General features: G+C 41.2%; 3 protein-coding genes and 1 pseudogene across 4 annotated transcripts; 2 read left to right on the top strand and 2 right to left on the bottom strand.

The window, feature by feature from the left end:
* The first annotated feature begins 64,326 nt into the window (after positions 1-64,326).
* On the top strand, positions 64,327-191,769 carry LOC137280780 (uncharacterized; annotated as a pseudogene).
* Positions 191,770-192,245: 476 nt separating this feature from the next.
* Positions 192,246-194,869, bottom strand: LOC137282281 (uncharacterized). The gene is made up of 3 exons (XM_067814014.1): positions 194,776-194,869; positions 192,945-193,693; positions 192,246-192,477 (listed from the first exon to the last, which is right to left on the bottom strand). The coding sequence occupies exons 2-3, from the start codon at positions 193,672-193,674 to the stop codon at positions 192,392-192,394; spliced, it is 816 nt and encodes a 271-aa protein (XP_067670115.1). The 5' UTR covers positions 193,675-193,693; positions 194,776-194,869; the 3' UTR covers positions 192,246-192,391.
* A 7,023-nt stretch (positions 194,870-201,892) lies between these two features.
* On the bottom strand, positions 201,893-240,059 carry LOC137281300 (chitin synthase chs-2-like). 2 transcript variants are annotated; one of them, XM_067812468.1, is made up of 16 exons: positions 239,979-240,059; positions 239,343-239,551; positions 237,968-238,394; positions 233,334-234,295; positions 232,957-233,050; positions 228,528-228,697; positions 221,294-221,370; positions 218,593-218,701; positions 217,724-217,877; positions 215,599-215,809; positions 214,628-214,828; positions 212,263-212,429; positions 209,902-210,132; positions 208,100-208,598; positions 206,543-206,605; positions 201,893-203,909 (listed from the first exon to the last, which is right to left on the bottom strand). In XM_067812468.1, exons 2-16 carry the CDS (start codon positions 239,450-239,452, stop codon positions 202,786-202,788), a joined length of 4,599 nt encoding a protein of 1,532 aa, XP_067668569.1. In that variant the 5' UTR covers positions 239,453-239,551; positions 239,979-240,059; the 3' UTR covers positions 201,893-202,785. The 2 variants fall into 2 exon arrangements, with proteins under 2 accessions (XP_067668569.1, XP_067668570.1); XM_067812469.1 differs by having other exon boundaries at positions 239,787-240,006.
* On the top strand, positions 221,726-226,567 carry LOC137282055 (uncharacterized). The gene has a single exon (XM_067813804.1). It carries the CDS (start codon positions 221,726-221,728, stop codon positions 226,565-226,567), a length of 4,842 nt encoding a protein of 1,613 aa, XP_067669905.1.
* Positions 240,060-241,254: the final 1,195 nt, after the last annotated feature.

Here is a 241,254-nt window from a genome sequence, read left to right as displayed (position 1 = left end):
AGGCAAGAGCGTGAATGGCATAATTATACAAGCAGAAACATTGTACAACTGAATAAGAGTGACTATAAGTTGACAGAATGGTGATGCAAAGGTTGGTACAGTTCACTCTCTTGCATTGGAAAAGTAGCAACAATTTGATGCAAAATTGCTTGAAAAGGAGATTGATGTCTAACAATTTTGAAGCAAAATTCTGCACGAAAAGCATACCGAATGATGGCAAATTATATTTGTATACAGTGATCAATGAGAACAATATGTAGTTGTTACAAGTCAGACAACTAAACCATAACAGCTGTAGGTAGACAAGGTGTTCTGTGAAATATGACGGAGTTATCTCCCTTGCATCAGGTATTGGGCTACTTCTGTCTCACAACTGAGGTTTTGAATATGTATTTTGCTAACAATGACCGATTCTTGCACGTCATAATGTGGACAAATTTCCATTCATTGGACAGATAATGTTCAGCAGTTGGGATCGAAGATCATCACATTGAGGGCTACTAGTAAGAAAATTAATTTCATCCTCAAGTACTTTTGGGCATAGTCAAACAGGACTTGAACATCCTCTCTCTCTTTCTCTCTTCTCTAGCAATTCTGACCATGGAATCATAATTTGTACATCTGAATCTGGTTAAAGCTGTTCTATATCTGTCTATTTACACCACACTAAAATACAACTCCATTTGAAATGAAGATTTCTGTTGGCCAATAAAGAGATATAGTGTTTGCTGACCAATTTTGAGCAAACATGTAATTGAAAATTCCCATGATTTTCTCCCTGCACCATTGAGGTGAGGTGAGGTGAGGTGAGGTGAGGTGAGGTGAGGTGAGGTGAGGTGAGGTGAGCTGAGCCTTGAGGCTGAGAGACTGTCAGGGGAGATAATTACGAAGGACAAAAGACAACTAGTGAAGTCCATTCTAACACGTGTATGTTTTGAATTAGATTCACAACTAAGGCAAGTAAACCTTCCATGGATATAAAGGGTGGAGGAACCGGAACGGTCCTGCAATGACTGTCAGAGTTGGTGTCTGGCGGGAGGTGGAGTGGGGGTAGGTCGTGGGCCTCCGTATGTTGTACGGTCAGTTTGTGATAAGCTTCCTGGATGAATCTTCTCTGGAGGTCCATTTCTCGTCCATGCCTCTGTTCCTTCACCGCCTCCCAGTTTCAAGGGCAGTAGACTTGGCATCACACATATTTTCTCGAACCTGCAATTGAGGCACCGGGAGAAACTTACAAGCTCACATTAAACAAAATGGTCAAAGACAAACGGAAACTACTACAGCAGGAAGATCGTGTAAAGTACCGGTTTTGTATCCTTTCAAAAATAAATCCTATATTCAACATAAGATTTGTCAAACATTTAACACCAAAAATTCTGTTTGTTTTCACCAATCTTTTTGAATGATTTGCAGAAAGTGAACGAGTTAGAATTTAATGTAACAGAAGAAATTTCATGCAAATCAGCCCTGACCAGAGATGACAAACACTGAGAAGCCAACAGGTGAATAAACGTTTCTTCACGTTCACCTTTCCTTGTCCTAGAGAGATACAAATGCTGGTAGTTGCCTGGGGAACATTAAGAAAGAACAGTGCTAAGGAACATACTACAATAATATATAAAGTATCTGTACAAAGTCACCTACTTACTAAAGCAGAATAATTACAACGAGAGGCGTAACATTTACCATCATTAAGGCACCTTTGTCAGATCCGACAAGAAATGCAAGGAATTGAACTGAGTGTGGCCTACCATTATTGAACGTTCCTGATGTTAAGAAACCCAGCTCTGTACAGTCCTGTTCATTAATGTGCACGGCATGAGAAAAGAGAACAGAGTGTACTGTATTCGATGCGTCTTCCTAAACACGACATAAGTGGGTAATATTAAATAAATAAAGCAAAGACTGAAACAAAACCAAAGGAAGCGCTCGTAAAATAACTTGGGCACTGAACAAAAAAGTACGTAATACGCATCGGTAATGAGTGACCATGTATCGGTATATGGTCTCTGTTTCAATTGTTGGGTTATACGTCGAAAGGCACGGCGGTTCATGCATTGGTATTATACACAGCAGAAACCAAGAAGTTCCCTGCCTGCTGCCTCTCCATGAAAAGCAGTTGGCATAGAGGCACGAAAACGGGTGACACTATCTTCCACGAAAGAGGTGCAGCAACTGGCTTTGCAAAAAATGGCAATGTTCAAAAGACGTCAATCAGATGGGCGGTAGGAAAAATAGAATGTGGAGCAAAGACAACAATGTACTTACCTCCATATTCATATGACAGTCGTGGCTGACCAGCGACGGCGTAGCAAAGAGACTACAAGCCCTCGGTTCCTTGGTGTGCAGTGTACGCCGCCATGATCAGCTGACGGAGGTAAACATTGGCATGTGGCCTGTGATTGGTGCTTGCGGCATGCTGCTTCCGGTATACGGAGGAATGCCAGTGAGTGCGGGTCACAGTGATATCCCCAGCTGTGTGTTATTGTGAAAAGTGGACATGTGCAGAAATGAATTGGAGCTGTTATGGAAAAGAGAATACACTGTAAAATAAGGGTCTGTGTAGATTCAGAAAATAAAGAGAATTTCTGGAAAGTTAATGGTGGAGGGGCTAAATACAGGCGAAGTGTATTTGAGAAGCGCGAAGGTGTTAGGTAGGCATGTGTGTGTGTGAGTGGAGGCGATAGTACTACGTGACCATATATGGGAGATGAATGAAGTTGAGGCAGTGTGAGTTGATTTTTTTTGTTTGTTTGAAGTTTTTTGCGGGGGGTTTGGTATAATTTGGTGGATGTGGATGTGGATGTGGATGTGTGGTACATATATAGACATGTGTTGGTTGCGAAAGCGAAAGCGTAATCAAGATGGTTGTGGCGAAGCGATTCCGATGTGTGGTGGAGGGAGTGGTCTGGTTGAGGCTGTGTCCGAAGGCGATTGGTCGGTCGACATTGTTTGCGACGTTATGAATAGTGCATGCGATGGGAAGGTGATGCATCGGTGTCCGAAAGTGCCCTCAAGAAAATGAAAAAGGGCACGGATGGCCATGTCTTCTGGCACCGATCTCGATGGTTCTAGTCAGGGATGCCGATTTGGCACTCAGGCCAAGAATTTTGGCCACGACTTCAGGCTGTGGAATTTTCCGACCCTAAGATGATACAGGAAAGCGCAATGACACGATGGAATTGGTGGTAAACACGACAGCTTCCGGGTCAGAGTTCTTTATAATTATGCATCCGACCCCAAAACTAGTGAAAATATTTTTTTTCGGTTCTTGTTGTGATTGCAACAATAACACTCCTGAATGCAATTTGGACAAGTATTTTTTAATCATTCAAGAACCACGAGTGTGTCCAGTTTATAATTGCTTTCTCTTTTCAAGAAGCAATACAACTGAAACCCATGTTCTAAACGATGTACATTGTTTGGGGACATCTGTTACACCTATGCTGGAAATGAAGGGAAAACTGAATGTAAACGAGCGCTACGGTGACGTAACCAGTTCTTTCCATCAACCACAATCAAGGAATATTCATGAGAGTTAATGAAACTTTAAACACACGAGGCGCATTAACTCACCGTAATTAAGAAATGCCAATGTATGCATTAGTAAAATTAGTCAAACTATTATGGTATGAATGGTGTTTTTGATTTTGTTGTGAATGCAACTGCGCGTTCAATGTGAATTTGTAAACCTACCAGGGAAACCAATAGTCACACAAGCGTAATACTCTGATGGGCGTAATCAGTGTATACCCCTGCCCTACCGACATCAAGGGGAATTGGTCCGAGTGCAAATGTTGTGCTGACGGTTGTAGAGGGATTGAATGTTTTGAGTTGAATATGAGCTGATTACCGAAAACCAGGGAATCTCTCGCTTTGTTGGCAGGGGCAGGAGTTTGGGGTTGAAGTAGGCTGTTTGCAAAACGTTGCTCAGACCAAGGATATCTAGCATATCACCGTCATACATGGTACCGCTCGTCTAACAAACTGACTTCAGAGCTCCTCTTTCTGATTACAGACTTAGTCGTTTAAAAGAACAAATAAACAAACTATTGTGGAGTCGGGTGGAGTTGGATAAGAGATAGATAAAAACATACAGGCACAGGCCACCGTGGTATGCTTACCTGAAGCTGCACCTGATCCTGAACCCGAACGTAACCCCAACCTCAAACCCCCTAAACCTCAATCTAACTGAACCTGAACCTGAACCTGAACCTGAACCTGAACCAACCTACCTACCTACCTACCTACCTACCTACCTACCTACCTACCTACCTACCTACCTACCTACCTACCTACCTACCTACCTACCTACCTACAAGGTCTCTTGAGATTCAAGGCTACACAGACACTGATTGAAGCGGACCGTAAATGTGTGGAAAATAGCCTTGTGTGGTCTCATGAAATTATATTTTCTACGTTTGAAGGATGAATTAGTATGAATTTGTTTTCTCCTAACGGTATGTAACGAGAGTTAGCTGGGTGGCGCCGTTAAGGGTATATAAGGGTTACTCAAATTAACCATTCCCGCAAAAGTATATCACGGCCACATGAATTTTTCTTTTCTTTTCTTCAATACGTTTGTATTTCATAATGAAACAATGTTCATATGTTGCAGGTGTTGATTACTCTGATGATAACTGTAAGATGTGCATGTTTTGTGTCTGCATCCCGGCTGGAGAGCCGTGATAATACTTACAAGTCTGTATATTGAAATGAAGCAAATATACCATTGCATACCATTGTACACCATTGTTGAGCTGAAGAGCCGTGATAATACTTTTATTTATGTACTGAGTGAGTGAGTGAGTGAGTGAGTGAGTGAGTGAGTGAGTGAGTTTGGTTTTACGCCGCTTTTAGCAATATTCCAGCAATATCACGGCGGGGGACACCAGAAAATGGATTTATGTACTGAAATGAATGACTTACAATATATATGTGTATATATTAGGCTAGGCTAGGAGCCGTCATGCTGTTCATGCATTAACATGTATGATGCTCTATACGCTGCGGGTAGAAGAGCCTTTATAACACGATATATTCATACAGAGTTATATATCCATCACTGATTGCATATGCCTTGGAGAAGAGCCATTATAATACGGTTACTTTGAAACTTGTCTTGTGGCTGTTGAAGAGCCATTATAATGCTATTTGTGAGAGAGGAATATATATGACACACACTTTATTTACTCTTTGGTATTGTTGATGATAGCATATTGTCCTGTTTGAACGACATTATCAAAATAAATCGTAAGGTAAGGTGTATTCCTACACATGTAAAGTACCATATACCTAAGGTGAACATAGTCTGCTGTAGACCCTCCATTACGGGTTGTTGGTGCATACGTTGAGGAAACACGGTTCCTGAGTTTTCTTCATGGAAGTTTTACGTGTCGGGCTTCAGCAAAGGACTGTTAGGTTATGCTAAACACGTATAGTGCTTTGTTTGGGTGAAAGAATTTTCAGTGCGATTGTGGCAGGCGTATTTTAGTGTAAATATATTATTTTAGTCTTATTCTCTTAATTATTTTCCTTCTCACCTTTTTAGCTGTATTATTATGAGGCAGCTGGTTAAGGGTTAAGCTTTAGAGCTTGGCCACACCGATTCATTGCCCAAGCCATGACGCTTCTCAGTTGATTGGTCTCACTAATTCCCTGCACAATGACACTCGTTCTGTACCTAAAGACAGCTGAGACAGACGCTGGAAGATTAAGGTTAGTATTCATTTAATTAAAGTAACATTGCATTTAATACTTGCTGTATCTTCATAATAACAGTATGTCTATTTACTACCATTCAAATAAGCATTACATTGTATAGCATGTAAAGTGCGCTGAATTAATGACGTTGGTTTTTCTATCCTAAGCTGTAAACACAAGTACGTATTACTAATATATTCTTCTGTTTACTATCCTTTCACTTTATGTGTGAGACGAGAGAATGTGTTTTAATATAAGCTGCTATGTTTTAACTATTGTAAATATAAGTGTAATTATCCATGTGTGGAAGTGTGGCCAAGTCATGTTTTTAATCATTATTAGTTTCATAGTTTCTATGTTTCAATTTGAAGTACTTGTATATAGTTAATATATAGTGTATAGGTGTCAGCTTTTATGTGTACAAATAAAATATAACAAACTCTCTCAGTTAAATGTATCCCTGCACCCACAATCACTCCAATTAACAATAGTCACTCTACTGGGTCAGGCCAGCTTCTGACCCATGCGCTTTCACTCTGCACATGCTTCTTTTGTCTTTCTGTCTGAGTTTCTCTGGTCAGCTTGCCACCTATTGTCTGCTAAGTTGAAAAGGTTTGTGTCACACACAGCTTATTGGCAGTCAAGAAAGACCATGAAAAGAGGAGGATCAGTTCACTATATTGGATGTTTTATGGAGTTAATGAGGAGTTTATCAGTTTAGTACATAGATTGTATGTGTATTTATGATATTGTATATAGTGTACTCCTTACGGAAGTGCTATATTAATGCTTCCGTGTATAAATAGATGTATCTATTGTATAACTAGATGTATCTATTGTATAACTAAATGTATCACCATGTTCCCAACTATCAGTACCGTCGGTTGGATGAGTATTTTAAGTGAAATTTATCTGAATTACGTCATTGAATATACATTAAATATTTACATTAAATATGACATAGACAGTTAGTCTCTATCAGGCTAAAACTAACAGATGGTGTGACTGTATAATCGTGTGAATGTGATATCAAATGGTGAGGGTAGATGTGAGATATGTGGATTTTATCATAACGTATCTTATATACCATTATCAAGGTTGTATTTTAATTTTCTTAGAATGATCTTCGAGAACTCAACTGCATGAGAGGTCTTAGTCACTCATTGCCACACAGTGGTAAGTGTACCTTATAAGTATTAAACTTCATGCATTTTCCTCAGGTATATGTGTAACATACTTATTGAATATCCTAAAGTCTGTCTGTCTGTCTGTCTGTCTGTCTGTCTGTCTGTCTGTCTGTCTGTCTGTCTGTCTGTCTGAATAGTTTTCATGTTGTTATTTATACTTTGAAATGTATTCGTGCTAGAGCAGTGTCAGGGCTGGTTATATTCCGTTAATAAATGGAAAATGCAATACTTACATATGAATGCCATGCTATGAATGCTACGCTTAAATATGTATGTATGTATGTATGTATGTATGTAGGTATGTAGGTAGGTAGGTAGGTAGGTAGGTAGGTAGGTAGGTAGGTAGGTAGGTAGGTAGGTAGGTAGGTAGGTAGGTAGGTAGGTAGGTAGGTAGGTAGGTAGGTAGGTAGGTAGGTAGGTAGGTAGGTAGGTAGGTAGGTAGGTAGGTAGGTAGGTAGGTAGGTAGGTAGGTAGGTAGGTAGGTAGGTAGGTAGGTAGGTAGGTAGGTAGGTAGGTAGGTAGGTAGGTAGGTAGGTAGGTAGGTAGGTAGGTAGGTAGGTAGGTAGGTAGGTAGGTAGGGTTACCTCAACTGTTCGGCTGTCAACTATAACCACAAGTAGCAGAAGTAGTTTTATGCTCCCGAATGTATCCCTAGCTCTAATTCACATTACCTTGTATATTACTTATCATTTGATAGTATCTATAACAGATAAGTCCCTGTCAGTAATACCGGTGCTGTGCCTGATTGTGTACACCCTTGTACCACCCTCAGGGTATGTGTATATGTTTATTTTATACCGCTATTGCATATAGTATAATCATGCAATGGATGACGACTCATGTATACGTTGTTATTGTATTATCATAACTAATGCGTAATGATGTACCCTAAATACACTGCATTGTATGAATTATCATTACGACATGCGCAATGATGTAATATTTAATGTATAATTCTAATGTTCTTTATCTGTAATCAGTAACGTTATTCATACTTTGAATTACTGCATTATTCTCGGTATGTATCCCTATGTATTTACCCGTGCATGGAATTATATATGTGTCGTGCATGAATTATGTGTGACATATTACTATCGTATTGTATTCATTGTTACAGGGTGTCGCTTACCAAGCATATCATCCAGGTGGAAATAAACAGCCTCACACCCAGCAGAGTGTTGGTAGTAGTCTTACCCCACATTGACCCTGCTGTATTTGGAGCCCCCCAGGGAGGATTGTTTCGGGCATGGATGAAGTGGACAGCACCATGTAACGACACGGGACACGGGACACGGGACACGGGACACCGGAGATCGGTGCTTACGTCATTATCCGATGATGTGATGTGCTGTGATATGATACTGTGACCTTGACATTCACAGAGAGCCTGTAACTTTTTTGTGACACATTATCTGTATAGTGATTTATGCTTTCATGTTCATGTATTGGATTGATGATTTTCATGGAACACCTCACGTGAGTTGTGCTATATATAGACTTTGTGTTGTATATATATGGTGTACTTTTCATGTAATATATATTTATTGTTCGAGCTAAGTCTCATCTTTTTGCTTAACATTCACATGTGATTTACATTTATGTAACTCAGGTTACGTAATGACTGCCGGCTTATACGTTCAGTGTCTTACCTTAATCGTTGGTACCAACACTTTGAACTTATTATGTAACTGTTTTTGTGGATTTATACTTGTAGTTAATATCATTTAAGATTACTTCAGTTTAGTTAGATTTAGTTAAGTTTTACTAAGGTCTAGATTATGATTATCCTAGTGTAATGTAACAGCACGTAGTATTTCATTTATGCTCATAGGTATTGTTTGTGGTTTATCTTAGGTCATTTGTGCTTAGTGTAGTCAGTATTTGCCCTAAGTCTTATGTGGAGTAGTATTCACGGATCACGGATGTGTTTTGTTGTTATTGAGTGTAACGGTGTTATGTAGGAGAAGCCTACGCGCTTGGTTAGAGTGACTGATGCAAGTATCTGAAAACTCAACACCCCGCACCCCTTATCTGGACAATACGGAAACTGCATTTTCCATCAAGTTTATCAGCCACACCATACCACCTTGACAAACCTTCTTTCTGTGTAATCATATAAGGAAAAACACTCATATCGCATTGGCTTGAACTGTTATCATCGTGCGTTGCTATTGCTATTACTGTGTTGTTGTTGTTGTTGTTGTTGTTGTTGTTGTTGTTGTTGTTGTTGTTGTTGTTGTTGTGGTGGTGGTGGTGGTGGTGGTGGTGGTGGTGGTGGTCTGTTGTTTAACGCCGCACTAACACTCAGCACCATGGCGACCGTGGCGTTCTGGGCACACAGTGCAGTAGTCAGCTGCATGAAAGGCAGACTGACTGTGAGTTTGTCTGTTGTACAGACCCTGAAGCAAATATATCCAAGAAGGCCTATGCAAGTCTAGTGGCTAGTCTAGATTCCAGTATTTTCAATGAAGAAAGTTTCAGGGTTCCATTTCATTATATTATTATGTCTTAACTATGGCCATTTTTTCAGCAAAATATGTTTATTTCACAGGCTAGTTTTTAGTCCAGCTGTGCGTGTGACCATGTCTTAAAGTGTCGGACACCATACACACATTGTCATACCCACTCAAGACTTCAGTCAGCCCAGCCAGCCCAGCCCAGCCCAGCCCAGCCCAGCCCAGCCCAGCCCAGCCCAGCCTGGGTCTAGTATCCAAGGTAACATGCACTGTTTCTGTAACATCACTCGGGCATCTGGACGACCGATGCGGTAACAAGATGTACAGACAAACATACTAAAGTCAAGAAGCAACTTAATATTTCTTTCTTTCTTTCTTTCTTTCTTTCTTTCCCTTCGATGATATTAATCTTGAGTATGAGGGGCAAAGAAAAATATGAAATTGGGACCGATTTGCGAAATATCATTTACATGATGATGATGATGATGATGATGATGATGATGATGATGATGATGATGATCTCACGATGGAACTCCAAACCGCAAGTCTCACATACTGTCAAAACTAAGTTAACGTCCACTCGAACACCACACTTTTTAATCGGGAAATGAATTATATACTGTTGCTCTCATGTTACCGATATCCACGCACGCACGCACGCACGCACGCACGCACGCACGCACGCACGCACGCACGCACGCACGCACGCACGCACGCACGCACGCACGCACGCACGGATGGATGGACGTTCATGCTATTGATAACGGAATTGCTTGGTACAAACTCGTATATTTCTGTACCGCAGCCGTATAGCTGGATATGTGCTGAGTGCGGCATGAAAACCGTGCACACTGCAACATTCAAATACTTCCGTTCTACATTATATGAATGGTAGAGGGGAGAAAACATTCTTATCACATGGCAGGCCGGCTGACCGTGTGGCGGGTGCTATCTAAATGTGTACACCTGTACACATACATAGTTTCAATGTAATCATCTATGTGGGTGGTGATGGCGAGATCGACATTGAAAAGTTAAAAGTTGTTTCTTACAGGGAATGCTACATACACATATCTACCACGACACCGTTGAATATTTACATTTTCTGATGAAAACAACGTGAGTGTTCGGCAGGTTACCTACTTGATTGTATCTTGTATTACGTTTCCTCCTCTAGGTTAACAGAGGCAGGGCTAACTAACTGAAGCGGCCTACAAATATCTGAAAACCAGCCGTTCACGGAAACTCATGCTGACGACGTGCCTTCAAGTCTGATCCAAAGTAAGGGATAATTTCCACGGGTTTACTTTTACGTACACTATAGTCATCACCGTGTTCATATCAAGCTATAGAAGTATTTTTCTCTGTGCTTTAGTATGTCTGTAAAGCAATAATTTCAACATGTCTTGAGCGTTTCGAACCCAGGACGTACAGGAAGAATTAGTTTTATCAAACATTTCTGACCACTGGTAAAACGTTGCTGCTGACATCTGCCGCAAAGACGACATTGCAAAGTGACTCTGAGGTGGGGAATGATTTGAAAAATAGGGGCGTTTTTGTGAAGGAACAGCACGTATTGGTAGCAATATTCCAGCAATATCACAACGGGGAACGCCAGGAATGGCTTTAACCATGTTGACAATGAAAACACGGCATTCGGCGTGAAAAGCGAACGCTTTAACCACTAAGCTACTCACACAGGCCAGTACGACATCACTTGTTTTGTGGATGTTCACCCCCTAAGTCTTACGTATCATTGTAACATTTCTGTGCACACACGAGTACAAAGAATCACAAAACTTAACCTGAACTATGAATGATAAGATATACGCAGGGGTGAAGGGAAAGGGTGGTCTGATCTGATCGCCCGGTATCGCCCAACCCTCACAAGCTATAGCTGTATCCCGACGTGGGCAATGCAACATGATGTGCTCTGCTGTATATATGTTATAGTACACATATATTCTTTGATTATTAGGTTTGTGTAATTGTGATTCTAATGTACTCTGTGGCTGGGTATTTTTCGCAAACATAAATTGACTGAATGCACACGACAGTAAGAAATGCAAAAAGATTCCAAACATGTTGTGTTGTACCTGATGAACACAAAAGCAACTATATTATGTTTATTCAGGATCTAACCTATTTCAAAAATAATGCATTTGCGTGCATACCACCAGTACAGGTCGATGTGAAGATGCCTAAATTGTTTTCCAGAGTATAACCCGCTATAACATGTTTTCACGCTTCATGTATCACTGTTTGGTTTGAAACATTTGCTACACTTTCCTAATACAGACCATGTTTCTGTACAAATTGTTAATCGTCAGTACTTATTACTTGACACATTACATAACAGACGTGTACTTTTGGAGGGCGTGGGAATTTATCATGGCATTACGTATTTCAACATGGTGAGTGATAAGAACGGAACTATTGTAGTTTCAACATATATTTACAGTCCATCAGGACCATTACAAGACACTAACAAACATTTGACCTTTTGTGGTACTCTGAGTATCAACTAACATCGATTTGTATAGCCGTAATTTGAGTTATTAAATGACATTATCGTCTCTAACACAGGACCTGCAAGGTAGGGCGGCCATCAGTGCACATGGGAAGGACAGCGCCCTCGTTATGGGGTATGGACAATGTAACGTATTCCTGGATAAAATAGTGATAGTGTTTTTTGGGGGGAACGCCCTAACACTACCTGGAATGGCTAATTCTATAATAATAAAATGATCACACTATTTTTGTGATCTGCTACTTTGCGTACTCAGTGATAACTATCATAATAAGATCTATGCCTGTCATTGACATCACTGGTTTGATTATGTTGGGCAACTAAACGGGTGATGACGGTGTGATGACGATGACGACCAATTTGCCTTGCAATGGCCCTGCATGACATGCCAACATTGTTTTATGCCTATCACCTGTCATCTCTCAGCGGTACTTAACTAACTCTAAAGTGAAAGGGGAATCTCACAACAGGCCGGTGAAAGCAAGTGTGTGAAACTTGATTTTGAAGATTCATATGGTAGGGAAATAGACTTGTCAATTTTTATGTGGAATATCCTCCGTACATCGGACCTCCGAAGATAGTGTGAACTAGACAAGCATTTGCTTGTGTTCGTGTACGACATGCATTGGGATGTTAGATTTATTTCGGACAAACTGCCGATGACGGAACGATTGAAGATGCGCGACGCCAGCATGGAAACATGGCAGGCTGATTTCCGATACAGGACAACAGATTTCCCACTTCCCCAGGGTTGTGCATAAGAAAGGCGTGAATAGTTGTTGACACTCTGTACATTTTTATGTCCAAACACTTGCATGATTTGCGTTGGAGCTGCGATAATGCCTTGCAACGTCTGAATGAAATGTTTGCGGGCACTGTGATTAGTTAGCCGTTTGTCGCCAGCGACGTGTGTTCCATTTGTCGTTGTTATCAAGCCATCAATAAACACGATGTGTGAAAAGTTGTTTGTTTGTAAAGTTTTGTATTTGACAGCATTTCATTGTTTTGTATTTTTTCTCGTAGTAGCGAGATTGAACATTCGTAGTAAATTTGTAGTAAAAAAATTATGAATGAAAGAAATAGTTCCACATTCCAATGGGGTCATGGTCGGATAACTGACCAATCAAAGTCGTTTTAGGGATTATTACGCGCGTGCAACATATGATTTTAATGTACTCGGTTATGTTTCACTGTATGGATAAAAAACATCCAAATATTATCCTATCCCAAATCAGAAGACAGAACAATACCGGGTACGGTTCCCAAAACGGCAATAGAGTCCAAAATGTTCAACCACTGTAGTTCCGATTCGCCTGATTACGGGTGCACATGCACGCTGTGTATCGCGGCACAGAGTACTGTACGTAATACACTTTGAACGTTTTTGAATGGCGTCAGTGCAACAGTTCCGATTTGAACACGGAAGAAAATATTCCAGGTTCACCTCTTGGACCATTCAGAGAGCATAGCATAACTACAGATTTTGCATTGTGTATGGGAAAACAGGAGTTCGAATTTGGCTTTACTTGGGTTGATATAAAAGGCTTTCCGTAAATGGTTCAAGCGGAGCTGTTTGAATTTGGAACACGAGAAGAAAGTGGTGCTCATCCTCAACATAACCTTCATCACACTGGAAACATAACCTATCATTTCTATCTATATTATAATGCCTTAGTTTCAAAACTTAAATGATGTGAACTACTGCGCCAGTGCTACTCTAAACTTTTTAATGTAAGTCACATTTAAATACAATGCCCTGGATAGTGATATTTTGAAAGAAGAATAAAACATGGATTTGTTGCCATTTTGAAGCGAATTGTACCAATTCTGGTCATAAATACATTTAAGCAGACTCACAAACTCAGTTAAAAACGAGGTAGCAGAATGAACAGATTGCTCTTCCCAAACAAAACCAAAACCATTGCTGGTCCAGATAGCTATCGGTGAAGATCCGGGCAACAGGCGACTAACGGGATCGTGTGGCAGACTCGCTGATTTGACTGTCATGTCATTCATCTTATTCCAATTGTTCAACATGTCAGTAACTAAGTGGAGTGCCATAGACTGCAGTCATATTGCTGCATGTGGTCTTACAAACCAAACACAGAATGACACAATCCACCACAAAGGACAAAATCTTGTACAGAGTTAAGACTCTATTTTATTATTTTCTTCTTTAAATACACACACAGATGCGGTTGTTCAAACAAGTATGAAAAATGAAGAGGTATTACCCGAGCTCTGGCTAAATTTTCTCTTTCGTCAGCATCCCTCTCTGAAAACAAACAAAATACAAATTGATGTTACATATTGTTAAAACTCTAGACAACAGCAAACCTGTATTTTATTTCGAGCACGTGAACTGTTTATTTCTTGTAAACATATGTCATAGATTTACTAAAGATATACTCTCATATGCAGAACTGGATCTCACCGTAAATAACGCTTCTTGTTTGCGAAAACAACTATGTTACAACGTTACATAAATGTATGGAAAAATGTTACCACAGGCTGGCATGCCGCGAGCGAGACACGTACGTGAGTATATTGACCACTGTCGACTTGTCGATTGCACATCCCTACCTACGAACCGTGGTCAGGTGCATGGGCATATTTGTGACGATGAAAGCGATAATTAATACGTTTATTACGATTAACACATGGACGGACTGGAAGATTGTTAAAGTGTTACTATGTTTCTTGAAAACTTGCATTGTGTCAAGTGTATGGTGTTTGTGTTATGTATCACTACCTGCAAATACAATAATTTATGCTGACTTCTTTTGTTACAACAAATAGATAATCATTCTGAAACACTGATACAGATTTTGCTGTCTATAGATTGTAATTATTAAAATTTAAACGCCAATCAATTTACCTTGGACGCAGCCATGGAGCTACACGGCGACGGTCACGTGACCTAGTAATTAACAAGATGTATATATGTTGTTGATGCATTCGGGGGAAAATATATTCTGGGGGAAATATGGACATTTGAAAAAAAATAATTACAGCAATACTTTGAGGGTTAATTTGGGTATGGAAAAGGGTGACTGATTAAGTCAAAATTCGTTCACAGTGGGCGTATGTGGCATGTGTTACTTCTTGGGTCTCTGTATATGATTGTTCTCAGATGAGTGAGTGAGTGAGTGAGTGAGTGAGTGAGTGAGTGAGAGAGAGAGAGAGAGAGAGAGAGAGAGAGAGAGAGAGAGAGAGAGAGAGAGAGAGAGAGAGAGAGAGAGAGAGAGAGAGAGAGAGAGAGAGAGAGAGAGAGATTTTAGTTGACTTTTCGCAAAACTACAGCAATACAACGGGGACCCAGAAATGGGCTTTGCACATTGCACCCACGTGCGGGAAACGAACCTGGGTCTTCTGCATCATGATCGTAAGCTTTAACCGCTAGGCTAGGCTAGGCTAGGCTAGGCTAGGCTAGGCTAGGCTAGGCTAGGCTAGGCTAGGCTAGGCTAGGCTAGGCTAGGCTAGGCTAGGCTAGGCTAGGCTAGGCTAGGCTAGGCTAGGCTAGGCTAGGCTAGAAACTCTCGTCTCGCAATTCCGATTGTGGATGTGTTCATTTACCGTCTATTTAATAAAGTGAAATACAGAATATAAGTACGCATGCACACACACCACGTGATCATAGAAGGCACATGTATGTTTTTCACCTTATATCCTCCATACGGTAAACAATAGTTACTATTTGACAATCTAAGCTGTCATAAATTTCAGAGTAATCATGTAAAACGGAATTATCTCGAAAAAACTTCAAAGCCATGTTTGACCCTTAAAGAACCTTGTGTTGCTTGGAAACGTGTTTGCTTGTAGTAGTTACACTATTACTTGCACAGCGAACTGTGTAACAGACAGACAGACAGACCTACATACTCCGGTGCACACAAGCAGCTTGTTTTAAGGTGGTCCTCTTGTAACAGCTAATGTGGTGATATCACCGTCAGACTGGCAAATTCTTAACAATCCAACTATTCATTATGTTCATGACACATTTCATTGTTGTTTAGAGTCTGAACATCAACAGTATACATCGAGCGGGTCAGGATGTACAGGCCTTAAGTACAACCTGTACACATTGACAAAACCGCACGTACAGGCTGTTAGTAGATGATCACAGGACTCTGGTGCCAAAAATACAATCTAAAGTATTGTAAGACTGGATGTACAGCCTGTCAGAATCGGAAGTAGAATTCGTCAGAACCGGAAGTAGAATTCGTCAGAACCGGAAGTACAATTCGTCGGAACCGGAAGTAGAATTCGTCAGTAGAATTCGTCGGAACCGGAAGTAGAATTCGTCAGAACCGGAAGTAGAATTCGTCAGAACCGGAAGTAGAATTCGTCGAAACCGGAAGTACAATTCGTGAGTAGAATTCGTCGGAACCGGAAGTAGAATTTGTCAGAACCGGAACTAGATTTCGTCAGAACCGGAAGTACAATTCGTCAGAACCGGAAGTAGAACTTGTCAGAACCGGAACTAGATTTCGTCAGAACCGGAAGTAGAATTCGTCGGAACCGGAAGTAGATTTCGTCGGAAGTAGAATTCGTCGGAAGTACAATTCGTCAGAACCGGAAGTAGAATTTGTCAGAACCGGAACTAGATTTCGTCAGAACCGGAAGTACAATTCGTCGGAACCGGAAGTAGATTTCGTCGGAACCGGAAGTAGAATTCGTCGGAACAGGAAGTAGATTTCGTCGGAACCGGAAGTACAATTCGTCAGAACCGGAAGTAGATTTCGTCAGAACCGGAAGTTGAATTCGTCAGAACCGGAAGTAGATTTCGACAGAACCGGAAGTAGATTTCGACAGAACCGGAAGTAGAATTTGTCAGAACCGGAACTAGATTTCGTCAGAACCGAAAGTTGAATTCGTGAGAACCGGAAGTAGATTTCGACAGAACCGGAAGTAGAATTAGTCAGAACCGGAAGTAGATTTCGTCAGAACCGGAAGTACAGCTACGCTCTCAATCCCAAATGTACAGGCTGTACAGGATGCATAGGTTTTCAGTACCGGATGTTCAGGCTCTAAGTATTGGAAAGTCACCAACAGTTTTATTATTTACAAGCTATAAGTGTAAGATCTACAAACTCTAAGTACCGGATACACAGTCTGTAAGAACCTTATGTACTGAAATAAGTAACAGATTTACAGGGTTTAAGTACCTGATGTTCAGACTAAGTACTGGAGGTACAGCTTTTTAGTACCAGATGAACAGGCTATAAGCATGGGAATTACAAGAAATCAGTACTGGACTGGATGCACAGGCTGTAAGTGTCAGATGTACGACACGCAAGTACAGGCTTAAATTAACGGATGTACAGGTTTTCAGCCATAAATGCTATTATCTAATCAAGACTCAAAAATGGTTGAGTATTTGCAAACTACGTGTTTAATGAAAGTCACCAAGAAGCAAACAAAAGAACCTAATTAATACAAAAGATGACCAGATTCAGGAAATTCTCAAAGTTACTCATGCCATTCACACGTGACTGGACACATCCCAAACACTCTCACTGTAAACAAAGAACTCAAGATTAAAATGATGTTGTGACAGTAATCATTTTCTTTAAATAGAATACTGCTAGAGCCTCAGCTGGTAATAAGTCTGAGTGAGTAAGTGAGTGAGTTTATTCCAACATGTAACAATGTGACAATTTCAGTCTTGCTGTCATTTCAGACTGAAAAGCATTGGGACTACAGGAACTACAATTTCGTACAATACAAGCTTGGTTGTTAGCCTAATACTTGCTTCAGGTGGCAGAAATGAAGCGAGAGAAACACAGTGAAAACTGAATGAAACTTAGCTATCAGCTGAAATTTGAAAACAGTGAATTGTACAAACTGACATCATACCTGTTTTCTTTTAAAGCGATACTGATCCAGAGCAATTTCCTTGGTATGGTTGTTGCTTTTGTTTTATCCCTTGAGTACTTGGTTGATAGCTAAGAATTGTAGGCTGGGTTTCGAATACTGTAGTGAAAGATGTAGAAAATCTAGCCTCTCCACAGGACTGGCTGGTCAATTTTTTTACCAGTCCTGCAAAATTCCCCCCGTTTCGGATATTGGGACTTATTATCTTTACTTCATAGGTACCTGGATGATATTCAAACATTCATGGCTGGGTTTCAATTTCTGTGGCGCAACAGGGATGAAATGCAGTTTAGACGGGAAATCAATTGAAAAAGTGGTCCTCTTTATAAATGCGTTAACATTTTCATCTTCAATGTCATGATAAAAACATATGCCAGTGGTAAATAATTATAGAACTGAAAGAAACCGCAGTCAATGTATGTCTTTAAATTTTTATTTTAGAATTATAGCATAATTAATACACTAATATATTTTATGCGCTTTGGAACCTCACCAGTACAAAAGAATTTTGGATGAATTTTAAAACAACTATAATACCTAGATATATTAAAGACTGTGTAGGGAATCATATCTAACAAACACATACTTTTAGTGAATGTGCATCCTGTCTGTCTCACATTGATGAACGTCATGGAGACCAAAAAGAGTAATGATTGACCATAGTCCCTTCAACAAAAATGTACAGTACAGAGGAGGTTGATATCCAACACTGTCAGCCAATGTACTCTACCTCCCTTCAAGACTGACTGTGTACAGTGTAGAGGTGGTTGTTGTCCAACGCCGACCACAGTACCCTATCTCCCTTTAAGACTACCAGGGGACAGTACTGGGATGGCTGGTGTCCGAAACTGTCCAGTATACTCTAGCTCCCTTTAAGACTGAGAGTGTACAGTGCAGGGGTGGCTGGAGTCCCAAAATGAACAGTGTACTCGACCTCCTTTTAAGACTACCAGGGGACAGTACAGGGGTGACTGGAGTGCCAAACTGACCAGTGTACTCTACCTCCCTTTAAGACCAACAGTGTACTGTACAATACAGGGGTGGCTGGAGTCCCAAACTGAACAGTGTACTCTACCTCCCTTTAAGACTGACAATGTACAGTACAGGTAAGGCTGGTTTCCAAAACTGACCAATGTACTCTACCTCCCTTTACGACTACCAGGGGACAGTACAGGGGTGACTGCAGTCCCAAACTGACCAGTGTACTCTACCTCCCCTTAAGACCGACAGTGTACAGTACAGGGGTGGCTGGAGTCCCAAACTGACCAGTGTACTCTACATCCCTTTAAGACCGACAGTGTAAAGTACAGGGGTGACTGCAGTCCCAAACTGACCAGTGTACCCTACCTCCCTTTAAGACTGACAATGTACAGTACAGGTAAGGCTGGTTTCCAAACCTGACCAATGTACTCTACCTCCCTTTAAGACTGACAATGTACAGTACATGGGTGACTGGAGTCCCAAACTGACCAGTGTACTCTACCTCCCTTTAAGACCGACAGTGTACAGTACAGGGGTGGCTGGAGTCCCAAACTGACCAGTGTACTGTAACTCCCTTTAAGACCGACAGTGTACAGTACAGGGGTGACTGGAGTCCCAAACTCACAAGTGTACTCTACCTCCCTTTAAGACTGACAATGTACAGTACAGGTAAGGCTGGTTTCCAAAACTGACCAATGTACTCTACCTCCCTTTATGACCGACAGTGTTCAATACAGGGGCGGCTGGAGTCCCAAACTGACCAGTGTACTCTACCTGCCTTCAAGACTGACAGTGTACAGTATAAGGGTGGCTGGTGTCCAGCACTCACTAGTGTACCCCACATCCCTTTAAAACACACAGTTATTTTATAACACCCGGGTGCTTTAATGATAATACTGTCCGTGTCAGCTATAAATGAATGCACCGATCAACAGGTACTGTGAGTATATGTAGCATGACCAAACCAGCAGTCACATACTGACTTCTTCAAAGCTGAACTGACAACCCAAGAAGGTATAACAAGAATTTCAAGTAATTTATTCATATTTACTTCGAGAGTGCCACTTTTGCATTAAATACAGATGTTAGCACAGATGATCAGTTTGTAAGCAGAACTGGCGTCACAGTCTTCTTGAGTGCTGCTCTAGCTGCAGCATCAGCCAGTGTTACCAGATATTCCAGCATAGCTTGGTTACCTACAACACACAATGTTGTTTTCGCCAGTAGCAATAACAATAAATAATTCAAACATTTTACATAAAAACGAATGTTTAGAAGATGTTTTTAACAGCCAGGAGACAGCCAGCCATTGAGAATCAGGAAATATGACCTGTGTATAATTAGACAGGTTATTTAATATTTTAGAGCTGTTTATATGGCACTCGTCTCTGCTGTTAAAACAGAGTCGCCATACGGCAGTTTTGAAGATGTTCTGGAGCCAATGGCAGTGGCACCAGCAACCACATGACCATCCCTAGATCCATTTGTGAAGACAGACCAAAAGGATCACAAGTGCTTCTCAAGTGATTACACTGGTACACAAGTTGGTTTGCTCCATATTTATTCAGTCTAGTAAATGTTAGGCCCACCCTTGATCACATACCAACACAAACATGTTTTCACTTCAACTACATTAAGAAGCTCCACATGCCTCCAAGCCAATGTTACTTGCCGGATGTAGATACCTACATATCACATTTTGAGGCATATTTGTCGTAGTCGTAGTAGTATTTGCCAATATGATGTTGTCACAACAAATCTCAACAGTGACTGATCTTTACATATCTGGTAACAGCAATAATTCACTCCAAAGTGTATGGTCACTTCTACCTGAATATACAATGAGACCTGGATACCCAGATACATTTGCTTTTGCAAAAAACGTCCAGATAACTGAATTGTTTTTCTTTTGTACACCTCAAGGAAAATACCCATTGTTGATGATTGTTATTACTTGAATCTACACATGTATAAGATTTGCTTAACTTAATGAATTAAGACCTTCTTGCACATGGTGCAACCTTAGCTAATAAATAACTTGTTGCATTAGCTGCTGAATATACAATTATACTTAACACTGGAGTAATGGCACTGATGATTTAGAACATCACTACATAAAAATTACTCTCTGAAGCTAACTTTGAATACAGAAATTGAAGTTTCTCCATACATTTCTGACCACAAACATCAGAGGATTTTGTGAAGGAACAGCACATGTGGACGGTTAAACGAACAGGGACAGGTGTGGGAGGTCTTTGTTTTACACTGCTTTAAGCAATATCCCAGCAACATCAAGGCAGGAACATCAGACTTGTGTCCACATAGGGAATGAAACCAGGGTGTAGCAGCCCAGAATTTACATTGCCGTTGGTCTGTCAGTGCAGTGGCTGACATACCCTGCCACTTTCAGCTTGAAAACCAAGACTTATTATGCTCTGTGTCTAGAGAATGTATCAGCTCATTTTAGCATTGTACATAGTGTTTAATTGTGTAAAAAGTACAAGAAAATTATCGCAGCATTCTTAATCACTTATATTACACGTATTATCTGAGCTGGGGGTAAACTATGACCTATTCCAAAATATACCCCAGGTATACATGGCTCGTAACGCCACATATAATGTGGAAGGGATATTACAACAAAAGGTACAATAACTCTAGGGCATTAAAGGGGTTCCCCACCCACAACATGCCACTTTAACCCTATGACTCTGAAAATGGTGTCCCACCCACAGCATACCATGGCACCCTCTCCTTCAGACCTTTAAAGGGGTGTGACAGTAATAGTATGGCACCCTCACCCTCAGACCTTTAAAGGGGTGTTACACTAATAACCTGGCACCCTCACCCTCAGACCTTTGAAGGGGTGTTACACTAATAGTATGGCACCCTCACCCTCACCCTCAGACCTTTAAAGGGGTGTTACACTAATAGCCTGGCACCCTCACCCTCAGACCTTTGAAGGGGTGTTAAACCCATAGCGTGGCACCGTAAGCCTGCAACTCAGATTTGTTCCTGTAGTACTTGAGTGTAGTATTTAATGCAGGACAATTCTTCTTGGTCAGGTGTTTGAGCTACATTGCTGAAAATAATATTAATGTTCAGAGAATCCATGCTAGACTCTCTTCACACAGTCACTAAATTTAGTTTCCAACAAGGGCACTACAGATCTTGAACAGCATCTCTACTTACTGGCTGTCAGTACTATTACAAGCCTTTTGGTACCTACAGAGATGCCAAACCTGAATCAAATGTAAACGGAGTGATGCCTTGCCCAAAGCAAGTCTCAAGCCCTAAAGCTGCAAGTTGGGGGTGAGCGTGAGATGAGGAGGCCTCTTTTGACAGTGGGGGGTGGTTTTAGTCTGCTGGAGATATGTAATTTCTGGGCTTCCAAAACCATATAATACTAATAATTCAAATGGCTATTTACTAAAATTCTTTCAAACACACAAATTTTATAAAGTACAGAGCAGATTTTGTATTTGAAAATCAGAGTAACTCCTCCAAAATCAGAGTTGTTGGCATCTCTGTACCTGCGACACCCTCAGAACACAGCTGGACAACCACACAAACACCCAAACTGTTACAGATCAAGTAATTTCCTGTAACAAGGGTTCTTTTGTCAACAATCCCTTGATGTACTTACAAACAAACATCTTTACTGACCTGAGTGACGTTGTAGTGCTACCTAGTCTACCATCGTAGCTGCTCTCTGCATCTCAGAAGACTTGGCTTCAAGAAACGTATTTATAATCATGAATTTTTTAAATTTTGCAGAAAATATTTGATGTCTCTTTTTCTTACATATCCCTGCAATAATTATGTATGCTGTCACGCAGACACCCAGTCCTAGGGCCCAGTCTTAGGCACAGACAATTCATAAAGCTGAATCAGATATAAGCACCCCAAAGGGAGCATACTCTTCCACCAAATGTTCTAAATTACCTCCCCCTTGTCTACTGCTCAGATACAAATAAATCCCCTGTTGCATTATCCAAAAATATAAAGGAAACTGATCAACCGCATTTGACCCCTAAACAGTAGTCTAGTGTTAATGAAAACCATATTATGACAAATTGGGAAATTGTTTTTCAGAAAAAAGTCCTCCTTGGGGGGACATATCAGCATTAAAATGTCCATTTTAAATCCTCTGACAGTTATAACTATATTTTTCAATGAAAAAAGAAAATAACCGAATAAATATTTTTTTTCAAAACAAACAAGAGTCAGCAGATGATGACATATTTGAAAGGGCAAATGATGTGACAGTTACTTCATGTGTTTTTAGACTAAGTTTGAATCATTTCCATGGAAGTCATGAAAAATATTAATGTCATATATCTGTAATCAGCAAAAGGCACCACTTCAAGATCTGCCTCATATATCTGCCAAGATATGTTGAAAGATATCAAATGGTTCTTGAGTTGTGCTTTGGAAACCCTCCTGTTCAAGACTAAGTCTGAATCGTTTCCATGGAACCCGGGATAAATGTAAATGCCAAAACTCTGTAAATAGCAAAATCCAACACTCTTGAGGTCTACTGCACATATTCTGGAGAAGATATTGAGAAGGTTTCAAGCTGTGCTCCAAAACATAGTCCATCCCTCCCTTTTAAGACTATCTACGAATAATATTGCTTCCATGTAAACAAAGAAAAATAAAAATGACAAAAATCTGTAACAAGCAAAATGCACCACTTCGATGTTGAAGTGGATAAGAGGATCACAGGAAATATCAACAGTGATTGATCCTTCCATATCTGCTAGCAGCAATAAATTCCTCCACCGTGTATGCTGACATCGTGAATATACAATGAGACCCTGGATAGTCTGAAACACTCGTTTTAGTGCAAATAATGCAGATATTTTTATTTTTTTGTTTTTTGTACACCTCATGAAAAATTCAAAATGTTCATGATCTTTACTACTTGAATATACACATGTATATTACGGTTTAATTTAATGTCTTAAGACCTTCTTGCACGTATCATGTGCCCTTGGTGGCGTGAGTGGTAAACCAAACCTTTACATACACCTCCCTGGTGTAGTGTGTCAGTAAGTGTATGATACCTCAGGTAATAAATAAAATCGTGGTACCAGACAAGAACAGGTTATGCCTGATTATCTAGAACATCATTGTGAAAAAAATTCTCTGATAAGATAACTTCCTTTTACTTTACGAAAATTTCATGCCATGAACTACAATATTCAGTCTATGTCCATGTAGTCATCAGAGTCACTAATCAAGCCAATGCCTCATCATTCTGTATTTCAACTGAAATCTGTTGTTTGGAGAGCAAACTATGAACATGTATTTATTGTGGCTATTCCCACAAATACAGGAACTGATGGTTCTGAACACTGGGAGAATATGGCTGCTGGCAGAGGTCACACTCAGGGAACTTTGTGAAGTGACAGCACGTGTGGATGGGCTCAGCGGCAGGGACAGGAGTGGGAGGTTTTAGTTTTATCTCTCTTTCATCTGTATCCCAGCAATACCATGACAGGAACAGAAGACATAAGCTTCACATTGTACCCATGAAGGGAATTAAACCCAGGTCTTCTTCAATACTGAAAAGGATGTCGACCTCCACCCATAACATGGCTCCTAACACAACAAAGAATGTGAAAAGCATCTCACTCCAATAGTAAGTCACACTTACCCTAGGTCATCAAGAGAGTGCCCCACCCCTACCATGGTGCCCTAACCCTAAGACTGTGAAAGGGGAGTTCCATCCATACCATGGCACCCTTACCCTAAGACACTGAAAGGGGTGCCCCACCCATACCATGGTGTTCTAACCTTAAGACTCTCACAGAGGTGCCCCACCCATACCATAGTGTTCTAACCCTAAGACACTGAAAGGGGTGTCCCACCCATTCAATAGTGCTTTAGCCCTAAGCTTAGGAAAGGGGTGTCCCTCCCATTGCAAGGAACCTTAACCAAAGGGCATTAAAGGGGTGCCCCAACCATATAACGGCACCCAGACATTACGACTCTGAAAAGGGTGTTCCATCAATAACAAGGCATCCTGGTCCAATGGCATTAAAGGGCTCCCCACCCACAATATGGTGCCCTAACCCTAAGAGTTTCCAAAGGATGCTCCATTCATAGCATGGCACCCTAACCCTAAGACCATTAAAGAGGTATCCCACCCATAGCATGGCACCCTAACCCTAAGACCATTAAAGAGACATCCCACCCATAGCATGGCACCCTAACCCTAAGACCATTAAAGAGACATCCCACCCATAGCATGGCACCCTAACCCTAAGACCATTAAAGAGACATCCCACCCATAGCATGGCACCCTAACCCTAAGACCATTAAAGAGACATCCCACCCATAGCATGGCACCCTAACCCTAAGACCATTAAAGAGACATCCCACCCATAGCATGGCACCCTAACCCTAAGACCATTAAAGAGGTATCCCACCCATAGCATGGCACCCTAACCTTAAGACCTTCACAGGGGTATCCCACCCATAGCATGGCACCCTAACACCATTAAAAGGGTATTCCACAGACAGCATGCTTCCCTAACACCTTTAAAGGGGTGTTCCACCCCTAACAGGCTACCCTAACCCTAACACCTTTAAAGGGGTATCATAGCATGCTACCCAACCCTGACACCTTCAAAGGTGTGTTGCACCCATAGCGGGCTACCAAATCCTGACACCTTTAAAGGGGTATCCCACCCATAGCATGCTACCCTGACCCTGTGTTCCAAACTAAGGAAGATAAACAATACTAATGATGAATGACTGGAGCCTATGCAAATGACAAAGATAGCATCTTGTATGGAGAAAAACACGAGACTACTCAGGTAGTTCCCCGATTGTCATGTCATGCCAGCACGTAAGTGTCTCAACTAATATAACTAACATAGACAGTGACTGCGAGACTTCAGATTTGTTCCTGTAATATTTGAGTCAGAGGATTGGAATCCAAACGTTTAAGTGTTCATATGGACTTACACCCTGAAACTGGAATGAAGAAATTAATCCAGGATAATTCTGCTTGGTCAGTTGGTGTTTGCGGTCAGCCACATTGACAAAGGTGCTACAAAAATATTAATGTCAGAATGCCCATGTCAGACTCTCTTAGCTCTGTCACTAAATTTGGTTTCAAACAATGACATCTCAGATCTTAAACAACATCTCTATCTTACTAACAATAATAATAACAATATTATAGGTATATGGCGACAGTCTGTAAATAATCGAGTCTGGACCAGACAATCAAGTGATCACAGTACGAGCCTCAATCTGCGCAACTGGGAGCCAAAGGAATAAGTCAAACAAGTCAGCGAGCCAGACCACCTGATCCCGTTAGTCAGAACACAGCTGGACAACCACTGGAACACTCAACCTGTTGCAGGGTCATTACCTGAGACACCCTCAGAACACAGCTAGACAACCACTGGAACACTCGACCTGTTGCAGGGTCATTACCTGAGACACCCTCAGAACACAGCTGGACAACCACTGGAACACTTAACCTGTTGCTGGGTCATTATCCTCACAGACAGATCAATCAAATTCCTGTTGAAAGGAACAGCATACTAAAACTCCTTTGAAGTACTCACAAAGAAACACCCTGACTGATCTGAGTGACACTGAGATCTCTGCACCATATGTCATCTTGGAAGACTTGGCTTCAACAAACATATTCATAATCATACAAACATATTCATTATCAGGAACTATTTATTACAGAAAATACTTTAGTATAAATATATGCCTTTTTTGAAATAATGGTTTCGCTGCAATGATCATATATGCTGACACTCAGTTTCCCTGGCCTTGTATCCAGCTAGGCACAAACAATTCACAATGCTGTATCAGACAAAAACCACTCTTCAACTAAATGTTCTAAATTACCTCCCCCTTGTCTACTGCTCAGATACAAATAGATCCCCTTTTGCATAATACACCAGAACAAAAGAGACTGATCAACTACATTTGGCAGCTGAATGGTATGTCTATGGTGTGCCCTTGCTGGCGTGAGTGTTAAACCAAACCTTTACATACACCTCCGTGGTGTAGTGTGTCAGTAAGTGTATGATCACACTTTCTACCTGAGAATATGATTGGAATCAAGGTGTACAGAGTCAGAATTGGATCTTTTACCCACCAGACGGGTACATGACTGACAAGTCACACATGACACAGACAGTGAGTACTCGAATTGCTTGGCCCACTCGGATTTTACCTTTAGACTATTTATCTGGATCTTACTGTAGGGGTCCATTTGTCAGCATCTTTCTGTGTTATAAACTGGTGTGAAAATTTACATGTTAAACGACATTCTTTTGTGTAATGTTTGACGTCACAAGTTTTGAATGTGACCCAGTTGTGTCTATGACATCGCAGCATACCCTACATGCACACCAGGCTTGCTTGTCTGGAGGCCAAGCTCTACCCATGGGTGATATCACTGCTGCTTACATGTTCAAACGACGTCGAATCTAACCCCAGACCGCTTACACTGGAAGAGTGAAGAGATATTTTAATGAGCGAGCTACATGACATCAAATCACGACTATCCGACTTGAAATCTGAAGTTAAATGAATCAACTGGAAATGCATTGATCTGGATAAAAGGGTCAGTGAGCTCAAGTCAGACATTAACCAGGTAAAACAGAACAATGATGTTATGTACAAGGACATCAGTGCCCCAAATGAGAAAGTGGAATGTGTATCCTTAAGATTTTCTCGTACCGACACTGAACCTTCATCTCCCATTGTTTAGGACATCAGCCAAGGCCTGGACTTTATTTCACATGGAACTTGTAGCCTTGACACTGGTAGTGAGGACATACATACACTGCGATGAGCCTGTCAGTAAAGGTCATGATGGGACATTTGACTTCCTCTGTTGGAACATGAATGGACTTAAAACATAATCCATGACCCTGACTTCATCAATTATTTACTAGATTTTCAAGTTATATATCTAGTAGAAACATTTATTGATAAAGTTTCTGATGGTTAGCTATCTGCGATATATTTTACAGTCCTGCTGTCAAGTTGTCCGAGTATGGAAGGTGGCATCTCTGTGTGTGTCCATCAGTCACTGAGTGAAGCTGGTACGCTGAAAAAAAACAACCAAACACATTATGTCATAACTTCACAGAGGATATCTTCTTAACTGATAGAAATATTAATTTACTATGTACATACATACCCACCAGTGGGTTCGTCTTATTATAATCAGTCTCCGTCAAAATGTAACCTTTTTATTGTCTAACGTGGCAGAATTATGTGACTCACATACATTGTTGTGTGGTGACATGAACACTTGAACAGTTCAGAGTAATAACCTACACCTTTTTGTCAGTGATGATAGACCCAGTTAATATCACGTAACTGGGCCTGTATTGAAGTCAGAGCATCAGGACCATTTAAGGCATTCCAGAACTGGGCCTGTACTATTTTGCACACTGGCCTTAAACAGGCCCAGTACAAGCAGAGACCTCTGGCCCAGTACAGTTTTGCCTGATAGGGACACCATTAAAGGAAAATAAGCACTGGTCCCACACTGGCTCTATACTGGCGTACAGTACCATGGGTACAGGCCAGAATGATGTCAGCACTGGCCCAGCAATGTGATGTTAGCTGGGGAAATATCAACATTGGCGTATTTGAAGATGATGAGGATGTCACAGTTAATAGTCAAAAGTCACATGAAACTGTCATCAATAACTTCAGACAAAACTTGACAGACCTTTCTTATGCATTTCAGCTATTTATCATTAACTGTAGTGTTCGGACATGAACAAGGTGAATTCGCCTTCATGGGTGAGCAAGGAGATAGTGTTCACGACTATTTCATCTCTTCCCCTGGCTTCTTTCAGTATATCAGCAAGCTGAATATAGGTGATCAGATCTGATCATTTGCCCCTGGAACTAACCTGTAAGTTCCCTGACTTGAAAACGTTAAATCTTAATACTGAAGGTTTATTTGACAAAATCATATGGAATGATGCTGTTTGTCACACTTTTTTTTGAAAATCTAAAAATGAATTATGCCTATGGAATTCACACCTTTTTTGATAAACTTGACAGTAGTGTTGAAGACGCAATTGACAATTTCATATGCATGATTGTAGAGTCTGCTACATGCATGAAGAAACGTATATTGAAACCCCAGAAGATGATAGTGCTAACTTTGATTGTAAAAACGCATGAAAATCACTTATGAATTTTAGAAAACATCGTAATGATTTAAACAGGACACTCTATTGTAAGGAAAGAAACAGATACAAAACTCTGTGTAGAAGACTTGCGTAAACATAATTTAGAAAGACTTTGCAAATGAAGCAGTTCAGCAAGAGCGTTTAGGAAACAAATATTAAGTTTCAAGAATAGACCAATCATTGGCAATACAACTAGTAAAAATCATAGCTTGCTCGTTTTAAAGGGTTTTTAGAAATGATTCGGTTTTTAATAATTTTTGCACAAGCACTGACATGCAAGATGATACAATAAGTGTAACAACTGAAAATGACTTAGACCCAGAAGCACTTGCATTACATTCACTCATTACAGATCAGAACATCTGTGCAGCGTTGACGCACTTCAAAATTGAAAATCAGCTGGTTTGGACAAAGTTGTTGCAGAATTGTTGAAGTGTTCACAATCTATCATTACGCCATTTTTGAATGAGTGCTTTAACAAGGTGTTCGAGACTGGTATATTTCCATGCAACTGGGCAATATCAGTTATCACCCCTATACATAACAAGAGTCATCAGAAGATGACATATCCCCCCAGTTCCCACATATTTGAAAGGACAAATCATCTGACAGTTACTTGATGTCTTTTTAGACTAAGTTTGAATCGTTTCCATGGAAATCATGACAAATATAAATGCGATATATCTGTAAACAGCAAAAGGCGCCACTTCAAGATCTGTCTCATATATCTGCCAAGATCTGTTGAATGATATGAAATGGTTTTTGAGTTGTGCTCCGAAAACGAAACCCATCCCTCCACTTTGAGGAAGTCCGAATTGTTTCCATGGAAAAAGGGAAAAATAAAAATGCCAAAACTTTGTCAATTCCAAAAGGCACCACTGTGTGGTCCGCCTCAAATATCTGCTGAAATTTGGGTCATTGGTGGGGATGGAGGAAAGGAGGTGGATGTGTCATCGGGGTGAATCTACGTGACCACATGGGGGAGGGTGTCCCTATCATCTAGGGGGAGGATATGTCACCTGTATGAATCTACATGGTCACATGGTGGAGGGAGTCTGGAGGAGGATGTTTCAGCAGGGGGAGGGGTCTCTGTCTTCTGGGGGAAAATGTCTCACCTGGGTGAATCAACATGTTACATGGGGTCGGAAGTCCCTGTCATTGGTAGGGATGGGGGGATGGGGGAAAGGAGGGGGATGTGTCATCGGGATGAATCTACATGGTCGCGTGGGTGAAGGAGTCCCTGTCATTGGTGGGGGTGGGGGGATGGGAAAAAGGAGGAGGATGTGTCACCTGGGTGAATCTACTTGGTCACATGGGTGAGGAAGTCCCTGCCATCAGGGGACAATGTTTCAACTGAGGAAGGGGTCCCTGTCATCTGCAGGGGAAATGTCTCACCTGGGTGAATCAACATGGTCACATGGGTGAGGATCCAGAGTCATTGGTGGGAATGGGGGGGTGGGGGAAAGGAGGAGGATGTGGCAGATGCAGAAGTGGGGGATTTCTCACCTTGGAGGGGTGAGATGCATCACCTGAAAAGGGGAGGGGTGGCATTTTACCTCGACCAACAAATATTGGGACGCCAACCCAGAAAGGGGAGGGCATCTGTCATCTTATGGGTAAACTAAAGGGGAGGGGTATTTGTCATGTTCGGGGTAGATGTGTCTCCTGAAGGGGGAGGGGATCTATCATCTCTGGGGTACATGTGTCACCTGAAAGGGGAGGGGGATCAGTCATCTCAGGGGTATAGATGTGTCACCTGAAGGGGGTGTGGGGGGTGTGGGGGTTGGGTGGGTGGGTGGTTGTGTTTATGTGTCATGTAGGGGTGGGGGATAAATGTGTCACCTGAAGTGGGAGGGGAATCTATCATCTGGGAGGAATGGGGGTGGTAGATGTGTCACCTGAAGTGGGAGGGGGGTCTGTCGTCTGGGGGTAGGGGAGGGTGATAGATGTGTCACCTGAAGAGGGAGGGGAGATCTGTCTACTTGGGGGGAAGGGGGTGGTAGACGTGTCACCTGAATGGGGAGCGTTACCTGAAGGGGTCAGGGCAGCATGTTACCTCATAACAAACATTGATCATGTAGACTGATGGGTGAAATGATGCATGAAACTGTTCTACATGAAACAAACCAAAGACATTATGAAGTCCTAGATGTCTTGTGGATACAATGAATAATATATTGAGTCCCACTGGACACAATGAATGATATATTGAGTCCCACTGGACACAATGAATAATATGGTGAGTCCCACTGGACACAATGAATTGGTCTTCTGTGTCCATTCTCCACATGTGTGAGTAGTGTACACACATTTAATTGGAACCACATTTACGAAATGTGTTAAACCCCAGAGGGGGTCCTCAAACAGATCTATTTGACCACATGAACATTTTCAGATAATTGATTTCACTACTTCAATGTTTCTTAAGCAGATCCTTCACCTGAAGCTATGATACTGAAGACACACTGCGATACAAATCTTCTAATGCTATGTTCCATCTGGTCATTAAACTTTAAGCTTTGTAAACCCCCTTAAGATTTGACTAATCTGACTTACTACGTACATAGTGTCTACTCACTAGACACAGCTGATTCAACCACATTTCCAGGTAATAACCTTTAACACTGTTTAACCTAAGGCAACACCTAAACCTACAGCTGTACAAACACCCTAAGGACACCCAGAAGACACCCAGTAGTAAACAACTCCAACCTAGGATATATCTGGTCTGTGTACTGGGCCAGTTCATGAGCATCACCTAAACCTGAAGCTATACAAACCACCCTGAAGTCACCCAGTAGTAAACAACTCCAACCTAGGATATGTATTTATATTGTTATAAAGACTGGCTGATATGTACATCGAAAATGGATGTATATTATGTATTGTTATTATAGTATTGTAAGAAAGTATTACAGTGATGCATTGTTTCGTTTTTCGTGGAAAAGAAACACGAATGGAGGCCTATCGGTTTGATAGGCACGGGGGCCACTCCTTAAGGTATAAGGAGGGGCCGAAATCACACAAATCAGGTTACAAATGACAGAGTTTAATCATGTATGGTGACTTAGTCAGAGTGATCTACAAACTGTGGACAAGAAGAGTCTGGTCCGGGCAGAGTAGACAGCTTAGAATAATTGGTAATCATTGTTAGCAATGCCACAGTTTATTTTGCCTGCTTGTGTTATTACATTGGCGGCTTGGATGTGAGTTTTTGGCATTTGAGGCTGGTGGTAGTACTACCTAGTTTGGTTGTGGGTAGGCGTCCTTCCCGCGTGGGTGACTCCAAAGATCCTCCCGCCATTGTGGTCAGTATACTGGCCATGGCTCCGTAACGCGATCCTCCATGGTAAGCTGTGGATCATCCCAGTTCATGAAGGGTGGAATGAACATGGACCTCAATGCCATTATCCGGAAGCGATGGCATCTGCTATCCGGATCAGCAATATGCCAAAAAGCGTCAAACACACCCCACGTTACGGCCTACAGGAGGAATAACACCCTGAAGGATTATCTAGTACGCACCTAACTAGAATACCCCAAGAACACGCCACAAGTCAGTGGCCAGGTAGTCACATTCCTTGACGACCCATGTAACAAACAAAACTGCAAAATCTGCATCGTTCAAACACTTTTTACAGCACAGTATCTGGTGTCAAATACCGTGAATGACAGTACAAATGCACCAACAAAAATCTGGTCTATCTACTCACCTGCAAAAAAATGCAAAAAACAGTATGTAGGGGAAACCAAAAGATGTTTCAAAACGAGATTGAATGAACACTATGCTGACATCACACATAACAGAGATAAACCTGTTGCAATCCACTTCAACTCGGAAAAACATGGTAAATCAGATCTCACCTATGAGATCATCGCACAACTCAGAGAGGACCCTGAGCTTGTTAGCACCACCCAAAAGAGGAGATCGCTTGAACTTAGGTGGATATTTAGACTCAACACGTTCGCCCCGCAAGGCCTCAATGACAAGATAGTCGGCTAAGGTATCCCCCTGGTCCTATTTATCTACAAATCCATCCAAGCTATCGTGAATTTATCCTATTCTATTTGACCACTTTACCATTATTAGAAAATACCTTTATTCTTAAACCCTTGATACAACAATCAATGAAACCTACCTAAATTATCATGTATCCATCCTCCATAATCTCCAGGGTATACATTCCGGTAACTCTCCACTTGACCCTGGATGCATCTATGGCTCCAGTGATTATGGAAATTTTAACTATAAATTATACATGTTTATACTTATCCTATCTCATGATTTGTACTTCTCTCTATTGCTTTGTATACATGTAGTTTCACATCAACATGCGTGACAAATGGAGAAATATTTACAAGCACGTTTCATCTACTGCAGTACACATGTGGACACCACATGAATATGGTTCAATTACTTGTCAGACAGAACAAGAGGCATCAGAAGATGACAGATCCCCATGGCCGACACATCTTTGAAAAGACAAATCATCTGAAGGTTACTTGATGTTTTTTTAGACTGCGTTTCAATTGTTTCCATGGAATTCATGAAACATATAAATGCCATATATATGTAATCAGCAAAAGTCACCATTTCAAGAGCTGTCTCATGTATCAGCCAAGATCTGTTGAAAGATATGAAATGGTTTTTGAGTTGTGCTCTGCAAATGAAGTCCGTCCCTCCATTTTGAAACCAAGTCCAAAACGTTTCCATGGAACCCGAGAAAATAATAAATCACAAAAAATAATAAATTACACATAGCTGTAAATCCCAAAAGGCACCACTTCGGCGTCTGCCACACATATCTAGCACGTTATACTGACAGATATTAAGAAGTTTTTGAGTTCTGCACCAGCCATGAAACACACCTCTCACTTTTGAGACCATGTCTGAAACATTTCAATGGAAACCGAGAAAAAAATAAATCACAAAAATCTGTAAATAGCAAAAGGTACCACTTTAGGTTGTGATTGATATATCTAAGTTTTGCACAAAAATATAGAATGTTTTGTCACTTCTGCTCCGGAAAGGAAGCCCACCCCATCATTAGACTAACACCAAAACGTTCCATGGAAAAATGGAAAAAAACAATGCAAAATATCTGTAAATAGCAAGAGGTTGCGATCATTATATCTATCAAGTTTGGTCTAAAAATATAGAACGGTTTCTGAGTTGTGCACTTGGAAACAAAATGATTACGGACAGACGGACGGATGAGGCGTCGACTATATTCCCCCGCATTACATGCCAGGGATAATAAGTCAACATGAAATTATACTGAGGTGTATAAACATACAAATCTCTTTCACGGGGCAAAGAGACTGTCTTTAATGTGTGTTAATTCATTGGTATCTGGGGAAAATACCCCACTGTTCATGTTAAGCTGAAGTGATAGGGACACCCTCCTAACAACTCTACTCATGGTCAACTGGTGCACATTGATGGTATCACCTACAATGTTCTGAAATGAACCTGTAGCGCAGAAGTGCAAGGCAACGAAAACTGTGCAAGGCAACTTTGGAGATAGAGTGGATCTCTGTTTAACACTACGGTTGATGTCATCTCTGAGAGAATGAACAATCCTGAATATGTTGACTCTCCGAAACCTGAATTGGCTATGAAGATCTAGATCATCAAACAATTCCAAAAGGTCCATTCTGTCTCTGAATATCCTGTTTCTGTTCAAGTACCGTCTGCGGTATCGACAGACTGCACCTGGCTGGCACCACCTAGGTAGGTGGCGTAATTCCGGGACGTAAAGTAAGGTGTAACTTTTCTAACAACATGGATGCACATTATAGTGCAGTTCCTCTTTACACCCCGATTTGAATTTATGCCTGAGACATGCATACGGCCATAGGGCTGGCAGCTGTGCAACATTGACCAATACACACTACATGCATCCCTCTAACACTGACAGAGTACAACACAGGGTTGGCTGGTGTACAACACTGATCAGTATACTCTACCTCCCTTTAAGACGGACAGAGTACAGTACAGTACTGGTGTGGTTGGTGTACAACACTGAACAATCCACACTACATCCCTTTCCTTTAACACTGACAGAGTACAGTACAGGGTTGGCTTGTGTACAACACTGAACAATGTACTCTACCTTAGTTAAAGACCGACAGTGTACAGTACAGGGGTGGCTGGTGTACAACACTGACCAGTGTACTATACCTTAGTTAAAGACCGACAGTGTACAGTACAGGGGTGGCTGGTGTACAACACTGATCAGTGTGCTCTACCTTAGTTAAAGACCGACAGTGTACAGTACAGGGGTGGCTGGTGTACAACACTGACCAGTGTACTATACCTTAGTTAAAGACCGACAGTGTACAGTACAGGGCTTGCTAGTGTCCAGCACTGACCAGTGTACTATACATATCATAAAGGCTGACAATGTACAGTACAGGGGTGGCTGGTATCCACCACTGACCAGTCTACATTACAAACAATTTAGACTAACAATGTACAGCACAGGGGTGCCTAGTGTCCAGCACTGACCAGTGTACTTTAGATCCCATTAAGACGGACAGAGTACAGTACAGTACTGGTGTGGTTGGTGTACAACACTGAACAATCCACACTACATCCCTTTCCTTTAACACTGACAGAGTACAGTACAGGGTTGGCTTGTGTACAACACTGAACAATGTACTCTACCTTAGTTAAAGACCGACAGTGTACAGTACAGGGGTGGCTGGTGTACAACACTGACCAGTGTACTATACCTTAGTTAAAGACCGACAGTGTACAGTACAGGGGTGGCTGGTGTACAACACTGATCAGTGTGCTCTACCTTAGTTAAAGACCGACAGTGTACAGTACAGGGGTGGCTGGTGTACAACACTGACCAGTGTACTATACCTTAGTTAAAGACCGACAGTGTACAGTACAGGGCTTGCTAGTGTCCAGCACTGACCAGTGTACTATACATATCATAAAGGCTGACAATGTACAGTACAGGGGTGGCTGGTATCCACCACTGACCAGTCTACATTACAAACAATTTAGACTAACAATGTACAGCACAGGGGTGCCTAGTGTCCAGCACTGACCAGTGTACTTTAGATCCCATTAAGACTGACAGTGTACTGTAGAAGGGTGGTCCGTATCCAACACTGACCAATACAGGCCAACAGTGCACGGTACAGGCGCACCTGGTGTAGAGCACTGACCAGTTTACTCTACTTTAGTTAAACAAGAGTCATCAGAAGATGACATATCGCCCGGCCACCACATGTTTGAAAGGACAAATCATCTGTCAGTTACCTGTTTTTAGACCAAGTCTGAATTGTTTCCATGGAATTCATGAAAAATATAAATTACTATTTCAAGATCTGTCTGATATATCTGCCAAGATCTTTTGAAAGATATGAAATGGTTTTTGAGTTGTGCTCCGGAAACGAAGTCCACGACGTATTCATAGAACTCCAGAAAAAAATAAATCACAAAAACCTGTAAATACCAAAACGCACCACTTTGGGGTCTGCCATATATATCTTTCAAGTTACACTGACATATATAAAGAAGTTTGCTCCGGAAACCAAACACACCTCTCACTTTTGAGACTATGTCCAAAATGTTTCCATGGAAATCGAGAAAATAATAAATCACAAAAACCTGTACATAGCGAAAGACATCACTTTAGGTTCTGATTGATATATCTACCAAGTTTTGCACACAAATATTGAAAGGTTTCTGAGTTCTGCTCGGGAAACGAAACTCACCCCACACAAAAATGTTCCATGGAAAAACACACAAAAAATGAAAATGCCAAAACTGTATAAATAGCAAATGGCACAACTATAGGATGAGATTATTATGTCTCTCCAGTTTGGTCAGAACAGTTATGCTGCGGGAAACAAAATGACTACGGATGGATGGACGGACGGATGGGCAGACAGATGGACAGACAGACAGGGCGTCGACTGTATCCCTCTGCTTGTAATAAAACTATTTTATGTCTTTTTTTCTACATAACGGTTTCCCTGCAATAATTATATAGGCTGTCACTCAGTTTCCCTGGCCTTGTATTTAGCTAGACACAGGTGATTCACAATGCTGAATCAGACAAAAGCACACCAAAGGGAGGATACTCTACCACCAAATGTTTTAAATTACCTCCCCCTTGTCTACTGTTGGATACAAATAAATACCTGGTCGCTTAACCCACCACTTCGTTGTTCCGGTGGATAATAAAATCACAATAAATCTCAGTAATTGATCCTTACATATCGGCTGACATATCTGCTAACAGCAATAATTTACTCCAAAGTGTAGCATCACTACAACTTGAATGTACAATGAGACCCAGGATACACAGATACATTCATTTGCTGTATATCGTCTGGATAACTCATGGAAAATCCAAAACGTTCATGATCATTACTACTTGAATATACATATGTACATGTACTTGGACTGTCTTACATACCGTGCAACCTCAGATAGGAAATAAACTTGTGGCACTAAACAACAGGTTGCACCTGCAACTCAATTTACAATTATATACAAAACTGGAGTAATGGCACTGATGATTAAGATCCTTATAAAACAAATTACTCTGATAAGAGAACTTCAGTTTTTCTTCACACAATTTCATGCCATGGACTATAATACTCAGTCACTGTGCGTGTTGTCATCAAAGCCACTAATCAAGACAATCCCTCATCTTATCGTATTTCAAATGAAATCTGTTTTCTTTGACGAGCAAACTATTAACATGAATTTATTGTGGCTATGACTGCCAATATAAATACAGAAATTTCTTTGTACATATCCGAACTCTGGGACAATATGGCTGCTGACAGATGTCACACTCGGGGGATTTTGTAAAGGGACAGCATGTGCAGACGGGTTCAGTGACAGGTACAGGAGTGGGTGTTTATCCCGCTTTTAGCAATATCCCAGCAATATCATGGCAGAACAGTAGACATGAGCTGAGCTTCACACACAACCCATGTAGGGAATGAAACCCCGCTTCAATACTGAAAAGGGTGTCGACCTCCACCCATAAACTGGCTCCTAAACCCACAAAGAATGTGACAAGCATGTCACTCCAACAGCAAGTCACTCTAACCCCAGGCAATCAAGGGAGTGCCCCACCCATACCATGGTGCCCTAACCCTAAGATTCTGAAAGGGGTGTCCTTCCCATAGCAAGGCACACTAACCCCAAGATACTGAAAGTGGTGTCCCTTCTACACAATGGTGCCTTAACCCTGAAGACCTCTAAAGAGGTCTTCCATCGATACCATGGCACCTACGAAAGAAAGGACTTCCCCACCCACAGGGCACCCTTTCCCTGGGGCATTAAAAGGATGCCCCAAACATATCAAAGCACCCAGATCCAAAGACTCTGAAAGGGGTGTTTCGTCAATAACATGGCGCCTATATGACCCAATGACATTAAAGAGCTGCCCCACCGACAGCCTGACACCATAACCTTAGTACCTTTAAAGGGGTGTTCCTGCCATAGCATGGGACCCGAACTATAAGACCTTTAAAGGGGTGCCCCCTCCATAGCATGGCACCTTCACTCTATGACCTTTAAAGGAGTGCCCACAAATAGCATGGTACCCTAACCCTAAGACTCTAAAAGGGGGTGTCCCACCCACACCATTGTGCTCTAACCATACGACTCTGTAATGGGTGTCCCACCCACACCATGCCAGCCAAACCCTAAGGCTTGGAAAGTAGTTTCCTTCCCATGGCAAGGAACCCTAACCAAAAAGCATTAAAGAGGTGCCACACCCATACCATGAGATCCTAACCCTATGAGCGTGAAAAGGGTGCCTCTTCCATACGATCGGGCCCTGGCACAAAGACTCTGAAAGGGGTCTTCCACCATATTATGGCGCCCTTACCCTAAAACACAGAAATGGCTGTCCCACCCATACCATGATGCTCTACGCCTAACACTCTAAAAGGGGTGACCCACCCATACCATGATGCTTTATGCCTAACACTCTAAACGGGGTGACCCACCCATACCATATGATCTAACCCTCAGACTCTAAAAAGGATGCCCCACCCATAAGATCATGCTCTCACCCTAACAGTCAGCAACGGGTGTCCCCACCCATGCCATGCCATGCCAGCCTAACCCTTAGACACTGTAAGGGGTGTCCCATCCATGCCATGGCAGCCCAACCCTTAGACTCTGTAACAGTTGTCCCACCCATACCATGGCAGACTGACCCTAAGACTCTGTAAGGGGTGTCCCATCCATACCATGCCAGCCTAACCCCAAGATCTCAGAAAGTGGTGTCCCTCTCATAGCAAGGAATCCTAACCATCAAAAGGTTGTCCCGCCCATACCATGGCAGACTGACCCTAAGACTCTGTAACAGGTGTCCCATCCATACCATGGCAGCCTAACCCTAAGACTCTGTAAGGGGTGTCCCACCCATACCATGCCAGCCTAACCCTAAGACTCTGTAAGGGGTGTCCCACCCATACCATGCCAGCCTGACCCTAAGACTCTGTAAGGTGTGTCCCACCCATACCATGCCAGCCTAACCCCAAGATCTCAGAAAGTGGTGTCCCTCTCATAGCAAGGAATCCTAACCATCAAAAGGTTGTCCCGCCCATACCATGGCAGTACTCGGAATGAAGGAAGTGACAGAGAGACTTCACATTCGTTCCTGTAGTATTTCAGTCAGAGGATTGGAATCTGAATGTTATACTCTTAATATTCAGGCTATGACAAAGACCCTTGACTTATACCCTGAACCTGAAATGAAGAAATTAGTCCAGGACAATTTTGCTTGGCCAGTTGATGTCCATGGTCAGCCACATTGACAAAAGTGCTGAGAGCGTTGATGTAAGATTCTCTCACTAAATTTGGTTTCTAACAATGACATCTTAGATCTTTCCTACAGGCTGTCGGTACAATTATTACCCTAGAATACAACCTCTGGTACCTGTGACACCCTCAGAACACAGCTGGACAACAGCTGGAACACTCAACCTGTTGCAGGGTCATTACTGAAGACACCCTCTGAATACAGCTAGATAACCACTGAAACTTTAGTCACACTGTAGTGCTACCCAGTCTAACAAGGTAGCTGCTCTCTGCACCATATGGCATCTCAGAAGACATGACTTCAACAAACCTATTCATAATCATACAAACATATTCATAAGCATGAACTTTTTAATTATTACAGAAAACATTTGATGTCTTTTTCAAATACTGGTTTCCCTGCAATAATCATATATGCTGTCACTCAGTTTCCCTTGCCTTGTATCCAGCTAGGCACAGACAATTCACAATGCTGTATAAGAATATAGCACACCAAAGGGAGCATACTCTTCCACCAAATGTTCTAAATTACCTCCCCCTTGTCTACTGTCCAGATACAAATAAACTCCCTGTTGCATTTTCAAGCAGAACAAAGGAAACTGATCAACTACATTTGGCAGATAAATGCTATGGTGTCTATGGTGTGTTAATGAAAACTATATCACAGCTCCAGATAAGGTGCGTATTTGCATATTTTACTCCTTAAAAATCACATTTACTCAATTAATTACAAATCTGGGAGTACAAAAAACGCATAAGAATTACTTAAAACCCAATAGGCATACGTTACTCAATCAACTAAACTGGTTTGCGTATGATAATTCATCGTGGAGCCCGAACTCTACATCAATGTTAGCAAATGTGAAGTCATGCCTATATATTCATATGCTATTACAGTCATAGCCACTGCCTGGAGATGAGTGTAGTAGTCACATGACTTCCATGTTGCCTGTTCAAAAATGGATGCCAACTACTTGAAAATACTTGAGAATTACTAAAAAGTTAGGTCTATTGAAAACCATTTATGTTTACATATTTAGAAATAGGAAGACACTCTTCACAAAAGTACCAAATTCTTTAAACTAGTGGAAAAATACAAAATGCTAGTTACTCCATAAGAAATGCAATTACTCATACATAAACAGACGGATGTAACTACTCAAGTGCTTGAAAAAATATCTGGAGCTTTGCTATACCATGTCAAACTGGGAAAATTCTAACTCACCATCTGAACTCATGAAAGAACATGATCACCTCAAAGAAACTTGTCATTTTGGGGTAAGGAAGGATCTCACCAGGGTCGGGGAGGATGTGTTACCAGAGTCAATCTGCATGGTAACCTGGGGGAGGATCTGTCATTTGGGGGAGGATGTGTCACCTAGGTCAATCTACATGGTCACCTGGGGGAGGATCTGTCATTTGGGGGAGGATGTGTCACCTAGGTCAATCTACATGGTCACCTGGGGGAGGATCTGTCATTTGGGGGAGGATGTGTCACCTAGGTCAATCTACATGGTCACCTAGGGGAGGATCTGTCATTTGGGGGAGGATGTGTCACCTAGGTCAATCTACATGGTCACCTAGGGGAGGATCGGTAATCTGGGGGAGGATGTGTCACCTGGGAGAATGTGATATCTTGGTGAATCTACATGTTTATTTGAGAGTGGCGTCACTGTCATCTACGAGAATGTATCAGCTGGGTGAATCCACGTGGTGACCAGGGGCAGGGTGTCCCTGTTATCCCAGAAGAAGGATATTTCACCTGGGGTAGGGAGTCCCTGTCATCTTGTGGAAGAATGTGTCAGCTGGGGAGAGGGTTCTTGTTATCTGGGTGGAGGTCACCTGGGGTATGGGGTGCCTTTGATCTTGGGGGAGAATGTGTCAGCTGAGGAGGGAGTCCTTGTCATCTGCAGGGAGGTTGTGTCACATAGGGGACGTGCCAGTCTCATCTGTGGGAGGGGGTGTTAAATGGGGAAGGGGTCCTTGTCATCTGGAGGCAGAATGAGTTATCTGGTTACATATACATGGTAACCTGGGGAGGGAGTCATCTGAGGGGAGGGTGTCCCATCTTGGGCAGGGGGTCCTGTCATCTGCTGGGATGGTGTGTCAGCAGGTGGAGGGGTCCCTGTCATCTGGGGGCAGGGTGTGTGAGCAGGAGGAGGGGTTAATGTTACATGGGGGGGAGGGTGTGTCAGTTGGAGAGGGGTCCCTATCATTTGGGGGAGGGTGTGTTACATGGTAAAATCTACATGGTAACCTGGTGTAGGGAAAACCTCTCATTTGGGTGGAGTGGGGTGGGGTGATGGTCCCTCTCATTCATCGAGAGAGAATGTGTCACCTGGGAGATGATGTCACACCTGGGTAAATCTGCACTATCACCTGAAGTGGGATGAAGATCTCCTACCATGCGTGTGTGGGTGCATGTGTGCGTGCTTCTGTCTGTCAGTTGTGTCACCTGAATATGACAAAAATATGAAGTGTTTGTATGTCTTTCAAACCGGTGCAAATTTAAAATGCTGTATCCTAGTTTCAGTTTCAACATGATGATTTGTGAAAAGCCTGTGCCAAATTAAAGTATTTATAGCTCTGGAAATGCAAGTGTGATTAGTAAGATATAAAACAAATTTAGACAAAGATTCTGCCGATTTACAGATTCGTCCAGATTATTTGAGCCTTGTATGACAGATAAAAGGAGAGATTCATAGCATTATACAAGTCTAGTGCTTTTTGTTTTGACTGTCTTGAGTGTCTCTGGCACTGCAAAGGCAAAAAAGAGTTTTGTGGCCCACATTTGTGGAGCTTATCTTGTTAAGTACTCTGGTGCTGACCCATGTACCATCTTATAAAAAATACATAATTTTCTTCTTTGAAAGAGAGATGGTTTACTAGTTTCTTCGTCATTTTTTATGACTGAAACCCCAGACGGTCTCACTTGTGGTACGAAGAGCATCAGTCTTTCTAGTACTAATCCTTGCCCTTGAGTTTACTAATCCCTAATGAAGTCACAGTAGTCAAAGTTAGGAAGGATGAATGATATATGTGTAGCGGCCACAAAATTTCCGAGTCCCGTGTAGTGGCCACAAAATTTCCAAGTCCCGTTCTGGGATTCGAACGACGGACCTTCTGATCCGAAGTCGGACGCCTTGTCCACATGACCAAAGAGGTTAACCCCGTAAGCAAGCTGACAAGGTAAGGTCATCTGTGGGATGACTCCACACCCTGCTACATACGCAGCCTTTCTAAGCCGTTTCTGTTTAATTTATATTTAAGACTCAAAAAGCAATTTTATAGGACTAGTTTTTTCACTAGATATTTGATTTGCATATCCCATTTAACATAGCCACTCTTTTTTCGGACTAAATGATACCTGCCATTCATTTTCTCATTCAGATAAATTAGTAAGCCCATTGTTCAATATTCTTGTTGCATCAGTAGGGGTTACTTAAGTCGGTTAACATGTAATGATATAAAAGAAATACGAATGTTATTAGTAGTTTTGGCTACATAACGAAAATGACCGATCATATCGGGTGAACCAGTTCACAAAAAGTATACCGCAATATATAGTACTGTGAAGTTCGAACTGCAATATACCGGTTAAGCATTGTTATCATGCCCATGAAATTTTCATTGTTGTCCTTTCAAAAAATCATGTAACCTACAACCAAAATGAGAAAGTGTTAACTTGCCAAGTAAAAGATATGCTCCTGCTTTTTTAAAACAAGAGTCATCAAAAGATGACGTATCAACCCGGCCACCACATGTTTGAAAGGATCTGTTGAAAGATATTAAGAAGCTTTTCAGTTATGCTCCGGAAACAAAGCCATCCCTCCATTTTGAAGTCCAAAAAGTGTCCATGGAACCGAGAAAATAAGAAATCACAAAAACCTGTATACACCAAAAGGCACCACTTTGGAGTCTGCCACACATATCTACCAAGTGTTGATGAAAGATATAAGAAGTTTTTGAGCTCTTCTCCAGAAACGAAGCCCACCCAACCATTAGACTAACACCAAAATGTTCCATGGAAAAACAACAACAGAAAAATAAAAATGCCAAAACTCTGTAAATAGCAAAAGGCACAACTATAGGTTGAGATTATTACATCTATCAAGTTTGGTCTAAAAATATTGAACGGTTTCTGAGGTATGCTCTGGAAACAAAATGATTACGGACGGACAGAGGGATGGACGGCAGACGAGGTGTCGACTTTATCTGAATAGCACTCTAACCGTAGGACCATTAAGGGGTAACAAAAACCACAGCCTTGAACCCTAACGTGTTCCATCCTGAGGAAGATAAATAATATTGATGATACATGACTGAACCCTATGCAGACAACAAAGCTCAAAACTTGTATTGAGAAAGACAGGAGAGTATGCAAGTAGTACCCGACTGCCACGTAACGTCAAGTCATGTCATGTCATGCCAACCAGTTTCAATTCTATTTCAAACCAATACTGACCTAGAAACAGTACTTGAATGGAGGAAGTCACTGCAAGCCACAGATTTGTTCCCTAGTATTTGAGAGGATTTAAGCCAAAATAATATTTATATACTCATAATATTCAGGCTATGACAAAGACCCTGATGTAAAAACTCTACATGGACCGATGCAAAATAATTCAATGATGGTTCTCCTTGGTCACATAGTGTTTGAGCAACAATGAACTCTGATGTCAGTGAACTCCAGCTCATTCCTGCCATATGAGTTCAATATTCCCTACAGCTCAAGCAAGAGCCATGTCATGTCCACATTTCCCACTTTCACCTGCCTCTTACATTACCACCATAATGATGCATGAACTGGATTATCTCCATTCCAGTCAGAGTTAGCTTGACAGATGTTTATTGAACCCAATAATATACTCTTACCTTGGAGACATACATAATATGTAGGCTATGACAAAGAACACTAAAATCTAAATGCTGCATATGAATAAAAGACAATTTTGCTGGGTCAGTTTGTGCTTGAGCAACACAGACAGACCTGCTGAAATAATATTTATAAATGTTCAGAGAGTCCATGAAAGACTCAGCTCAGTGACTAACTTTGGTTTCAGACGCTGCGAAACTCAGTTCATGAATTCATGAAGTCTTCATGAAGTTCATGAAGACTTCATGAAGAGTTCATGAAGTGTTCATCAACTTTAGCTTAAATCTTCATGAACTTACTTCATGAAGTAAGTTTAATCTTATTCACTACAAATTTCCAGAGTAAACTACATTAAAAAGAAAATACAGAATAAATATTACAAACTTCAATACTTTTATTTATGTTTGATAAGTTGTTATGTAAACAATTACAGATGAGGCATAAACTTAGTTTCAACATATTTAATTAAGTTTAAATTATCAGTAAATCCAATCTCTCGTGGCATTACTAGTGCTTGTCTAATAACTTTTGTTGTTGTTTCATAATATATACAACAAACAAGGCATGAAAGAATGCTAAACAATTCTGTGCCTAACAGGAGTTGTTTTAGTAACATCGGGACAGTTCAAGGTAAAACTTACCTTCGTAAAATAGCTGCATAACCAGTTGGTACTGTGGAAGTTTTCTACTTGTCTTCCATATTCATATTTACTCCATAAAGTAAAGTTTACCTGTCAAAATTGTCTCATTTCTTTGAATTTCTCCCGTGATTGCTCACGATCGGACGTGCATGCAGATACTTTACTATCGTAAGGACGTCTTCCACAAAGTTTATAACGAAGCAAAAACATAAAACAGTCAAAAACATTAACAGTTGACTCGGTACTAGAAATAAAAGAAATGTGGAAAAATATTTTGATATCGCCATGCTTCTGACAGCTTTCTTAACCCGCAAGTTGATCTTCTCGTTGAAAACATTCAATGCTCTCGATTTTAGAACACATTCCACTGTCACTCCCTGTCCAGCACGATATGACCCTAAAACTACGTCAGTTTTGACTAATGAAATAAAATTTATGACCGGAGACATGTGCATGAACTATTCTTCCAAGTTATGATCGACAATGGAACGTGAACTCAGAACATGTTTTTACGGGATCCCCGCCGTTGACAATAATACGACATGTATATTGACAAGTTCTAATTTCAATATTCATACCTAAATATTGTAATTCTTGCCATTAATTGTTCATAAGAAGAGAAATTATACGCTGTTGGTATGATGAAGTAACTTTCGCGCCAAAACTGCCCCGCACTTCGTTCTTCCGAAATCTATTGCGACTTCAAGAACGGATAACAATAATCATACGGCTTATTTTATTTATAGACGCGATTTATTTCTGATCTGAGGGTTTATATTTACACTTATTTTTTCTTTTCTATCAAAAAATGTCTTTACTTCAAACTTGCAACATTCGATACGGAAAGACGCGACCGTTTCACGGCATGACGCCATTGCTGCTGTCTTCGAGCGCAATGACATCCCTCATCTTCAACAGCATCTGTATCTTACTGGCAGTTGGTACAATTACTACTCAGGGATCACACTTCTTGTCTGAGACACACAATCAGCACAGAGGTGGACAACCACTGGAAACACTCCACTTGTTGCCGGGTTATTATCCTCACAACATGCCAACATACGGATTCCTGACAATTCCTGAGCAAATTATCCACTGTGATTTACTTACATAGGTATTAAATACCTTGAATGAACTGAGTGACACTGTAGTGCTACCTCATCTACAAAAGGTAGCTCTCTCCACATCACATGACATCTCGGAAAATTATCTTCAACAAACATATTAATAATCATGAACAATTTCATTATTTCACAAAAACATGTGGTATCCTTTTCATAAAACGGCTTCCATATATAGTGATCATGTATGCTATCACTCAGTTTCTGTCCTTGTAGGCCGCTGGGCACTGATGCTTCAATAGACAAAAAGCAGACCAAGGGTGCTTACTCTTCCACCTAATGTTCTAAATTATCTCCCCCTTGTCTACTGATCACATACAACCCCTGTTGCATAATCCACCACATTAAAGAAAAGTGATCAATCACATTTGGCAGCTAAACAGTATGTCTATCATGTGCTTATGAAACCATATGTTGTCTAATTGGGAAAATCCTAAATAACCAGTTGACCTCAAGAAACAACATGGTCACCTGAAGGAAATATGTCATTTTTTGATACACAAACCACCCTAAAGACACCCTGTAAGTATACATACATATTTTACTTCATCACTTCCAGAGAATAAGTCTAAACTGGGCTAAACAAACCACCCCGAACACACCCTGTAATGTAAATATACACCAGCTAGCATGTATCTGGCCACTATACATACATGTTCCTTACTTAATGACTTCCAGAGAGTACCTTCAACCTGAAGCTACACAAACCACCCTGACGACAACCTGTAATTTAAATCTTCCCCATATAGCCTCTACACATACTTTACTTCATGATGTCCAGAGAATAACTTTAGCCAGGAGCTACACAAACCAACCTGAAGACACCTTGCAAATCAGAATCTAACCCAGCCAGCATATATCTGACCTCTATACACAGTTTACTTCATGACTCCCAGAGAGTACCTTTAACCTGAAGCTACACAAACCACCCTGAACACACCCTGTAATGTGAATCTACCCCAGCTAGCATGTATCTGGACCGTATACACACTCTACTTCATGACTACCAGAGAATATCTTTAACCTGGTGGAACACAAACCACCCTCAAGACAGCCTGTAATCTGAATCTACCCCAGCTAGCATATATATGGCCTCTATACACAGCCTGCTTCATGACTTCCAGATACTTTATTTAACCTGAAGCTACAAAAACTACCCTGAAGACACCCTGTAATCTGAATCTACCAAGGTAGCATGTATCTGGCATCTATACACAGTCTGCTTCATGACTTCCAGAGACTATTTATTTAACCTGAAGTTACAAAAACTACCCTGAAGATACCCTGTAATCTGAATCTATCAAGGTAGCATGTATCAAGCTCTCCTGTGTCTGGACAATATACAGTCTCTCTGACCACTTGATCATTTCCACAGCATTAAAGGGAAGCTACACAAAATCTACCTCTGCTAGCATTTATCTGGACAGTGTATAGTCTGTTTGTCCACTTGGCCATTTCTACAGCATTAACAGGAACCAATACAAAATCTATCCCTGCTAGCATGTATCTGGACACGTTGACCACAATGACAGGAAGGTGTACAAAATCTATATGGACACTCTACAGTCTTTTTGACCACTTGACCATTTCTACAGCATTAACTGGATGCTGTACAAAATCTCCCTCTGCAAGCATGTATCTGCATGGACACTGTAAAATCTACTTGATCACTTGACCATTTCTACAGCATTAACTGGAACCTATACAAAATTTATCCCTGCTACCATGTATCTAGACAATGTACAGTTGACCACTTGACCATATCTACAGCATTAACTGGAAGGTTCACAAAATCTACCCCTGCTAGCTTGTATCTGGATTCTGTATAGTCCATTTGACTACGTCACCATTTCTACAGCATTAACTGGAACCTATACAAAATTTATCCCTACTAGCATGTAACCAGACTCTGTACAGTCTCTCTCACCACTTGACCATTTTTCTACAGCATTAACTGGAAAGTTCACAAAATCTCCCATGGCTAACATGTATCTGGACACCGTACAGTCAACTTGACCACTGGGCCATTTCTACAGCAGTAACTGGAACCTATATGAAACCTGTCCCCGCTAGCATGTATCTGGACAGTGGACAGTCTATTTGACAACTTTTTGAAGCCTGGGCAGAAAATATCATAAGCAGTTAGCATGTCCTGAGAAACCATTATAGACAAGAGGTTCATCATCAGTGCATCATCCCAGAATAATTTCTGCAGTACTGCTGTCTGACTAAAAGGAAAAGGCATGGGTATAAAATGTCAATGGAGGCACCCATAAGGGGGGATAATGCAAGTGACAGGGATACCCTGTGGGATGAGATGGCCATGGCACCTCACAGGCAGCTTGGGTTCAGTGCACATTATTATCATTATCATTAACACTTCTTAGTATGTTGCCTAGAGGATGTGAAACATTTACTCACCCAAACCCCCTTCAACACACCCTTCTATCTAAACCTAAAGGAATCTGGTGGTTGTGAAGTCTATTATAATCTGACCCATTCAGCAGTAACACCTTCAACCTCAAGTTAAACATGTCACCCCAATGGCATCCTGTAATCTCAACCTACCTTTGCTACGAACTGTACACAGAGTCTCCTTGATCACTTGAAATTCCATGGAAGACCTTGCAGTCATCTCCGGTAGAGTGTGTCACCTGTCTCAAGCTACATGAACACTTGGGGGTGAGGAGTGTCTGTCATCTGGGGTAGGGTGTATCACCTGAGTCAAACTACATGAACACCTGGGGGTGAGGCGTGTCTGACATCTGGGATATAGTGTGTCACCTGGGTTAAGTTACATGAGGACCTGGGGATGAGGGGTGTCTGACATCAGGGGTATGGTGTGTCACCTGGGTCAAGCTACATGAGCACTTGGGGGTGGGGGTTGTATGTCATCTGAGGTAGGGTGTGTAGCCTGGTCAAGTCACATGAACACCTTGGGGTGAGGGGTGTCTGACATCAGGGGTATGGTGTGTCACCTGGGTCAAGCTACATGGACAAATAGGTGTGAGGGGTGTTTGACATCTGAGGTATGGTGTGTCACCTGGATCAAGCTACATGAGCACCTGGAGGTGAGGGGTGTCTGACATCTTACATGAATACATGGGGGTGGGGGGTGTCAGTCATCTGGGGCACGGTGTGTCGCCTGAGTCAAGCTACATGAGCACTTGGGGGTGAGGGGTGTTAGCCATCTGGGGTAGGGTGTGTCGCCTGAGTCAAGCTATATGAGCAGATGGGGATGGTGTCTGTCATCTGGGGTATGGTGTGTGAAGCTACACAAAATGAAGACAAAATACTATCAAAATCTACCATTGCTGTGTATGTTGTACCTACAATCAACACTCAGTAGTCCTGTACAAAAACTCAACACAGGCCATGATGCACCAAATCTGTCAAAATTGACTCCATGAACATTTCAGAAAAGCCTTGAACCTGAAGCTACACAAACCACCATGAAAACACCCTGTAATGGACTCAAGCTGTGGTGCACAAGCTCTTGACAATGTCAACCCTTAAAAATTTCAGGGCAAACCTCTAAAAATTTGTAAGCCAAGGCCACAACAAAGACTTCTTGAAAAAAAACCTCTACCACTGTATGTATGCATGCATGCATGCATGCATGTATCTGGTCTCTGTACACAGTCTATATGACGACTTGATGACTTGAATCCCTTTAACCTGAAGCAATACAAACCACCCTGAAGACACCCTTTAATCGAAATCTACCAACGCTTGTTGACTAGGACTATGTATAGTTTCTTTGACCACTTGACCATTTCTACAGCATTAAATGAAAGCCTGGGAAAATCTACCCATGTTAGCATGCAGTGTTCCCGGTAGGTTTTATGTGAGTGTGTGCAGAAATAAAATAGTAACTGTGTCGTCCAAATCTTTTGCAAGTAATACTTTCACTAAAACCGCAAATTATTTTCAAATATATTGGTTCTTAATATATGTTATTGTTTCAAGGTACCTTTTGAAATTAAGTAGATCAGAATCTATGCATCCAAATGAAGCAGGCAAACTATTTTTTACGTGTTTTTTCAATTTTTGTGTGAAAAACGCAGGTTTTGCATTGAGAATGTATCTGGACACTGTACAGTCTATTTGACAGCTTGATATAATTTCTACAGCATTAACTGGAGGTTTTCCAAAATCTACCCATTGTGACATGTATCTGGACATCTAAAATGGCAGTGGGGGACTGCAGCTGTCACCCGGGGGCAGGAAGTATTACTTGGACCAAACTACATGGAAACCTGAAGGTGTGGGGGTTGGTGTGGGTGTCGTCAGTCGTCTGGGATAGGGTGTGTCACCTGGGTCAATCTAAATTAACATCTGGGGGTGAGGTGTGTATGCCATCTGGGCAAGGGTGTGTCCGCTGGGTCAGTCTGCATGAACACTTGGGAGTGAGGGGTGTCAGTCATCTGGGATAGGGTGTATCACATGGGTCAGTCTACATATAAACCTAAAGTGTGCTTCTCACTATATGTTGGGTCATCTCTCGTTTTCCCAGATTAATCACATTTGAGGGTTTTGTTTTGGAGGGACAGGTTTGACTTTGGCTAGACAGACCGCTTCCCAGGTTTTACTTTTCTTAACTTCATACGAACAGAGCCCCTCGGGATTTCCTGACCCCGATGGTTTTACATTGTCTACCAAAACCTCGGAGTCGTGTTTTCTCCTACACATAAACACCTGGGGCTGAGGGGTGTCTGTCAATTGGGATAGGGTGTAATACCTGGGTCAATCGACATGAACATCTGGGAGTGGTGTCAGTCATCTGGAAAGGGTGTGACCCTGGGTCAATCTAAATGAACACATGCGGGTGAGGGTTATGTGTCATCTGGGTAAAGTGTCACACCATGGGTCAATCTATATGGACAGATGGGGGTGAGGGTGTCTGTCATCCAGGCAGGGTGTCACAACTGGGTCAATCTACATGGACACCTAGAGGTGAGGGGTGTCTACCCTCTATGAGTGTGTATAACCATGTCAGTCTACATAGACACCTGGTGTCAGTCATCTGTAGTAGGATGTGTCACCTAGTTTAATCTATATGGACATCTGGGGTGTTGTCAGTCATCTCGGGTAGGGTGTGTCGCCCAGGTCAATCTACATGGACACCTGGGTGTTAGGGGTGTCTGTCATCTACGGAGGGTGTGTCACACCTGGGTCAATCTACACAGACACCTCGGGGTGAGGGGTGTCAGTTCTCTGGGGAGGGTGTGTCAACCTGGACAATAGTAGGACACCTGCATGTGACTGCATAACCACTAACTTTTCTGAGTAAACTGATGGGTAGTTCAGGTATATGTATTCAGCCAAACGAGGGAGCGAGGGAGTCAGTTAGAGAGAAAGAGATGGAAGGTGGGAAAAAGAGACAAAGAAGTGAAGAGAAGAGAAGAGGCATTTTTAATCAGACCTCACTGGTTCTCTGAAATAAAATCACAATAACAGGAGGTCGCAAGTGAATCAAGTTACACTGCACCAAGACCACTCCCTTTAAATCTGAAGAATCAAAAGCGCAACTCCAGATACCCTGGACTGACAGGGCAAGTGCTGAAGACTTCTCAGTTGTGCCACCCTAGATACCCTGAACTGACCAGGACAAGTGTTGAGGACTTCTCACTTGTTCCACCACAGATACCACAGACTGTCTAGGTCTAGTGCTGAGGACTGTGAACTCCTGGCTGTGACGGCATCTCTACCTCAAGAAGCACAACCTGAAACAAGACGACTTGAAGGGTATACGACTAGTCGACAATGAAAGGGTAGCTGAAATGTGAATCATTGCAAACTGCCACGGACTTGTCTACAAGGCACACCTATAAGAATACAAGAGAGAGGTTACAGATGGCCTAACACCGCCATTCCACTCATACACAGGAAATATTGAATTTGTTAATAGAAACGGGTATGGAGCAATGCAAGATGAACACTGACAGCCGAGACAATATAAAGCCAAACAGTAAGGAGATTGTGTCACAAGCAATCAGCATCACCTGCAAAACGGTACGTGACAACATGTTCATCACCACAGTGGAATTCCAGAGTAAGCTCTGGGCTGGTGCCTGGCTGAAAGTGAGTGAGTCTGTCAGTCACTTTAGTTTTAAGTCACTTTTAGCACTAGTACTATCATGGTGGGAGACACCAAAAGTGGGCTTCACACACTGTACCCATGTAGGGAATCGAACCCTGGTCTTCGGCATGACAAGCAAACACTTAAACCACAAGGCTACCCTACTGTCCCACTGGTTAAAGTGTATAGGTGTAGACGTGAAAAGTCCAGGGGGCAACCAAACTACACTACGAACAGGTGGACCTTCTCACCATTCTCTGGAGTTCAAAATGGGGGATAATATTGGAAATCAGCTCACAGTACAGGGTATGCTTATCAAGTATATTACTACAGGCTGGGAACTCTACAAGAAGGAACAGACAAAGCTCTGAAAGACGTGAACACTTTGAGGAAGGTGCAAGGGCATGCTGATGCCATCTAATTGGCTCAAGGACGTCTTTCTCAATGCTACAGATTTTACTTCAACCAACATGTTCCTCAGCAATACTTGTACACCTAAACTGGAACAAAGCAGGTCGCAAGTCAGTGTGTAAAGGCACAGTGCAGCCGGTACTGAAAGCGTGAGTGACAGAGTGAGGGGAGTTTTAGGCCGCACTCAGTCATATTCCAGCTATATAGTGGTGGTCTGTAAATAACTGACTCTGGATGAGACAATACAGTGATCAACTGCATGAGCAATCTACAACAGGGATTCGATGACGTGTGTCAACCAAGTCAGCGAGCCTGACCATCTGATACTGTGAACCATGGGTTACTGATGATCATTTCTAAAATTTAACATGAAGCTAAAAGATATGAAAATCTGTCATCTAACTCATACAAGCAAAAATTCAGTTAATGAACTGATCCAGTCTATCTGACGACTTGACCATGCCAACAGACGGCCACCAACCCAAGCTGAGATGGATAGTCAACAGTCTAAATCTACCTAAGCCAGCACATATCTGGCCTCTACAAACAGGGTATGTGACTACTTGACGACTTCCAAACAATAACTTTAACCTGAAGATACACAAAACACCTTAGCATCTGAATCTACCCAAGTCAACAAGTATCTGGCCTCTGTCCTGAGCATGTGACTACTTGACTTCCAGAGAATATCTTTAGCCTGAAAACCACGGTTAAAGACACCCTAGAATTAAAATCTACCCAAGCTAGAATATATTTGACCCCTATACACAGCTTGTGTCATTACTTTATCACTTCCAGAGAGATACCTTGAACCTGAAAAAGCACAAACCCCATTAACATCCCCTGTAACCTAAACCTACCCAAGTTTGCATGTTTTTTCAACTCTATACAAAGTCAGTGTGAGTACTGGATGACTTCCAGAGAATACCTTGAACCCGAAGACACACAAACCACCCTGAATACATCTTGTAATCTAAATCTACTCACGTTTGCACGTTTTTCAACCCTGTACAAAGTCAGTGTGAGTACTTGATGACTTCCAGAGAATACCTTGAACATGAAGACACACAAACCACCCTGAACACACCCTGCAATGTAAATCTATCCAAGCTAGCATGTACCTGGCCTCTGAACACATTCTACTTCATGACCTCTAGAGAAACCTGTAACCTTAATTTACCATTATCCTGAAGTTGTGCATCCCATCCTCACAACACCTAGGTATTCAAATCTACCCAGAATACAATCTATCTGGCATGTATACTGTCTTACTGACCAACACCTCCCAAGAATACCTTTAACCTGATGCAGTGCAACCCACCCTAACAACACCAAGCTATTAAAATCTACACAGACTACAATCTATCTGGCCAGTACACTATCTAACTGATAAACACTTCCAGACAATACCTTTAACCTGAAGGTGTGAAACCCACCCTCACAACACATTCTACTTCATGACCTCTAGAGAAACATTATCTAACTGGCCTGTACACTGTCTATCTGATGACCACCACTACCAGAGAATACCATTAACCTGAGTTGTCCAACCCACCCACCCCAACACCCACTTATTCAAATCTACCCAGACTACAATCTATCTGGCCTGTACACTGTCTATCTGACCAACACTTCCAGACAATACCTTTAATCTGAAGCTGTGAAACCCATCCTCACAACATCCAGTTATCCAAATCCACCCAAGCAACAATCTGTCTGAAATGTATACATTCTATTTGAGTGAGTGAGTGAGTGAGTGAGTGAGTGAGTGAGTGAGTGAGTGAGTGAGTGAGTGATCAAGCGAGAACAGTTTGACACCCTTTTCAGACATATTCCAGCAATTAAGAGCAGGTGACACCAGAAATGGCTTTTACACATTGTGCCCTATGTGGGAGTCAAACACTGATGTGGTGTATGTAAATAACAAACAATTTAATCACTGGTCATTTGGGTGGATGTGACCATGAGGGTGGATCTGGTTGTGGGGGTTAATCTGATCATGAAACATACCCATGCTAGCATGTATCTGGTCTCTCTACATAGTCTCCCGGACCACCACTGATATTTTCCACAGAAAACCTTGATACTGAAGCCCTACAAATATTCATAACAAACACTGTAGACCGAATCTACACACACCAGCATGTACCTGGCCTCGCTACATAGTTTGCTTGACCACCATTACAATATCGTGTATTGCAAATATATCCATGCTGTCTCCTACCTAGTCCAGTTATGAAATTCTAGTGCACCTTTGTGGGAAACCAAACCCTGGACTTAGGCAACAACAAGGAAACACTTTCACTACTTGACCTTTTTTGAACCTGAAGTTCTTCACATCATTCGCTCAAAGTCAAATTCAAATACACAAAGCCACAATACACAGTCTGTTTGACTTCACCATTTTGGAATGAGTGTCACTAACCAGAACCTACAGAAATCACCTGTCAGACACCCTGTAGACCCATGTTAGCACGTACCTGGCCTCAATACACAATCTCTCTGACGCCATTTTATCATGTCCAGAGATAAACTTTATTTTATAGTGAATTTACATATAACTGAAGCAAAACAAACCATAAATAACACACCCCGTAATAACAGATCACTACTTTTTGAATATTTCTAGACCATCCAAATTAAACCCTGAACTTAAGGCTGCATGTGCTGGGAACCTGGGCTCATATATGCTACAACTACATATGTGAACATATTCAGCGACAACTGTCTTTAGAAAGAAAACTAAACTTCTTTGATCATGTGGTCATTCTTGCTCACTTTATCCATGGACATCTTTGAACCCAAACATGTAGATGTCAATCACTGCATAGTGTGGTCCGAATTCCATTATTTATTCACTGCTGTTGTAGTGTGCAGGTAACAGGTTAATTTTGTTTGTATATAAGTTGGTATGAATGTCTAGAGTGGTTGCATTTAGGTAGCATGAGTGAGTGTATTGAGTGCAAATGATATGTGTACTAAGTTTGTATGCTAAGTGTGTAGGTTTTTGAGTGTTAGTATCAAATTATGAAAGTGTGAGTTAATGTATGTATAAAAATGTGCATAGGAATTATAAAGTAAGAATGAGAATGTTTGGTTATAGCCATGTGACAATATCACACAGAGAGATAGAGAGATTGATTAATTGATTGATTTACGAGGTGATAGAGAGAGGGATTTATGAGGTGATTCAGTTACCTTGGCTAAGATAAGTCGGGTAACTCTTGATGGGTGTCTGGGAAGCACATGGGTGACTGAGAGGCACATGGTTGAGAGAGTTGGGCTGTGAGAGTGTCTCACACTAGATTGGATGGATGTGGAGGTCAAACAAAATGGTATGTACTCAAGCTTATTGTTGTATATATTTGGGTAGCATTATTCTAAGTTGGTAATTCTGAGTGTTTTTATTTGCTTTTGGAGGTAACTCTGTCAGTGAATGGATGCCAGCCATGTTCTATAGTTCACTGTGGACAGAAACTTAAGATTTGTTTTTTGTTATTTCAGTCAATCTTCAGACTTCAGCATTTATGAAGAATAAATTAGAGGAATTGACATTTGTTTCAACTGGATTTTTTGTGAAATAGAACAAGAACTCTATAGCTGTCTTAAACCTGGAATCCTGCTGATTGCTAAGTTTTTATGTCATAGAAGTCAACACCAAACCAAATACTGATGAAAGCATGCATATAAACGCAAAATATTACGAGTGAGTGTGTCCACTTTTACATTGCTTTCAGCAAAATTCAAGCAATATCAGGGCAGGCGATACCAGAAATTGTACCCATGTGGGGACATGAACCCAGGTCTTATGTGTAATGGGCAAACGCTTTGACAAGTAGGCTACCCTGTCGCCCTATCCCAACATCTACATGAACCCCAAAAGCATTGGAATACAATCCTCACTCACTGCTTTGCTCAAAAAAGACAGCATTCCAGTAAGAAAAACATCAGTCACCTTGATCATGATGACAATCTGACAACAGTCACAAACATCCACACACCGAAAAGCTTTATTACCACTATTCATTCAAAACAGGACGCTGGAACCATTTTTCCCTCTTTAATGATCATGTTGTTAATCTTGCTGAGAGACTTTTATCAGATTCAAGTCACATGTTATTTCAAGAATACAAACTAAAGATATACAAACCATGCTCAAGACACCCTGTAATCTACCTCTACCCAACCGTGCATGTATCTTGTCTCCATCCATGTCTGAAATCTCTCCATGTATTTCAGTGAATACCTTTAATCTGAAGATACACAAAGTACCCTGAACACACCCTGGAATCTAAATCTACCCAACTGTTCATATATCGAGCCTCCCTACACAGTTTATGTAACAATACATAATGAGTGAGTGAGTGAGTGAGTTTAGTTTTACGTCGCGCTTAGCAATATTCCAGCTATATGGCGACGGTCTGTAAATAATCGAGTCTGGACCAGACAATCCAGTGATCAACAACATGAGCATCGATCTGCGCAATGGGGAACCAATGACATGTGTCAACCAAGTCAGCTAGTCTGACCACCCGATCCCGTTAGTCGCCTCTTACGACAAGCATAGTCACCTTTTATGGCAAGCATGGGTTGCTGAAGGCCTATTCTACCCCGGGACCTTCACGGGTCCAATACATAATGACTTATGACAATACATCATGAGAATATTCTTAACCTGAAGATAGGCCTGAAGACAGTCTGGGATCTAAATCTACCCAAGCTGCCTCTGTTTCAACTCTCTACACACTCTATGTGACTACTTGAAGAATTCCAGAGAATATATTTAACCTGAAGATACATAAACCACCCTCAACACACCTTGGAATCTAAATCTACCCAGGCTTACATGCATTTCGACTCTGTACATAAGTCTATTTGACTACTTGATGATTTCCAAAGATAACATGAAGATACACAAAACATACTGAAGACATCCTGTATTCTACATCTACCCAACCTGTATCTGACTTCTATATATGAGGCACAAGAAATAAGGGAACTCCTGATGTCAACTTACAGTAGAAGGATTGATACAGAAAAGTTGTGTGCTGATTACATTCGAACTCAGGTTTGAATCCACTTCAGACTGACACTACAAGTAGCAACCTGCTCCCTGTACTTGATACACATGCATCATGAACCGCACAGGCATTGCAGGCCATAGAACTGAAACGTGAACCTTTATCACTTGTGAAAATGCCACCTCGTCAGTACCTGATGAAGGAACAAAATGGCAGGCCACTGGAATGCTAGAGGGTGGACAATCACAGAATGCTGTTGCTCGGTTCTTCAGAAAGTCCAAAAACATTATTTCACGACTCATCAACCTTTATTGTCAGACAGGGGACATTAAAATGAGGACTGGTAGAGGAATACGTCCTAAAACCACCCCCAGACAAGACACCTTCCTGAGAACCATAGCTTTGAGGGAACGGGGTTTGCCACTGCCCCAGATTTGAAGAGGGAATTCTGCAGAGCTTCAGGGATACGCATTTCAAATTCTACTCTAAGAAACAGGTTCCAAAGCAGTGGTCTGAAGTTAAGGTGTAACCATGACAGCTAACCACAGATGATCTGGTTATTGTCCCGGGTAATTTTACAGGCCAGTGGTATGTGGACGAGATCTTAAAACCACACATTGCTCCCATGGCTCACAGGGCAAGTCAAAACTTTGTTTTTCAGGACCCTGCATGCCCTCACAGAGCTCGTGTTGCAGTGAACTTCTTGCAGCAACAAGGTGTTACAACATTACCCTGGCCAGCTAAATCCCCAGATCTGTTCCCAAACGAACATTTATGGAATGTGTTAGGGCGTCTCAGGGACTCTGCATCCGCCATTCGTGATGCCCCACGTAGAGCACTGCAACCAGAGTGGCGGTTGAGTCCAAGGGCCACAATCCGATGGTTGGTGTCCAATATGCAAAGTTTCCTGCCTGTATTGTTTCTCATGGTGGACACACTCACTGTTAACTCTATCTGACATACAAACTGTACAGCTGTGCTGATTAAACCTAACATGTTTCACAAAATCAAGGGGTTCCTTTATTTTTTCTGCCTATTATATACACAGTCTGTGTGACTACTTGAGAATATCTTTAACCTGATGCTACACAACCACCCTGAACATACCCTGTAATCTAATCTAAGTTAGGTTGCATGTATCTTGTCTCCATCCATGGACTTCTTCATGCCTCTTAGAGTATTCTCTTCACCTGAAGCAACAAAAAACCCTGACAACACCCTAGAATCTAAATCTACCCAAGCCTACATGTATCTGGCCTCTCTATACAGTCTATGTGACTACATGTAATGACATCCACAGTATAACCTTAACCTGGAGCTACACGAACCTCACAAAAGACACCAGTAATCTAAATCTACCCACCACTGCATGTATCTATCTTCGATACACATTCTCTCACAAAGAGAATACCTATAACTTGAAGATACACAGATCACCCTGAAGACACCCTGGAATCTAAATCTACCCAAGCGTTCATGTATCTGGTCTCTGTACACAGTCTTTGTGACACTACATAATGACTTCCAGAGAATACCTGATACAGAAACCACAGAGACACCAGTAATTTAAATCTACCAAACCTTCCATGTATCTATACTCTATACATATTCTGCTTACGCACGAAGACAATACCTCTAACCTTGCAGATACACAAACTGTCCTGAAGACAACCTGGAATCTAAATTTACCCAAGAATGCATGTATCTGCCCTCTACACATAGTCTATGTGACTACACGGAATGACTTCCAGAGAACAAATTTAACCTGGAGATACATAAACTACCCTGAAGACACACTGTAATCTAAATGTACACAAGCTAACCTGCATCTGGCCTCCCTACAAAGTCTATGTGACATGTAATGACATCCAAAGTATAACCTTAACCTGGAGCTACACAAACCTCACTGTAGACCCCAGTAATCTAAATCTACCCAACCTTCCATGTATCTATACTCTACACATATTCTGCTTAGGCACAAAGACAATACCTTTAACTCAAAGATACACAAAATGTCCTGAACACACCCTGGAATCTGAATCTACCCAAGTGTACATGTATCTGGCCCTTGTACAGTCTATGTGACTATATGGAATGACGTTGACATCCAGAGAATACCTTTAACCTGATGCTACGCAAACCACCCTGAACACACCCTGGAATCTAAATCTACCCAAGCGTGCATGTATTTCGACTCTGTACACAGTCTATGTACAGGCTGGAATGTATTTTTTGACAATACGTCAGACCCATGTGCTTTATCTGATGCTGTAACTGACTAAATATCATTCTGTGTAGACTCTATCATACCAAGGAAGGACATAACCATACATCCTAACAACAAACCCTGCGTGACGAAGGAAGTAGAAGGTCTGCTTATTGAGAAGAAAAGGTCCTTTTGCGCCAATGAGTAAATCACACAAAAATCCATTCAAAATGACATTAATGTTCAAGTAAACAAATCCAAGGAAGACTATAAAGACAAAGTGGAGCGTCATTTTCACCAGAACAACATTCATCAGGCCTGGAGAGGAGTCAAAACCATGATCGGCCAACAGGACAAACCCTCACACATCAACATTAGCAGATGACCGGAAGTATGCTGAGAATTAAGCTGAACCAGTTCTACTCCAGATTTGACACCTTCGACTTCACTGAGCAGCGCAGCACAGTCACAGACCGCATCATACCAGACACAAAAGATGCCGTCATCATTACACCTGATTTGGTCAGAAACCAGTTTACAAAGCTAAACATCAGGAAAGCATCACGACCGGACGGAGTGGATGGAATCATTCTTAAACAGTGTTGTGAACAATATCATACCAGAAAAATGGAAAACGTCTACAATAATCCCTGTACCAAAGAAAACAAACTCTTCTGTGTTGAATGACTTTAGACCGGTCGCCTTAACGTCTATAGCTATGAATTGTTTCGAGAGGACCGTGCTAAATATTCTGATGTGTAATGTTGGACACCTTCTTGACCCTCTTCAATTTGCATTCAGAGCACAGCGGGGTGTCGAAATGCCAAAGTTGTTATTTTAAACAGTATTTACAAACATTTAGAAATTCCAAAATCTTATGATAGACTACTTTTTATCAATTTTTCATCTGCTTTTAACCCAATTCAACCTCTCATTTTATTGCAAAAACTTTTATCTATGAAAGTGAACAAGAATCTTTTTCTCTGGACTGAACAGTGTCTGATCCACTGACTGCAATATGAAGAATGAGGACTATGATTTATGGATATACAACTTCTTGTATTCAGTGACTGCGACGTTTCCACATAGGTACTAATGGTAGTAAATGGTACAGGGTAAAGAATTTGTGGAGGAATATATATGTGAATTGTTGTCACAGTGAATGAGAAGACGATGAGTTGTCTGTACAATTAATTCTCGAATGCCTATCAAAGATGTCATACGATGTCTTTAGGGACTATAAACTGTAATGAAATAATGACTTCTCAAATTGGTTTTAGTTTATTGTTTTTATCAGCCTGGAATTAATCAAAAAGGACCCGACAATCCAGTGATTGATATAAATTATGAGTGATGGAGAGAGCAGTATGTGACATGTCTACCATGACATTCCCAAATGAGCAAGAAATACCTGACAACATAACACAAACGATAATCACAGTTCCCCAGGACATATATATTTGTGGGTCTGGTTGATTTTCCAAATTTGTTTTAAGAGTTGACATCAAATTTTGGGGGGTCTAACAAATTACAAAGACAACCAATTTTCAACTAATAATGTTTTTTATATGCCTGAATTCTAAAGAATTATCATGTGTACTTCTGAATCGGTTTGAAACAGGAAATGATATGAAAAATCAAGGATGGAAACTGGCATCAACATCTTCGCCCATGGATAGACTGCCATACAGGTAACAGTGAAGCAAACCTGTGCCACAACCGAACTACACGAAAGAAAACCAATCATTCCTTCTGATCAACTGCTGTGATACATGGAACTGTGGGCTATGGGAAGTTAATCTAGAATCACCCCCGGGACACACACATTATCACAGCGACACCAGTGAAGCTGATCTGTGCCATGGCCAGAACTACACGAAAGAAAAACAATAATCCCTACTAGTCAACTGCTGCGACTCAACTGTAGGAAGTTAATCTAGAATTGCCCATGGGACACATTACCATACAGACAAGTGAAGTGGATTTGTGCCATGGTCAGACTTGCTCAATTCACTGACAGTCTCAGGGTCAGGGGACTTAAGAAATTTCCGCAATTAATTTGATGCAAAATTGCAAAATATTTGAATGTAAGATGGATGTACTACCTAGGAGAATCTACATTGTTACCTGAAAGGGCAGTGGGGGATTCGGGGCTGTCTGCCCTTTCAGGTAACAATGTGAGAAGGATGTACTACCTAGGAGAAGCTTCATTATTCTGTCATCTAGGGTCTGTCATCTGGGGAAGGGTGTGCCACCTGTGTTATTCAGCATACCTACAATAGGGAGTGAAGGAAGGCTGTCATCTGGGAAAGGGTGGGTCACCTGGGTCAGTCTCCATGGTCAACTGGTGGAGGGTGTCGCATCTCGGCCATATGGATAACTGGGGAACAGAGTGTCACCTGGGTCAATGTCCATATAGACACCTGGGGGTTTTGAGTTCTAGAGCTACACATGCCGAAACTGTGGACACCCTAGAATCTAAACACACTCTTGATAATATGTACATCGTCACTATACTCAGTATAATTTCACCACTATGTTAAGTATACTCACCACTTGAACATGTTCAAGGCAGACATAGTCACCATTCACAGCATATTTTGACCATTCCACCCTGAAGACACCCTGTAATCAAAATCTACCCTAGCAAGCATGGATCTGGTCTCTCTATTGTTTGCTTAACCAACGCTGACATTTTCCACAGAAAACAGCATGCTGCAGGTACAAAACGTATCTACCTACAAACCAAATCCACCCATAACCTATAATCTAAATATATTTATACCGTCATCAATCTGGTCACTTTAGAAATTCCATTTGACTAGGTAACAAGATTGAACACATCCTGTAATACAAAACTCTACCCAAGCCATGTAGGACTTAAACAACAAGAAGGAAAGGGTTAACCTACTTGGATAATTTTAATCTGAAGTTCTACACAACATTCACACAAAGTCAAATTCAAATATGCGAAGCCTCACTACACTTTTAATAGTAAATTACATTTAACCTGAAGCAAAACAAACCATACATGACACACATTGTAATAACAGATCACTATAGATGAACTTTTTGACCACTAGAATATTTCTAGACCATTCACATTAAACTTGAACCTAAGGTTGCATCTGCTGGAACCTAGGCCATGTGCTACAAGTACATCTGTGAACATCTTCAGCGACAACTGCCTTTAGAAAAAAAACTACTACTTGAATCATGTGGTCATTCTTGCTCACTTTATCCATGGACATCTTTGAACCCAAACATGTAGATGTCAATCACTGCATAGTGTGGTCAGAATTCCATTATTTATTCACTGCTGTCTTCAAGCTGTACTCCTCCTGAATGTTAAGTTTTCACTATATGATGGAAGTCAGGATCAAATCAAATACTGATGAAAGCATGGAAACATACCTATAATTTTACACGAGTGAGTGAGTTCAGTTTTTTTGCTGCTTTAAGCAACATCCCAGCAATATCAGGGCAGGGGATACCAGAAATTGTAAACAATGTGGGGACTTAAACCCAGGTGTCTGGCGTAACAAGCAAAACCTATAACCCCTAGGCTACTCCACAGCCCTTGATTCTACATGAATCCTTAAAGCATTGGAACACAATCCTCACTGATAAAGACAGCATTCCAGTCAGAAAATCCTCAGCCACCTAGATCATAACGACAATCTGATAACAGTAACAAACATCCACACATTGAAAAGCTTTATTTCTTAATACAAAACATTATTCATTGAAATCAGAACCCTGAAACCATTTTGGTCTTCTTATATTCTGTTGGAATGAACCTTGAATAGCTGCCGGAATCTTGGACAAGTCAAACATCATCCAGAAAATATGTTATCACTCATACAAGATGAAATACTCTGACAGTATATCAAATAACTTTACAACTTCCACAAATATAATCTCTCATAATTAAAAAACACTAACCCAACATTGTATGCCTAAATTTAACCTTGACCTTACATCATGTGATTCACAAACATGGTGACTGTATACTGTCATGAAATAACGATTTTCTAAATTGATTATATTTTGTTGGAATTCCGAAGTTAATCCAGTAAGTGATGTCAAGAGCAATGATCCTGGCCATCTAATGGTCAGAAAGCCTGACTATCTGGTACAACTAAGTACAGCTAACTGGGGTCAGTTCTTACCAAGAACTGCAGAAATTAATCTGGTCACCCAAGTATGTCTGATCATGAGGGTGGATCTGGTCATGAGGGTAGATGTGACCATGAGGGTGGATCTGGTCATGAGGGTAGATGTGACCATGAGGGTGGATCTGATCATGAGGGTAGATGTGACCACTAGGATGGATATTACCATGAGGGTTGATCTGGTCATGAGGGTAGATGTGACCATGAGGGTGGATCTGATCATGAGGGTAGATGTGACCATGAGGATGGATATTACCATGAGGGTTCATCTGGTCATGAGGGTAGATGTGACCATGAGGATGGATATTACCATGAGGGTTGATCTGGTCATGAGGGTAGATGTGACCATGAGGGTGGATCTGATCATGAGGGTAGATGTGACCATGAGGATGGATATTACCATGAGGGTGGATCTGGTCATGAGGTTAGATGTGACCATGAGGGTTGATCTGGTCATGAGGGTAGATGTGACCATGAGGGTGGATCTGATCATGAGGGTAGATGTGACCATGAGGATGGATATTACCATGAGGGTGGATCTGGTCATGAGGTTAGATGTGACCATGAGGGTGGATCTGATCATGAGGGTAGATGTGACCATGAGGATGGATATTACCATAAGGGTGGATCTGGTCATGAGGGTAGATGTGACCATGAGGGTGGATCTGGTCATGAGGGTAGATGCGACCATTAGGGCGAATATAACCATGTGGATGGATCTGGTCAGGTAGTGAATATGGTCATGGGGGTGGATCTGGTCATTAGGGTCAAAATGGTCATAAGGGTGGATCTGGTCATGAGGTGGAGCTGGATGTAAGAGTATGAGAGGATCTGAACCTGAGAGTAGATCTGTTCATGAGGGCTGATGTGACCATAAGGATGGACCTGACAGTGGATCTCGTCATGAGGGTGGATCTGTTCAAGGGGTGGATAACACCATGTGGGTTGATAATTTATTGTGACCAAGAGGGTGGATCTAGTAATCTGAGTTTATCTGGTCATGTGGGTGGATGTAGTCATGATAGTGGATCTGGTCATGGAAGTAAATCTGGTCATAAGGGTGGATCTGGTCATAAGGGTGGATATTGTGATAAGGGTGCATATGGTAATGTGGGTGGATCTGGTGATATGGGTGGATGTGACCAACAGGATGGATTTGGTACTCTGGGTGGATCTTGATATCAGAGTGTATCTGGCCATCTAGGTGGATCTTGTCATGTTGGGGGGTATGGTCATAAGGTCAGGGGATAACCTCAATCAAAACTGAAAACATCCAAAATCTTTGTACAATACCCATGTAATGTAAATGTGGTTTAACCATTTGAGAGACTCAAACTATGCAATGAACATGCAAACCACCATGCTAATTGAGCAAATGGGGATTTGCTCATCTTCAACCACAAACTACCCTTGACCCAGTGAATGTTTCCAGAGATATATCTGTAACATGAAGTTACAAGAACCATCCACAAGACACAATGTATTCAAGATATAACCCCACTTGTATATATCTGACCACTATGCACACTTATTCTAACCACTTGACCATTTCTAGACTGTGCATACGTAGATATTCCACAATCAACCTTGTAATCTTACACCACCTGTTTTGTATCTCATCTGGTCTATTATCTAAATCTACCCAAGCTTACATGTATCTGGCCTGTATCTATACACGCTCTACGTGACTACTTCATGACATCCTGCTTGCACCCTGGAGTCAAAATCTATCCAAGCTTGCAAGTATCTGGCCTCTGTAAAGCCTATTTGACGAATGCCAAAGAATACCTTTAGCCTGAAGACATCCTGTAATCTAAATCTACCACAGCTTGTATGTACCTGACCCCAAAACATAGTGTATGTGACTACTCAAGCTACACAAACCACCCTGAAGGCACTCTGTAATAATATTCTACCTAAAATAGCATGCATGTTGCCTCTGTACACAGTCTAAGTGACTACATGTGACTTCCAGAGACTACCTTTAAGCTGAAGCTACACAAACCACCCTCAACACACCCTGTAATTACATATATATCTATTAGCTTGCAAAAAGATTTGCCAGCCACTGACAAGTGAAAATGTGCGTGCGACCATCTCCAGGGCCTTCCATCAAGAATCACAATAAATCAAAGATAATGCAAGACATTCGTCACAAGTATTCACACTAAAAGGTGACTTTTATCAATAGATTGCTGAAATTTTACATTTTGTCTCAAAATATAAATTATTAACTACATTCATGACACTGGTAGAAAATGTGAGAGAGACTTGAAGCCAATGACTACACTGAAAATGTCACATCTTAACAATGTGTGAGTGAGTGAGTTTTATTTTTAACATCACATTGGCAATATCTCAACCATATCGTGACGCAAAAAAAATGCAGCTAATATGTCTAACCAAGGTGTGTTAGTAACATGTATTGATGAATGTCAATCCTCACTCTGAAAAAAAAGGTTACTCAAAAAGGTGGTGGGACAGGTGCCAATGACACTTTGAACTCTCGCAATTCCAATGTCTGTAAACTAACGTCAGCAAACTCAGTGTCTCATGTCGACTTTCTAGCAGCAGTAACAACAATGGTGACCATACTTAATGATTTCCTGGGAATACCTTTAACCTGAAGCTACACAAACCAAACCAACACCCTCTAATCTAAATCAAACCAAGCTAACATGTATCTGGCCTCTATACACAGTCTACTTAATCACTTTCTGAGAATACCTACAACCTGACGTTAAACAAACCACCCTGAACACACCCTGTAATCTACCCATGCCAGTATAGATCTGGTGGCTGTACACAGTCTATTTGACCACCACTACACCATTTCCAGAACAGCATATATACTGAAGATGCACAAACCACCCTGAAGACACCCTGTACTCTACCCATGCTAGCATCCACCTGGTGGCTGTACACAGTCTATTTGACCATCACTTGTCCATTTCCAGACAAGAACCTATACTGAAGATACACAAACAACCCCCAGGACACCCTGTAATCTACCCATGTTTGTATCCATCTGGTGACTGTACAGTCTATTTGATCACCACTACACCATTTCCAGACAAGCCTCTATACTGAAGATACACAAACCATCCTGAACACACCCTGTAATCTACCCATCTTTGTATCCATCTGGTGTCTGTACATAGTCTATCTGACCACCACTTGACCATTTCCAGACAAGCCTTCTTCTACAGAAGATACATACACCACCCTGAACACCCTGTAAACTACCCATGTTAGTATCCATCTAGTGATCGTACACAGTCTATTTGACCACCACTACACCATTTCCAGACGAGCATCTATACTGAAGATACACAAACCATCCTGGAGACACCCTGTAATCTACCCATATTAGTATCCCTCAGGTGTCTGTACACAATGTACTTGACCACCACTTGACCATTTCCAGACAAGCTTTTCTACAGAAGATACATACACCGCCCTGAAGAAACCCTGTAAACTACCCATGTTAGTATCCATCTGGTGATCGTACACAGTCTATTTGACCACCACTACACCATTTCCAATCAAGCCTTTCTACTGAAGATACACAAACGACCCTGAAGACATCCTGTACTCTACCCATATTAGTTGACTGTACACAGACAATTTGACCACCACTTGACGATTTCCAGACAAGCCTCTATGGAAGATACACAAACAACCTTGTAGATACCCTGTAATCTACCCATCTCAGTGTCCATGTGGTGTCTGTACACAGTCTATTTGACCACCACTTAAACATTTCCAGAACAGCCTCTATACAGAAGATACACAAACCACCTTGAAGACATCCTGTAAACTACCCATGTTTGTATCCATCTGGTTACTGTACAGTCTATTTGACCACCACTTGAGCATTTCCAGAACAACCTCTATACTGAAGATACACAAACAACCCTCAGGACACCCTGTAATCTACCCGTTTGTATCCATCTAGTGACTGTACAGTCTATTTGATCACCACTTGACCATTTCCAGAAGTGCATCTGTTGTTTTCATTTTGGAGGCATCTACCATTCTTCCATCTGGTGAAAGGTGTGTCACCTGGTTATATCTACATGGGTCACCTCATGGGGTCATCTCAGGGGTAGGAGGGGTCAGAGTTTACCAAGTGAAGTCTATCTGGGGGCTCTGTCATCTAAGGGAGATTGTGACATCTGGGGCAGGATGTTTACCTGTGGGGTCTGTCATCTTGGAAGGGCATGACACCTCTGGGGTCAGCCATCTAGGGTGCTTACATAGGTCCACTTATGGGGGCCTGTCATCTAGGGGTTGTGGTTTTTACACTAGGGGGTGGGGGTGGGGACAGTATTTGTCTCTGGGGTCTGTCATCTGGGGGAATGGTGTTAACCTGTGGGGTCTGTCATCTGGGGGAAGGGGTGTCACGTGGAGGTATCTACATGCAGGGATGAATCTAACCCTGAGTCCCACGTTTCTGACACAATAAATTCTGGCAGGACATATTTATGTAACATATGCATCCTCTTGGACACAAGCTTTTGATGAAACAATGTTATTTTGGAGCATAGGCAATATCATCGTTACAGAGTAAAGATGGCCAATAATTCAAGCACAATTCAAGTCTGTTCAATCAATCTAAGTACTTCTGGAAAAAAAAGTATCTGAACCATTTTCTCCAAATGGTGACAGCTGATTGGGAGTTGACATGGTATCAAGTTCACAAACAAATCTAATCTAAATAAATAAATAAACAAGAGTCATCAGGAGATGACATATCCCCCTGGCCCCCACATATTTGAAAGGACAAATCATCCGACAGTTACTTATTGTGTTTTTAGACCAAGTCTGAATTGTTTCCATGGAATTCATGAAAAATATAAAGGCCATATATCTGTGATCAGAAAAAGTCACCATTTCAAGATCTGTCTCGTATATCTGCCAAGATCTTTTGAAAGATATGAAATGGTTTTCAAGCTGTGCTCCGGAAACGAAGTCAGCAACATGTTTATGGAACCGAGAAAATAATACATAAAAAATAGGAAATAGCAAAAGGCACCACTTTGGGGTCTGCCACACATATCTACCAAGTAACACTGACAGATATGAAGAAGTTTTTGAGTTCTGCTCCGGAAACGAAACACACCTCTCACTTTTGTGAGTAAGTCAAAAACGCTTCCAAGGGAACTGAGAAAATAATAAATAACAAAAAATTGTAAGTAGCAAAAGGCACCACTCTAAGTTCCGATTGATATATCTACCAAGTTTTGCAGAAAAATATTGAGCGGTTTTTGAGTTTTGCTCCGGAAACGAAGCATGTCTCTCCCTTTTGAGACTAAGTCCAAAACATTTCCATAAAAACGGAGAAAATAATAAATCAGAAAAACATGTAAATAGCAAAAGGCACCACTTTGGGGTCTGCCACACATATCTACCAAGTAACACTGACAGATATGAAGAAGTCTTTGAGTTCTGCTCCAGAAATGAAACACACTTCTCACTTTTGAGACTATGTACAAAATGCTTCTATGGAAACTGAGAAACTAAGAATTCACAAAAGCCTGTAAGTAGCAAAAGGCACCACGTTAGGTTCCGACTGATATATCTACCAAGTTCTGCAGAAAAATATTGAATAGTTTTTAAGTTCTGCTTAAGAAACGAAGCACATCCCTTCATTTTGAGAATAAGTCCGAAATGTTTCCATGGAAACTGAGAAAATGATAAATCACAAAAACCTGTAAATAACAAAAGGCACCACGTTGGGGTCTGCCACATATATCTACCAAGTTTTGCAGAAAAATATTGAACGTCTTTTGAGTTCTGCTCCGGAAATGAAGCCTGCCCCATCACTAGACTAACACCAAAATGTTCCATGGAAAAGCAAAAAAAATAAAAATGCCAAATGCCAAATATTGAACGGTTTCTGAGTTATGCTCTAGAAACAAAATGATTACGGACGGATGGACGGGGGGACAGATGAGGCATCGACTATATCCCCCCACATTACATGCCGGGGGGGGGGGGGGGGGGGGGGGGGGGGGAGAGAAGAGAAGATCAACCCATCCTCTCTACATAGTCTCACAGACCACCATTACAATACTGTGTATCGCAAATATATCCATGCTGTCTCCTACCTAGTCACTTTAGTAAGTGTATGACTAGTTCATAAGTCAAAATCTGGGAGTACCCAAAACACAAAAGATTCACTTAGTACCCAATGGGTCTATAATACCTCTCGTATTTTACTCAGTTAACTTAATTGACTGGTGCATGATTATTCGTCCAGGCGCCCGAACTCTACAACAGTGTCAGCAAATGTTAATCAATGCCTATATATACATATACTGTTATAGTGACTTCAATGTTGAGTGTTTGAAAATAGCTGTCAACTATTTGGCAATATAAGAATTACTAGAAAGTTGGTCCTATTGAGAACCATTTATATTGATATACTTAAACATACTAATTAACCGATAACAAAAGCACATTCTGTGTAAAAATACTCAATTCTTTAAACTAGTAGGATACAAAATGATAGTTACTCCTCAAAAAGTGCAACTACTCTTGAACTGCTTGAAAAATTATCTGGAATTCTGATTAACAATATCAAACACATCCTGTAATACAAAACTCTACCCAAGTCATGATGTGTCTGATCTGGTGAATTTGACCATGTGGACCATTTCAAGAGGAAAGCTTTTACCTGCTGTTTTGCAGGTTACATTATAGAGCACCTTTGTGAGAAATCATACCCAGGACTTAAGCAACAACAAGGATTTGCTTCAACTACTTGACCTTTTTTCAACCTGAAGTTCAACACAACACTCGCTCAAAGTCAAATTCAAATTAATACACGAAGCCACACTACACAGTTTGTTTGCCTTTGCCAGTTTCTGAAGTCAGTGTTACCAACAAGACCCTGTAAGACACCCTGTAGACCCATGCTAGCATGTACCTGGCCTCAACATACAATCTATCTGACACACTTTACCATGTCCAGAGATAAACTTTATATAGGTGCTATGCAATCTACCCAAAAGACACCCTGTAAACAAAATCTATCTCAGCTACTATTTTGAAGACTTGACATTTCAGGGTGAATTACAGTTAGCCTGAAGCAAAACAAACCACACATAACACACCCTGTAATAAGTGATTACTACGTTTTCACCACTTGAATATTTCTTGACCATCCAAATTAAACATGAACCTAAAGTTGCATGTACAGGGAACCTGGGGTTTATTTGTGCCACACTGACAGCTCTGTGAACATCTTCAGCAACAACTGCCTTTAGAAAAAAGACCCATGAAGGTCCCGGGGTAGAATAGGCCTTCAGCAACCCATGCTTGCCACAAAAGGAGATTATGCTTGTCGTAAGAGGCGACTAACGGGATCGAGTGGTCAGACTCGCAGACTTGGTTGACACATGTCATCGGTTCCCAATTGCCCAGATGGATGCTCCTGTTGTTGATCAATGGATTTTCTGGTCCACACTCGATTATTTACAGACCACCGCCATATAGCTGGAATATAGTTGAGTGTGGCATCCTGGTGACGCCTAAGCAGGTTTTCTGGCCTACGGTGTTCAAGAAGTTAACTTGAAATTCAAGGCTTAAAAGTCTTTTTCAAGGCTTTTCTAGACTTAAGGCAAATATAATTTCCCCAGGATTTTCAAGGCTAAGTGCCCAAATTAAAGGCATTACCTACATTGTACGAAACCTGCCTACCGTGTGGCAAGTAGCTTTTGGAGAAGAAATTGAACCCATCTACCTTTCACCTGAACACAACCTAGAATCTGAATCTACAAAAAAAGTGCATGTATCTGATCTGGTAAACAGTCTATATGTATGTATATAATGGCTTCCAGACAATACCTTTAACTTGAAGATACACAAACCACCCTGTACACACTCTGGGATCTAAATCTACCCAAGCATGCTGTATCTGGTCTCTATACAGTCTATGTGACTATATGTAATAACTTCCAAAGAATATACGCTTAACCTCAAGATACACAAACCACTTTCGAAGGGGGTTGTCCCACTTGTCCGGTCACTTAATCACCATGTAATCTAAATCTACACAAGCTTGCATGTATAATTTCAATACACATAGTCCTTACTGACAAAGAGAATACTTTTAATTTGAAGATATACAAACCACCCTGAAGTCACCCTGGAATCTAAATCTTCCCAACCTAACATGTATTTCGAATCCTGATGACTTCCAGAGAATATCTTTAAGCTGATGCTACACAACCAACAATGAAGATACCCTCTAATCTAAATCTCCCCGAGGGTCCATTTATTTGGCCTCTATACACAATCTACATGACAATACATAATGACTTCCAGAGAAGATATTTATCCTGAAAATACACATACCACCTGGAACACACCCTGTCACCTAAATCTACAAACACTAACATGTATCCATTCACAGTCTATATGACAATACATAATAGCTTCCAGAGAATACCTGGAATAACATGGTGATACACAAACCACCGTACAGCCACCCTGGGATTCAAATCTATCCAAGCTATCATGTATTTCGAACACAGTCTGTGTGACTACTTGATGACTTCCAGAGAATACCTTTAGCCTGAGGCTACAGATCCACCCAGAACACACTCTGTAATCTAAATCTACCCAAGCTCAGATGTATTTGGCCTCTGTACAGAGTCTATGTGACTATATGTAATGACCTCCAGAGACTACCCTTAACCTGAAGCTACACAAACCACATCAAATACACCCAGTTATCTAAACCTACCCAAGTGTACATGTATCTGGAGTCTAAATCTATCCAACCTAACATGAATCTGGTCTCTGTACACAGTCCATGTGACAATACATACTGATTTCCAGAGAAGACAGATAAAGCACCCTGAACACACCCTGTAGCCTAAATCTACCCTAGCTTTCATGTGTCTATCCATGGTCTACTTCATGCCTTTCAGAAACTGCCTTGGAGATACACAAACCACCCTGAAGCCACCATGGAATCTGAATCTGCCCAACCTAACATGTATTTCGATTCTGTATACATAGCCTATGTGACCTCTTGATGACTTCCAGAGAATATTTTTAACTTGAAGATACACAAACCACCCTGAAGACACCCTCTAATCTAAATCTATCCAATAGTGCATGCATCTGGTCTCCGTGCACAGTCTATGTGACTATATGCAATGACTTCCTGAAAATACCCTTAACCTGGAGATACACAAACCACACTACAGACACCCTGGAATCTAAATCTACCCAACCTAACATGTATTTCAATTCTGTACACAGCCTATGTGACTACTTGATGACTTTCAGACAATATCTTTCAGCTGAAGGTACACTAACCACCCAGAACACACCCTCTAATCTAAATCTATCCAATTGTGCATTTATCTGCCCTCTGTACACAGTCTATGTGACAATACATAATAAGTTCCAGAGAATACCTTTTAGATGAAGATACACAAAGCACCCTGAACACCCTGTAACCTAAATCTGCCCTAGCTTGCATGTATCTTGCCTCCATCCACAGTCTACTTCATGCCTTTCAGAAAATATCTTTCACCTGAAGTGACACCCAGTAATCTAAATCGACCCAAGCCAACACATATTTCGACTCTGTACACAGTCTATGTGACTACTTGATGACGGCTTGAGAATATCTTTAATCTGAAGGTACAAAAACCGCCCAGAACACACCCTGGAATCAAAATCTACTCAAGCGTGCATGCATCTGGCCTCCACACACACAAAGTCTATGTGACAATACGTAATGACTTCCAGAGAATACCTTTAACCTGAAGATACACAAAGCACTCTGAACACACCTTGGAATCTAAATCTGCCCAGGCTTGCATGTACCTATTCTCTATACACATTCTCCTCAAGAGCTCATGTATCTGGCTTCCATACAAAGTCTGCTAGATGACTTCCGGAGAATACCCTTAACCTGGAGCTACACAAACAACATTTAAGACACTCATTTATCTCAATCTACCCAAGCTTGCATGTATCTATCCTCTATACTCATTCTCCTTACTGACAAAGACAATACCCTTAACTTCATGATACACAAACCACCCTGCACACACCCTGTAATCTAAATCTACCCTAGTTAGCATGTATCTAGCCTCTGTACAAGGTAAAACATCACTACTTCATGACTTCAAGAGAATACCAATCGCTTGAGGCTACTCAAAGCACTAGAAGACACCCTGTACTTGAATATACCCAGGTAAGCATGTATCTGGCCTCCACACAAAGTCTACTTGATGACTTCAAGAGAATACATTCAACCAGAAGGCATACAAACAACAATGTACACATGTTCACCCTATCATCTAAGTCTATCCAAGCAAGCATGTATCTGGCTTCTATGTACAGTCTATGTGACTCTACATAATGACTTCCAGAGAATACCTTTCACCTGAAGTGACACAAACCTTCCTGAACACACCCTGTAATCTAGAAATATTCAAGGAAGCGTGTATCTGGCTCCTATACGCAGTCAATGTGACTATACATAATGACTTCAAGAGAATATCTTTAAAGGATTCTCAAAGAGCTCTTAAAACACTGTTGACATTCGATCTTAATTAACACCAAGATACATATAATATACACAAAATAAAGTTTTAAACCATAATATTTCATTCTACAGCTTCTAATGTGAATCTATAAAGCATTTCGCCATTTTGGAAGAAAATGAGGTAGGTGGTCGTGTGGTTGCTTGACATCATACCCGAGAGTCACTACATCAAGACACGAACAATAGAGCTACAGAACCTGTTCGCTTACTGAGGTCTGCTTCTAGTTTAGCAAATAAATGAGACTAGGAAGTCAAACCTGGATTTGGATGACATACTAGACACAGATAATATCACATACATACAACCGTTTACATTTTGAAGTATTTCTAGCAGCAAGACTGACATGAATACTGACGATGATTCCACCAGTTGACAACATACAGACAGAGGACGATCTCGATCCTGACTACGTTTCGAATAGACTCCTGCAGACTTATATGCAAGCCAGTTGTCTATAATATGTTCATTGAAATCTGATCAGATACAGAATTTATTTTTCAGCAGTCATTGTAAAATTTGCAAACAAGATAATCTCAATGTTCGATCAATGTATTGAGCCTGCCTTACGGTAAACATCGGGAATGCAAACACTGAAATAGTTACATGTTTAGGGTTCATTATTTTATTAAGGTTTTTAAGTAACTTTATTCCATAAAATGTGTCTTCCCATTAAATTTATCTGTAAAGGTTTATGGTGAATATCTTTACCATCATGGAAGTGGACAAGTTCGATCTCACTACTGTAATGAACTGAAGTACCCTAAATTCAATAGTGTATGTTTTTGGAGTATATCAGTAAAGACTCTATATTGGTGCATCAAACATCAGTTTTATTACATCTTCAATTTCCCCGCATGTGTAATCTGCAAAATTTGCAAAATCTGCAAAACATACACAAAATCTAAAATGATACAGGCCTGTAACCTTCTTAACAGCTGATAACAGATATAATAAAGAATAATAGATGCAATAAATTCAGATAAATCTGTACTGTATCGCTCTCTTCAACTGTCAGCTTCTGGAAAAGAAATTTCTTCAGTGTGTTGTAGTAGAAATGTGTCAAGTGTGATCAGTAGCAAAGAAAGACCAGCAACCAAATCAAGACAACAACATACGATGATAAAATCAAAGAATTTATTTGCATACAAACTGTTTATGACAAAATAATGAATACAGTATGTACACCAATATCATGGAGGTGAAAGCCGACATGTACAGTCAAACCCCATTTACTCAGACCCCCATATCCAGAAACCCCGCCTTCGATTTTTATGTGAAACGAAACTTATGTTCAGTAATTGTACTCGCTTAACCGGACCCTGCAGTGAATTTTCAAACCATTCCCATAGATTTCCGTTGAAAAATGATCCAGTTGGCCGGACAGAATGATCTGTGCACATGTACAAGTGTATGTGTAACATCAATACCGTTTACCACACGAATATGTGATTTTATACTTAATCTATCAGAAGGCATTTGATGTGAATTGATTAATTAACCATCAAAACACTAGGGGCACGTGTCACTCTGGTTGTTCATTAGGATTTGGCTGGTGTGAGAACATGTCATCAGTAATGAAAACACATGTTAAGTAGGATTACGCTTAACTACATTGTAATTGTACTGTTCATCACACTTATAAATCAACCCCTACTATCTGTGGCAATGCATTGATTCATTCATTTTCCAACATTGGAAGTTGATCTATGCAGAGCTAAGCCCAAGCCCTCAACCCTCACCCCAGCCAAGGCGTCGCCATCTTGACTATATCCACCTCCTCCTCGATCAAAGACTATCGTACACAGTCGCCAACCAGTGCAACCAAGGCCACCGTTTGCCTGGGGTCTCCTCCCCACGGGGCAAGTCCCTTTTATCAATCAACCATCGTTATAACCAATTGTACATAGTTCTTATCATATACCCTATCATCACCTAAATTGTAAATTCTCATAAAAAAAATCCCTTCATCTGTTAACCTCATATGTTTTTACCTATATATTGTCTCATTGTTCTTGCTTCATTCATCACCCAATCCCCTCCCCCCTCTACCCCCCTACCCTCTACCCCCCTCCCCATGCCCCATCATGAGCTCACCACTACTAGCATCCTCACTTTTCTCCACCCCACCAAAGAATTCCCCAAACTTACATCGCCATTACCAAATGTTAACCCCATACCCATAGATTTCGGCCTAGAGCTCGAGGAAATTGTCCCCAACCAACCCATTCAAGATCTCAACTCGCCCCCACCCAACTCCAACCCCAGTAACAATCAACAACAAAACAAAAAACGCCCACAAACCTCCCCTTTTGAAAATCAGCAAAACAATAAAAAAAAACATGCGCTAAAGACACCCCTCCCAAACCACCACCCAACAAGTTAATCCTCTTGGCCTTTTCCACAAATACCAACACACCTCTAAACCAAACCTACTCCGCCAATAAATTCGCCATCTGCCTAAAGAAATCAAACATCACCTACAAATATGTCAACTTCTGCGGGAGGGGATTCAAAATCACTTTCCCAGATTCTTCCTCCCTCCAGAACGCCCTTAAAACCACCCTCATAGACGGGAAAACAATCCAATGGGAACACCCTAGGTGGCTTAATTACCCAGGTACAGGGAGTCATACATCTAGATAGCCGGGACACCCACACAGACATACAAGACTACATCAACATCGCCAACACCATTACTTCACAACCCCAAATACTCCACTACAAATCCATCAACACAAAGTAGCCCTCATCCACAAATCCAAACACCCAAATCACATTCCTATCTTTTCCACCCTATCCGAATACATTACATTCGGAGCACTCAGATACAAAGTACACCCAGTAATAAAAAAAACCCAACAATGCCAACACAGTGTCACCAATACAATCACACCACAGACACATGCAAAAACATTCCCCTTTGTCCAAAATGCGGATCAGACACTCACAACATAACAGAATGCACATACACAACATACTGCATACATTGTAAAACACAAGGACATACAGCAAATCAAAACACATGCCCCATAAAACAGACACAGATACTCAAACTCAACAAGCACCTCAGACACACTGATCTGCCCAAACCAGCCCCACGCCACATTACACACTACTCTCTACTCTCACTCTCATCACAAACCCCCTCAAACACATCCATATCTTCCACCTCCTCCCTCTCCCCATACCAAGTTCCCTCCCGCCCATCCAAGCCCCCCCCCCAACAACCCAAACCCACTAAACCCACCCAATCCCAACCCAATCCAAAGCCCCAACCACCCACCCAACCCAAAACAACCAAACGCCCTCTCCTTCCCACCTCTACCACCACTTCCCCAACCCCCCCAACAAACCCCGCCCCAAAACTGCCCCCCCTCCCCAAAAACCCAACCTCAAAACCAACCCTTGCGCAACCTCTACAAAACCCACATACCCAGCAAACATCAAACACCGCACACTCAAACACAAAACCCCCACCACCGTCAGCTAACTCCAACATCACACTCACCCCCCAAAACTCAATCAAAACTTAAACATACTCATAGAATTCATCACCACCATAGCCCTCCTACCAACCCCACTGCCAAAAAAATACATACTCTAGCCCGCAAACTTAACCTATATCATAAACCTCTAGCCAGTCTACTCATAGCTGTTAAAACTCTCTCATAAACTCACCCCCACTAAGCTGCTCTAGCTTACTTACCCCATCTGTCAAAATTATGTGCCCCACTCATGATCTTTTGTAAAGTTCTATTCCAAATTACTGTGATCATGGCTCTGATGCAGTGGAACTGTAACAGTCTCCTCGCAAACGGGCATGAGCTTAAGGCATTCATTGCCCAAAACAAAATTGCCCCCCAGTTAATTTTTCTCCAGGAAACACAACTATACCCCAGAAACGCCTTCAAAATACCAGGCTTTTTTTATATTCGGAAAGACACCCTCGACTCATAAATAACCCCACCTCCACCCCCCCCTGCAGGAGGACTGGGCATCTTTATATCTGATCAGTTAACATATTCGGAAATAGACATACCAACTTTAGACCTTGAAGTCCTGGCTATAAAAACTACCATTAAAGATAAAGAGCTTACCTTCATAAACGTATACAGACGTCCTTCAGTTAAATTACACATACAAGACTTAGATAGCATCTCCAAATTCATCACCCCAAACACCTTTATCCTCGGACACTTCAATGTACATCACCCATCATGGGGCACCAAACCCTACACCTGCAGAAACGGACTTCTCCTATCAGACTGGTTAGACAACAACAACCTTATCACTTTAAACGAAAACCAGCCAACTAGAATCCCACTGTCCCCCTACCAGCTCCCTTCCGCCATAGACATAACAATAACCACACCAACACTAGCAAAAGCTTGCCTATGGGAGGCACACCAAGACACCTGGGGCAGTGACCACTGCCCCATCAAAATAACAATAAATCACCTACAAACACAACACCAACCTAACACCACCACACCCCCACCCACAGAAATAAAATACAACCTTAAAAAAGCAGACTGGAACACAGATTAACACACAAGACATTTACAACCACGATCCAAACACCTTTAGCTCCAACTACACAAACACCATAATTGACATCACAAATAAATGCATTCCCCACTTTCGGCCCACCCCTGCACTAAAAACAGTCCCCTGGTGGAGCACAGAAATCATTAATGCCAGGAAGGCAAGAAGAAAGGCCCTCAACCAAGCTAAGAGGGACCGTTCAAAAATATATTTGGCTCAAAAACTCAGAAAAAATACCAAAAATGTTATCAGGGCTGCCAAAATAAACCATTGGAGAAACTTTTGTTCATCCCTCAGGCTCGACCCATCAAATTCAGGAAAACTGTGGAACAAATTTAAAGCCATACAGGGAAATTCCAAAAAACTTATTCAACCCCACCATTCAGAACACCCCACAAATAAAGACAAAGCTAATGCAATGGTAGCCCACTTTTCGGACACAAGCAGCTCCACCAACTACCCACCCACCTTCCAACAACACATCGCAAACCACAACACTTTCACCCCCGAACCACCTCACTCACATTTACCCCTCAACAAACCTATAAACATACATGAACTAAAAGCATCACTCAAACACAAGAAAACAGCCTCAGCCCCGGGTCCAGATCATATCACCAACACAATCATCAACAAACTCCCCCCCACATGCTCTCTCTCACCCTAACACTATTCAACAAAATCTGGACCCTAGGAACCCTACCCCACTCCTGGAAAACTGCAAAGGTGGTGCCAATCCTGAAACCAGGGAAACCCGCCAACTCCCCAGACTCATTTCGGCCAGTATCACTAACGTCACATCTTTGTAAAACACTGGAAACCATAGTAAACAATAGGCTAAAACATCATATACAATCCCATAATCTCATAAAACAGGACCAGAGCGGCTTCACTCCAAATCGACAAACTTTAGACCACATTTTGCATTTGGAGCATGATGTTAGAATCGCACAAGCACAGAAACAATACACATTGGCCATTTTTATAGATTTTAGTAAAGCATTCGACATGGTTTGGCACAACGGCCTCATCAAAAAACTTCAACAAAATGCCATACACAGAAACATTCTAAATTTCATTCACCATTTCCTTAAAGATAGACAAATAATAGTCAAAACCCACACCACCCTCTCGGACCCATATCCCCTTGAAAATGGCACCCCCAGGGCAGCATCCTATCACCAACCCTCTTTAACTTTATGATTAATGATATCTTCCCTGAAAAATGGCCCGAAATAACCACAGCTAAATTTGCAGACGATATTTCTTTTTGGATTTCCTCCACCTCAATTATGCAAGCAACCTCTAAAGCACAACGAATGCTAAACCACCTTCAAAATTAAGCCCATAATTGGGGGTTCCATATTAATGTCAAAAAAAAACGTGGGCATTCTTTTAAAAAAACTGCATATGCAAAATTATACACCCAAACTGCACCTAAACAATCAAAAATCACTTTCGAAAAAGAAGCAAAATTCTTAGGAGTAACGTTTGACCAACACCTAACATGGACTCCCCATGTCAATAATTTGGTCAACATCTGTCAAAAAGATCTAAATTTAATGAAATGTATCCATGGCACTACATGGGGAGCCGACAAACAAACACTTCTAAACATCTACCATTGTCTCATACAGTCGAAATTGGACTACTCCGCCCCGGTCCTGCACTCCCTCTGCCCCACCAACCTCCAAAAACTAACCTCCATACAATATAAGGCCCTACAACTAGCCCTATGGGTCAGGACTGGCACCCCCCTATCCACACTCCTCCTACTCACAGGCATCCCTTCAATCAGTACACAAATAAATCAAACCGTAATCAATTACTGGGCTGGGGCCCCAACACAACCCAATTTACAACACCATAAAAACAAAATACACCAACATAAAAAAATCCACCCTAAAAAAATTTAAAAAATAATAAAAATAAAAAACATTGCACCATTTTACTGACACCTATCCAGTCTGCTGCATGCACACCAACTCAATACAATACAACACTCACCTCCCACAGCAAGCTACATTCACCACCTACCACCACCCAAAACAGATACTTCACTACAAGCCCACATACTAAACACTACCCCTAAACCTGACACCCACACCAAAACAAACATTATCCAAACTCACTTGGACACCCAATACCCTAACCATACACACATATATACAGACGCATCTATCTCTACAAACAAAATAACAGGATTAGGCATACATGTACAAACAACCCCACCTATCACCACAAATTTCCACCTCACAAACCATTTAAACAACACAACTGCAGAACTACTAGCTATTCTTACAGCCCTCCACACTATCCCCACCCTCCCACCTCCTTCTTATAACCGACTCCCCCCCAGCCCTTAAACAACTACAAAACAAATTCTCTAAATCCCGCCCTGACCTTATCCATCAAATCACCCAACAAATCAGCTCTCTCCACAAACACAACAAAAATATAACTCTACTCTGGATTCCAGCACATACACATAACAGAGGCAACAATACAGCAGATTTAACAGCTAAACTAGCAACCACCCACCCATCACCACACATACCATTCCACACTTCCAAAACAGAAACCAAACAACTCATCAAATCATACACATCTACACTCAACTTTACACAAAACATCAACTCAAGCAAGTCCATCTGCAAGCAAGACACCCCATATCTAGACACCCTCATCACACGACTCATCACACGCAACACCAACCTAAATTACAACTTATACAGACAAAACAGACACCCAGATGGACTCTGCCCACACTGCAAAACACAAGAAACAATAACACACATATTCACCCAATGTAAACAACAACACACGAACATCATCCAACTACACAGCACAATTCCTCCAAAATACCACCATAACACACACCCATTACTCAACCCGGCTAACCAAAACTTATCTTTAACGCTCTAGCAACCTACATTCTAAACTCTTCCATAGCCCATAAAATTTAAAACCAACAATTCTCCGTCACAACATCCTGCAACCACGTCCGCCATCTTACCTCTCGCCTGTACCGTAAGCCACCTAACGGTCCCACAAGCCGGTGCGCGGTCATCTTCTCCGACGTCCGTGCCCGGCCACACGCTCTCTGCCTTACCCGATCTCCCCTACTGGCAACCCATTCATCCCCTCCCGCAACCTCCCAAATCTCCAGCTCATTTTTAACCTTTCAATCCATTCAAATCCTTCTTTTCACAATATATTTTACCATACACAAACAATAAGTTCATACCAAAAACACATTTTATCACACACCATTATGTGTTAAAAACACAACCTTATCACCACTCCCCCCAACCATTGTACATATATCACTGCAAATTCGTCACCCCCCTCAACCACCCATATTTTAATTTCATTTTATCATATACATCTCCAATTATACCCAAAACATTTTAAACTTTACACCCCAACATTTTAGCCAGGCCACCAATTCTTATTGCCAAAATTTTTAAAAAACCCACAGGACTAGGCCTTACCGCCCTTCTACCCCACCCCCCTACCCCCCACCCCCCTTACCTTACTTTATTTTTGTTTCTTCCCCTTATCTAAACTACATACAGCTTAACTGTATTATACAACTTCAACCCTTTGCTATACCACCCCCACCTCCAGTATCCACCCCCCCAACCTACCCTCATATTGCTCCTTCCCCCCCAATTTTTACACCCAAGTATCTACTTTTCCTACTTTCTAAAATCTATATCAACTATCCAAATACCCTCCCCTCCCCTTTTTCTTTTCGGCAACCAACCATCACGGTCTATCCAAATTTCTTAGGTTTATTCCCTTCATTTATCATTTTTTTGGGTAGGTGGTTTAAATTTATTACCACTATTCATCATTCAAACTACCCCCACCTACCCCGTTGGCGACATTGGCTAAGTGTTAGAAGCCTATGCTAAATCCACACAAACTGAACCGTGGCAATGCAAGTTAAAAATAGCCTGCCACATGATCTAAGTCATGTGATCGTATCCGGAGGTTTTCTTTCTGCTACTGCATAAGTTCGATGAGATGTCATATGTTTTCAGGGTATTTGAACATAAAAAAGCATAATTTTATGCAGTTGGCACAATAGAGACTTTCTGTGATCAATGTACATTTTTTGTTTAAGTAAGATACCACCTGAGCTTCACACATGCTACACGATTACGTCTGTGATAACCTGACAACTTGTAACCTGCGTTTCGCCTTCCATGTATTTTAGGTACACTTATATGTTGTGATGATTCACTGTCTTTACTATTGACTGTTGATTTATTGATATACGTGCATGAAAAAAAAATCAATTTTTGCTTGTATGATCCAGATAGCTGGACGTCTCGCTATCCGGACGATTTTCGAGTGAAACCAAAATGTCCGGATAAACAGGGTTCCACTGTACTTTTCTCTTAACAAATGCTAAGAGGAAAGATAAATATGAAGATTAAAAACAAGCATTTTTGCTTAGTGTTGACTCATAAGTTGGAGAAAAACATGCAGTAAGAGGAACAGTTGGGTTTTTTTTTCAAACTGCAATGTTCCAGTTCAACAAAAAGGAGGACAGAGGCAAAAATTATTGATTATCAGAATAATATTTACCACGAGTTGGTCTCTTGTTCACTGGCTTGGCCTCTTGGTTAGGTCGTAGAGCTAGCTGATTGTCCTCTTGGGTTTTCCAGGGCATCTAGGCTGTTTCCATAGATGTGAAGTGCTGCCATGTACAACTTAAGAATAGCATTTAATCAACATTTTTACATTTGCCAAGAAACCCACCAAAAGTGTACATTATCTGAATGAGTATATTTTCCTGATTCCCATTAATGAAAGTGGGTCAAAAGAAACCAACATAAACAGCTGCTATGATGTTTTTACATGGGGTTCATAAAAACCTAAGTTTTAGGCCAGTGCAGAGCAGCCGTTTGTGTTTTATTTATTGTACATTGCCTTTAGGAGAGAAAGAGTGAGAGAAAGTCAAGGTTTAATCAAGCCCTAACACCCCCCACCCCACAATTCAACCATTTTCACATGGTTGAGGGCCAGTCCCTAAAGGATCTGATTTGACTCACTTTTACTTACTTTTCAGTAATTATGTACTGTCTCTTACCACCACTTCCATATGTTCTAAGTTCTCATTTGTCCATGCCCAAACCCCTCCCAACCCATCCACCATGACAAACACTCACAAACACAACACACCTGTCTAGGGAAATAGATGACTTGGCTCTACCGAGGAACAGTTACTGTGACTGTGAAAATATATCTCTGATCGAAAAGAGAATGTGAACACAAATGATGATGTACTTTTACGTCAACTGTTTCTTTATATAGATAACTACTTTAGTCTTTGTGTTGCTCCAAAACAACTACATCTAAAACTCACCTGCGTGACTGCAACCAACACCACTTCCGGAATGCAACTCTCTCGGTCTCAAGCTGACATTTCGGCCATTGTGTTTGTTTAGAATGTCAAAAGGAATACCCAATACAAGAATCCTTATAAAGTTTTGCCTATTTGTATACATATTTGGCCAACACTGTGGTCTTTCCTTACACGTCTTAAAAAAAAATGTTACGAACACAGATGACTGTGTGTGTGCGGAGGGGTTCGAAATCTGCACGATGACACCAAACAATCTATGCCCTTCTTGTCAAATAGAATTTCTCAGGAAATGCACATCTGTGTTGTCTACACAACAGAATAATCATCAAAACTGGATATGCAGTTGTCAGCTTCCAATAAATAACCACAACAACACTTCATTCAAAACACTGCGTGTCACTTTCAAATCAAATAGCGAAATGTAAACACACAAAGCAGACTCTCGGTTATGATGTCACACTCACTGATGGTAGACCGCTAACCAAAGAAATAGAACTATTTTCATAACTGGATGGTGCAGATGTGGCATCTATTAAAATGTCTGAATGACATCATGCAATAAGAATGGCTAGTGTTTAACTTTTTTATAAATCCTGTAACCTGAAGATAAACAAACCACTCTGACCACCCTCTATAACCTAAATCTACCCAAGCTAGCATGTATTTGGCCTCTATACAAAGTCTATGAGACTATACATAATGCCAGTGAATATCGCTAATCACCCAAAAGACACCCTGGGATCTAAATCTACTCAAGAGTGCCTGTATTTTGACTCTGTACACAGTCTATGTGACTACTTGATGACTTCCAGAGAATACCTAAAGATACACAAAACATGATGAAGACACCCTAAAATCTATATCTACCACATTTTGCATGTATCTTGCCGCCATCCATGGTCAATTTGGTGCCTTTCAGTGAATACCTTCAACCTGAAGATAGGTAGAGCATAAATGAACATATCTTGGAATCTACCCAGGCTAACATATATCTGGCTTCAATAAGAAGTTTATGTGACTACTTGATGACTTCCAGAGAATATCTTGAATTCGAAGACACAAAAACCGTCCTAAACACACCATCTGATCTAAATCTACCTAAACGTGCATGTATTTCGATTCTGTACACAGTCTAATGTGACTACTTGATGAGTTCCAAACAATATCTTTAACCTGAAGATACACAAACCGCCCTGAATCTAAATCTACCCAAAGCATGCATGTATCTGGCCTCTATACAGTCTATGTGACAATACATAAAGACTTCCAGAGAATACCTTTAACTTGAAGATACACAAACAGGGATAGAAATCTATTTGAAAAGTCTCACATAAGTTTGGTAGTCCTCCAGTTTCAATCATCAACAAACCAAAAACTAGATTTGACTTAGTCAAGCAGTGTTGACAGTTATGATACGTGTCGTATCATAACAAACAAACACATAATAAGCTTTGGCACAGTTTAATTAGGTCATGATAGATGGCTATGATTGTGCAACATTAAACAAGGTAACTGATGGTTCATATCAAACTCAAAGCTGCACCGATTTATGACTTATAAACAGATTACCGAACATGAAATGATAAGAGACCATGTTACGTCTCCCGACACTCAAACGCAATGAATGTCATGCTCCGCCAATCTTCGTACACAGTCTGTGTGACTTAACATTATGACTTGAAGTGAATATCTTTAACCTGAAGACTCACACATCACCCTAAAACACCCTGGGATCTAAATCTACCCAAACTAACATGTATTTCACCTCTATACACAGTCTATGCGACTATGCATATATATAATGACTTGAAGAGAATATCTTTAACCTGAACACACACAAATCACCCTCATAAGACACCCTGTGATCTCAATCTACCCAAGCTTGCATGTATTTTGACACTGTGCACAGTTTATGTGACTACTTGATGACTTCTAGAGAATATCATTTCTAGAGAATTAACTCGAACCTATGCAAAATATATCCATGCTGGTTTGTACCTTGACATTTTAGGTCTATTTGACTGCTTGCCCATTTCTACAGCATTAAGTGGAAGCAATGTAAAATCTACCCATGCTGGTTTGTATCTAATGACACTGTAGGTCCATTTGTCTACAGAATATCTTGTACAACGTGTAACCATAAGCTTGAAGAATCATGCTTTCAAATCCTCTAGCAACAACCTACCATGCACATGGTCTCTACCTTGACCACTAGACCATTTCCAATTTAACACAACACTACCCGATCTACCAAACCACATCTATCAAGCACGCATGTATCTGGCCTCTATACGCGGTTTGTCACACCACTTGACCATTTCCACGGGATGTCTGTAACCCAAAGCTACTATATCTACCCTGAAGACACCCTCTAATCTATCTACCCAAGCTAGAATGTATCTGGCTTCAGTACATAGTTTATCTGGGTGAGTGAGTGAGTGAGTGAGTGAGTGAGTTTAGTCTTATGCCACACGTGGCAATATTCCAGCTATATGCTGGCGGTCTGTAAATTATCGAGCCTGGGCCACAGTTTATCTGGCTACCCTCAGGACACTGAACCAAAAACTACCAAAGCTATGAGGTAGCTCATGGTTCACCACTTGACCATTTATAGGAACTCTACAAAGGTACCCTGAAGACAACCTGTTGACAACATCTACCCATGCTCAGAGGGTTCACCACATACAGTTGATATCTGACATTATGTTTGACATCCACTGGCACAGCTTCATGCACCCTACATTCAAACCTGGCCATGATGCAACTGGTCACTGTACTCTGCTTACTTTAATCACTTGGCCATTTACAGATAAACTCAGCAAAAATAAAAACTTGACTCTCATTATTTTTCAAATAGTGTTTTGAAACTTTTCTTGAAAGAGTTCTTGTTGTGACTATGGTTATATGCATTGTCAAGGGCATTACGTCACACATTCATTCTACAGGTCAAGCCCATGTAGCAAGGGGGAGAGCACTGCGTGCTAAAATCACGTTTCCACATGCCACAAGTCATGCGACCTACTGATATACGTGCGGTTGATCTCATGGTAGCCGAGTAGAGACTCATCTCAGAAAAACACGGTTTTATGGTTAATTATTCATTAACTTTCAATGCTACAACTGTCAAACATTCAGCGTGAATGTGCCACTGGCATGCTGAATACTGGAACGTCCGTCACTGATGTTGCAAGGGTTATGGGATGCAGTCGACAGACCATCCATAATCTCCAGACAGGTGTCCATCAAACTGGCACCACAGCTAACTGACCCCGTCATGGTCGACCACGTGTGACGTCACATGTAGAAGACCGACAGATTGTCTTACGTCATTTGCGTAATCGGTTTGTCACTGCCACATCCACTGGGAATGTATTGTTTGGAGGTCAAGTTACTGCCCAAGCCATTCGAAATTACCTGCACTCTGCTCATCTTCATTCAGGGCAACCATATCGTGTACCGATTCTAACCCTTTTCCATCGACGCCGATGTTTTCTCTGGGCACAACAGCACCTAAGATGGACCTAGCAAGATTGGATAGGGTTATGTTTAGTGATGAGGAGACGTTGTATCGCAGTTGTGAACGCCCATGGAGTACAGACCTGATTTGTCATGATTTCATTAAGTTGTGACTCATAGTTTTTTATCATGGACAACGTAGTTGCATTTCCGGTGGAACTGATTCCATGACAAACATGTTCTGTTTGCTATGGCATCTTTAATGACAAGAGAATTGAATCCAATTGTTATTTCAAACCCATTTTCCAAAATCTTCAAATTATTGACTTTGAAAGGAGTGTAAAGTTTCTATTTTTGTTGAGTTTAGTATCCTGAACATGAGTGGGTGAGTACGGGTTTATGCCAGCAATATTCCAGCAATATCACAATAGCAGACACCAGAAAAGGTAATATATCATAATTATAGCACATAAACATAATCAAGTAAATAGGAGATCAAATAATAATACAAGAGAGTATATAAACAATTATAAATAATTTTACAAAATGCAAAATTATAATTTCTTACAATAAGACAGAAACTAACCTGACATTCTAACTTACCTCTGAATTTCACCTTGACACACAAACTTAGGGACTATAAGCTGTAATCAAATAATGCCTTCTCAAAATGAGTTTAGTTTATTGTTTATCAGCCTGGAATTAATCAAGAAGGACCAGACAATCCAGTGATTGATATAAATTATGAGTGATGCCAAAAGCAGTAGCTGACCTGTCTACCAAAACATTCACAAATGAGTAAGCAATACCTGACAAGATAAGGCAATGGATAACCACGGTTCACCATGACAGTTATATTTGTGGGTCTGGTTGATTCTCCAAATTTGTTTTGGGAGTTGACATCAAAATTTGGGGGTCAAACAACTTACAAAGACAATCAATATTCAACTAATAATTTTTTTCTGAATTCTAAACAATTATCATGTGTACTTCTGAATCAGTTCAAAATAGGAAATGCCTTAAAAACCCAAGGAGAGAAAATAGTATCTACATCTTCACACATGGATACATTGCCATACAGCCAACAGTGAAGTGGATCTGTGTCATGGACAGAACTACAGGAAAGAAAAACAATAATCCCTTCTGGTCAACTGCTGCGACTCAACTGTAGGACGTTAAATCTAGAATCGCCCATGGGACACATCACCATACAGACAACAGTGAAGTGGATCTGTGCCATGGCCAGAGTTGCCCTACTCACTGACAGTCTCAGGGTCAGGGGACTTAAGAAACCTCCACAATTAACTTGATGCAAAATTGCGAAATGTTTGAATGTAAGATGGATGTACTACCTTGGAGAATCTACATTGTCACCTGAAAGGGTAGTGGGGAATTGGGGTGTGTCTATCATCTGGGAGGAGGGTGTGTCACCTGTGGTATTCAGCATACATCTATCTCAATGGACAACTGGTGGAGGGTGTGTCACCTGGGTCACTCTCCATATAGACAACTGGTGGAGAGTGTGTAACCTGGGTCACTCTCCATATAGACAACTGGTGGAGGGTGTGTCGCCTGGGTCACTCTCAAAAATAGACAACTGGTGGAGGGTGTGTCACCTGGGTCACTCTCCATATAGACAACTGGTGGAGAGTGTGTAACCTGGGTCACTCTCCATATAGACAACTGGTGGAGGGTGTGTCACCTGGGTCACTCTCAAATATAGACAACTGGTGGAGAGTGTGTCACCTGGGTCACTCTCCATGTCACTCTCAAATATAGACAACTGATGATGAGGGAGATCACTCATCTGGGGGACGGTGTGGCACCTGGGTCACTCTGTAGACTGCAGACAGATACACTTGAACATTTGATGAAAATCAAACTTGCAGACCCACAGACTTTTAGAGAATTTGATCCAATAGACCACTAGTGAACAGGTGGTTGGGAAGTGGAGAGAGGGTCAGGAGAGTTCCATATGGTCCACGACAGTAATGGGATGGGGAGGGAGGGGTTAACAGCAATGCAAAATAATGCTGCTACCAGGTAAGGGATTTTTAAACCAGGTGACTCTCCATATAGGCAATGGGAGATGAAGGGTACCTGACATCTGGGTATGGGGGTGTCACCTGGGTCACTCTCCATATAGACTATGGGAGATGAAGGGTACCTGTCGTCTGGGTATGGCGGTGTGATCTTGGTCACTCTCCACATAGACAATGGGAGATGAAGGGTACCTGACATCTGGATATAGGGGTGTCACCTGGGTCACTCTCCACATAGACAACTGGGGATGAGGGGTGGGGATAGGGGTAGTATTAGAGCAACACAAGCCCAAAACACCAAACTGAGGACACCCTAGAATCCACACACACTCTTGCTATGACATACATGGTCACTATACCCAGTATGTTTTGACCACTTGACCAGTTCCACGACATACATGGTCACTATACTCAACATGTTTTGACCACCTGACCAGTCCATAACTTTCATGGTCACCATTCTCAGCATATTGTGACCACTTGACCAGTCCATAACTTCCATGGTCACTATGCTCAGCATATTGTGACCACTTGACCAGTCCATAACATACATGGTCACCATTCTCAGCATATTGTGACTTGACCAGTCCATAACTTCCATGGTCACTATGCTCAGCATATTGTGACCACTTGACCAGTCCATGAGATACATGGTCACTATACTCAGTATATTTCGACCACTTGACCAGTCCATGAGATACATGGTCACTATACTCAACATGTTTTGACCACTTGACCAGTCCATAACTTTCATGGTCACCATGCTCAGCATATTGTGACCACTTGACCAGTCCATGACCGACATGGTCACTATGCTCAGCATATTTTGACCACTTGACCAGTCCATAACATACAAGGTCACTATACTCAGTATATTGTGACCACTTGACCAGTCCATGACACACATGGTCACTATACTCAGTATATTGTGACCACTTGACCAGTCCATGACACACATGGTCACTATGCTCAGCATGTTTTGACCACCTGATCATGAAACAAATGTGAAGACACCCAATGCTCTAAGCTCACCCTTGCTACATCAATCCTTGTCCCTACACTCTAAGAGAAAACCTTGAGCCCAAGCTATACAAACTACCCTTAAGACACCTTGTACTCAACATCCATCCACCCTGTAATAAAGAATCTCAATATTGTGTTCTGTTTTGACACTTGACCACTTCCAGCTAAAACATTTATCCTGAAACTTTACAAGGCACTCACTCTAAATCAACCCATGCTATGATGTATGATGACTACTTGACCTTTCCCAGACAAAGCCTTTAACCTGAAGCTATGCAACCAGCTATCTATATATACCCATGTTATGACCTGTCTGGCCTGTATACAGTCTTTGACCGACACTTCCAGGGAATATATTTAACCTGTAGCTGTACAACTGACCCTCACAACACCCGGTTATCTAAATCTACCCATGTTACGATCTGTCTGGCCTGTATACAGTCTGTGACCAACACATGCAGGGAATACCTTTAACATGAAGCTGGCCAACTCACCCAGATGTTATCCATCTACCCACACTATGATCTATCTGTCCTGTATAAGTGTATCTGACCAACACTTCCAGGTAATACCTCTAACCTGAAGCTGCGCAACTCACCCTCACAACACTTTCTTATCCATCTACCCATGCTATGATCTATCTGTCCTGTATAAGTGTATCTGACCAACACATGCAGGGAATACCTTAACATGAAGCTGGCCAACTCACCCAGATGTTATCCATCTACCCACACTATGATCTATCTGTCCTGTATAAGTGTATCTGACCAACACTTCCAGGTAATACCTCTAACCTGAAGCTGGGCAAGTCACCCTCACAACACTTTCTTATCCATCTACCCATGCTATGATCTATCTGTCCTGTATAAATCTATCTGATCAACACATGCAGGGAATACCTTTAACATGAAGCTGGGCAACTCACCCTACTATAATTTGGGAATCAAGCCCTAGCTAGGTGTAAATAAACGCTCTAACCTCATTTACTTCACCATCCCCTTTAACATGAAGCTACACAAACCACCCTGAAGACACAGTCTATGTGACGACTTGATGACTTACAGAGAATACCTTAAACCTGAAGCTACACAAACCACCCAGAAAACAGTCTATGTGACGTCTTGATGAGTACACCATGTAGACCCATGTTAGCATGTATCTGGCCTCAACATAACATCTATCTGACATTTCATCATGTCCAAAGATAAACTTCATACAGGTGATATTCAAACTACCCAAAAGACATATATGCTACAGCTACATCTGTGAACATCTGTGAACATCTGTGAACAACTGCCTTAAGAAAACAATACTACTTGAATCATGTGGTCATTCTTGCTCACTTTATCCACTGACATCGCTGGAACAAAACATGTAGATGTCAATCACTGCATTGTGTGGTCCAAATTCCATTATTTATTCACTGCTGTCTTAAAGCTGGATTCCTCCTGAATGCAAAGTTTTCACTATGTGATGGAGGATCGGGACCAAACCAAAAACTGATAAAAGCATGCAAATGTAGCCGAAATTTTACATGAGTGATGAATTTAGTTTTCGATGCTTTTAGCAACATTTGAACAATATCAGGGCAGGGGATACGAGAAATTGTTCCCACATGGTGATTTGAACTCGGGTCTATGGCATGACAAGCAAACCCTTTAACCACTAGGCTAGTCCACAGCCCTTAATTCTACATGAATGCCTAAAGCGTTGGAACGCAACCCTCACTGATGGCATGGCTCAATAGAAACAGCATTCCAGTCAGAAAATCCTCAGCCACCTAGATCATGATGACAATCTGATAACAGTCACATACATCCACAAACTGAAAAACCTTATTACTTAATACACAACACTATTCATTCAGATCAGGACCCTGGATCCATCTTGGCCTTGTTATATTCTGTTGGAATGAATCTTGAATAGCTGCCAGAATCTTGGATCTGTCAGACATCATCCAGAAAATGTTACAAGTTGAAATACTCAGACAGCATATCAAGTAATTTTACAACTTCAACAATTTTAATCTCTCATAACTACAAAAAACTAACCTGACATGATCCTTAAATTTAACCTTGACTTTAAATAATGTGATTCATAAACATGGTGATTGTAAACTGTAATGAAATAATGATTTCCTGAATTGATTTTATTTTGTTGGAATTCCGAAGTTAATACAGTAAACGATATCAAGAGCAATGATCCTGGCCATCTCATGATCAGAAAACCTGATTATCTGGTACAACAAAGTAGAGCTAACTGGGGCCAGTTCTAACCAAGAATTGCAGAAAATAGTCTCCGTTATCAAGAAATTGACTCTACACTCTGTGTACAGATCTGGTCACCTGAGTATATCTGGTCATGTGGGTGGATGTGACCATGAGGCTGGATCTGGTCATATGGTTGGTTGTGGCCTTGAGGCTGGACCTTGTCATGGTGGGGTGGATCTGGTTTTAAGGGAAGATCTGGACCTGAGAGAGGATCTGTTCATGAGTATGGATGTGACCATAAGGGTGGGTCTGGACCTGTGAGTGGATCTTGTCATGAGGGAGGATCTAGTCCTATGGGTGGATATGGTCACGTGGGTAAATGTGATCATGAGGGAGGATCTGTGAGTGAGTGAGTTTAGTTTTACGTCACACTTAGCAATATTCCAGCTATATGGCGACGGTCTGTAAATAATCGAGTCTGGACCAGACAATCCAGTGATCAACAACATGAGCATCAATCTGCGCAATGGGGAACCGATGACGTGTCAACCAAGTCAGCTAGTCAGCTAGTCTGACCACCCGATCCCGTTAGTCGCCTCTTACGACAAGCATAGTCACCTTTTATGGCAAGCATGGGTTGCTGAAGGCCTATTCTACCCCGGGACCTTCACGGGTCATGAGGGAGGATCTAATCATATGGGTGGGTATAGCCATGACGGTGGATGTGATCATGAGGGTGGATATGGTGATAAGGGTGGATGTTGACAATGTGCCATTTTCAGAATTAGTAGCCATCTTCCAATTTAGAATGGGCCACTGCCCTTGTATCAATAGTAAACCAAATTCCATCTGGGTGAATCATTCCAAAGTGGGTGGATCTGGTCATGTGGATCTGGTCATGTGGGATGGATCTGGTCATGGGGGTGGATGGGACAAAGAAGGTGGATCTCGATATCAGAGTGTCACTGGCCATCTGGCTGTATCTTGTCATGTTGGGGGGTATGGTCTTGAGGTGAGGGGATAACCTCAATCAAAACTGAAAACATCTAAAATCTTTGTGCAACACCCATGTACTGTATATCTGGTTTAACCATCTGACTGACCCAAACTACACAATCCACATGCTAAACACCATGCTAAGTGAGAAACTGGAGCTATTCAAGAGAAATACCTTCAACCACAATCTAAACAAACTGCCCCAGATCCAGTGAATACTTCCAGAGATATATCTGTAGTCTGAAGTTACAAGAACCATCTGCAAGACAAAATGTATTCAAGACATAACCTCACTTGTATGTATCTGGCTACTATACACACTTAGTCTGACCACTTGACCATTTCTAGATTATGCCTTAGATATTCAACCTTGCATTCCTACACCATCTGTTCTGTATTGCACCTGGTCTACTCTCTAAATCAACCTTAACTTGCATGCACATGGCCTCTATCTATATACAGTCTACGTGAATCATGTTTCACCCTGGAATCTAAATCTATCCAAACTTGTAAGTATCTGGCCTCTATACAGCATACTTAATGACTGCCCAAGAACACCTTTAGCCTGAAGACACCCTGTAATCTAAATCTACCACAGCTTGCATGTACCTGGCCTCTATACACAGTGTATGTGACTACTTGATGACGTCCAGAGAATACCATTCATCTCTAACTACACAAACCATCCTGAAGGCACCCTGTAATAAAACTCTACCTAAAATAGCATGTATGTTGACTCTGTACACAGTTTATGTGACTACTTGCGACTTGAGACTAAGTTTAAGTTACACAAACCACCCTCAAGACACCCTGTAATCTAAATCAAAAGGATTTGCCTGCCACTGATGAGTGAAGATGTGCATGTGTCTCCAGAAACTTCAATCAAGAATCACAATGAATCAAAGATCATTCAAGCCATCAAGTCACAGTTATTCACACTAAAAGGTGACTTTTATCAATAGATAATGAACTTTTACATTTTGTCTCAAACTGTGAGTACATAACTACATTCATGACACTGGTAGAAAATGTGAGAGAGACTTGAAGCCAATGACCAAATGTCTCAGCAAAGTGTGAGTGAATATTTAATGTCACATTGGCAATATCTCAGCAATATTGTGAAAACACAAAAATATGCTAGTACGTCTTACCAAGGTGTGATAGTAACATGTATTGATGAATGTGAATCCTCGCTTCGAAAAATCAAAGGTTGCTGAAAATGGTGGTGGGACCGGTGCCAGAGACACTTTGAGCTCTCGTAATTCCAATGTCTGTAAACTGACATCAACAAACCCAGTGTCTCATGCCGATAGTGGTGACTATACTCAATGACTTCCAGAGTATACTTTTAACCTGTACTCACACAAACTTGTACCTACACCAACCTGTACCCACACAAACCACACACAAACCCTGAACACACCCTGTATTCTAAATCTACCAAAGCATGCACGTATCTGGCCTCCATAGTCAGTCTACTTAATGACTTTCAAATAATACCTTTAACCTGAAGTTACACAAACCACAGGGATAAACCTGACTCAGGAACGATGTGAGATAAAATCTCATGTGGGACCAACAAAAAATGAGATTTTTATGAGATTTACTGTTCATGATCATTCACAAGAAAAGGAATAAACAACAAATGCACTTTCATGTGCAGTCTTTAATGTGCACTTTCATGCACGAACTCCATATTGCGCTACACAGTGCATAAACAACACAGTACTGCGAGGTTCAGAGTTTACCACACTCCTTGCAACACAGATCGTTTTGGACCGCATTGAGTAATGATGTTTGAAGTTCCATGCTTTCAAGTTGTGTTTCATGTGTCAAAGATTAAAAACTGGTGGAAAGTAACAGGAATATCTTTCACAGAACAAAATAATGACAACACCTTTCTCAATAAAATAGATTTAAACACTTAATTATTTCTAAATGTACCAGACATGACTTTAAATCACTGCAGATAAATTTGAGTGTGATTTTACAGCAACTGGCACAAGAAATTTGCAATATCACAGCCCATGTCAATCCCAGGAACCACCCCAAACACACCTTGTAATCTTAATCTACCCAAGCCAGCATGTATCTGCCCTCTATACTCAGTCTACTTAATGACTTTCAGAGAATACTTTTAACCTGACACTACACAAACCACCCCGAACACACCCTGTAATCTAACTCTACCCAAGCTAGCATGTATCTGCTCTCTATACTCAGATACATGCTATCTGAATCTATAAAGGCCACCATGAACAAACCCGGTAATCTATAAATCTACCCAAGCTACCATGTACCTGGTCTCTATACTCCACTTTATGACTTTCAGAAAATACCTTTAATCTGCAACTACACAAACTGCCTTAAAACACCCCGAATCTAACTCTATCCAAACTAGCATGTATCTGGCCTCTATACTCAGTCTACTTTATGACTTTCAGAAAATACCATTAACCTGCAACTTCACAAACTGCCCTAAAGACCCCCCCGAATCTAACTGTACCCAAGCATGTATGTATGTGGCCCATATACACAGTCTACTTGATCAATTCTGGAAACAACCTTAAAGACACCCTGTATCTGTCTAGTGACTGTACACACTCTATTTGACCAACACTTGACCATTCCCAGACAAACCTCTATACAGAAGATACACATACCACCCTGAAGGCAACATGTAATCTACCCATGTTAGTATCCATCTGGTGGCTGTACAGTCTATTTAACCACCACCTGACCATTTACAGGCAAACCTCTTTACTGAAGATACACAAATCATCCTGAAGACACCCTATAATCTACCCAATTTAGTATCCATCTGCTGACCATACACAGTATATTTGACCACCACTTGACCATTTATAGACAAACCTCTATGTAGAAGATAGAGATACCCTGATGGCAACATGTAATCTACCCATGTTAGTATCCATCTGGTGGCTGTACAGTCTATTTAACCACCACCTGACCATTTACAGGCAAACCTCTTTACTGAAGATACACAAATCATCCTGAAGACACCCTATAATCTACCCAATTTAGTATCCATCTGCTGACCATACACAGTATATTTGACCACCACTTGACCATTTATAGACAAACCTCTATGTAGAAGATAGAGATACCCTGAAGACACCCTGTAATCTACCCATGTTAGTATCCATATGCTGACCGTACACAGTCTATTCAACCAACACTTGACCATTTCCAGACAAACCTCTTTACTGAAGATACACAAACTACCCTGAAGACACCCTGTAATCTACCCGTGTTAGTATCCATCTGGTGTTTGTACACAGTCTATTTGACCAACACTTGACCATTTCCAGAAGGGCATCTTTACTGAAGATACACAAAACATCCTGAAGACACCCTATAATCTACCCATGTTAGTATCCATCTGCTGACCATACACAGAATATTTGACCACCACTTGACCATTTATAGACAAACCACTATGCAGAAGATAGAGATACCCTGAAGACACCCTGTAATCTACCCATGTTAGTATCCATTTGCTGACCGTACACAGTCTATTCAACCAACACTTGACCATTTCCAGACAAACCTCTTTACTGAAGATACACAAACTACCCTGAAGACACCCTGTAATCTACCCATGTTTGTATCCATCTGGTGTTTGTACACAGTCTGATTGACCACCACTTGACCATTTCCAAAAGAGCATCTATACTGAAGATACACAAACCACCCTGAAGACACCCTGTAATCTACCCATGTTTGTATCCATCTGCTGACTGTACCTCGAGTATTTAACCACCACTTGACTATTTCCAGACAAACCTCTCTACTCAAAATACAAAAACCATCCTGAAGACACCCTGTAATCTAAATCTACCATAGCTAGCATGCATCTGGCCTCCAGCTTACTTCATGACTTCCAGAGAATACCTCTAACCTGAGGTACACAAACCACCCAAAACACAGTCACAGCCATCTAAAACCAAACACCCTAGCATATCTCTTCCCTCTATACATACTCTACTTAAAGATCTCCAGGGAACACTTTTAACCTGAGCTAGACAAACCACCCTGCAAACACCCTGTAATCTAAATTAACCAAAGCTAGCATGCATCTGGCATCGATACATAGTCTACTTAGTGAGTAAAGAGTACCTTTACCCTGGACCTACAACACCACCCTGAACACATGGTGTGACTTGAATCTACCCTAGCTGTATGTATCTGGCCTCTATACATCGTTTACTTCATAACTTTCAGAGAATACATTTTACATAAAGTGAAAGTAAATATGCTAGCACGCATAGTTCACTTTATGACTTCCAGAGAATAACTTTAACCTGAGGTACACAAACACACCCAACAATGTAAAACTAAACACCCTAGCATATCTCTTGCCTTTATACAGTCTACTTCATGATCCAAAGGGAACACCTTTAACCTTAAGCTACACACACCATGCTGAAGACACCTTGTAATCTAAATCTACCATAGCTAGCATGCATCTGGTCGCTATACACAGTCACCTTAACAATTTCCAGAGAAGACCTTTAACCTGGAGCTACACAAAACACCTTAAACACACCCTGTAATCTGAATCTACCCAAGGTAGCATGTATCTGGCCAGTCTGTGCCATGAGTTCCAGAGAACACCTTTAGTCAGGAGCTACACAAATCCCCCTGAACACAACCTGTAATATAAAACAAAGCATGCTACCATATCTGTGCCCTTTATAATACTCTACTTCATAACTTCCACAGTACTTTTAACCTGAGCTACACATTTAACCATTCTGAACACACTTGGCAGTAATCTATATCCACCCCAGTTAGCATACACACTCCACTTGGTGACTTCCAGAGAATACCTGTAACCTAGAGCTAAGGGAGTGGACTTCGTGTGACTTCACAGCATAATTTGAAATGAGCTAGAGAAACCACAGTGAAGACACTTTGTAATCTAAATCTACCTCAGCTGGCATGTATCTGGCCTATATACACAGTCGCCTTAATGATTTCCAGAGAAAAGCTTTCACATGGAGCTACACAAACCACCCTGAAAACACCCTGTAATCTGAATCTAGCTAGCATGTAACTGGCCTCCATAGAATCTACTTCATGACTTCTAGAGAATACCTTCAACCTGAGCTGGACAAACCACCCTGAACACAGTCTGTAATCTTAATCTACCTAAGCTAGCATGTATCTGGCCTCCATACAGTCTACTTCATGACTTCCACAGAATACCTTCAACCTGAGCTGGACAAACCACCCTGAAAACACCGTGTAATCTTAATCTACCCCCGCTAGCGTGTATCTGGCCTCCATACAATCTACTTCATGACTTCTAGAGAATAACACGAGACCAAGTTTCAGTTGAATTTGACGAAAATCACTGATAAAAACCTCATAGTTGCATGACTGAAAATTTTATAGGTTTTGAATTCAGAAATTTACCAGAAGTGGTCAGGGAGGAACTACGTGTTGGTAATTGTTTTGTGTATTTCTATGTTTTGGTTTTGTATTTCATAAGTTTTAGATTTTGTTTTGTTACTTCCCCATGATGTAGCTTACTTAAGTTTGCACTATTTGGTTATGTGAAATTTTATGCTAACTAGGAGGCCAAGTTTTATAAGATATGTATCTTATTCAGTGGGCTAGCATTAGGATATAGGTTTGAGTTTGTGTCCAGGAACACCATTCTGTGATGTTGGTAGCGTACACATTACAGTGGTTTTAAATCTGTTTTGAAATGTTGAAGAGTATTTTCTGGAACTGTTTCCCGAAAAAGTCCCGTTGAGGGTATATTGTAAATTTCGCTGTGCATCTCATAAACTGAAGGTTCAGTTAGACAGACTCAATTGCTATGATAGCCCCAGTGCACTGTTATGTACAAAATGTCTCCTTGGTTGCACTGAAGAGGAATATCGCTTTCTATTCATTTGTCCTTATTACAAGACAAGCAGAGAACTGCTTTTACCTTAATATCATTATCCGTCCACTTCCACCAAAATGCATCAATTATTAGCATCCACTGACAAAAAAAATATTAAATCTCTGTCATTGTATTTCAAAAGAAACTTGCTAATTTGATATTGTTATGAATGAATGATACACCAGTATGTGCATTGCATGCAGTTGTTTATGTACTAGTAATATGAGTTACCTGAATATTATTATCGGAATCTGTTTGCTTAAAAAATGTATCAGTTATATGTTTCTCTGCACCTGTTCCATATTGATTCTCTTCACTAAGGCATTCAACACAGTAGTGATCCAGTCTACACTTAAAAACCTGTCGTTGATTGAATAATTGCTCCAGAGAAGAGACAGCTCACAATGATTGTTGACTGCAATATACAAGAGACGCTATTGTCAGAGCATGCTCATCAGCATTAGCTAATTAGCATGGTACCACTAATTGCACTGACAAAGGAAGGTAAGGAATGAGGGACAACCACAGGTGCTGTTGGAAAACCACAAAAAGTTATTGACATAATAAATTGTTAGTGTAAATATGATCAATGGCAAGGAAGGCTGAGTGCATCATCGTCCCACGAAATTTGAAACATGTTTTGTTTTCTCGTTTGTTCTGTATTTTTTTTGTTGTTTGCTTGTTTTGTTGTTTATTCATTTTTATTGTTTAGTGAATTCCTACGGTAAGATGTTATTGTTAGGGTGTTGTAGATGTAAGGCATCGTGAAATTGATCTTGAAGAAATGTCTGTATGTTTTACCGACATATAAGGAAAATAATAACGCAGACTGCATAGCATGAATAAAAAATACATGGAAATTTTGCATTTAGACACATGCAAACCACAAGAAAAGTAACATGTTGATGAATCTTAATTCATTTTGCATTTCAGTTATATAGTCAAGCGATGTGGACTCGTAATTGGAAGGGGTTCTGATCCAGAGAAACTTCAATGGACTGGTTGTTGCTTTTGTTATTCTTTTTGTCCTATGAGTACCCGGATGATTAAAGTAAAAAACAACTTTGCAGATTCTGATATCTTTCGATATGCACTTACCAAAACAAATCACCAAAAATGCCAAATCAACCTATAAAGTTGAAAAAAAAAACGTGATGAAAAAAACCCTGCAAAATTGGAGTTCAAGTGATTCACTCATTTTTCCCCAGCACTGCACCTTCAGAGTCAGGCACCTAATCGCAAGCACACAAAGTCGGCCGCCTAGCCCACTCAGCCATACATTTGAATGTATGAATGAATGTAATCTGAGGGTGAGGGTTCGAATCCGGGTTGGGACTCAACCAAAAGTACTCGAATTTGTACTTTGCCAAGAAAGTGAAATCCGAAATATGACATATGTTGCATCTGACCACTTTCTAAATGTCATTGTGTAATCATAGCTTTCAGCCATGGGAGCCGTGCCAATTTACACTTGTACAGAGGGGTACACAAAGTACGCAGTCTAGACTACCAGTTGCCTAACTTTCATTTTTGTGGAAGTCACGGTGGCTGAGCAGGCTAGACTTTGTGTGCCGGTGATTAGGTGCCTGACTCTGAGGGTGCGGGTTCGAATCCTGGATGGGACTCAACGCAAAGTACTAGAATTTGTACTTTACTTAGAAAGTGAAATCCCAAATATGACATGTTGCATCAGAGTGATTGTTAAGAGACCTTGCAGTTCCATTGTTTGATTACATCAGGTATAAGGGATCTAGCACAGAGAGTGAGGTATGGCTTAAACATATTTTTATTCCTTGAGAACCTGGTTTGGTAAACAAGAAGACCTTTGCTCATGTCAATACTTCCACAGTACATATACCACTGGGACAAATACACAAGAACTGGATACAGTTATATATGTGCGTTGTAGATGCTTATAAACCTTGAGCTTGCAGCTACATTTCATTGATTGATTGCATATCATTGTCTAGAATAATTTATCAAATTGTTTAGATTTGAAGATGTATTCTTTGAGTCATTTTAGAAGTATATTGGTGAAGGAAAACCAAGTTCTGTGGATAGTCAACTTATTTAATGCAATGAGTGCAACAGTTGGATTGTAGGTACTAACTACGTTATGAAGCAAGTGATGATATCAGCGTAATTTAATGTCGCGGCTTCTTTCTCTTAATGGTTAGACTTTCTTTCGATATGTATGATGTATAGCCTACAATAGATATTGTGAATTTGTCCCAAATTTCTTTGCTGCAGTTGCCTTTCTGTCATTCCAATCGGATGAAGTTTTGCAAGTATGTCAGACTTTCATTATTTAGCATTTTTTTACATGATTAAAGATCAAGGTACAAAACACAGATATAGGATCAAAGTGGATCATTCACTATACCATGGTGACATTAGAAAATCCGAATCACCTACATTGCTGAGATACTTTATTGCAATCAGACAAGAACTACCGGGGTATTTTCAAAAAGCGGCATGTGATAGGCATCTACCATTCTCTATGTCCCACTGTTTAGGTTGGAGAAATTCTGACAAGGTGGACATTAGTCCAGTCCCTATGTCCGTCATGGTTGAACGGATGCAGTTTGTTTGCAAGCAACAGACATCATAACATGACTTTCTGTGTGCATGTGTGTGCATGTGTGTGCATGTGTGTGCATGTGTGTGTGAGTGTTGGGAAGGAGTTATACTGACTGTAGGAAGTGTGTATGTGTCATGTATGTAAGAAGAATGTGTTGTCTGTTTTAGTTTCTTTGATTTAAGTGTAAACTCAGGCAAAAAGTGCCCATAGTCCATGTGGGTGGCTAATACAACAAAAATCGTATTTCATGTATTTTAGCTATGTGTTGTATTGGTCAAGACTCGAATAAACAAATCTTTGTTCATAATATGTCTCATGTGTACAAGTAAAGTATCACACCTGCTTGTCTGTGTAATTAAATAATGTGACAGAGACAGACTGCAATGTGTTTTGTTTATGGTGTATTGCATGATAGGTGTTAAGTTCAAATTTCAGGTGGTCAATGATTGAAGTTATGTATTGCATATTGTCTTTGGCAGACAGCCACATACGTGTCAATAAAACAGACTTCTGTCTGTGAATGGGGCTGCTTAATCATAATCAACATGTCTTTCTTGTTCCATAAACAAGTGTCAAAACATTTCAGTTTTCAAGCTGAGCATCTTTTAAAAAGGTCACATGCAACCACAAACACAAGCATGATTATGACACAATTACCACTTATTCATGACATACAATGTGCTGATTATGAAAAAGTACACAAACAAAATTATAAGCGTGCAATAGCAAATCAAATTTGCAGAATTTTCGTACTCGGGTTTACATATGTGCTAATTGTAAATGTCCAAATAATGTCGCATCGACTGATTTAGACACTATGTTGACAGTAGCGCTGGCATTATATTCAACAGACCAGCGGAAACACAACTACTGCCACATTTTAACTTCCTCAGTCAATAGGTTTTACCCTCACCCATCAGCCATTATGCCAATGTTCATTTCACATACGACTGTGCAGGGATGTGTATGGGTCTCTACCTGTAATAGGTAATTACTAAAACCCATGCTGCTCTTCCCAGCATTAAGACCACAGTATTCACACAAGATCATGGAAGCCATCATAAATAATTATAAACCATTAAAAACATACATCTACTCATATACAAACCCACAATGTTAATGTGAAATTGACCCGTGAAGGTCCCGGGGTAGAATAGGCCTTCAGCAACCCATGCTTGCCATAAAAGGTGACTAGGCTTGTCGTAAGAGGCGACTAACGGGATCGGGTGGTCAGACTAGCTGACTTGGTTGACACATGTCATCGGTTCCCCATTGCGCAGATCGATGCTCATGTTGTTGATCACTGGATTGTCTGGTTCAGACTCGATTATTTACAGACCGTCGCCATATAGCTGGAATATTGCTAAGTGCGACGTAAAACTAAACTCACTCACTCACTCACTCACTAATGTGAAATTACACAAACCTTTCAACAACCAGAACTCAATGTCACAAGAATTCGAAAAAAGATTGCATATATCTTTGATGGGTCCTCCTTTGGTCAAAAGTTTAACCCCTCCGAACTGCGTCCCACTGGTTGCACACCAGGTTGCACACCAGGTTGCACATGATGACCAGCGGGATTGGCATGGGTTGTGTCACACATTGAACACATGTATAAGGGGAATGAATTGTAGGGCAATAGTGTACCTTTAACCCGATCAAGAGAAACCATATTACACAAACCACAATGAACACACCCTGTAATCTCAATCTACCCCTGCTAGCATGCATCTGACCTCTATACTCAGTCTACCTCATGACTTCTAGACAATATCTTTAACCTGAGCTAGACAAACCACCCTGAAGACACCCTCTAATCTGGATCTACCCCAGCTAGAATGTATCTGGCCTCTATCCACACTCTCCGTCATGACTTCCAGAGAATACCTTCAATCTGAGATACACAAACCACTCTGAATACAAATTGTAATCTAAACCTACCAAAGCTAGCATGTATCTGGCCTCTATACACAGTCTACTTCATGACTTCCAGAGAGCACTGGATGACTTCCAGAGAATACCTTTCAAATGATGCGCTACACAAACCTCCCTGAAGACACCCTGTAATCTGAATCTACCAGTGCTAGCATGTATTTGGGCTCTATCCACACACTACTTCAAGACTTCCCGGGAATACCTTTAAAATGAAGCTACACAAACCACCCTGAAGACACCCTGTAATCTGAATCTACCCCACCTAGCATGTATCTGGCCTCTATCCACACACTACTTGATGACTTCCAGAGAATACCTTTAAAATGAAGCTACACAAACCATCCTGAAGACACCCTGTAATCTGAATCTACCCCACCTAGCATGTATCTGGCCTCTATCCACACACTACTTGATGACTTCCAGAGAATACCTTTAAAATGAAGCTACACAAACCACCCTGAAGACATCCTGTAATCTGAATCTACCCCACCTAGTATGTATCTGGATTCTATACATAGTCTACTTCATGACTTCCACAGAATACCTTAAACCTGAGCTAGACAAGTCACCTCGCACACACAATGCACACACCCTGGAATCTGAATCTACCCCAGCTAGCATGTATCTGGCCTCCATACAGTCTACTTCATGACTTCCAGAGAATACCTTTAACCTGAGCTGGACAAACCACCCTGAAGACACCCTGTAATCTAAATCCTCCCCAGCCAGCATGCATCTGGCCTCTGGAGATACACAAACCACCCTAAACACAGCATGTAATTTACAACTAAACACACTAACAGCCTGCACTGCTGTACCCGTGAACACCCGTCGTAGAAACAAATGGGCATATAACACATGGGCAATCCGGCGAAATAACAACAGACTCAACGAGGAGAAAATTATGAAAACTCTGGATAATATGGATACGGAAGAACTAACATTCTGGTTGAGTAGATTTGTATTGGAAGTAAGAAAGTAGAATGGAGAGATATACCCGCCGTCTTCACTTGTATTTCTTGTTATGTTACTTTATTCTCACATTCGAATTACCTCTAAGCGAGATCTGGACATTCTTAACTCTCCAGAATTTGAGTGTTTGATGGTGAACTTAAGAGAATTACTAATACTAGATTGGGACAAAAGAAGGACCAAGCCGAGCCTATTAGGGACGATGAAGAGCACCAGCTGTGGAAACTAAAACTTCTTGGTGGTCACAACGCCAGAGTTCTTGTACTATGGTGTATTTAAATGGTAAACATTTCTCCCTGAGAAATGGATCCGAACACAGAAGCCTTCGTTACAAGCCATATGAGATTACCTTGTGTGAACCTACTGGAAAGCGAGCATATCTTAAGTACAAAGAAGATATCTCAAAGACCTGTCAAGGTGGACTTAAGCATCGCAAGATAACTCCTAAAGAGGTAACACACCATGCAAGTGAATGTAAAGAACGTTGTCACGTAATGCTGTACAAGAAGTACATGAGTCTGTGTCCCACAGATGGAAGGAATGAGATGTTCTACCTGACGCCACTACAACACCCTGCAGATACATGCTGGCACAGTCGTCAACCGAATGGCCACAACACACTGCAGAAAGTGGTTCCCAAACTTTGTCGTAAAGCAGGTACAAGCGGACATATGGCAGATCACTCTCTAAGGGTCACTACAGCAATGAAGCTGTATGAGAAAGGAATACCTGAACAACTAGAGCAAAGGGGACACCGCAGTGTTGAGTGCAAGTCTTATGAATTGAGTCTAACTTCTAAAATTAAACCAGAAATCTGAAAATAGACATGAAGGCATTTATAACATGTACATAACAACGGTAACTGCAATTATCGCTACGAACTTTGTCATTCATGTTGTGGTGAAAAAGTAATAAAAAGTACACTTGCTCATTTATTTTGTCATTTTGACAGAGGTAATTCTTGAAAATTTCTGCAGACGGAAGTCGAGAGAAATATTCAAGAATTGCCAAAGTTGTTTTACACAAGGGAGAATATGGATAACCGAGGTTTTCCATATTCGCCTGAGTAAACACTGGTATTGTAAGTCCCTTGGAGGACAAAATAATACCCAAGGGGGATATCTGAAAACAACCTCTAATGACGTCATAAGAGGTTGATATGAGGATGAGCCAATACAAAGTGAATGGGAACATATCGAACCGAGGTGTGTATACACAGTTCACTTCATGAGTTCCAGAGAGCACCCTTAACATGAAGCTACATATCCACCCTCAACACAAAGTGTAATATGAAAATAGCCCAGCTGTCATGTATCTGGGTTCTATACATAGTTTCCTTCATGAAGCTACATCATAACATCCAGAGAATACCTCTAACTTGAGCTACGCAAACCACTCTGAAGACACCCTGTTATCTGAATCTACTCAAGCTGACATGTATCTGGCCTCTATACATAGTTTACTTTATGACTTCCAGAGAATACCTTTACCCTGATCTTCACAAACCAAACTAAATACAGCCAGCAATCTAAAACTAAACACCCTAACATATCTCCTGCCTCTATACAATATTAGTTTACGTAATGATCTCCAGGGAACACTTTTAACCTTAACCTATACAAACCACCCTGAAGACCAGAGAATACCTTTAACCTGAGCTAGACAAACCACCCTGAAGACACACTGTAATTTGAATCTACCCCATCTTGTATGCATCTGGCCTTTATACAGTCTGTGTCATGACGTCCAGAGAATACCTTTAGCCAGGAGCTTCACAAACCACCCTGAAGACACCCTGCAAATATGAATCTACTCCAGCTATTATGTTACTGGTTTCTGTGCACACTCTATGTCATGAATTCCAGAGAATAACTTTAACCTGAGCTAGTCAACAGTCTACATCATGACTTCCAGACAGTACCTTTAACCTGAAGCTACACAAACCATCCTGAAGACAACCTGTAATTTCAATCTACCCCAGCCAGGATGGATCTGGCCTCTATGCATACTTTACTTCATGACTTCCAGAAAATATGTTTCAACTGAGCCACAAAGACGACCCTGAACAAACACTGTAATCTACTTTTACCCTCACCACACAAATCACCTTGTACACTCGCAATAATCTAAAACTAACAAGAGTCATCAGAAGATGACATATCTCCCCGGCCCCCACATATCTGAAAGGATGTCGACAAATCATCTGACAGTTACTTATTGTATTTTTAGATCAAGTCTGAATTGTTTCCATGGAATTCATGAAAAATATAAATGCCTTATACCTGTAATCAGAAAATGTCACCATTTCAAGACCTGCCAAGATCTTTTGAAAGATATGAAATGGTTTTCGAGTTGTGCTCCGGAAACAAAATCAGCAACGTGTTCATGAAAAAAAGAAAATAGTATATCATAAAAACCTGTAAATAACAAAAGGCACCACTTTGGGGTCTGACACACATATCTACTAAGTTTTACTGACAGATATTAAGAAGTTTTTGAGTTCTGCTCCGGAAATGGAACACACCTGTCACTTTTGAGAGTAAGTCCGAAACGTTTCCATGGAAACCGAAAAAATAATAAATCACAAAAACCTGTAAGTAGCAAAAGGCACCACTTTAGGTTCCGACTGATATATCTACCAAGTTTAGAAGAAAAATATTCAACGTTTTTTGAGTTCGGCTCCAGAAATGAAGCCCATCCCTCCATTTTGAGACTGTGTCCGAAACGTTTCCATAGAAACGGAGAAAACAATAAATTAGAAAAACATGTAAATAGCAAAAGGCACCACTTTGGGGTCTGCCACACATATCTACCAAATAACACTAACAGATATTAAAACATGCCCGGGGAATAAAAACTAAATGCAAATATTAAACTCAAAACAGACCACACTGCCACCTTCTTCGAGGAATATTTCCATCAATATTCACATAAAGGAGGGATATGCCATTCATCTGACGGACAGACGGATGAGGCGTTGACTATATCCCCCTGCATGTTAAAACCTTAGCGTATCTATTTGGTGACTTCCAGAGAATACCCTTTTAACCTGGAGCTACACACGCCTTCTTGAAGATGCCCTCTAATCTGAATCTACCCCACCTAGCATGTATCTGGACCCTATAAACACTCTACTTGATGATATACAGAGAATGCTTTCCACCTGGAGGTACACAAACAAACCTGAAGACACCCTGTAATCTGAATCTACAAAGGTAGCATGTATCTGCCCCTTATCCACAGTCTACTTCATGACTACCAGAGAAAAAAATTAACCTGGAGCTACACCAACCACCCTGAAAAGATGTCATCTAAATTTAAATACGCTAACCTGTATCTGGAATCTATACATGGTCTGCTTGATGACTTCCAGAGAATACCTTTAACCTGAAGCTACACAAACCTCCCTGAAGACTTGGTGCCACCTGAATCTACTCCAGGTAGCATGTATCTGGCCTCTATACATCGTTTACTTCATGACTTTCAGAGAATATGCTTTACTTGAGCTACACAAACCACCCTGAAGACATGGTCTCATCTGAATCTACCCCACCTAGGATTCATCTACCTTCCATACAGTCTACTTGATGACTTCCAGAGAATAAAATTAACCTGAAGCTACACTATTTACCCTGAAGACACCCTGTAATCTAATCACAGCCAGCATGCATCTGGCCTCCATACACAATCTACTTGATGACTTTCAGAAAAAAAACATTTAACCTGAAGCTATACATCCCACCTTGAAGACACCCTGAAAATCTGAATCTACCCCAGTTAGCAGGCATTTGGCCTCTATATATACTGTAATTCATGACTTCCAGATAAATTGTTTAAACTGACCTACACAAACCACCCTGAACACATCCTGTAATCTGAACCTACCCAAGTTAGCATGTATATGGCATCTATACAGTCACGCTAACGATTTCCAGAGAATACCTTTAAATTGAAGGTACGCAAACCACCCTGAGGACACCCTGTAATCTAACTCTATCCGAGCCAGCATCCATTTGGCCTCTACACACAATCTACATGATGACGAAAAATAAGAAAATACCTTTACCTGAAGCTATACACCCCACCCTGAAAATCTTAATCTACCCCAGTTAGCATGTATCAGGCCTCTATCCATACTCTCGTTCATGACTTTCAGATAAAAAGTTTAAACTGAGCTACACAAACCACTCTGAAGACACAAGTGTTTTCTGAATCTACTCAAGCTAACTCTATCTGGCCTCTATACAGAGTTTTCTTTAGGACATCAGAAAATACCTCTAACCTGAGGTACACAAACTACCCTAAACACACCCAGCCATTTAAAATTAACACTTTAACATATCTCCTGCCTTTATAGTAGTCTACTTAATGATCTCCAGGGAACATCTTTAACCTTGAGCTACTCAAACCACACTGAAGACACCCTGTAATCTAAATCTACCAAATCTAGCATGTACCTGGCCTATATACACATTCAACTTCGTGACTTCCAAAGAATACCTTTAACCTGAAGTTACAAACACCACCCGGAACACATGGTGCCACCCGAATCTACACAAGGTAGCATTTATCTGGCTTCTATGCACAGCCTACTTCAGGACTTCCACAAATTAAAATTAACCTGGAGCTACACAAACCAACCTGAACAGAAGATATAATATAAATTTAAACACACTAGCCTGTATCCGGCCTCTACACATACTCTACTTTGTGACCTCCAGAGAACACCTTTAACCTGAGCTAGAGAAACCACCCTGAAGACACCCTGTAACCTGAATCTACCCAAGGTAGCATGTATCTGGCCTCTATACACAATCACCTTAGCGATTTCAAACAAATACCTTTAAACTGGAGCTACACAAACCACCCTGAAGACACCCTGTAACCTGAATCTATCCCAGGTAGCATGTATCTGGCCTCTATACACAGTTACCTTAGCGATTTCAAACCAATACCTTTAAACTGGAGCTACACAAACCACCCTGAAGACACCCTGTAACCTGAATCTATCCCAGGTAGCATGTATCTGGCCTCTATACACAGTTACCTTAGCGATTTCAAACAAATACCTTTAAACTGGAGCTACACAAACCACCCTGAAGACACCCTGTAACCTGAATCTATCCCAGGTAGCATGTATCTGGCCTCTATACACAGTCACCTTAGCGATTTCAAACCAATACCTTTAAAATGGAGCTACACAAACCACCCTGAAGATACCCTGTAATCTGAATCTACCCAAGCTACCATGTATCTGGCCTCTATACAGTCACCTTAACAATTTCAAGAGAATACCTTTTAACTGGAGCCACACAAACCACCCCCAAGACACCCTGTAACCTGAATCTACCCAAGCTACCATGCATGTGGCCTCTATTCACAGTCCGCATCATGACTTCCAGATAAGTTTAATCTGCTACACAAACCACCCTGGACACACCCTGTATCTTGCCTTTACACACAGTCTGTGTCATTACTTCCAAAACATACCTTTAACCTGGAGCTATACAAATCACCTTGAACACACCCTGAACACTTCCAGAGATTACCTTTAACCTTAAGCTAGACAAACCTCCCTCAAGAAAGCCTGACATCTAAATCTGCCCCACCTAGCATGCATCTGGAATCTTCACACAGTCTACTTTTGACTTACAAAGAATATGTTTCACCTGGAGCTACACACAACTTACTCAAGACACCCTGTAACCTAAATTTAGACAAGACATCATTTATCTGGCATTTGTACACAGTCGCCTACATAATTTCAAGAGAATACCTTTAATCTGAAGCTACACAAACCACCCTGAACACACCCCGTAATGTGAATCTACCCTTTACTAGCATGTATCTGGCCTCTTTACACACTCCACTGTGTGACTACCAGAGAATACCTTGTCACCTGAAGCTACACAAGCCGTCCTGAACGCACCCTGTAATCTAAATCTACCCAAGGAAGCATGTATTTGGCCTCCATACACAGTCTACTTGATGATTTTGATCCGTGAATGTCCGAAGTAGAACAGGCCTTCAAGAACCCAATGCTTGCTACAACAAGAGTCGGCAGAAGATGACATATCCCCCTGGCCCCTACATATTTGAAAGGACAAATCATGTGACAGTTACATGATGTTTTATTAGGTTAAGTTTGAATCGTTTCCATGGAAGTCTTGAAAAACATAAATGCCATATATCTGGAAGAAGCAACACTTCAAGATCTGTCTCATATATCTGCAAAGATCTGTTAAAAGATATGAATGGGTTTCAAGTTGTGCTCTAGAAACGAAGCCTATCCCTCCATTTTGAGACTAAGTCAGAATCATTTCATGGAAACTGGGAAAATAATAAATCACAACAATCTGTAAATAGCAAAAGGCACCACCTTAGGGTCTCCCCTACATATCTGCCAAGTTTTGCTGACAGATATTAGTAACTTTTGGAGATGTGTGCCAGAAACGAAACACACCTCTCACTTTTGCAAAAAAGACTGAATCGTTTCTATGGAAACCAAGAACCTAAGAAATTTCGAAAACCTGTAACTAGCAAAAGGCACCATTTTAGCTTCTGGTTGGTATATCTACCAAGTTTTGCAGAAAAATAAAGAATGGATTCAGACTAAGTCTGAAATGTTTCCCTTGAAACCGAGAAAAAAATATATCACAAAAACCTGTAAGTGGCAATAGTGCACTTTAGGTTCTGACTGATGTATATAGAAAGTTTTGCAGAAAAATATTGAACGTTTTTTGAGTTCTGCTCTGCAAACGAAACACCCCTCTCAATTTCAAGACCAAGTCCGAAAAATTTCCATATCAAAAGGCATCCCTTTGGGATCTGCCACACATATCTAACAAGTTTTGCAGAAAAATATTGAATGGTTTTGCGTTCTGCTTTGGAAGCGAAACCCACCCCTCCGTTAGACTAACACCAAAATGTTCCATTTAAAAACAAAAAAAAATAAAAATAAAAACACTGTAAATAGCAATAGGCACAACGATAGGTTGAGATTATATCTATCACGTTTGGTCTAAAAATATTGAACGGTTTCTGAGTTATGCTCCAGAAACAAAATGATTTTGGACGGGCAGACGGATGAACAGACGGACAAACGAGGCATCGATTATCCCCCGCATTACATGCCGGGGGAATAAAAAGCGAATATGCTTGTCATAAGAGGTGATTAACAGGATCACATAGTCAGACGCTCAGACTTGGTTGACACCTCATTGGTTCCCAATTGCGCAGATGGATCCTCATGCTGTTGATCATTGGATTTTCTGGTCCAGATTTGATTATTTACAGACTGCCACCAGCTGGAATATTCCTGAGTGCGGCTTAAAGCTAGACTCATTTCCTCTGTCTAGGGAAGCTACACAAAATCTACCCCTCTTAGCTTGTGTCTGGACACTGTACAGTCTATTTGACCACTTGACCATTTCTACAGCATTAATTAAAAGCTATACAAAAGCTACCCTGCTAACATGTATCTGGACACTGTACAGTCTATTTGACCACTTGCCCAATTCTACAGCAATAACTGGAAGCTACACAAAATCTCCCCTAACGCTCATGTGTCTGGACACTGTACAGTCTATTTCACCACTTGACCATTTCTAGAGTACCAACCTGAAGCTATATAAAATCTCCCATGGCTAGCATGTATCTGGACAGAGTACAGTCTATTTTTCCACTTGATCATTTCTACAGCATTAACTGGAACATGTATAAAATCTCCCCCTGCTAGCATGTGTCTGGACAGAGTACAGTCTACTTGACCACTGGGCCAATTCTACAACAGTAACTGGAAGCTACACAAAACCTCTTCCAGCTCTCATGTATCTCTTTCACCATTTGATCATTTCTACAGTACCAACTGGAAGCTACACAAAATCTACCCCTCCTAGCATATATCTGGACACTGTACAGTCTATTTTTCCCCTTGACCATTTCTACAGCATTAGCTGGACGTTATGTGAAATCTACCCATACCAGTATGGATCTCAACACTGTACACTCTTTCTTACCACTTGACTATTTCTACAGCATCAACTAGACACTAGAAGTATATCCATGTTAGCCTGTATCTGGACACTGTACAGTATGCTTGACCACTTGACCATTCCTAAAGCATTAACTGGACACTATGTAAGATCTACACATGCTAACCTGTATCTGGACACAGTACAGTCTCTTTGACGACTTGACCATTTCTAAAGCATTAACTGGACGTAATGCAAAATCTACCTATCCTTGCAGGTATGTCGACACTGTACAGTCTGTTTCACCATGACACATTCCTACAGTACAGTCGTTTCACACCTACACATTTCTACAGCATTGACTGGAAGTTACACAAAATCTACCCATCCTACCCTGTATCTGGACACTGTGCATTCTGCTTCAGCACTTGACCATTCCTACAGCATGAACTCGACACTAGGCAAAATCTACAAATCCTAGCTTGTATCTGCACACTGTACAGTCTGTTTCACTACTTGACCATTTCTGCAGCATAAACTAGGGAATATACAAAATGTACCCATGCTAGCATGAATTTGGAAATTCTTGTTTAATTGAAGACTTGATCATTTCTACAGCATTAACTGGAACTTCTGCAAAATCTGCACATGATGTCATGTATCTGGACACTATACAGCCGATTTGACCATTTGACCATTTCTATAACCTTAACTTGAAATTATGCAAAATCTACCCACATCAGCACGTATCTAGACACAGTAGTCTGCTTGACCACTTGACCATTCCTACAGCATTAACTGGACACAATGTAAAATCTATCCATGCTGGCCTGTATCTGGATGCTGTACAGTCTGTTTGACCACTTGACCATTCCTACAGCATCAATTGGACACTATGTAAAATCTACCCATGCTTGCCTGTATGTGGACACTACAGTCTGTTTGATCACTTGACCTTTCTACAGCATGAACTGGAAAGTGTACAAAATCTACCCATTCCAGTACTGTACAGTCTGTTTGACCACTTGACAATTTGTACCTCATTAACTGAAAACTATAAACAAGAGTCATCAAAAGATGACAGATCCAACCAGCCCCCATAATTTGACAGGACAAAGCATCTAACAGTTACTTTATGTTTTTTACGCTAATTTTGAGTGAGTGAGTTCAGTTTTACGCCGCACTCAGAAATATTCCAGCTGTATGGCGGCGGTCTGTAGATAATCAAGTCTGGACCAGACAATCCAGTGATTAAAAACATCAGCATCGATCTGCGCAGTTGGGAACCAATGACATGTCAACCAGGTCAGCAAGCCTCTTGCGACAAGCACAGTTGCCTTTTATAGCAAGCATTGGTTTGCTGAAGGCCTATTCTACCCCAGGACCTTCACAGGTTGCTAATTTTGAAACTTTTGGAAATCATGAACAAGAGTCATCAGAAGATGACATATCCCCCCGGCCTCCACATGTTTGAAAGGATAAATAATCAGAGAGTTATTCATTGTTTTTTTTAGACTGTTTGAATTGTTTCCATGGAATTCATGAAAATTATAAATACCATATATCTGTAACCAGCAAAGTCACAATTTCAAGATCTGTCTCATATATCTGCCAAGATCTGTTGAAAGATATGAAATGGTTTTCGACTTGTGCTCTGGGAACGAAGCCCATCCCTCCACTGAGACTAAGTCCGAAACGTTTCCATGGAAACCAAGAACATAATACATCACAAAAACCTCAAAAACCAAAAGGCACCACTTTGGGGTCTGCCACACATATCTAGAAAGTTTTACTAACAGATATTAAGAAGAGTTCTGCTCTGCAAATGAAACACACCTCTCACTTTTCAGACTTGGTCCAAAATGTTTCCATGGAAACCGAGAAAATAATAAATTACAAAAACCTGTATATACCAAAAGGCACCACTTCAGGTTCTGATTGATATATCTACTAAGTTTTGCACAAAATATTGAAAGTTCTGCTCCGGAAACGAAGCCCACCCCACCATTAGACTAACACCAAAACGTTCCATGGAAAAAACAAAAAAAAAAATGCCAAAAATCTGTAAATAGCAAAAGGTACAACCATAGGTTCAGATTATTATATCTATCCAGTTTGGTCTAAAAATATTGAACTGTTTCTGAGTCATGCTCCGGAAACAAAATGATTACGGACAGACGGATGGACAGACAAGGCGTCCACAGTATCCCCTCACATTACATGTCAGGGGGAGTAAAAAGAGGCAACTAACAGGATCAGGTGATCAGGCCCACCGATTTGGCTGACATATATCACCAGTTCTCAATTGTGCAGATCAATGGACATGCTGTTGATGACTGGATTGTCTGGACCAGACATGACTATTTACAGACCGCCGCCGTATATTTGGATTGTTGAGTGCGGTGTAAAACTTCACCCACTCACTCTTTCCGCAGCATTAAATGGAAACTCCATAAAATCCCTCCATGCTAGCAAGTATCTCGACACCTGACAGTCTGTTTTACCACATGACCTGCCTACAGCATTAATGGGATACCATGTAAAATCTACCAATGCCAGCATGTATCTGGTCACTGTTGTCTATTTGACCACTTGACCATTTCTACAGCATTAACTGGATGCTTTGTAAACTGTACCCATGCTTGCCTGTATCTAGTCAGTTGGACTTCTTGACCTTTTCTACCTCTTTGACTGGAAGCTTGGCAAAATTTACCCATGTCAACGTGTATATGGACATTAAATAGTCTACTTGACTACTGGGCCATTTCTATAGCATTAACTGCGAGCTTGGTAAATTCTACCAATGCTGGTATGTACTTTAACACTGTAAGTATACTTGAACCATTTTAAGAGAATACTTTTTACAATGTTAAACCATAAGCCAGAGGAACCCAGTCTAAGTAAATTTAGTCTCAGAATTATTCTTTACACTTCTATACTGAGTCAAACAAACTCTAGATGGTCATGTCAGGTAACCTTTCAGTGACCTATGACCATCCAATCAACTGCGATATATCATATCGGATTTAACCAATCAGACAACTGCTACTGTTTAGGGTTTAGGGTTCAGTCACTGACCTCTCGACAAACGAAAATCCACAAAATCACAGATACTTAACATTCAGTATATATGCTTTGGGGTTTCTGATGACACAGTTATCTTAAGCTAATATTTCCACAAGTTGACATCCTTGCACACTGACAAAAAGCTATATTCACTGACTGTTTACTCTCTGTTGTTGCATGCTCCATGTGCAATTGTACAGAAAATAGCATTCGGAATCATTCGGATACAAACCTTTTCAAAGTAAAAGTTCAAAAGGTATGCACGAAAGTCAACTTTCGCGATTTGATAAGCTGTGTTCTGATTGCATGATCTCAAAGATTACCTGACGCGAGTTCCTACAAGAGTTTGTTGGACTCAGTATAGAAGTGAAAAAGAATAACACGAAGATTAAGTTTATTTAGACTGAGAAGAACCACACATTCGAACCTGTAATGACAGCGCACCAATGCTAGCATGTATTTGTCATTACCCTGTGTACTTGATGTCCAGGCTATTTGCAGGGACAACCTTACAACAGAAGCTAAACAAACCATCTTTACAACCCTGCAGTCTGTGTACCTTTAACCCAAACATCTACCACCTCGACAAAGTCTATTAAACCACAGGAACATTTTCAGATAAAGGCTTCAAACAAACATCATACATTACACACAATGTCATCTAAGTCTATTCTGATAAGGATGCATCTGGTCTCTCTCATCTGCAACAAGTAAACATGATTTCAGATGAAAATAGGCTGGAGGACTGGGCATGCTGGCATGTTCCTGGCCTCTATACACAGTTTGTCTGACCATTTGACCATTTCCATAAAATACCTTTCAACTCAAAACTACCAGATCTACCCTGAATACACCCTTTAATCTATATCTAACCAAGTGAGTATTTCTCTGGACTCTGAACACTGTTTGTCTGACCATTTGACCATTTCCATGGAATACCTTTAAACTCAAAACTACCAGATCTACCCTGAATACACGCTGTAATCTATATCTAACCTAGTGAGCATTTATCTGGGGGTCTATACACACTTTGTCTGACCATTTGACCATTTCCATGAAATACCTTTCAACTCAAAACTACCAGATCTACCCTGAATACACCCTGTAATCTATATCTAACCTAGTGAGCATTTATCTGGGGTCTATTACAGAATTACAGAATACACATTACAGAATAACATGTATATTTTGTTTCATGCTGGTGACAAGACATCTATCCAACCTGGAGCACAGAGTCTGGTGGTAATACAAGTTCAAAGTCAGACAATTTGTACAGTACAAAGACACACTATAAGCGTCTGACAAATATCATTTGGATCTAAGTTCCAGAATAATAACTGGAATTTATGCATTTCTAATTTAACGTACCTTTTTCAAAAACTTAGCAATACTTATCAAAACGTTTTTATCCTTACTCGACATAAGTCTTACAAAAGTTTCCCTACATAAATTACTCCTACAAATATACCATAAACATTCATTTCTTGCAGCTTTATAGCACTGACAGATCATCAGTAAGTGGTATTCATCTTCAACTAATGACATGCCTTTATCATGACAATATGAACAAAGTCTACTAGAATAGGGTGTATTATTATGCCTTCCTGTTTCGATTGCAAGTTTGAAATTATTACATCTGAACTGGCTTAAAACATGTTTGTAATGCCATGGAATGTCTAGAGATAAATATCTTTCAACATGCACCTTTGTCTTAAATCGACAGTATGTCTGACATTTGTTTCAATATACAGTTTGTCCGACTACTTGACCAATTCCATGAAATATCTTTAAACAAAAGCTACCAGATCTACCCTGAAGAACACCCTGTGATCAAAACCTACCCAAGCTAACTTGTATCTGGCCTCCATACAGTTTGACTACTTGACCATTTCCATGGAATATCTTTAAACAAAAGTTACCAGATCTACCCTGAAGAACACCCTGTAACCAAAATTGACCCTAGCCAACATGTATCTGGCCTCTACACAGTTTATCTGAGTGAGTGAGTGAGTGAGTTTAGTTTTCTGCCACATTCAGCAATATTCCAGCTATAAGGCAACAGTCTGTAAATAATCGAGTCTGGACCACACTTCATCTGACCACTCTCAGGATACACAGAATCAAAAAGTACCAAAGGTTGTGGTTCACCACTTGACCATATACAGTAACTCCACAAACTACCCTGAAGACAACCTGTTGCCAAAATCTACACATGATCAGAGGGTTCAGAGGGTTCACCACACACAGTTGATATATGATTGATAAAACCATTGGCACAGTTTCATGCACCCTACAAGTAAACTTGGCCGTGACGCAACTGGTCGCTATACACTGCTTAGTTTAATCACTAGGTCATTTACCTTGAGCAGGAGTGGGTGAGTACAGTTTCATGCCACCAATATGATACTGTTCATTGAGCTCCGGCAGTTTGGGGTTGGTCACCGATTTACTGGATTTGTCAAAATCTCACATGGCGGCCACTCGGTGACTACCATCCATTTTTCCCCAAGGAGTTTAATAAGGTTTTGCTTTGTCAACAAAGGTTTACATCATTCATTGGAATACTTTTCTATCATATAATTCTATACACTCAAGCTATTATGTGTATTATCATAGATAACTTGCCATTTTTTTTCATGTCGAATTTCAGATTCCCACATAAGTTGGTGGATTGCTGCTTTTTTCTTGCTGAGGAACAGAAGTTGCCACCACACATAATTGCTGCGCAAACCCTCTGCTACACGGGGAATATGGTATCGTTGACACAAACTACTGCATTTGGCAATAGAAATATCCTATTTTACTGTGAGATATGAATTCAAAGATACATTTGTGATACTGCATAAACCAAAAGTTATATCAGTCACTTCAAGGACACTTTCCACAACTTTCCGCACGCTCAGTGAGTGAGAGTTTAACTTTATGCTGCACTCAGCAATATTCCTGCTACATGGCAGTGGTCTGTAAATAATCCAGTATGGACCAGACAATCCAGGGATCAAAGGCATGAGCATCGATCTGTGCAAGTGGGAACTGATGAAGTCAGAGAGTCTCACCACCTGATCCCCTTAGTTGCTTCTTACAAAAAGCATAGACACCTTTTTTGGCATGCATGGGTTGCTGAAGACCTGTTCTACCATGCATCTTCATTGGTCTTTTGCACACTCAGAGGCACATATATCAGTTTGCTGCCTTGTCCATATCTAAAGTATACAGCCTACCTGACAAAAAGTGTGAAATGTTGACATCAAAAATACTTCGCAAAAGCTGTTGACATAATATCTTGACAAACTAATGGAAACTAATTGTAAATCATGTCGCATAACATACGTCAACTGCCCATGTGACACATTACCACATAGACACCAGTGATACAGATCGCTGGAATTATATGAAAGAACAATCACTTCTTTCAGGGAAGAGGTTAGAGACCGGTATAGGTGAGGGGGGCTGTGATGCTAGCACTGATGTCCGTCAAGCCCTCACCGTCCTACAGAGGAATCTAGATCTCAACAGTTCTTCGGATCTGGCCTTAGACATTTCTTGCATTAACCAAAATAATAATGTCAATAAAAATTCGGAAAATTATCAGAATTTCGTGGTTAATCTATTTGATTACCAGGTAAGTGACGCACAAAATAGTATTCTCAATAAGGGGGTAACCTTCAGCCCCACACCAGCTAGGTATGACAAAAGTCAGTCGTTCACTGACTTGAAATCACTCTTTCGACGCATGAAAATTACCCATTATTTTCATGATATCCCAGCCAATGATAGATCACAGACTGACATCAAATTCGGTCAACAAAGCACTTGGAACTCCTCCTATAGCAATGACCATAGCCTTGAATCTTTCTTCAAAGCAGTCACCAGTGACTTCCTAAAATTGGAACCCACCAAATTTTATCGCTGTAATGTCACCAAACGTGAATTACTTGCATTAGATCAAGTCAAAAAGAATAACGACGTAGTTATCAAAAAAGCTGATAAAGGTTCCGCTGTAGTCATTCAGAATACTAATGACTACATTACAGAAGCACTCAGACATCTATCAGACCCACGCTTCTATACAAAATTACAAGTAGACCCCACACTGTAACGAGGTGTTGAAAGACCTCACTAAAATCTTCAAGGAAGAAATTAGTCAAAAGTGCCTCACAGGACTCCTACCCAAAGACTTACTCCCCAAAATACACAAATGGCTCACACCAGGCAAAGTACCTGGACATCATGACAATACAGCCACGGAAAAAATAAGTAGCTTGAAGAACACATCAAAGTGTTCGTCCCCCACTATCCTACCTACATCAGAGATACAACTCACTTTATCCAAAGGCTGGAGTCTTACACTATCGATAACAACAAGGACACCCTATTAGTCACAGTGGATGTCACCTCGCTCTACACAAATATCCCCAACGGGGAAGGTATGAGAGCAGTTGCAAAAGACATCAGGAGACACAAATTAGATTAGTCCTAATCAGGAACAATTTTGTGTTTAACGGCACCCACTACCTACAAGTAGGCGGCACCGGTATGGGGACATAACTAGCTCCATCATACGCAAATATCTTTATGGGCGAACTGGAAGAATCCCTCCTAGCCAACTACCCAGTCAAGTCAGATCTATACATCAGATTCATTGACAATACCTTCCTAATCTGGGCGAACTGGAAGAATCCCTCCTAGCCAACTACCCAGACAAGTCAGATCTATACATCAGATTCATTGACGATACCTTCTTAATCTGGGCGCTCGGCACAGACAGACTCGAGAAATGAAGAATCCCTCCTAGCCAACTACCCAGACAAGCCAGATCTATACATCAGATTCATTGACGATAACTTCCTAATCTGGGCGCTCTGCACAGACAGACTCGAGAAATTCCTCGATTATCTCAATTCCGCACACCCTACTATCGAGTTTACTTAGGAATTCTCCAGGCAGAAGGTAGCATTTCTAGACACCTGGGTTTCGAACAAAAACAAACTCCCAACCCTGGAGTTCTCACTCTATTGCAAACCCACAGACACACACTACTATTTGCTGTACACTTCATGTCACCCCCAAAATGTCAAAACTAAAGGCCCTTACAGCCAGTTCCTCCACCTCAGACGAATCTGTTAAAAGAGACACAGAATACAGCAAAACAAACTGCAGTCGGATTCCAAATGCAGGAGAGACGTTCTCCAGACTGGGACTAAAGTACCAGCCTCAAACAAGAAACAGGTACTAGTTTGCAACTATAATCTGTTGAACCTAGAGCTCAAACACATCATTTTTAAACGCTGGCACCTACTCAGCGGCTCAGACATGTGCAACCACATTTTCCCTTCAGGCCTTCCGCTGTTACAAAACTCTAAAAGAAAGCCTAGTCAGAGCTGCTATAAACTACCCACGTCTGCCTCCCCAAATCGCTGGCATATCAGCCCAGTTTACTGACGATCCATGTAACCCTCATTCCTGCAAAGTTTATAGCAATTTCATTTCCTCTTGGTACTTTTACAGTACCCACACGGGCCGTAAATACTCCACCTGTGAATACCACTGCCAAAGTCGCAATGTCGTGTACCTCTTCAATTGCAACTCATGCAAAATACAATATGTAGGTGAAACTAAAAGGGCTTTCAGAACAAGACTTTCTGAGCATTTTGCAGATATTACACATAAGAGCCTGTCACTCATCACTTCAATCTACCCTATCATGATAGATACACTATCATCACTCAGCTCAAGGCGCACCCTCAGTGGGAGACTACCACCACTCAACGGAACTAAATTGGATTTTTGAGCTCCACACGGACTGAACGATAAAACTGTTGGTTGAAATTCACCCTGTCTTTTCAATCAATCACTTCTTTCAGTCAACTGCTGCATCCCAGCTGTAGGAAGTTAATCTAGAATCACCCTTGGGACACATTACCACACAAACACTAGTGAAGTGGGATCTGTTCCATGGCCGGAATTACGGGAAAGAGAACCAATCACTTTTTCCAGTCAACTGCTGCGTCCCCACCGTAGGAAGTGGTTTTGGATTCAGTACCCCTGTATCACTACCTCCAAATTGGGGGTACTGCAATGGGCACTAAACTTGCGCCCTCTTACGCTAACATCTTCATGGGCGAACTAGAAAACAAACATCTAGCCCAATGCCCAGACAAACCTCACCTCTACCTGAGGTTCACAGATGACATTTTTATGATATGGATACCAGGACAAACACGCCTGCAATCATGTAATCATAGCTTTCGGCCATGGGAGCCGTGCCAATTTACACTCATCAGAGGGGTACACAAAGTATGGAGTCTAGACCACTAGTTGTCCGACTCTTTTCAATGGAAGTCGCGGTGGCTGAGCAGGCTAGGTGGCTGACTTTGTGTGCTGGCGATTAGGTGCCTGACTCTGAGGGTGCGGGTTCGAGTCCCGGATGGGACTCAACCCAAAAAGTACTAGAATTTGTACTTAACTAAGAAAGTGACATCCCAAATATGACATATGTTGCATGCCTACTATCATTTCTCGATTTTCTCAAGAGTGCACATCGCACCATTAACTTCACGGATGAATTTTCAAGAAAAAAGTTACATTTCTTGACACCTGGGTCTCATACAATAAAGACCTCCACAAACTGGAGTTCACACTTTATTGTGAAAAAAACAACACACATTCATACTTGTTGTGTACATCTTGTCACCCTAGACAAAATGAAAGGTCCTTTCAGTCAAATTCTATGATTGAAACGCATCTGTTCAACTCCTGAGGAATATGAAAAACACTGCCTCAGCCTTATCAAGTACTACCTAAAATGGGGGTATCCAAAGAAATATATACAACAAAACAAAACCAGGTCCGACTTAAAGGATATGAAATCTCTGTTTTCCTCCCCCACAAAAGAACCGTGTAAAAACAACAGAATGGTTCTAGTTAGTAACTATAATCCCATGAACATGGAACTCAACGCCATTGTCAGAAAATGCTGGCAGCTATTAAGTGGCTCAGACATCTGCATAGACACTTTCCCCTCACCACATAATGCTGCTTACCGCAAAAATAAAACTCTTAAGGATCACTTAGTCAAAACCACTTTGACACAATGTGACGTCACAAACAGCTGACGTCACAATCATCCAACATGGATAAAACGCCATACACTTACTGCGTGACTTGCCCTACAAAATTTTCACTGCCTCACACCCTCACACGCTATGTAAACAAGAGTCATCAGAAGATGACATATCATGTCCCCCACATGTTTGAAAGAACAAATCATCTGACAGTTAGTTATTGTTTTTAAGACTAAGTCTGAATTGTTTCCATAGAATTCATGAAAATTATAAATGCCATATATCTGTAATCAGCAAAAGTCACCATTTCAAAATCTGTCTCATACATCTGCCAAGATCTTTTGAAAGATATGAAATGGTTTTCGAGTTTGGGGTCTGCCCTACATATCTACCAATTGTTGCTGAAAGATCTTAAAATGTTTTTGAGTTCTGCTCAGAAAACAAAGCCCCTCCCTCCATTTTGAAACTAAGTCCGAAACGTTTCCATGGAAACCGAGAAAATAATAAATCACAAAAATCTGCATATACCAAAAGGCACTACTTTGGGGTCTGCCACACATATCTACGAAGTTTTGCAGAAAAATATTGAGCAGGTTTTGAGTTCTGCTCCGGAAACGAAGACCATCCCTCCATTTTGAGACTGAGTCCCAAACGTTTCCATGGAAACTGAGTAAATAAGAAATCACAAAAACCTGTACATAGCAAAAGGCAAAACTCCAGGTTCTGATTGATATATGTACCAAGTCTTGCAAAACAATATTGACAGTTTTTGAGGTCTGCTCCAGAAACGAAGCCTACCCCACCATTAGACTAACACCAAAATGTTCCATCGAAAAACAAACAGATAAAATGCCAAAACTCTGTAAATAGCAAAAGCCACAACTATAGGTTGAGATTATCTATCAAGTTTGGCCTAAAAACATTGAATGCTCTCTGAGTTATGCTCCGGAAACAAAATGATTACGGACAGACGGATGGACAGACAGACAAGGCATTGACTATATCCCCCCGAATTACATGCCGGGGGATAATAGCAAACACTCAGATATCTGACATGAGTGCACTATATACGCCAAAAATTACAGTTGGAAAAACGACCGCTTGGCGCATATCCACCGCATAATATCGCGGTTCCCAGCTTGACACCCACAACTACTGGCAGAAGATCAGCCCCACTAAGAAGTCCAAACCAGGACCCAGTCAAGCCATACATGGGATTCAAGCCAATCCAGCCTCTTCATAACTAGTCAGACACCATTGACGAGGATGAACTTATCACCAAGCCATGGGCGGTGAACCGCCAGCAAAATCGGACGATGTCCCCAATAGAATCTGTACCACTGAAGCCTGATCCATTCAACCCCAACCCACACACCTGGATAAGTGCCTTTGAGAGTGAGGAGTGAGAGGTGAGGGGTGTCAGTCATCTTGGGGAGGGTGTGTCAGCTGAGTCACTTTCCATATAGATACACTGGGGCCATGGGGTGTAAGTCATCTTGGGGATGGTGTGTCTCCTTGGTCACTCTCTATATAGACAAGTGGGGGTGAGGGGTGGCAGTCATCTTGGGAATGGTGTGTCACCTGGGTCACTCTCTATATAGACAACTAGGGGTGATGGGTTTCATTCAACTGGAGCAGGGTGTGTGACCTGTGTCTCCCTCTATATACAACTGGGGGTGAGGCATGTCAGTCATCTTGGGTAGGTTGTGTCACCTGGGTCACTCTCCACATAGACAGTTGGGGGGTGAGGGGTTTCATTCAACTGAAGCAGGATGTGTCACCTGGGTCACTTTCCATATGGACAACTAAGGGTGAAGGGTGTCAGCCATCTTGGGGAGGTTGTGTCACCTGGGTCACTCTCTATATAGACAACTGGGGCTGAGGGGTGTCAGTCACCTGGAGGAGGTGTGTCACCTGGGTCACTCTCCAAAGACGCACACTGGGGGTAAGGGGTGTAAGTCATTTTGGGGAGGGTGTGTCACCTGGATCACATTTCACAGACAACTTGGGGTGAGGGGTGACAGTCACCTTAGGGATGGTGTGTCACCTGGGTCAATCTCTATACAGACAACTGGGGATGAGGGGTGTCAGTTATCTTGGGGATGGTGTGTCACCTGGGTCAATCTCTATAAAGACAACTTGGGGTGAGGGGTGACAGTCACCTTGGGGATGGTGTGTCACCTGGGTCAATCTCTATACAGACAACTGGGGCTGAGGGGTGTTAGTCATCTGGAAGAGGGTGTGTCACCTGGGTCACTCTCCTTAAAGGCAACTGGGGCTGATGGGTGTCAGTCATCTGGGGGAGGGTGTGCCACCTGGATCACACTCCATATAGACAACGTCCAGAAAATACTTTCAACCTGAAGATGTGCAAACCATCCCCACAAAATCAAAACATACACAAGCTACGCTCTATCTGGCCTGTATAGAGTCTGTCTGACCAACACTTCCTGAAAACACCTTTAACATGAAGCTGTACTACCCACCTTCACAAAATAGGGGAGTCAAACCCTAGCTAGGTGTGAATAGCAAACGCTTTAACCACTGGCTTACCTCACCATCCCCTTTAAACTAAAGCTAAACCAACCAACCTGAAGACAACCCTGTAATCTAAATCTACCCATGCTAGCATAAACCAACCATCCTGAAGACACCCTGTAATCTAAATCTACCCAAGTGAGCACATATCTGGCCTCTAAACACTGTGTAACTACTTCATAACTTCCAGAGAAACCTTTAACCTGAAGCTGCACAAACCAACCTGAACACACCCTGTAAATTTAAATCTACCCAAGTGAGTACATACCTGGCCTCTATACGCCATGCAACTACTTCATAACTTCCAGAGAAACCTTTAAACTGAAGCTACACAAACCACCCTCTGAAGACACCCTGTAATCTAAATCTTCTGAAACTAGCATGTATCTCACCTCTATACACCGATGACGTGTCAACCAAGTCAGCGAGCCTGACCACCTGATCCCGTTAGCCGCCTCTTACGACAAGCATAGTCGCCTTTTATGGCAAGCTATTCTATCCTGGGACCTTCACGGGTCTCATTAACTGGAACTTAAGCAAATTTACTCATGGTAGTATGAATTTGGACACTGTACAGTCCGTTTGACCACTGGACCATTTCTACAGCATGAATTGGAAACTGTACAAAATCTACACATGCTAGAATGCATCTGGATTCTGTACCGTCTGTTTAACCACTTAAAGGTCACATGCAACCAAACATTCAAACATAATTGAAACACAATTATCACTTATTCATGACATATAATGTACATTGCTGCTTGTAAAAAAACAAATAAACAAATAAACAAATAAACAAAATTATAAGTGATTCAAAAGTTCAATATTTTGTACTTTGGCTTACCTTCCTCGGAACAAAGCCCTCGGGAGACTGAACCCAGTCATAGTGGGTGGATGTGCACTCAAGTGTAACGACGGCTTCTGATTGAGTGGTTCATTTGCTGATACGCTGTAGCATCATTGTGTGTGCAGAAATATGATCTGTTTGATAGGCATTTAAAAAGTATGATGAGTCACAGGAAAGTAGGATTCTTTATGGGTAACACCCTCTTTTCTTGTACTTGATGCGTCGTTTCAGTATGGATTCATATACCGTTGTCAAACAAAATAATACACACTAGCAGTTGTGATCCATAACGTTTCCATGGAAACCGATAAAACAATAAATCACAAAAACCTGTAACTAGCAAAAGGCACCACATTAGGTTCCGATTGATATATCTACAAAATTTTGCAGAAAAATATTAAACAGATTTTGAGTTCTGCTCCGGAAACGAAGCACATCCATCCATTTTGAGACTAAGTCAGAAATGTTTCCATAGAAATGGAGAAAATAATAAATCAGAAAAACATGTGAATAGCAAAAGGCACCACTTTGGGGCCTGCCACACATATCTGCCTAGTAACACTGACAAGATATTAAGAAGTTTTTGAATTCTGCTCAGGAAACGAAACACACCTCTCACTTTCGAGACAAAGTCAGAATCGTTTCCATGGAAACCGAGAAACTAAGAAATCACAAGAACCTGTAAATACCAAAAGGCACCACTTTAGGGCCTGCCACACATATCTACCAAGTTTTGCAGAAAAATATTGAACGGTTTCTGAGTTATGCTCAGGAAACAAAATGATAACAGATGGACGGACGGATGGACGGATGGACGGACGGATGAGGCGTCGACTATATCTCTGTGGGTAAAAATGGATGTAGTTTGTATGCAACCCACAGACACAAAAACATGTCACGTGTACAAGTATCACACCTGCCTAATCACATAATTTGGTAGAGACAGGACAGGTGCACGAGTCATAAATCAATTTATTTTGTTTATGGTGTATGTCCTGATAGGTGTCAAGTTCAAATTGCATGTGGTCAATGATTGAAGCTGTGTATTGCATATTGTCTGTAGCAGACAGGCAGGCAGACATTAAGGTGTCACCAAAACATACATTGAGCTTTCTCTGTGAGCTTTCTTATGTAACGAGTAGATCATTTACTTGTTTGTGTACAAAGTCAAGATTAGACTACTGCTCACTACCTCATACTCTGGGCATGCATTCTGTTTCAAGCTCCACAAACCTATTCACTGCGCATGCGCTGTGGGCACAGCGCACCACAGCTGTTGAAACCACTTTTTCCCTCAGCGCTGGGGGAAATATAGTGAATCGTTTGAACTCTGATTTTTTTTTTATTATCGCTTTTTTTCTACACTTTGTAGGCTGAATTGGCATTTTTGATGATTTGTTTCGGTAAGTGCATACCAAAAGGTATCAGAATCTGCAAAGTTGTATTTTACGCTGCATGTGACCCTTAACTATTTCTCAAGCATTAACTGGACATTACGCAAAGTCTGCCCATGCTAGCATCCATTTGGACATTGTACAGTCTGTTTGACCACTTGACCATTTCTACAGCATGAGCAGGAAACTATACAAAATATACCCAAGCTAGTATGTATCTGGACACTGTGCTGTCTACATAACCACCTGACAAGTTGTACCACATTAACTGGAAGATGTACAAAATCTCCCCATCCTAGCATGTACCTGACATAGTAAAGTCTCTTTGACCACTTGACCATTTCTACAGCATTAACTGGTAGTTATGCAAAAATCTACACATGCTAGCATCTATCTGTACACTGTACAGCCTCTTTTACCACATGACTACTGCATTACTTTGGCAGTATGTAAAATCTAACCATTCTAGCCTCTATCTGGACACAGTAGTCTATTTGACCACTTGACCATTTCTACAGTAATGACTGGAATTTATGCAGATTTACCCATGCTAGCATGTATTTGGACACCATACAGTCTATTTGACCACTTAATTAACTGCAAATGATGCAAACTCTACACATACTGGCATGTATCTGGACAGTGTGCAGTCTATTTGATCAATTAAAAATTTCTACTGCATTAACTTGACACTATGTAAAATCTACCCATACTACCCTGTGTGTGGACACACTACAGTCTCTTTGACCACATGCACTTGACCATTTCTACAGCATAAACTGGATGTTAAAAATTTACCCATCCCAGTCTGTTGAACACCTGACCATTTCTACAGCATGAACTCGGAACTATACAAATTATACCCATGCCAGTATGTATCTGGACATCTGGACATCTGGACATCTGGACAGTCTATATGAACACATGAGAAGTTGTAGCACATTAACTGGAATCTATACAAAATCTCCCCATCCTAGTCTGTATCTGGACACTGCACAGTCGCTTTGATTACTTGACCATTTCAACAGCATTAACTGCAAGATTGGTAAAATCTACCAATGCTGGTATGTACTTTGACACTGTAAGTATACTTGAACTATTTTCTGAGAATACTTTTTTCAATTTTTAACCATAAGCCAGAAGAACCCAGTCAAAGAAAATTTAGTCTCTGTATTATTCCTTACACTCCTATACTGAGTCTAACAATTGAAAATCCACAAAAATCACAGATATTTGACCTTCAGTATATATGCAGTGTCTAAGTTACTTTTCAGAAGAACTGGGCCATTGGCTCTTGGTTAACAGGAATAGTGGGACATTTGCCATTGTAAGTGGGTGTTAAGAAAAGACAAGGGAGACATTCACTCTGCAATTTTAAGGAATTTGTCATGCAAAAAACTGTTCAATTAAAGTGATAATTTAAATTAAATTGCTATCTTTTCTTACAATTAATCATATTTTTCACTGCCATTTTCATTTGTCCCTTCAACCATTGAGCTTGGACAGGAAGTTTATGGTCAGCACTATCAGCATGTCTCTTGATCGTGGAAGTACGGAAATTATCAGTTCCATCTGTGAAAACATTATGCTTTCCATTTTTCAGACAAAGTGCACAAGTTATTTTGTATTTACACATTATTGGTAACCCACTGATACAAACCTTGCCATTTCATTTGGAATGAACGGGTTGATGTTTTGTCCCCACTGATCCTCAGTTTTAACATTGATCAGCACATCATTGTTTTTTAATAGTTTCATCTCAGTTAATAAATGGAACTGTCGTCACTTGACCTCACAACGGTTTTGGCATTTTCTCTATCAGGTTTTGTTCTTTTTGTTTCGAAAAACAGCAAATGATATAGACCTGGGAAACACACGGGTGGGGGACATAACTCTTAATGTGTAACGAAACAGCATGACTTGAGTAAGCAACGTATCATAAGCTCCATGCATTGAATTAGGCATGGCATTAAATGTGGGGGAAGTCGTGTACAGCACTGCGGGGATTATGAATGCTGATTTATCACCTGGAATTGTGAAAATATATTGTAAATGTTAAACAGTTTGGAGAGGTTATCTTTACATGATTGATATGAGTCAAATTATTTTTATAGTGTGCCAATCAGATCCACCAGGTTAAGGAATGGTGCATCATTTTAACTATCATGCACCAAGAGCGCAAGGGCGAGGTCTAAATTAGACATTGTATATGCTCTGGGGTTTCCATTCACGTAGTTATCATTAGCTAATATTTCCGCAAGTTGACATCCTTGAATATTGACAACATGCTATTTCCAGTGACTATTTACTCTCTGTTGTAGCATACTCCATGTGTGATTGTATGGAAAATAGCATTCAGAATCATTCACGTACAAACCTTTTCAACGTAAAAGTTCAAAGGGTATGCATAAATGGCAACTTTCGCAATTTGGTAAACTGTGCTCTGATTACTCAATCTCAAAGGTTACCTGATGCGACCTCCTCCTCTGATGGGGGTCTACTATCTGGAGGAGGGTATGTCACGTGGAAGTATACATGGGTCACCTTATGGGGGTCTACTATCTGGAGGAGGGTATGTCACGTGGAAGTATACATGGGTCACCTTATGGGGGTCTACTATCTGGAGGAGGGTTTGTCACGTGGGGGTATACATGGGTCACCTTATGGGGGTCTACTATCTGGAGGAGGGTATGTCACGTGGGGGTATACATGGGTCACCTTATGGGGGTCTACTATCTGGAGGAAGGTTTGTCACCTGAGGGTATACATGGGTCACCTTATGGGGGTCTACTATCTGGAGGAGGGTTTGTCACGTGGGGGTATATGTGGGTCACCTTATGGGGGTCTACTATCTGGAGGAGGGTTTGTCACGTGGGGGTATACATGGGTCACCTTATGGAGGTCTACTATCTGGAGGAGGGTTTGTCACGAGGGGGTATATGTGGGTCACCTTATGGGGGTCTAGTATCTGGAGGAGGGTATGTCACGTGGGGGTATATGTGGGTCACCTTATGGGGGTCTACTATCTGGAGGAGGGTTTGTCACGTGGGGGTATACATGGGTCACCTTATGGAGGTCTACTATCTGGAGGAGGGTTTGTCACGTGGGAGTATATGTGGGTCACCTTATGGGGGTCTAGTATCTGGAGGAGGGTTTGTCACGTGGGGGTATACATGGGTCACCTTATGGAGGTCTACTATCTGGAGGAGGGTTTGTCACGTGGGGGTATACATGGGTCACCTTATGGGGGTCTACTATCTGGAGGAGGGTTTGTCACGTGGGGGTATATGTGGGTCACCTTATGGGGGTCTACTATCTGGAGGAGGGTTTGTCACGTGGGGGTATACATGGGTCACCTTATGGAGGTCTACTATCTGGAGGAGGGTTTGTCACGAGGGGGTATATGTGGGTCACCTTATGGGGGTCTAGTATCTGGAGGAGGGTATGTCACGTGGGGGTATATGTGGGTCACCTTATGGGGGTCTACTATCTGGAGGAGGGTTTGTCACGTGGGGGTATACATGGGTCACCTTATGGAGGTCTACTATCTGGAGGAGGGTTTGTCACGTGGGAGTATATGTGGGTCACCTTATGGGGGTCTAGTATCTGGAGGAGGGTTTGTCACGTGGGGGTATACATGGGTCACCTTATGGAGGTCTACTATCTGGAGGAGGGTTTGTCACGAGGGGGTATATGTGGGTCACCTTATGGGGGTCTAGTATCTGGAGGAGGGTATGTCACGTGGGGGTATATGTGGGTCACCTTATGGGGGTCTACTATCTGGAGGAGGGTTTGTCACGTGGGGGTATACATGGGTCACCTTATGGAGGTCTACTATCTGGAGGAGGGTTTGTCACGTGGGAGTATATGTGGGTCACCTTATGGGGGTCTAGTATCTGGAGGAGGGTTTGTCACGTGGGGGTATACATGGGTCACCTTATGGAGGTCTACTATCTGGAGGAGGGTTTGTCACGTGGGGGTATACATGGGTCACCTTATGGGGGTCTACTATCTGGAGGAGGGTTTGTCACGTGGAAGTATACATGGGTCACCTTATGGGGGTCTACTATCTGGAGGAGGGTTTGTCACGTGGGAGTATATGTGGGTCACCTTATGGGGGTCTAGTATCTGGAGGAGGGTTTGTCACGTGGGAGTATACATGAGTCACCTTATGGGGGTCTACTATCTGGAGGAGGGTTTGTCACGTGGGAGTATACATGGGTCACCTTATGGGGGTCTACTATCTGGAGGAGGGTTTGTCACGTGGGAGTATACATGAGTCACCTTATGGGGGTCTACTATCTAGAGGAGGGTTTGTCACGTGGGAGTATACATGGGTCACCTTATGGGGGTCTACTATCTGGAGGAAGGTTTGTCACGTGGGGGTATATGTGGGTCACCTTATGGAGTCTACTATCTGGAGGAGGGTTTGTCACTTGGGTTAGATGGATCACCTCACGGGGGTCTGTCATCTGGGGAGGATGTGTCACCTGTGTATATACATGGGCCACTTTACTGGGGTTTATCATCTGGGGGAGGGTGCGTCACCTGGGTATATACATGGGCAGTGTTAGAAATAGATTCAAACTGTCACTAGCCAGTCAGGCTAGTGACCCAAGAATGTCACTGGCCCATTAGACACGTTACTGGCCCAAATAATTCATAATTTGTAGACAATACAGCGCATACTTGAATAAAGTATTCATTTCACAAATTAATCATTTAAGACTATTAACTCTGTGCCTCTGTCATTGGTGGGATGTACTCTATGAATATCCATACATTTTCAAAGAGGACAAAGTCATCAATATCCCCTAGATGGCAAAATACTCTTCATGAATATGTCCACAAGCTATGATTAAGTTAACTATTTTGGCATATATATAGGAAAGTGGACGGAGAATATTGAAGGTTTTTAAGTTCTGCTCCATAAGGGAGCAATACCACAAACTTCAGCTGAAGCCAAAATTTTTTGCCACAGAAACATACACATTATTTTAATCAGAATTCTGAAACTACCAAAAAGCACTAGTTCACCATTAGATATGTGTAAGTGTGAAATTTGGTAAAGAAACAACGGTTTACAGGAAAAGAGGAATACCACCAATTTGAGTCAAAGGCAAATTTGTTGCCATGGAAACACCCAAAATATTCAATTCAGAATGGCCAATCTACCAAAATGCACCAGTACACCACCTGACCTATCTATGTGCCAAGTTTGGTAAGCGAATATTGGAATGGTTTTAAAGATCAGGCTAGCTATTCTCCAATTGTTCATAGCCTAACAAACTTCTTATGCCCATTGATAACACACTGGCTACAATCAAAGTAAAGAATTCTTGGGGCTACGAACGCTTCAAGAATAAGAGCCTTGCTCCGCAAAAGGCAAACACTCATGGACTGAGTCCATTTTTACATCACAAAACACAATACAGGGAATAAATATCTTCATAATAAATTATCTTAAAGATCACATGTAACTCAAAATACAACTTCGCAGATTCGGACACATTTCGGTTTTGATTTACAGTAACAAATTCTCAACAGCCCTGGCATGAAAAGTCATTTCAATAGCTGTGCTGCGGTGCACACGTAGTGCATGTGCAGGGATTAGGTTCACGCGGCTTGAACTGGAAAGGTGACTCATAAAAACACAGCAACTGATAGGTGCAGGGATATTTCTTGTGACTACAAGCATCTTGGGTCTGCAGTAATAAAAATACACTGGTCCAATACTTAGCTGCAAACCAAGTTTTCAAGAAAGCTTAGCATTGGAAATACTATTTTCATTGCAAAGGGACTTTAATATTTATGGTTATGAAAGGTGGTGGGGTGGGGTCATTTATATTATTCTAGGGAGGCACGGGGGTTGCTGGGGGTAGTCATTCACACTGAACATGCAACTCCATAATAATCATCATCAACCTCCCCCCCAACCCCAACCCCGCCATAAATTATGGACGGTCATTAAAGATTGCTCTGCTTGAAAATTGAAAGGTTTCTCGGTCTCAGACAATACTCAATGTGTCTGCCTGCCTGTCTGCTAATGACAAAATGCAATACACAACTTCAACCCTTGACCACATGCAACTTCAACCTAACACCTGTGAGGTTATACACCATAAACAAATACATCGATTTGTGCAATGAGTTCTTTCTCTGTCTCATTATGTAATTACAGAGACAGGCTGGTGTGTTACTTGTACACATGACATCTTATTACATCTGTGGGTTGCGAACAAATTGCATCCATTGTTCTCAGATGACGTGATCTGACAGAAACCGGTGCAAACTAAGATTCCCAGTTTCTCTATATATAAATCCTTTATGGATGACACCTTCTTCTACTGTATATGATGCGACGTTTTGGTATGGATTCTTATACCGTTATCACTCTTGCTTGACAACAGTATATGAACCCATACCAAAATGTAGCATCATACACAATAAAAATAAGAATCTTTCTTTCTTATTATTCAACATATTTCTAAAATGCCATTCAAACAGATCATCTCCATATACACACGATGAACCCTCATGGGTCACCTTCTCAGGGTCTGCTGTCTGGGGGAGGGTGTGTCACCTGGAGGTATCTACATGGGTCATCTTCTCAGGGTCTGCTGTCTGGGGGAGGGTGTGTCACCTTGGGGTATCTACATGAGTCATCTTCTCAGGGTCTGCTGTCTGGGGGAGAGTGTGTCACCTAGGGTTATCTATATGGGCCACCTTATTGGGGTCTGCTGTCTGTGGGAGGCTGTGTTATTTGGGAGGGTCTATAATCAGGGGACCCATGAAAGTCCCGGGGTGGAAAAGGCTTTCAGCAACCCATGCTTGCCATAAAAGGCGACTATGCTTGTCATAAGAGGTGGCTAACGGGATCAGGTGGTCAGACTCGCTGACTTGGTTGACACATGTCATTGGTTCCCAACTGCGCTGATCGATGCTCATGTTGTTGGTCACTGGATTGTTTGGTCCAGACTTAATTATTTACAGACCGCCACCACATAGCTGGAATATTGCAGAGTGTGACGTAAAACTAAACTGACTCACTCACTCACTCTGTCATCTTGGGGAGGGTGTTTTACCTGGAAAATCTACATGGGTCACCTCCTGAGGGTATGTCACCTAGATGGTGTGTCCCCTGGGGGTGTCTGTCATCAGGGGGAGGGTTAGTCACCTGGGTTATCTACAAGGATCACCTTATGGGGTCCGTCAGCTGGGGGTATCTACATGGGTCACCTTATGGGGGTCTGTCACTTGGAGCAGAGTGTATCACCTTATGGGGGTCTGTCACCTCGGGAAAAGTATGTCACCTTGGGGGAGGGTGAGCCACCTGGAGCAGAGTGTATCACCTTATGCGGGTCTGTCCCCTGGGGAAGAGTATGTCACCTGGGGGTCGCCTGGGGGTCGTCTGTCACCTGGGGACAAAATGTTTACCTGAGGGGACAGTGGTTACCTGTGGGGTCTGTCATCTGAGGGAACTGTGTTCACCTGGAGGGTCTGTCATCTGTTGTCTGTTAGTTTTAGAAAAATAATCAACATGTAAAAATATCTGTACTCAACAATACAAAATAAACATTTCACTAAAACTTTTACCAACAGCGTATTTTCCATATATTGCATTGTATGTAGGAAACAGTTATTCTTTATTATTGCATGTTTAACAGATAGTAATCACTTATCACTGCTCACAGTATATGTCAAATTTTGGGCACAAAATTAGAAATTCGGAACAAAAAGCATATTTTCTGGTTTTTGTGTTCTGTGTTGTAGATATGGAAAATCCTTCTTGATGTATGGTATCAACAGTTCAGGTGTTAGTTTCGAGTTACTGAGGGTAATATCATCGTAGAATAATATATATACTCATGGTTTTAACAATATGCAATAATTCAATAAAAACAGGTATGCTTCAGAACTTGTGGCATATGTGAAATAACAACCATAAGCCCCTGGGGTGGTTATCTGACCATCTCTCCAGGCGATACTGGAACAAGGCTTAACTTCACTTCATCTTATTCCTGGTATTGCACCTCGAGAAGAACATTTCCCTTGGCATATCAAGTTTGCCAAAAACATGCCTCTACCTCAATGTTTTATTGGAAACATCTACAATAATAAATACAGAACCATTCAACTTTTTTAAACAAGAGTCATCAGAAGATGACATATTCCCCCGGCCCCCACTTATTTGAAAGGACAAATCATCTCACAGTTACTTATTGTGTTTTTAGATGAAATCAGAATTGTTTGCATGGAATTCATGAAAAACATAAATGCCATATATTTGTAATCAGAAAAATTCACCATTTCAAGATCTGTCTCATACATCTGCAAAGATCTTTTGAAAGATATGAAATGGTTTTCGAGTTGTGCTCCGGAAACGAAGTCAGCAATGTGTTCATGGAAGCGAGAAAATAATACATCATAAAAACCTGTAAATAGCAAAAGGCACCACTTTGGGGTCTGCCACACATGTCTACCAAGTAACACTGACAGATATTAAAAGTTTTTGAGTTCTGCTCCGGAAACGAAACACACCTCTCACTTTTCAGAGTAAGTCCAAAACATTTCCATGGAAACCGAGAAAACAATAAATCACAAAAACCTGAAAGTAGCAAAAGGCACCACTTTAGGTTCAGATTGATATATCTACCAAGTTTTGCAGAAAAATATTGAACGGTTTTTGAGTTCTACTCTGGGAACAAAGCCAACCCCTCCATTTTGAGACTATGTCCGAAACTTTGCCATGGAAACCGAGAACATAATAAATCACAAAAACTTGTACATAGCAAAAGGCACCACTTTAGATTCTGATTGATATATCTGCCATGTTTTGCGGAAAAATATTGAACGGTTTTTGAGTTCTGCTCCAGAAACGAAGCCCACCCCACCATAAGACTAACACCAAAATGTTCCATGGGAAAAACAAAAAACATATAAATGCCAAAAATATGTAAATAGCATAAGGCACAACCATAGGCTGAGATTACTATATCAGTCAAGTTTGGTCGAAAAATATTGAATGGTTTCTGATGCTCCGGAAACAAAATGATTATGGACAGACAGACGGACAGATGAGGCGTCGACTATATCCTCCCACAATACATGCCGGAGGGATAAAAATAATATAATGTTAGACAATTAGAAATATGAGGTTCCTTAAAAGATATAAAATAAGGTTAACGAACAGGCCTGGAAAGTTTAATATATAATCATTTCAACCCAAATGATCATTTAATCAAAACATGTAATAGTTTAGTAAATTTTACTCAAATTACTGGGACAATGATTTCTGTCAAAATATGATACCTACCAACCAAGTCAAATTATCTTAAACGGCGGGCGGTGCATCGATGTTGCATGCTCGCCATGTTAAACAAAAGATACCTCGGAAACAGACAATTTGAAAAACCGCAGACATTTTGGTCTGCGAGACCATCTGAGTTTCAGCTTTTGGAATTTCTTCCTGCGATATTGTTCATTTCAAATGTATAAATAAATAAAAGAATTCACATCGGAAACACTTACGATGTATGAATGGATGAAAGACTTTTGACAATTGAGATTTAGCTGTCATATTAATTAACAAACACTGCCCTTTTCGCGAGAGGACTTTTCGCTTGTTGACGCTTGTCCCTGCTGCGCTCAACACGGGCAACAGTGGATGATGGCGCAGTCGCATGCCTGCTGTGCTATATCTCTCTACAACGTAATCAAAACAAAAAAAATATATCTGAAAGGTATAAACACTTAAAACACTACCTTATGTATCCACATGTTGCTACGATATCTCATGACACATCGCATTTTGTTCATAAACTGCAAAAATCGACGCGATCATTTCCAGTGCTCTCTTCCTTGCCGCCATTTTCTATTTCAAGAAAGTTCAAGGTCGTGATAGACATGCAGCAAGAGTACCACTGATAAAAAAAAATGTTTCTGTCTCTGTGTTTCCATTAATATTCTAACTGGACGAATCGAGGTGAGAGTCACTTATCGTTTATTTTAGTTAGAATATATATGTTTTTGGTTTTTTTGTTTGGGATTTTTGGGTTTTTTTGGGTTGGGGGTTTGGGGGTGGTTATTTTTTTTAAATGTTTATCAGCATAATGAGATGCATTAATTTCAAGCTTAGATCTATTTACTTTCAGTGCCTGTCAGGGTTACACAGCACAATTAACATGATATTGTAAAACATATAAGGTGTTCATCATTTAAAAATATAATTTATGGAATGAGACTCATGAAGTAGATTCAGTAATATGCTATTATATCGGCAATGTTTATGAAAATAAATAACTTCCCCGGTATTACAGTCTGGCATGCGTACGGACCCCGAACCAATCCAGTCCATGCAGGGTTGGAATATGTGCTGAAGCAAGTCTTGATAAGGAAAGTCATTGGGCTCTTGCTATACTGAATGAATAAAATGTTGGAACTCTTTATACACATATGAAGGTTCGGGGTAGAACAGGCCATGTAGGTACCCACAGGAGAAACACCCTCACACAGATGACAGACCCTCAGGTGACACACCCTCCCCTAGACGACATACCTCCATAAGGTGACCCGTGTAGATATACTCAGGTGACACACCCTCCCCAAAGATGACACAACCTCCCCGACTTTTCAAAGTCCAGGTTACAAAGGGCCTTTAGCAACCCATGCTCGCCATAAAAGGAAATTCTACTCTAACGGGACCGGGTAGCCAAGCTCGCTAACTTAGTTGACGCGTGCCATCAGTTGCCATTTGCGCAGATCGATGCTCATTACATTGATCACTGGATTGTTTGGCGCAGACTCGATTATTTACAGACCACCGACATAGTTACAGCTGGAATATTGCTGAGTGCACTCATTTTAGAGACTTGATGTTAGTCTAACAATGGCGTAATATCAGACCTTTGGACAGGTCGTTAGTAGTAACAGCCATCATGTGGTCAGTCGGACAAGACATAAAAACTGTCTCTGGCATATCTTACCTTCTATAGACTGGTACTCTGCCTATGCTGCGCTCAGCAAGCTGGCTACACAACTGTAGTGCAGCGATAGCGCAGCGCGGAATAGGGCAGGTGAACCAGTCTATACCTTCTACCGGCGGCCTGAAGCCGGTGACGTCAAATATGCAGACATGACGTCATTACCCTTGTCCTCACATCTTGGCAGTGACTCAGCTGACTGTGGCAGACGTCAAATCTCAGTGTGGCCTGGAAATCGGGGCATTATTGAAATCTTGTTTTCTAAAGGGTGACTGTTTCAATGACGGGTTTTGGATCTAGATTCCATAGATTCCTTTGAGTGAAAGGAATACTCGAATGACCAGGCATCATTACCTGATCCTGGGGAAGTGGCTTACCAACCTTATCAGTTACAGCCATCTGTGCTGTGACCACCAGTGTTGAGGGCTGAGCGTCGGACTTTCAAACATATACAATCTGCAGTTCTACATCTTAATCCCGCATGGCTTTACTGCAGTACTACAAGAAAGTGTGGCCACACAGAAGCAGCGGAGGGCGGTAGCATTTAAAAAAGTCCGGCCGTCTAATATTTTTGGAAGTAACCCTCTGAGGCCACAAGCAACAGCTAAAAAATTAAAATAAGAGTGATTGTTTGCTGCTTGCTGTCCCATCGCATTAGGAAATCCCCTCTATGTAACATCTCCTCTATGCCATTAAAGTTTGTTTGTTGTTTGCGCGGCACTCAGCAATTATCCAGCTTTATGGTGGTGCTCTATAATCGAGTCTGGACCAGACAATCCAATGATCAACGTTATGAGCATCGACCTAGACTGCTTCAATGTGATTTGAAAACTGTGTGTTTGCTGCAGTGTGATGCAGCCTTAAGCTCGTTGTTCAGCGTCGTACCCAATTCAGCGAGCGAGAACACACGACCTGTTTGTCCCCTCATTGGCTGCTGAAGATCGATTCTTTCCGTTGTCTTCACGGACCGATGGTGATACTACTAAACTTAGTATTGCTTGGATTAAATGTGCAGTTTTAGCGAGTCCGTGAATTTATCGTTAATTAAACTAACTAAATAATATGGAATAAAAACTAGTTAAAAAAGTGACTTAGTTCATTTTCAGAATCTGTAGCAATCTAGACTTGCATGGGCTTTCGTGCACATATTCGTTTGAGGACGTCTCACTTACATTCACCAATTGCTACGAACTGCCCAAGTCCTATAACCTGATCGAGGTCGCCGGAACACAGGTATCGGAGCCAAAGAGCTTCAGGCGCTTGTCTACAGTCTGTCCAAGTTCTATAACCTGGCCGAGGTCGCCTCAACATAGGAGTTCTCGTCTGCCCTGAGTAGGTGCAACTGTGTTGCACGAAATTCACGTGACTGAAATTGACACGACACACCGGGACAGACAGCATTGGAGAGATAAAGCTTTAAATGGTATGCGACTGTGGTCTGAGTACAATGCATGCAGGCGCAGAAACGGAAGGGGCACAGTTGCATACATTGTACTCTCTCCATTGTATACTCTGGCAATCGCTTGAAAGATTATAAAGCTTTCGAATCCTCACTGATTTATACCCCTGCAATGCGCCCATGCGTATTGTTGTTGAGCTTTAAATAAGTAAGGCAGAATGAAATATTTAACCATGGCCTCAACAAAATCTGATCAAATCCTGCCAAGTTTTGGTGCTAAGTAATCTAATAAAAGCCGCGGTAAGCTTTAGTCTAATTGTCTGTAAATCATCGACCAGACAATCCAGTGTTCAACAGCATAATAAGAATCGATCTACGCAATTGGGATACGATAACCTGTCAATCAAGTCAGCCAGCCTGACCACTTGACGCATTTCTATAAAATCGTTTTTATGTTTGGCATCTGTATATTTAGAGACTATGTTTTGAACAAGTGAGTGAACATTTAAAGGCACATGGGCAATATTTCCGAATATGAAATCTATGGACTAATAAGAAACTCAATCTTGAAAGATATGAAAACCTGTCAATAAAGGACAGAAAAATAAGTAGAATATCACAACTTTACACACATTAAAGCTAGAATGTAACCAACGATACTGAAATAATAAGGTCATATTCTACATGCAGGTTAATTGGGTTTAGTTAATGTATGTTCAACATTTATCATCCCGCACTCGATCCGCTTTAACACCAAGATGGAAAAAGCAAGCCGATATGACCACTGTGTGAGTAAGCTATTTCTGCTAGGAGTGAGTGACTTTAGTTTTACGCCGCACTGAGAAATATTAAAACTATATGGCGGCGGTCTGTAAATAATTGAGTATGCACCAGACAATCCAATAATCAACGACATGAGCATCGATCTGCACAGTTGGGAACCAATGACATGTGGCAACAAAGTCGGCAAGTCTGACCACCCGATCCTCTCAGTCGCCTCTAATGGCATAGTCGCCTTTTATTGGCAAGCGTTGGTTGCTGAAGGCCTATTCTACACCGGGACCTTCAGGGGTCATTTCTATTAGGTAGCAATGTGACGAGAGTGATGGACCAAAACTTACTCATCAACTCACTCTCTCACTCAGCTGCTCTCTGTGTAAATTAGCGAGTTTCGACCAGACAAACCGCTGAATGATATTTGCACATGGGATATATGGTTACTACAAGTATGAGCTGTTCAACATCAAATCTAACCCAAATCTTGACGGGTCAATATCTATATAAATCTGTATATGGAAGTTGATGTCCCCCGTGAAGGGAAACTGGCTGTCTCCACACAACATGAAGCCCCGACCTTCTAGTTTGTTACCAGGTTATTGGTTAAGGCCGCGCCCAGCACTACTCCAGCTATATATAGCGCGGTCTGTAAAATTATCAACTCTAGACAAGATATACCAGTCATAATGAGCATCGGACCTGACCACACTATCCCTCAATCACCTTTCATTTTAACCCAGATCTACACGGGTGAGACCCTGTAGTTTACAAACACATCCGAAGAGTAGAGTTTAAGAGTCCATTTGACGTGGCTATATAGCGCTACACATCTGTACCTATAGATGCAAAACAAAATTCAGCTTCCACCCATCTATATCATTTGAACTTTCAAATCAAACTAATACACTGAATTTGAGGCCCCATCCAGAGGCCTTGTGTATGGACCAGACATTCCAGTGATCGACACCACCAGAAGTCATTTGGCAGCCTCTCATGCCGAGCTTCCAGCCCCAAGGGAGGAAACAGCTTTAGACGCCGTGGTACCAGGGTCACCCTCCCCGATCTGTTTTGAAGCCAATGCATGTTTGCAAATTAAGAAAGTCTCAGAAAAGTCACTGACACGGATATATTCATACCCACCCGTTTGTGTGATTATAACGGAGATTGCGAGAGTGTGATATTAGTAACGAAAGCCAGAGTCACAAGGTGTGAGAGAAGGCAAATAAACGTTGGACAAGCCCTTGTGGGTAGGGATCTTTACTTCTGCCAGGAAAACCACAGATCAAGGGTGCATGGCTACAGTCCTCGCATGGTGGACGGAAAACACAGTGACACCCACTTGCTCAACATTTCACCCTAATAAAAAAACTTATCTATGCAACATTCTTGTTGTCTGCAAGTGTTCTAGAACGGATCAGACAACCCAGTGATAGGCATCTTGACCATCGATCTAACCAGGTATTCAACATGGTCACAGTGACTTACATCCATCGCCCTACCCATGCTATCGCTACTTATAACAGCCATATATCTCCAGGCACCTAAATTCGAAACTGGAACCCTCACAGGTTACCCGTTGTAAAAAGAACTTTGGTGAAATATTTTTACCGTTTTCCACCATTTAGCCAAAGATTCATTCATGTCATATACAATGATTATCACATCCCTATATATGTATAAACATGAGTCAAACAGCCGTTGATTAAAATCCTTTCCATATGTGCCAATTTCCATTGTTTACACACTCGCACTCCAGACCTCTATCTGTACTTCGAGTTCCCAGAAAGATAAGCCGCCTAGTGGTTAAAGCGTTCGCTCGTCACGCCGAAAACCCAGGTTCCATTCCTGTATGGTTGCAGTGTGTGAAGTCCATTCTAGTGTCCGCCGCCGTGATATTGCTGCAATATTGCTAAAAGCAGCGGAAAACTACACTCATTCACTGTCTCCTTGGAATGGGAGCAGTGTCGTTCCCTTTGGGACAGACAAACATATGGTATCTAAAATTTCAAAAATTTACTGAACAACTAACAGTCAGTAGATTCACTTAATGGAAAAGAGCCAAGAGACTCTCTTCTGGTAATCAGAAAAAAACAGTAATCTAGAATTGCCACATATTATATAGAATTGCATGGGCTTTACATCGGCATCAGAACCAAACACTTTGAGGCGTGCATCTACAGTCTGTCCAAGTGCTATAACCTAGCTAAGGCCGCTTAGTCATAGGCTGCTCGTCCCCCGTGAGTGGGAGCGACTGTGTGTGAATGGTCGCGGTTGAAACTGACGCGACAAGGTGAAACATGCAGTATAAGAGAGCCGACACTCACGAAGTCTACCTCGAGCATGCCACTTAAATGGAAGGAGTGATTTTGAATATCACTGTACTCTCCCCATTTTATACCCTAGCATTCGTGTTTGTAAGGCTATATAAACTTTCGAATCGACATTCTTTCATACCACTGCAGCGCCTGTGTTTTCAATCTGACAAATTTTAGAAATTTTATACAGCTTAAATAAAATATTTTAAGACAAATTGAAATGATTAAACAACGGCTAAAATAAAGTACAAAAGAAACTAGGTGTAATTTAAACAGTATATTAAATTTATGAATAAGAACGCATGACAGATGAAACTCAGTCACACTCACTCGCCCAGTATTTCACCCCGACTGCAAATCACCGTCTATAAAGGATCTATGAATTAGCAAAGGTTCTTGTTTATTTAGAAGTTAGCAATTTAGAAGTTTTGAAAGGAAACAATATTAACTGATACGTTTTGATATATGTAGCTAAATACTCCATCAATCGAAAGGTTTAATTCTGTAGAAAACATTTGTAATGTTTAGTTTCAATATCATATGAAAAAGGCACAGGGTTGTACATGATACTGAATCACGTTCAATCACTTCCGACCACCGCTAACTCACAATCCCTGAATTGCATTGTTTCCTGTTCCATGCAATGCTAGAGACTTAAACGAAGCAGTTCGTATTTCCTCTCATCTCGCTTGGGCTCCGGTTCAGTTTAAATATAATCGTATGTTTTGTTATACTAATGCCCCCAATACTCTGACCCCAATACTTCTGCTGCCTTCAAGTTTTGCTTTGGTTCAAAGTGTCAAAGTGGTCAAAGTGTTCGCTCATCACCTGGAAGGTTCGATTCCCACATGGGTACGTTGTAAGAAGCCCATCTCCAGTGCCTTCAGCCGAGATGTTGCTGGAATATTATCAAAAGCGGTGTAAAACCCAACTCACTCACTCACTCACTCACTCACTCGTGCTGCTTCATGCATGATTCGACCCGTCAAGGTCAGGGGTGGATTAGGCCTTCAGCAACCCATGCTTGCCGTAAAAGGCGACTATGCCTGTCGTAAAAGGCGACTAACGGGAGGTCAAGTTCGCTGACTTGGTTGACAGATGTTGCCACTTGCGCAGATCGATGCTCGTGATGGTGATCACCGGATTGCCAGGTCCAGGCTCGATTATTTACAGACCTCCACCATATAGCTGGGATATTGCTGATTGCGGCGTACAGCTGAACTCGCTCACCCATCTCACTCACTCCTACATGATTCCCAACAGGATTATCGTCATTACTTAAAGCTTGGTTGTATGCAGAGCTAAGCAATACTTTTTTAAGAAAGCTGTAATCGAGTAATTAGAAAACTAGTTCATGTTACATATGTCATGTAAGTTGGCCTCAGGGTGACAACGTTTTTACTTTAACACCCTGAGTGGAAATACCATCAATAATCTCAGTAACATCACACAAAATTCAATACAATTCAAACATTCAAAATTTTATTATTTTGTTGAAAACTTTAGAAGAGCATTATCTGATACACAAGGAAAATTATCAAGGCCCTTTGTGCACTGTAACGTGTGGACATTTTCATGAAACATTTTAGCTGCATTGATTGCAGTTTTTTAAAGAACATATTCTATTGTCTAAAACATTCTGTTTAAACTAAGTTTGTAAATTTATTCAGTTTGAAGTGAGAGTGGTGTTTGGCAGGTGTCAATACAAGTTGCTTTATAGATTTTGTTGCGATTCTTTCACTGTTGGGGCCGGTGGGGTAGCCCTAGGGTTCGTCACACTGAAGACACGAGTTCGATTCTTTACATGGGTAAAATGTGTGAAGCCCATTTCCGATGTCCACCGCGTGATATTGCTGGAATATAGCTAAATACGGCGTAAAACCATACTCACTCACTTTGACTGTTGTTTTACGCTGCACCCAGCTAAATTCAAGCTACATGTGATGGTGTTTTGTAGATAACCAAGTGTGGACCAGACAGAGATGCCACCATGAGAAGCCAGCCAATTAGAACTGCTGACTGACTATACGTGTGTAACAACACCACACAAGACATTTATAAAACCAAATAAATTCCATACCTTGTGGCCACAACATGTTATCATCTCTTTCCAAATTCCTGGCAGGTCTAGGTAGCTGTCGACCGGATGGCTCTTTGTAGGTCATCTCCATGGAGACGTCTCGATGGTTCAAACGTCCCCTGAGCTTGGGCTATGGCGGGATACTTATTTGCGTCATGTTATATGACAAGTAACCTGTGTGGGAAGAGAATGAAGAAAAATGTGTTCTTGTTTGTTTTGTTACAAAATATATTTTGAAAGATTTGGGGCCATTCCTTTCATCAAATTACGCATTCGTGATCAAGCCGTGGTGATGCTTTAGTTTTTATTCTCCTCCTAAAATGTTCTATAGGGGGATTTGTGGCCTTGAAAAAGGCCGTCGAGGAAGCTAGGTTCCTGACATGTAGCGGCCGAACTCCATGCCTGAAGTCCCCGTACTCCCACCGCATGTCCGCACCAACTCTTATCCCCGTCTTGGTCACCATACAGAACCTCGGCCGTTCCTCACCCCTCCTCCCCACTATCCGGGTTAGTTTACAGTCGGCGTTATTGCTAGAGTGGTTCATAGTAGCCCCCAAATTTTATTTAAGGTCGATCAGATCGCCCTGTTCATTTCTATGGCCATCCAAAACAAGTGCTTCAAAAGCAGTCCAGACAACCACATAAGCCTTGTACTCTGCAAAGAGATCCAAAGTTGGGATGACACTTGATGACATGATGCTTGTGTCTTCGACAGAAAGAGCAGAATGGTGCAATAACGCTGGCGCTTTCCTTTATAGTCCCGCTAAAAACTGCACCGATTGATAGGCACACGTGACAGAAATATATGCCATGGTCATCACTGATTGGCCAGGTGAATTCACCCGACTTTACACAAGAAGTTGTTTCCATGAAGAACATATTATTTGTTTTTCAGTTTGCAGTTCTAAATCTTTACAAATAAAAAGAAATGAAAAGAAATTGAAGACATTTAGATGAAAATGGTGACCAAGACGTTGGGGAGGTAGTTTACTATTGGTACTCGCTAAACCCCTCTACAGTACCACAAATGACTCAGCTTGGCATCTAATTTGTGGTGGTTTAATCTATTGATTCAAACAGTATATGTCAGGAGGTGTAGGCCACACAACCAGCCAGTATTCCCCACCCCCGTCGGTAGCTCACGAAATTCTCCACACTGCACAGTCCCTTCGTCTCAAACCACTCAGAAACCCCTCGGACATGTCCTTGGGGGCACACTACATGGATTTCCAACCCCGACTATGGCATTAAGTGTGTCGCCACTCTCAGCCCCCATGCATGTCACAAACACACACACACACACTCTCTCTCTCTCTCTCTCTCTCTCCCATTATCCCCTCAACAGGCTAGTCTTGTGGGGTATTAGTCTTCTGTTGCGCTTGTTGCAGTAATAGAATAACCCAGTCTTTAATAATTCTGGTAAAATAGATTTGTAGGAAATAACGAACGGCACAGATAACCGAAAACAAAAAATCTTCGTTTCAGGCCTAACCGAGCACGTGTCATTTTGCAAACTTTGGCTGCATGGATTTTCTGCCAGACGCAACAGGGGTGTTTGGGACACTGTTGTCACGGTTCGGGAACGGCGTTTCCCTTCTATCATCTTCCATGAATTTGAAACTATTTCACATGACAAGTTACGATATGTTTTCTGCTTGCAAATGTGGACGAGGATAATAAGTTTCTGACGTCTGCTAAATATATTAAGAGATCTGGGAATATACTCCAGTAACAACGAGCCAGGCGTGCAAACGCAGCCATATATGTGATGAGTTATACAGCCCTGCAGGGTGTAAAAGTTTAGAAAAAGACACATTTGAAATTGAGTTACTTTATGTTACATTATGGAATATTCTTTACTTAGTATTACAATGACCTTGTACAAATGAACTTATTAAACAAACGGACTTAGTTGTGTTGACGGCCATTTGATAACAATCTGTCGTTAAGGAATTTAAAGTGAACAACGAGGAGAAATCTGTTGAATAAATAACTTCTTTACCATTATTAATATATATGTAAATACCTAAAACGCCCCTCGTTAAAAACACCAACTTCTAAATGGCACTGAAAGAATACAGAGGTTTCGAGTTATCACTCTTCTGCGAGTGCAAAAAAACACCCCCAAAGACAGTAAGCTGCTGCCTTTCGAACGCACTATTGTCCTTATGAGAGCAAAATCAAACAAAACAGACAACAATTGATCTTCAGTAACCCAAGATAGTGGCTAACTAAAATAGAGGCGACTCGTTAGGCTCTCTGGCTAAGTAAACAGTCACCAGTTCCCAGTTACGCAAATCGATACTCATGCTGTTGAGCACTGGATTGTCTGGTCCAGACTCGATTATTTACAGACCACCCATATAGCTGGAGCACTGCTGAGTGCAGCGTAAAACTAAACTGGCACACTCACTAGTTCAGCCATACCAGACAATCCAGTGATTAGCTCCATAAGCACCGATCTGTAGGAAGTATTGGGATACAGTCTAGTCAGCCGTTTGTCGCCTCTTACGACAAGCGTGGGGTGCTAAGGACCACCTCTAACCAGAGTCTTCACGGGTCAATGGTAATGACACTTTGATCCACAGATGAGGCAAAAGAATTTACAGTCCCATTCCTACTATAAACAGTAAAGGAATGAATCTTAATACTGGAGATTCTGAATGAAAGAATTGCTGAAACTATGAATACATGGATATTGCTGACACAGAATTGTGAAAATATCATATGTTGTAAGTTGTAACACTCATGTTTATCTGTAAATTTATAAATCCAGAGAATACCTTTAACAAATCACGCTGAAGGCACCCGGTAATCTAGATCTACCCAAGCCACCATGTATCTTCCCTCTGTGTGAGTGAGTGAGTGAGTGAGTGAGTAAGTGAGTGAGTGAATGTTTATGCTGCACTCAGCAATGTTCCAGTTTTACGGAGGTGTTGTCTTAATAATTGAGTCTGGACCAGAGACAATCCTGTGATCAATATCATCAGCATCTCTCTGTGCAATTGGGTTATGAACTTTGATATGAATACATGATTGCTTGCATGCGTGCGTGCCGCTTTCGTCAAACATATACGATGAAACATTTCCATGTGCTACAAGCGATCGTTTTACCATGTTCTATAAATAATGGAATTATGGTCGAACAGACAGAGAGATGAATGAGCGCAGATTATGAAATATTTCATTTCCTCGACCAATATATGATGGAAGGGATAACAGTTCTGGCTTCACACAGTATTTGTCAGGATCAATCTGGGCAAACCAGCTGATCCAGCCAGCACCTTAAACACTAGTCTGCTACAACTATCCCCTTGTGTCTCCAGCGCAGGAACTTTTATCCATATATAAATATACATCAAAGATTAGTTTTGACAAGGGAACAGATTCGGTTAATCAAGATTCATAATGAGGTACTCTCCAAATGATCAGCAGAACTTCTGCTGGAAAACATGTGTATGATCGGCATGTGTGATCGCCAAGTGATGTGGGGTTGGGGTGGGGTAGTTCAATCTGCAGTAATACATAATTACATGTGGCGTGTGGTCCTGCGCAGAGCGCCTAAGCCACAAATCAGTTGAAAGTACGCAGCACTGGTACTGGGTGAGGGAGTTTATTTTTACGCCGCACTCAGCAGTATTCGAGGTATATGGCGGCGTTCTGTGAATAAGCGAGTCTTGACCAGACACTCAAGTGATGAACAGAATGAGATCGATTGACAACCACTTTCAGGTGTCAACCAAGTCAGCGAGCCTGACCACCCGATCCCGTTAGGTGCCCTTACGACATGAGTTACTGACGATCAGTATTCTAACCCGGACCTTGACGGGTATGGTCAATGAGAGCCCTTGAACTCTTGAGACTGTGTAGGACTTCGGTCCTACCCCACAACGAAGCACGTGATACATGTGGTATCACCTTAAGCAAGTGGGTTCGCTCCAAATCTTTTCTGTTTACTCAGCAGAAAATGGGTACCTGATGGGATATGTCACGTGACTATTAACCTTCTAATGTCTATCATGCAGCTGGGGTTATCCTCGGTATTATTGTGTCAGAGCGTTATAAAGTGTGTCAGCTTGCTGCCAGATGGGCGGGAGATCTGGCACACGCCTCTATATCCGTCAATGAAAAGTTTTTAATCTTTTAACTAAATGCACCTGACGAAAGAAACCTTTCTGGAACTACTTCTGTCTTAACAAATTGACGGCAGTTTTGAGTGAGTGAGTGTTGTGAATGCATGAGTGCATTGGGGAGGTCTCTCTCTCTCTCTGTGTGTGTGTGTGTGTCTGTGTGTGTGTGTGGTGGGAGTGGGGGGGAGCGGAGGGGAGGAGAGCGAGCATTGAACGGCTGTGATTTCTGCCTTAGTAGGCCGTGGACACTAGAACTACGCTAGATATTGTATACCTTGGTACCAGTCAACTTTAACTTCTAGTCTGCCTGGCCGTCTCATGGAGGTTTTAAAATAGTTATTAACAGACCTCTATGCCATGCCAGTCAGTTCGTTAGAGCTGGTAGAATTACATCACTGTTTCCACTTTCAACGTCTCCACAGAAAGCTCCATTCAAGACGGATAAATTAGTGCCGTGTTTAATGCATAAACAACTATCCTCTATTACAGTATCTTGTTTGAACTACATCTCCACTTACAAATTCTATGGTTTATTCATACCATGATGCAGAGGAGGAAAATGATGATTGTGATAACTTTGACTCTGCTGATGCTTGAATTTGAACTTTCTGTGAAAGAATTAACGGACACGTCACATTCTTTCCTTCACGAGTTAATGCTTGAGAGTTCTTTTAATCATCCTACTCCATAGACTTTGTTCTCCCATTTTATTTAAACTCAGCAAATGACTAGGGGCGTTAGAGAGACTCAGAAATGGAGACTGCTGCTAGTGTAAGAGGCTACCAAGAGATCGGGTGGTCAGACTCGCTGACTAAACTGACATATGTCACCGTATCCCAGTATGTGTAGATCGAGCCCCATGTCCTCAATAACTGGATTTTCTGGTCCAGACGTGATTATTTACAGAGAGGCGTAATATTGCACATTGTGGCGTTAAACAACACATAAGCCGTCGGATATACTGTGATGGAAAAGATGACAGATTGTGTCAATATTGCAAATAAAGGGGATCTACAGATATGTATCTAATGATAATTGTATTAATTATTTTCTTGAACGTTTACCTCGCATACTGTAGCTACTCCTTTTTCAATATGAATGAAGATAATGAATTAATCTATCACACTGGCTTATTTCTGGATGATGTCTTTAAAGTTATCTATGCTTCAAGTAGTTTTAACAGATGGGAGATCTTTGTTAATAAAACTGCATAAATATTGAAATGTTTTGACTTTAGTCTCTGGCAATGGCATATTTATGAAAAGAATGAATAGAAGTAAATAATTGTAGGCATTGATTACATTTTCAACAGTGCTTCCCTTATAATGTTTATTGCTACTTTTCTCTGGAGTCCAATGATTTTTTTGTAGGCTTAAATTGTTTGTTTTGTTTGTTAGTCTATTATTATACTTTGGCATTGCACTATTTGAATATTTATTGTAATGAATTCATATAATTATAACAGTAAGCTACACCACATAACCTATCTTTTGGTGCAGAATGACAGAGGGTACATGGCAGTATTCACTTCTCAGGTTTAGGTGTATTGTTGAATGTTCCCCTGTTAATTTCATTAGTGTATTTTCAGAAAACATGTTGGAACCAGTGCTAAGTCCATGGCAATTAAGGTTAGAACTGGCGTCCAGAAACTTCTTAAGAGACAACTAACTGATTTGTGTCGTCAGGGTCACAAATGACACTGTATCTCAATTGCACTGATCGATGCTCTTGATATCAATCACTGGTTTTTGAGGTTAATACACAGTTATTTACAGAGCACGGTGATATATACATGCAGCTAGGAAAGCGTAAAACAATAAAGCCAGACAGACAAAACAGTTTATTCGTGTTTCACTTGAATGTACATGTCAAATAAAAAGGCAGTGATAAAGAACCCCGAAAATACAAACACCAGGCCAGGTGAGATGATACCTTGCACCAATACGTAGTTTACCTAGAACTCTATGGTGTCATCTTGGCAGTACGGAAGTTTTATATGATCTGGAGAAATAATTTACTTACATTGTCTATTAAACAAACAGAACTCAGGTAAATCAGATTACCCATGTTGCAGTTTCATCGCCATGGCTGTATACAAGCAAGATCGGAAATTCGGAACGTTCCTAATCAATGGTGATATGTCATACACGTATATCTTCAATAGAGGGAACAAAACTCTTTCCGCAGTCATTAGACATCTGTGCCCAGTGTCGATTGTACAATTGTGACTACGTGGCAGGTATGAAGTCATGCTTCTTTCGAAGTTGTCATTGGCTATAGTTTTAACTCAAGTAGTGTCCTTTTTAAGTGTTAGACTATGGTTATTTTTAGACTATGCTAGTCCATTGCAGGTATGAGGGGTGTCAAGAGATTGTGTCATGGCTTGTGTTGTGCCCTCTGACTTGTTTGACCCTTGTGTCGATTGGTTCTCTTAAACACAAAAATACTACTTGCATGTCAGCCATTACACTTCACTTGAATTCGACAACATCTCAGAGCAACAGACAGAGAACATCTCAGATCTAAGTTAAGAACAATATTCAAGTATTGTATATGCGTAATGCATTACATGACAATGTTATTAGTATCAGTCATATACTCTTAATGATAATGAAATTACAGTACATTGGTACAATTGTAAATAGTAGGCGCAGGCATTTCTTGTAAGTAGACTACCATGGTGTATTATTCACAAATAAGGCTAATGCTTTTAGGTTTTGTTGAATAATATGTCTGTATATTAATTCACATTGCATAGAAAAGTTTCACCATAGGTTACTCTCTATGCTGAAGTTCAGGGTGTTATCCGATTAGACTCCACCGTTGTTACTTCTTAAGCTGTCCGTGCTACTGAAATGTTCTCGTATGAAACAACCTTCAACCGTAGTCTTATTCTTACAGCTCTCTACGATGTAGTTTGCATATATGCATATTTAGAATATTGAGACTTTGGTTTGCTTGTCCTTGTAGCAGCCTTCTATTCATCTTGGGAAGTATGGCTTTTCTACACCCCAGTGTCACTCACAGAATATGAATAATATTATTGTGTCACATGTATACAGTATCTATGTTTATCACATAGTTGGTAGATTTTGTCTAATGTGCTTAACACGTTCATTACATTTGTGTATACGTTGGTACGACGTATTTGAAACGTTTTTATAGTGCCGGGGGAGTTATCGTTCTTTTCAGTCCTCGTGTTAATGGCAATATAACTATTACCGCATTGCTTGATGTGCGTCTGTTCGTAGTGTTTTCATATTAGATTTATCTCTTATATGTTAGAAATGATATGCGAGATGGAATGATTCTATATAATTATTTATATTTGTATGTTTATCCTGAACTTGGTATTTATTCCCCAAACATGTGTTTCGGGGTGTCTGTTAATAAAGATATAGACTTGACAACCCGTAATCTGTGTCTGGTCGCCAATATAGCCATACATATCCCGGTTACAACTATGCCATGGGCATAGATTTGTGTCATCAGTGTTACAACTCTATGTTGTTTGTAAACAAATCGGGTCTGAATCAGATAATCCACCATGTCATACGATGACAGAGCATGTATTTATGAATCACTATGAAATATTGATGACACCAGGTGTTCCTGAAAGGTAAGTGTATCCTGCCTGTTCCAAGGGTGGCAACCGCTATAAACATATACTAAGTCTAGACACGTTTTCGCCTGAAATACGAAAATACACCCAACATGAACATTTAACACTGAGAGATTCAGGACCATGGAGTAAGTGCCATGGATGGCGCTCTCTGTTAGATATTTATCAATATGTAATGGCGACATATGGAGCCTATGGAGTCTCTTCATAAATACCCATAATGTAAATAACGGCAAAAACATATGTCTGTATACAACCAAAACAATCATGATATGTAAACAAATACACAAATTGTGGAATACGCATATTTCATGAACCAACCCTTGGATGTTTTACATTCATGTGATGATCTGGATATCCTTGCAAAACTCGGGCTGATGAAAATTCAGTAAGCGAATGATATTGCAGAGACACGTGGACCATATTAACATTATCCTCTTCTCATGAGGTGGACATTTGTATAATTTTGGTAGAGCTCTTCCAAGCTTGAGTTGTACCTTAACCACAGTATAGTGAATGGCCGTTGTGGCAACGGTAAATAGAAAGATGACTTTACATATGTTCATGCAAACGGTACCGATGTAGTTGACTATGTAATATCATAAATATGTTTACATCATGTTAACATTTGGATGTCGTATCTAGGTCAGATTCAGAACACATGTCATTCACGTGTCGATTTCAGTCACGTGACTCCTCCGTTCACTTCCATGACAAGCGTGATCCTCATGACGACAGAATCAGTCCTTGCTTTGTGTGGAACGAAAGAGACAATTCATAGAGATTGTAGTTATCATTTGACCGACATCCGTGTTTGATAACTGTATTGACTTTATTCATTCAGGACATACTGATTCTCCCATGGATTTGATTTTGAGACGGTGTTAAAACTCACACAGGTATTAAAAGGCAAGAAAGAAAAGACAAATGGTTCTTTTTCAGCAGGAGTTATGTAGGACCATCATTGATAGATATGATAACAGTAAATTGTTGTGGACTTCTTTGTAACATGGGTAATCTGTTCAAGCCAGATATTACAATTCATTAGTAGTACACACATTTTAGGGAAAGCCAAATCAGCTGAGAACGTTAGATTTTCATCTGAAATGTTTCAAGGTGCGGGGGATATATTAAATCCTATGATGATGTTGTTCTTAACTGATATGCATAGTTCTGTATATTTCTGCCTCAGTGTGTTTCAGGGCGTTATCGTTCCTCTCTCCTCTCGAAATTCAGAAAAATGGCCAAGAAATGGTATCAATTCATACAGTACATGGGTCGCAAAACAATCGAGTTTGAATGTTCATACTTTTTCTATGGCTTGAAACACCAACTAAAAAAGTGATCATCAAGTTTCAATACAATACATCAATTTCAAAAGGAGATATAGCACTTCTAGAAAGACCACCCTTATGTACGTGGTTGGCTCGACTTAAAAATTAGCGAGAACAGTATCTATTCATGATGTACAGAGGTCGCAAGGCAAAATTTAATCAGTTTCTCTATCGCTTGAGGCACCAATTTCCACAAAGACAACAAAGTTTGTTTCCATACAGTACACTACAGCCAGATCAAAGATAAACCATTTCTGAGTTATTTCCACGCAAATCCTACACAGTTCCTTCGCAACAGTAGTATCACTGAAAACTCGGTATGGTGTGGGCATATATATGTATCACATTCATATTTTAACACAACATGGAAGGATAGCTTCTTTAGACATGTGGTAATTATGGTGTTTGAGCCTCCATAATTAGGCGGCCTTCGTCGAGCTCCAAATAGAGTATTTCTGTGCTACTTTAAGGCAAATTGTACAGAGTTAATCCGCTAAAGTTATATCACTGAAAACTGTGTATCGTGTAGCCATATATATGTATCAGATTCATATTTTGAAACAATATGGAAGGATAGTTTCTTTAGCCATTTGCTATTTATGGTGTTTGAGCCTTCATAACTAGGCGGCCTTCGTCGAGCTCCAAATAGAGTATTTCTGTACTACTTTAAGGCAAATCCTACACAGTTCCTGCGCAACAGTAGTATCACTGAAAACTGTGTATCGTGTGGGCATATATATGTATCACATTCATATTTGGACACAATATGGAAGGAAAATCTCTTTAGGCATGTAGTAATTATGGTGTTTGAGCCTCCATAACTAGGCGGCCTTCGTCGAGCTCCAAATAGAGTATTTCTGTGCTACTTTAAGGCAAATCCTACACAGTTCCTGCGCAACAGTAGTATCACTGAAAACTCGGTATGGTGTGGGCATATATATGTATCAGATTCATATTTGGACACAATATGGAAGGATAATCTCTTTAGGCATGTGGTAATTATGGTGTTTCAGCGTTAATAGCTAGGCGGCCTTCGTCGAGCTCCAAATAGAGTATTTCTGTGCAAACTTTACGCAAATCCTACACAGTTCCTGTGCTACAGTAGTATCACTGAAAACTGTGTATCATGTAGGCATATATGTGTATCAGATGCATATTTTAACACAACATGGAAGGATAGCTTCTTCAGGCATCGTCTAATTATGGTGTTTGAGCCTCCATAACTAGGCGGCCTTCGTCGAGCTCCAAATAGAGTATTTCTGTGCTACTTTAAGGCAAATCCTACACAGTTCCTGTGCTACAGTAGTATCACTGAAAACTCGGTATGGTGTGGGCATATATATGTATCAAATTCATATTTGGACACAATATGGAAGGATAATCTATTTAGGCATGTAGTAATTATGGTGTTTGAGCCTCCATAATTAGGCGGCCTTCGTCGAGCTCCAAATAGAGTATTTCTGTGCTACTTGAAGGCAAATCCTACACAGTTCCTGTGCTACAGTAGTATCACTGAAAACTCGGTATGGTGTGGGCATATATATGTATCAGATTCATATTTTGACACAATATGGAAAGATGGTTTCTGTAGGCATGTGCTAATTATGGTGTTTGAGCGTTCATAATTAGGCGGCCTTCGTCGAGCTCCAAATAGAGTATTTCTGTGCTACTTTAAAGCAAATCCTACACAGTTCCTGTGCTGCAGTAGTATCACTGAAAACTGTGTATCGTTTGGGCATATATATGTATCACATTCATATTTTGACACAATATGGAAGGATAATCTCTTTAGGCATGTGGTAGTTATGGTGTTTGTGCCTCCATAATTAGGCGGCCTTCGTCGAGCTCCAAATAGAGTATTTCTGTGCTACTTTAACGCAAATCCTACACAGTTCCTGTGCTGCAGTAGTATCACTGAAAACTGTGTATCGTGTGGGCATATATATGTATCACATTCATATTTTAACACAATATGGAAGGATAGCTTCTTCAGGCGTCTTATAATTATGGTGATTGAGCGTTTATAATTAGGCGGCCTTCGTCGAGCTCCAAATAGAGTATTTCTGTGCTACTTTAAGGCAAATCCTACACAGTTCTTCGCAACAGTAGTATCACTGAAAACTGTGTATCGTTTGGGCATATATATGTATCACATTCATATTTTGACACAATATGGAAGGATAATCTCTTTAGATATGTGGTTATTATGGTGTTTGAGCCTCCATAATTAGGCGGCCTTCGTCGAGCTCCTAATAGAGTATTTCTGTACTACGTTAATAATAATAAGGCAAATCCTACACAGTTCCTGCGCAACAGTAGTATCACTGAAAACTCGGTATGGTGTGGGCATATATGTGTATCAGATTCATATTTGGACACAATATGGAAGGATAGCTTCTTTAGCCATTTGCTATTTATGGTGTTTGAGCCTCCATAATTAGGCGGCCTTCGTCGAGCTCCAAATAGAGTATTTCTGTGCTACTTTAAAGCAAATCCTACACAGTTCCTGTGCTGCAGTAGTATCACTGAAAACTGTGTATCGTTTGGGCATATATATGTATCACATTCATATTTTGACACAATATGGAAGGATAATCTCTTTAGGCATGTGGTAGTTATGGTGTTTGAGCCTCCATAATTAGGCGGCCTTCGTCGAGCTCCAAATAGAGTATTTCTGTGCTACTTTAACGCAAATCCTACACAGTTCCTGTGCTGCAGTAGTATCACTGAAAACTGTGTATCGTGTGGGCATATATATGTATCACATTCATATTTTAACACAATATGGAAGGATAGCTTCTTCAGGCGTCTTATAATTATGGTGATTGAGCGTTTATAATTAGGCGGCCTTCGTCGAGCTCCAAATAGAGTATTTCTGTGCTACTTTAACGCAAATCCTACACAGTTCCTGTGCTGCAGTAGTATCACTGAAAACTCGGTATGGTGTGGGCATATATATGTATCAGATTCATATTTTGACACAATATGGAAAGATGGTTTCTGTAGGCATGTGCTAATGATGGTGTTTGAGCGTTCATAATTAGGCGGCCTTCGTCGAGCTCCAAATAGAGTATTTCTGTACTACGTTAATAATAATAAGGCAAATCCTACACAGTTCCTGTGCTACAGTAGTATCACTGAAAACTCGGTATGGTGTGGGCATATATATGTATCAGATTCATATTTGGATACAATATGGAAGGATAATCTCTTTAGGCATGTGGTAATTATAGTGTTTGAGCCTCCATAATTAGGCGGCCTTCGTCGAGCTCCAAATAGAGTATTTCTGTGCTACTTTAAGGCAAATTGTACAGAGTTAATCCGCTAAAGTTGTATGACTGAAAAATCAGTATCGTGTAGGCATATACATGTATCAGATTCATATTTTGACACAAAATGGAAGGATGGCTTCTTTAGATATGTGGTACTTATGGTGTTTGAGCCTCCATAATTAGGCGGCCTTCGTCGAGCTCCAAATAGAGTATTTCTGTGCTACTTGAAGGCAAATCCTACACAGTTCTTCGCAACAGTAGTATCACTGAAAACTGTGTATCGTTTGGGCATATATATGTATCACATTCATATTTTGACACAATATGGAAGGATAGCTTCTTTAGCCATTTGCTATTTATGGTGTTTGAGCCTCCATAATTAGGCGGCCTTCGTCGAGCTCCAAATAGAGTATTTCTGTACTACGTTAATAATAATAAGGCAAATCCTACACAGTTCCTGCGCAACAGTAGTATCACTGAAAACTCGGTATGGTGTGGGCATATATGTGTATCAGATTCATATTTGGACACAATATGGAAGGATAGCTTCTTTAGCCATTTGCTATTTATGGTGTTTGAGCCTCCATAATTAGGCGGCCTTCGTCGAGCTCCAAATAGAGTATTTCTGTGCTACTTTAAAGCAAATCCTACACAGTTCCTGTGCTGCAGTAGTATCACTGAAAACTGTGTATCGTTTGGGCACATATATGTATCACATTCATATTTTGACACAATATGGAAGGATAATCTCTTTAGGCATGTGGTAGTTATGGTGTTTGAGCTTCCATAATTAGGCGGCCTTCGTCGAGCTCCAAATAGAGTATTTCTGTGCTACTTTAACGCAAATCCTACACAGTTCCTGTGCTGCAGTAGTATCACTGAAAACTGTGTATCGTGTGGGCATATATATGTATCACATTCATATTTTGACACAACATGGAAGGATAGCTTCTTCAGGCGTCTTATAATTATGGTGATTGAGCGTTTATAATTAGGCGGCCTTCGTCGAGCTCCAAATAGAGTATTTCTGTGCTACTTTAACGCAAATCCTACACAGTTCCTGTGCTGCAGTAGTATCACTGAAAACTCGGTATGGTGTGGGCATATATATGTATCAGATTCATATTTTGACACAATATGGAAAGATGGTTTCTGTAGGCATGTGCTAATGATGGTGTTTGAGCCTCCATAATTAGGCGGCCTTCGTCGAGCTCCAAATAGAGTATTTCTGTACTACGTTAATAATAATAAGGCAAATCCTACACAGTTCCTGCGCAACAGTAGTATCACTGAAAACTCGGTATGGTGTGGGCATATATGTGTATCAGATTCATATTTGGACACAATATGGAAGGATAGCTTCTTTAGCCATTTGCTATTTATGGTGTTTGAGCCTCCATAATTAGGCGGCCTTCGTCGAGCTCCAAATAGAGTATTTCTGTGCTACTTTAAAGCAAATCCTACACAGTTCCTGTGCTGCAGTAGTATCACTGAAAACTGTGTATCGTTTGGGCACATATATGTATCACATTCATATTTTGACACAATATGGAAGGATAATCTCTTTAGGCATGTGGTAGTTATGGTGTTTGAGCTTCCATAATTAGGCGGCCTTCGTCGAGCTCCAAATAGAGTATTTCTGTGCTACTTTAACGCAAATCCTACACAGTTCCTGTGCTGCAGTAGTATCACTGAAAACTGTGTATCGTGTGGGCATATATATGTATCACATTCATATTTTGACACAACATGGAAGGATAGCTTCTTCAGGCGTCTTATAATTATGGTGATTGAGCGTTTATAATTAGGCGGCCTTCGTCGAGCTCCAAATAGAGTATTTCTGTGCTACTTTAACGCAAATCCTACACAGTTCCTGTGCTGCAGTAGTATCACTGAAAACTCGGTATGGTGTGGGCATATATATGTATCAGATTCATATTTTGACACAATATGGAAAGATGGTTTCTGTAGGCATGTGCTAATGATGGTGTTTGAGCCTCCATAATTAGGCGGCCTTCGTCGAGCTCCAAATAGAGTATTTCTGTACTACGTTAATAATAATAAGGCAAATCCTACACAGTTCCTGTGCTACAGTAGTATCACTGAAAACTCGGTATGGTGTGGGCATATATATGTATCAGATTCATATTTGGATACAATATGGAAGGATAATCTCTTTAGGCATGTGGTAATTATAGTGTTTGAGCCTCCATAATTAGGCGGCCTTCGTCGAGCTCCAAATAGAGTATTTCTGTGCTACTTTAAGGCAAATTGTACAGAGTTAATCCGCTAAAGTTGTATGACTGAAAAATCAGTATCGTGTAGGCATATATATGTATCAGATTCATATTTTGACACAAAATGGAAGGATGGCTTCTTTAGATATGTGGTACTTATGGTGTTTGAGCCTCCATAATTAGGCAGCCTTCGTCGAGCTCCAAATAGAGTATTTCTGTGCTACTTGAAGGCAAATCCTACACAGTTCTTCGCAACAGTAGTATCACTGAAAACTGTGTATCGTTTGGGCATATATATGTATCACATTCATATTTGGACACAATATGGAAGGATAGCTTCTTTAGCCATTTGCTATTTATGGTGTTTGAGCCTCCATAATTAGGCGGCCTTCGTCGAGCTCCAAATAGAGTATTTCTGTGCTACTTTAACGCAAATCCTACACAGTTCCTGTGCTACAGTAGTATCACTGAAAACTCGGTATGGTGTGGGCATATATATGTATCAGATTCATATTTGGATACAATATGGAAGGATAATCTCTTTAGGCATGTGGTAATTATGGTGTTTGAGCCTCCATAATTAGGCGGCCTTCGTCGAGCTCCAAATAGAGTAACTGTATTTCTGTGCTACTTTAAGGCAAATTGTACAGAGTTAATCCGCTAAAGTTGTATGACTGAAAAATCAGTATCGTGTAGGCATATATATGTATCAGATTCATATTTTGACACAAAATGGAAGGATAGCTTCTTTAGATATGTGGTAATTATGGTGTTTGAGCCTCCATAATTAGGCGGCCTTCGTCGAGCTCCAAATAGAGTATTTCTGTGCTACTTTAAGGCAAATCCTACACAGTTCTTCGCAACAGTAGTATCACTGAAAACTGTGTATCGTTTGGGCATATATATGTATCACATTCATATTTGGACACAATATGGAAGGATAATCTCTTTAGGCATGTGGTAATTATGGTGTTTGAGCCTCCATAACTAGGCGGCCTTCGTTGAGCTCCAAATAGAGTATTTCTGTGCTACTTTAAGGCAAATCCTACACAGTTCCTGCACAACAGATGTATTGCATCTGATAGGTACTATTTTGAAAACATCGAGGTTGTTAGTTGCTGTGCTAGTTGAAGCGGCCTACAAATATCTGAAGAACAGCCGTTCACGAAAACGAAGACGACACGGTTCTCCGCCTGTTTCAAGTACGAATTGATTCATTTTCACAACACAACAATAGCCATGATCTTGTTAATATCAGGGTATAGGAGTATTTTTATTACTACCTATATTCCTATACAGGTGTATATTTTGAGCGTTTGAGCCCAGTTATTAATTGATGATGGTCAGTCGTGATTGATCTCTTAAAATGCTAACAAACATTGACCTTTTCCGGCACTTTCGTAACCATAATTCCAGTAATTTATCAATAGAATATGTTATACGTGATATGCAAGTTAGGTAGAAAGACCAACAGTGCGTATGTGAAGGAAAGCACCTTCGTCTTAGTCGTGAGATGAAATAGATATAATACTGCTGGTGTTGTTTAGAGCGGACTATGTTGACGATTCATGTTCATTGGATGCATTTCTTGTCTGATAGAAAGAACTGTGCCACTGTAGTCTTCACTTGGCTAGACTGAAGGTAGTGTACACTTTCGATGTGCAAACAGGGCTTTGTTCTACAATATACTGATATATACTGAACGTGCGTTTGTGCGTGTGTCGCTGGAGGGAGAGAAATATTACACGGCACGGCACGGCACGGCACGGCACGGCACGGCACGGCACGGCACGGCACGGCACGGCACGGCACGGCACGGCATGAAGCAACCTTTACTAAGGTTAACCTTAACTCCCATTATTTAGCACTAAGGTAACCTTAGTGACCTACGATGACCTAAGTGCTTTGTGAAAGGAGATTCAAAGGATAAACGTCTTTCTTTCTATCTTTGTATCTATCTACAGCTGACAGACTGCGAGTCTGGTTGTGGGGGCCTGACGTCATGCAGCTGGAAGTGCTGACGACATAGGCTCCGTACTCAAAACTCACCACTGTACATACCCAGTTGGTATGGCAAAGCACTGGTATGCCCGTGATGGTCTGCAGAACGGAAAACGGCAATGTGTGTGAAATAATACTTTCAAATACTTAGTGCACTCAACACTACCGATTCAGCTGTGTTCACATCTCCACTGAAATGCTACTGAATTATTGTTTGGGCTGCAGGTGTCGTTTCTTCTTGGCGAAAATAACTATGTAGCATAACTTCATGGAACATTGTTACAACAAACAAGCTGGCTGACCGCGAACTGGTCGCCAGATACACGTATATCTTGACCACTGTCAACCTGCCGACTCGCCACCGACAGACCGATGACCTCGTATGGTCACAGCATATTTGTCAATAACACATTTACCCTGAAATTGAAGGGTTGAAATATGGTTAAAGTGTTAGTGTGTTTCTTGAAGTATGTGTTGTCACGTTAGGGCTTTTGTGTTCTGCGTTACTACCTGCAAAACAAACTTTAAACAGATATCATGGTAACTGTCATCATATACAAAAGGTTGCTTGGAATGTCTGCTGGTCTAGAACGGAATACTCTAACTTACACTGACAGACTGACTGACTTCTTTTGCGTTAACCGGCTGAATCGGATAAGCAAATACGCAGGCAAACCATCACTTTGAGTGAGTGCGTTGAGTTTTACATTCTCATCACTTTGAAACACTGATACAATGAATTCATTGAATTATTGTTCAAAGAATGCAATTATCAAAATTTTGAAATGCCAATGAGCTTACTTTTTACACAGTCGGTCACATGACGTGTTAAATAATATTTTATGTGTGCGCAATTCAATTAAGTATGTGTTGTTGATGCTTTTCCGGGGGAAATATGGATACTTGAAGCAAATAATTAGAAGAATACTTTGAAGATTAATTGGGGTATGTCAAAGGGTTACAAAACTGTTTCAGTCAAAAGTCGTCCGCCGCTGATGTTTGTAAAGAAGTCACTCGACTTGTAAAGGAGTTACTGAAAAATTGTGTGCAAGTACACAGCCCAAGGTCGGGACAAAGTTATGACGTCGGTATCGCCAGGTATGACGTCACGACGCCAAGGTAGCAGGTCTGGCAGACGTCCAGCTGTTTCCAGCCGATGTTTGTAAACAAGATGCATTCCTTGTGTGAGCAGCAGCTGAGTGCCGAGACTGGGACAGAGTCATGATGTCATCATAGCCAGATATGACGTCACGAGGCGAGCACAACAGTTCTGGTGGCAGACCTTTAGATCGTTTGTTAAAAACATTTATTCTAAGTTGAGTAAGATTCTGTGACTTAAATTTTCCATTGGCCAGGTAATCTTATGAGGACTGTTGAGTATTGTTTGTTTAAAGAAAGATTCATCGATACGGTTTTCTGCAAACAGACTTCTAAATTGCCACGCGAGTAAGTTTATTTTACATTCATTCAGATAATGTGTCCCTAATAGTGAGAAGAGAGGTCCACTTTCGGAACAGTTTGGAAACGTGAAGCCGAAATAACAGCAAATATAGTTAAGGGGAGTGAAAGTGCGAGATTCGTTCTAACCAAGAGCAGCTGCTATGCTATGCTATGCTATGCTATGCTATTCTATGCTATGCTATGCTATGCTATGCTATGCTATGCTATGCTATGCTACCAGGCAAACACCCCCTTACCTTCCCCCACACACCCCAAATCCCGCACCCCGCACCCCACATCCAACACACTTGCAACTCATATCATATAGGTTTAGAAGACTAACCGACTGACTGACTGTCTGACTGACGAACGGATGGATCGACCGTTTGCCTCTGAAGAATGTTGTACAGTGTAACACAGGATATCCACACCACACCACACCACACCACACCACACCACACCACACCACACCACACCACACCACACCACACCACAGTTGCAGGGGTACATTGACATTATTTGTACACAGAGGAGTTCGCCTTTAAAAAAAAATCATAGCCACAGCCAATGGTCATGAATAGTGCCAGGGTGGGTGCCTGCCCTGCCCTGCCCTGCCCTGCCCTGCCCTGCCCTGCCCTGCCCTGCCCTGCCCTGCCCTGCCCTGCCCTGCCCTGCCCTGCCCTGCCCTGGTCATGCATGTTGGTAAATGAGTCTTGTAACAAACCAACCTTGGTGTATGCTGCCGGCACGTTTAACAGATGTGGGATGCAGCAACAATAACAGACCCTGTTGAAAGACTTACAACATTGTTTCTGTAGTAAGGAAGTATGATATCTTGGCTCGGTATTATGTTGCAGAATGTTGGATAAAGCCGGACATAGTATCATAGCCAAAACAGCCACATAGACATCTATGCTTTATTATATCAACTCGATTAATAAACGGAAAATACCATTCTTGCTCAAAACACAACCGCACATTCTGCAAACACGAGTCAATGAGCTGTGATGACCAAGCGCACGAAATAATTGTTTTCCCTCAGTCCCCCTTCCAATCTTTCACTCACTCACTCACTCACTCAGTCACTCAGTCACTCACTCCACCTTACACCGATCAAATGAAGGATGTTGTCATGTAACTGGTGTTGTACATGGTCAAGACATGCAGTGAGGGGGGATTAAGCCACTGGGTGGTTCAGATTGCTTGTTTTTCACAGCATCGCTACATTTGGCCCAGGTGAAGGCACAAAATGTTTGTCGCCTCATAGAGTAGCAGGCGAGTATGGCCTTGGTACCACCCACGATTTATACAGACAATTTCCACAGCCATGAATGCAACGCTGAAACACCTCCTTTCGCATATTGTAGAAATAAATGGTAGGGGAATAAAACTCATATGATATAGGCTTGGAAGGCTGACTGGCTGATTGCGCCTGGGTAATGTTGTACAGTGTTGGACCTGAGAAACATAGTATCATAGCTACAGAATCAACAATAAATATATTTTGTGCCCGATATTGCGTAGGGAGATGATTAACATTATTATAAGAGGATGTGATTAGAGGCTGTTATTTATTTGTTTTGTTTCTTTGTTTGTTTGTTTGTTTCTTTCTTTTTTTTTGCATACATGAGAATGTTTTGGAGGTAGGGCCGCGTGCATGAGAGCTACTGACTGACTGACTGACTGACTGACGCCCGTTCCCGACTCCTACGCCCCCTTCCCCAGACATGAACGCACGCACCGACACACACACGCACGCACGCACACGCACGCACACGCACGTACATACGTACACAAGCACACTTAGCCATGCCGTATGAACGGTCTGTTAGCATACAATTAAAGACTTGTTAGCTATTCAAAAATGGCTCCTCTCCTTTCAAGGTTAAAACATTACAAAACGCTGTTGAAATTCTTTCTACGTAGTGGTAAACGGAAGCGGTGAATACAGCTCGTATCTCACGGCGGTAAGGCAGAATGGTTGCTTGACTCCGACTGACGTTGCAACATGTTGGACAACGCCGGACATACTATGTACATTGTGTCACTGGCAAAACAACCACACATGCTTTATTATATCAACATGATTGGAATTTATGAGCTATGTATGTATTTGTTCTCTGTGCATGCGTGCGTGTATCTGTCTGTCTGTCGACTGGTCGAATTGGTCGACTGGTCAGGCTCTCTCTCACATGGTTTACACATGTCATCGCATACCAATTGCGTACATTGATGTTCATGCTGTTGATCACTAGATTGTCTGGATCATTTACAAACCGCCACATAAAGCATGAACATTGCTGTGTCAGAACTACACCAAACCATTCATCCATAACGGGCTTTTTATCTAATGAGTGAATGAGTTAAGTTTTACGCCGCTTTTAGCAATATTCCAGCAATATCACGGCGGGGGACACCAGAAATTGGGCTTCACAACCTGCACCCATGTGGGGAATCGAACCCGAGTCTTCAGCGTGACGAGCGAACACCTTAACCACTACGCTACCCCACAGTCCCTTTTATCTAATGCACACAAATAGGGTAATGCATACAAATTACTGGAAAGTGGCCAGCCGTTCGCCTGAACCATTTACTAGAGGCAAACCTTGGAATTTACTGATGACCAGCAAGCAGGAGCTAATTGATATGCTCGTGAGGGTGTAGCAACATTCTTTCTACATTGTATTGATGGAGGGGTAGAAGAATGTTCATATCGCACGGGTATGAAGGCACTATAGCAGCTTTGTTCTGGATAATGTTGCACAATTTTGAACATGGTATCAGCGGCCATAGATACACGAATGTTATATTATGTCAACACGATCAATGCATGAAAAATACTGTACCCGACTAAATCTTCTATATGACACAAACTGTAAGGTGTAGGTACTACATAACGGGTTTCACGAAGTGCATGATGACATGGCTGCTCGTACAGGTACAATATATCAAGACTGACGGGGTGACTGCATTTGCCCTTCTCTGCATGGATTTTTGTTCATGCTACCAGAAATAGCATGATCCGGACTTCATGGGTTATCACGCCTGATCATCTGATTATCAGCATGCTTGGAGAGCAAACCACTGACGGAAATTGGCTGGCCGAGGGAAATGCTTTTTAATGGTTATTTTTTTTTCGATTTACATCTTTTGGGAGGTACATGTTCACATTTTGCAGTTGAGTGACTGTCGATGCTGATGTGTTAACACCATCATTCAACAACAGCTGTTAATATTAATGTAATTTACACTGACATCTTGTGGCCGTGCCGTGCCGTGCCGTGCCGTGCCGTGCCGTGCCGTGCCGTGCCGTGCCGTGCCGTGCCGTGCCGTGCCGTGCCGTGCCGTGCCGATTGATATTTTGAGATGCTCGTATATGCATGAAGTGTGACGAGCAGGGCAAACTCACTCAAGCGCCAGAGAAATACCCGAAAAAGAGCCGTCCTCTAAACCACAGAGCCCAAGTTTGAGACTATGGCAAGCTGTCTTTTCAAACATACGAGATGTGAATATGACATGACATACTGAGATATGACAGGGTGCAATGTGGCATTTTGGGATGTGGCATGGTTGAATTTGGCATGGTGGGATGTACTATGGTGGCATGTACCATGGTGTGATGTACCATGGTGGGTTGTACTATGGTAGCTGATGGACATAGCAGTTAGTGGATGTTGAAAGACGCAGACCTGTGTTCATGCTTCCGACACCTTTAATTGCCCAGTAGTTGCAGACCACCCAGGTCATCTCTGCTTGACTCTCGTTCCAGGTTCTGCTTCCTACCAGCCGTGGGACGCAGCAGGTACACTGAGGTATTGACGCCATCACAGTCAGGTGACAGCCTGACACCTCAGGATACAATATTTCTGGATGTAACAGGCTGCACAGAGCAGTATAGAGATGAAGTGCACATGGTGCCTCTTTGATGATTTGAGATTTAGACAAATACTGACCAGCAGTGTCTGTTTTCACAGTTAACTGAACTAGACACACAAAATATGAGGACATATGCACAGTCCTAATATGTGCTAACCTCTAGAGTACAGCAATGATCAGTGACCAGACACACTGAATTACAAATGTAAGCTGACCTCTAGAGATGGTACAACAATGATCAGTGACCAGACACACTGAATTACAAATGTAAGCTGACCTCTAGAGATGGTACAACAATGATCAGTGACCAGACACCCGGAATTACAAATGTAAGCTGACCTCTAGAGATGGTACAGCAATGATCAGTGACCAGACACCCGGAATTACAAATGTAAACTGACCTCTAGAGATGGTACAACAATGATCAGTGACCAGACACACTGAATTACAAATGTAAGCTGACTTGCTGTTAAATGAAAGGGGCTTTTGGCAAGACAACAGGCACTGAGAGAAAACAAGAGAGTAAGCAGAGATAGGTGATTGTGTTGTTGTGAAAGTGAAATTAACTGGTTAAGCTACTGAGACAAAGTTATTGACATACAAACTGACATACACTTGACTGCGTAGTCCCATAAGTGTGGTAGAGGATTTTCATTACATCGTGTCGTGAGAGCAAATTTTATGGGTTCAGGTAAACATATTTCAGAGGAGTGGGCCAGTAGCCATATACACCATCAGGTCAATCATATTGTGTGTTGAGTGTGGTTTGCATAATTTCCTTTTCAAGACAAACGGACAAGTGGTCAGATGGATTGTGTTTGGTGAGCAGATTCCTGCCATATATATTAATTACTGCGCTTTCTGTCATATAGACTGTGTCTAGTGATCAGATGCCTTCTATTATGGGTAGGTAGGTAGGTAGGTAGGTAGGTAGGAAGGGAGGTATTGACTACTGTGAATTATGATGTAGGTTTAGGTTAAAGGCAGTCTGTGCAAATAGTCTACAAAGACTAGTCTACAAAGACTGTATACAAAGACTAGATACATGCCAGCACAGGAGGGATGAGAATACAGGGTTGTCAATTTATATAGGTTATAACATACTCTACGGCACGAATGATATTTGACACGAAGATAGCACCAATACTACTCTATGGAGCTGAAAGTTGGGGACACACGTATTCAGATGCAATTGAAAGGATTCAGATGTATTCAGATGTAAAAGATTTCTCAAAATTGGAAAATTTGCCTCCAACAAGGCCATCCTCGGTGAATTTCGACGTTATCCAATGTATGTCTTCAGCCAGATCAAAGTAATTAAGTTTTGGTTCAGATTGTTACCCATGAATTCACAGCGTTATCCCATACAGTTTTATAAGATGCTCAAAGGGTTTGACGATTTGGGCAAAATTAATTAATTGGGTGTCAAGTGTGAGATCTACTTTATTCAGAAACGGGTGTTCACATGTATGGCTAAACCAAGGCGTTGGCTATGTACAGTTATTCATCCTAACCTTCGAACCTTCGAGTATATCATATCTTCAGTACAGTGTCTGTCAAGTACAGCCAACATGACTTGTGTACAATGTCTTCAGTACTGTGTCTGTCAAGTACTGCATGTTTTCAGTACATTATCTTGTCTACAATCTCTTCAGTACAGTGTGTGTCAAGTCCAGCATGTTTTGAGTGCAGTGCTTTCATTGAAGTGTGTCACCTAAGTACAGCATGTTTTGAGTACAGTGTCTTGAGTGAAGTGTGTCACCTACGTACAGCATATTTTGAGTACATTATCTTGTGTACAATGTCTTCTGTACAGTGTCTGTCAAGTACAACATGTTTTGAGTACAGTGCCTTCCGTGAACTGTGTCACCTAGGTAGAGCATGTTTTGCGTACAGTGGCTTGAGGACAGCGTGTGTCGTTGGTGTTTCTTGTATCTTCCAGTTTGAGGTGTATGTCTGGAAATGTTTGAGTGAGAAACACATCAGGGCATTGATTTATCTCAGTTAAAATGAAACATGGCGCCCTCCTGTACCTGTGTTTTATAGGTCACGGGGTAAGAGATGGTAGGTGCCGAAGAATAACCAGTTTTGATTGTCTTCAGAAGTAAATAATTACATTTGATGTCATGGGCGGAATAGCAGTGAAAGTCAAATTTTACACAGTGTTTTGTGCAGTCGTGTGCATTTGAGCCTTTCATTTCACTGAAAGTTCCACCACATTACCTGCTTCAAATCGTCCTCTAGCCATCCTCCTGAGAGTTATCTCCCTTTACTCCATGGCAATGCCTGCCTGCCGGCGAAGGTTACTGAAATGTGGCTCAGAAAAAACGTTACATTTTTTGTAGGTGTCCTGTACAGCGATTCAAATACGAGACTGTAGACTTGTTTGTAAACAGTCTCTGCTGTTGAGAAAACAAATCCGAATTCCATCAAGGAGGACAAATTCCACGTACTTGTGATTGCACCATTATTTAGATAAATTATTTAAATGCCGGCTCACTGCTCTACCAAGTAAGCATGATCATTGCTGATAGGCATATTAGTATTAACAATCGATGGGATATAGGTGGGCCTTTTTCATTTTTTGGGCAGAACACAGCAAGGATAGAGTAAGATCACACAGGGTGCAGTCTTTCACTCACCATATCAATCACTTGATTGTCTAGTCCACACCTGATTATGTCAGTTCTAAAGTAGAATATACCCAGGAGTAGAGGTTGAGTTTATGTAAATGTTAGCTACACTACTATATACACCATAGCAAGGTTCGAGTTAGATCACAAGGTGCAGTCTTTCACTCACCATATCAGTCACTTGATTGTCTAGTCCACAGCTGATTATATATGACTGCAAATAACCAAACGTTTGTGATTTCACAAATTACCCGTAAGTGAAGTTTGATTTTATCTGCAGGTTTGACTTAATTACATACAAAAAAGATGGTGCACTCAAAACACTCAAGACTGAAATTTCAACCACTATTCAGTTACCTTAAAAATTCTTATAGAATGGAATAACAATAAATGCTTGTTTGTCTGTATGGTTGTTTGTTTTCTGCTCTCAGTGATATTTCCAGCTATATCATGAGAGTAAATATGTACATCTGGATCAGTCAATTCAGTGACTGAGACCCTGAGCTCATCTAAGCAAGTTAGAGATAATGGCTTGCATAAAAAAGAAACAAACCTGTTGCACCAAATGATGCTGGATAACTTCAAGACAATCACATCACTGGGGTGAAAGAGATGTATTGAACGTGCATTTTCTTCAAATGGTCAAGTGGTTAAGTTGACTATGGAAAGTCGCCAGATGTATCCTCTTATGGGTGGATCTAGATGACAGCCTGTCTTAACAAGCCTTGAGAAGTTACAAGATAGTGATTTTCTGTAAATGGTCTGGTGGTTAAATAGTCTTGAGAGTGACCATACACACCAGAGACCATCCAAATAGTGAATTAGTAACACAGAGTTTCTAAAGGGTTGCATGTATTCAAGGTGGTTTGTGTAGCTTCGAGAGGAGTTGTGTGTGGCTTTGTACATGGTGGATGGTCAACATGGGGTGAATGGTCTCTGTAGGGTGAATGGTCTCTGTAGGATGAATGGTCTGTATAGGGTATATGGTCACAACAGGGTCCATGGTATCAGAAGGGTGGATAATGACATGACGTAAGAATGCTGCACTTGCATAATATCTCAGGGATAACGGTACCCCTTTAGTGGCCAAGCGGTATATAACCTGAGTAGTGTGTTGTGACCTTTGTACAGTGCAGGTGAACCGAATCTGTAATGAAAATTACTCCTTTGCTAAAATTATGATATTTTTTTATTTGTTCACATATGTATGTCCTGTTATGTGTTGTGTGTTGGTTGTGTCCATGTTATCCACAGGTATGGTTAACTGTATGCCTCCATTAAATTCACACTGTCAGATTACATTAGAATATCTTCATTATTTCAATCTTTACTGTCATTACAGACAGGGACACACAAGTCACAATGGCGTGTTGTGTGTTTGATATTCGTATGTTGTCCTGGGAGGGAAATATATTGAAGCTGTGGTATGGGTAGAGTTGATGAGAAATGATGTTAGTACATGACATAATGGTTGAGTGGAGTTCAGAAGTAAAAGCACTAAATTATTTGTTTGGTGGTGTTTATTGGACGTTAAAGTTAATCCTTGAGTTGGGACAATAAGCTCGCACACTCACTACGATGACTGTAACAGGTTCCAAACTTTACATTGGAAATAGCATGCTCACAAATCATGCCCCAGTTTATTTGAAGAATATGGCTTTAAACAGGTATTCTCCCTGTGTATCTACTCCTCAAGTCTCCCGTTGGCACAGGAAATTTCACGTATTTGTTCCACTTACCAGCACTGACAGCTAGGCTATGTTTTTTAAAAGAAAATTGTAAACAAATACTTGGTGAAAATACGGCAACACTGAAATTACTGTTGAACTCGAGTTTGTATCACTTGTCCTTGTTAAACATTGCTCGTTGCAGCAAAAACAATGTTCCAAATGTAAAATGGTATCATCTAACTAGCTGTGGCCCTGTCGCCGGTTCTCAAGTATGGCGATGATCGCGTGACTTGGTAGATCGACCGTTCAACGTAAGATAACTCTTTTTCCGCATATATCTCCCTTTGAAGGATCACCCGTGTCTATATTAATACGTGAAAATTAGGAGAAAAAATATGGCAGTTGTTCAACTCAAAATGTGACAACATACACATACACGCTAGGCAGAAAACTTTTTCTAAAATTTCTGGTTTGAAATTTGGTCATACTGAGTGACGCTTTCACCGGCCGATGCACCAAGGTTCAAGTACAGTGGTCATGACGTCACCATCGCCTGATCTGACGTCACGAGGTTCCAGTCGGCTGAGGGCTTGATTATTCTGGCACAGTCATGTGCCCGTGCCCAAGTCGATTCTGTAAGCTTGGTTTAAAGTGTCCCAAATATCACTAGTTTCTAATCAACTCAACACTTGTATTTACAATTAATCAATTGTATTGTAAATAAATCGCCATAGAACATAATACTTTCAAAACATTTTCGTGGCATTTCGTAACAGTTTCGTTTTTTTTTTTAAATATCTGTAAGTACTTGTTGCTTTTCACAACTCTTAAAATGCTAGTGAAATGTTATGGAGAAATTCTAAATATATTTTATCATGCTTAACAAAAACATTCTGGACACTACCAAATCGTACAAATAAGATGTGAATGTCTCACAACTACTGATGTATTTGAAATCCTACATCATATGTTAATTGTGTTTTAAATTGTCCGAATTTCAATCTCTTGCATCAGTAATTTCGTGAAAGAAAACCTTTCCTGAAAGAGAGACCGAGTGTCAAACACGATCCAGCAGACTGGAGTCTTTCCAATATTTTTCAGGCCCAAGCAGGTATTGCTAGGGATATACAATTATCCCATCCCAAACCCAAGCACCCCATCCTCTCAAGTTATTTTATTTCGGAATACAGCTGATTTGACATGTCTGTCGGCGCTCTCTGTCCGTCCATCCAGATTGTCACTTGGTGCCTTTTATTACCTACGGATCAAACAAATACGAAGCGCGAAGCTATCATGAATATATAGGCGGTTAGCCGTACTTCAGGGGTACCAGGTAGTAAGAACCCACGTACATGTCGCGGCAAAGAGGAAGTCCGCACGCTCCCGCGCATTAAAGCCAGGGCTGTTGTTCACACGTATCCCGGCCTTCGTGGCATATATTACACCTCACCTTTCCACACCAACGTCCACCCACAGTTCCCCATCCAAACTGATGGGGCAAAAATATATGATATGGCACATCCCACCATGTTATATTACGACCCGCCACTTCCTCTTATACCACATCCTTCCATGCCAGACCACATCCTCTTATGTCACCATGCCCCATCAAACTATTCCATGCCACATCCCACACGCCAGACCCACCATGCCAGACCCACCATGCCACATCCCACCATGCCATATTCCACCATGCCAGATCCACCATGCCAGATCCACCATGCCAGACCCACCATGCAACATCCCACTATGCCACATCCCACCATGTCAGACCCACCATGCAACATCCCACTATGCCAGACCCACTATGCCAGACCCACCATACCAGACCCACCATGCTAGATCCAGCATGCCAGACCCACCTCGCCACATCCCACCATGCCATATTCCACCATGTCATACCATATTCCAAAATGCCATGCCACATTTAACATGACATAACCCACCATACTATTCCTTATCCTGCCATGCCATGATATTCCACCATGCCATGCCACGTGCCGCCATGACATGCCACATCCCAAAATGCCATGCAATATCCCACCATGCCATGGCACACAAAGCCATGCCATGCCACATTTCACTTTGACATCCTATAGCCCACCATTCCACATCCCACCATACCATGCCTATATCTTACGATACCATGCCATGGCGTGCCTTGTCATGCCATGCCACATCCTGCTACCCTACTTCCCACCACGATTTTTCAACACATGCCGCATCATACCAGTATTCGTGTATGACCGAGTGTGGCCGCTGATACCAAACACCGAACAAACATGCTAAAATGCGCGACGCAACACTCTTAAACATCTTCGTAGATTCAGAGTGGCTCGAAGCAATCATGATAGAAGGAAATACTGTGAACATAGAAATAAATATAAAGCTTGCTGCCGAAAATATACATCTGCTATGAGAATACGCAGACAAGAAAGGTTAGAAAAATCAGTAAGTAGTCCATCTGCTTTTGGGAAAAATATCCGTCATTTACAAAATAGAAATACGTCGAGAAACAACATAACTAAAACTCAGTGGTTAAACTATTTCAAAAATGTATATTCAAGCGGAGAGATATTTGACTCAACATTCGACGAGGTAATTAATACTGCAGATTCCAAAAATAGAGCAAGTAGAGCAACTTCTATTTGACAGTCCTATTGCTGAAGAGGAAATATTAGAAGCGATCAATCATCTTAGAAATGGGAAAGCTGCAGTACCCGATGATATCATAATAGAAATGATAAAACGTTCTAAATTTGAAATTCTGCCGTTCCTTGCGAAATACTTCAATAAACTGTTTGAAAATGAAATGTTTCCCCGCACTTGGTCAAGCTCTATAATAATTCCACTTCATAAAAAGGGGGACAGAAACGATCCAGATAATTATCGGGGTATATCATTAATGAGTATCTTGGGGAAAGTGTTTACTTTAATACTGAACAACAGACTGTCATACTGGGCGAATATGCGGGAAAAAATTCCTGAACCACAGGCAGGATTTAGAAAGGGATATTTCACTACGGATCACATTTTTACTTTGTATGCACTGCTCCAAAAAGCATTATCAAAAAGAAGGCACAAGTTGTACATAGCATTTGTAGATTGTTGTTTCCTTTCGTGCACAAAGTGATGGCTCTTTTGTTCTTCCTTCAAGACATATACAAATCTGTTTTGTGTTGTAATAAACGGGTTACTGGCTCAAGAGAATCTCACGTTGGGTACATATACACATATTCATCCTGTACACGTTATCATTAACTTTTTCGAACAGAAAATTACATTACTATATCCAGGCAACTAGTGCTAGCAACAGTCATATATTTCCCTCGATCTTATCAGTCTCAGCTCCCTGAGGAGTACATAACTCTTGCTGCCTCTAGGCGCACCGAGTTATTTGTAGCTGTCTCATCCTACTGAAGTATCTATTCACAGTTTGGGGGGACTAGAACACTCAGTCGCAGTATTTTGTCCTAGGTTACTGCACGTTGCTGTACGCGCAACTCTGTGTTTGCACGTATTCATGTGGCTACCATCTGGACATATACCAACCGATTCGTGGATTCTTTTAAGTGCACAGGTTTGTGTACTGTACACTAAGGGTTGTGGCAACACGGAAAGAGTCTGCACACAAAGTTGACTCCAAGGTCTTTGCATCTGGTCATAGATGGGGTCGATCTCGACACCTTAACCTCACTAGCCTGGCACTTGAGCCAGCTCGCAAACTGCTCCATCATGCAGAAAACATGCTGTCAGGTTCGCAATGTCTTAGATTCCCTGGCAGACTGGCGACAACACGACAACGCGTTGTCACTGCCAACACAGCCTTAACCTCAACCTACCTTGTCGCTCTTTACAATTGCAACTGTGTTTCTCGGCATGGCTACAAATTTTGCCAACAGATTTCAACACAAAGCAAAGCTTTAGTCGCTGCACTTTCGGGAGGTGCACTTATACATATTGAAATGAATCATTTTGTAGAGGTGTATTTTCCAGATCAGCGATACGTTGACTGATACAGTTTTGTGTGACCGCTTGCTTATGTGCGTGCGTGTGGAGGTGAGTGCGTGAGCGCGTCTGTGTGTAGTTATGGCGCCTAAGTAGGACCATCCTCATGTCATTCTCAGTAGTACTATACTATCGCCAAAGGTGACACTGGATGGCTTTTACTACGTGAGTCAGAGAGTTGATACTTAACGTCACGTCACAGCAATAGTTCTGTTATATTCTGAACCAAAACAGTTCATACAATAAAGATGGAACTATTTCGAAAAGTAAAACTTGTTAATGAAGGACAGTAAACACACATAAGATATCACAGATACATGTAAATCTAGAACCTGAACTAAAATCATTTAACTGTAGACGACAAAACAATGTAAAAACAGGTAATAGATCGATAGGGCCAAAAAACTGAAGGTAGATCACAATACTTGGGGTCATGGGTACAGTGTTGTTGCTTCCTGCTTGCACCTTAGCTGGATTTACATCTTCTCTTCGTCTGTTAGCAATTAAGACAAACCTAGCCTCAAATAAGAGACCACATATTCTGCGATTAAAGACGTGTTAAGATTCGACTGACTTCAGATATTTTTGGAGTTACGCATCTTCTCGGGAGGTGAATGATGTTCACACCGTGTAATTGGGGGATGTTTAACATCTACTACACGAATCCCCTAGTCGGGTGTCAGTGGAGACCTGACACTGTTGTCTTACTAATGTCGAAGATGAGATAGAATCGTGATACTGTTAACAACTGAGATGGACTTCAGCAGGGAGCAGTACCACTCGTAGTTGTGATCATGTAATTATGAACGGTGTCACACGCAACTCCCACAGCAAGGTATGTGTCATGAGCGAGCCAGACCTAGACATGTTAACACTAGAGGACTACGTTTGCTGTCATCCCATCTACAGTGTGGCCCGTGATGATACTCCTACCTACCCTTGAACCACGATCCCTCACCATATCCGACTCTATCTCCAGCCTACACACACCCAGTCCACTGATTGTATAAAAAGTCATAAATATATTAGTTCCTTGAAAAACATGGTCCTTGATGAGCATACAAATAGCACGTTGCAGATATTGTTGGCACAATGCCTTAACTGGCACGTACGCACATCTTGAACATCATATCTGACACAATAAATTTTCTTTTCAAGCTTAGGAAGGTCATTTGACTGCAAATTAATCCATTCATCCAAGAAACTGTCTCGGGAATGGTTCATGGCCTATTACATGTAATAATATTTAACCACATTGTATCATTTAAGAGCTGGGTGTACTTGCAGTAGTCTCTTGTTTAAAGATGTATTCAGCTGTCTGACTCAACTCTTTCTGTGTGAACGTACTTGCCAAGTATTTCGTTGTGGTAGTTATGTCATTCAGGCTATGGGATTGGCATTATATTGTGGGACGAACCATGTCAGTTTCTTTCCTCACAAGTCTTACACAGTGTGATATAATCGATAACTTTTCTAAACAGCAACAAGTCCAGCGTATTCATTCTTCTCTCAAAGACCATACAGCAGTCAGCAGTTTCGGTGTTTGGAATTTCTTGTTGGTGAATGCATGCTGGACATAACACAGTGATAATTACCAGTTAGAGGCAAACCATTAGACTATAGAAGAAAGAACCTCGTGGTGTTACGAACACATTTCCTGTCAAAGCCAGCGTGTTATGGCAACTGCACAAAATAAGCACAAGGCTTCACAATATCCAACTGCATTTCATATTGATACATATTATCTAACGTTCCTGTCGTCTACAACTGTAACCTTAAAGTTCTGTCTGGGTGCAAGTGGACGATTGATTTCCCAGCAATGGGATGCAACGTTCGCACTCACGTGAATTGTTTTTTGCCTTTCGGTGAAGCACATTTCGTTCTGGCTGAGTAGACAGGACCAGAAGGGCTGATCGACAAACACCATCTGTCGACAGTAGTATACCACTTCAACGGAGACCATTTTTACAAGCACACGACAGGCACAGATCAGGTACAACCCAGTTGAACTATTCCTCTTTTGCTATTTATTTTCGTTAACTGGTTATGCTACAGTCCTTGTGAACAGTGTGGCCAGGTCGTTGTCTGGTCGGAAGTCGTCCGTCTGTTTATGGATATGGTATGAACTATTTTATGTAAACAGAGGGTAACTGCATGGAATCACTCACAGGCTGCACATGTCCTCGGTTTCCTGAATGGGGAAGTATGCAAACAAGCTCATTTGTTAATACACTGCTAAACCGGGTTAACTGTTATTCGTCAGTATCTTGCACATGCCCACATATCGTACATGTGCACCACTTGTCACGACTCGTTTGGTTGGATGGTTGTTTAAAACCGCGCTCAGCAATATTCCATCCGTTTGGCGATAATCTGTAAATAGTTTACCCTGGACCTGACAATCCAGTGGTCAACATCATGAGCATCAATCTACAATACTGGTATACGATGACATGTGTCAACCAAGTCAACGATTCTGCTAACCGGATCACGTTAGTTGCCTCATAAGACAAGCGTGGATTGCAGAAGACCAGTTCTAACCTGGCTCGTCGCGACTATCATGACTTCATGATTTCAGTAATATATTTCCCCGGCGTTGTGCGATCAGGATGATTTCGGTTGCTAAGTATTTATTAGTCAGAATACAGTATGTCACCACAGCCCTGTCAACAGATGTATCGTATAACTCGACTTGATTTGATGTTACAGCGTTCTGCGCTGTCCTTTATACGTCACAGCCATTTATTAAGTCACGGCTTGATGCTTCTGCAACTGAAGAAGGTTTGTATGTGTGAAGGTATCGTGTGACTCAAACACACACACACACACACACACAACTCTCACATACAAAACTCTCACACACACATGTATGTTTATTTGTAAATTATATTTATATCTAAACCAAGGACTTGTTCATGATCGACTTACGGCAACTCTACTGGCAAAATGTAAAGATACCGTCCTCTGAAAATAGCATTTCAGCTCAAATAATACAACAGCACATTGCAGACAGAAGTAAAAGAAATATATTTTACAATGTCGATAGGCACAGTCTCATGTGTGGTTAAATGCTTTAGGATTATACAGTCTCATGTGTGGTTAAATGCTTTAGGATTATACAGTCAACTGCGTCATAATCTAAGGACGATATCACTCACCTGTTTAGCCCGCACCATGACACAACCTTTCAATGCTTTCAGCGTGACAAAACTGAGCTTATATTTTCAATCATTAGCATTACCAAATTATAAAATTCCGATCTGAAACAAATGTACACCAACAACGTGCTTGCTCCATGAACCACTTGTGATGATCACGTCTCCTGACAGCTACAGTACCTCTGTAACTATCAATCTCCAAGACATGATGACATGATGAGACGCCATGACCATCATACATTTCAGGGCATCCAGGCATTGTCTATGTGAACAAAGGCACGATGGAGGCTGAACACAAGAAGGAACTTGATGAGAAAGATGGACAAATAGCAGCACTACACACCGTGAGTTTTGAACATACAGACCACCCTTCTTAGTTTATCACATGACAAGGCAAGTCGACACATCATTTCTAATATCCAGAATTTACTACTTCAAATTAGGAGGGTCATTCATTTTAGTGGTCTCAATTTGGTGAATGTGTTACGTGTCTGAACTCCACATTTGTATATGAAAGGATGGGACTGTGTTGCTTTGATCTGTTCTCCAAACTCTATTCTTGCTGTGAGGTTAACTCTTTCCCTGGCAGATATTCTACATAAAACAGTTAATGGGCCAGTTAATCAAGGATAATTTCAGGCAGAAAATGCCACACGTTACTCCATCTGGACGTTTCTACAGGAAAGAAGTTTTTCAAAATATTTACTGATCATGAACGTTCGTTTTCAGGAGATAGAGGGACTTCAGGTACAAATTAAGGAAAAAGACAAGGCCAACGCTGAGCTGATGGGAACAATAAAAAAGGAAAGAGCTAAATACATATCGCAGAGTCTAGAAGTTGAAGCTCGTAAGCTGACAGTTATCCCATGTAGTGAATTATAGTCTCTACCTTGAATTATGATAACGTTACACTGCCTATGTGGATGTCTTTGTGTACACGTGTACGTGTGTACTCAGTCACACAGTGACAAAGTCGTGATTTGTTACATCTACATTTTCTTCTTTCAGTAACGACACAAATATCTAAGGCAGATGCTGATTTACATCAGAGTAAAACAGAGTGTGAGAAAGTGAAAAAGGTGAGGATAACGTCTGTTCTTATTTCATAATTAATCACTTGCAGTGCATACGAAATAGAAATAGACTGTCACATAATTACACCTGTCACATCATGACATGTTGGTGTAGTGATTACTATTACAACATGCGTGAAGGAGAAAACATGAGAAGTATTTTACACATTGAAAGTGAGGACCAAATCCTGAAAGTAAACGACAAAAAAATCACACATGATCAGGAGAGGATGTGTTTGGATGCAGTGCTAAATGTTGTTACAGAGACTTCAAGAAGAACAGGAGGCACATGGTGCTCTAGTGGGTGTTCCAAGGACACAGTCTCCAGACAGGGTGGGCAGTACAGAACAAGTCCAACATGCAGGTACAGTGGGTGAAGTGACAATCTTTCTTTCCAAATAAAACAGTTATCTCTAAAATCAATACAACCTTGAATGCATAGCCCTATATTTGGTTCATTTAATTATCTTACCTTGCTTTTCTACCATCAGTTTTAGAGGAGGGAATGTGCGAGTTTTCAACGCAGTCCTGTTGTGATGAGAGTCAGCCTCGTCTTCTACCATGCCTTCATTCCGCCTGCAAGCCTGCCTTGATCACCAAGCTACACAGACGGAAGGGAACCGCATACACTGTCTATCCTGTGGTCGTGAGTTCACCATAGAGCAGACAACAGTAGATCATGTCAGATGCAGTGAAGCTGCCTTCAAAGTCAACGTTGATGGTGATATTAAATGCAGCTACACCAAAGACGATCATGATACAAAGCCTGTGATGTACTGTCACGAATGTGATGTCAAGCTATGTTCTGACTGTCATAAACTCCATGACTCCTTAGGACGAAACCAAAACCACGAGGTAAGCGAGATGAACCAAGCAGAGAATATTCCTATGAAGCGGTGGCTGAAGGAACTGAACTGCAGAGACCACTCTGGGAACAAGCTGCAGCTGTATGACCACACGTGTAAGAAGGCCGTCTGTCTTACATGTGTGCATGGGGCCCACAACAACCACCAGAAAGAAGACCTGAATCAAGCGTATGACGTAGCGAAGGGTCAGCTGGAGGAGCAAGTGAGAAAACAACAAGATAAACTGAAATATGTCGCTAACAGCGTGAAAACTGCCAGGGGTCACCTGCAGCAAGTTGCAACTAAAGTTTATAAAGCTGTTGCTGCAAAGTTCCTTAATCGGCAAAGACAACTCATGAAGGAAATTCAAATGAGTCTTAAAGACCCAAGCGAAATAGTTCAAGAGAAACTTGACACTTTACATGACGTTCATGCGTCAATAGTATCAGCGATAGACTACACCCAGGGAACACTTGAATCTACAAGAAGAGAGGAGCTCATTTCTCTCACAGATGTACTGCAGACGAAATGTGATGAAAATCTGAAGTGGATCCTTCCATAAGATGACACACAAGACACCAGAATCATCCTTTCCTTTCAAGGACAGAGAGCTCTGCAGGAACTCATCGATACGTTTGACGGACTTGTCTACAGCCTCAACGTTGATGACATACCAGATAAACAACTTACTTTGCAAGGTAAGTAGACTTTTCGAAAAATGTACCAAACAAAACAATTTTCCTAATATTTAGAAATGTCTTTCAAAGGTCCTGCTTTGAGTTCACTCTATACATATAAAACATACGGAAAACTGAAAAAATTTACCACGTTCCACGTATGGGTATCTTCAGTTGAATCGTATAAGTCCCATCTGCGGTGATAATCTCTCCAAATCTATTATTTCTGTAGTCTCTTGTAGGCTCTGAAACAATACATCTTTAGCATGTGCACAACATCCTGAGGTGTTTGAAACCAAATCCCGTGTCACCAGAATCATTCCCACAAGCAAAGAGAATGTCTCCACTCTGTCGAAAAAGAAGAGAAAATGAGTTGTGCAATTCTTACGTCATTGTTTGATGATTAATATCTTCATGACGTTACTATATTTCCCACGGCTTGATATCATTGTTTATCGTTTTGACAATGTCTCCTTATTACAAGTTTACTAGCTTTCATCAAACGGTATTGTATATAACTTGGCTTGACGAAATTCTGATTAACCTGCATTTGTACTTTTTCTCATCAGATCTCCTGACATTGAATATGCAGCTGACATTAATAGGGGAAAACATCAGGAAGGTAATGTATTGCTTTTGTAAAATAGACAAACTTAATACACTGTTGAAAATGAAATGAAAACAGAGAAAGAAGTTAAAAGGCTGTTATTGCTGAAAATCATTCATGGTGTGTATAGTAAGTATGGAGATATGGCATTCTATACAGGTGTGATATACACAGCTACTCTGTAAGTCGAAGTTATATTCGGACATTTATGATGTAAGCGTTGTTGTTTCAGGTACATGTTTCAGGTTTCAGTGTGGGGACATCATCCATCGTATCACAGGTAAAACATAATAACTGGGTCAGATCGTGAAAAGAAGATCAAATACAGAATTAACTACATCACATTTCTGCTTTAAGTTGAATTATTGCATCACCGGTTGGTATTATATAATATAGATAACTAATACTTAATGAGATTTTATTGTCTTTATGCAGTGAAGTACAGTTGAAACATTGAAACATTGCAGGAACTGTCCCCCGTCCATCTGAATCACCAGGATTACAGGGGACATCACAAGAAGTCCAGCCTGAACAAGTAGCACGGCGAACCGAACATGAACCGTTGATATCACATGATGTTTTTGAAGCTGTTAAAGATGTAAGTTGAATGTCATACAAATATCCCTAAGTGACAAGGTAAGGTCCATTTTATTGAAGAAATAGAAATTCAGTTTGGCTCTGGCTCTTTGTCCACGATGGTATTTAGATTAATGTTTGAAATTCATACAAAGTAGAGATTTTCTCATTGTTTATTTTCATTTCATGAGTAGAGCGTTCGTTCCTTCAGCGTCACTTGAATGTGGTTTATACCTGAAAGGTTCGTACATGAGGAGTTGTTGATTTGGGGTTGAAATCTTGCCTGAGTTAATGATACAGTTACTAACATTTTTAGAAGTTTCATAATTTGTCCTTGGAGAATTTCACTGTCCGGTAGCAGATGCTCAACTACTGCAAAAGTATCTCGTCTGTTTATTAAACCGCCTATTTCCAACATATCACAACCTACATCAAAACGTACTTTCTATAGTGAAACAATAAATATGTTACAATAAATATGTTACACTTACACCGTTTATTTTTCTTTTAATTGGTATTATTGCGACTTTTGAATTGTTGGTTATCATGCAGTTTAAACTGTGACATGTGGCAGTGTAGCAGGGACTCAAGATGACCCTTTTTGTTGTTTGGAATATATTGGGCATTCTGGCGTACGGGGTGCTATGAGAAGGTACAGAATTGTAAACATTATTTATATCAATTTATGTAGTTTACCGCCCCTTAAAAGACGAGATGAGATGTGCCGTTCACTTGATCACGTGTTTCCTAACTTTGTGTTTTGACACGGGTTGCCAATGTTGACTACAGCACCTCCGCTGATTGAGTAGAGCTGCGTTCCTTTCATGTGTTATATTTTTTATAATCCTAACCCAACAATGCTCAAAGTAGCTATAATCAAAACTCATTGACTCACTTTACTCTGTCGAGCACATGTGATGGCCGAGTACAGAAACAAAGCTTTGTGTTACCATGGAAACTATGTTGCAGGGAATTCAGGCACGATTCACACCATCAGCTCAGAGGGAGGTTTTGAATTCATCACCTGTAAGTAAATTCCATTCTTTTATGCAGTTTCCTTATGTGGTGATTGCTATAGTCCGTTTGGTTCAAAAGTGGACCGATGAATTGCAGTCTAACTCGAAACTTAATAAGCAAAATGTTCAATTAAACGTTTATCATAATCAAAACATTAGAGCATACCTGTGAGCTTTTTGCAGAATTGATGTCATAAAAACTAAAAAACAACAATTGTTGAACAGACTATTATTAAAACATTGACACACTTCACCATTTGTTACGAGGAAGGAGTACAGAGAAGGGGATAGCTTGGTGTACGAGAAAGGATGAAGACGGCACAGCATAGGTAAATGAATTAATGACTTTGTCAGCACTTGTGGACGTGGTTCTCGAGCACCTGGCTGTCACTTGCACTCTTCCCTCTTAACAATTAGTGAACTGTGTCAACATTTTAGGGATAGTTCTAACTCGGGACATCACGAGAACCAAACCGTTCATTCATACATGTGTGTAGTGTGGGTTTTTTTATGTTTCATTTTCTGTATTAACTTGTCCACAACTGAAGGAGTTAATTAGGAGTTTCTGGTAGCAGTAATAGTGTGTCTTCCAATGTGACCCAAGCCGTTGTCCAAACCAGGTGCATTCATGTAGCAGAAGTACTTGTAGTTCCCTTGGTCGCTGCGGTGTGGCCGAACTCAGATACTTGTCTTGTTTCCTATAATGTGTCTTCGGCTTAGTCGACTTACTATATATTGTGTTTAAAATGGTTTCTAAAGTATTAATAAGATACTTTGCCTATGTTACTAGTACCCTTACGAAACAGATTGTCACTATTTATCTTCCTTCCTTCCTTTCTTCCTCTCTCCCTCCCTCCCTACCTTCCAATCGATATACATACACACATACATGCACGCAAGCACGCAAGCACGCAAGCACGCACGCACAGGCAGACAGACAGGCAGGCAGGCAGGCAGGCACACAGGCAGGCAATGAGCAGCTGATAATCAAGTGATCAGTATACTGAACAGTGACTCATGTCGTGGAGATATCATCACCTGGGATAGGTTAGAGTTTGGGAATATGTGAAAACCTGACGACCAACAAAATGTCACATGTAGTAAATTACTCTAGATGTCCGTTATAACACATCGGGAGTGACTTGACCTGGCCGGTAGTGCTAAATCATTGCTTGAAAACCATGTTATTAGGACAATCTGTTTTTCTGTAAAATGTGAATAATATGTCCACCATCTCTAATGTACCCAATGGAAATGCACTCTGCTTCCTGCATTTTGCTCAACATTTAAGTGGAAATGTAGGATGGGAAATCATACACGAAGAATAGGTTTATAGATCCCTGCGATAAAACCACGTTTATATCTATTTGGGACATTTTTAACAGGAATTTCCGTGTTTGGCTATCTTGTTTGTGGCATTTATGAACAGGCATACATGGAATAGGTTCACAGTGACCTGAAATTCAATTATTCAATATATTTATATTATATATTGAAGCGTAAAATGTTAGTAAATGAGAAACAGTCGAGAATGATGGCATTACTTCGATCACAAACATGATACTATGCTTCAACATAGTGCAAACCATCATTATTATACGTCAGATGTAATTATTGAGGTTTGTTGCCAGAATGGATGCATTTCATATTTCTTAATAACAATAACATAGCAATTTACTCAGTTCATTTACAAATATCTGTCCCCCTCCAGACACGAGACAACCCTCCCCACACAGCGGGTATCATGAAACTGTGTTCAGTGATTGAAGCGGACGTAGAAGATACCGGTTCACGTTCTGTCTGTTGAACACATAAATGTAAAAATATCGCCAAACAGAATACTACCTGTCTCACTCTGTCCTATTTCATGTGATATGACTCTAGAATACCTGTAGTGATAGATTTATTGTGAAATGATGTTGAAACATCTACATCTTTAGGCAGTAGTAGTGTCTATTTCTGGCCACCGTCACAACAAACTGCATTTGTGGGTCAAACATATTTGGGTGAAAGAGTACTTAAACCAAGGTTTATTTGTTTACCAATGTACGTAGAAATGAATTGTTTGACAAACAGTTTAAATACCCATATGAATAGTATCATCTCGTTATTATTACTATCTAGGGCACGGGTGTCGTTGCGCTTACAGACGGACAGAAATGGCAGTCGATCAATTAGTGAGCTGTTTTGGATTCACTGAAACGGGACAAACAATGCAATGACATCTTAGAGGAAATACAGTTGCTAAACTCCATTAAATGACACTTCTATATTTGCAGGTCCTAAACTCCACCTGGACGCTGGTCGAGCCAACACCTGCTGCTGCCATGTTACTACAGACGGTGAGCTGGTCAAATCGCCCCCCGCCACACAGCACACGGACAGGGACAGACGACAGAGACTGAGCGGGACACATAGCTCCAATCCCATCCCCCTTTCCCCATCCTCATCTGCTGTCACCCCAGTCCTACCCACAACACGATACTGGGAGGCCCACACCAGGGTGGGTGTGTTGAGTAGAGGGTGGTGGCCTATTCTAGAGGTGGGGGTGGGGAAGGAGAACCAGGTGGACAGTAAGTGGTATGCTTGTCTACAGCGCCGCTCCTGGTGTGTCAATGTACTGAGGTGTGACACACACCCGGGGAGTCTCTGTAACAGGGTGTGTCTCGCTGGGGTGTGGGGGAGGTGTTACAGAAACACAATGTCTGACACACCCGGCTCACAGGACACCCTTCACTATGGCGTTGTGTTGGATGTCAGGAGGGGTAGAATAGGATTTATTGATGTGGACAGGTCCGTTGTTTTGGGACAGGTTGATGCGAAGTTCAAGGGGGGTCTCCTGAATGTGTTTACTGTCAATCCAACAAGTCACTACACAGTAAACATGAAGGTATTTAGTGGGGAGGAGATCCTCATATCTGACACCAAGAAATCGCTCATTAGTGAAGCTAAAGACAAGAAGCGGACAAAGAGGTTACCCGTTCATGTGTTGTACGTCGTGTACAACAGTGTAACAAGGGTAGCTAAATATGTCGGTTTTCTACATGACAGGTTTCATGTGTGGACTAGCAGCATTTTGCATCCACACATATTATGATTATTATTATGTAATAACTGATCACTTTATGAAACATTTCACACATTTCTGAGTTGATTATTGAGTAAAAAGGTGTTTCATATCATGAATATCTTGACATATTTTATTTTCACTCTGTAAAATTGATATCCACGTAAAGCTTATGGATTGGAATACAATATTTGTAGCTGTGAAAATAGACATGTTGATGTCAGTTCAGTTAGACAATGAAAGTGACTGACGCGGACATAAAATGTCCTAGTTTAAACGTGCAATGGTTCTTGTGTCAACAAAGAAATGAGTTACTGAACTGTCCGTTTCTTCATTCTAATCAGTCCTGTTGTGTTTGAAATTATTTAAATTCCCCACAGAGTGTTTGTTTTGTGTTTTTCCTCTCGGTCAATTCATCTACACGCATAATGTCCAATGTACAATCCTACCATGTCAGCTTATTACATCACGGGTCCCGATGTGGTTAAATTGAAAGCTGTGTGTGATATACTGTTATGAAACACTTCCTCTAGTATGGAGTGTGTAGAGATGGATGTGCCACTCTTAGAAGTTTACACTGTGTTAGGCTCAGATCTGTCGACTCCTCCTGTAAATTACAAGGCTTAACCAGGGGATAAATTATCCCAGAATCCAGCATTTAGGAACTTCTTGTATTCAGTTACTTTACGATGTCAAGTTCACTAGTAGATGTGTCCGATAAATGTATGAGTTGACTGTCTAGTTTTCATACTGCATGTATATGATAAAATGTCTAATGTTCATTGTGCCGAGTACAGAAACAAAGCCATGTGTTACCATGGAAACTATGTTGCAGGGTATTCAGGCACGATACACATACCGTACACGGAAAACTGCCCAATTGGACAATCTCGTTGTGTATTTGCTTTATCGATTAGACTTTGATTTTGCGCCGAAATTATGGAAATTAGATGAATCAAATATATTTACATGGGGTTTAGGCAAGATGGTGACAATGGTGTTGCCATTGAACGGCGGTTGGTGGGACTTTCCATAGACGGGTTGGGTCATGACCAATGAAAATGAAGGTTATGCGCGAATATCCGCCCAATTCAGCGACAGCCGCCACAAATGAACAGAACCTTAGGGCTAGGTTCGCTCTATGAGTAGGTAAGGGTAGTTCCAGTGAAACTCATGACAGGCAAGTTGAGCCTATGGAAGTTGATCACTTCCGACCCTGCCCACGTTGCCAGAATTGCAGTCGAGTAGGTCACGAAGCACGTGACTGCAGGATCTCAACTTATAGTTAGGAGATACCTACAGGGGAGACCTGATTCAGATGATGTAGACAACAACATTCCACTTGCAGAAATAGCAAAACGCATGAAGCAAAAGCCCATGGACACGAGTGTTGTTTCCGATTGAGAGAATCCAGTGATCCTGAAGACCCGGTAGAGAATTATCACTCCCAAATGGACAATGACACTGTAACGTGAAACCGACCCAAACAAAGGAATCGGTCAAAGCATTACTTAAAGCAGTAGCCGAGCTGCTATAAGGCTACATAGTGGCAGGGTTACGGATCATTGTATATAGTTGTCTTGGGGTTGTTTCATATGGTATTTTATAGTTACTCATTGTATCCACGTTCTGGTAATGGTCAATGTTGTAGGTAGTTTTAGTTAGTGAATGAATCGGCATTACATTACCTGATGTTATTAGTATAGTGATATACGATCTATACCTATGAAACGCCTTTTTAAAGAACTGTCACTCGTACGGAACTGGGATGGGAATATTGAAACGGGAAACCAGAAACATGCGGCTCTCATAATACTCTTCAACTCGGCATAGTGGTTACACTGATAATCGTTACCATGATTACACTAGGTCTAGTGTATAGACCCTGGTTCGCCAAAAAGTTCAGATTTGGTAGACACCCCCGATCCGATCCGGACCTAGAGATGGTGCCAAGAGAGCGGTTACCCTCTGCACCATTGCTGGCGGGAGGAACGACGGAAGGACTGGGAAACGGCATCCCAAGGTACGATCTTTGTATCCGGGCCTGGATGCTGGGCAGACACAGCGGATCTTATAAAGCTAGATGTAGGTAGATACCATCCAGCTGGAATATATCAATGAAGACACAACGCAAAGGAACAACTACTGACGATTCACCGGACGATACATAGACTATAAGGATCCGTGCCAGGATCATCCCACCAGTCATCGACAGTGATGGACGGGATGAAACTAGTTGATATGCAACTCCAGTTAACAACTTGGTATCGCATGCTGGTTATGATCAATCATCGACAGTGGTGGACAGGATGACACTAGCTGATATGTAACGCCAATAATTATTAGCAATTTGTTATCGCATGTTGATCACCATCAAACGTCAACGGTGTTAGACAGGATGACACTAGTCCTTCTATTGACCACTGGCTGATACGTGATCCGGATGCTGGGGAATGGGTATAAAAGCACCCCAGGCGATGGACAGAGCATAATGGAGCTTCTCAGCAATCGGACCAGTGCATGGCCTCGGTGTACTGGCCTGGGGACTCGCGTGGGCTGTCTTGCAACGTAGAAATAAAAAATTCCTGTAAGTAATAAATAGTTCCTACTCAAGAAATCGCCTTGAGAGTTCTGTCATTGCTTTGGAAGAAAACCCGAGAGAACCTGACTTAACGATGTTGTGTGTAGCGTTACAGTAGTGTTGTTGCTTTTTGGTAGTTTCGGCTTTCTGAAAAGAATATTGTTTGGCAACAATTTGGCTTCTACTGAAATTTGTGGTAGTACTATTTACCTGAGCAGAACTGAAAAAAACATTCCGTTCGTTTCTCTCACTGTGGAATACAGTCACTGTGACTTGGGCGACACATATCATTTTATCCCAGTTGCGTAGATCCATGCGCATGGTGTTGAATCACCAGATATTGCTGAGTGGGATCTACAACTAAACTCGGTCACTAATTAATACCAAAACATTTGACATAGTCATAACCAGTGGACATTTATATATAATACTGTGTAGTTCTGGTCCAGCATGTATCAGCTGTCAAACTGCTCTCAGTAAGGGAGATAACTTGTAAATGTGTACAGCTTCGATGTGTGTATACATCTATATTCAACTTAATGTAAAAAAATGTTGTCGTTTCTTTTAGCTTAACTAAACAATTCCATTTGGCGATGAAATTAGCTTGTGATTGTTAAAGAGGTTAAAACGAGTAAGTAAGACGAAATTCAGCTGAACAAAAATATAACAGTTTGTTAAGTGTTGGAAGCATGTAGGCCATTAAGTCCCAAGGTCTCCCTAAAACCGCACCTACCTATCAACCATGAGTCGGCACGTACCAGCAGTCACTTCCATTTCGCTTCACGAAACAACGAAACACGTAACATAATAGCCAGGTGACTGTTTAATAATTCAAGATAGCGTCTACCATTTTTAGCAGAATGGTTCCCATTTGGCACAATCATGTGCCAGAGTAGGGATGCATTTTGTTCTTTCTTTAGGGGAAGGAATGCTGGGGTAACCATTTGATAAAACATTTACCAAATGGTACAATGTGTTGAGCGTTTATTTTGCCAGCAGTAACGATAATAATTACAAATATTGTTAAAGCGTAAAACACAATGTACCAACGCACGTGTACAAACAAACAACCATGCACCACGATCTGACACTCACTCACTCACCCTCTCACACACTCACTCTCTCACACAGTCACTCACCCTCTCAGACACCCACTCACTCACTCACCTACTCTCTCACAAACTCACTCACCCTCTTTGTCACTCACTCACTCTCACTCACACCCGCTCACTCACACACCCACCTTCTCATACACTCACTCAGTCACCCTCTCACACACTCACTTACACACTCACACACTCACTCACTCACCCTCTCTCACACACACTCACTAACCCTCTCGCACACTCACTCACACACTAACACACTTTACTATTCACTTAGGGGCGAATTGTGTTTAGAACAAAAGTAATGGCAATGCAAATTCCCAAAATGAATGAGTGTTGTTTTACTGCCAGAACTCCATCCCTCTCACGGCTTGTATCTGGATCAGTCAAACCAGGATGGGAATACCCAATGTCTCAGTGTACCTGATACACAATCAGCGAAATCAGCAGGTGTGGAGACAACGCAATGGTGAATGACATCTTTCAGTTGTATCTCGGTGTTCAAGACCCAGGTTCTCTTCTCCTAATGGATACAATGTATGAAGCCCATTCCTGGTGTCCTCCGCCGTCATACTGCGTGAATATTGCTAAAAGTGGCGTAAGACTCACTCACGCACTCACGCACTCACGCACTCACTCACACTCTCCACATACTCTCAGATGGCCCAGGAATCTGTTACTGGACTTCTCAGATTCATAACAGAGCAATGAATATCTAAACAAATCTAGAATTGAGTAAGCACCTTTTCACATCTTATCAGAACGTGTCAGATTATTAGGTGCTGTAATGGCATGAGATCCCACGATTTCGGGTTCCTGGCAATCCTAGGGGACACAACTCTTGCAATTTTTCTTACAGAGCCAATTGTTCTCACAGACTTGATGCAGGCAAGAGTTCTCATTGGTTGTGTGGAATTGTTATCATTGTAAGTCTTAATAGAACAGACATGGAGAAATTTCAAAATATAATTTTATTCAAGCAGATAATATTTCTTTCTATACTGCTCAAGAACATATTATTTTGTCACGAATTGACACATAGAAAGTTTGAATTTTTCACTTCTGAACTCACATTTCAAATAAGTACGGGTGAGTGTTTCTACAGGTAAACCAGGGCGTGCACTGCAACAATTACGACAACGTTTCCAGGGAAGATTCCGTTGCCATGGAGATCCGATCCTGAACCTGAAACAGTCAAACAGTATTACACTGAAATAGGTTAAAGAAGGTATGCACGATCCTGCAGCGGTGATGGGGTAATTATAATGACTAATCTCTCTAATGGGGCATCATCAAATAAGCAGATAGCAGATTCTGTTCTTGTTTATGGGTTATGTATGACTGACTGAAGAGCGTTCACGCTACCGTTATATACCTGAAACATTGTTGGCGATACCGGTATTAGCAACAAACACAAATGCACGTTTCACTGGAGTTCGTATAAAGAACTATCATTTAAACATAGGACACATTGAGCTAGACAATACATTCACACATTCAAACAAGCTAGTGAATCCTGTATCTATAAGCACATCCCGTTTGATTCCGCATATTCCTACACCCTGTGAATATATTTTTTAGAGTTTGAGGTTGTCCTAGTTCAAATTAATTCACTAATGGTCATGCAGTGGACTATTTTTCCAACTTAATACCTGAACTATGCTGCTGCAGCATCGCCTGTAAAAGGAGAACCAGATTGTCGTCTGCCGCGCTGTCGACTGCTTCATACTGGTCCCGTGCAGTGCTGTGTGTGGGTTCCGCCTGCGGCTGGAGTGACGCCTGCAACTCCTCTGCCACCATGACCATCTCCATGATGGAGCTCCCAAGATCAAAGAAGTCTGGACCATACTCCAAAAGAAGTTTAGCAGTTTTCTTGAGTTTATTGCGAGCAGATGCGGATCCCTCGTAAGCTCTCTTCATCGCCTCTCGGAACTTCTGCCTAAACACGTGCTTTTTCGGGTGATTAATCTTGGCGGTAAATCCATCTACCTGCTCCCTTGTCTCTCTGTACATTGGTTTGTCGTTATGTGGGTCGTTGGCGTCGTCGATGTCAGTGTTGGCATCATTCTGTCGTCGCGAGTCGTGACTGTGACTGTGTCTGTGACTCCGCACATCATCACTGTCAGAATCTGTCCTGAGTCTCGGCGATTCGTCGATAGTCAGTTTACGCGGTGGCTTGACCTCGATTGGTTTAAAATGAAAACTGGGTGTTCTCATTCCAAAACGTGCTCTTTTCATTCTCCGAAGTACTTGATCTTCCATATAGGTGTCCCCTCCGTGTGAGTCCCCATCACGTGCTGATGACGGCCCTGATTCCATGGTCAAGGTCAAGGTCAAAATGAGCATCAAGAGGAAGCAAATCAGCATGCTTGTGAGTGCCATCGTCGGAGTAACCGGTGGGCTGAAATAACGTTGAAATAGCATACATTTAAATATTATTCCGATCAAACAACTACAAGATCATACTTCTGTGGAACGTACAGATTAGAATGCATCCCTGGACGTCCGTCCCAAACAAACTGAAATGTCGAAAGGAGCTTCTCAGAAGATATCTAGCCGACACAGAACAGACAGTAAACTTGGCGAGTCGAAGATGGCTCATTGACAGATAGTTGTTATATATTGCTGGTCTTAGCAGCTACAAGAACCGGATTTTCATCCAGGACACATATGTATATTTGTATGCAAATGGTAACGGTAGGCAGTATACACGAAGCCTGGACTCTTCCCAGGTTTTCTGTGATTCATTTACATGTATATAGAACTAAATATATGTTATATATTTTCATAGCTCAGCGAGACACGTGCTATAACTCATTTAGCTGAAAAGCGGACAGATAAAATGCAGTCTATCTCGAAAACTACTAAACTTAGAAAGGGACACCCAGGTGTTATATTCATTAACCCTTGCTGTACCATCTCCATCCTGTTTCGCACACCTGGCTGTTCCATTCTCTGCACTCCTTCCTTGTAACAAATAGCAAACTTTGTCAATATTGTAATGATAGATTGCTAAGAAAACGCTTGTATGTTTTAGGACACAAATGCTGCAAAAACCTCACGTACTTGGTATGATGTTTTCATTAAGTATTTTATGTTTATTAGTTTTCGAGTTAGACTGCAATTCGTCTGACCGCTTTGGGGCCAGACGGACTATGCCCTGTTGCTGACGTGCGCTGTAGGGTAGATCGTAAGCCATTAACACCAAGTGTAGCAATACTCGAGCAGGGACACCATAAACAGTACCCTAGTGTACAGACTTACAGCTGGCATTATTAATATGTTCGTGACGAGGAACGCTTTAACCACTCAGCTACCACCCCACCCCACCCCATCCCCCACCTCCACCATACCCCCACAACCCACCTCGATTATTGCTGAAATATTGCTAAGAGCGGCGCAAAACCACACTCACTCACGACTTCAACAAGTCGGAATATATCTGAATGTGTTGACAAACAAACAAACAAAAAACATGCATACCAGGAGGCGGCCTACCCCGTCCGTTTTCGCTCAGCTGTCTGTACAACTTGATGTAGGGTAGCGTGTGTCTTGAGCCCAGGTCCGTGACGAGAATGTACCTTGCGCTACACTATCCCCTTTATACCCCATCAACAAGGAAGTTCTCTGTGGAAAATTTGCTCTGAGTGCAGCATCAATACATGAGAGGAAATTGGGGACATGAAAATATGAGATTGAAAAGGGGATTCACCCATCAGAACAAAAGTGTTGGATTCACATGTCTAACACCTTGCACCCTTTATTCAGGCTGAATTTGTCGCTATGGCGAAATGCGCTAATATACACTGAGTCTTAATAGTCAAAATAACTCGCAGCATATGTGAGCGGCCGTTAACCTGGTGGTTAAAGGATTACTCGTCATGAAGCCTATATCTGGTGTAAAACTCAGCTCACTTACTCGCTCTGCCTACGATACTTGGTTTCTTTGTATTTTAGCATTTCCATGTGACCAATGAATACAGCTGTAGCAAGCAAGAAGTCATGTGTTCCGGAATAATATTCCGTTATTAATGCTTCATGGTTACAGTGAGTGAGTGAGTGAGTTAGTGAGTTTAGTTCTACGCCACAATAGTTCACCTATATGGTGGCGATCTCTAAATAATTGAGTCTGGACCAGTTAATCCAGTGATCAACTACATGAGCATCGATTGGGAACCAATGACATGTGCCAACCAAGTCAGCAATCCTGACCACCCGATCCTGTTAGTCACCTCTTACGACAAGCATAGTCGCCTTTTACCTATTCTATACCGGGACTTTCATGGGTCGCTTCGTGGTTAGACAAAGATATCTTATGTGAACTGTCACATACTGGAGATGAGATTACTGTATTTGCAATGGAAGTACCGATCGCTTTTAGAAGGGTTAGTTCCCACGAAGTGGAATTCTAAAAAACATTGGAGTGAGCTTGGGGGACATTACCTGCAAGTAGAACAAAAGCCATTCAATATTTTACAGGCATAAGGTGGGAAAGGAAAACTGAAGTGGAAAAGAAATGAAATAGGTCTAAACTGATATGTGACATTTCATGATATAATTTACTAGTATTTGGTGTTACCACTATTAATCTCAAGTTGAAAACATATCATACGACATATCAATATATCAAATATTGCACCAGTTACTACCAAGAAGAATATATATTCTGTTGTATGTACAATTGAGTTCTGACTGTTAAGTAATTACTGTATTAATATCACTATAGAGTCACAATTCATATTACACATATTGCATAATTTTAAGCAGATTTCATTCAATGAGATACCACCTTTAAGCAATACAACATACGTCAACCGTAAGTCTGTGTTCCAGAGTGAACAATTCTCTCTGGAGATCTTGATACTTCTTTTTCTTTGGGAGTGGTGTCTGGTCGGCACTATGTTACAGCATTTTAAGTTTATTAATTTGTGGCTCCTCCAACGAAAATTTGTCATCTCGAAAACGTTGGGGTTGGCCTTTCCAACAATCTTCTTTAAGTTAAGTTAAGTTAAGTTAAGTTCAGCATTTTTCGGTGTCAATTAAAAGCATTGTGTCTTGATGATAAAACCGTGGACGGATTCAACTATTTTCTGGTTTTCACAGTGCCTAAGTTCCGTGTGTCCGTCCGTTATAATCCTAAGTATAACAATACACATTAGTTCACATCTGAAATAGATATTAGTTCACATCTGAATATAGTTATCCCAAATGAAAAAAGAGTGTAGGGCGTTTTCACACTGACATCCACAAGAACAACATGGACTGTACATTAAATGTCTGATATAGGTATCGGCAGGTTTAGGAACTTGTAATCGAACTGAGCCACTGTGAAAATGATACTATCTATTGTAAGACATGTATGTACTGCATGACACTGATTGAGTGAACACATTAATCAGTATCATAATCACAGTGTGCAAAACAAGGGGATGTAAAAGAATAGTGAGCCTCACCAGGACAATGATACTAATGCAGCTGTTTCATGTTTCATCTTTCTGCATAATTTCTGTCAACGTCTAGTAAACGATCCCCGTTTGTTTATAGATAATGGGGAAATGTGTAAACAAAATGATCAATATTTCACCATCATCATGGGTTATGAGATGATGATTTTAATGGACTTGCATGGACAGTGTCAATGGTCCCGCACACCCCTAAAATTAATATACAAAGTAAGTGATACACCCCGACCTCTACCTCCATGGACAGTGTCAATGGTCCCGCACCCCCCTAAAATTATATATACAAAGTAAGTGATACACCCCGACCTCTACCCCCACCTGTGCGTGCTTGGCTGAATGAATGCATTATATCACTCTTTTTAAACAGAAGTGCTTGGGATTTTCTGATTCTGCACTTACGTGACACTTCCTTGCGGTTTGCAATAGTTGCCATGATTACATATTTACATGGAGCGTAGGGTTTCCCCGGGGATTGTGCTGTGGAATTTCCTCTTTGTGTCAGATACATTACACAATATCGCACGATACCAGTGCGTGCTTGACAAACAAATCTTGACCGACACGGGTCGTCGCTTTTACGGCTTCCGTGGGAATAAAGAGCCGACATGAGGAGTTTCCGCGAATCTTCTTGAGCTTCTGAGACCCAGTTCTCAGTATATGGCTCAATTAGTAACCTAGGGGTAATGTATAAGGAGTGAAATGCCGTACCTTTGCATCCGCGGTAAACGGCATTTCGCGGGGAAAATGGCTACCACTATCAAGTGAAGTGAAAATGACGATCTTTTTTTCAGTGGTTTTTACAGTTTGTCATTCTCATGTCTGAAAGAACAAACAGTGACAAGAAAGCGATTTTGAATTGTTTCGTCGCTGTCTCGTTTTCTCGTCTAAAGGCACTAAACGTGTTTCTAAGTCGTTAGCAAACAGTGGGTGGGGATGAAAATCGAGATGGGCTGGTAATGTGTGGAAGGATTGAGGTATTTAATAAAAATAATCCCAATTACCCACAATGGTGATGGGATTATGTAACTGCTTTAAAATCGTGAAAAATATATGTTGTCATTTTGACGTTATAAAGAACATTGGTATAAGAACAGTTCTGTCTCATGATGATTTAAAAATAATGATAGAAACACCAATGGTGAGAGATTCGATGCATGCGTGTGTTTGTTCACATAACGGCTCACCTGTTTTCACAATGAGCGTTGTCTCTAACAATCTTGTGGTAATCGAGATTTAAGATGTACTGTCCGGCGTTTTCTGGTGCTGTAAGTTTAGACGAGTTTCAAAACAAGATCTATATATACTCTTAAAAAGAGTAGGGCAACGTCATTTTTAATTTACTAGTGAGTGAGTGAGTGAGCTAGTGAGTGAGTTTTACGCCTCATTCAGCATAATTCCAGCTATGTGGCGGTGGCGGGTAAATAATCGACCATGGACCAGATAATCCAGTGATCAAAAACATGAGCATCGATATGCACAACTGGAAACGAATGACGTTTCAACCAAGTCTCTGAGTCTGACCACCCGATCCCGTTAGTCGCCTCTTACGACAAGCATAGTCGCCTTTTATGGCCAGCATGGGTGGCTGAAGGCCTATTCTACCCTGGACCTTCACGGGTGTAATTAACTAGTGAAAATATTAGGTGATATATGTGTTTGTATTATAATAGTGAATGTTTTGAAAGTATCACCACTTGTACTTTCCTATGAAAACCGTCAAAATAAAACCTGACAACCATGCACGTGTGTTGTGCTACTGTGTTGTGCACGTGCATTCCATGTGTTGTGTTCGCTATCGCTATCTCCTACGTATGACTTACTATCTCCTACGTATGACTTACTATCTCCTACGTGGGATTTTGTATCTGCTACGTAGGAAATAGTAAGTCCTACGCAAGATTTAGGATGAGACTCAACCAAAAATTACTATTACTATTATTTTACTAAAAAAGTGTAATTCCAAACATGACATACGTTACATTTGACCTTTTTCTATATGGCATTGTTCAATCATAGCTCTCGGCCTTAGGAGCCGTGCCAATTTACACTTATCAGTGGGGTACACAAGGTACGCTGTCTAGACTGCCAGTTGTTCGACATCTCAGGTTGTATCAGCAAGTCCTCAGGTTAGAAATATACGTCTTCTAACCTCTCAAATATTCATCGACTATAATCCGTGGGAACAGATCTTAATTGTTCAAGTTGATTAACTTCAGCATTTTTGATGCTAAAAAATGTTTGGTATTTTTTGTATCTGTATTTTTATTTGTGTGTGTGTGTTTGTGTTTGTGTGTATCTGTGTGTGTGAGTGTCTGTGTGAGTGCGTGTGTGTTTGTGTGTGTATGTGTGTGTGCGTGCGCGCGCGTGCGCGTGTGTGTGTATGTGTGTGTTTGTGTGTGTATGTGTGTGAGTGCGTGTGTGTGTGTGTGTGTGTGTGTGCGTGTGTGTAGGGAGGCGGGGCTGCGGAAGGAGGAATTGTAGTCAAGCACAGGAACTTCATTCAGGTGTTAATAACACTCTGCCAAGTGTTCTCCAGCAGTAACGTCAAACTGAACATTTTTTATGCCAGCTCGTTTTCTGAATGTACATGATATAACTAATCATTACTAATTCTAGTCTATTTTGTCTTTTGGGAACTCCATCTCTCTTGCATAAATAGTCGGTTTTCGTTCTTAATTAATGAATACACGATGCAATGTCGAAGCGGTCAGATGTAAGAACTGTAAACTTTAGGATTACAGATTCTCAGTAATTTACAGATTCTAGTATTTTGGTTTGGGATGGGTCCCGGATTCGAATCGATACCTTCAGATTCAGGCAGCTTGTGACCAGCACACACAGGCATTCACCTAACCCGCTCATTCACTGTTGGAAGTAGGGGGGGCTAGATGGCTGACTTTTTGTGCTGGCGATTAGGTATGGTGATATTATGGTGGGACACCAGAAAGGGGATTCACAGATTGTACCTGCGTGGGCATTCGAAAATCGGACTTCAGGTGAAGAGTGGACTCTCCAGTCACTAGGCTACCACACCGACCCAGCACGTATGTGTACAATTACCGAAATGTTTCACAACCTCATAAAAAAGGGGATCTAATAGAGAATAGAACAGCACAGTTGGTTTAAAATCTAGTTCAGTGTATGTTGTCTCGCCACCACTTTTACCCTCTGACGGTGTAAAAACCTGAGATAACACAAGCCCTTTAGGTCAGTTGTGATGCTTTCTACAGATTAGGTTGTAATCACAATGAATGCAATACAGGTCTATTGAAGTGTGATGGTAGTTCAGCTCAAGCATCGCATTTTATAAAGTGTATATTTAGTAATTTATTAATTTATCAATCAGTCAATCTTTATTTCAGTACTTAAAAGGTCGCAGGCCTGTAGTACATTTAGAGTTTACATGAGTAGACAGAAGTCATTTATAAGTTCTCTGTAACAATACGTTTTCTTAGTGTCATAGCGAAGTAGATGTACATTGCCAGATTCTGTAATAGTGATGTGGTAGTATCTGTTAATAGTGAAATTAATGCTCTAACACTTGGGTGCTTATTAAAGTTTGGTTTTAGGTAGATTGTTCGTAGAGTCCTATAAGCAGGACAGATTACAAGGAAACGTAGTTCATCTTCAACTGCATTCATATTACATAAATGACATACTCCTTTTTCTCTTTGTGTACCTGTATACCTGCCGGTTTCAATAAATAATTCATGAGAAGAGCAGCGTCTATTTTTGCTAATTAGTCTTCAAAACGTATGTCCGATTTCCATTGACTATAGTATAAGCATTTTGTGGATAGAAGTAGCGATTCCGAGCAAAATTGGAAATACACATCTTTCATTCTTTGTGTAAATGGTATGATAAAGTTTGTGTACAACTGAACGCTGTAATCACACCACACATAACCCTAGCCAGTTTAGTACAGCAGCTCTCTGGTATCAGCCACCCCATTTCTTTTCCCATTTTTGTCATACAATTTCATCATATCATAACATTTTTTCGGAAACCTATGGCATGGCAAATGCAAAAATCTTACCCAGTACTTCATTGCTTTGATGGAAGAGTATATAAACATAGGGGATCTACCCAATTCTCCAGAGAGCATCATATTACACGTGTTCGGTTTTACCCCAAGGATTTTTTTGCATGCATATAAATGGACTCTTTCAATACTGGCATATTGTTGTAATCCCCATATTTCAGAGCCATATAGGACTATTGCACTTATCTTCATATCGAATATTTTAAAGAACGTGTTAAAGGACATTTTGCCCAATGATCGCATATTTTCACAAACACCGATTAAGATTTTCAAAACTTGTACCGACGCTTGTTTTGTGTGTATAGACCAGAAAAGGCTATTAGAGAAATACAGGTACTTATAAACGCTGGCAGTTTGGTGTTTGATTTTGTCTCTGTTTACATACAATTTATCTTGGTCAGAAAAATTGTCTAATCGTCTATTTGTTTCTGTAAACCGTTAACAGTACTAGAGAATAATACAATATCATCGGCAAAGAGTAGCAGAATTAGTTGTGTTATATCTGGTTGTAGCTGGATCCCATTCGTACATGCCTCACATATTTGTACTGCTAGTTCATTAATGGAAAGCCTAAAAAGGAAAGAGCTTAAAAAACAACCTTGTCTAACCCCTAGTTCACCAATGAAAGAACGCATAATTCATGTTTATTCCTTACACATATTTAACATTTTTGTATATACTCTTGAACAGTTTATTCATTTTACTACTAAGACCGTGCGATTGCAGAAGCCCCCAAAGTTTATCGCGTTGCACAGAATCAAAAACCTTTGCAAAGTCAACAAATAGTGCGTAGAACGTTCCACCTTTTGAGATGAGGTATCATTGTATTGGGCTATACAGTATAGATATATTATCTTTTGTTGTATATCCCTCCCTGAATACAGGTCTATTGAAGTGTGATGGTAGTTCAGTTCAAACTTCACGTTGTATAAAGTGCATATTTATTATCATACAAACTGCTGGGCACACTAGAAAGGGGCTTCACAGAGTGTACTTGTGTGGGCATTCAAACCTCGGGCTTCATCGTGAAGAGCGGACTCTTACTGGGCTACCATACCGACTCATTACTTGTGTGTACAACCCAAATATCACGATGTACGAAGGGTACATTTATTAACATAGAAACTGTACAGAATAACAGATATACAATATTGTACACAGGTATATGCCAACGGAAGAGATGTCATCCATGAGTCAAAGTAAGTGAGTGAGTTTAGTTTTACGCCGCACTCAGCAATCATGAGTCAAAGCATTTACATAATTAATGATTAAATTACAACATAGCATTTGACATGCGAGGACCAAGTGTTCTTTTGCTTGTTAAAGTTTTAAAAATGGTATTGAAGATGCTATTTGCCTTTGCAAACACTTCCATGAATGCCTTTGAATTTGAGACCTTAAACATGATTCATTTATAGTGTCTGTCATTAGAAATGTACCATTTGTCTTACATATTTGCTGCGTTATTGGCAATGCACACTATATGCTGAATAGTAAATGAAACGCAAGTTTCGAAAAAAAAATGAAATCTCATAAAAGTAAACGTTTATGTTGATGGAACGTTCACGGCAAAGTGACAGACAAGCTAGACTTGCGTTCCTTTTGCTGCTCATAGTAGATTTTTCTATGCATTCAAGGACTGTTCAACAAGTAAGGGCAAATCCATTATCATATCTATATAACACATAACTCCGGCACATTTAGCATCTATGGAAACCCTCAGATGGGTCCTAATCAATTGACTAATTTTTAAACGTCATAGTCAATACGAAAAGTGGTTATGATGTCACAACTGTGATTAAAATAGATGGAGTTCAACAAGGAGAACCTTCGCTTCTCTATGCATATACATCAAATGTAATATTTTCAGATAACACTAGGGAAACAATTTAAGAAACAAATCATGGCACGTTTCACAGGTTTTTTCTACTGAAAGCTGATGTGTTTCAACTGTTTGTATCATTATACTTCTCATATGAAAAATACATCTCACATCTCGGTATGTCCTGCATTTCCGATGCTGTCCACTTCTATCTCATCCTTCCCTTTAAGCCCTTTAAAGTTTTCATACAGTTCCACATCTTCTGTATCAGCCGCCGTCTTTGACTGATCCTGTCTCCTCCTGTGTTTGTCTCTGACCCTTTCAGCAGGTGCTCGTTTCCTGGCTGGTGCATCAGGCACGCTCTGGTCAGCCTGCTGTCGTTCCTCCTTCATTCTCTTTGCCATGAGCGTTGCTTTCCGGACGAGAGATTTAGTGAAATGGGGACTAGATTCATTTAGACTCTTTAACGTCTTAACCGACTTTTTCCTATAGCGGTGAATGGTTTTCTCCCTGTCGTTTGGGAAGGAGTCTCCGGACTGTTCAACATCTTGTGCAAGCCTGGCAAGATTTCCAACGAACCTTTCATCAAAGGTCGTTGGTGTATCTGCCTCTGCCTGCTGTCGTATGTGTCTTCTACTCTGTATTCTGGCCCACTTCACTTTCTGGCTATTCTCAAACGGGTCGGAAGTTTCCTCGATCTCTAGTTCATCTTCATGGTATCGCTGGAGATCCTTTGTAAGTTCAACATACTCCTCACCCTTCACCTCCTTGTCAGACGCTAGTTTCTCTTTGGTCTTTCTCAGTGTCTTCCCTATGTCCCGGACGTCTGTGATGGACGTGATATGGAGGAATGTGGACAAGCGATGGACAAACATGGACAGGAACTGGATGACCAACAAAATACCAAACACAAGCATGAAGGTGATTGAAATTGGTTCAAACTGATCACCTTGGAATGTGGGATCTGGACATGGTAAATGGATCTTCAGGTTCGGTGTATAATCTGATACCATTTGCAGTGTGAAGATTAATATAATAAAAAGACCATTGATAAGAAAGAAAAAGAGACACGTTTTGTTCCGTAGTTCCAGCAAATCATTCTTTATCTTTTCTTGTTGTTCTTTATTCTCTTCCAAAGGCAACAGATATCGCTCAATCAGCTCTTTCCAAAACGTCACCTCTGACCCATCGAGATCCTTGAATTGCCCTTCACCGAGGTCAGGATCCAGGATCCAGTAGGGGTCACTGTCGAAGGGGCCATTTTTATCGACCTGCTCTTGGATGACTTCGCCTGAGATATTAAATATGTTCAAAATGTCAAATTTAGTCAACTAATCCAACAAGCCTGTATGCCAAAATGTGATACAGGCAAGTGGAAGTAGCTACGATGTCATCAATGTAGTAATACATACTGTACAATCAAACATACTGTGGAATCAACTCAAGCATACATGGACAACTCGCACTAGTATTATAATACTCTTCAAAACTAGCAGGGGATCTCCATTTTTTTATTTTCGATTAAAAATATTTGGGAGATTTATCGGAGTCAATCAATGTTGATATGATATTATAGAATGTTTTGTGAGTGCATCACAATTTACACTTCCTTACAGTCAAAGTTATTTAGAATGCATTCGCTCTTGACAGATGATTGGTGTATGGCATGTAATTTGCATGTATGCGATTTTCATTTTAAAACAAACGACTAGAAACAAACACTAACAAATATGTGATTCAAGAGTGTCAAAACTAATATTTTAAGTGATTGATCGACCTTCTTGAAAAACGTCAAACTGAATGGAACCACATGCACGTGTGTGGGGCTACTGCTTTGAGTACGTGCATATCATGCGTTGTGTTTAGTGTTGGTAATAGAGGTAAATGGTGGTGCGTTCATATGATGTCTGTCCTTGAAACGTTTGTTAACGTTTACACTTCCTATCCAGATTGGAAGTTCAGTATCCCCTACTTTCTTGAAGAGAATAATACTCATACGTTATCTCAGTTACAAATTCACTTTGGTTCATATTTGTTCTCTGAGTTGCCATTTGTTTCTTAGCAGCATGCCCATGGAAGCATCCTTAATATGACTCACAAGGCCCTAATGGCACATCTCCCAAGGCAGGAGAGTGAGTGAGTGAGTGGGTGAGTTTGGTTTACGCCGCACTCAGCAATATTCCAACTAAATGGCGGCGGCCTGTCAGTATTCGAGCCTGGACCAGACAATCCAGTGATCAACATGAGCATCGATCTGCGCAATTGGGAACCGATGACGTGTCAAACAAGTCAGCGAGCCTGACCACCCGATCCCGTTAGTCGCCTCTTCGCATAGCCTTTTATGGCAAGCATGGGTTGCTGAAGGCCTATTCTACCCCGGGACCTTCACGGGTCGAGAGTAAGGAGAGATCCTTACTGAGTTATTTTACAAGTTCATGTCTCCATCGAAGTACCACCGGTGACTATTAGGAGCTATCTCTACAATGCCTCTCTTATTGGCCAGTCAGATTAAACGCATCGTACTAGTCATGCCACCTTTTTGTCATTTTTTTTTACTCGGTTCACTTCAGTGTACATTTGACTGTCCAAACAAAATGAAGCGCTCATAAAATGATGGACAAGTCATGTAAATGAACATATCGATAGTATATTCAAACGTTTCAATGGATGAAATTTAGCCCTAACATTGTACTTACAAGCCATAATTCTTTCTACTTTACACAATCCTTGACGATATTAACAAGACAACCAATGGATAGTCCATTCTGTTTCATATGAATATATTTTGGCGAGCAGGATGATGTATGTTGCCATCAGACAAACAGAACTGTTGCAAAAGAGAATGTCTTGATCAGAAATGGGAACATTACAATGTGCAGGATCAATAAAGTTTTCAACCTTTTCGCCAAATTCCTGTACAAGATTATATTAAATGAATACACGTAGGACACTTTCTGGTTCTGACTGACAACAAAGAACAAATGTTAGTTTCAGTTATCTTCATTTGCACCAGCACTTTTCTAGCACAATCGGCACTGTTTATAAATCTATACTGAAAGTCCCATGCTTATACTACATACTACTCATGTCATGCAACTTATTGTAATGAACTTTTCCTTGCAAAATGTATTAACTTACTTGACATACAAGTCAATGCCTAAAGGAAGGACACTTGCTTTGCAGATAAACTGCGAAATGAATGTTGATTTTTATCCGCGATTGCATTTCCTCTTTAGTCCAGTTGAAACATAACTCTACAATTTCAGCCTGTTTACCAAAGGTGGAAGCTGGGCATCAGGAACATGCAAAAGAACCATGCGATGCTGTTAAATGGAACATATCTCTCAGACACTTTTTCGTAATCTCCCCAATGTATCCGTGATATTTTTCTGATACACCAATATCTTTTTCTAGATGTCACGTTTAGCCTTTGCAGTCTTGTCTAACTGCGTCAAAATTGCTATTGCATCTAGTACTTCTTGCCCTTTGTGCTGGCAGTCTCGATATACATAGTTGGTTGTAAATCATCGTATGTGTTTGATTCCATGTTGTTTTTTCTCAAATGAGAAGTGAACGTCAATTTTATGAAACTGTTCTATTTTCCTATACAGTATTTCCACTTGACATTTAGTTAGACCTTTAAGGCAGTCGATTACTTGGCGTTCGTATATAAGCTTCAGTATAAGTTCTGAGATACACCTCCTGCCGAATCAACAACATTCACCTGCCTTCTCGCCTTTATCCAGATTGAAACTAAGTGAAGTCATTGCGATCAAATGAAATGACCGAATGTGCAAATTTTGTAATTGCTGAAGTCTGTATGCTTGGCACTAGTACGATACTGTCTCCCTTAATGCAAAACGAATTGAACACTAGTGTTTCTGAGTTATGAACCATAGCATTTTGTGATTCCTGAGAACCTACCTGGTAAAGATATTTGTCTTCGCTGTCGCAATTGTCTGGCATTGGAATCACTTCTCTGGGGACCTGCGTAACAAAAGACACGGTAGTCTTCAGTTGTATGCAAAAGATAAAAAAGAGTTGATATATATGACCGGGCCTATGGAAATGTCAGCTTCAAATTATAGTATTAGTATGTAAGTCTAATGAGATCAAAACAATTGAGTGTCTTCGTCCATAATTGTCTTTCGGGTCCAGCAGAGTTCAACGGATTATCACGTGAGTATACGGGTGGTTTTTTTATGATAAATATAATTAATATTTCTATTGCACCTACTGCTCAAAGGCACTTTGTCGAAGACTATGTTGAACAAGTGGGTTTCCTGGTGTTTGAACCACAGCCAGACTTTTGCGAAGCGAGCAAAGGTTGGCAACGTACTTTCCTCGCTTCTGTCAAAATAAAATATCGCCACCATCAAAAGTATACACCCATTTCTTCACTGGCTTGTGCTCTTACATTTCGAACCCCATGTTGGACAATTAGTCACGTGAAATATTTTTCATTCAAACTTTTAAGCGCAACTCGTGGTATATCTGACCGTTCTCCTTCCTCCATACCCCCTTCCAGCTTCCGGTTCAACGGAGTGAAGGAACAGGGGGTATTATTCAATATGGAATACTTACAGTTACCTCCCTTGCTTCATTCGACCATTGCGCCAGAAGTCTTTTATGGAGAATAAATGTTACGAAAATGCTACTAATGGCGACGACAGATAAGACAAATAAACTCCAACAGGTTCATGATAAAAATAGGCATGTGGTATTTCTTTCTAATTTCTGCATATTCTTGTTTTGTCAGTCCGTTCAACCGGAAGTTGGTGGTGTAATGGTGGCGAAGAACGATCTGAATACCACGAGTGGCGCTTAAAATGTTGAATAAAACATGTTTCACGTGAGTAAAATGGGGTAGAAATGCGAGAGCACAGCCAAGGGAGGAAATGGAAATGTGCTTTTGATGGTGGCGATATTTTATTTTGACATGAAAACTAGTTTTCGATACGAAGCCAGGAAAGTACGTTGCCAACCTTTGTTCGCTTCGCTCGCATATAAAAAGACTTGTCATATTCTCTTTGCTGCGCTACAGTTTGCCTGTGTTTGAACTGGCAGAGACATACTGAGGCTCGAGTGTCTACAAGATCACAGCTCGGGCTAGACTAACAGCTAGTCTCTGAAATGAACATATTTTACTGAAAAAACGTTCATAGTGAAAAAAACATAATATAATGAAATGGAGCCCTGAGACATTTTTCATTTTCAGAAGCTATGGAAATGTAGACTTGCTACATTTTCTAGACTTGCGTGGGCTTTCCTGGATATATATACTTCAGGGTCTGTACGACAGACTAAGCTCGGGCAGCAGAGATATTTTCTTTCATTCTCTCATTGAGTGACACAATTTGTCTCAGAAAGAGTGTCCCCTTATGTTCATTATATAAACTGAAAAAGGCAAACTATCATGTACCCAACATATATATATAACTTCTCAGTCATATGTAAATCATTACTGTATATGGTACACACTTTTGGGTTGTTCCACCACTGCAGCTTCGATTTTCTCCAACCTCTTCATCACCTGGTCCAGCTGGTCCTTGCTGGCGGTGGAGGAGCAACAGACACATCTGCACAGTGCGTCCCACGCTCCTCCTTCATCCGACCCCGTGATCCGAGTCCACATCTTCTGTAATGCATTCATCTTCTTCTCCGGCTGTTGACCTGGAGGAGGCGCTGCTTGCTTAGTCTCGCGAGTTCCCCATGAGACTACGTGGAGGTTGCCAAGAGAGTAGATCATGAGGATCATTGACATGGCTGGGAGGGCCAGGAAATACAGGAAGCCGTGGATAATGCACGTTAACTCTTGAGGATGCAAGATGGCGGCTACGAAGAAGATCCCAGTGACGATCACAAGGAAAATGGTTGCAGTGGAACAGAATCCGAATGTTGCGGCCTGTTGAATCAGCCCTACTATCACCAGCATCATCACCAGACTGTAGACGATGGATATGATCGCGGCATAAGCAAGCTGAAAGATGACGTACGCTTTGTTATTAATATTGTTCAACAGGAGATATATTAATTTTGATAAAACTGAAACTATTACGTATGTCTGGCTTGATGCCGCTTCTTATTTCAGATGCCAACACCTTTATCCTGAAACCTGCTTGATAACGTCAGGATTGTATGTATATATAAAACTGAATGCCCAGAGGAATATTTACCCTTTAAGTTATACAAATAGATGTGAGCTGCAGCAAGGACGTCGATCCTTTATTCGTTGGAGGTCTTGCATATAAAATACACGTACACGTATTATATATGATTCAAACCTCAAATACGTCCCCATGTATGTATTTTGTAGTATTCAGGTCGGAAATGCATCCCCATGTACGTATTAATAAGGAGCATATGTAATGGGCTGAATTCCACACAAAGGAGGGACATGATCAAAGGGTTACTATCTGATTATTACTACCCTGGATAGTGAGTGAGTGAGTGAGTTTAGTTTTACGCCGCACTCAACAATATTCCAGCTATATGGCGGCGGTCTGTAAATAATCGAGTCTGGACCAGACAATCCAGTGACCAGCAACATGAGCATCGATCTGCGCATTTGGGAACCAAAGACATGTGCAAACCAAGTCAGCGAGTCTGACCACCCGATCCCGTTAGTCGCCTAATGGGTTGCTGAAGGCGTATTCTACCCCGGGACCTTCACGGGGCACTACCCTGGATAACCCAAGCTGCCACGTTGTTTATCCCACCGGATACCCATTTGCTGCTGGTTACTTGTGTCACGCGTGCCTCGTTGTGGGTCAGAACTGAAGTCCCAGAAGCTTGCGGGTTAAACCACGTATTCTAAATGAGTCAGGCCTCCAACGCACGTCATGCACGTATTGTATATTAATCAGGTCTAAATTAAATCTTCATACACGTAATTGATATAGGCCTCACATAGGCCTGTCCTGACACATTTAGGCCAAATACGAAAGCGAAATGTTTTTCGGGCATCGGCGCGTCACTTATGTTTGTGCGCGTTACATTTTTTATTGCCATTTAAAAATAGTAGTTTTGACGTGGCCGCGTCCCGATCATCCATTTGTCCACAATGAGAAGGATTGTCTGAAAGAACGAGTGTGAATGAATCTACTACTCATTAACACCAGCTAAACTTCCCAAATTGTATTTCTGGGAGAAAAAAATGAAAATGTGTTCCTTCTTCAACACGTTTTTTTTTTCTATCAAAACTTTAAAGCAAAGTCCTACTGCCCTCGTCACTTTTGAAACAAATGTGCCCGTGAAATATTTATTTGTTTATGCAGACTTACCTGTATGTTGGTTTTGGCCACGAAGCAGAGAAGAACGAAGACAGCTACTGGTACGAGGTTGAGGATGAGTGCACCAAATAAAGGCATTTCAGGGAAGGCAACATTAATGGCTCCAACGATGAGGAGGAATATGGTTCCTGGAGTTATGATGGAGGATGCCATCAGTGCCATCTGGTAGATGATGTACAGGCAGGAGATATCTGCATTCTTCCTAGTGACACTCTTCCAGTCCTAAAATACAGCATAATTTCACGGTGTTAGTGACTCTGAAAGCTGTACATTTAATATATTTAGGGCTAGCTGATGGATGGTATTTTTATTTGCCGGTTGGTATATTTCAGTGAAGATATTTAAATTACAGGTTGTTTTAACTACAGGTTGTGTTTCCGATGTATTCGACATAACCACTGTTAACTGAAATATCCACAGTATCGTGCATATGCTTTTCGTTGACACAAACACGTCCTATCAAAATTCGGCTTTTTCGGAGTAAGTGAGTGAGTTTAGTTTTACCCCGCACTCATCAATATTCCAGCCATGTGGCGGCGGTCTGTAAATAATCGAGTCTAGACCAGACAATCCAGTGATCAAAAGCATGAGGATCGATCTGCACAACTAGGAACCGATGACACGTGTCAACCAAGTCAGTGAGGCTGACCGCCCGATCCCGTTAGTCACCTTTTATAGCAAACATGGGTTGCTGAAGGACTATTCTACCCCGGACCTTCATGGGTCGGCTTTTTCGGATCTTTGGGTGAAATGATGGGAAGGAAAACAACAATATGGTCTTATCTGAATACATATGACTTATGTGTGAGCGTGAGTAAAACTTGTGTCGACTTTTAATGTGTCATGTGACAGACATAGGCATCGTTGAGGAGAATATGCAACTTCGCAACAAGTGGAAACAAGTGCCTTTTAATATTGACAAAACCATACAAAATCTTACCCAAAGAAAAAGTACTTTTTAGGTTTTTGTTTTCAATCCCTGTCTCATATTTTAACAACATTTTCTTATGCACAAGAACCAATGTTGTAATATCCCATAGCCTTGGCAAATATAGGAAAGGACATGTTCCAGTTGGATTTGTCAAGGATAGGGTTGTTAGAAGCTTAGCGTGGACAAATAAATCGTGTAAATAGTGATTCGATGGTAGGTCATGATGATTTCATCCCACAATCGTTTGTGTTACTGGATGTTGAGTGTATATGAAGCCAAAGACTAAAATGGCGGTCTTCCGGATTTGCAGTAATTGTACCGCCAAGACTGTTCTGTGTATGTGAGCTCAGGGGCACGTCGAGCAATATGCTAAGGCCTAGTCTCTGAAGGGTCTAGGACAATTCCCACCCGGACAAATCCCACCCGGACAATTCCCACCCGTACAATTACCACCCGAAAATTTCCCACGTGGGGCAATTCCCACCTAGGACAATTCCCACCTAGGACAATTACCATTTAGGACAATTCCCACCTAGGACAATCCCCACCCCAAAATAAGAGTAACATGAAGAACATAGTTCAGTTTCAACATTTAATCATTTAAACATATGTGCCCTATAAAAGAAACATGAACTACCTTCTTCTTGACATGCTTTAGTATCAGTTTTACTGATCCTATTTAACACATAACAAATGATAGCATTTAAGTAAGGAAGCACTATTTTGTGACACACATAAGGTGGGGATTATAAGTGAGAATAACCGGGTGGGAATTGTCCTAGGTGGGAATTGCCCTAGGCGGGAATTGTCATAGGTGGGAATTGTCCAGGTGGCATTTGTCCGGGTGGATTTTGTCCGGGTGGGAATTGTCCTGCTCCCTTCTCTGAAGGCGTATAATTTGACAGGAGGAAATAGTTCCTTATAAATTCAAAAGGAACTCCAATATGAAGGTGAACCTGAGGGACTCGTGCTTCATTTAGCAGCGCTTTAGTATTGCAGAAATATTTGGTAGAAGGAAAATGATGCATTTCAGACAGGGAGCGAAATAGTTTCCAGTCTCTCTCTGAATGTTACCACCCCAGAACATAATTCACTAGACCCAAATCTGAACGTAGTAACTAATCAGAAGGCTACAAAACTAGATGAGAATAAGATATTGTCGGTATGACACAGGTTTCATCATTAAGCTGACAAAATGATGAACATGTTTTCAGGCCATACCACTGCATGATTTAAAAGTGTTTTATAACTTAACGGAGAGAATCACATATTTTCAAAATGACCCAATGAAATTTCACCAGCCAGTAAGGCCAAAGACTGTGGGGCTTTACTGGCCCGACTTGACTTTTATTAGCCACATGCCAGCGGACCAGTGGTTACTTCGCATGTCGTGTTCAGGGACTGTGAGTCTACAAGAGTACCTGGAGAAGGTCCAACGTGTTCGCCATCGTGGATGGAGTCCAGCGACGACGCTGATTGAAGAACTCGTAAAATCCTTCTGGTGCATATGTAAATGAATCGGAAGCTGCGCAGTACTCGACTCGGTAGCCTTGCTGTAGGAGCAGTGTGCACAACCATCGATCCTCGCCTTCAAGTAAAAGAAACTTGGGTTGTAAATATCATTTAAAGTCTCAACAGGTATTCAACACCTGCTGAGGATCGTGGAAGTTTGGACAAATATTTAATGACATCAGTAACATGACGTTTTACAACCATCACATAGGTCTGTTAATGAGGCGTTTCATCTGATAACGGGGTGGTAGGTTAGGGTAGTGGTTAAGGCGTTCGCTGGGCACGCTGAAGATCCAGGTTCGATTCTCCATGTGGGAACAATGTGTCCATTTCCGGTTTTCCCGGCGTCATTGCTGGAAACGCGTAAAACTATACTCATCCACCCTTTCTTCTGATACCTGTAGACTGGATCCTTTGTCAGACACCTGCAGTGTCCGTTTATACCTGAACATACAGGTGCAGTGCGAAATAGCCACTATTTCCCGCTAGTCCGTGTTTATTAAAATTCCAGTAGGGCCAGTAATTTTCCACAGTCACTGGCCCGATGCCTGGTGGATTGTCATGGAGTCATTGTGTAAATATATCGCTCTCTCTGACTTGTTAAGTAATTACACAATTTTAAATGATGCAAGATTGTGGCCTGGGTCATCATATTAGCAGTCTAATGATGAAACCCGTGTCTGCAATCAAATTTCGGACTAGTGAATAGTTTTGTGGGCTGGTAACTTCAGGCATAGCTAGCCCGACTGGAAAATCTGGAAACTATTTCACACACTGTACAAGTGGCCACACAACCAAGTCACAACTACAGGTTCAGTATAGGGCTGGCTAAACTTACATATCGTCGCATAGATTATTAATGACTATGGACATCCACACTGTGTTATCGATAATATTATTGTATATTAACTTTTGTGAAAGGAAACGTCATAATTTTCTCACATAATATACAAATTTAGAACTTCGACATTGTTCTGACCATTAATAACGGTCAGGACCCGTTTGGTTCACAATCCATTCGCCCATTGGTTTATCGATAATCAGACCTGATATCTTGGCAACTACTTCTCACACCCAAGTTTTGATCCGGTTGGCAGGAACAACGCCGAGAGACCGTAAATTTCGCCGTTAATTCGCAAATTCCCATGAGTACGCCAAACATTCCGACAGCAATTTCACCTTGTGTCATCGAATAACTTTACTTTGTGACCTCAGAGGCATGATGAGATTCTTTTGGGTACAATGTTGTTGTCTCTCCTCCGGAGTAAGAAGGTAATATTGTTTTCAGTCTTGGTTATCGTGGTAGTGGAATCAAGTTGAGGATATTGCCTGAACAGAGGTATGGTTTATGTTTTACGTTTCCATTCTCCAATCAGAGAAATCAAAATAGGGTTATTGTTTTCAATTCTCTCCCAAACCTCCCAAAAATTATTTGTTCCTCCGACGAATTACAGATACAGCGATAAAAGTATTAGATCTTTCAACTTAATATCGTTCACTTCCTGAATGATTTATATATCTTAATGATGTATGCCCCATTGTATATGTCACTTGCAAAACAAGTGCTGATAACAGCATAATATAGAAAAGAAGGGAAGATTGTTCAACATTTTTTTGTGAAAGTGGTGTCAGTTCTGAAGGGTCTGATATCTGATACTGGTCTGATATCGAGGACAGTACATCCTCATTACGTGTCCACGTGCATCAAAAGGAGGATGGATCATCAGTGATAACAAAGAACGATTTTTTGTCTAGTCTGGTCCAAAGTCGACACTTTACACACCCTTCACGATAAAGGCCTAGTATTGCTAACTGAGGCAATAAGTGCATGAGTAAGTTTTACACCGCACTCAGCGATATGGCGGTGGACTGTGAGCAATCAAATCTGGACCAGACTATTCAGTGATCAACAGCATGAGCATCGATCTACGCAATTGGGACACGACAACGTGTCAACCACGTCAGCGAGCATGACCATCCCGTTAATCGCCGCTTACGACAAGCGTGGGTTACGGAAGATCAGTTCTAACCCGGATCGTTATGTATCTACAGCAACAAACAACAGATAGGTTATCGATCAGGTTATAACCTATGATTGATTTTTGTCGTTGATTATTCTACATTTAATATGCTCATGATTTACCTTAGTGCGGCGAAGATGGGGTACACTAGCGGTAAAGGTGTTCGCTCGTCAAGCCGAAGATTCGAAGATATAGCTAAAACGGAGTAACACTAAACTCACGCACTCACGCACTCACTCACGCTCTTTCTTACCTTGATCATACTGCACGTAGTGTCTGGCCTCAGTTGGCGTTGTCGTGTAGCGTTTCATCACGTTGTCGTCCATCATGGCGGAGCCTCGGAACAGGCTGAAACACCCGGGGCTGCACAGGACGCAGCCAATCACATGCTCTGTTGCTTTCTGCAGCCAATGACTGACAGCATACTCAAACTTCTGGTACCACACCATTGGACCTGGTAAGAAACGCAGTAATATACACTGGCAAGATGGTTCGTCATTGATGGTTTGTGTTGTTTGAATTATTCGTTTCACAACAACACCGGATTGTCTGGTCCAGAATAGACTATTTACAGACCACCGTCATATAGCAGTAACATTGCTGAGTGTGGCGTTGAACAACACATAAACCAACCACAAAAGCATCCATAAGGTTGTTGGTTTGGTTAGTTACAGAATGTCAAACGGAACCATTCCATTTGGACAGTTTGCAGAGCGTATTCCAAATAATATGTCCCACTACCTTCGGACGTTGTTAGGGTTTGGATCTGATGGTCCCGTCGATACCTTTAAGTCCCGCCCATATTAAACCATTTCAGATACTCCCGGGTAAACAGACATTGTGTAAGCTATATCACGAGCTATGTACAAAAGTACAAGAGGGGTATATGTAATTACTTGTTAATACTCGTAATGTCCAGTTTTGTTGCGTTTACGGTTTAGAGGATCACGTGTGCATGTCTGTCGTAAAAGTCAGCCTAAATGGGGATCGGGTGGTCGAACTACCAATCTCAGATAGTTGCTCAGGCTTACTGATCCTGATCGATTATTAACACTTTAGTGATATAAATAATATTCACGTCTGTAGCGCTTCCATACGCCAAGTGAATGCTCAAAGCTCATGCACACAGATGCTGAGCGATATGTAGCCTTATTTAAAACATCTTATGAAAAGTCTCTATTGGTCATGGGTATTCAAATTTTATCCCGTGTCTTTGCTCCCCACCTGCGCCAATTGGATGTATTCTTCCACACGCAGCTCCTACGTTCGGGTCCCGCCTCATCCTGTCCACCAACATTCGGAGAGCCTCGGGTTGAAAATCGACGTCACCATCAAGAGCCAATAGGAACGTGTTATCGGCTCGTACGCGCTTCCGGTTGATGTCGATTTGCTCAGACATGAGCCTATTGGCCAGGAAGTAATATAGGTACATCACCTGCAAGGACGACATGGTGAGTTGAAGTCATGTTCCTCTCATCTGTGCTGACAGTGATAATAGTATAATTATGATACAATCCATACAATCCAGTGATTAACAGCATGAGCATCAGTCTATTTTTTTGACTGGATATCGCTGCACTAATGCTGCTTGTGGCGTTAAACAACAATTATACAAAAATACAAATACGTTTTTAATGTTCGTAGGCTGGTTGGTTTATGGTTTAACACCGCACTCAGCAACATACAAGCTATACGGTGGTTGTCTGTAAATATTTGAGTCTGGTCCAGATAATCCAGTGATTAAAAGCATGAGCATCGATCTACGCAATTGAGTTATGATGACACGTTTCAACGTGTCCCGCTAGTCGCTCTTACGAAAGTATGGGTTACTGAAGATCAATCCTAACCCAGATCTAAACCTCACAAGACACTGGAATTTAGCCAGAAATGTTCAAATATTTAAAGAAACAGATCAAATATTTAAACACAGACCAATACCTCAAGCACATCCATGTTGACACTGTAAGCACAACCAGTAGTCATTTTCTTTCTTTTTGTTTTTGGTTTCTGTTTCCGATCATATCCATTATATATGGATTATCATATTGTATATCCGTTATGTATGGATTATTATATTGTATATCCATTATGTATGGATTATTATATTGTATATCCATTATGTATGGATTATTATATTGTATATCCATTATGTATGGATTATTATATTGTATATCCATTATGTATGGATTATTATATTGTATATCCATTATGTATGGATTATTATATTGTATATCCATTATGTATGGATTATTATATTGTATATCCATTATGTATGGATTATTATATTGTATATCCATTATATATTTTACACAACTGCAAGGTGATTTGTAATATATTCCACAACATAACATGCATAATGGAAGGCCAAGGTTATCCGATCTCTTAATTTATTCTTATTGAGCCATATTGGTTCCTCATCTTATCATTTAATCATTATCGAAATCACAATCACATGTAGAAGAATACATTAAGTGAAAGGAAAAGGTTCAACACTTAATTTACCTGTGTATTAAAACCAGTACTCAGGATACTCTCGGTTATATTTTTCCTAAAGGCGATAGTTAATTATGAGAAACATCTGTTTAATCATCACAGACGTTTGTATTTAGTATCGGAGTGGATGTCTGATACCAGGAACTGTAACTTTGGAATATGTTGGAACATGGTACACTCAGTTACTTAGTGCAAATGATGTGGATGTGAAATTCGCGATATTTTGCCCCCACTGAATAAACTGCTGTATTATCGAGACTGATCGGACATCTTTTCATTTTGCTTACCAAACACCTGAAATGATCCGTGTTCCTTCAAGTACATACTTGTGACTGAAATGTGTTGAAAACGCCCGCTTGATAGGCCTACCTGATTTACATCTGCCCAATCCTTGACCCATCTGTCTCCTGCTGTTTGCCAACTTTGACAATCCCTCTGCCGTGTCTAAACTGATCCCTGCCTAGCTCGCGACACGTCTGTCTCCACGTCTGTTACACCCGCTTCTAACCCCCACACTGTCTAACTCTGACCCTACCTCTCTGGCAATGCTGATCTTGAACTGTCTAACTGTTGGAATTTCCCCCTCTACCTCCGTCGCACTCTCGATGCTGATGATCCAAGTCTGCCAAATCGCGACATATCTGACCTCACACCTACCAAACCATCAACGCCCCTGACCCTGAGCTTCCTCACTCTGGGAATACCAGAATATCTGGGAATACCTTGACGTTCCTGTCCCCGAACTTTCTATTTCTTTACTTACTTTCCAGTCATTCCTAAGTCTGCCTCTCCAGTCCTACCTCTACCGATACGTTGGCGTCACGACATTTCTACCTGTGCTAAGGTCTCTCCCTACCTGACTCCATCTCTTTCGGTGACGTATTTTCATCTTGTCCTTCAGATGCACCGTCAGCGTGTTGCCCCCTTGAAGTGTCCACACCAGCCGGCCCCCATAAGGAGTCTCAGTACGTGTTGGAGCGGGGATAGTATGTGGCGTGTTGTATTCGTCTCTGTGTAGAACATAGTGAGTGAGCTTAGTTTTTACGCGGCGTTTAGTTATATTCAAGCAATATCACGGCGTATAACCAGAAATGGGCTTCAAATGTCGACATCATTTAACCACTACGCTACGCTGGATCATAAAACGCCTTTTCTAAAATTCAGCATTTAATTTTGGGACTGCTCTATGGTGTAAAGAGTCGAAGATCGGAATACCGGTGATTCATCCCCTGAGCAGCACTAACCGATGGCGATTGTTGTTGCCTTGCATGAAGAGTGACATTAGATGAAACAGTCTTGTCGGCCCCCTAGAACTTTCCATATCACTTAAGGCTAACACAATAACACTGTAATACGTCTTGAGTAGTACTTGCAGCAACCCTCGCAAACCACACGCATATACGGACGCAGAGCAGCAAGTACACACCTGCGTGCATACGGACTCGTGAATCTCAAGGTTAGAATTGATTTTCAGCAACTCATGCTTTCCGTTTGGAGAGACTAAAATGATACGGTTGTCAGACTCGCTAATTTGATTGATACGTCATCGTATCCGATTTGCATAGATGGATCCTCATGCTGTTGATCACTGGATTGTCTGGTCCAGACTCGATTATTTACACACCGCCGCCATACAGCTGGATTACTGCTGAGTGCGACGTTAAACAGCAAACAACTTAAAGAGAGGAAGTCCGACGTTCGTCCAGACCAGCGTCAATGACGTACCGTAAGGCGACGTTAATCACCCGCAGAAGTTGCTTCACCCAGTCGTTGACGTCGTAATCCACATCGCCGTCTTTGTGAGGCTGAAAGGCGTCGTCGAAGAAGATGTGAGCTGAAACAGACAAACTTAACAATCAACAGATCTGCCATCAAATCTTTGATGTTTGTATAGGGAAATTTCAAAAATATTATTTATAGGACAACTAATTCGAAGACGCCTCGCTCCAAGCTGATATTAATAATCTATATCTGTAAGTATCTATGGATCAGTGGTTAAAGGGGCACTGATGCGGGGCGAATAATGTTTCTCGCCAATGGTCTAACTGTAAAACCAAACTGCAAATTGGTCAGCACCCGCTCCCTCGACCGTGACGGACAAAGGGAGTGTGGTCCGGTCCATATTAGGAGAATATCTTCACCTAAACAGTCAGGAGGCTGGATACCCATCATATGCCATTATTTAAAAACAACAAAATAACAAAGTAACAAAATATCCCAGCAGTGTAGGTTTTTTTTCCGGATGCTTGGATGGTATAGTGACTGATCCAATTCGATCCTATTTCTGTGTTTTTTACCTCGATACTAGTATTTAATCATGTCATGTGAAAATATATCTACAGGCACATAGCAAACCATTTGTTTCAGTCCGAAAGAATGGAAAGCTTTATATCTAGATAGTTTTGAGTGTTTCCCAAACTGTGATAGCAAATATCATACGTAAATTTTGGTAGATATGGTAGCTACCCTGGTTTATTATCTATGATAATAAAAACACAGAGTTGATTTATTTGTATTCGTAAACTAAAAACAAAGATTTTGCCATTGGTAGAGAAATCTGAAAATTGTCTTATCAAAAAATGATTACACCTATTTACCCAAGTACACAGCAAATGCCTGTGTGTATTTCTTATGTAACGAAGTTCCGTTGGTATCCTCAAAACAGTTTCGGCCCATAAGTATTTTCAGGCTGCATGCGACACTGAGATTACATCTTTCTTGCTGTAACTCGCGTTTGATGGTGTAAACCTACACGTGTAATTTGTCATCATTCTCTTGATGGTCAGTTAATGATTTTATGACAGGTATAATTAGGACAAATACACCTCAACTTCTAAAATGCCTCTCAAACAAGGTATAATTAGTGGTAACGCCACTCAGGTTACTCAATAAAGGTTCCCTTTTTCTCATTTCTCCTGTCTGGAGTAAATACTCAACATTATAAATTAAGGCCTGTAGTGGCAAATGTTTTTTACGTTATGTAATATGTGCATGTAAGTGATGCAAGAGGGTTTATCAGCTGAGTTACTAAAACAAACATCGATCAAAGGATTAACCGATAACGCACTGATTGATTAATTGCTTTTATCTTCTACAGCGGATTTGTCAAAATGCACTGTGTGTTGATGTACTAATCTATACTGACTACACCCTGTCGTAAAGTGCGAGTGTAAAAACAGCATCCTCCCTTCAAAGAATTAACCACGTGCACCATTGCGTTGATTGATTGATTGCTCATTATTGGTTAACTAAATTACCTAGAATGGCGGACATCATACAGTTAGTTGCCAGGTGTGCTATCTTGGGTGACCAATGAGAAGTTTATCAGGTTTTGACCAATGTGAAAGACCTGAAACGATGTGTTACTTTTTCGCAAATTAGACTGTTGTAAGAAACACGACACAGAGCAGGATTATTTGCCAGCTGCAGATGAATGGAATATCGTTCTTTTATGTGGATATTGATGGATACATTCCTGAACAAGGTAGTAGCCTGACATTGTTGCTATAAAATTAGTCTGTTTTACATTCATTATTTGCATTTTGTTTAAATATATTAGTTGTAGCATTCAGCAGAATCTATATGACAGAAAATATACACTAGATTGCGTATGTGTGTGAAATAGGATCCACATTGGCAGCCTATACAATGTTTAAATGTTACAGTCATGTTAGAAATTTACTATAAGTACAAACAGACCGTGTATTCTTTTATTAATTTTAAACATCATACAAATATGACAATAAACTAATTAGGGTTATGATACAAAATATAGAGACGTACATTGGCTTCGTTATTTTCCCGTCCTAATAGTTTTTTACCATTTCTACCAATGGCAGATGATTAACCTTCAAAGTGCTTCATTTGTTTTCATAATGCATTTGTAATGAAGTAAAAATGACTTCACCTTAGTTGATCTGTCCATAATTAAACTCTCAATTGCGCCTACGGACTGAGGTCACAAACCAGTCACGAATTCTGGGATATCATCCGGGTACTCAGGGGAGAAAAACAATAACAAAAGTTTAAACGGGTCCACGGAAATTGCTCCGCCTCAGTGCCCTTTTAATTAATATAGGGAAGGTGCGCGATATTACTGGCAGAACAACTAGTTTTTTAGATTCTTTCTTCAGTCTCCTTGAGATCAATATCCGTTAGTATGAACACTCAGAACAGCCCAGCGATCAAATAATTCATGTTTAGTTTTGAATGTGGTGTGATACTATTTACATGACAACTAGTTCGAAGACTCGTAGTTAATCTGTATCTTTAAGCATCAACATGTCAGCGATCAAATGTCTGACGTAGAAATCTATATCCGAAAAAGTATCAACAGACCAGCGGGATCAAAGCTTCCATGCTGATTTGCATTTTGAGGCGCCGTATACGCCGTATTGAGAGGTCAATTAGTTCGAATATTCCTTACCTTCAAACTCGTAGTAATCAATATCGGTCTCAAACGTTTTGATGGCTTTTCGCCTGGCACTCTGATCCTCATCCAGTCTGGGAAGAAATATGTTCAAAATATTGAAACATAGATCACAATATATTTTAGACACAGAAGTTTGCGCCAATATTAGTAGTGGTTGGCAGTTATGATGTCCGCGGTTGTTTCCCTTCCCCTTTTTGGTAACATGTCCGCCTGATTAAACACGTGTGTTCCGGTGTGAAGGTATCGGTATGATATTGGTCTAACTGGCGTGGTGGCAGCGTGGATACGTATTCACCCTTCTGTAAAGTCAGAATTTTCTGGTTAAGACCCATTCAAGACGAAACCGTAGCGTCACGCTCTCACTGGTGTCAATGTCGCAATTGATCTGGATAGGCACACATTAGTATCGTTCAGCGTGTTGTCATAATGGCACAAACACACAGGGCTCCAAAACAATGGATCCTTACCAAAAATGAAACCATTAATTCTTTCGAAGGTTGGAAACAAAACTTACTGTACACATTGTCCACAGATGCAGCGTTTTCCCCATTGTTAGAAGCGGGTGTAACTTGGCTGAAGAAATCTCGTGCCAACCCGAACAGGGGTTTTACAAATGATGGAGAAAATGTCGCTGTCGCTCAACGCAAAACAGCAGTACAAAAAGTCACTACTTTAGAACTTATGCTCGGCCAAATCGCAAACTACTGCCCTGTCATATCGAGAAACACCATAGTGAAAAATTCTACCTCTTTACCGTACATATGGCAGTCAATTCGCCTCCATTTTGGTTTTCAATCAACCGGGGGTCATTTTCTTGACTTTGATGACATTCATTTGGGAGTAGATGAGAGACCGGAGGATTTGTATCAACGCCTGACAGCTTTCATAGAGGACAATTTCCTTCTACGTGACTCAGGCATTACTCACCATGGCGAGGCGATTGCCGAGGACGAAGAAGCCTCTCCTACCGTAGAAAACCTAATAGTGCTTACTTGGTTGCGATTGTTACACAAAGACCTCCCCCGTTTAGTGAAACAGAGATATGGGACGGAGTTACGTTCACGCACATTAGCGTCAATCAAACCCGAAATTTCTCAGGCCTTAGACTCCTTACTAGATGAGATACGTACATCAGAGGATGTGAAAGTAATGCGCTCTCAGACATCCACTCGTAACCAGTACACAAAACATTCGTCCACGACTCAGCGGTTCAAATCTTGTCCACTTTGTACAGCAGCAAAGCGCGCTAGTGTGAATCACTTCCTAAGTGAGTGCAAATTCTTGCCCGACCGAGATCGCAAGTATATCATGAAAGCACGGCAAATTGCACACATTTTGGACGACGTGCCCTCCAGTGACGAGGAAAATACATGTCATGATACAGATACACCTATTGCTAATGACCCTAGTAGTACTACAACATCGGCAAGACGGGTCCATGTCGAGGAATCGCCATACATGGACGCTTTCTATCACCACATTTGCGTTCGCCTCACTCTTGACTCCGGTGCTACCGGCAACATGATCTCTGCCGATACTGCCAGGTATCTAGGTACCCCCATCAATAGGAGTACTCAGTCTGCAAGACAAGCTGATGGTACTTCAAAGCTGAAAATAGTCGGTGAAACAAAGTTCACTGTCCACAGAGATAACAGAGAGTTTTGTTTTGAGGGTCTGGTTGTAGAGTCTCTTGATGTCGGAATACTCGCCGGTATACCCTTTTTGTCACAAAACGACATTACAATACGCCCTGCACTCAAGCTTATCATTTTTTCGGATAACACTAGCATTTGTTACAAGTCTGATGAGAACCCAGACATACACACGGTGAGAAGAGCCGTCGTAGTGAGAGCTCCTGAAAATGCAACAACCATATGGCCAGGTGAATACCTGGAGGTTTCCGTGCCCGTGGAATACAAACATGAACACTTTGTTGCAGTTGAACCCCGTGAAGACACTAGACGTTCCTGTTCATCACTATCCAACTTGTGGCCCCCCCCTAGCATTTTGCCATGTTTGTCCGGTCGTGTAAGGATACTGAATATGTCCGATCACCCTCAGACTCTGAGGAAAAACGAACATTTTTGCTCTGTACGTGGAGTCACGACGACAGATTCATATGACACCGTCCAGCCCAACACACCAGCTACTAACTCATCACACCATGCCACTGGATTTTGCTCTGACAGTGTACAAGTCGATCCACATGACATACTCCCAGAGGACGTTTCATACAAGTTTCGTCAACTTATCTGCCAATATGATGAAGTATTTCAGCCAATTGCGAAAGGATACAATGGAGCATCAGGCCCATTCCAGGCTACAGTCAATATGGGACCTGTACTACCTCCCCAACGGAAGGGACGGTTGCCGCAATATTCAAGAGGTCGTCTCGTAGAGTTACAGCAAATGTTTGATGATCTAGAGTCAAAGGGAGTATTCAAACGCCCTGAAGATGTGGGAGTGAACGTGGAATACTTACACCCGTCTTTCTTGGTCAAGAAACCATCTGGTGGATTCCGTCTGGTAACATCCTTTGGAGATGTGGGACGCTACAGCAAACCTCAGCCGTCATTGCTTCCGGATGTGGACTCTACTTTGCGACAAATTAGTCAATGGAAGTATCTAGTCACCACAGACCTATCCAGTGCATTCTATCAAATACCCCTATCGAAAAACTCTATGAAATATTGTGGAGTGGCAACACCATTTGGAGGTGTCAGGGTGTACGTACGATCAGCCATGGGAATGCCGGGCAGTGAGACTGCTTTGGAGGAACTCATGTGTCGGGTACTTGGCGACCTCATTGCAAAAGGAATAGTGGCAAAGCTCGCTGACGATCTGTATTGTGGCGGATCTACACCTGAAGAGATTTTGGACAACTGGAAGTCGGTTCTACAAGCCCTCCAGAAGAACAACTTAAAGCTTTCCCCCAAGAAAACATTCATCGCTCCACGATCAGTCACCATCCTTGGATGGAAGTGGCAAGATGGATGTATTCAAGCAAGTCCCCATCGAATCGCAACCCTATCTTCTTGCAGTCTCCCCAAAACTGTCTCTGGCCTCAGGTCATTCATTGGAGCTTACAAGGTCTTGTCTCGCGTTCTCCCCCAATGTGCACCCACAATAGGTCCTCTTGATGCTCTTACCGCAGGACGACAGTCGGGTGATAAGATAGATTGGACGACTGATCAAGTCGAAACCTTTCAGTCAGCTCAGAAGTCATTAGCCATGAACAAGACAATCACCCTCCCATGCTCAGATGATGTATTGTGGATTGTGACAGATGGAGCCCTGAGAAAGCCTGGTATTGGTGCCACAATGTACGTGGTCAGGAATGGCAAGACAAAACTGGCAGGCTTCTTCAGTGCCAAGCTGAAACCGCGACAAGTTTCATGGATACCTTGTGAAATAGAGGCATTATCGATTGCTGCTGCGATTCGGCATTTCAGTCCTTATTTGATCCAGTCTCGCCACAAGTCTCATGTGCTGACAGACAACAAGCCATGTGTCCTTGCCTTTCGAAAGTTATGTCGAGGAGAGTTCTCAACCAGCCCGAGAGTGTCAACTTTCTTATCTGTCGTGAGCCAGTATCAAGCTACTATCGATCACCTTGCAGGTGCATCCAATGTCCCGTCTGATTTTGCCAGCAGAAACGCTCCAGATTGCTCAGATCAGTCTTGTCAGATATGCTCTTTTATTGACACCATGGAAGAATCCGTTGTAAGGAGTACCTCTGTCGAAGACATTGTGTCCGGAAAAGTACGACTACCCTTCATGACTCGCACCACATGGCGTTCCTTACAAAGTGAGTGTGGTGATCTAAGACGTACCCATTCGCATCTGCTACAGGGTACACGTCCTTCCAAGAAACTGACCAATATCAAAGACATCAAACGCTACCTCGCTGTTGCTACAATTGCAAAAGACGGACTGTTGGTTGTCAGGTATGCTGATCCCCTGCAACCTCCAAGAGAATGCATCATTATTCCCCGCCAGATTGTCGACGGAGTCATAACTGCCTTGCATCTCAAGCTCAACCATCCCTCTGCTTACCAACTGAAAAAGGTCCTTCATAGGTACTTCTATGCTCTTGATTTTGACAAGACAATTGAACGCATCTCTTCAACATGTCACCAGTGCGCTGCCCTCAAACAAGCACCTGTAGTGACCTTAGAACAGTCCACTTCTGAGCCACCAGAAGTAGTTGGAGTTTCATACGCAGCTGATGTGATGCGCCGTGAGCGTCAGATGATCTTTGTCCTGAGGGAATGTGTGTCATCATTTACCCTTGCATGTCTCATTGAGGATGAGAAGGCTTGCACATTGCGTGATGCTCTCGTTCGCTTATGTGTCGGAATGTGTCCCCTAGATGGACCAAGATGCGTAGTCCGTGTTGATCCAGCTCCAGGATTTCTTGCCTTACACAATGACCCCTTGCTGTCGAAACACAGAATGACACTTGAAATTGGTCGCGTCAAAAATGTCAACAAAAACCCAGTAGCTGAAAGAGCTATTCAAGAACTAGAGTTAGAAATTCTGAGAACCGATCCATCAAGGGGTGCCATCTCTTCCACGGCCCTAGCAGTAGCAGTCGCCTCATTGAACTCTCGCATTCGTCACGGCGGGCTTTCGGCTCGTGAGATTTGGACTCAACGAGATCAATTTTCTCACCAGCAATTCCCCATGTCAGACAGAGCATTGATATCCTCTCAACACGATTCTCGCTTGAAGAACCATCCCCACAGTGTCAAAGCCAAAAGTGACAACGGCGTGTTTCCATTACCTCCTGTGTTAAAAGTTGGGGACATTGTCTACTTGAAGTCTGATAGAAACAAGGCGTGTTCTCGTTCAAGATATCTCGTCTCCAATATTGATGGCCCATGGTGCGATGTGCGTAAATTTGTTGGAGTACAGCTACGCGACACAGCATACCGTATTCACTCCTCAGATTGCTATCTTGTTCCACCTACACTTCAAGAGCCGCAGGTCACTCAGGAAGAAGACCGAGAGGAGCCTAGTGTACCTGTTGTTACTGATACAGATCTGGAGGTTAATATGAACCCCACAGTGATCCATCACCCAGTGATTCCCAGTGAAATTGATCCCCTGTTTAGCCATGACCTTCCACCAAGCTCGGAACCTCCTTCAGAGATAGTACAGCCTCCAGAGCCTCTTCCAGACACTGACCCTGCACAGACGTGTAGTCGTCCTAAGCGCAACAGGAAGAGACCATCTTACCTTCAGGATTTTGTGTTGGATCTTTGAGTTTTGTGTTTTCAATTGGGGCAGAAAAATCCCCAAGAACCAGAGGGTAGTCTGTCCTATGATGGTTCTTTACTAGTTTTTGTATTTGTGTTCACATTGTGTTAGTTGCTCAAGTGTGTATTACTTGGACCCATTGAGTATGCAAAGGGACTAAATAATCCCCACATTACTGACGTTTGTTTATCCAGTGTTGGTTCCTTTAAACTGTTCTAGCTCTTGTTGTTTCATACCAGTGACACTTGTTATAACAGTGAAGTCAATGACTTTTAATCACTTACAACTTCGCGTTAAACAGCAGTTATATGTTGTATCTGTTAAGGGTGACCCAACTCCTATCTTTAAGAGAAAAAAGGTGGTCACGCCAATATTAGTAGTGGTTGGCAGTTATGATGTCCGCGGTTGTTTCCCTTCCCCTTTTTGGTAACATGTCCGCCTGATTAAACACGTGTGTTCCGGTGTGAAGGTATCGGTATGATATTGGTCTAACTGGCGTTGGGGTTATTTTTTCACAGGATGACAACTGATCATGAACGTTTATACAAACGTTCAGTATTATGTTTGAAGGTGAACTTGTTTGGCAGGTCCACCTAGATCATCAGAGCATGTCAGCTTACTTTATTCATTATTGCATTTAGAAACGTTTGTATGTCGCGATTCGATAATTCGATACACATAAAAATCTAAGTCTTGGCCGTATACAGAATTTACTAATAATGCTGAAGATTATTAACAGAGCACTGTATCCATCCACAATGTGCTTACTCAAGGCGAATAAAATGTGAGAAAAAGTAAACGACATGAAATAATAGTATGAAATACAGCCTTTGAATAAGAGCATGGAAGAAGGCCTGTGAATAACGGCAGGATGTGAAGTCTATGAGTTAGTGTCTTCAAATGACAGCGTGTAAAAAGTATACGAATAATAGCCTAAAAATATATGCGTCTTGAGTTTTGACTTGAATACAGGTAACTGTTATGAAAGCTTGATGTCCAGTCCAGATGTTTCACACATGAGGTCCATTGCTGGTCAGATTGCACTGAATAAAACATTGTCCCACTAATGTGTTCAAACAAAGGAGATCATATGCTTCTCTAGATGCTAATGCGGTCTGATGTACGCCTCGTTCTAGCAGTGTTATTACTCGGCTGTAGGTGTGCGTCTCTTTGGAACAGCGTTACCGGCAAGGGATAACACTGCTACAAAGAGCCATACATCAGACCGAATTAACCGAGAAAGAAGCATACAACGTGTTTATCCTACCGTCATATTAAATTACAAAATATCATTTCATTTTGTTATGAAGATCGCTACCCACTATGTAAAATGTAAACAAAATGGCGCCTGCCTCTCGGCTGGATTTTTAAAACCAGTGAAACATAATCTGACAGGGTTAAAACTGCTCTAAAAATGATTAGTTACGTTTATGTTGAGTGTGCAAAAGATGTAATGTATAAAATATATAAATAAAGTGGTGAAAGTGAACTCAAAAACAGCTGATCGAACGGTATAGAGCTCCGGGCACTGCATGTGTCACGTGTATACGCTGCGTTTGCAATGCTTTAATTTGCCAGTCGGCCATCGGGGCCTGCAGACTTCAAAACGTACAGTCCCTGAATGAAAATCTGCAGGCCCATTTCTTTAAATTCAAACAAATAATAACAAAACAGACTACACTGTTCACATTCCTACGATCAGAACGCTGAAGTATCAGGAAGTGAAAAATAAAGTTATCGTAACTTGACAAACCGTGGATGATTCCCGAAGGTTAATAAAAAAAGAAAGAAAGAAAACAATTATGAGAAAACATTCCAGTTAAGAAAAGACAGAGAATTTACTGAAGGCAACGAGGGACTGCAAATATTAACCCGGCCGGCCCGATACAATAACAACCGGCACCGGGCCTCCGGGCAGACGGTTTTTTCGAAGGCGGTGTAAACATGAGACAGCTCATATTCTCACCTATACACTGATCTCAGCATCTGTATCATTTCATTCTCCGATTCATGCCACATGGTAGCACACACATAGATCATAGGGGTGTCGTCCTTCCTCATAGTGGTGGTGTCCCTCAAGTCAAAGACATCACTGTCGCCGAGGTGAGGAACGTTCACTCGTGATACATTTTTCTCCTGAAACAAATGGCATGTATCATCAAAGTACGAGCTAAAGGTATTCTCCCTTTGACTAAACTATTAGCACTATTATTAACGCAAACGCTCCGTGACACAAACTGATGAAAGAAGATTTATCTCATGAAGGGGATACATGTGTAGATATATATGATCTTACACCTCAGATTGTGTCGCAATTATGTGAAGCCCATAAAGTAATGAGTTCGAAGTAATGAGTTCCCATTTTCTTATGATGCGTGTGTGTCATTCTGTAATACGTATCCTGAAACAAATAATTCCATGAATATATGGCATGTAAAGAATGCCACAGTCTTTGAACTACGTTTCATATATTTCATGATTGTAACTTATGAACTGTTATTTCTGTGAAACATGCTCATTTCAGAGAGTAGATTTAGTATACGACATGGCCAAGTAATCAAAAATACCTGCTTCAGTCTGTTCTATTTTTGAACATAATGCCAAAAGGGTAACTATTTCAGGTAATTATTTACAGTTGAGAGAAGATAGATAACACTCCTAATGTGAGCTAATTGGGGTGGCACAATTGTTAAAGTGTTTGCTTGTCACTCCGAATACCTAAATTCAATTTCTTTTTTCAATTACAGTGCTTGAAACTATGTCAGCGATTCCTACCAGGAACATTTAGGGTAGTCTAGTGGTTAAAACGATGGCTTGTCACCCCGAAGATTCGAATCCCCACATGGGTACAGTATCTGGTAGGGCTGGAACGGGTAATCGGTTACTCGAATCCGTCCCATTTCCAGGAATCGAGTACCCGGAAAGAGAGATAACTATGAAATGGCAAGGGCAGATAATAACATGTCTTTTTTCATTACTGACCTAACACACATTTGCTCCACTGGTATTGTCCGCTAATGGAGCTTATTACTAACGACTGTAATTTATCTGCGCATGAGCAGTGCGTAGTAAAGTGACAGTAACAGCAGGAAAAATGTTCTGTGACTTTACGAGGAACATACGTAATAGTGTTATTCTTACACTGGTTAAACAGACGTATATAAATAGCTACAGATACGTTTTAATGTCTTATTGCCACCCTTTAAAATGTTGAATAAAAATCTCTGTCAAATCGTGATTGAATATTCAGAACGTAGACAGAAAGGGCTGTATTCTTTACATTTCCGGGAACTCGATTCCTCTCTCTGCTCCCATCCCCTTAGATGGTACCGTAATATCCCAAAAGAACGACCCATATCCTCATAAAAACCATTCATATTCATTGAATATCAAGTCACGACTATACTGTCAAGTGTAGACCTTTGCTCATAAAATCAATCCATCGTTCATTCAACTTAAGAAGCTTTCGAATATTACTGGCAAGGCAAAATAAAAAAATAACAAATGTTGATGGGGTTTTTTTCGCATCCCATAAGTAATAGGACCGATAGGTCGTTTTTCTGTTTTCTATTTTTTAAATCATGTTTTGATGATTGACTGGTTGATATTTTATGTCGCCCAAAACAAGGCCCCTACGTTGTGAAATACATTTCAGTTAGGTGACACGCGAAAAGTAGATTGATGGTATGCCCCTCCAGATTGTCCCATGACACAGATAACTTTTCATCAGGGTTAAGACAACAAACTTTCAGATAAATAAAGGTTATATTTATAAAACCGACACTTTAAGAAGATTTGAATTTGTTATAGAGGCCTATTGTTGTCTACTATCGGACTGCCGAGTAATGTAGCCTATACTAAACAAACAACTCACACCGAGCTGGGTCACATAAATATTCTGTTACGCTTTATTAGCTGAAGTCAGTAAGATAAATGTATGACTCTCAAGGACTTCAAGGAGCTCCCAATGGCTGTACACGTACTTGGCATTGTTTATGGTCAACCCGACCTTGCAGTTTATTACATTCACGACAATAAAGCAAACCTTGGGTGTACGGGTAGAAATGTAGGTATTTGGCTTTAGCCACGGAGTTGTGTTGAATTTCGAGTTAAATAAAATGATTCAATCTATTTGTAATGTTGGAACTAGATGAATCATAGATCCTTGTGAATCCTGAGTCAGGGCCACGGGGTAGTCTAGTGGTTTAAGCGTTCTCTCTTTACACAGAAGGGCAGGGTTCGATACCCCACATTAGTACAACACATGAAGCCCTATTGTCCCCGCCGTGAATTTGCTGTAATATTGCCAAACGTGGCGTAAAACTCACTCACTCACTTCTTAGTAAAAAATTATTTTAGTCAGACTGGACGAGAACACTATGGTATATAGAATACAGAATGGTATATAGCTGGATATTTGGTGAAACTACGATCACTTCAAGAACACTATGGTATATAGAATACAGAATGGTATATAGCTGAATATTTGGTGAAACTACGATCACTTCAATGAATTCAAACCATGCAGCAACTCAATAAAGGAAAGAGTGAGTGCGCTTTTACGCCGTTTTTAGTAATATTCCAGCAATCCACTGCAGGGGACACCAGAAATGGGCTCCACACATTGTACCCATCTGTGGAATCGAATGCGGGTCTTGAGCGTGACAAGCAAGGACTTAAACCACTAGGCTACCGACCCTATTCATACAGGAGTTAACATCTGAACCATTGGGCGAAAGGACGAGAGTATTGCTAGTCTGCTATGTGAAACTAGGTCACTCGTTCACAAAGCTTACCCATGGCAAAGGCAGTTAACCGTTAAACGTATCTTGTGGAACTGAAACGTTTTTCAAAAGGACAAAGACAGCTGTAATCTTTTGAAGAGTGTAAAAGCCTCTCGTGACAGAAACACGCTGAGCAATTCAATAAGATTTACAGGGAAAACTCTAAGAAACATAACACACCACTGTGGACAGGACAAGGAAATATTGTGCTTCAAAATATCCGGGTAATCTATGGACGTTAACCCATGAAGCAGCTACACCCACACACAGACCAACAGCCCAGGGATAACGTGCGGACTGGGCATATCCTCATAGGTATAGGTGCGTCTCTCATACTGAATCAAACCCAAAATGTACACCGCACCCCCATCGATTTAGAGTTATACAACCCTCCCATATAACTCCATGTTCCCAATCCTTCACATGACACTCCACCTTCATAACTTTAGAAATTATGAAGGGTCTACAAAAGCACTCCCAATCGAGTTACTCTTTCTGTGTACCCGGATCCAAATCTCCGCAAATACAGCCTGCCATCCAAAAACTAGAAGACATGTTGCATCTGCTCTCACACAAACACTCGACCTACCAACCCAACAATACATCATATCTACCCGATCCAGATCTCCTCGAATACACCCTGCCCTCCAAGCATTAGAAGACACAAACATTGTACCAACCAAACAAACAATATATGCGCATACCTTGATCCATATCCCATACACCCCTCAAAGATTACAAAAGAAGACATATTGTGTCTACTCTGACCTATCAACTCAACAATACATTCGGTCTACCCCGATCCAAATCTCCTCATATACACCTGCCATCCAAACACTAGACGATATGCTGCATCTGCTCTCACACAAACACTCGACCTACCAACTCAACAATACATTTTGTCAACCCCGATCCATAACCCTTCACACATACCCCGCCCTCCAAACACTTGATGACACATTACAAACACTCGACTTCCCATATAAGTCTCCTCTGCCACCCCGTACCCGCACTTCACCCTTCTAACACCAAAAGACACGCTGCATGAGGGTCTCACACACTGCACTCACATGAACAAGGTACACATTACTGTGTATTCTCTCTTCCTCTCTGTTTCTTTCAAAAATAGCGTTAAAGACATTGAAATCTTCAGATGAGTCGGTTTGTTTTTATACCTATGCTTGGAAGGTTCTGTAATAGTATTTGGGATTCACATTTAAACGCTGGCCTTTGACATCGAGAGCAGTTCCTTAAACCATTATGAACACGCAGAATGTCTCATTATCAAGAGTGAGAAAGTGAGTGGGTTTAGTTTTACACCGCACTCAGCAGTAACCCAGATATATCATGGTGGTGTAAATAACAGTCTGGACCAGACAATCCAGTGATCAACAGTTGACCACCGATTTACGCAACTGGGGCACGATGACTTGCATTAATCAAGTCTGCGAGTCTGACAGTCGATCTCGTTAGTCGCCTCTCACGAGACACATGGCTGACTGATGATAAATTCTAACCCAGATGTTCTCGGGTCTCATCAAGAATGACCACTGACAGCAATACTTCACTCTCATCATCAAGATTGGTCATTGATGGCGATACTTCACGTACCTTCGTTTCTATGTGGGCTTCCTTCACACGCTTCCGGTTCAGGATCAGCGACTGGTCAAGCAGTATTCCACAGTACAGCGGCTTGGCAAATAACCTGTAATATTCGTAACTGGGTTTATGAGTTGGGCTGCCACTGGATTTAACAACTTATACAAGTGAAAAATACAAAGTGCTTTACGGCAAATACATTTTGAGAAATATTTGCGCTCTTTAATGTCACTTACAAACCAGCGAATCGGCATATCCGTAAATATCTGTACACGTATGCATAAGTATAGTGTTTCAAAGCAAGATAGCCCGGAAAGCATGGTCTCCGAACACACTGGATAACTGTCGAGAATTTATCATATATTACGAAATAATACCAGTTCTCCTACCTGTATGTCCTGGCCAGTCTCTCGTCGCTCGGATGCCAAATATGATCGACAATGCAAAATAAGGTTATGTACCCAAACACGCCGATCGGAATCCAGTAATCCACGGTAAACTGCAGCAGGAAGTCTGAGAACTCTGGAATTGGTTGCACCCACTCGAAGCTGCAGCCCAGGAACTGTCCATTAATATTACTGACGGAGTAGGAAAGCAGGATGAGACCAAACGTAACAGGCGTCGAAAACAACATTGGGACTGAAAAACACGGGATCTGTGCACGCACCTTGCAGCAGGCCTTGGACATGCCGTAGCACACCGCGCTGCACAGAATGCACACTGCAGCTACCAGAAAAGGGAGTTGCGCAGAGCATGAAGATGTTGCATCTCTAACATCTTCAAGAGTCATCGTCCCATATATGGAGCATCCTGTAGCATTCTTCTTTGTAAGGAAAAAAGTTGCGGCGCAGTCATCGCCACCAGGAGCAAAGATTACAGCCGGAACAACAAGTGTAGTAATTATTTTAATGACGGAGGTAATTAAATCAATCTTCACCCTCTGTTCACGGATGTTACGTCGTATTGTAGCCAAACCTTTGATTCCACTCACGTAGTTCTCCCACCACGTGACCGATATCAGAACGAGGCTGACAGGAAGTAGAATTGCGTTTGTGATGTTGTCTTGCTGGGTGTATGTTCTCAGTGCCCACAGGGCAACAGTCGTTATGTGTACAACTGCCAGGACGCAGTTCAAAACTCCCTTCACGACCTTCATTGCTGTTGATTGCGTGGAGTCATTTCCTGTGTCAGCATTGCCATTCTGTTCCTTTCTTTCAAATATTCTGAAGATCGCAGGAATCACAGCTACGCTAAACGTCACAAAAAAACCGAGCAACGGGTCAACGTTTGGGAGGACGAGGAAGACAAAGACGCAGAGGCCGATGGAGTGAATGATCTCGACGAGGCTTGCCTGGAGATAGAAAGACATCATCGGTACCAGTTATATTTGTATGGAAACAAACGGGATTACCACAGCAGCACAGTGTAGTTCTTGTCCTTTAAGGAGCTTGCACTTACAATTTCATTAACGACTCACCCAACACTATTCCAGGTAAATAGTCGCGGCCTGCAAATAATCAAATCTGGAGCAGACAATCCAGTGGTCAGCAGGATGAACACCGGTCTACGTAACTGGATTACACTGACATGTGTCAGCTGATACGCATAAAGTATAAATTGCTGAAGGCCAGTTGTAATCCGGATCTCAATCTCACAAGACACTGATATTTGACCAGAAGTGTTCAAGTATTTAAAAATAAACGTGTAAGTGCGTACTTGCAGCGCGTCATGAGTTACCCAATAAGTTGGTTGCTTCGTTACTGACACCTAAAATGCCGATCAAACAATCAATAGCTGCCTGTGTCTGTTATTTCACCCATCAGTCGTGACCATTGTCCGCATGATCACTGATTCTTTCCCAGTCACCGAGGCTGACCACCCGATAACGATAGTCGCCTTTTAGTGCAAGTGCGTGTAGCTGAACACCAATCCTCTGTAGAGTGGAACCAATAGCCAAAGTATATTTTATGGAAAACGAAGTCTTGACTTTCTTTGAATAAGTTTTAACTGGTAACAACTCATGGAACACTGTGTGCACAAATCACGAATAGGGAACACTCCCCTGGCCCGTTTCAGTCTTATAACAAATGCAGGCATCTTCAGACTTTGTTTTGTAATCTACCTGATTTGTGTGACAAATCGAATAACACAGACTAAGAACACATAAATGTAATTACAGTAAGGTTGATGTTCCCCTTTTTTATAAGTACAACACTCTCCATCAGAACCAGGGACAGTTGGTGGGATACAGCTTGTAACTTTGGAAAAATAAATCTCATAGATGTCTCGTTGAAAACAAAAATCATGGAATCCACGTTACTACCATCTGTAATCTACCTTACCATTTAGTTTCAATCATCATAATGTTACATGAAACAAATATGGAATAAAACTTTGCCTTTTGCATAATCTCAGCTACTATTGACCACAAATCAATACAGTGTTCTTCTTGAAAAGGGCACAGATGGGGATAATGAAGAACTTCGGAAAATGTAACATTTTTGGTAATCTCTGTTACCCCTCATTGTATGATAGCTCTGTAGCTCATAATACACTTATTATCATAATACACTTATTATCATAATACACTTATTATCATAACTTATTACAAACAAATGAATATTATGTATTGATGAAACAAAACCTATAGATGCCATGGAAAGGTATCGAAGGATAGCATTGTTAGAGGGAGTCCGATTAGGTTAAGAATGTTCACTTTAATGTAATTTCGTTACCAAGGTCAAGACGCCTTAGAAACATAACCTAGCAAATGCATTGATTAAGTCATTAGCTGGATTTTATATAGTGCGTATTGTATTAGCGATAGGTATTAGTTCTATAAGAAAAGAATGTATTTTCGCTGCCAAGTAGATCACATGTCATCTCGTACATTGCATCACAGGGATTTTTGTCTTGTTCTTTTTGTATCATCTGTGACATATTACTGCAATTTGCTGTATCCTCTTGAAGCATCTGCCTCGCTATGTCGGTTACGTCCAGTATTTTATGTTAAATATTGTTATATGTAGGTCAGGTAGGTTACGCCCTTAAAAGAACGAAACGATATAAACTTTAATTATGTTTTTATTGTAAAGGAATCTGGAGTAACCTGCTGTTTAGCTTTAACACATTTTCCTCATTACTTTTTGAGCTATTTCACATCATTTTGAGATTTTAACAAGGTATTTGCGTGTTCTAGACTTTGTTAATTCATTAGTAACGTAGATCACGCATACGAGGGGATGTCAATACGTTTTGAGCCTTGAGCATTTTTCATACCCAGATGTTACAGCCTATGGTACGACATTGAACCTTGGGGTGTAGCTGATGTGATATATGAGTTTGGGTATCCTACTCTCAGAAGTTATGGAACAGCTCACATTGACAGAAACACACACACACACACACACACACACACACACACACACACACACACACACACACACACACACACACGCACGCACGCACGCACGCACGCACACACACACACACACACACGCACACCACGGCAGGGAAAATGAATAAAATTGAGTATAGAGCAGTAATTAAGTTTTTAGTTCTTGAAGGAAACTCGGCGAAGAACATTGAAGAAAGGCTTTCAGCAGTTTATGGGAAGTCCTCCCCTTCATCTGCTACCATCAAACGATGGGTCAATGAATTTAAACATGGTAGAGAGAGTCTTGAAGATGACCCCCGTCCAGGTCGCCCAACAGCAAGCACTAGTCAGGAAAACATTGACAGAGTGCATAGACTTGTGCTGGAAAATAGTCGAATCACACTCCACGAGATAGAGGAGACCACAGGCATTTCACACGGATCCATCGAGACAATTCTTCATGAACATCTCGTCACGTCTAAGGTGTGTGCAAGATGGGTGCCAAGAATGCTGACAGATGAAATGAAGCAAACAAGGGTCACCATAAGCAACTCCATGCTAACCAGATACAACAAGAATCCAGAAGATTTTCACTTTAGGCTAGTAACCTGTGATGAAACCTGGATCCACTACTATGATCCTGAGAGCAAACAAGAATCCATGGAATGGAAACATGTCACTTCTCCCAGGACCAAAAAGTTCAAAGCCTCCAGATCAGTGCAGAAGGTAATGGCGACAGTCATCTGGGATAGCAAAGGCGTCATCTACATAGATTACTTACCAAAAGGAAGAGACAATGAATGGGGAATATTACGCTAACTCGTTAAGGCAAGTGCGACAGTCAATGTAGGAGAAGCGCCGGGGCAAGATCAGACGTGGTATTCTTCTACATCAAGACAATGCTCCAGTACACACCTCTCGTGTTGCAGCTGCTGCTGTCCAGGAATGCGGGTACGAAAACTTGCCGCATCCCCCCCGCCCCTACTCTACCATCTGTTCCCAAATCTCAAGAAACACCTGTGTGGTCGTAGATTTCAGGATGATAATGAGCTTATTGCTGCTACTGAGGCTTGGTTTGAGGACCAAAATGGCGCCTTTTACAGAGATTTCATCAGCGACTGGCAGAAAAGATGTCTTGACTCACGGGGACTAATATTTTGTGTTTTTCGATGCAAGGCTCAAAACTTAATGACATCCCCTCGTAGAGATAATGTACAAAATGGTAATCTTGGCTAAGAAATATACTAAACGTCATTCTTTCTTTTCTCTTGAGAGAATAACATAATAGAATATTTATAAATGCTATTTCAGAAAACGTTTTCAGGACTCTCTGTCGTGGGTTGCATTGTACTACCGTCTGGCGACAAAAGTTAGTAATAAAATCAATCCATATGAATATCTGTAGGTAGTCAGATAAGCACGAGGGCGTGCCAGTTAACGCTGTTTGCGATGCCTCTGGGTTGATATTTAACCGCTAACATATTTTTAAATACAAATCCCAACTCCCCAGGCTACAGTTTAAGTGTGACACCAATATTCATAAATGGCTCCTCTTTACAGACAATCGGTGTGAACATCAATTCTAACATAGGTTCTTCGCGGTAATATGAAACATGATTTCTGAGTATGTTTTCCAGTATCACTCACCACAATGACAGGTAGTACTTGCACCGATTTGTTCTGTTTTGTGATCATCCTCCACGTGCACGACATCGCCGTGAATACATAGGGGGCCCACATGACGAGAATAAGTGACCACACCCATTTCATGTCTACAATCAGGTCCTTCTGTTTCAACAGGAACCGTACCCTGTTGTTCCCATTATGAGCCGTATTGTTGTCTTTGATTTGTTCTTTGCCAAGTATAAAATGATCATGGATGGGTAGATGGTACGTCATATAGAATATGCAAAGTTTGGACATCACGGACGAACCGAGAATAAGACCAATGAAAACGATGTACGTAAACAATTTGACGATGGCGTTGATGGTCTTCCATATTTCGTATTCCGAGGAAGTTGACAGGCTCGTCTTGGCATCTTCTTGGAATATATCCCATGGCTTGGCTTTCTCTCTGAAAATAATCGAAAATGACCATCGATTATTTGTTATAAACTTTGCTTGTGATGCAATGTTGCGAAACCCCCTTCCAGACTGAACATTCATTTACCATAAATTATTTTTGGATGTTGTTTTAAGGCTTGATATATGTTTGTAAAATATTTATGTTAGACGGATCTACATTTTTTAACCAAAGGGGCATGGTCCTCGTGAGCTCACTGTTTTGAAATCGGTGAATCTGACAGCGAATTGTAAAAGTACTTCAGCTATTCTTGCGCATACGACTTTATATTTGATTAATTGAATACATTTACATGTTTATTGTGCGGCATTTGGTAATTAGCCATTAGCCACGCATGTATGTAATATAGTATACACGCAAGTATATCTTCATCAAACCCTACATCACAATGTGGCTGTGTGTATGAGCGGAGGCTTATTGAAGCAAGCAAAGCTAAGCTACTTACACATGAAAGGGTATGACTTCATCTGAAATTGCTTAAATTAAGAGAAGTTAAGCTGACCTAACCAAACCATACCGATTCTTTTCTTACCTTAACATGCTTTAGATTAGTTAAGAATATCTTACCTTACCTTACCTTACCTTACCTTACCTTACCTTACCTTACCTTACCTTACCTTACCTTACCTTACCTTACCTTACCTTACCTTACCTTACCTTACCTTACCTTACCTTACCTTACCTTACCTTACCTTAACTTTATGCAACCTAGCTTAGCTCAGCTTAGCTTACATTGGCTTATTTTACCTTATCACACCTTCGTACAAAGCTAAGCTAAGCTAACATTATCTAATCTAACATGATGTAATGCACTCTGTTCTAATCAGGAAATGCATTGTGCTGTGGCCAGTACTTGAATTACATCGAGTGCTGCAAGGGCTATTTGGGACAGTGCCAGCTCCACCTCCATCTCAACTATGACAGTCGTAAATTACTTACATGGGGGAGGTCCTACGACCGCTGTGAACGTTATTATCATACGATGAAACCCTGTTGACGGTGTCAGCCTCCTCGCTTACATACCCGGGATTGTCTGTTCCCGTTGCCATGGTAACGGATGTGATGTAGCGTCTCAAACCACCAACTCTACATCATCAGGTATTACTCTGAAGTTTCCCTTGGTTATCCCAGCACAGGTCGTCAGGTACCTAATGAATCCAAACACAAGTACATTAACACAAACATTAAACAAAGCACTCACACATGACTAATTACATGCAACTATTAACTCAAAGACATTAATCATTGGAGCATAAACACAAAGACGATACAAACTGTCTGTGACACGACAAACCCTGTGACACGACAAGCACTTTATCCGATCACACCCCGGGTAGGTCCACAGATTGACTCCACCCTCAAATAGCATATACCCATGGATACCCAGGGACAGAGGCAAGCGTCCGGCTGTTCCAAATAACACTCTTGTCTCCCTCGGACAGCGCCCGATTGTAACTGCGACAGGCGCGGCCGGTAAGGCTGTTCCAATTAAGAACAAATCTCGATTGTTTCCAATGGACACGCCTAACTGAACCCAGAACACACGAAACCGACAGACTGTTCCAAAGAACTGACTATTGTCTCCCACGGACACCACCCGATTGCACCCAGGATAGTCGCAGCCAGCCACTAACACTGTTTCACATATATGACTCTCCGCTCAGGAGTGAGCTTTTCCAAGAACTGACAACCATGTAAACTGACATCTGATAACAGAGGAGTTGTTTAGGTCCATATTGTGTTATCTGTACAAATTCGTCGCTCTGATAACCCGGATGTCGCGTTCCATTGCTTGAGCATGACGAGCTGTCGCTCACTGTTACTTCACCGACACGATTCATATGAGAGTCCTCTGTGAAGTCGTTTCAAATTGACGTTTCTGAACTTTGACACGAAAGTGGATTTACATACACAAATGATAATCGTTGAATGAGCTTGGCTTGAAGTATAACATATATATTGATATGTATGTATGTATGTATGTATGTATGTATGTATGTGTGTGTGTGTGTGTGTGTGTGTGTGTGTGTGTGTGTGTGTGTGTATGTGTGTATGTGTGTATGTAATTCAATGCTATATAGCAAGGATTTGTCTGTTTATCAATAGGCGCAGCATGTGGCTCGATGCAGTTAAGGGATTGATATACGTGTGATACATGGATGTGAGGTAATTTGTAAATTGGCGTTCGGGGATGGTGATTGAGGAGGGGGGGGGGGGGTGGTATAGGGGAGAAGTGGTGTACGGCGGTAAGGGTACTGGGGAGGCGGCTGCAAGGAACTAGGTGGTCGGATTGTCTGTACTAGGTACATTGGTGTGAAGTTGCCACAAGTCAACGTGGAGAGGTCAGGAAGTACAAGCTTGAAGTGATCAAGGTCATAAGAATGACCGACAAGCAGATTTTTTTTTTAGCTTTTCCTGTTTCCTGGGATTCTTTTTTTTTTTCGAAAACGGACCTAAGGCATGGTGACGTGACTGTGTGCTCATCATATATCTGTTCATGGGTACCCGTTTAGTTGATGACGTGACTGTTAACCTAATGACCTCAAATGCGAGTTGTTGAGAGTTGAAATCGAGTTTCTACATCATCATCGTTACATCATCATCACCTCCACCACCAACACCACCATCATCATCATTATCATCATCATCACCACCACCATCATCGTCGTCGTCGTCGTCGTCATCGTCATCGTGGTCGTAGTCGTTTGTGTTTAAAATCCAAACAGGCAATTTGCTAACCGTTCTCAGGGGTACCCTCAGCAGCAGAAAACGTCTCGTTACAAAACAAGCAGCAATCACCCCCATCAGTGTAGACACCCATATATTTACACAACTTTTCCGGGATGTGTTT

Source organism: Haliotis asinina, chromosome 4 (assembly GCF_037392515.1).
Source record: "Haliotis asinina isolate JCU_RB_2024 chromosome 4, JCU_Hal_asi_v2, whole genome shotgun sequence".
Lineage (NCBI taxonomy): Eukaryota > Metazoa > Mollusca > Gastropoda > Lepetellida > Haliotidae > Haliotis > Haliotis asinina.
The sequence above is the reverse complement of the archived record's forward strand: the minus strand, read 5'-3'. Positions and strand labels throughout refer to the sequence as shown.

Excerpts from the sequence above, each read along its gene's own strand:
- LOC137282055 (XM_067813804.1), top strand. The coding sequence starts at position 221,726 with ATGGCACAAACACACAGGGCTCCAAAACAATGGATCCTTACCAAAAAT.
- LOC137281300 (XM_067812468.1), bottom strand. The coding sequence starts at position 239,452 with ATGGCAACGGGAACAGACAATCCCGGGTATGTAAGCGAGGAGGCTGAC. Across the intron at positions 217,878-218,592 it reads GTGATTAACGTCGCCTTACG|AGACGAATACAACACGCCAC; the intron begins GTACGTCATTGA and ends TGTTCTACACAG. Across the intron at positions 214,829-215,598 it reads AATACATCCAATTGGCGCAG|GTCCAATGGTGTGGTACCAG; the intron begins GTGGGGAGCAAA and ends GTTTCTTACCAG.
- LOC137282281 (XM_067814014.1), bottom strand. The coding sequence starts at position 193,674 with ATGGCACTCACAAGCATGCTGATTTGCTTCCTCTTGATGCTCATTTTG. Across the intron at positions 192,478-192,944 it reads GCTGCAGCAGCATAGTTCAG|GTTCAGGATCGGATCTCCAT; the intron begins GTATTAAGTTGG and ends TGACTGTTTCAG.